This window comes from Thalassophryne amazonica, chromosome 18, assembly GCF_902500255.1.
Source record: "Thalassophryne amazonica chromosome 18, fThaAma1.1, whole genome shotgun sequence".
Classification (NCBI taxonomy): domain Eukaryota; kingdom Metazoa; phylum Chordata; class Actinopteri; order Batrachoidiformes; family Batrachoididae; genus Thalassophryne; species Thalassophryne amazonica.
This window is the reverse complement of record NC_047120.1, coordinates 28,157,193-28,425,762: the sequence shown is the minus strand read 5'-3', so window position 1 is coordinate 28,425,762 and position 268,570 is coordinate 28,157,193. Positions and strand designations below refer to the sequence as shown.

Sequence of the window (268,570 nt, the reverse complement as noted above, 5' to 3'; positions counted from 1 at the left end):
GATATGCTCCTCGCTGACAGAAGAGAAAGTGAGCGCCACATAGCCAGTACTGTAGGCATTTGCCAGGAGAGAGTTCATTCGGTTCTGAGGGAAGAACTTGGAATGACAAAACTCACGGTCGATCACAAATGCACAAGGTTCCAGATGTCTAGGGAGAGTCTTCAGTTTTTTGAGGCAAATCCAGATAACTTCATGCAATGCTTCATGGCCATGGACGAGACCTGGGTGTATCACTTTGAACTGGAGCCCAAACAACAGTTGAAGCAATGGAATCACAGAAGAAAGCAAAAGCTGCCTCTTCTGCTGGAACGGTCATGGCCTGTGTCTTCTGGGATGCTGAGGGCATCATAGTGGTGGACTATCTCCAGAAGGGACAGACAATCTATGGGAACTGCTTCCCTTTTGTGACAACTGCAAGAGAAAATAAAGTAGAAGTGGCATGTAATGTTCCATTGAGGTGTTGTTTTACCAGGACAATGCTCCGGTCGACACATTGGTCATTGCAATGGCTGCCATGCATGATGAATGTGGCTTCAAACATGTTCCGCTCCCACTTTAAGGCACTGCAGCGACACTGGAAAAAAAATCTGTGGATTTACGTGGGAATTATGATGAAAAATAAAATTACATTTAGCCAGTTATGGTTTGTTGTTGGTCAGACTCAAAACCTTTCAATCACCCCTCGTGTGTCTGTGTACCAAGTTTGGTGGACATCAGAGTTAAAATCTATATTTTCACCGTTCACCACAATGGGCTTTGACAGACAGACAGACAGACAAACAACACTCTGATTTTACTATGCCTCAAGACTTTGGATCTTGACAGCAACACTAACCTCATTTGGCCAAAATCTGTATACAGTTCCTTACAAATTAAAATGCCCCTCTTCTTCATGGCCCACATGCTTTGACTTTTGTTCATTTTTTTCTTTTTTTTTGGTTGATTTTGATAATGTCCCATTTACTGCCTTTACTTGGCCGGCCTGAAACCAGCCAGAGTTGTCAAACCTCAAATTTAAATCAAATTTCAAAATTTATCAATTTATGTAGCGCCAATTCATGGCAGGGTCACCTCAAGGTGCTTCACACAATACAACTTAAAAAAGCAAAACAAAATTAATTAAAAGATAAAAAAAAAAAAACACAGTAAAATAATAAAAACATAAATAAGTAAAAAGAATAAACGAAGACAAGCAATAACATAAAACACTAAGGATAAAACAGGGAAAGAAAGATGTGTCTTCAATTTAGATTTAAATTTAGATTTAAACCTCCATTTATTTCCTCAAACTGGAAGATACAGCCATACATTCTGTCCACCAGGGGGCGGGAAAGGCTCAAGAATCTACAAATACATATTTTAAGGGGAGTATTAACTGAAGTAGTACAACAATAGAAGAAAAGCCTGAAAACGAAATGAGAAGAAATAAATCAACATTGTGTCACATTTTGTCCGGCCGCCTTCTTCTCATCATCGGATCGAGAATAACTAACCCAAATACCCCTGGAAAATATGTCATCCTAATGAAGTAGAAATCTGCACATCACACAGATTTACTAAACAACATTCAAAGATTCTTTTTGTTGCTGTTTTTCAAAGGGAGCACATCTGTTTGGTAGTAAAAATGTAGAAATACAAGGATGTCTTCGTTTTGATTGCAAAGCATGAAATAAAGGCAATCTGACAGAGGCGGACAAAAAAAGAAAAGAAAAAGAAAAAAAAGTGCAAATTATGAGCATATTTAGTTTTGCTGAAGAGGTTCCATTTCAGTGAGCGCCTGCAAGCAGCCTCAGTTTCTTTGGAATTCAAAGCAACTATTGAAGCTTCTTTTCATCCCAGGCTCTGCTAAATCAAAATCGAGTGTTTTATTCAGGCTTTAACTTTCAAGGAGCAGAAATTAAATATAGCACAACGCTAAAATACCCTCGGCTGTATGAGCATTGTGTTCTTTATAATTTACAGTTGTTTAATTATTAAGATCCTATTGTCTTACATACAATTTGTACATGTTCAAATCAAATCATCATTTGTTCATGTTGTGCAAATCAAGGAATATCTGTAGGTCACCCTCTGTGCATTTGCAGTTATTAATGAGACTAAGTTAACTCCACAGGAAGTTAGCTTTGAGCTAGCAAAAGTTAGCATGCAAGCTAATGTTCGTAAATGTCTTGTAAATGACTCCAGAGGTGTTATCAGGTTACAAATACAGCATTTTCACTTTTAGAAGTGTTTATTTCAAGCTACATTTTACATAATATACCAGAAACAAAGCTGTTAGCAAGTAGCTACATGAGAAAGTAACGTCATCATGCTAACCTCAACAAAATGTCTTGTAAATAAGTTCAGAGGTGTTATTAGGTTCCAAAAATAGTGTTTTTAGTTGTAGATGTGTTTATTTCTCACTAGCTTTTACATAATATATGAAAAACGTATATAAGGACACAAAACAAAGTGGTTTTGAAGAGACCAGCGACTGATGTTACGGTGCAGCTCTACTCTGATTGGCTGTCACCCACGTCACTCAAACACAAAATGGCTCAGATTGAAACAGAATGTGACATTTTAACCTCTTAAAATACATCAAGGTTAGCCATTTTTTAACTTGTCCAAGGTCTGTGTCCCAAGAATGTTCCCTGGGAATTTCAAGACTCTGGCAGCAACAGGACTGGACTTATGCTGAACACAGACAGGTGGACAGACAGGTGGACAGACGGATGGACGAAAAGTCTTCGCAATACCCATTGGCCATATTTGATGGCCTTAGATAAAAATGACATGAAATGAAAACAGTCCATGTTAAAGTCTTGTATAAATAAAATAATTATTAAACAGGTAATATTGTGCAAAATCTGATTTTATTCACTTTTAGATTTTTGCTTCAAAGTTCCACAATTGACTCTACTCTCTTGTTGTAAACATGATTAGGTCTCACAAAACTCAGTTTAAACATCTGTGACACATGTTACAAAAGTATTCCACATCTGCAAAATGCTTCTTTTTACATCAGATTATTAAAAGAGCCCCCCCCCCCCAAAAAAAAAAAAAAAAAAAAAATCAATGGTCCAGGAATACCAGTCTCTTCCAAAATCAGAAAAAAAATACAGATATGCAAAGTGAAACTTGCTATAAAACCCACCAGTTTGTTTTAACTGAATTCCTGTGAATATCTTAAACTTTACAGACATTATTAAATCATAAGTCACACGTCTTGTGGTTGTATGACCTTTGACCTCAGGTGACTTCAACACATTTCCAATGGGTATTTTGGGGAACTGGTTAAAGATGCACCTATGATTGGTGTTAAATTCTAATATGAAGTCACCCGTCACCCTTGGTGACATGAGCTTTGACCCTTGCTGACACTGAAAGGTCATAGTCAAGGTCAGAACTGAGCCATTATGGATGATCAGGGTGGAAGGGTTGTGTGTTAGTCAAGGATAAAGTGGTTCACTTTTGGACTGAACTGATCAAACGTGGAGGATGTTCATGCAAAACCACATTCATAGTTTGTGGCAGAGGGGGTGGGTGGTGTGGCGGGGAGGTTAGAATGCCAGGGTGGCTTTTGACGAATCAGAGCCTTGACACTTCACTGCGGACATTGTCAGTGTCCAGTCCAGGTAGGAGTCCTGAGTCTCAGCCAAGAAGCTGCTCAGGATGACTGTAGTGTCTCTTCATCTGACACAGTCTTAGAATATTCTTACAAGGCAGTAAAGGTCACACAAGCCAGCAGAGTCTGGCAACATTTTCAAAGCGTTTTAGTAAAGCTCTCAGTCTAAAACATTAGGACAGGAAGACACAAACATTCTGTCTATGTTCAGCCAGCAAAAAACAAAAGAAGACAGAAACTGTATTCAGTGCTGATCGTGAACTACAAGGCCGGCTGTTCGTCATTATTTACAGCACAAAGGAGCTTACGCTTACATCAGCAACCTTTCTTGCAAATACATAAATGAATTCCACTGAAACGAGGAAGACAGGGAGGCTGTTTGGTCACCGATGACCAATTTCGGTATTTTTATTTTTTGTCTCCCAGTGGCTTTGATGCTATTTTGTGGTAAAACAGTTCCCCCGAGCAGCACTTAAACTACATGAATCATTCTCTCAAAATGTTGATTTACAGACAGGTTTGTCTGCGTGGTTTGAATTATACGGGTTACTGGGTGGGTCTGACTGTTGTGAAAGTGTAGTGACACGGACCCACAACAGGGGGCGCAAAGGAACGGTCAATAGATGAGCCAAAAAGTAACAATTTAATGTTGTGAAGGTGCACAACGAATATACAAACAATCTCAGTATCTGATAACAGTCAATCCACAAAGGTGACGTGTGGGCAGGCTCGAGGATAGAAGACGTCTGTCCTGAGAAGAGCCGGAACCACACGATTTCCGCCGCCACCGAACCTGGTGAATACTGGAGCCGCCAAGTCCCGAATTCCCAGGTGATCACCGTCCCCGACTGTCGGATCTGGTACTGCTGGCGAAGAACAAAGACAGTCAAGTGTGGGTGTGTGTACACGCCGTAACAACAACGGTGGGAATGCCACCTCCACCTCCGCAAATATGAACACAGTCTTTTACAGAACCTGAACAGTCACTTGTCTCACTGATCGTGAAGGGTGCGATCCGTCACCCTGCCGTTACCGACCAGCTCAGCTTCCTGCTGACACAAACGACTGAAACCTCCTGTACAAAGATCAGAAACACACAGTGCAGTATGGCACAGATTAAGGCTGAGAATGTTACCTCCATAGAAGTACGATATTTCGGCGATGAGGTGGAGATGACGTCTGGGTTTTATGGAGTGAGATGATGAATAATGAGTGACAGCTGTCAGGAATTAATGAGTGACAGCTGTCACTCCCGGCTGTGTCTGTGGCGGCAGCGCCCTCTCGTGCCTGAAGCCCGCACTTCAGGCAGGGCGCCCTCTGGTGGTGGGCCAGCAGTACCTCCTCTTCTGGCGGCCCACACAACAGGACCCCCCCCCTCAACGGGCGCCTCCTGGCGCCCGACCAGGCTTATCGGGGTGTCGACGGTAGAAATCGGCCAGGAGAGACGGATCCAGGATGAAGCTCCTCTTCACCCAGGAGCGTTCTTCGGGTCCATACCCCTCCCAGTCCACCAGATATTGGAACCCCCGGCCCATTCGACGGACGTCCAGGAGCCGGCGCACTGTCCAAGCCGGCTCCCCGTCAATGATCTGGGCAGGAGGCGGCGCCCGACCGGGAGCACAGAGGGGTGAGGTGTGGTGAGGCTTGATCCTGGACACATGAAAGACTGGGTGGATCCGCAGTGAAGCTGGGAGTTGGAGCTTCACTGCGGCAGGACTGAGGATTTTGAGGATTCTGTAAGGTCCGATATACCTGTCCTTGAGTTTCGGGGAGTCCACCTGGAGGGGGATGTCCTTCGTGGACAGCCACACCTCCTGCCCGGGCTGGTAAGCAGGGGCCGGGGATCGCCGGCGGTCCGCATGGGTCTTCGCCCTCATCCGGGCCTTCAACAAGGCAGAACGGGCGGAGCGCCACACCCGACGGCACTTCCGCAGGTGGGCCTGGACCGAGGGCACACCGACCTCTCCCTCCACCACGGGAAACAATGGGGGCTGATACCCCAAACACACCTCAAACGGGGAGAGGCTGGTGGCAGAGGACACCTGGCTGTTATGCGCATACTCGATCCAGGCCAGATGTTCACTCCAGGCCGTCGGGTGTGCGGACGTTACACAGCGCAGGGCTTGCTCCAATTCCTGATTGGCCCGTTCTGCCTGTCCATTGGTCTGCGGGTGATACCCGGACGAGAGGCTCACAGTGGCCCCCAGTTCCCGGCAGAAGCTCCTCCAGACGTGTGAGGAGAACTGGGGACCACGATCAGAGATGATATCGGTAGGTATCCCATGCAGACGGACGACGTGGTGGACCAGGAGGTCTGCTGTCTCCTGGGCTGTTGGGAGCTTCGGGAGGGCCACGAAGTGGGCCGCCTTGGAGAATCGGTCCACTATCGTGAAGATGGTGGTGTTGCCCTGGGACGGTGGGAGGCCCGTGACGAAATCCAGGCCGATATGGGACCAGGGGTGATGAGGCACAGGAAGTGGCTGGAGAAGCCCTTGGGACCTCTTGTGGTCTGCCTTGTCCCTGGCACAGGTGGTGCAGGCCTGGATGTACTCCCGGACGTCGGCCTCCATAGACGCCCACCAGAAGCGCTGCCGGACAACTGCCACGGTCCTTCGCACCCCTGGATGACAGGAGAGCTTGGAACCGTGACAGAAGTCCAAGACTGCAGCTCTGGCCTCTGGTGGGACGTATAGACGATTCTTCGGACCAGTTCCGGGGTCCGGGCTCCGTGTCAGGGCCTCCCGGATGGTCTTCTCCACGTCCCAGGTGAGGGTGGCCACGATAGTGGACTCCGGAATGATGGGCTCCGGTGGATCCGACAGCACCGTTTTGACTTCGTCTTCGTGTACCCGGGACAAGGCATCCGATCTCTGGTTCTTGGTCCTGGGGCGATAGGTGATCCAGAAGTCAAAATGTCCGAAGAACAGTGACCAGCGGGCTTGCCTGGGGTTCAGCCACTTGATATACTCCAGGTTCCGATGGTCAGTGAAAACCGTGAACGGCACAGACGCTCCCTCCAACAGGTGTCTCCACTCCTCAAGAGCCTCTTTCACCGCAAGGAGTTCTCGATTGCCGACGTCATAGTTCCGTTCAGCCGGGGTCAACCTGCGAGAAAAGTAGGCACACGGGTGAAGAACCTTATCGGTCTCTCCGCTCTGGGATAGCACGGCTCCTATCCCTGAGTCAGAGGTGTCCACTTCAACCACGAACTGGCGGCTAGGGTCGGGCTGCACCAAAACTGGCGCAGTAGAGAACCGTCGTTTCAACTCCTTGAACGCGGCTTCGCACCGATCCGACCAGATGAAGGGGACTTTTGGAGAGGTCAGGGCTGTCAGGGGGCTAACTACCTGACTGTAGCCCTTAATGAACCTCCTATAGAAATTAGCGAAGCCGAGGAACTGTTGCAGCTTCCTACGGCTTGTTGGTTGGGGCCAATCTCTCACCGCCGCAACCTTGGCCGGATCAGGGGCTACGGAGTTAGAGGAGATGATAAACCCCAGGAAGGACAAAGACGTGCGGTGAAACTCGCACTTCTCGCCCTTCACAAACAGTCGGTTCTCTAACAACCGCTGCAGGACCTGACGTACATGCTGGACATGGGCCTCAGGATCCGGAGAAAAGATGAGAATATCGTCCAGATATACGAAGACGAATCGGTGCAGGAAGTCCCGCAAGACGTCGTTAACCAAGGCTTGGAACGTCGCGGGGGCGTTGGTGAGGCCGAATGGCATGACCAGGTACTCAAAGTGACCTAACGGGGTGTTAAATGCCGTCTTCCATTCGTCTCCCTTCCGGATCCGAACCAGGTGATACGCATTTCTAAGATCCAGCTTAGTAAAGATTTTGGCTCCATGCAGGGGGGTGAACATGGAATCTAACAATGGCAACGGGTATCGGTTGCGAACCGTAATCAAATTCAGCCCCCTGTAATCAATGCATGGACGGAGTCCGCCATCTTTCTTGCCCACAAAAAAGAAACCTGCACCCATCGGGGAGGTGGAGTTCCGGATCAGCCCGGCAGCTAATGAGTCCCGGATGTAGGTCTCCATTGATTCGCGCTCAGGTCGTGAGATGTTGTACAGCCTGCTGGACGGGAACTCAACGCCTGGAATCAAATCGATGGCACAATCGTACGGACGGTGCGGGGGAAGGGTGAGTGCCAGATTCTTGCTGAAGACGTCAGCAAGATCGTGGTACTCAACCGGCACTGCCGTCAGATTGGGAGGGGCTTTGACCTCCTCCTTAGCATGCAAACCGGGAGGAACCGAGGATCCTAAACACACCCGATGGCAGGTTTCGCTCCACTGAACGAGATCGATAAGCCCATCTAAATCCTGCGGTTCTTCCTTAGCTACCAGATGCTCCTTCAGGACCGACGACAGGCCGTTTATGAAGGCGGCGCGGAGCGCAACGTTATTCCAGCCGGACCTCGCAGCCGCGATGCGGAAGTCGACTGCATATTCGGCTGCGCACCGGCGCCCCTGTCGCATTGACAGCAGCATTGTTGAAGCGGTCTCTCCTCTGTTAGGGTGATCAAACACTGTTCTGAACTCCCCCACAAACCCAGTGTATGCTGATAACAACCGTGAGTTCTGTTCCCAGACCGCCGTAGCCCAGGCGCGTGCCTTACCCCGAAGCAAATTAATAACATAAGCCACCTTGCTGGCGTCAGACGCGTACATCACGGGTCGTTGTGCAGAGACGAGCGAACACTGCATCAGAAAGTCCGCGCACGTCTCCACACAACCCCCGTACGGCTCAGGGGGACTTATGTATGCTTCAGGGGATGGTGGGGGGGTTTGTTGAACGACCAGTGGAATGTTAATACCCGGCACCGGGTCAGCAGGAGGAGGAGCCGCAGCAGCGCTCTGATCGCGCGCTTCCACCTGTGCGGTGAGAGCCTCCATCCTGCGATTAAGGATGACGTTTTGCTCAGACATCAATTCCAGCCGAGCGGTAAAGGCGGTGAGGATTTGCTGCAACTCACCGAGCACGCTTCCTGCAGACGCCTGTGCACCCTGCTCTTCCATTGGCTGTCCAACAGATGGGTGACGCCCCTCGGGATCCATGACGCTGGCCGAGATATCCTGTTGTGAAAGTGTAGTGACACGGACCCACAACAGGGGTCGCAAAGGAACGGTCAATAGATGAGCCAAAAAGTAACAATTTAATGTTGTGAAGGTGCACAACGAATATACAAACAATCTCAGTATCTGATAACAGTCAATCCACAAAGGTGACGTGTGGGCAGGCTCGAGGATAGAAGACGTCTGTCCTGAGAAGAGCCGGAACCACACGATTTCCGCCGCCACCAAACCTGGTGAATACTGGAGCCGCCAAGTCCCGAATTCCCAGGTGATCGCCGTCCCCGACTGTCGGATCTGGTACTGCTGGCGAAGAACAAAGACAGTCAAGTGTGGGTGTGTGTACACCCCGTAACAACAATGGTGGGAATGCCACCTCCACCTCCGCAAATATGAACACAGTCTTTTACAGAACCTGAACAGTCACTTGTCTCACTGATCGTGAAGGGTGCGATCCGTCACCCTGCCGTTACCGACCAGCTCAGCTTCCTGCTGACACAAACGACTGAAACCTCCTATACAAAGATCAGAAACACACAGTGCAGTATGGCACAGATTAAGGCTGAGAATGTTACCTCCATAGAAGTACGATATCTCGGCGATGAGGTGGAGATGTCGTCTGGGTTTTATGGAGTGAGATGATGAAGGAATTAATGAGTGACAGCTGTCACTCCCGGCTGTGTCCGTGGCGGCAGCGCCCTCTCGTGCCTGAAGCCCCCACTTCAGGCAGGGCGCCCTCTGGTGGTGGGCCAGCAGTACCTCCTCTTCTGGCGGCCCACACAACACTGACCCCCTCATCAAGACTTGGAAAAGGAGGAGTTTCAAAACATTTCTACATTCTTCTCACCTATAATTATAAATAATATAATATATTTCCTATATTTTTGCCTGAAAGAATGTTGTAATTGTTGAGCTTTGCAGCTTCACCAGCGGTGAACTCGAGAAAAAGAAACTTAACGGAGGCAGTCATCCTTTTTAGCCCTTTTGGTGTATTTTATTTCTAATATAACTGGAACGGCGGGATGAACTCTGAACTCATAAAAAACAAACAACCAAACAAACAAAAAAACTGGTGAGGAGGCGAAGCAAAAACCCCGGCTTACAAAACCTGCGGCACCCAGTGGCAGAAACAAAAAAGTGCACCTCAGCAAACCCCCTTTTGAAAAACAAAACATAATAACTGCAAACCTTTTCAGTTTTGACTTTGTGGCAGGTTTGGTCATAACGTCTGCGACCATCTCTTCAGTAGTGCAATATACCAGAGTCACTTTCCCATCGTTTTCAATGCACCTTATAAAATGATATTTAATGTCCACATGTTTGCATTTCTGCCTGCTTACAGGGTTTCTGGCAAGGGCAATCGTCCCCTGGTTGTCCTCATACACTATTGTTCGTGTGTATTTGTAGTCATCAATGCTTTCCAGTAACTGCTCTAGGTAGATGCACTCCTGCATTGTAGATGCTAGATGTACTCTGTACTCTGCTTCACAGGTTGAGAGCGCGACTGTAGGTTGTTTCTTAGTTTTCCATGAAACTAAAGAACTATTCTTACTAGGCTTAGGCTTAGGGCCCTGTCCCACTGGCGTTTAGGAGGATTTCCGTATGGATTGCACACAAAATTGGTCCATATTCGCCAAACATCCGCAATATCCGTGTAACATGCCTGTATGAGTCGGCCGTCATCCGAACACATCCGTGATCATCCACAGAGACACGCATGACCGCAGCCAGGATTTCTGAGCTGTTCAAAAATCTGGATGCGGATATAGTGCCGGTCCAGTTGTGTAGATCCACAAAGACGTAATAGATGCTGCAATCTTTTGCAGTCTTTCAGACTTTTCAGATTCAATCTTTTGGACTTTTATTTAACACCAACAAAAGGAAGAGTTGCTGTAAACTCACAATGACGTACTGTGTTAGATAGTCATGCAAAACCCTGTTCCAATTTCACCCTGACTGTTTTAGGCCGAACAAAGATTTCTCCAGCTTACACACCAGGCCTTCCCCTTCTTCGTAACCTTCTGGTTGATCTGTGTAGATCTCATAGTCGATGGGAGCATGTAAATAAGCTGTTTTAACATCCATGTTGGTGGATCAACAGGTTCTCCTGTGCTGCTTTTTGTAACAATACTCTTATGCTTGTCAAATTAGCTGTTGGGGAGAAAGTTTCACCATAATCAATCCCCATCTTTTGGCTGTAACCCTTTACGACAAACCTTGCTTTGCACTTCTCTTTGCCCTCAATGTCACTCTTAATAGAATAAACCCATTTCGTCCATTGCTTTAGCCCATTGTTTTGAGTTGGCTGACTCCATAGCTTCCTCAAACGTATGTGGAATGTTGCACATGGCTCTGTAACAGTAATCAATGGTAAAATGTACCCCATCACTATCACCATCATCAGTTACAAAATACCTTAAATAACTCGGTTGTCTTCTCTCTCTTCTAGGGTACCTCTCACCTGTAGATTAATTTCTTGTCTCGCTCGACCTTTGGTCATACTCATCTGATGTACCATCTTGTGCACTTTTGTTTCTCATACTCGGCTCTTGAGACTTCAGTGTTCTCGCAGACTTCCTGTGTAACTCTATCAGTGGTAGGATGTCTCACTCTGAGTTCATCATCTCTTTCTGTCTCGACTGTCTGTTTTTCCACATTTTCTTTGTTCACAAGTTTCACAAGTCTGTGTTTTTGAACCTTTTCAGAGTCAGGATGATAAATCAAATAAGCAGGAGCTCTTGTCGTAACCAACGAAAAATCCATGATCACATCTGGAATCGAGCTTTCCCTGGTTCTGTTTGTATGTGTAACATACAGATCCAAATGTCTGCATTTTGGATAAGTTTGGCTTTTTATCTGTCAGCATCTGGTAAGGGGTCTTCCCTGTTCGCTTATTAAACCATCTGTTGCGTACTATGGCTGCCGTTTGAATAGCATAGTTCCAAAGGTACTTGGGTAGCTGGCTTTCAATTAGCATACATCTGTCCATTTCAAAAAGAGTACGCCAGCCCCTCTCAGCGGTACCATTTTGGTGAGGTGAATATGGGGCTGTCGTCTCATGCTTGATACCATTTTTCCTTAACAGTGTCTGGAAGTCCTTGCACATGAACTCTGTACCATTGTCAGACCTGATGCATTTTACCTTTCCATAAAGTGCAGTATCTGCTAAAAACTTTTCGGTTGCCTGTACCGTATCACTCTTTGTCTTAAGAAAGTATACAAACACTGCATTTGAATAGTCATCAGTGAATGACTGCACGTATTTGTATCCATCAATAGATTCATTTGGTACTGGACCTGCTAAGTCTGTGTGTATCATCTGTAATGGGGCCTCTGCTCTTGTGTCAGGGTCTCTACTTCTGGTTTGTACAAACTTTCCCTGAATACATATCTCACACTCTTGATCAGGCTTAATAGCCTTCCCCTTAATCTGCATACCATCATAGTTGCAGTGGCCTAGTATTTCATGCCACATCTGTATGTCATGACAAGTATTACACTTATCACTATCCTCAGATTCAGTGTGCAACTAATACAATTTTCCATACACATGAACTTGGTACCATCTTTATGCATCAGTGTGTCCTGTCCTTGTTTAAATGTTACCGTTGCCCCGTGAGCAGTGGCTGACTTCACTGAAAGGATGTCTTGGGGGTAAGATGGTATAAACAGCACGTCTTTCAGCATTGCTTTGCGTTGCTGTCCTGTACTGTCCACCAGGAACACCTCTGCATTACTTTGTTTCTAATATAACTGGAATGGCGGGATGAACTCTGAACTCATTAAAAAAAAAAAAAAAACTGGTGGGTAGGCGCAGCAAAAACCCCGGCTTACAAAACTTGCGGCACCCAGTGGCAGAAACAAAAAACTGCACCTCGGCAAACAACAATACAATCACCCAGTCATCACAACTGAGTTCACAAAACCAAAAGAATGTCTCAACAGTAACAGTAATGCGATTTCAGACACCACTAAATTACCATTTTTCACTTGAGTCATTACACCAATGAAGTCGGACATCCGGGACATTGGTCATGTGACCTGCATAGCAACGCAGTCTCCATTTTTTAGAGAGTGAAAACACAGCAAACGTCTCTGTGTGTTTTGTATGCAATTTATTTAAAAAAAAAAAAAGGTCCTAAAGCAATTGACAAAATTTTTCTGCTGAGCACAAAGTAACACTGTCGCCTGATTTTAATGACTCCACTCACATTTAATGGGTTAGACGCTCTCATTCATAAAACAAACGTAGCGTAGCTCAAGGAAAAAAGGAACACGCCGGTGCAACACAGATCTTCTTCTTCTTCTTTGTCTTTCGGCTGTTCCCGTTAGGGGTCGCCACAGCAGATCAATCATTTCCATCTCACCCTGTCCTCTGCATCTTCCTCTGTCACACAAACCACCTGCATGTCCTCTCTCAGCACATCCATAAACCTCCTCTTTGGTCTCTCTCTTCTCCTCCTGCCTGGTGGCTCCATCCTCAGCATCCTTCTCCCTATATACTCTGGGTCCCTCCTCTGCACATGTCCAAACCATCTCAATTTCGCCTCTCTGACTTTGTCTCCAAACTGTCCCACCTGAGCTGTCCCTCTGATATGTTCATTCCTAATCTTGTCCATTCTTGTCACTCCCAAAGAGAATCTCAATATCTTCAGCTCTGCCTCCTGCCTTTTTGTTAGTGCCACCGTCTCTAAACCATACATCATAGCAAAACTACTGTTTTGTAAACTTCCCCTTCACTCTTGCTGATATTCTTCAATCACAAATCACTCCTGCCACCTTTCTCCACCCACTCCACTCTGCCTGCACTATCTTCTTCATCTCTTTACCACACTCTCCATTACTTTGAACAGTTGACCCCAAATATTTAAACTCATCTACTTTCACCAATTCTACTCCTTGTAACTGCACTATTCCACTGGGCTCCCTCTCATTCACACACATGTACTCAGTCTTGCTTCTACTGACTTTCATTCCCCTTCTCTCCAAAGCATATCTCCACCTCTCCAGACTAGACTCAACTTGCTCTCTACTCTCACTACAGATCACAATGTCATCTGCAAACATCATAGTCCATGGGGACTCCTGTCTGATCTCATCCGTCAACCTGTCCATCATCACTGCGAATAAGAAAGGACTCAGAGCTGATCCTTGGTGTAATCCCACCGCCACCTTGAATGAGTCTGTCATTCCGACTGCGCATCTCACCGCTGTCACAGTATTCTTGTACATGTCCTGCACTACCCTAACATACTTCTCTGCCACTCCAGACTTCCTCATACAATACAACTCTTCTCTTCACCCTCACCCTCACCCTCTTTTACCTTCAGAGGTTCTGAATTAGCTTGTGTTATCTGCAGATACATGCTACCATTAGCTAGATTTGAACTTTTGGCTTATGTTATAATGAATGTTTATGAGTTCAATGGTAATGACAGTTTTAGAGTATCCCAGAATCCTTTGCGCACTGCGGAGGGAGGCTTGATAATGGCTCAGCTTAATGCTGACTTTAACACTGAAGCATCGGTCCTGTTTTTAAGTTATAAAATACATCTATCAACTGTTTCAGAAGACCATAACATAACATAAACATAAAAAAGGTAAATATAATTCACAGACATATGCTCTTTATAGTTTTAGTGAGGAAAAATTAAGATAAAGCGAAATAAAACAAAGAACCAATGAAGCAGCAGATCGAAGATCGAAGCACTGCTTCATTGGTTCAAAGTTCAACGCAAAGCCACGCTGCAGAAACGGTTGATTATACAGGGTCTGAAATTATCATTTTCCTGACAAACACCCCCAAAACAACGGCCACTCTGAAGGGCCAATAAGGGAATCATTTCTGCAATGTTCTATTTTCTGGTTTACCGCAGTCTAGAATTAGGGGTCTCCAATTGGTTCAAAATGCTGCAACCAGACTTTTGACACGAAGCAGAAAGTTTGACCACATTACACCCATTTTGGCATCCCTTCACTGACTTCCTGTCCCTCTGAGATCAGATTTTAAGGTTCTGCTACTAACCTATAAAATTATTCATGGACTGGCACCTCCCTACCTAGCTGACCTAATTAAACCTTACGTACCGGCCCGGGCTTTACGTTCTCAGGGTGCAGGACTACTTTGTGTCCTAAGGTGAATAAGAAGTCTGCGGGTCACAGAGCTTTCTCTTATCATGCCCCTGTTTGGTGGAATGATCTCCCTGTGTCAATAAAACAGTCAAATTCTGTGGAGATTTTCAAGTCCAGACTTAAGACGCACTTATTTTCCCTTTCATATGGCTAGCATACTGGTACAGTTTTGTTTTACGCTTTTTACTCTTTTAATTCATGTTATTAGTAATTGGAGCGGGCCGCGGCCTCAACTTTACCTAAATTCTGGGTCTTTTAGTGAAGTTTAGGGCTAGCGGCCGGCGATCACCTTAGTATTTCTTCTGTTTTTCTTGTTGTTTAATGCTGGCAAATTATACAGTATTTTTTGTCTTTCTGATGCCTGATTCAGTTTTTTCTCTCTGTTTAAGGTGCAGCTCCATCCAGAGATGGGAGTTGTATTCGTGTTGGCGACCCTCCTGTCCTGTGCGCCAATAGCATTTCTTGTATATTTGTCCGTGAATTGTTCTGTGAATTGTTCTGTAATTTATGTTTGTAGCATGGCCCAAGCAGAGGGTCACCCCTTTGAGTCTGGTCTGCTTGAGGTTTCTTCCTCACAGGGAGTTTTTCCTTACCACTGTTGCTCTGGGGATTAGTAAGGTTAGACCTTACCTGTGTGAAGCGCTTTGAGGCAACTCTGTTGTGATTTGGCGCTATATAAATGAAAATAAATGAAAATAAATTAAATTAAATTAAGCAAAAAGACTACTGATGTCGATGGATTGAATCATTTCTTAAGGATACCCAAAAAGAACCGGTTCCCAACACACAACCCTAACAGCAACATGCTTTTTTTTTTTTTTTTAATAAAACTCACATTAAAGACAAACAATGATCTTAGTTAAACACCTAAATACATATTTTGGTTGAAGTCACCTCCATAACGATGCAATGTTGCAAACAAGTTGCCGCAAACGCTTGTTTACACTGAGAACAAAATGTCGGTCTCCCCAGCGAGAACGTGATTATGCGCGAGATTTGACACCATAAAGGCGTCAATGAATATTTCATGAGGTGAAAGTTGGAATGTAACATTCAATGAGCCTCACTGAATGGTAGTTCCAACTTTCACTGAATTAAATATGCGTTTCGTTGAAAGAATGGAAAAACATTCATTAATTGTTTATATAACAGCTAAAATACTTGTAGATTCTTGTCATTTGATATTTTTTGAATTTATAAACAACAGAAAAGGGACTTATATTTTGGCGTTTTTCACTGGTGCTTTGACATCAACTGTCCAACATGAACTTTAAATAGGAGTCCAAAACTGTTCTCAGTAGTCTGTGATGCTGTCCACTGACTTCATGTGCAGACTGCCATCTGCTTTCCTCACTCCAGGGTAAAATAGCATCAGAAATGAGCCCAGCTTTTCATCCTAACTTCATCCTCTTCATCCTAACAGCTTTTCATGTCTCCAGATGGTTTACAGCATGGTGAATTTGTGTTACAATTAGCACCGTCAATTAACTCCTTCAAATCGTCGTCCGCCAGCAAATCAAACTCCGCCATGTTTACCTAAATGCTGCCCCTGGTAGTGTCAGCGTGCACGGTGGTTGGGATGTGCAATAGCACATTTCATATAGCACCAAAATTGCACATTAAAAAGAACTATTGCATGGTAAATGAAACACAACGGCGAATGCTACAAATAATCCATGTGATGTGACATACAAGCCACCAACCAAATGACAAGGATCCACTAGGCTGTTATATAATAAAGTTGAACTGACTAAGTAATTGAGGTAAGCTTGTTAAAGCCAATATTTGTGTTACCTAACATTAGCCATTAATATTAAGTTCACACCTTACCTATTTGTGGGTGGCAATAGGCAGTGGTGGGCACAGTTACGCTAATCTGCTATTATGGAAGCTAATGTTTTCATTAGTGGATTAGCTTTTCAGGTAACTTTGAAAACCATCAGCGGACCAATTAGTTTCCAATAACTTTAGGTCCAATAATTTTTAGACTGCTAACATATTTTTCCGGGCATAGTGAATAAAGCTTAACAGTTAAAAGCATTTATGAAGTCTGAAATCACAGGTTTTAGTGCCTGCCTGTTACATGTTTTGTAGCAGACAGACAGCTATGAGTGGTACAGCTGTATGCTCTGCAGGCAGAGGAGAACTGACTACCAGAGAGAAACAATGCAGAAAATAATTACTCTTCACACCATATAGACTCGCTGGCATATCACCCATATCATGCACAGGCAGACAATTTTGACTTATGGTTAAAAATTTAAACAAACTAATTCCGGACAAGTTATTGAAATTAACATCACATCTGTCATTTTATAAAGTGAAAATATCAGCTATATGTTTTAGTTTTAAAGTAATGCACTAATTTTGATGGTTTTAGCATTTAGACAGACATGCTGCAGTGCGGGATCTGGGGACTGGTCAGTCAAGCAACATGAGTATGGAAAATGTCAGTTTATTAGCAGGTTAAGGTATTGGAGGGTGGTACAGCCTCTCCATATTCCTCCACTATTGTGGCCAACTGTTGCAACTTTCCAAGCAGTAAAATAACAGTTTCTGTTCCTGGTGGAATACAAAAGCAGCAGTGGAATTTTTGCTTTTAAATCCATGCAGTGATGTTGCAGTGAAAAGTCATCACGAGGTTAGTTTCTGTGTCAAGCATCAGCCCTAGGAGATAAAGGGCAAAGCATGCCCTCCTGTGGTGCATTTAATGTGGAGGTATGATTTAAATACCAAAAGGTTCCAGGAGGTGCATATAGACATCCCCAAAGAACTCAGCATAAATGTTTAAAATGGTCCTTTTTATTTTATTTTATTTTATTTTTATTTTTATTAAATAAGTCTGAGTTCTTGGGTCCTGGTTGGATGAAGGTCAGTCACAGATACTTTTGCATTCTCCAAGAACCCTTTAAGCACCGGTAGCCACTGTGAACGTCAGAGTGTTGAAGTTAGGACAATGGATGAAGGAGTTTAGCAGGACTTTCATACACAATCTGAGACATACCTTTGTTCACCTTTTCAGCAAACAAGGGTATAATGTAAAATTTCAGAAAAGAACCACATGAACACTGCAGATTAATAATAATAACAGTAGTAATAATAATAATATAATAAGTTTACTCCAGACACACCATCCATCACATGCCACACAGTATCAGTCATTAATCTTTCAAGGCAGATTTCAAGCTTTCATTCACACATGTTAATTAGTAACAGCTGTATCTCTAATCAGAAGCAGATGGTCTACAATTTAGTCATCAACCACAACCACTAGGAAACATTAAAGCCACTTAAAGATGTCCTGTTTGTTGCCCCAGTTGTTTACCTGCACCGCAGCCTCCTCCACCCCACCCCTGTTGGCCCCTGTCCAGTTCCGGTGGGTAGCCTCCAGCCCTGCCATCTTCCAACGGCAGGATTCAAGTTTGGTGTACCCCAACGCTGTCAGGAGTGGGACCTGCCCCAAATATCTATGGACTGAATGTTTAACAGTTTCTTGTCTCCTGAATCTTATTGCTAGAACTCACCTCCATGTATTAGTCCATTGGCCAAGCAGGTTTTTGGTACCACTTAAGGTGACAAAACGACAATTAGAATCCAGCCTCAGTGTACCATGACCGACACAAAAAATGTACAATAGCCATCCCGAAGTGGTAGCTGTAACCACGTAGGGGTTACACGGAGGTCAAAATTTTAAAAAACTCCAATCACATTGAATACTATACCACATTATTTATCTGATCATAATGATTCCAAAGAGGTATAGTTTGGGCTATCTATGACTGAATGTTCTGAAGTTATGGGGTAAAAACACCAAAAATGGTGGCAAAGGTCAGTGTTAGTTTGTATAGGGGTCAAAAGTTAAAGTTGCTCCAGTTTCAGTAAAAGATGATGCAAATTATTGTTTGGGTTAATAGGGTTCTAAAAAGGAATAATTTGCACCATCTGTCATGCTTGGTTATCATGTTGCAGGGTAACATGCGAGGTCTGTTAGAAAAGTATCCATCCTTTTTATTTTTTGCAAAAACCATATGGATTTGAATCACGTGTGATTGCATCAGCCAAGCTTGAACCTTCGTGCGCATGCATGAGTTTTTTCACGTCTGTCGGTTGCGTCATTCGCCTGTGAGCAGGCTTTGTGTGAGCATTGGTCCACCCCTCTCGTCATTTTTTTATTGAGAATAAATGTCTGAATGATTTGGAGCTTTGCTGCATCAATTTTTTCCAGAAACTGTGAGAGACCTCCAGGTGGACACCATTCGGAAAATTAATATGGCTTTCAGGGACGATTTTATGGGGATTACACAGATTAAGGAGTGCTCCAGCTGGTTTAAACACCACCCACAGCTGCTGAGAGCACGCCGCGCTCCGAGCACCAGTCGACAGGCTCAAACCCCGCTGAAACAACCACATAATTTCCAACGTGAAGGCTTTGTTGATCCGGGACGTCGTCTGACTTCCACAAAAAGGCAGAAGGCATGGACATCAGCACTTTTCGGCACATTCCACTGTTACAGGAGTTTTTTTTGGTCTCACAGGACAGCTTTGAGACGTCTTTCAGACGGCTTCCGGTTGCTTTTCAGTCGTGTGATTATCCGAGAAATTGAGCATGAGCTGGACATGCCCCAACATGTCCCGTGAGGCTTCATCACGGCGTTGCTTTGCGCCATGCAGCTCCACCGTGACGCATGGAACTCCGCTCCTCTTTCCATGACAAAAACTCCTGTAACAGTGGAATGTGCCGTTCATTTCCAAACTGGACACTGTCTTGATCCGGTATGTCGTCTGACTAGCACAGGAATTGCGGAAGACGTGGACATCAGCAGTTTTTTGGCACATTGAGACAGACGTGCGGAGGAGTTACGCGTGTCGTGGTGGAGCCGCATGACACAAAGCAACGCCGTGATGAAGCCTCACAGGACATGTTCTGGCATGGCCAGCTCATACTCAGTTTCTCGGATAATCACACGACTGAAAAGCCACCGACAGCCGTCTGAAAGCCATCTGAAAGCCGTCCTGTGAGACCAACACGGAGGTGGTTTTGTGCCGCGTCATGAACGGCACGGTGGCGCGTCCCTCCACTTTTCTTTCCATGAAAAAAACTCCTGTAACAGTGGAATGTGCCGAAAAAGTACTGATGTCCACGTCTTCTGCCTTTTTTATGAAAGTTAGACGATGTCCCGGATCAACAAAGCCTTCACGTTGGAAATGATCTGGTTGTTTCAGCTGGGTTTGAGCCTGTCGATTGGCGATCGGAGCGCGGCGCGCTCTCAGCAGCTGTGGGCGGTCTTTAAACCGTCTGGATCACTCCTTAATCTGTGTAATCCCCATAAAATCGTCCCTGAAAGCCATGTTAATTTTCCAAACGGTGTCCACCTGGAGGTCTCTCACAGTTTCTGGAAAAAATTTGATGCAGTAAAGCTCCAAATCGTTCAGACATTTATTCGCAATAAAATCTGATGAGAGGGGTGGACCACTGCTCACACAAAGCCTGCTCACAGGCGAATGACGCAACCGACAGGCGTGAAAAAACTCCCGCATGCGCACAAAGATTTAAGCTTGGCTGATGCAATCACACGTGATTCAAATCCATATGGTTTTTGAAAAAATAAAAAGGTCCGATACTTTTCTAACAGACCTCGTATGTCACGTCATAGACTCCAATGGACGTCGACCTTGTTTGACCCTTACTTTGGAGACCAAGCATCCAACACAGTCAAAACTATTCCATTTATTAATCCTTTTATTTCAACCAATAATTTGCATCATTTTATTTTTACTGAAATTGGAGCAACTTTAACTTTGACCCCTGTACAAGCTGAAACTGACCTGTCACCATTTTTGCTGTTTTTAACCTCGTAACTCCAGAACATTCAGGCATAGATAGTCCAAACTATACCTTTTTGGAATCCTTATGATCAGACAAATAATGTGGTAATGTTTTCAAAATGATTGGAGCATTTTGAAAGTTTGACCTCTGTGTAGCCCTTCATTGACCCCTACCTGGCTACAGCTACCACTCTGGGATGGCTATCATACATTTTTGTGTAAGCCATGGTACACTGAGGCTGGATTCTAAGTGTTGTTTCATCACCTTAAGTGGTACCAATTAGGTCAAAATTGATGACTGGCTCATGGACTATATGTTCCAAGTTTGTTGGAACCTGCAAAGAAAAATGGAAACATTCAACTTTAATCCCAGTGAGCTTGATCTTTGCTCAGTTGACCCCTTTAAGGGTAATTCTAGGGTCAACTTTCATCCACAAAATCACCCAATGGACTGGGGAAGAGTAGGGAACCAAACAGACAGATGCCCAAACTGTAGTAATATTGTTCAAGCCTTGAAGATACTGGCACAGGATGAGAAGAGATGAGATCATTTTCTGTGTGAGACTTGATCTGAGTGCAATATGTATGTGGAGACATGGACTGTGCTGTGGAGGGCAGCAAATGATGTAATTGGCTACAAACATGCCTCTTAATCACAAGACCAAATGGCTCTCAAAGAGGTCTATGGATCATTATGAGCTCATAACAGGGATATCTGAATAAGAAGACATTATTCCTGTGGGAGAATATGTATGAAAAAGAATACAGATAAAACTCATCCCTGATTTCAACAAGGAACTAATTTTCTGCATATGGCGCTGCTGGAAGTAATCATTAAATGGGGACCATTGCTCTCTTTAGGCATCAGCGATACCAACATTAGAGAACCTGCTCCGAGCTACTGCCTCCTCCTCCTCCTCCTCTGTGAATAATATAATTTGTCTGTGTCGTCTTTTGGCTCTGTGCTTTAAAGAGAAGACGTGGATGCCGGAAGCATGACCACTGAGTCCCTGAACCTGTGACACAGAGGCAACTCAGGTTCATGGGATTCACATCAGGAAGAACATTTGCTCCGGGTTCAGTCCTCCTCTGTCAGTGCGGATAAACGCTGAAGCAGGAAAACCACGTCTCTTCAGCTCCTCTTGTCCGTCCTCTTTATCCTCATTTTCCCTCTTTCATTGCTCTTCATCAAACCTCAAAAATGTCTTTAGTAATCAACCCCCTGAGTGCTGTACTTTAAAAAGTATTGCTAAAAACTACAACTGAAAACAATTAAAACTACTGTAACTTATTTTGTGAAAGCCTTGTGCCCATCTGTCCATAAGTCTGTCTGTCCGTCTGTCTGTGCTCAGCATAAGATTTGTGTCAAATTCACAGGGAACATTCTTGGGACACAGACCATGGACAAGATCAAAGATGGCTAACCTTGACCTATTTTAAGAGATTAACAGGTGACATTCTGTTTCCTAGTTTTATGCTTATGTAGCGGGATGAAAGTCCCGGGTCCCAATTGAAAAGAAGTTCCCTCTAGTTTGGCTAACGGGGGAGTTCCCCTTTGGCTGACCTGGTAGAGGAATGGTCTTTTGGTGCGAGCCGCGTGGGTTTGATCCCCCACCGTCAGCCCGGCCACGAAGGTCCTGCTGCTTCAATCTGGTGTCACGAACAGGATGTGGGTCACAGAGTATGCTAACATGCACCTGTGACTTCGGGACAAAGTCAGAAATGGTGGGGAGATGTGTAGCGGGATGAAAGTCCCGGGTCCCAATTGAAAAGATGTTCCTGCTAGCTTGGCTAATGGGGGAGTTCCCCTTTGGCTGACCTGGTAGAGGAACGGTCTTTTGGTGCGAGCCGCGTGGGTTCGATCCCCCACCGTCGTCCCGGCCACGAAAGTCCTGCTGCTTCAATCTGACGTCACGAACAGGATGTGGGTCACAGAGTATGCTAACATGCACCTGTGACTTCAGGACGAAGTCAAAAATGGTGGGGAGATGTGTAGCAGGATGAAAGTCCCGGGTCCCAATTGAAAAGACGTTCCCGCTAGCTTGGCTAACGGGGGAGTTCCCCTTTGGCTGACCTGGTAGAGGAACGGTCTTTTGGTGCGAGCTGCGTGGGTTCGATCCCCCACCATCGTCCCGGCCACGAAGGTCCTGCTGCTTCACTTATACAACCGAGGGTATTTTAGCATTGGGTTATATTTTAAAAATACACAGGTTATGTCAATCCTGCATCAGTCTTGAATCAGGTTTTTTTCTTGTTTACATTGATGATTTGGATTGGATCTCAGCTTGCAATTCCTGTTTTTGTTGATCTTGTCAAAGCCTCATTAGTAACATAATGAACACGTAATCACAAATATGGTGGTGTCTCTTCACTGCTAGCTAATTTTTCTGATTTTGCTTGACGTCCTTAAATGACTTCAGAAGTCTGATAGATTTGCTTTCCTCAAGAGCAGGATGTCTATACAAAAAAATCATGTTACTATTTCATCTAGTACCTGAGATGTAGTCATGAATGTGTTTTAGAGGATGACCTCTATGTATGATCCATTGATTGAAACTGTTGCTTTTGAGGATATCGTTATGGACAGCAGACATGCTAAAAAGCTGAAAAGCTAATCCACTAACTAAAAAGTCAGCTTTGCTAATTAGCTTTTAGCTGATTAGCTGAACTTTGCCGACCACTGAATATCTGCCCTATTTGTTGCCTGTTAACACTTTGTAAATTCTACAACCTAGTCTATGGACATGCGATTTGTGCTGTGTTCAAAACACGTAGTTTGGAAAGATCTGACATAAAAAATCCAGACTACCTCGGAGAGAAATATGGATCAACTATTTAGCCTACCACAGAAGAGCTAGGCTAACATGATATTTTGGGCAAAATTAAATAATCAAAGATGTTTTTTGCTGATGTGTGGTGCTGGAAACTTACCTAATCAAACACAGAATGTGAACATATCACATACAGCAAAGTTTTATTAAAAATTGCATAAAAGATGCATTTTCAACATTAGTAACATTGATGCCTCAGAAATAGCAAATGTAGCTGCCATGGCTGTGACGTCAACTCAGATATCTCAGGTTGCTCCACTTCCTCATGAATTTTCACGTTTACCTGAGCTGGAGGACGGAATCTCCAACATTCCAAGTGTTTTGAATGCAGCATTGGGGACACAATTGGCTTTTTAAGTTAGCTGAAAAGCTAATCCGCTAACTAAAAAGTTAGCGGATTAGCCGAACTGTGATGGCCACTGAACATCTGTCCGATTTGTTGGATAACGTTTTACAAACGCCACACACTAGTCTGTGAACATGTGATTCATGGACACAAATGGTTTTCAAAGTGAGCTGAAAAGCAAATGCACTAATTAAACAGTCAGGTTCGCTAATTAGCTGTTAGCTGATTAGCTGAACTATGCAGACCACTGAGCATCTGCCCTATTTGTTAATTTCAATTTCAGTTTATTAATTTATATAGCGCCAACTCACAACAAAGTCACCCCAAGGCGCTTCACACAATTAATAACAACACAAAGTAATTTAAAATCAAAATTAAAATCAAGAAAAGCACAATAAAAAGATAAAACACAATAGAATAAAAAGAAATTACAAAGCAAACGTAAAAACAAATTAGATTAATGATAAGACAGTCTAAAAAAGTGGATCTTCAGTCTTGATTTAAAAGTCTCCACTGTGTCAGACTGCCGAATAACAGCAGGTAGATCGTTCCAAAGAGTCGGACCACGGTAGGAGAAGGCTCTATACCCCACAGACTTCTTGTTCACCCTCGGAACACACAGAACACTTTGAAAACTCTACAACCTACTCTATGGACATGTGATTCAGGGACACATGAAGACAACATATTAATGAAGCAATTAACTACATTTGTAGAAAATTAGCTCTGGTGAGTCACTGTGATTGAGTGCACGTAGCTCCATGTTGCTGGGTGGTTACCCGTTAATCACTCCACATAAGAACAACATTTGCAACATGTGTAATTCACCAGTGCTGAGCAAGAGCTCTGATAGGCTGCCAGTTACATCTGAAGAGGCGGAGCCGCCGTCATCCTCATCACAAACACAAAAAAATTGTTTATTTCAAAAAAAAAAATTGTTATCGAAAAATAGTAGCACATTCTTTGAGATTACACTTATTCTAAGAAACACAAGTGAAGAGCCCTGAGGTCTTTTAGTGCGTCCACATTTATGAAACATTAAGATTTCAACACAAAACATCTGTTTGCGATACGCTTTGCTCTGTACTTTTATCTCTTTTGGACATATTTGTTTGAAATGATCCCTGCCAAGCCACATGATTAATAATTGCCCCTTTGGAGGTTTTATTTCCCCTTTTTCTTATTTTTTACACACGGAGCTAAGATGAGTGAATAATATGGTGGAATTGCCAAACAGTTTATTAGTTCGTTATTATATACACAAAGTTTGATGTTTTCTCCGACATCTGTTTGCTGGTTTCTTGGCATCGTTAATCATAATCTGATGAGCAGATTTCTAAAACACGTTGGTTCTAATCCAGAGTATGCATAGATAAAATGAGGCGGAAGTGAGATTTATTTATCTTTTTGAATTACAAAATGAAAACACCTGAGAGCATCTGGATGCTGTGAAACTTGGTGTAAAAGGTCGGCCCGATCATAGGATATATCTCAATAAATAGTAGACCTCCTCTGGTTAAAGGGGCACAGTTGGCTCTGTTGGACAGGAGTTGGGCTTCAAATATATAGCCTCTGCATACCAGCCTTGCCTGGGGAAGTAATCTGGGATGTACTGGTGTCCCATCCAGGGGGAGTTGAAAACTCTCAACCACTTCATGCTACATTATCCAGGTATAAGCAATGATTACAGGATGGTGGTTAAGTACGCTTGTTTCCAGAGCAGAAGGGTTCCAGTTCAAGAACACCCCTTCCCATTCTCTATATAATGTGGAGTTGTGCCAGGAAGTTGTAATTTTTTGAGATTTGGCGATCTTTGGAAATTGTCACGTTCCTTGTGTAATTTCATTAAAGTTATTTGGTAATTTGGTAAACTATATATATTTTTTAGAATACCTATGAAATGAGGAACTAAAAAAACAATGTTTTTATTTTTCGAAGGTTGTTATGGCAGCCATATTTGATTTCAAAATTGTCGACCTTCAGAAATTGTCACGTTCCTTGTGTAATTTCATTAAGGTTATTTGGTAAACTATGCATGTTTTAGAACACATATGAAATGAGGAACCAAAAAAAACAATGTTTCTATTTTGTCAAAGGTTGTTATGGCAGCCATATTTGATTTCAAAATTGGCGACCATCCAAAATTTTCATGTTCCTTGTGTAATTTCATTAAGGTTATTTGGTAAACTATGCATTTTTTAGAACGCATATGAAATGAGAAATAAAAAAACAATGTTTCCATTTTTTCAAAGGTTGTTATGGCAGCCATATTTGATTTCAAAATTGGCGACCTTCAAAATTGGCACGTTCCTTATGTAATTTCATTAAGGTTATTTGGTAAACTATGCATGTTTTAGAACACTTATGAAATGAGGAACCAAAAAAACCAATGTTTCTATTTTTTTCAAAGGTTGTTATGGCAGCCATATTTGATTTCAAAATTGGTGACCTTCAGAAATTGTCACGGTCCTTGTGTAATTTCATTAAAGTTATTTGGTAATTTGGTAAACTATACATTTTTAGAACACTTATGAAATGAGGAGTCAAAAAAAGAATGTTTCTATTTTGTCAAAGGTTGTTATGGCAGCCATATTTGATTTCAAAATTGGCGACCTTCAGAAATTGTCACGTTCCTTGTGTAATTTCATTAAGGTTATTTGGTAAGCTATGCATTTTTAGAACACATATGAAATGAGAAATTAAAAAAAACAATGTTTCCATTTTTCCAAAGGTTGTTATGGCAGCCATATTTGATTTCAAAATTGGCGACCTTCAGAAATTGTCACGTTCCTTGTGTAATTTCATTAAGGTTATTTGGTGAACTATGCATTTTTAGAACCCATATGAAATGGGGAACCAAAAAAAAAAAACAATGTTTCCATTTTTTTCTATGGCATTTTGGATTTCTAAAATAGAGACTTTGGAAATAACTAAAGCTGATGAATAGTAATAGTCTGTGCTGCCATTTTGGATTTTTATCGCACGTGGCTGACATCAATGACTCATGGCACAGGAACCTGATCCATGTGAATCCATGTCTTTTCCTTACTAATCACCGTATATATATGTTCTTTTCTGTACAAATGCTCAACATCAAATTGTCCCACACCCAAGATATTTGGGATGTAAGTTCATCAAAACAGCTCTCGTAGGAATTCAAAGGATGCCAACTTTCACCTACTTTTTAACATTTAAATCAGGCACAATTCAAATGTCAGTGAGTACCCGAATACATATCCACTCTATCAAGTACTGGTTCTTGAGGACAGCTCTTTTATTGAAAATGTTTTAAAACAGAGCATTTTGGGCCTAGAGAGCAACATTCACTCTAAATGCAAAATTTTCATTGTGGTTCCACTTTGAAATCTACATGCCCTTTTCCAGTTTTATTTCACAAAATACTTTATTGTAGTTAGAATCCAAATTCTAAGACACCCACCAGTTCAAGTCCCACTTGACATTTAACCCAACCCTCTTCCAGCTTTAGTGGTTCTGAGCCTTCTTATAAAGAACCCCCCCCCCCCCCCCCAACATCCAACTAAAAGTTATAACTATATTTTCTGTAAGTTTCTCAAAAGCCAGCCAAACACGACCCCAAGAGATTGTTATCAGTGCACATTTTCATCTTAATTGTCTGCTCTAATGATTCTTTGTGTTGTAGCTATTGGCAAGTCTCCTTATGACTGAATTTGTCAACACAAATGGTTCTTTTTGCACCCAGCTCTAGTCCTTGTGCACATGGTTCTTCAGTTTGCGTTCCGTCGTTGTTTAATGCCCCCAGGATCAACAGTCTGCATTAACTTTCACCTTAGAGTCCAAACAAGAAATTCACCATAAAGCATGCAGATGGTCTGGGCGGAACATCTTCACCAAGCAGCTAAGCCAGATGTCCTGCAACGGCCGCTATGTACTGTGATGTTGAAGCACAGCTTTCCTCTTAATTTCCTGCGCACTGCTGGATTGTTTATAACCTCTTGAAGAAATCCTTGTTTTTTTTTTTTCCCCCCCCCCCCCCCCCCAACTGCATTGATAAAACTGTCAATTTGCCAATAAGAAAGAAAGCCCCAGTTTCAGATTTATGTATGTTCACTTTTTAACAATAACTATATGCAACTTAACATGTTGTTACCAATAAATCCTCTGAGAATTATGACCAGTAATTCCCTTTTCCACAAATTTGTTTGTGTTTTTTTCAAACCATGAAATTATATAGTTTAGTTATTAATGCATTCTTACATTTAACAGATATCACTGGTGGCCAAGTGGTTAGTGCGTTTGGTTTCAGTGTGGAAGGTTCCTAGTTTAAACCCACCCGTGTCTGTTTCTCCATGAGATGTTGAGTTGCGTCAGGAAAGGCATATGGTGTAAAACACTTGCCAAATCAACATGCAGATCCATATCGGATCTGCTGTGGTGACCCAGAGAAAAACAAATAAACAAACAAACAAACAAAAAACAAGGGCACAGCCAAAGGGACTTACTTTTACCCAATGGTGGTGCGCGTACTGTACTCAAAACTTCAAATCGACTCAATGTCTGACTCGGCTAATAGTAAACAAATGGTATGCCTGTCTCCACCATCTTACCAGAGGGAAGATTAAAGGATTATTAACCGACTGCGAGGTCTGTACGGGAAAATATCAGACCGACGTGTTGTTAGTACGGACTGACACAGAGGTCTGATATCCCCGTACAGGCCGAGCAAGCAAGGTTAATAATTTGTTTATTATATGGCTATTGTGTATATAAATGCAAGCTTACAATATCGCCCTAAGCTGGCGGCTCATAGTCTGACCTGTTCGCTTCACCTCCATGAAGAACTTGCTAACAGATGGTCTGGTCGTTAGCTGGTAAGCTTTCAATCTGTGTGTTTTATCCGAAGCTGTTTAGATATTTATGGAGTACGTTCATATCTGATTTCATTTTTCTAATCGTGTTTTCAGCTTCCTGGTTTGTAATGAAAATATGCCGTCCAATTGACATGGTAACTGGGCCGGATAGGGGAAAATATTCAACCGGTAACCAGCCAATCAGTGCGCACGTAGCGTTGCAGCCATATAATAATACAAGTTATTTTATGTTGTACCTGTTTTATGTATATTGCCAGATTTTTTTCCGGTGTCGCAGGCCGAACAGTCCCCCCCTAAAAATTGGTCCGCCCTGCCTCCACTGTGCATGCATCATTTTGGAGCTCAGCAGCTTATCTGAGCCAGACTCTCTTCACCCAAAGTGATCAAAAGGATTAATGGGATTAAAACCATAGGATGACAAGGTAAAACCTCTTAAATCATTCTAAAGTCAGTTTTAAGCAGAAAGGAGGCGATAATCGGTGATGCTTTGAAATGATGGATGCGCAGTGAACGCATCAGCTAGCAGCCCGTGCAGTGTTGCCAGATGTACGATAATTATCATATTGTACGATAGTTTTGCCCTCTGTACGATGTATGATCAATAATGGGAAAAAATCCAAAATGTACGATAATTTCAGTTGGTTGCCCAAACACGCATCTCTCTCTGACACCCAAGAATCATTTCGCAGGCGTTGCACTCAGGTGGCATCAAAGACACACCACACACAGGGCTGCTGCTAGCTTTGGCCGGCCCGGAACAAAGTCATTTGAAAGCCCGCCCCCTCTCCATACAAAGTAATGAGTTCCCAATTCTCAGCCCTGCCCCTCCCTCCCTGGGCCCGAGACAACTGACCTGTAATGTAGACTGTTTTGGCTGCACATGCACACATACGTAGCTTAGTCCACCCCCGTCACCATCACTACACACAAACACACAACTTTTGAGCCTAGCAGCTAGTCTGGTAGTTAACACGTTTGTGTCCCTGCACAGAAAAAAAATCTTTCTAGTCTGGTAGTGCATTTGCTTGTGCATTTGCGTTCTTTTTGTGCCATAGTTTCCCCATTACTATAGGGATATTGTGAATTACTGTTTTAAAATGTGACATAAAATTCTTTGGAAATTAAAAACAAACAAACAAAAAAAAAACGCTAAAATAACTACGTTGTATGCGTTTTGTTTGTGTACGATAATTTCTCCCAAAATACGATAATTTTGAGGTTTTGGTATGATAGTTGCATATTTCCTATCTGGCAACACTGAGCCCATGTGGCTGGACTCAAACCAAATTGCATTCTATGTAGTGGAGTGGGTCGGTTATCTAGATGCTTCATTAATTGATTCACTACCCACTTCTCCATAACGTTAGACACTTTTGGTAGTATACTTATTGGCCGAAAATTTGTAATTTGGGTTTTACATCCTGACTTGAAAACTGGTGTTATAATGACCTCCTTCCAGGAAGACTGAACTGCTTTTTTATTGATTGATTGACCAAGAGAGTAACAGGTTGAGCCAGTGCCTCAGCATATGTTTTTAAAAAGCTGTACATGCACATCCCTGGCTTTGGAGTTTTTAAGAGCAGACAGAATTTTAGCTACCTCTGCCACCAATATATTTTGAAGCTGGAAGATGGGCTGCTCTTTATTGATTGTGTGAGATAAAACAGAGGATTGAGGAAAGAACTTTCTAATATTAGTTACAGAATCTATAAAATGATTATTAAAAGCATTAGACAAAGCCACAGGATCACTGGTCAATTTCCCGTTTATATTCATTTCAGAGGGATTTGTCTCAGAGTTAAAACCTTTACCAAGGAGTTTATTTAAAATTTGCCTTTTTTTTTTTTTTTTTACATTAACATTTCTGCAGGACATCCAACACTCCTGTGAGTAAAATTGCATCATGTTTTGAGATGTTTGACTGCACACGTGCGTGTGTGTGCGGGGGGGATCACAGTTCCATCATGATTCTCTGTCATTCAAATAAAACAAAATAAAAAAGGGCTCACTGTTATTATCCAAAAGCATCTGGCCTCTTTTGGTCACGTCCAGCTGGAAGGCGTCCCTGCCGTGGTGAAAGCGGATGTGGAATTAGAAACACAGGTGTTCAGGAAGGGAGCGTTTTCAGGGAGGAAACTGAGAGCGGCTGCGCTGAAACGAGTCGGGATCCAGGCCACCTATTTGTCAAAGTGATGTAAAGAAGCCGCCTGAGCCCAAACTGTGTGATAAGTAAAGAGCCTTTTCATCGCCTAAAGCATCTGCAAGCTCTCACAGTCCACAAATTAAATTAAATCTTCAGCGATTGTAACGTGACAAATCCGATAGATCTAAATGTCACATAATTATTGCCAAAACCCCCAAGAGGACATGAAAGCCAGAGGAAATGACGGATGTGCAAACTGTCAGTTTGGCTGAATATCTGCTTCAAGCTGATTAATGTGAATAATGCTTATTATTCAGACAAGCAGCAGTGGTCTTAATTTCCACCAGACCGAGGCTTTGGAAATGAAACAAACCGACAAACGAGCTCATTTCAAGCAACATGTAACTTCAACCACACCTGCTCCTAATTTCCACAAGTAAGTGATGATAAGATTATTCCCCGAATCAATCCCACACATGTATGTTATATGATATAAACAAATCAAACTTGTTTTCGCATTGCTCTGGTGCATCAAAGTTAATCAAATTTGAATGACTTTTTCCTCATTATATGACCTGTTAGTCTGGAGGCTCACAAGATCATCGAATGTAGTGTTTTTCATTTGTCTGTTTCTCTATTCACTCAGTGTATTTTAGAAGATCTATGTGTAGGCTTTCACCAAAAGGTAAAACATTATACTAGCACCCATATTCATGAAAATTCAATAAGGTATATCTTATATATTATATTCCAATTCTAAGGTGGAACTATGCTAGTATACTAAGGTATATCTACATATCTAAAAAGGAAGAGTAAAATAGAAGAGTAGAAAAGAGTAGAGTAGAGCCACTTAGGTGCCTGGTCTTGAGAACCAGGGATGGTAGGTTGAAAAGCTTTTTTATCCCATGGGAACTCTCCCTACCCACCCAAGTGGCTCAAGAAATAAGTATATATAATAATAAATGATAAGACATAAGAAAGATAAGACATCATATATATAACTATATTTAAATATTAAGGGTAATAAACAACTTCTACAATAAATATGGTACTATATAATATACAGGAGTATGTACTAAAACCTAAATATTAATAAAGGAGAAGCTATGGTCATGGTATTTTATTATAGAAACAGAAGCTATGATGTATCGTGTATTGTTATCTGTCTAAAGTAACTCTGCTAGCATACTATAGGAAAATAAAAAGCATAATCTATATGCTATGAAATGGAAACCTAAGAACTAAGGTACTATATGTTGATATCTTTAAAAAGAACACATAAACTGATGAATCATTAAAAATATACACCATGTAAAATAAAATTGTAAATAACGAAAATAAGCTAGTTATACTTAGAAGAGCTAAATTAGCCTTTAATAAGCCAACGGTACCTAGCAAGCTAACAAGATAAACAAAAACGGCAATTAGTGTATAAAGTATAATAGCGTAGTTAAACCTATAATAACGGTATTAACAAATACATATAAAAATAAATGTGGACAAAAGTATGAATTAATGTGGGTTATCAAACAGAAAAGAACCAATTATTTTGTAAGCTACGATAAACGGTGCTGCAGCTGACAGTGTAACTAAATAAGATTACAAGTTATTAGTTAGTTTCAGCAGCTGCTGACAACAACCCCCTGCCACCTCAACAAGAAAATGGTAACGTGTGTAGCCAATACTTACTTTCTTGACTTCAGTGAACAGAAATACTTGTTTTATAAAAAATAAAATAAAGACATCTTTCTTGACCTCATATTTCACTGTTGACAGCACTGTAAGGGTAATACTTACAATTTCTAACCAAGATTGTTTATAAATGTAACAATTTAGATTCTTTCTAAACATTTTAGTTATTGAAATTATTATTATTATTATTATTAGTAGTATTAGTAGTAGTAGTAGTAGTAGTATGAAAAAATGACTTCAAAAGTGAACCTTTAATCTCGGGTTGTTGTGGGGAGCCACGTGGATTCACCCCTGATTTGTTATTTGAGCAGAAGAATGGATAACATTTATTTATGCGGAAAACACGACCAGATTGATAGGTAAGAAAGTTTTATCAGCATTTTTTACGTCATGTCATCCTCAAAAAGAAACTTTAGTTGCATTTGAATGGGGAAAAAGTGTTAGCATTTGTATTGTGTCGCATATCAGCTGTTTGTAGTGAGGAGACACACAGTGACAGAGTTTTAAAGAAAAAAGTGTAAAAATGTGCTTGCAGCTTGCTGAAAGTTGCTGAAGTGGGCAGTAACTGCACCCGACACCAGTTTTCATGCTGTGATCGACTCACAATACAAAAATAATAGTAACGCACAGTGACTTGGAGAAGTAACTTTAATCTGATTGCTGATTTGGAAAGATTAACAGGTTGGATTACTCATTACTGAAAAAAGTGGTAACGCATTACCGGCATCACATATTTTACGCTGGATGCCTTACATTACATGGAGAAATGTGGCAGGGGTGGGGTTTGAATGAGGAACCTTCCGCACTGAAACCAAGCGCACTAACCACTTGGTGGGAGATAACTATGGGAGGTGCGAGGTGCTATGTTCTATTATGCTATGTTATTTTATATAATACACTTTGTTTGACCACTTCCTAAAACTACAACTTAAGAGCCAAAACATATCTATTGCACATGATTGTAGACAAATATATGCCTCACATATATCAAAATGTTCAGAACAATCTCGGCTGTCTGAATGTGAGACTGCTGAGATTGTTCTGAACATTTTGATTCATTCATTCTCTCTATCCGCTTACTTCATGGGAGGGTCACCGGGGCATTGCTGAAGCCTACCTCAGCAGTCTTAGGGTGAGAGACAGGGTACACCCTTGACAAGACGCCAGTCTATCACAGGGCCACTTTTAGACAGACAAACACATTCTCACTTGCATGCACACCTACAGTGAATTTAGAATCACCAGTTTGCCTAACCTGCATTTCTTTGGAAGTGGGAGGAACCCACATGAACATGGGGAGAACATACAAATTCCACACAGAAAGGACCACATGGGAAGCAACCAAGGACCATCTTGCTGTGAGAAACAGTGCCAACCACTAATCCACCTTACCACCTTGAACAGCTTGAAATGTAACATATCTGCATTATACTATAGGCAAGTACCTTAAAAGGGGATTTGCTGGATGCTTGGTAAAATGACCTGGATCCACTCGTGAGTCTGTGGACCCCTAAGGGTTAAAGATGTGTTCATGAAGAACGTGGCCCAAGAGATCATTTGTTCCATTAACAATTGAGCATTCCAATCACAGAGGCAGAGGGTGACACTTAAGATGTGGTTAGTTTTCAGTAACACAGCCGGAGAAAAACATGCTTTTGTACTTCATCAACTGGTTTATGAACTTTTTTTTTTTTTGTGGAAAAAGAAATATAGCATGACAAAACTATGTACTGTATTATACAAAATGGATTAAAAGGGGCAAAATCTGTTTTTAATCAAAATTCTACACTTACATCTGAATGCCATTTACATGCCCAAAGTACTCATCTTCTCTTGTTATAGGAAAGAAGAGTATCTATAACCTTGAATTTGCTAATGAAGTCATTTTTTTTTCCCAGAAACATGTTTAAAATGACGTCCTGATCCTGGCTGGTCTTATTTATTCATTTCGATCAGATTCAAGGTTTTGAGATATGCATATGGCAGAAAACAGAAAACATTCAGTTTTGATTAGAACATCTTTTTGTTCACCCTCCAGGATAGACGTAAGGATAATAACTTCTCCACTCAGTTTCACACATGCTTATGGTCTGTGTTGCCTTGGCTATAAGACACAATCAAACAAATACAACCACATGTTACAGAATAAATGTACAATCATGACACTGATGCTCAGCCTAGTTAAAGTACAGCACTGGACGTACTGATGATAATCAAGCCTGATCAAAACTGGATGAATGAATTCACATAGGACCATAACTACTTGAACAGTGACTTTTTTTTTTTTTTTTTGTAATTTTGCTTTTGTAGTATGATGATGCACAGCATTTAAAGCTATAGTGTGAAGGATCTAGTGCCATCTAGTGGTGACGTTAGACAATGCATTATGCCATTACCAGTCAGGATGTTGTTTCCCTTCTTGTTTTTTTCTTTTTGTTGATGGGGAGTATCCCCCCTCCTAGACACTACAGCTAATTTTAAATAATAAATAATTCTGTGTTTCAGTTCCAGGATGGAGGATACGGCATTTCATCAACTCACTGTGGTGGAGTTTTGGACTGCTGAGTTACAAGAAGTACAACTTGATGCTGACTTCAGCAGCAAAATGCTCTGCATGTGTGCTGGAACAACAATTTGTTGATAGCCATGTTTCACACAGTTTCCATGGACATGGGAGAAATATTGCTTCAATCCCTAAACATCAGCCTTTAAACTGCTTGTGTGATTAGATAGTAACCACAAATGTTAATGTTCTAATTGAATCAAATATATATATATATATATATATATATATATATATATATATATTCCATTTCAATTTAAATTTATTAATTTATATAGCGCCAACTCACGACAAAGTCGTCCCAAGGCACTTCACATAATTCACAACAACACAAATTAATCTAAAATCAAAATTAAAAGCAAGAAAAGCACAGTAAAAAGATAAAACACAGTAGAATAAAAAGAAATTACAAAGCAAACACAAACAGATTAAAAAATTAATGATAAGACAGTTTAAAAAAGTGGGTCTTCAGTCTTGATTTAAAAATCTCCACCGTGTCAGACTGCCGAATAACAGCAGGTAGATCGTTCCATGAGCCGGACCACAGTAGGAGAAGGCTCTATACCCCACAGACTTTTTGTTCATCCTCGGAACACACAGAAGCCCTGCATCCTGCGAACGCAAGGGCCTCGCAGATACTTAGGGCTTAACCAAATCCGCCAGGTAGGAAGGTGCCAGTCCATGAACAATTTTATAAACCAACAATAAAACTTTATATATATATATATATATATATATATATATATATATATATATATATATATATATATATATATATATATATATATATATATATATATTCAAATGGGTTTCCAGCACGAATGACATGTGAATGTGGAGTGCGTGTGTTGTGCCCGAATGGATGTGGCGACTGCTGTATGAGGCATTCGAGGCGGCTCTGATTTTTCACGAGTGGCAATCGAATCCTCCTTTGTGCACCATTCGGCCTCAATCGTGTTATGTGTGAAGGGGTCCATAGGTTTGACCCCAGTATCAAACAACAATTTTGTGCTTATTTTTGCTAGTTAGGTCAAAACAATAAGTCCTCTTGTCACCTAATATCACATTTGTACTCCAGTACACTATCATGCCAGGCAAGATGAAAAATTTCTAATTTAGATGATGACCATTTACACTTCAGACTCCTACGCTTATTCTCCCGCCACTCTTCCCTGCCCATTCCACCCTGCTTTACTTTGAACTGTTGACCTCACATATTTTTTACTCAACTACCTTCACTACCTCTGCTCCTTGCAACCTCACCATTCCATCACACTCTCCCTAAATCACATTTACTCCTTGCTCTGACAGACTTTTATTCCCCTTCTTTCCAGAGCATACCTCCACCTTTCATCCCAACCTGCTGTCTACTCTCACAGCATCATCCACAAACATCATAGTTCGTGGAGATGCCTGTCTAGACATACGTAGACGCCTCATAACTTGCTGCAACGCCACCATATCAGCTGGGTCTCTTCACTATAGGATCACACCAGAGTCAATCAGAGTCAGTGGAGAGTGAGCAAATTTGTAGGTATTTTGTGCTGCTTACGGTTGCAATAACTGGCCCATTGTAGAAACCAGATCGCATGGGATTACCTTTCATAAATAAGATTGAACAATAATTTTGGTTATTTTATCATTTGTAATATTATGTCATGGTGACAAACGGTACTTACGTGTAACGTTATTACAGCAGGAACTGGTGCTCTCTCTCATTAGCTGTGTTTCCATCCAATTTGTATCGCAACTAAAGTGAATTTTTGTTAATGAGGCAAAAGGAAGAGTGCATTTGTGCGTATTTCCATCCACTTGTTATGCTCTTCTGTTTCACAATTATTTGGAATTGAGTGGTGTCTGTATTTCACAACGTAAGGCTGCACCACATCGCAAAATACAACTCCAGTGGAGTTACAGAGTGCCAGCACACGCAAGAAACTGTGCAACACAGTTCTTTTTCAAGGCTTTTAGCGCTGCAGCTCGTCAAAAGCCTAACAAGGTAGTTTAAGACCCTGGAATGACGTGGAACTTTCTTTTCCCAGCCTTGAAAAAAAATGTTCATCTTTGTAACAAATATTAAAGCAAAAAATCTGCACAGCCTAAGCGCTCCCATGCAAAACAAACAAACAAACAAACAATTATTATTTTTTATTTTATTAGGGATGTCAAATAAACGTTTTTTTTTTTGGCATGGGAGCTCTTAGGCTGTGCAGGTTTTTTGTTTAATATTTATCTCACCTTGATCCAGCACGCTGTTTTACACATCTTGGATGTGTGTGTCTTTTTGATTCATCTTTGTATCAAAACCAGGTGAGCGAAGCAGAGGAAATTAAAGTGATGCCCCATGTGTGTTTGTGTGTGTAAGTGTGTGTGTGTGAGAGAGAGAAATAAATTCAAATGAAAAATCCATACTTGTTTCTTTACTAAATTATACAAATAATTTAGACGTTTATCTATATGCCATATTATATAACGGCTGAGTGGATTCTTGTGATTTGATTGGTGATTTGTATGTCACATGACATGGATTAATTCATCCCATTTGTTTTGCATTGTATTCAGAGTGCGGCTTGGTTCCATTTAGAGTGCAAATTTGGTTCCGTACGTTTGGTACCATTGAACTCTCACGTGCATGTGCACGTGCACACGTAAGCGCACATGCGCACATGTGATCACACATGCACATGTGCGCACATCCTCGTGCACGTGCGCATGTACACATACTCGCGCACACGCATGCCGTGCACATGCATGTACATGTGCGCACAAAACCAATCCACTGTGCTGCCTGGAGGTTGTTAGCAGGAAAAAAGAACAAAAGCTTGACTCATTTCTGATGTGATTTTTTTTTCGCTGCACTGAGGATGTATACAGTCTTATTTTTGTTGTTCACGCACAAGCGCCGACCAGGTTGCGTGTGTGCGTGCATGCGCGGGGGACATGACTCTCCTGAGACATAATTTGAGCTAACTGACACTACTAATTCTTGTAAGATACACACACACACAAAACAAATCCACTGTGCTCTCTGTTAGCAGGAAGAGAGAAAGAAAACCTGGACTCATTTCTGACGTGACTTTTTTTTTCACTGCACTGAGGAGGTACACAGCTGGACCAAGCCGGGTGCGTGTGCGCGCATGTGTGCACGGGACAGTGACATGATGATTTGATTGAGTTAACTGACGCTGCCACACACACACACACACACAAAATCCACTCCGCTGTAAGACGTCTGGATGCATGAAGATGCATGAAACGCTGATGTAATTTTTTTGGCTGGACTGAGGAACTACACAAAGTCATTTTTTTTAATGGAAGTCCAAAGTCAGTGTGCAGCATCACTGGACTACATGTCACAGTGGAACACCAAAATGTAAGTCCCTTTTCTATTGTTTACAAATTAATAAAATATCAAATGACAATGATCTATTTTAGCCGTTATATAAAACAAATAATGAATGTTGTTACATTCTTTCAACGGTACGAATATTTAATTCAGTGAAAGCTGGAACATACCATTCAATGAGGCGAAAATCGGGTAAAAAAATCGGGGTGTTACGGAGTATTGAAGATGGGGATACACCTTCTTCAGTACAAATAAATGCACTGGGGGCACAACAGGGACCCATCCAAGATGGCGGCCGGCTGATACGTCAGCTCCAATAGGCAGCGGCAGTCCATGAGGCGTCTACGTATATAACGTCTAAGGTCTCAACTATCAACCTGTCCGTCACTTTTGGAAACAAGAAAGGTCAAAGAGCGCATCTATGATGTAATCGCACCTCCAAATTAGTTTATCCTAATTATTTGCCCTTTTAATTTGGGGACTTACCAGATGACAGCAGTTTTTGTTTTGTTTGTTTACTGGAAGTAATGCATTCATTCATTCACTCACTGTTTTTTTTTTTTTTTGCCAAAGCCTAGCAATTAAAATGTAACACAGCAGCAGCAGTGAGGTATTTCTCACTGTCACTCTGGGCACTGACATCCTGTTAATGAGAATTCAGCCAGTAAGAGATTACGAAGAGAGGCGGAAGCCATCAGTCTTCCTCCTCTGTGTTTTTCAGTGAGAGAGACAGCTATTGTCACAACATGCCTCAGGCTGCTTCACTCCACAGCTCGATAAGCAGCTGTTTGACCCACACGCTTCACTTTTTGCCTGTCTAATACAAATATTCTGCTTATTAGAGGGCATTTACCACACTGCATGCTTTTATTATGAAACTGTGGTACATTTCAAAGTAGCTAATAAAGCAGAGTAAATATAATGAGAGGAACAGACAAGCATCACAATCCAATTTGTTACCTATAATAAATAAGATTTTGTTGAGGTATTTGTTCCATCATAAATAAATATGTGTAACACCCAACACACTTACGTATAAAATCAGATACAATGCACAATGCAAAAATAAGTCGCAGCCACTTGAGGAAAAATGCTCATCTGCTATTAAGTTCAATTCAGATCAGGGAGACAGACACCCTCTCTACTTTTAAGATTAGGCTTAAAACTTTCCTTTTTGCTAAAGCTTATAGTTAGGGCTGGATCAGGTGACCCTGAACCATCCCTTAGTTATGCTGCTATAGACTTAGACTGCTGGGGGGTTCCCATGATGCACTGAGTGTTTCTTTCTCTTTTTGCTCTGTATGCACCACTCTGCATTTAATCATTAGTGATCGATCTCTGCTCCCCTCCACAGCATGTCTTTTTCCTGGTTCTCTCCCTCAGCCCCAACCAGTCCCAGCAGAAGACTGCCCCTCCCTGAGCCTGGTTCGGCTGGAGGTTTCTTCCTGTTAAAAGGGAGTTTTTCCTTCCCACTGTAGCCAAGTGCTTGCTCACAGGGGGTCGTTTTGACCGTTGGGGTTTTACATAATTATTGTATGGCCTTGCCTTACAATATAAAGCGCCTTGGGGCAACTGTTTGTTGTGATTTGGCGCTATATAAAAAAAAATTGATTGATTGATTGATTGATTAAGTGAGGTGGGGTGTTGATAGGGTTGCTGTTTCTCAAAAAAAAAATAATAATAATAATAATAATAACATAGAAATAAATGGGAAATGTTGTAAAAGTATGGAAGAGATACTCAGAAAGTGCAACAAATCTGACAAATTAATGATTGTGGTGCAGTTTTACGATAACATATGGGTCTGTGTTGCCGCGACATTTGAGAAAATGTTTAAAAACTATTATTTTGAAATAGCTGGATCTCAAAAGAAATCTGAACAAAATTTTGTGAATTCCAATTCCTCATGGAGATCTTTTAGCTGGAAATGTCCAATAGATATTTGGTTATCCCTGTTCAGAAATTTCATACAACCCCTGGCAAAAATTATGGAATCACCGGCCTCGGAGGATGTTCATTCAGTTGTTTAATTTTGTAGAAAAAAAGCAGATCACAGACATGACACAAAACTAAAGTCATTTCAAATGGCAACTTTCTGGCTTTAAGAAACACTATAAGAAATCAAGAAAAAAGATTGTGGCAGTCAGTAACGGTTACTTTTTTAGACCAAGCAGAGGAAAAAAATATGGAATCGCTCAATTCTGAGGAAAAAATTATGGAATCACCCTGTAAATTTTCATCCTCAAAACTAACACCTGCATCAAATCAGATCTGCTCGTTGACATTGACCCTATGCCATGACATTGACCCTACGTGTCTTCTTGCAAGGAATGTTTTCGCAGTTTTTGCTCTATGGCAAGATGCATTATCATCTTGAAAAATGATTTCATCATCCCCAAACATCCTTTCAATTGTCCAAAATATCAACGTAAACTTGTGCATTTATTGATGATGTAATGACAGCCATCTCCCCAGTGTCTTTACCTGACATGCAGCCCCATATCATCAATGACTGTGGAAATTTACATGTTCTCTTCAGGCAGTCATCTTTATAAATCTCATTGGAACGGCACCAAACAAAAGTTCCAGCATCATCACCTTGCCCAATGCAGATTCGAGATTCATCACTGAATATGACTTTCATCCAGTCATCCACAGTCCACAATTGCTTTTCTTTAGCCCATTGTAACCTTGCTGGAGGATGAGTGGTCCCAAGGAAGCCAAGCATTACCACCTATTCTGGGCCTGTCCAAAAGTATATAATTGTGCAATATATTTATACAGAGCTGTGACTATGTTTGGCTCAACCATTACTTTTTAGTGGCAGGAATTATTTTATGGATTTGAGTGCGTAGCACGTGGTGTCACTCTGGATAAGTGGTTAACATGACATGTTAACATGGTTAACATGGGGTACAATTAGTTAAACCTAACACCTAACGTTAGCTTATCGAGCCTGCTGCAGCACCGTTTATCATAGCTAACAATATAGTCGGTTCTGTTCTATTTGGGAAGCTAACGTTAATACACACTTTTGTTTACATTTGTTGTTATATGTATTTGTTAATATCATTATTGCAGGGTTAAACTATGCTATTGTACTTTATACGCTAGCTACCGGCTTTGTTTAAACTTGTTGGCTAGCAAGGTACAGTTGGCTAATTAACGATAGCTCATCTAGCTATAGTTAGCTTACTTTCGTGATTTACACTTTTATTTTACATGGTGTAGATTTTTAATGGTTCTTCAGTTTATGGGTTCTAACAGATAGTATATAAGTTTGGGGTTTCCATTAGAAAGCATATAGAGTATGGAGTTTGTCTTCCTATAGTAAGCTAGCAGGGTGAACTCTAGATAGATACCCAAAACATATTACATCATAGCTTCTGTTTCTATAATAAAATAACCATACTTATAGCTTAGCCTACTAGGTATAATTTAATTTTACAACAAGTCTACAGACTAGGTAAACGTGTACTACAATCTTCTCCTGTATGAATATTTAGGTTTTAGAAGCTAACTCCTAAAATATTATGTAGTAACTATATTTCTTGTATATGCTGTTGTGTAAATATCACTTATATACACTCAACAAAATGCAACACTTTTGGTTTTGCTCCCATTTTGTATGAGATGAACTCAAAGATCTAAAACTTTTTCCACATACACAATATCACCATTTCCCTCAAATATTGTTCACAAACCAGTCTAAATCTGTGATAGTGAGCACTTCTCCTTTGCTGAGATAATCCATCCCACCTCACAGGTGTACCATATCAAGATGCTGATTAGACACCATGATTAGTGCACAGGTGTGCCTTAGACTGCCCACAATAAAAGGCCACTCTGAAAGGTGCAGTTTTGTTTTATTGGGGGGGGGGGGGGGGATACCAGTCAGTATCTGGTGTGACCACCATTTACCTCATGCAGTGCAACATATCTCCTTCGCATAGAGTTGATCAGGTTGTCAATTGTGGCCTGTGGAATGTTGGTCCACTCCTCTTCAATGGCTGTGTGAAGTTGCTGGATATTGGCAGGAACTGGTACACGCTGTCGTATACGCCGGTCCAGAACATCCCAAACATGCTCAATGGGTGACATGTCCGGTGAGTATGCCGGCCATGCAAGAACTGGGACATTTTCAGCTTCCAAGAATTGTGTACAGATCCTTGCAACATGGGGCCGTGCATTATCCTGCTGCAACATGAGGTGATGTTCTTGGATGTTGGCACAACAATGGGCCTCAGGATCTCGTCACGGTATCTCTGTGCATTCAAAATGCCATCAATAAAATGCACCTGTGTTCTTCATCCATAACAGACGCCTGCCCATACCATAACCCCACCGCCACCATAGGCCACTCGATCCACAACACTGACATCAGAAAACCGCTCACCCACACGACGCCACACACTGGCACTGTCTGCCATCTGCCCTGGACAGTGTGAACCGGGATTCATCCGTGAAGAGAACACCTCTCCAACGTGCCAAACGCCAGCGAATGTGAGCATTTGCCCACTCGAACTGGAGTCAGGTCGAGACCCCGATGAGGACGACGAGCATGCAGATGAGCTTCCCTGAGACGGTCTCTGACAGTTTGTGCAGAAATTCGTTGGTTATGCAAACCGATTGTTTCAGCAGCTGTCCGAGTGGCTGGTCTCAGACGATCTTGGAGGTGAACATGCTGGATGTGGAGGTCCTGGGCTGGTGTGGTTACACGTGGTCTGCGGTTGTGAGGCTGGTTGGATGTACTGCCAAATTCTCTGAAACGCCTTTGGAGACTGCTTATGGTAGAGAAATGAACATTCAATACACGAGCAACAGCTCTGGTTGACATTCCTGCTGTCAGCATGCCAATTGCACGCTCCCTCAAATCTTGCGACATCTGTGGCATTGTGCTGTGTGATAAAACTGCACCTTTCAGAGTGGCCTTTTATTGTGGACAGTCTAAGGCACACCTGTGCACTAATCATGGTGTCTAATCAGCATCTTGATATGGCACACCTGTGAGGTGGGATGGATTATCTCAGCAAAGGAGAAGTGCTCACTATCACAGATTTAGACTGGTTTGTGAACAATATTTGAGGGAAATGGTGATATTGTGTACGTGGAAAAGTTTTAGATCTTTGACTTCATCTCATACAAAATGGGAGCAAAACCAAAAGTGTTGCGTTTATATTTTTGTTGAGTGTACATGATGTCCATTTTCTTGAGCTGCTTAGGTTGATAGGGAGAGTTCCCATGGGATAAAAAAGCTTTTCAACCTACCATCCCTGGTTCTCAAGGCTAGGCAGCTAAGTGGCTCTATTCTACTCTTCTTCTTTTTTAGATATTTAGATATACTTTAGTATACACTAGTAGAGTTCTACCTTAGAATTGGAATGTATTATAGAAGACATAACTTACTGAATTTTCATGATGCTCTACATCCTACACCTTCCAAACAATGTATTTATTTGGAATAAATACATTAGACCTTACTTGTGTGAAGTGCATTGAGGCAACCTTGTTGTGATTTGGCACTATAACTGAAAATAAATGAAATAAATGAAAAATGAAATGTTGGCTGGAGTTACAATAAAACATGCCTTAAACTTTCTCCACAAGGCTCCAGCAATTCAAATTTGAAGATATTGGGGGAAAAAAAAAATTGAAAATTTTGATTTCCATGAAACACTGTTATTTAGTTTAAATGTTTTTTGTTTTAAATATCATCTGTTCAGTTATTGCTGTAGAGAGGTTTTTCTTTCATCACAATAGGAGCTGTCAGTGTAAGGTAATGTAAGTAGTCATTACCTCGGAGTTGGCAACAAACAAATGAACTGCTAAAGTGCAGTTTACACTTATGTGTTGTTATGTAATTACATGTGGGTTGGATCAACTCCTTTAAACATCATAATTTACACAAGATAATAGTTGTGCTGATCATGGGTTAACCCAATGGCGAAGACTTAGAACTGCTGAGTGGCATTATCACAACTGTGCACTTTCATATTCGCTTGTACTTGAGCCTTCAGTTCCAGTGGGGCTCTGCTGAAATCATGTGACCCAACTTTACTGTATTTTCTCCTTGTTCTATTATCCTAGGCTCCTCAGGTAAGAACCCTGCGATTCCATCGGAGAAGCTAATGGGTGTTATCTTGCCGAATTTGTTACAATGTGAGGTGATGTCAGAATAAAAATGATGTAGGACCTGATGGCCTGAAAGTAGAACACCCCATGTTTGTGTTCAGTTCCTGTTTTTCTTTTTATACTTACTTAAAATTTGAAAAGAGTGATCACTTTGTCATGGTTGCCATTACTGGTTAACAAGTTTGTGAAATATAGCATCGTGCAGGTTGTACCAGGAAGACTCAGGTCCTCACATTTGCTAAATAATAACATCTGCATATGTAATCGCAAGCAGCTGATTAGAATTTTGGCATCAACAGCAACCAATCAGAAATGCTATAGCCAGTTAAAGGCGGCAATCCTAACTCACCTCTCGGCTGTATGCAGACTCTGTCTGAGGCTTTGCCTCCTCCACCCCCCCGCCTCCTGGTTGGTTCATATTGCGCTTCCATGCTCTTTGGCTTCCCATTGGTCCCAGTGTGTCTCTGTCCTCACCTCTGCCTCCTCCTCCTGTCACCTTCGCTTGGTGCACCCTGGTTACCGTCCTGCGCCGCACCCTCCTCTACCCCCTTGCCACCAGTTGGTCCCTGTCTAGCACCAGAGGGTAGGCTCCACCCCTGCCTTCTTCCGACGGCAGGATTTGAGTTCAGTATACTCTGATGCCATCAGGAATGGGACCAACCAACCAAAAAATAGACTATCTCTAATCTCTAATCTCTTGAGTCTTAATGATAGAACTCTACTTTTTGTGAATTGGCAATCATACATACTGCTTATCACAAGAGAAGGCAAGGGAGCATGAATCCCTGTCACCATAAAAGCAAAAACCTAAAGGGAAACAATATTGTGACCGGTGAAGGCACAGTGTAGTCTCCAACCTCACCACTAGATGATAAAAATCTAGTCAAGAGGTGTGTTCCTTAAAGCTACACACTGTAACTTTAACGCTATAGGGCCTTTCAAATTTCACAAAACTGAGAAAATTTCATTTCTGCCACAATCCAAGCATTCTAATGTAGGTTTATTTTTGTAACATGTTGCAAAATTACAGTTCATTTAAATGAAGAGTACATGTTTATCTGGGGGGAAATTCCATGGTGAATATTGCCTTTTCCTTCACCGGCGTCACGCAGACTAACTACAGGTGGAAGCGCATGTGTGTGAGGTTTTGAGATTACCTGTGACCCATCTTACATCAACATTCATAAGATTTCTTGTAAATCACTTCCAGATTTACAAAATCTTGGTCATAGCATCTGATCCCTTAGATTTCTCCCCTCAGGGGTTGAAATTCTAAATTCTTTCCAGACAGCATGAATTTTGATTTGCAATATCATATTATGAATCCCTCATCTAAATGCTCAGGAATAAAATTATAGTGGTGCCAAAGAAAATTATTTTTATGACTTAAGTCTTAAAAAAAACTCAGTGGCACTATACCTTTAAGGGTTTTAATCACTGATTTTGATTTCTACATAATGTCTTTCTGAATTGTGGGTGCTCAGAGGTTGTTAGGGAAGGAGGATTGATCGCATCTCAGAGTCTTTTGTCGATCCTCCATCTCTAAGACGATGCTGTTGAAATGAAAAGTGGGCGAGTTGTGAGCGCTGTTGTGCTGGTCGAGCAGACCTTTGGCCTCAAGCTGTCCACCCACTCAGCAGCCTGTTCTTCTGCGATTACCCCGTAGCCTCAACTTTCCTTCAGAACCCATCTCAGGTGGAAAGAATAAATTCCACTCCACCTGCTCACACATTTTCATACGCAACACTCATCTGCATCACTTACGTGTGCAATGAACCAGAGCACTGTAATTGGCCTGCTGTCCAGGCAGGACACCGAGCTTGTTAAGAGATTATTATCTCACTCTTTGTCTGTGTTGCCTCAGGTTGGTGAAATGTCAAAATCTGCAGTTATTTCTTGTATGAATGCTCCACAGAATCCCATCTCTCCTCATGACTAAAGATTTCCAGCCCAAGGCTAGACACTTCTCTGCTTTACAGCAACTTCAAATGCTTTCTAAATGCCAACAATGACATTATGATGTAACTTTTGAATCTTCTTAAATACTGAGATAAAGTCTGTTGGGTGACAAGATATGGTTTTAATCCTCTGCGTATAAGCCAGATGTGCCGCTCAGCTCCTAGGTGTCACTGAGAGGATCGATTGATGGTGTTGATGTGATGAGCGGTGACAACCAGAGTGTAGCTTCAAAGAGGCCTGGATGCTTCGCAGAGAGCTTGTTCGAGTTCATTTTAACTGCTTGTTAAGGTAAAAATTACTGCAAAGTCCAAACAAGCCTCGGCTAAAGCATGACAGTATGCAGACAGCATGGACAGAAGCAAAAGGCAATTATCTCCAATAGCACACTTTGAGGAAATTCTTACAGCTGTGCACTCAACGTCCTTTTACTGTGCAAGCTGGAGTCAGACATAAGGGGCAGATGGCTGCAAGGCTTTGTTTAGGAATGTATATTTTGTGCCAGATTGGACTCTATGGTCTATGCTTTTTCTTTGGAGACACAAACAGCTTCAGAGCTGTGGATTGTCCCCTTAATCCTTGGGCCATCTGGAAATTTGGTACCATAGTATGTTTGTGTATGTGTGTGGGGGGATTACTACCCTAATTTTTGCATTGACTAGACAAAATAACAAAGAATTGCGGAAAGGGTTGATGAGCAAATTAAGGATTACATAGGGGTCAAATGTTAAAAATGCTCCAATCATGTTGAAATGCGTACCACATTATTTGTCTGATCATACGTATTCCACAAAGGTATAGTTTGTATTATCCACAGCTAAAGGTTTTTGAGTAATGGGATAAAAACTGCAAAAATGGTGACAAAGGGCAGTTTGGGCTTGTAAAAATTATACTTGCTCCATTGTTGGTGAAATATAACGCAAATTACTGGTTAATCTAACAGGATTTAAGCATGGTACAAATATATGTCCAAGAGGACAAACGCTCCATGATGTCACCCATAGGTTTTCTGAAGTGCAGGTTTCACGCTCAAATGGGGCAGCTAAAATGTTGCCATCCTGGCAGGGCATGACCCTGCCGAACTCCCAACCAGCTCATAAACTGGTAAAGAGTTGGGCTGTGGGAAAGATTCCCTTATGAAACAAAAATATATTGCAGTATATTAGAGAATATCATGCAATACATTTATCAATATATTTCCATATATGAGATTCTGCATTTATATTTTTGAATATATTGCAATATATGCGTAGACCATATATGTGTATATATTGGTAAATATAAAAATATATATTGCAATCAAGACCAAAGAGGCCACTATATTTTTACATGTAATAGTCTGACTTTATTTGCATCAATATACGGCAATATATATTGTGCCATATATGGTTATGTGTGTATATATGAGGTCTATTAGAAAAGAAACCGACAGTTTTATTTTTTTTTAAAAACTATATGGATTTGAATCACGTGTGATTACATCAGCCAAGCTTGAACCCTCGTGCGCATGCATGAGTTTTTTCACGCCTGTCGGTGACGTCATTCGCCTGTGAGCACGCCTTGTGGGAGGAGTGGTCCAGCCCCCTCGTCGGATTTTCATTGTCTGAGAAGTTGCTGAGAGACTGGCGCTGTGCTTGATCAAAATTTTTTCAAGAACTGTGAGGCACATCCGACTGGACACCGTTCGAGTAATTCAGCTGGTTTTCGGTGTAAATTTTAACGGCTGATGAGAGATTTTGGATTGTTTCTATCGCTGTAAAGACTTCCCACGGAGCGGGACGTTACGCAGCGCTCCGAGGCGACGTCGTCATCCTGTTTCAAGCTGAAAACCTCCAAATTTAAGCCTCTGTTGACCCAGGACGTCGTGAGAGAACAGAGAACTTTCAGAAGAGGTCGGAATCAGCAGTTTATCCGGACATTCCAGTGTTAAAGGAGATTCTTTTAATGAAAGACGTGCGGATGGATTGACGCGTCGGCTCGCAGCCGACAAGAAAAACACCTCCGTGTTGATAACCATTTGTAAAATCCAGGCGGCTTTTGGTGGCTTTCAGTTGAGTGAGTATCTGAGAAATTGTTTAACAGCAGGGCATGTTCCAACTTGTCCTTAAGGCTTCCAACGGAGGTGTTTTTCCCGTGGCGGGCGCTGCGCCGGCTGCGAGCCGACGCACCAATCCGTCCGCACGTCTTTCATTAAAAAAATCTCCTTTAACAGTGGAATGTCCGGATAAACTGCTGATTCCGACCTCTTCTGAAAGTTCTCTGTTTTCTCACGACGTCCTGGGTCAACAGAGGCTTAAATTTGGAGGTTTTCAGCTTGAAACAGGATGATGACGTCGCCTCGGAGCGCTGCGCAACGTCCCACTCCGTGGGAAGTCCTTACAGCGATAGAAACAATCCAAAATCTCTCATCAGCCGTTAAAATTTACACTGAAAACTAGCTGAATTTCTCGAATGGTGTCCAGTCGGATGTGCCTCACAGTTCTTGAAAAAATTTTGATCAAGCACAGCGCCAGTCTCTCAGCAACTTCTCAGAAAAAGGAATTCCGATGAGGGGGCCGGACCACTCCTTCCACAAGGCATGCTCACAGCCGAATGACGTCACCGACAGGCGTGAAAAAACTCTCGCATGCCCACGAGGGTTCAAGCTTGGCTGATGTAATCACATGTGATTCAAATCCATATGGTTTTTTAAAAAAATAATAAGGTCAGATACTTTTTTCACAGACCTCATATATATATAAATGCAACACTTTTGGTTTTGCTCCCATTTTGTATGAGATGAACTCAAAGATCTAAAACTTTTTCCACATACACAATATCACCATTTCCCTCAAATATTGTTCACAAACCAGTCTAATTCTGTCATAGTGAGCACTTCTCCTTTGCTGAGATAATCCATCCCACCTCACAGGTGTGCCATATCAAGATGCTGATTAGACACCATGATTAGTGCACAGGTGTGCCTTAGACTGCCCACAATAAAAGGCCACTCTGAAAGGTGCAGTTTTGTTTTATTGGGGGGGGATACCAGTCAGTATCTGGTGTGACCACCATTTGCCTCATGCAGTGCAACACATCTCCTTCGCATCATCCGTGAAGAGAACACCTCTCCAACGTGCCAAACGGCAGCGAATGTGAGCATTTGCCCACTCAAATCGGTTACGACGACCAACTGGAGTCAGGTTGAGACCCCGATGAGGACGATGAGCATGCAGATGAGCTTCCCTGAGACAGTTTCTGACAGTTTGTGCAGAAATTCTTTGGTTATGCAAACCGATTGTTCCAGCAGCTGTCCGAGCGGCTGGTCTCAGACGATCTTGGAGGTGAACATGCTGGATGTGGAGGTCCTGGGCTGGTGTGGTTACACGTGGTCTACGGTTATGAGGCTGGTTGAATGTACTGCCAAATTCTCTGAAACGCCTTTGGAGATGGCTTATGGTAGAGAAATGAACATTCAACACACGAGCAACAGCTCTGGTTGACATTCCTGCTGTCAGCATGCCAATTGCACGCTCCCTCAAATCTTGCGACATCTGTGGCATTGTGCTGTGTGATAAAACTGCACCTTTCAGAGTGGCCTTTTATTGTGGGCAGTCTAAGGCACACCTGTGCACTAATCATGGTGTCTAATCAGCATCTTGATATGGCACACCTGTGAGGTGGGATGGATTATCTCAGCAAAGGAGAAGTGCTCACTATCAGAGATTTAGACTGGTTTGTGAACAATATTTGAGAGAAATGGTGATATTGTATATGTGGAAAAAGTTTTAGATCTTTGAGTTCATCTCATACAAAATGGGAGCAAAACCAAAAGTGTTGCGTTTATATTTTTGTTGAGTATATATACTGTGACAGACTGGCGTCCTATATATATATATATATATATATATATATATATATATATATATATATATATTCATTCATTCATTCATCTTCTACCGCTTAATCCAGTTATGGGTCGCGGGGGGCTGGAGCCTATCCCAGCAGTCACAGGGCGTGAGGTGGGGTACACCCAGGACAGGACGCCAGTCTGTCACAGTATATACATATATATGCAAACTTTTTTTTTCCAAATTTTATAAAACCGTTGCTGAAAGTTTTAAGTTGCTTTAATTATAATTTTGTATACCAGTATATTGCACTGTGAAAGGTTGTTTCAGTTGAGTGTCTGAACATGTGTTAAGTTTGCAAAAATCTACCTCTACATCCTACACTTTTTTCTAAGAATCTTTATGTATTTCTGACAATTAAAAAAAGTATTGGTGCTCGCTCCGGTTGCTGGAACGAAAACGGCACGATAATACTCAGACACCAGCCTATATATATATATATATATATATATATATACGAGGGCTGTCCATAAAGTATAGGTCCTTTTTATTTTTTTCAAAAACTATATGGTTCATTCATATGTTTTTACGTCAGACATGCTTGAACCCTCGTGCGCATGCGTGAGTTTTTCCACGCCTGTCGGTGACGTCATTCGCCTGTGAGCACTCCTTGTGGGAGAAGTCGTCCAGCCCCTTGTTGGAATTCCTTTGTCTGAGAAGTTGCTGAGAGACTGGCGCTTTGTTTGATCTAAATTTTTTCTAAACCTGTGAGACACATCGAAGTGGACACGGTTCGAAAAATTAAGCTGGTTTTCGGTGAAAATTTTAACGGATTTTGAGGTGATACTGTCGCTTTAAGGACTTCCCACGGAGCGAGACGTCGTGCAGCACTCCCAGGCGCCGTCGTCAGCTTGTTTCAAGCTGAAAACCTCCACATTTCAGGCTCTATTGATCCAGGACGTCGTGAGAGAACAGAGAAGTTTCATAAGAAGTCGGTTTCAGCATTTTATCTGGATATTCCACTGTTAAAGGAGATTTTTTTAATGAAAGACATGCGGACGGGTCCGCGCTTCGTGAAGCAGCCGGTGCGGTGCGGCGCCACAGGAAAAACACCTCCGTGTTGATAACCATTTGTAAAATCCAGGTGGCTTTTGATGGCTTTCAGTGGAGTGAGTATATGAGAAATTGTTTAACAGCTGGACATGTTTCAACTTGTCCTTAAGGCTTCCAATAGAGGTGTTTTTACTGTGGCGGAGCGTCGCGGCGGCTGCGGGCCGACGCTGCAATCCGCCCGCACGTCTTTCATTAAAAAAATCTCCTTTAACAGTGGAATATCTGGATAAAATGCTGAAACCGACTTCTTCTGAAACTTCTCTGTTCTCTCACGACGTCCTGGATCAATAGAGCCTGAAATGTGGAGGTTTTCAGCTTGAAACAGGCTGACGACGGCGCCTGAGAGCGCTGCACGACGTCTCGCTCCATGGGAAGTCCTTAAAGCGACAGTATCACCTCAAAATCTCTCATCAGCCGTTAAAGTTTTCACCGAAAACCAGCTTAATTTTTCAAACCGTGTCCACTTCGATGTGTCTCACAGGTTTAGAAAAGATTTTGATCAAACAAAGCGCCAGTCTCTCAGCAACTTCTCAGACAAAGGAATTCCAACAAGAGGCTGGACGACTCCTCCCACAAGGAGTGCTCACAGGCGAATGACGTCACCGACAGGCGTGGAAAAACTCACGCATGCGCATGAGGGTTCAAGCATGTCTGACGTAAAAACATATGAATGAAATCCATATAGTTTTTGAAAAAAATAAAAAGGACCTATACTTTATGGACAGCCCTCGTATATATATATATATATATATATATATATATATTTGTTCAATTATATAAAACTGTTGCTGAAAGTTTGTTATTTTTATACCAGTATGTGTTGCACGGTGAAAGGTTGTATATATATATTGTTCAATTTCATAAAAGTGTTGCTGAACGTTTTAAGTTGCTTTAATTTAAATTTTGAATACCAGCATGTTGCACTGTGGAAGTTTGTTTCAGCTGAGTCTCTGAACATGTTCAAAGTTTGTACTGGTAAAATCTACCTCAACATCCTGAGGATTTGTGCCTCAAAAGAAAATAAAGGTGAATTTGATGGATACCCACGAGTTTGTGTTGATTATCGTATACATGTTTGTATTTATACAAGAAGTGCAGGGTGTTCTCCATATTATTTAACATATATTTAAATGTAATGTATTGTACCATATATTAAACATTATAAATGTACATATATTTCATGTGTTTCCATATAATGTTACATATATTTACAATATATTCCACCATATATTGTGTATATATATTAACAAATATTTAATGTATGTTTCCATATAATTTTCCACACATGCATAATACATTTACCATATATTGAACATATATGTGACAATATATTTTTACATAAAATAACAATACATTTGCCCATATAAATTGCAATACATGATGGCTGATATTTATAAACATAAAATTACATATATTTTGGGATATATAAACACATATATATTCATGCTAAATATATTGTAATATATGGAAAGCGGCAATCATTTGTATATTTTACAATATATTGCAATATATTTTGTGAATATATAATATGGTGTGTAATATATGTATCAACAATATATTAATCCATGTATTTACAATATATAATGTATTGGAGGTAATAATGTATTGAAATATATTTCAATATATTAAAGAAAATATATTGGTAAATATATTTTCTTTTCGTAAGGGTTGGTGTGACTTCGACGAGAATTATTAAAAACCCAGAAATTGCTTCCCATTTCACAGTTCCAAAAACAAGCAAAGCTAAGGCTAACATGCTAACTGTCGCTCGGATGTTTGATTAATGCATATTTTTCGTGGCTGGAAGGTTGGTTTTCATAAAGGTTGGTGTTAAAAATTATAACTACTGTATTGTCTCAGTATTGCACCATCAGTGGAGATAAAGTCACCAAGCTAACTGCTAATTAGTGTAAACCTGGCACTAACAAATAATATGAAAATTTTACTCAATACAAACACTGGAACACAATCTTTTTACGTGGCCTGTTTCTACAGTCAACCACACAGCAAGTCATATTATCTCTGATATTTGTAATAAAATGCTGAGACAGGATAAACATGGTCAAGTCCACAGCAGCTAGCAGCCACTGCTAGCGTGCCCTTAATAATCTCACAGGCACAGAGCTGTCACTCAAAGCTACTACACATCAATTATTCATAACTTTATGGCTCAAAATATCTTAAACTGATGACTTATGAAACAAAATTCACCCTGTACATTTGTCATGAATGGGGAAAGTAGCTATAGCTTTTTTTTGCACCAGGCTGTAAACATGTTTCTGCTGTAGAGTTGGACACTTTGAATTGAAACAAATAATGTGGTATCCTTGTCACCATGACTGGAGCATTTTTATATTTTGGTCCATGTGTAATCATTAATTGATCCCTACCTAGCTATAGAGCTCAGAGCTCTGCATGGTCAGGCTCCCCCTTATATTAGAGACTTGCTGTGTCCATACACTCCCTCTTGGAGCCTGAGGTCATTAGACCTGAACCTCCTTGTGGTCCATCGTACCCGTTACAGGACCATTTGGATTTGCTTTTTATTGCAGTGATTGTATGTGTTTTTCTGTATTTAATGTATTTTATTTTTAACTACCTTTTTTGTGCAGCGCTTTGTGGCTTCCTCTGTCTGCTTACCTACGATAGCTACTTTTCAAGCAAGGACAGCATACATTATTACGTAGGATATAGTATACTGAAAATGGACTTTAAGTGTTGTCGAGCTTCTCTGTGCCAATTACACTGCATCCAGAAAGTACTCACAGCGGTTTACTTTTTCCACATTTTGTTATGTACAGCTACTCACAACAGCCCATAATGACACCATGAAAAAGTTTTTTTTCCCAAAATTTTCAAATGTATTAAAAATTTAAAAACTAAGAAATTTCGTGTACATAAGTATTCACACCCTTTGCTCCGTACTTTGTTGATGCAACTTTGGCAGGGATTACAGCCTCAAGTCTTCTTGAATATGAGGCCATGAGCTTGGTGCACCTATCTTTGGGCAGTTTTGCCCATTCTTCTTTGCAGCACCTCTCAAATTCCTTCAGGTTGGATGGGGAACATCGGTGCACAGCCATTTTCAGATCTCTCCAGAGATGTTCAATTGAATTCAGGTCTGGGCTCTGGGTGGGCCACTCAGGGACATTCACAGAGTTGTCCTGAAGCCAGTCCTTTGATATCTTAGCTGTGTGCTTAGGATCATTGTCCTCCTGAAAGATGAAGCGTTGCCGCAGTCTGAGGTCAAGAGCACTCTGGAGCAGGTTTTCATCCAGGATGTCTCTGCACATTGCTGCATTCATCTTTTTCCTCAATCCTGACTAGTCTCCCAGTTCCTGCTGCTGAAAAACATCCCCACATCATGATGCTACCACCACCATGCTTCACTGTAGGGATGGTGCCTGGTTTCTGCTAAACGTGACGTCTAGCATTCATGTCAAGGAGTTCAGTCTCTCTCATCAGACCAGAAAATTTTGTTTCTCATGGTCTGATAGTCCTTCAGGTGCCTTTTGGGAAACACCAGGTGGGCTGCCATGTGCCTTTTACTAAGGAGTGGCTTCCGTCTGGCCACTCTATCATACAGGCCTGGTGGATTGCTGAGGTGTCCTTCTGGAAGGTTCGCTTCTCTCCACAGAGGAATGCTGGAGCTCTGACAGAGTGACCATCGAGTTATTGGTCACCTCCATGGCTAAGGCCCTTCTCTCCTGATCGCACAGTTTAGACAGGTGACCAGCTCTGGGAAGCGTCCTGGTAGACCCAAACATCTTACATTTACTGATGATGAAGGCCACTTTATTCATTGGGACCTTCAAAGCTGTAGAAATATTTCTGTAGTCTTACCCAGATTTGTGCCTCAAGACAATCCTGTCTCAGAGGTCTACAGCAATTCCTTTGACTTTATACTTGGTTTGTGCTCTAACATGCACTGTCAACATGTGGGACCTTATATGTAGACAGGTGTGTGCCTTTCCAAATCACATCCAGTGAACTGAATTTACCCCAGGTGGACTCCAATTAAGCTGTGAAAACATCTCAAGAATGATCAGTGGAAACAGGATACACCTGAGTTCAACTTTGAGCTTCAGGGCAAAGTCTGTGAATACATGTGATTTCTGAGTTTGTTTGTTTGGTTTTTCTTTAATAAATTTACAAAAATCCCCCCCAACCCCCCAAAAATAAACACATTGTCATTATGGGGTATTGTGTGTAGAAGTTTGAGAAAAAAAAAAGAATTTCATCCATTTTTTAAAAAGTGCAGTACTGTGAGTAGTTTATGCTGTAGGTCAAAATTGACTGTGGTTTCCATGGACTACCTGATCAGTCTTCCTGTCCAGAGTGGGAGGACATGGGGATTTTTAAATAATGCACTTCAAGAGACATTGTTTTAACAACTGAGTGGACTCCAAGCGAGCCCACCACTCTGTAAATACCATTTGTGAGGTTTTATAACCACTGTTTCAGAGGAAAATGCAATATATGAGTACTTCTTCAGTACCAAATAAGGTAAAGCATGATATTTTCTTACACTGCGAGCTCAGTTAAAATACACACACACACACACACACACACACACAAAAAACAGAATATCCTCCAGCAAAAATGTAGCTCCCTTATTTATTGATACAGAGACATTTTGAGCCCTACCAAGAAGTAGTCGGGTGTGGTTCTTCATCTTTCGCATTTTGAGAAAGCAACATTGGTCAACATTACACCCAGTGAGTGTAACTTGACACATTCTCGAGAGGTATGTGTTTCTCAGAATGCTAAATATGGAGAACCACACCCTATGTTTTCCAGGTTAGGCTCAAAACTTTTCAATCGTCCCTCGTGAAAACATCTTTTTTCTTTTTCTTCGGCATTATCATTGACTGTGTCTCAATTCAGGTGCCACATCCTTCTAAGGTCGCACTCAATGACGACATACGTACGTCACTGTAGCCAGAATACACTGTTGCATTTCGAAGACTCCTTGGAGAGCAGCCAACCAAGTCACAGCCTTCTTTCTCCTAAAAAAGAACGATACAACAAATGTGTCACAGCCCAAACACTTCCAAGAGCCAATGTGCCATTTTTTCCCTTCAAGACAAAATCATTTATACATTTAAAAATCAAAATTACAATTTGAACTTCATATGTACAATCAATTTCAATCAATTTTATTTATATAGCGCCAAATCACAACAAACAGTTGCCCCAAGGCACCTTATATTGTAAGGCAAGGCCATACAATAATTACGTAAAAACCCCAACAGTCAAAACGACCCCCTGTGAGCAAGCACTTGGCGACAGTGGGAAGGAAAAACTCCCTTTTAACAGGAAGAAACCTCCAGCAGAACCAGGCTCAGGGAGGGGCAGTCTTCTGCTGGGACTGGTTGGGGCTGAGGGAGAGAACCAGGAAAAAGACATGCTGTGGAGGGGAGCAGAGATCAATCACTAATGATTAAATGCAGAGTGGTGCATACAGAGCAAAAAGAGAAAGAAACACTCAGTGCATCATGGGAACCCCCCAGCAGTCTAAGTCTATAGCAGCATAACTAAGGGATGGTTCAGGGTCACCTGATCCAGCCCTAACTATAAGCTTTAGCAAAAAGGAAAGTTTTAAGCCTAATCTTAAAAGTAGAGAGGGTGTCTGTCTCCCTGATCTGAATTGGGAGCTGGTTCCACAGGAGAGGAGCCTGAAAGCTGAAGGCTCTGCCTCCCATTCTACTCTTACAAACCCTAGGAACTACAAGTAAGCCTGCAGTCTGAGAGCGAAGTGCTCTATTGGGGTGATATGGTACTATGAGGTCCCTAAGATAAGATGGGACCTGATTATTCAAAACCTTATAAGTAAGAAGAATAATTTTAAATTCTATTCTAGAATTAACAGGAAGCCAATGAAGAGAGGCCAATATGGGTGAGATATGCTCTCTCCTTCTAGTCCCCGTTAGTACTCTAGCTGCAGCATTTTGAATTAACTGAAGGATTTTCAGGGAACGTTTAGGACAACCTGATAATAATGAATTACAATAGTCCAGCCTAGAGGAAATAAATGCGTGAATTAGTTTTTCAGCATCACTCTGAGACAAGACCTTTCTAATTTTAGAGATATTGCATAAATGCAAAAAAGCAGTCATAAATAAGTAATCGTAAGTATGAGAAAGGACCACGATGAAGTACCACGGCAGCACGGTGGATTAGTGGTTAGCACTGTTGCCTCACAGCATGGTTCGATTCCCATCTGTGGCCTTTCTGTGTGGAGTTTGCATGTTCTCCTCGTGTTTGTATGGTGGGTTCCCTCCTGGTGCTCTGGTTTCATTCAAAGACATGCAGGTTAGGTGAATTGGAAAACTTTAAATTGTCCAGGTCTCCCTTGCAAAATAGGGACTTACCTGGTTAAATAAAAAAAAGTATTGAAAAATTATTTCTAAGCTACATGTCATGCCTACTATGCTAGTTTGCAGCTAAACAGGGCGTTCTGTGAAAAATATGCCAAGTGAACGTGTATGAAGGAGTCAGCTGTGGGTTTAATTTCACTTTGTGGAGTGCCAGAACTAATGCAACCGCTCAATTTAGTCTTTCCAGCAAAAAACTCTCAAACCATGCATAGTTTATCATTTTCTCAGGCAACAATTAAAATTACCTGAATATATACAGTTTTTGAAGCAAAATGGTAACTCAAAGTATGTTTTTAAGCATATTATAAATCTGATTGTTTACAATTGAGGGACTCAGCTAATGCTAATGGTCGCGTTATGTGACACCTGTTAGTATCGTACCGCATTATGTGACACATTATGAGTTATGCAATCAGTGGCGGCGCCAGGAATTTTTTGTTGGGGGGGGCTGAGGGGAGCTGGGGTAAAAGTTGGAGGGGCTCCACAAAATGTCGTCAAAATGAACAATATATAGTAAACTGCTTTATAAATACCAAAGTAGTGTTTTAGTCACCCGTGCGCCTCTAAAATGTGATATCAGTGCACACACTTTGTGATCCACAAACACAAAATTCTGATTTGTAACTTGTGTGTGAGTTTTTACAAATAAATGTTTATTTGCAAAACAGAAAATTTTGTTTGTGAAGGGTGATTCAACATTGGTGGATCACCGAACACACACATTCTTCACTTTGCTCAGTTACACAATATTGAGACATTCTCGGTGCAAAACTGCAGTTGAGATCCACAAATATGTCAGTCGCTGTTCACATTATTGTCAGAATTATTGGGGGGGCTGAGGCTCATTATTGGGCGGGCGTAAGCCCCCTAAGCCCCCCCTTGGCACCGCCACTGTATGCAATGCTGGGTGGGGTTATTTGAGAGCATGATTCTCCTTCTTCTTCTAATTCTTCTTATTATTATTGTAGTGGGATGAAGGTCGTGATTGAAAAGACGTTCCCGCTAGCTTGGCTAACAGGGGGAATTCCCCTTTGGCTGACCTGGTAGAGGAATGGTCTTTAGTGCGAGCCGTCCGGGTTCGATCCCACCGCCGTCCCAGCTACAACGGTCCTACAGACACAATCTGGTGTCACAAACAGGATGTGGGTAGTCACAGAACATGCTTAAATGCACCTGTGACTTCGGAATGAAGTCAAAAATGGGAGGGAGATATGTAGCGGGATGAAGGTCCCGGGTCGTGATTGAAAAGACGTTCCCACTAGCTTGGCTAACGGGGGAATTCCCCTTTGGCTGACCTGGTAGAGGAAGGGTCTTTAGTGCGAGCTGTCCAGGTTCGATCTCACCACCGTCCCGGCCACAAAGGTCCTATGGTCACATTATTATCAATAATAATAATAATAATAATAATATTTATGTGGCACTTTCTAGAAATCAAAATGTAATCCAATCCAATCCAATCCACTTTATTTATATAGCACATTTAACAACAAAAATGTTCCAAAGTGCTGCACATACAGTAGAATCATGATAGATAAAACCCCAATAGTCAAGAAATAAATTAAAAATAAGAAAATTAACAATAAAATAATAAATAAATAATAAAACAAATAAATACATACAGCATAAAAAAGATAAAACCAATAAAATCTACCAAAATAAAAACAAAACCAATAAAACAGAGGACCACACAACTCACGCAGTGTTAAAAACCAGAGAATAAAAGTGGGTCTTCAGACGAGACTTAAACCACTCCACTGTGGGGGCTGTTCGGACATGGAGGGGCAGAGCGTTTCAAAGTCTGGGGCCAGCCACAGAGAAAATAGAAAATACAACTAAATTTTGTGATGTCTGCTGCACTTTGTAGACAATTTACACGTTGGCTTAGTGGCTACTACTGTTGTCTCACTGCGAGAAGTTCCCAGTTTGTTTCCCACGTGATCCTTTTTGTGTGGATTTTGCATGTTCTCCTTGTATATTCGCGGGTTCCCTCCGAGTTGTTCTGATTTCCTCCCACTTCCAAAGCCATACATGGTAAGGTAAAGTGACACGTGCAAATTTAAAACCTTTGGGCAAATGTACAGGCAAAACAACAGAGAAACTGCACAACTAATAAAAAAGGACAGAGTCAGGATGGAGTCTGGTCTCCATTAGGGGGAGCTATTGTCCCCACTCCTTTGGAGTGTTGGATTGCCGTCGTCCTGGTTGTCATTTCATCAAGTTTTGGTTCCTGGACAGAGTTGCATAGCGAGGAAACATTACATTTTAAATCATGCAAGCATATCCAAATAAATGGAAAAATAAATCCATCTTATGTTATGCGAACGGTGTGAAGTTACTAGCTATGTGTGGGTGCTATGGAAACGAGGGGTCCGGATCAGAGATTGAAGGTGGTGGTTAAAAAAAGTGAGGTTAACAACATGAAATGTTTAATGTCATATTTCAGTTTTGTGGTAGGGATAAGGTGGGGCAACTGAAACTCTTGGGGATGGGTACAGATGCATCGAGCACCACCTTAGAACTGCCTTTTGTTCTGTGTGGGAATAACTTGGACTGGATTCACACTATAATAAAAAGGCTTTGAGCATTAGTCACCTGTCAGCATCTAAAGAAGACGAGCATTTACTGTCTGGCCGCTCTGCTCCTCTCTGTTGTTCTCCCTCCCTCCCTCCCTCCCTGCATTTTTCCCAGGCTGAGGCGTCCATGGACCCTCTGGCTCTGCTGCTTTCGTCAGTGACTTGGAGCGCTCTGAGAACTTTGTGAACTGTTGGAGTCGGAAGGGAGAGAAAAGGAAGCAGTAGATGGGACGCAGCCTGGCAGAAGCAGCAGGCTCCTCTGGAGACGGCATCAGAACTCTCATCTGGAAACAATCCCCCGGGTCATGATCAGGCAGCGCCTCAACCTTTTCACCTTTTTGGCTCTGCTGGAACTCCTTGTGGGACTTGCAGACCTCACTTATGGCTTTGCTGGTGAGGATGAGGATTACTACATACAGGAACTGCTGACAAGAGAACAGTACAACCAGGTCCAACAAGAAGAGAAGGTTATGGCCTCGATACCTGACAGGCATGAGCACCAGAGCCAAACCCCCACAGAGAATCTGCCAAAGGGAACGGGCAGCGGCAGACAGACGGATAAAAACGCTGATGCAAAATCAGGTAAAACTACTCAAAGATTTCAGCAGGGTAACTTAAAGGGGTCGTACTATGTGGTTTGTCAGGTATCTTAAAAAACAATATTAAGGTTTGGAGCAAAAACATACAACTCATAAACATGGAGGTGATGCATCCCAAAATCATCAGGTTTTAAAATTCTAAAAAAAAAAAAGACCTTACACACTGCAAAAACTGTCCCTCTCAAAATAAGCCAAATAATCCAAAATCTACTCAGAAAATCTGCCAATGGGGTAAGAAAAATGTACTTGGTTAGAATTCTCAAAACTAGCAAAAATGTCTAGGCACTGAATAATCACAATGTGCCTTAAAACTACACAAAATTCTTATTTTAAGATGAGCCTCTTATTTTAAAATAAGGAAAATTATCTTTTTCCTTTGCTTGGATGATTTGAAATCCATTGCCTTTCCTTGTTACTGGTTAAATACAGCTTGATCTTAGCTGGAAACAAACTTATTCAGAAAAAGGGAGATACATCTTCCCAAAATAAGACATTTTTTCTTATGTAAAAAATGCTTGACAAGATTATTTTCCTATTTAGACAAAAATTAAGTCAAATTTTCTTTAAACAAGTTTTTTTACTTTCTTAGATATTAGTTTTTGCAGTGCAGAACCCTGTAAGAGACATTCATGAAGTTTTATTTCCACTATTTCATAACAAAAAAGACAATATGTGAATGTTGTCAGAAAGCTACCCATCTATGGAACAAGATAAGTTCAAGCGTGTCATTTTGTGATGCTGTCACCTGAATTAAAACCCAGCAATAAATTAGAAACTGGCTAAAGTGGAACTCCCTCAGTTCTCAAAGACATCACTTCTGGAAGACCTTTAAATTTTGAAGTCCTTCACTGAAATTTCATGGGAGAGTAGCCAAGCATTTGATTGATGGGTCAATGGACTTACATACCAGCTTTTGTTTACCCATGGCAAGAGACACAGTCTGCAGTGTGTAAAATATGTGTCAATTGATGGATCCATCCATCAGAACAGCAGCTGTGTAGCGATATTTACAGAATATTGATAAAATACTAAAGAGAAACGACAATGTTTCTACTAAGTGATGTTATATAACTTCTGAGTATTGTCTTCTCACAATAGTCACGGTGACAGATGGGTAAATCATGCTAAATATAGCTATTTGGTTGTTTTTTTCAAATCAGTATTGCTATAACATAATCTCTTATAAGATTAAACAAGCTCTCCATGTCTTCTGGAGTTGGTCCCCGGACTGTGGCTGCCCACTACTGCTCCTAGTTGTTGGATTGTATCTAACTATCATTAGAATGGGTTCAATGCAGAAGACAAATTTTGTTGTATGTATGTACAATGACAATAAAGGCTCTATTCTATTCAATTTTATTTTATTGTATTCTATTCATCCACACGTACCACGCCACACATTTTAGAATGTCATGTGACTCTTTCTATACATCATGTGACCTGTAATAGTTCTAAATGTGTTTCCATTGCAGTTTTTCAAAGTATGGATTTTTCAATTCACTTGAAAACCACCTCATACAACCATAAATACTTTTTTGTGGTATTTGAGAAGTTTTTTTAAAATGCACACATTTACATTATGTACGAGGTCTGTTAGAAAAGTATCCAACCTTATTATTTTTTTCAAAAACCATATGGATTTGAATCACATGTGATTGCGTCAGCCAAGCTTGAACCCTCATGCGCATGCGTGAGTTTTTTCATGCCTGTCGGTTGCGTCATTCACCTGTGAGCAGGCTTTGAGTGAGGTGTGGTCCACCCCTCTCGTCTATTTTTTATTGCAAATAAATGTCTGAACGATTTGGAGCTTTGCTGCATCAATTTTTTTCCAGAAACTGTGAGAGACCTCCAGGTGGACACCGTTCAAAAAATTAATATGGCTTTCAGGGATGATTTTATGGGGATTAAACAGATTACGGGGTGTTACTGCCCCTTTAAGGTGGCCCACAACTGCTGAGAGCACAGCGCGCTCCCAGCGCCGATGGACAGGCTGACACCCCGCACAAACAACCAGATCATTTCCAACGTGAAAGCTTTGTTGATCCGGGACCTCGTCTGACTTTCACAAAAAGGCAGAAGGCGTGGACATCAGCACTTTTTCCGGCACATTAAGACAGACATGCGGAGGAGTTCGGCGCGTCGTGGTGCAGCCACTCGGCGCAAAGAAATGCCGTGATGAAGCCTCACAGGACATGTTGGGGCATGTCCAGCTCAAGCTCAATTTCTCAGATATTCACACGACAGAAAGATGAGACCAACACCAAGGTGGTTTGTCCCGCGTAATGAATGGCTCCATGGCGCGTCCCTCGGCTTCTTTTTCGATGAAAAAAAAAACTCCTGTAACGGTGGAATGTGCCAAAAAAAGTGCTGATGTCCACATCTTCTGCCTTTTTGTGAAAGTCAGACGAGGTCCCGGATCAACAAAGCTTTCACATTGGAAATTATCTGGTTGTTTGTGTGGGGTGTCAGCCTGTCCATCGGCGCTGGGAGCGCCGCGCTCTCAGCAGTTGTGGGCCGTCCTTAAAGCGGCAGTAACACTCCTTAATCTGTTTAATCCCCATAAAATCGTCCCTGAAAGCCATATTAATTTTCCGAACGGTGTCCACCTGGAGGTCTCTCACAGTTTCTGGAAAAAAATTGATGCAGCAAAGATCCAAATCGTTCAGATATTTATTCGCAATAAAAAATAGATGAGAGGGGTGGACCACACCTCACTCAAAGCCTGCTCACAGGCGAATGAAGCAACTGACAGGCATGAAAAAACTCACGCATGCGCATGAAGGTTCAAGCTTGTCTGACGCAATCACATGTGATTCAAATCCATATGGTTTTTGAAAAAAATAATAAGGTCGGATACTTTTCTAACAGACCTCGTATATTGTCAATTCGCTATTTAAAATTGCACAATTTGGAGGGTAATGGAAGGTGATGGTCTAGTGGTTATGCGTTGGGCTTCAGACTGTAAAATCACTAAGGGCCTTTGGGCAAGGTCCTTAATCCACTAGTTGCTCCCGGTGTGTAGTGAGCGCCTTGCATGACAGCACCCTGGCATCGGTGTGTTTGTGTGAATGGGTAAATGAGAGGCATTATTGTAAAGCGCTTTGAGCTTCTGATGCAGATGGAAAAGCACTATACAAATGCAGTCCATTTATCCCTAATAAGTTTTCTTGCTTTGTGTGTGTCAAAATCACAGACACCAGGTCATTTTGTACCAAAACGGGCAGCGACGGTGCCAGATGCCTTAAAATATTTTACAAGTTGTTTAATAATTCCATATCTTTTTTCCGTCAGAGGTTACATATTGCGTAACATCACAGTCTGTGGAGATGGGTTTTTGTGTTTCTTGAAATAAAATGCTGTTTGTTTAAATATTTTAGTATATGTTGAAATGAAAAATGTCAATACTGAAAGCCAACTAATTTTTCAGGAATTCTGAAAGGTTTTCAGTCAGTTGGTGCAAAGTAAATGACACCTTCATCCTATATTCAAAAGCAACAAGCCTTCACTTTTGGGTATGTCATTTAGGTGGAAATTGCACAAAACCACACATCAGTCATGAAGGATTAAAGCAAAAGTAGGTTAACACTTTTACCTGTTGTTGTAAAGTTGTTCATAATATTGCAGTTGCTTGAATTTAATAATTACTGGAGGGATCGTTTCATACAATTCCACATTATTATTATTAGTCTCAGTTCCTGTTGTATTTTCTTTACAAGTTAGTAAAATGTATTAATTGATTGTTGTGTTGTTGTTGTTTTTTTCTTTCTTTTGAAGAATAAAACTGACCCTTTTGGGATTGTTGTAACAAAATAGAAACACTCCAATCGCTTATATCTTACTTTGTTAACTGACGTTTCAGCCCATAGCCTTTATCAACAAGATCATCAAGACTATTCAGACATTAGAGTGTGCAGCTCCCATTTTTAATTTTTAAGTTTATTTTCCTTTTAAGTTGGGTTTGTTGTACCAAACATGGTTACTTACTTGTTTCTTCTTGGAAGACTGGCAACAGTGGTTGCTGACTTATTTTGCAGCAATGACTTATTTGGCCCTTTTCATTCCTGCAGACTGTGTGGGCGTGTCACACAGAACACACACTGACTCTTTGGGTGTGTCGCAGAGCCAACATGGGCTTCTGCGACATACGTCACAGAAGTCTACACTGAGCCATTTACATGCTGAACTGAACTTTTAGCTACATGCACATAGAATTGTGGAACTTTGAGGATAATGAACGTCAAATCCAACCTGTATGAGACTGAAAAGAATCAACAAAAACCACTGCTGTGCAATAGAACACCTTTCTAGAAAGTAATATATTTCTTGTTATTATCATTCCATGATGAACCACCAAATATTTTTACCCGAGGCCATCAAATATGGCTATTGGGTAATGCAAAAACCTTGCGTACATATACGCCCATCCGACTATGTGTAAAAGCAAAACTGTGTTTTGTTTGTGTAGCGTGGTTAGCAAAGGAACAGTATGCATCATGGGGTCCCAGAGGAGATCAGAAGTTATCAAATAGACCAAAGCTATGAGACATACTGCCCAACATATGTAAAACGTAGCGCGAAATAAACACTTCTAAAACTGAAAACGCTGTTTTTGTAATTTGATAACACCTCTAGAGTGATTTAAATGACATTTTGAGGACATCAGTGTGCACGCTAGCATCTGCTAATGCAAAGCTAACTTCCACGCTTGTCAAAACCTAATAAATGTAAATATTGGTTATGATTGATTGATTGATATAACATTATTGAACATGTACAAATTGTATGTAAGACAACAGGATTTTAATATTTAATGTAAATAACAATAAATGCGTGTACAAATTGTATGTAAGACAATAGGATTTTAATGATTGATGTAAATAACAATAAATGCGTGTATATATATATGCGTGTGTGTGTGTGTGTGTGTGTGTGTGTGTGTGTGTGTGTGTGTGTGTGTGTGTGTGTGTGTGTGTGTGTGTGTGTGTGTGTGTAGAAATTATAAAGTAGACAATGCTCATTTCTGACAGCAGTTAATCGGCATAGCTGAGATAAAGCCAGAGCTGTTTAAAAACATTAAACCTATCCAAACGATATATTCATGACTTCAGAGATCGTGTGATTTTTCATTTGAACTCGTTAAGACAGTGTTTCATCAACTGGATACTGATAATTATAGGAAGAAGACCCCCCCCCCCCCCCCACCCAAAAAAAAGAAAAGTGAATCAGGCAAGATAAAACCGTACTGTTACCAGTCATTGACATTTCCCTTGTTGCTGCAACCATGCTGTCTAATAAGACTTAAAAGGTTTTGCTTGCACTATGAACACATTCTGAAAACACTGACTCAAGGTTTCACATGGTTCTAATGCAGCAACGTGTCTCAACCTGTTCGGGATAAATTGCCTCCTACTTTAGTTTGAATCTACTTACTGCCCAAAACCTATATTATATGGTCAGCCAGTAATGTTGCCACAGTTTCCCTGTGCTGGTAACAGTTCGGTGAGAGAGCAAGCGCAAGACTGAGTTGACAATAACTCAAAAACAATAAATACTATCATCTTGTAACTCACCATTATCAAAAATTAACAACAGCCGGTGTCAAAACTAAAAAATTGTCTCCTAAAACCTGGATATAGTGTGTCAACCACGCGGCTACAACAAGCTAACAAGCTAGCATCCACAGGGAGAAACATAATACCAACACATGGGCCAATGCAAGGTGAAATAGACAACAGAATGGTAACGTAAAAGTGAAATAAAATCAATAGATAGAATGTCTGACTGGGGATGATGTAAAAAAAAAAATTGTTGGAACTGCAAATTAGTGATGGCTAACTCAGAAAGGTACTCTGATGTGTTGCAAAACAGGTTTTGCAGTATCCTGGAGTACATATCAAAAGGAGGACATCAGAAGCTGTACTAAATGAGCACTCGATACATAATCAAATTATTCAAAACAAATGCTTTGAAAAATTCCAGTTGATTTGCTCCTTCTTGTTTTGAAACACATTACACGTGAATGAACTGGCATCACATTGATTTTGAATTTCATATTTAAAGGCTACCGTCTGTTCATGTAGTAGCACATACGGTGCTTGTTTGAGCTATGTACAATTTATTATCATCCGTCAGTTCATGCACACGATAAATCAGAAAAGGACATTTTGACTGAAATTTGTGAAGTGATAATCTTTTAAGTCTGGAACACGTAATTCAGTTTTGTAGCACATCCAGTTCTGATTCCAAAATGTTTACAACATTTTTTCCCCATTATGTGGTATCACAATGTTCTCTACATACATTATTGTATGGTGTCACAAAGACCCATGTAGACATATTTAACACCTCTGATTCTTTTTCTCATGTTTATGTTTTGGGAGGGTCACCTGTGGTTAGAACATGTTTGGGATCCTCTGTTTTAAGGCCGCTTTAAAATCTACTTTCTAATCAATAAATATGACAATTCTCAATGATTGGAAAGCTTTGAAATTCAAATTTGGTGTCACTCATGGTTATGTTTTCAGAATGAAACATAAAACTGATGCAGAAAATTTAGAAACTGGAATAACTTGAATAATCCAACTTGCATTGCAAGCAGATCAGGGCCGGATTTTATTTATCACCAGCTCACAAGCTGCTTTTACCCCAAAAAATGGTTTATTACCAGAGCCATCGGGTATCGCAAAGGTTTTGCCTCTGTGCATCCGTCCATCTGTCTGTCCGTTTGTCTTTGCTCAGCATAAGTCCAGTCCTATTACTGCCAGGGTCTTCAAATTCACAGGGAACATTCTTGGGACACAGACCTCAGACAAGTTCAAAGATGGCTAACCTTGACCTATTTTAAGTGGTCAAAAGGTCACATTCTGTTTCCTATTTTTATGGCAGAGGGTATTTTAGCATTGCATTTTGTTTTTTTACATTTTGCAGTAACCAAACCACTTTTTGACATATATTTCTGAAATGTGACCTTGATCCCAGATAAGTAGGTGTTTACACAAAATTATAGAGCACATAAAGGGCCCTATTTTGATAATCTACAGCGCATAGTCTAAAGTGCATAGAGCAAGTGTATTTGGGGCACTCCACTTGGCTATGTAGAAGATGCATAATCTAAGTGCAAGATAATTGAAAACAGGTTGCATTTATTCTCTTTATTATTCAGAAGGCAGGAATTTGATAATCTAGGCTTTATTTTTACACATTTTGAAGGTCATCTTATTACTTTTGTAAAAGACAACATAATTTTAGATTTAGAATGCAAAACCAATATAGGCTAACTTGGCTAATTATTGTAATGGCATAGGGCAAGCCAAACCTCTTGCTGTCACCACTGAACAGACAAAAATGTCATTACATTTACATACCCCAGGAGTGCCCCCTGAAGTCAGAATTCCAACTCATCAACTTGTTTGGTCCTCACATACATACTGAGATCACAATCCAAGATAGCTTCTCCGAGGATCAACAGAAACCTGTTATTATTGTTTTGCCCCCAATTAAGTAAATTGTGTACACAGTACTGTCATACTACTGGGATTTTTCTACACAAAATACCACATAATGTGCTGTTTATCAACTAGTGCTACTGTTCTAATTTGTGGTAAATGTTGAACCCAAATGCACAGACAGGAAAAACTCCAGGGATGTGTCAAACAACTGTGATTTATTGGTTGAGCCAAGTGAGAACAGGACAACAGTTTGTGAGGTCACAGGTGAACAAAAGGGTATCCAAAAAAAAACCAAAACATGGAGACAAAAGACCGATAGACAATCGGGAGAACTAACTAACAATAACCAGGGATAACTAGAAGTGTCTGGCTTACAGGAACAGCGTGGCTGGACACAAATGCAGGCTTCAGATATCAATAAAACAGGGTTTAATAACAGTTCAGGCAGGGTTTGGTACACGGGTAGGCAGGCCAAGATAAACAACAGGATCCAAAGCATTAGGAGGAGACAAAGTCAAAAAACAGGCAGGCGGTCCAAAAAACAAAAAAACAAAACAAAAACCACACAGGAAGGCAAAACAAAAGACAAAATGCTCAGAATAAAAAGTGCTCAAAAGTGTCTCAAAGCTCAAAAATCTCACAACCAGACAGGGTGGAAGGTGTGACTTAAATAGAGAGAGTGATTAGCAGGAAATGCAGGACAGGTGTGTGAGGAAAGATCAGGAAAGGGGTGTGGCAAGCAGGAGAGAGGACCAAAGGGAACCGCCCAACATCAAGCAGAAGACAGCAGACAAGAAAATTCCCTCCACCAAAACCCCAAGCAAACATAACAGTGACAGAGAATAGGCAAAAACAAAACAAATAAAACAAAAGATACTCCTCACAGACCACAGTCATGACAAGAAGAGCACAGGGAAAATCCCAGGACCACAAGAATATTCACATACGTAGCGCAGTGCTAACAATGGGAAGGGCAATGAACCGGCAAGCAAGAACTGAACAGGTGTGAGCTAAACTATCAAAAACACTAATGAAGACAGGTGTGTGCAACAAGAACCGGAACATAAAACACACGTGGAAATAAACAGAACTCAAAATGTCAAACAACTAATCCGACCATAACGGATGATAAAAAATACAAACGGACAACCAAGGGTGAATATGAAATAAATAATCACTATAACCAAAAAGAGAAATTGTACTACAAAACAACCTTAAAACCTGGAAGGTGATCGGGACACAAATGACAAACAGATCTAATACCAAGACAAAACCTTAAATAAAATAAAGCATAAACTCTTATTTCCATTGTGGTCCTTGTGAAATTATCACGTCACAAAATAGAGAGGTTTGATTGAACATGTATGAACTGTACATAAGACAATAACATCTTAATAATTATATATGTATATATACATATATATATACACTCAACAAAAATATAAACGCAACACTTTTGGTTTTGCTCCCATTTTGTATGAGATGAACTCAAAGATCTAAAACTTTTTCCACATACACAATATCACCATTTCCCTCAAATATTGTTCACAAACCAGTCTAAATCTGTGATAGTGAGCACTTCTCCTTTGCTGAGATAATCCATCCCACCTCACAGGTGTGCCATATCAAGATGCTGATTAGACACCATGATTAGTGCACAGGTGTGCCTTAGACTGTCCACAATAAAAGGCCACTCTGAAAGGTGCAGTTTTATCACACAGCACAATGCCACAGATGTCGCAAGATTTGAGGGAGCGTGCAATTGGCATGCTGACAGCAGGAATGTCAACCAGAGCTGTTGCTCGTGTATTGAATGTTCATTTCTCTACCATAAGCCATTTCCAAAGGCGTTTCAGAGAATTTGGCAGTACATCCAACCAGCCTTACAACCGCAGACCACGTGTAACCACACCAGCCCAGGACCTCCACATCCGGCATGTTCACCTCCAAGATCGTCTGAGACCAGCCACTCGGACAGCTGCTGAAAAAATCGGTTTGCATAACCAAAGAATTTCTGCACAAACTGTCATAAACCGTCTCAGGGAAGCTCATCTGCATGCTTGTCGTCCTCATCGGGGTCTCGACCTGACTCCAGTTCGTCATTGTAACCAACTTGAGTGGGCAAATGCTCACATTCGCTGGCGTTTGGCACGTTGGAGAGGTGTTCTCTTCACGGATGAATCCCGGTTCACACTGTCCAGGGCAGATGGCAGACAGCGTGTGTGGCGTCGTGTGGGTGAGCGGTTTTCTGATGTCAATGTTGTGGATCGAGTGGCCCATGGTGGCGATGGGGTTATGGTATGGGCAGGCGTCTGTTATGGACGAAGAACACAGGTGCATTTTATTGATGGCATTTTGAATGCACAGAGATACCGTGACGAGATCCTGAGGCCCATTGTTGTGCCATACATCCAAGAACATCACCTCATGTTGCAGCAGGATGATGCACGGCCCCATGTTGCAAGGATCTGTACACAATTCTTGGAAGCTGAAAATGTCCCAGTTCTTGCATGGCCGGCATACTCACCGGACATGTCACCCATTGAGCATGTTTGGGATGCTCTGGACCGGCGTATACGACAGCGTGTACCAGTTCCTGCCAATATCCAGCAACTTCACACAGCCATTGAAGAGGAGTGGACCAACATTCCACAGACCACAATTGATAACCTGATCAACTCTATGCGAAGGAGATGTGTTGCACTGCATGAGACAAATGGTGGTCACACCAGATACTGACTGGTATCCCCCCCCCAATAAAACAAAACTGCACCTTTCAGAGTGGCCTTTTATTGTGGGCAGTCTAAGGCACACCTGTGCACTAATCATGGTGTCTAATCAGCATCTTGATATGGCACACCTGTGAGGTGGGATGGATTATCTCAGCAAAGGAGAAGTGCTCACTATCACAGATTTAGACTGGTTTGTGAACAATATTTGAGGGAAATGGTGATATTGTGTATGTGGAAAAAGTTTATGTCTTTGAGTTCATCTCATACAAAATGGGAGCAAAACCAAAAGTGTTGGGGAAAGTAACTTTGGAAAGTTACTTCATTAGTTAATCTATACAGTTATATTTTACAGTTACTTCTTACATTTACTTCATTAGCAGCTGCGGACACCTTGTCGGCAGCTGCTGAATGTAATTAATAAAGTTACTCATAATCTAATTTGGTTATTTTTAAGATTTAGTACTCAGAAAAGTAACTATTAGTTACTTTGCTGATTAGTTACTTTTCTGATTGCTCAATCTTACGAGTAACCAAGTTAGATTACTCATTACCTTATTAGTTACATTACTTATTAGTTGCAAGTTTTCTGCAGATTCTAATAAAGTAATTGCATAAAGCTGCTAATGAAGTAACTGCATAAAGCACCTGTATAAAGCAACTAAAAAAGTAACTAAAAAAGTAACTTGTCAAAGTTACTTTCCACAACACTGGCAAAACCAAGTGTTGTGTTTATATTTTTGTTGAGTGTAGTTTGCACTAAGATACCAATTAAACAACTGCAAATTATCAGCAAGACAATGCTCATACAGCTGAGGGTATTTTAGCATTGTGTTATATTTATTTTTACAGGGTTGTTTTTGTGTCATGATTTTTACAGGAGTAGACCTCAGCACGTGTAGGTTTACAGGCATGTTACAAATGCTACCAGCTGATTGGAGGATGATCGGCGGTATGATTGGGTTTGTGTGTAATTCAGAGCAGCTGTCGGCAGTGACTTCATTCTGCAATAATCCTTCTTTGCATGTCCCAGCAATGGTACCTGCTCCAGGTAGAATGAGAGAAAGAGTGTGTTATAATTTAATATCTAATCATATCAATCATAGGTCATCATTTTGAGAGTGTTGATGTATTTTTAGATGATAAAGAGTAATATAGCAACCTGCGATCAGCAAAATTTCATTCAAACAAAAGGACTACTTCACATGTGACTGTGCTAAAATATAAAATAAATATTTTAAATAATAATTTAAAGAAATGTTCAATAATGTCAACATGGCTCAAAATAGGAGGTTCCCTCTTTCTTACCTGAATCCATCAGAAGGCAAAATTTCAAAGCTGAATATGCAGTGTTTTTAGGCAATTACTGATGGAAATTTTGCGGCAGGTGTACCTTGGGGGATCATTAAAAATAAATGAATGAATGAAAATGTTACTGATCTTCACTTTTGTAATAAAGTTTAAAAAATGACCACAAAATATTTGTTTTTAAAAATGTTTTTACAATTATGTGTAATTTTGAATTCATATATATATATATATATATATATATATATATATATATATATATATATATATATATATATATATATATATATATATATATATATATATATATATATATATATATATATATATATATATATATTCTCATGCATCAATCGAAATTGCAATTAAAGATTTGTTACACTCCACAGTGATGCATGTATAACACAATACAAATGTATAACTGGTGATACAACAGTGAAAGGCTGCACGATGCAGTTTCTTTAATCACAGCCACAGAAGCATATAACTGCTTCTAATTTGTCTGGGTTTCTTGGTGGCTTTCCTCACTAGCCCTCATGTGGCCCAAACATGAACCCTAAGTACCTACATCAATCAATCAATCAATCAATTTTTTTTTTATATAGCGCCAAATCACAACAAACAGTTGCCCCAAGGCGCTTTATATTGTAAGGCAAGGCCATACAATAATTATGTAAAACCCCAACGGTCAAAACGACCCCCTGTGAGCAAGCACTTGGCTACAGTGGGAAGGAAAAACTCCCTTTTAACAGGAAGAAACCTCCAGCAGAACCAGGCTCAGGGAGGGGCAGTCTTCTGCTGGGACTGGTTGGGGCTGAGGGAGAGAACCAGGAAAAAGACATGCTGTGGAGGGGAGCAGAGATCGATCACTAATGATTAAATGCAGAGTGGTGCATACAGAGCAAAAAGAGAAAGAAACAGTGCATCATGGGAACCCCCCAGCAGTCTACGTCTATAGCAGCATAACTAAGGGATGGTTCAGGGTCACCTGATCCAGCCCTAACTATAAGCTTTAGCAAAAAGGAAAGTTTTAAGCCTAATCTTAAAAGTAGAGAGGGTGTCTGTCTCCCTGATCTGAATTGGGAGCTGGTTCCACAGGAGAGGAGCCTGAAAGCTGAAGGCTCTGCCTCCCATGCTACTCTTACAAACCCTAGGAACTACAAGTAAGCCTGCAGTCTGAGAGCGAAGCGCTCTATTGGGGTGATATGGTACTACGAGGTCCCTAAGATAAGATGGGACCTGATTATTCAAAACCTTATAAGTAAGAAGAAGAATTTTAAATTCTATTCTAGAATTAACAGGAAGCCAATGAAGAGAGGCCAATATGGGTGAGATATGCTCTCTCCTTCTAGTCCCCGTCAGCACTCTAGCTGCAGCATTTTGAATTAACTGAAGGCTTTTTAGGGAACTTTTAGGACAACCTGATAATAATGAATTACAATAGTCCAGCCTAGAGGAAATAAATGCATGAATTAGTTTTTCAGCATCACTCTGAGACAAGACCTTTCTGATTTTAGAGATATTGCGTAAATGCAAAAAAGCAGTCCTACATATTTGTTTAATATGCGCTTTGAATGACATATCCTGATCAAAAATGACTCCAAGATTTCTCACAGTATTACTAGAGGTCAGGGTAATGCCATCCAGAGTAAGGATCTGGTTAGACACCATGTTTCTAAGATTTGTGGGGCCAAGAACAATAACTTCAGTTTTATCTGAGTTTAAAAGCAGGAAATTAGAGGTCATCCATGTCTTTATGTCTGTAAGACAATCCTGCAGTTTAGCTAATTGGTGTGTGCCCTCTGGCTTCATGGATAGATAAAGCTGGGTATCATCTGCGTAACAATGAAAATTTAAGCAATACCGTCTAATAATACTGCCTAAGGGAAGCATATATAAAGTGAATAAAATTGGTCCTAGCACAGAACCTTGTGGAACTCCATAATTAACTTTAGTCTGTGAAGAAGATTCCCCATTTACATGAACAAATTGTAATCTATTAGACAAATATGATTCAAGCCACCGCAGCGCAGTGCCTTTAATACCTATGGCATGCTCTAATCTCTGTAATAAAATTTTATGGTCAACAGTATCAAAAGCAGCACTGAGGTCTAACAGAACAAGCACAGAGATGAGTCCACTGTCCGAGGCCATAAGAAGATCATTTGTAACCTTCACTAATGCTGTTTCTGTACTATGATGAATTCTAAAACCTGACTGAAACTCTTCAAATAGACCATTCCTCTGCAGATGATCAGTTAGCTGTTTTACAACTACCCTTTCAAGAATTTTTGAGAGAAAAGGAAGGTTGGAGATTGGCCTATAATTAGCTAAGATAGCTGGGTCAAGTGATGGCTTTTTAAGTAATGGTTTAATTACTGCCACCTTAAAAGCCTGTGGTACATAGCCAACTAACAAAGATAGATTGATCATATTTAAGATCGAAGCATTAAATAATGGTAGGGCTTCCTTGAGCAGCCTGGTAGGAATGGGGTCTAATAAACATGTTGATGGTTTGGATGAAGTAACTAATGAAAATAACTCAGACAGAACAATCGGAGAGAAAGAGTCTAACCAAATACCGGCATCACTGAAAGCAGCCAAAGATAACGATACGTCTTTGGGATGGTTATGAGTAATTTTTTCTCTAATAGTTAAAATTTTGTTAGCAAAGAAAGTCATGAACTCATTACTAGTTAAAGATAATGGAATACTCAGCTCAATAGAGCTCTGACTCTTTGTCAGCCTGGCTACAGTGCTGAAAAGAAACCTGGGGTTGTTCTTATTTTCTTCAATTAGTGATGAGTAGAAAGATGTCCTAGCTTTACGGAGGGCTTTTTTATAGAGCAACAGACTCTTTTTCCAGGCTAAGTGAAGATCTTCTAAATTAGTGAGACGCCATTTCCTCTCCAATCAAAAGGATTATAGTACCATATTCTTTGTATTTGGGTCATTTCATGAAAAGGGGTCACCAATATGTGACATGAGGGTCAATTCTGATGATTCAGCGAACGGTCATTCACCACATTAAAATTCTGCTCATATTATTATGGGATGGTACTCGCAGGAAAACACCAGAGTGCTATTTTTGGCAGCTATATTAGGACTCGAGTGTAACTGGGATGCAAAACAAACATAAAGCAAATAATTGCTGACTGTTATTTAATTGATCAACTGAATTTGATCTCCCCATTGGTTTAAGGCTCTCAAGAGTGGTGCTTTCAAACAACACAACTGGAGTTTTATTTATTGAATAAACTAGCAGTTTAGGAAGATGGGTTTTAAACATAACAGACCGGGACACTACGGGTTACATTCAACACCACATTTTTGGCATGCTCTCTGTAGCCGTACCGAGTGATTAAGAGACTGGTCTATGGGGGGGAAATTAATTTTAGTTTGTACCCATCAAATCAGAAGTAAATTCAGATAAATAAATTTAAATTATTTTTGTTTATTTTTACCAAAATAATACTTAGGTGCTGGGGTTTGTTGTCTCCCTTTTCAGATAAAAACTCAGAAAAGATAAATTCCAAGATAATTATGTCCTTTATGTTATTGCAGTTATTTAGTCAAAATATATAGAGACAATCATTTTATATTTTTTTTTCCCTGCACATAGGGTTGTTCTGTTTTTACTAACCACTAATGTTGTCTTAGGTAATGGTGACCCTTTTCATGAAGTGACCCATTTCTTAATGATTGTTGTAAATGAAGTCCAAGACGTATTCAGTTACCTGGAAATGTTCATGTATCCATCCCCTGACTTGTCTAAAGAAAACTGGCTGGAAAAGTGATTATTCACATTTACAATTGTCCTTATATTTCGTTTGCCCAATTACTTATGGGCCCCGAAAGTAGAGACACAACAAATGTGCATAATTTGGAAATGGTGAACGTGATATTTTTATTAAGCCGACTTGAGTTAAAACTTTAGAGTTTACACTGAAAGTACCTCTTGTGTTGTTGTCCAAATGCTTATGGTCTTGGCTGTATTACTTCAGTATGATTCCTACTGCACCTCACCAAGGTCTAAATTACAGCGTTATAACTCTGCTCTCAAAATGAGTGAGAAAATTGTAATTTAACTCGTCCTTTGAAAGAGATGCAGGTAAAGATTTTCAGATGTGAGTTGAGTGATCGGCAGGGAGCCTACGTATCCTGAGCTGACACTGTGTCAAACACAACACACACTAATTAATGTCTTCAGCGTGTGGAATGTGACTCCCTTCCTCAGCCTCACCTCTTACACAGAGTATTTTTATTATCCCTGTCAACCTTTAGGGACAGCAATAAGTTTTATCACTATAGTGTAATAAATGTTCTTAAATACTGGAGTGTAAATTGAAGCACAGTGTTTGTTTTGCTACTGGGAAGGCTTACGCAACTGACTGTAAGATGCAAACGGGTTTTAAATGTTTCTGAATCCTGTGCGCAGAGATTGTCTATGGTTTGGTGGCCAGTTCTAAATTTGTCCATATGTCTAGGAGTGGATCCAATGAAAGCTTATTTTTTCTGTGAATACTTCTTTCTACAATAATTCATCAGTAAATCAATATTAAAGTTGATGAAAAAGTAAACATATTTCTGTTTTTCGTGGAAGTTAAAAGACAACTTCAATATTTTTCAAACTTTTTAAAAGTTGTAGGGTTCATCTTTTCACTCTGGACAAAAATGAATTAGTCACTCACATATTAATTTACAGTGTCAACACTGTTAGAGGCTAAACAGCTACATAATGTAATTCCATGAGCCTAGCTAAAAATACTCACATTAATCAGCTCTGAGTCTCCACTGAGTGAGTGAAAATGACATTAGATGTGTCTGGAAGCAAAATGTGAGGTAAATGTGCACATTTATCTCACTAAAGAATCTTTTTATGATGAATGAGGCGAAGATAGGCTCTGGAGAGAAGGGGAATGAAAGACAAGAGGAGTAAGACTGATTATGTGTGTGAATGAGAGAGAGAGAGAGAGAGAGAGAGAGAGAGAGAGAGAGAGAGAGAGAGAGAGAGAGAGAGAGAGAGAGAGAGCAAGGTGGAACTGTGCACAAGGAGTAAAGGTGGTGAAGGTAGATGAGTTTAAATACTTAGGGTCAAATCTCCAAAGTAATGAAGAGTGTGGTAGAGAGGTGAAGAAGAGCATGCAGGCAGGGTGGCGTGGGTGGAACAAGGTGGCAGGAGGAATTTGTAATAGAAGCATATCCGAAAGAGTGAAAGTGAAAGTTTACAAGACTGCAGTGAAACCAGCTATGTTGTATGGCTTAGAGATGGTGGCACTAAGAAAACCACAGGAGGCAGAGCTAAAGATGTTGTGATTTTTTGTTCGAAGTAACAAGAAAAGACAGGATTAGGAATGAACATATCAGGGGGACTACACAGGTAAGACAGTTTGGAGAGAAAGTCAGAGAGGCAATACTGAGATAGTCTGGACATGTTCAGAAGAGGGATCCAGGGTATATAGGGAGAAGGATGCTGATGATGGAACCACCAGGCAGGAAGAGAAGAGGAGACCAAAGAGGATGTTTTTGGTTGTGCTGAGGGAGGATATGCAGGTGGTTAGTGTGACAGAGGAAGAAGCAGAGGGACAGGGTGAGATGGATGATCTGCTGTGATGACCCCTAATAGGAGTCGCTGAAAGCAGATTATTCAGTTAGCTGCTTAACTTAGCCTCACAGCTGTCCGGTGGTGCTGTTGTCTACTGAGTCACTCCAAGCTGAATGCTGATAAATTGGTTGTTTTAAAATGAGTCTTTACATTCAATGAGGTAAATATGCATACATTTACTTCCATAGGGATCCTGTCTATGCTACCAGACACTTCAAAGGACATCATCCCTTGTTCAATGTTGAAAATAAGTGGTTTACTGACTGTTTTTAACTTGCCTGTCCCATTAAATTAGTCTATGACAGTGTTTGGGTTCTAAATCAAAGCTATGCCAATTAAATCAATTTATGTTTGTACGAACCCCAAAATCTAGTTCATCCTAAGTGAATGCGAGGCATTTCGAAGTGGTTAATATTGGCAAAAGACAAGTGCTGGGAGGGAAAAGGTTAGATTTACTGTGCTCATTAGGCATGGGCGTGTTGTAGTCTGAATTTGACATCAACCAGTCAGTGTGGCACATCCTGCAGAAATATGGTAATTTGAACATTAAGCAGATGTTGTATGAAGGAGCTGGCAGGTTAAAGTCTCTGGTTAATGTCTTGTTGAAATGATCTGGACATTTGTGTCCACACATACAGCTCTTCTGGGTAATGTCTGGACATGTTTATGTCAGGGCCTCACGGTTTATCTGGTCAGTTACAGGGTTTTTGGTTTGTTTTTATTCTTTTCTTGTGTTTGTATTATTTTTCTGTGCTTGTGGGATTTTGGTGTTAGGGTGTGTCTGTGGTTCCCTCTCTCTCTCTCTCTTTCTCTGGCCATGCCCCACTTCTGGGTCTTGCATTACACACCTGTCTGTAATCTGCTGATTGCCACCTGGGGCTTTATTAGCTCACAGGTTGTGTTGAAGGTTTGACAGTTTGTTGCGCCTTGTGCCATCATTCCAGCTCTTGTTCTTGTATTCTCCAGTTTTGCCTGCTTCTGTGTGTTCTTGACCTCATGCCCATATCTACCGAATCCGACTAGCCTGATGATCCTGGTACTTCTGCTGTGTTTACTGGGCTGCCTCTCTGTGTACCGACCTTTGCTTGCCTTCTCATTAAAGCCTGTTTGCAACCTGAGCTTGGACTTTGAGCCTTGCATTTGTCTCCAACCTCACCTGCCCATCAGAACAAACTGGCCACCGATGGAGGCAGCAGGCTCAGATCCGTTCCACCTGGCGGTACGCCACCACAGCCTGCAGCTTGCACAGAAAGAAGATACGCTTGACACGCTAATCTCCAGTTTCAACGAACTCGTCACCCGTCAAGAGACTTTTATGACTTCTATCAGCGATCAGATGAGTCAATTGATGACCAGGTTCGATTTTCCGGCTAAGTCGGACGCAGCTACCACTTTTCCGAGCATACCACCGGGGCTGTCAGCTGCCTCACCGGCTTCCACACCAGCACCAGTGATCTGCAACCAGTTATCACTCCCCAAACGCTTTTCAGGCGACTCCGGAGACATCAGACCCTTCATTACCCAGTATGAACTACACTTTGAGCTGATGGCACCCATGTTCCCATCAGATAGAACCAAGATTGCATATATCATCACTCTCCTTTCTGGTCATGTAGCAGCCTGGGCTTCAGCTGAGTGGGGTCCACAATCACCCGCCTGTGCTTCACTCCTGGCGTTCACAAAATGAGCTTTATGTGAAAGCAGAAAAGTGTGAATTTCATAAATCCACCGTGTCCTTCTTAGGCTTTGTTATTTCTAAGGGGGAAATGAAAATGGATCCTGAGAAAGTAACGGCAGTGCGGGATTGGCCCACACCTGTATCACGTAAGGAAGTCCAACGGTTTTTGGGATTTGACAACTTTTACTGAAAGTTTATCTGAAACTTCAGTACTGTGGCGGCGCCATTGCATGCGGTCACGTCATCTCTCTGGCCATTCGTTTGGACTCAGGAATGTGAGGAGGTGTTCAGAGCCTTAAAACATCGCTTTACCATGGCCCCGGTACTACTCCTTCCTGACCCAGCTCGGCAGTTCGTGGTAGAAGTTGATGCCTCCAATGTTGGGGTTGGGGCAGTTCTTTCCCAGAGAAGTCCATCTAATGGTAGGCTGCACCCATGCGCCTTCCTGTCCAAAACATTGTCTTCCGTAGAACGGAAGTACAGCATCAGCGACCGCGAACTGCTAGCGGTAAAAGTGGCCCTGGAGGAGTGGTGGCACTGGTTGGAGGGGGCACAGGTACCTTTTGTAGTCTATACTGACCATAAGCATCTGGAATATTTGCATTCAGCTAAACGCCTAAATTCCCACCAGGCTAGGTGAGCAATTTTCTTTAGTCGTTTTAACTTCTTATTGTCCTATCCCCGGGCTCAAAAAATGGTAAACCCGATGCTTTATCCCGACAGGGGGACCCAGGTGACATGCCCTCCGACAAGGTTGGATAGGATTACTTTGAAATGTAATCCAAAAGTAATCAGATTACAAGTAATCCAAATGTATGTACATACATACATGTAATCCACATGTATTCTTTCAAAGTAATCCTACCCAACCTTGCTCTCCGACCCTGGCACTATTCTGCCTGCATCCTGTTTCATGCCCGCTATTACTTGGGATATAGAGTCGAAGGTCAAATCGGCTTTGGGTAAGGAACCTGCCCCCGCCGATTGTCCGCCGGACTGTCTTTACGTTCCTAAGATGCTCAGGGGGGAGGTGATAAGATGGTGCCATGATAGCCGCCTGTTCTGCCATCCAGGAATAAAAACAAACCCATATTAGTAGTAAAACAGTGGTTCTGGTGGGTGGGTCTTTCTACGGATGTAGCGGAGTATGTTAATGCATGTCAAATCTGCGCTACACAGAAGTCATATTATCACCCACCTGCGGGCACCTTATTTCCTCTTCCGTTTCCAAAATATCCGTGGTAGCACATCACTGTAGATTTTGTTACTGGTCTTCCGTCCTCTAAGGGTAACACTGTTGTATTAACGGTAGTTGATCGCTTGTCTAAAATGGTACACTTCATTCCTCTGCCACGCCTCCCGTCAGCTAAGGAGAAGGTGGAGGTCATGCTGTCTCAGGTTTTTAAGTTACATGGGTTACCTCAGGATATTATGTCTGACCGAGGTCCACAGTTTGTGTCCCCCTTTTGGAGGTAGTTCTGCCATCTCCTCAGGGTCACGTCAAGTCTAACTTCGGGCTACCATCCACAGGCCAATGGGCAAACTGAACGGTTAAACCAGGAATTAGAAAAAGGTTTCCGTATCCTCGCTTCCCAGCATCCGGCGTTGTGGTCTTCCCAACTCCCTTGAATTGAGTTTGCTCACAATAGTTTGCCTTCGGCGTCCTCCGGCTTCTCCCCTTTTCATGTTGTGTTTGGTCACCAGCCTTCAATTTTTCCTGCAGTTGCCCACAACTCGTCTGTTCCCTCAGCTCTCAGTCTCATCATCCGTTGCCAACGAACCTGGGAAAAGGCTAGGCGCGCTCTGTTGCGTTCTTCCACAGTTTACAAGGCCACCATGGATCGGAGGCGGTCAGCCATGCCGCTGTACACCCCCAGACAAAAGGTCTGGCTGTCCACGCATCACTTGACCCTACAGGGCGCTCTTAGGAAACTGACCCCCCGGTTTGTTGGTCCTTTTCCGGTTTCCAAGGTCGTCAAGCCAGTTGCCGTTTGTCTCTGCCTTCCCCGATCCATGCGTGTCCACCCCACGTTTCATGTTAGTCAAGTTAAGCCTGTCCGGTGTAGTGCTCTGTGCCCTCCTGCCATTCCCCCGCCTCCCGCACAGTACGTGTATGGTGGTCCTGTTTTTGCTGTGCTCCGGCTCTTGGCTTCTCGCCATTGTGGGCGCGGCTTCCGGTATCTGGTTGCTTGGGAGGGTTATGGCCCCGAGAAGCGGTCGTGAGTTCCCTCCCAGTTTATTTTGGACCCTGGGCTCATCCGGAACTTTCATGCCACTCACCCTACCTCTCCTGGGCCGTCGGGGGTCGGCCGTGGTGGTGGGGTACTGTCAGGGCCTGACGGTTTATCTGGTCAGTTACGGGGGTTTTGGTTTGTTTTTATTCTCTTCTTGCTTTTGTATTATTTTTCTGTGCTTGTGGGATTTTGGTGTTAGGGTCTGTCTGTGGTTCCCTCTCTCTCTCTCTTTCTCTGGCCATGCCCCACTTCTGGGTCTTGCTTTACACACCTGTCTGTAATCTGCTGATTGCCACCTGGGCTTTATTAGCTCACAGGTTGTGTTGAAGGTTTGCCAGTTTGTTGCGCCTTGTCCCATCATTCCAGCTCTTGTTCTTGTATTCTCCAGTTTTGCCTGCTTCTGTGCGTTGTCGACCTCCTGTCCGTATCTACCGACTCTGACTAGCCTGATGGTCCTGGTACTTCTGCTGTGTTTACTGGACTGCCTCTCTGTGTACTGACCTTTGCTTGCCCTCTCATTAAAGCCTGTTTGCAACCTGAGCTTGGACTTTGAGCCTTGCATTTGTCTCCAACCTCACCTGCCCGTCAGTTTATTGCTGAACAGCATGTGTAAAATTGGCTTAAGAATTGACCTGTTACTACTCCTTTTGTTTAAATGAAAAGGAAATACTATTTGTGACGCTCCCACGCCAAGGGGAGGTGGGAGTGGGAGCAATGTAAATACGGAACACAGACTACATGGAGACAATGCTTTCATTGACTGGGAAAGTGTGTCCAAACTTTTTGACTGGTAGTGTGCATACAGTACCAATCACACCTCCATGATTTCACCTATAGGTTTTTCTGAAGTGCCGGTTTGAAACCCATATGATGTCAGCCTGACTTTGACTCAATCCCAGTTACCCCATAAATGGGTAAAGGGGGTGAAGTGTGAGCAAGACTGGCATGACATAGGTGGTACAAATGATGCCCAAACAAGTCATCTAGCTCAATTTTGCCAAGTTAGCTAAGGCTAATAAGCTAGGAAACTTGGATTTGGGTGATTAACAAATATTTTTGGCTGATTGAGTGATGGCTTTCATAGCAGGCTGCTTGGGCACCAGTATTAAAAACTGTGACGTGTAAATAGCTTCAATACCTGTGGTGCTATCACTGTAGTTAACATTACCTCAGTACTGATTCAATTTCAGTTCAATTTATTAATTTATATAGCACCATCTCACGACGGTCACCCCAAGGTGCTTCACACAACACACAATTCATAACAGCAGGAAGTAAATTAAAATCAAAAAGGGCACAATAAAAAGGTAAAACACAGTAGAATAAAAATAAATTACAAGGCAAACATAAAAACAGAATAAATTAATGATAAGACAGTCTAAAAAAGAAGGTCTTCAGTCTTGATTTAAAAGCCTCCACCGTGTCGGACTGCCTTATAACTGTAGGTAGATCATTCCAGAGAGTAGAGCCATGGTAGGAGAAGGTTCTATACCCCACAGACTTTTTATTCACCGATGGAACACACAGAAGCCCTGTGCCCTGCGAACGCAAGGGCCACTCCAGTACGCAGGGCTTGACCAAGTCCGCCAGGTAGGAAGGAGCCAGTCCATGAAGAATTTTATAGACCAGCAACAGGACTTTAAAATCCATTCTGAAACTGGAAGCCAATGAAGGGATGCCAGAATGGGTGTAATGTCGTCAAACGTTATACTTTGTGTCAAAAGTCTGGCAGCAGCATTCTGCACTAATTGAAGACCCCTAATGGTCGACTGCGGTAGACCAGAAAATATAGCACTGCAATAATCCAATCTGGAAGAGATTAATGCATGTATCCAAGTCTCAGCATCAGCCATAGACAGGACGGGACGAATCCTCACTATGTTTCACAGATGGAAGAAGGCAGTCCTCGTAATATCTCTAATGTGGAGGTCAAAGGACAATGTAGGATCAAAAAGTACCCCAAGATTCCTCACCAGCTGGTCAAACTGATGCCGATGTCTGGCTGGAACCATCATTTCACTCTTATAAGAATTTAAGAGGAGGAAGATACTACACAATGAACTTCTCACAGATATAAGGCAATCTTCTAAGGATTTTATATGGGTAAGATTACCAGCAGTTATGGGCATGTACAATTGAGTATCATCAGCATAGCAATGAAAGGCAATCCCATAATGCCGCAAAATATGCCCAGCACTATACAAAGGAGAAAAGGCAAGGGGCCTAACACAGACCCCTGATATGTCCTAATTAAATGGTAAATGGACTGCATTTATATAGCGCTTTTCCATCTGTATCAGACGCTCAAAGTGCTTTACAATAATGCCTCACATTCACCCCGATGTCAGGGTGCTGCCATACAAGGCACTCACTACACACCGGGAGCAATAGGGGATTAAAGGCCTTGCCCAAGTGCCCTTAGTGATTTTCCAGTCAGGTGGGGATTTGAACCCATGATCTTCTGGACTCAAGCCCAACACCTTAACCACTAGACCATCACCTCCCCCAATTAGTGCTGTTGTGCTAGCATACAAAAAACACAAAAATGTTACTCTCCCGTAAATACTGGTGTAGAGACTTCTTCGATGGACTTTAATAGAATTAACTGCCCACCAAGGCATATTATCTCCTATTTGTAGTAAAATGCTCAGAAAGGAGCTAGCAGCCTGTTATTGGGCCATGTGAAGGGTTGCTGTCACTCAAATTGATCGGCCTCTAATAATTTATAATATAATGCCGTAAACCAGCTTACACTGAAACTTTACATAAATATTGATCTTCTGTGCATTTATCATGATTGAGGAAATTAGCTGTAGCGACCAAAACCATTTTTGTACCAAGCTGAAAAAATGCTTCTGCTGTGAAGTTGAAACATTTCAACATGGGGATCTATGGAGATTGACTGAGTTTTGGAGTCAGCCTCAAGTGGCCATTTGAGGAACTACAGTGACTTTGTCTTATTTGAATAAGTAGGAATTCTGATTTGAAATTCCATACAATTACATAATGTTAAATAGGGGCCTTTTTTTTTGAAGAGGGGATTCTACAGTCATACACATGCATATAATTGTGGGACTTTAAAGATTCTGTCATAAAACCCACACCATGTGAAACTGAAAAATGTTGATTTAAAGCTGCAGTGTGTGGGATTTAGTGCCATCTAGAGGTGAGTTGTAGATTACACTATGCTGTCACCAGCCACAATTTGGTTTCCCTTCCTGTTTATGCTTCTATGGTGATGGAACCATGGTGATTTGGCGATGGGGCATCATGTTTCCTAGCTCTCTCCTCCATCTTCCATTTCACAAAAATGAGGATTCCCAAACTTGCTAGCTTGACCTAGCAACCATTAGACAGTGTTTGGGGGATGAATCACTGATTCATCTTCTTTTTATCTTCAGCTCATGCTCCAAAAATCACAAAAGACAGTGTAAACATGTCCCTTTTTGGGCTGCGGTATCAACACATACAGTAGTGTTCAAAATAATAGTAGTGCTATGTGACTAAAAAGATTAATCCAGGTTTTGAGTATATTTCTTATTGTTACATGGTAAACAAGGTACCAGTAGATTCAGTAGATTCTCACAAATCTAACAAGACCAAGCATTCATGATATGCACACTCTTAAGGCTATGAAATTGGGCTATTAGTAAAAAAAAAGTAGAAAAGGGGGTGTTCACAATAATAGTAGTGTGGCATTCAGTCAGTGAGTTTGTCAGTTTTGTGGAACAAACAGGTGTGAATCAGGTGTCCCCTATTTAAGGATGAAGCCAGCACCTGTTGAACATGCTTTTCTCTTTGGAAGCCTGAGGAAAATGGGACATTCAAGACATTGTTCAGAAGAACAGCGTAGTTTGTTTGAAAAGTTGATTGGAGAGGGGAAAACTTATACGCAGGTGTAAAAAATTATAGGCTGTTCATCTACAATGATCTCCAATGCTTTAAAATGGACAAAAAAAAAATGGAAGAAAACGGAAAACAACCATCAAAATGGATAGAAGAATAACCAGAATGTCAAAGGCTCACCCATTGATCAGCTCCGGGATGATCAAAGACAGTCTGGAGTTACCTGTAAGTGCTGTGACAGTTAGAAGACGCCTGTGTGAAGCTACTTTATTTGAAAGAATCCTCCGCAAAGTCTCTCTGTTAAATAAAAGACATGTGCAGAAGAGGTTACAATTAGCCAAAGAACACATCAACTGACCTAAAGAGAAATGGAGGAATATTTTGTGGACTGATGAGAGTAAAATTGTTCTTTTGGATCCAAGGGCCGAAGACAGTTTGTGAGACGACCCCCAAACTCTGAATTCAAGCCACAGTTCACAGTGAAGACAGTGATGCATGGTGGTGCAAGCATCATGATATGGGCATGTTTCTCCTACTATGGTGTTGGGCCTATATATCGCATACCAGGTATCATGGATCAGTTTGGATATGTCAAAATACTTGAAGAGGTCATGTTGCCTTATGCTGAAGAGGACATGCCCTTGAAATGGGTGTTTCAACAAGACAATGACCCCAAGCACACTAGTAAACAAGCAAAATCTTGGTTCCAAACCAACAAAATTAATGCCTCGCAGATGTGAAGAAATCATGAAAAACTGTGGTTATACAACTAAATACTAGTTTAATGATTCACAGGATTGCTAAAAAGCAGTTTGAACATAATAGTTTTGAGTTTTTAGCATCAACAGCAGATGCTACTATTATTGTGAACACCCCCTTTTCTACTTTTTTTACTAATAGCCCAATTTCATAGCCTTAAGAGTGTGCATATCATGAATGCTTGGTCTTGTTGGATTTGTGAGAATCTACTGAATCTACTGGTACCTTATTTCCCATGTAACAATAAGAAATATACTCAAAACCTGGATTAATCTTTTTAGTCACATAGCACTACTATTATTCTGAACACTACTGTAGATATGAATGCCTCATTCTAAGATCATGTTTCATTGTTGTAGATTGCTACAGATGAATGAACAGAATGCTAATGAATGCTATGCTAATAAACACCCCTAAATCCTACACAGAGTAGCTTTAATTGTTTTATTTTCCCCCAGAATATGCCCCTTTAATATTGTTTCCTTTCTTAGCAAAATCATCCAACAAAAAGGCAGAGAAGGCCAAGAAGAGCACCCTGAAAACACCAAACAGCATCTCAGAAGGAGAAGGACAATACAACTCTGTGAAAGAAGGTGAGTGAATATATATGATCAACGTTCATGGGAGCAGTTATAGCACCAGGTTGGGGGGTGGGGGGGTAGGTGAAGGTGAAGAGTTTTCAAAAGGCATATCTTTTCCTGAGAGAAAATATCTTGCAGTATAAGATGACGCTCTGAGAGGTCGGGTCAGGATGTCCTCTGTGAAGTATCGACTTGTCGACCCTGAGCCAGACCGCCTCAGTAGCTCTTCTGTCATGTTGGATAACAAATGAAGCAGGTAGTGAAAGTCTGATTCATAGCAAAGCGAACAGGATGGATGTCAAACTTTCCAGAAGTCAGATGGAGCACATGTTTTGGTCCCATTACACATATTTACACAGTCAGTGTTTTTTATTTTTTCCTGCAAAACTGGATTCAACCATCGTGGAAAGGCGGGAGTAGGTGTGGTGACCAGCTGTGAATTATGTGTTGATTTTGAAGCTATTGTACGGATTCTACTGAGACAGAAAATCTGCCATTTTTCATTTGGCGTTAGAGACCTGGAGCAGAAAGTTGGACATTCTTGCATGTTGGAAAATGGGAATTCCACACAGACGTGGCTGGCAGTCATAATAACAGTAAAAAAAAAAAGCCCAATGAAGATCTGGAATGCTCAGTCGCTCCAAATCATGTTTTCACGGGCCGCGATTCTGACTCGACGACACCAATCTGTTTTTTGTTTAAGCGTCTCCTGGTAGCCGTCTGATTTATTTGGGCCACATGAGAGCTGCAAAAATCACATGGATTCAGTTTTTTTCCCCCCACCAAGAGCTTCATTATTCAGTCTTGAATGTTGTTTTTCCTCCTAAATTTCTTTAATTATTTGCTATTGCTGGAAGTGAAGCAGAACCCCGGTGACTGCACATAAAACAATAGGGCATTCATTAAGTGGCGGATCTAAAATCAACGGGGATTTTGATTAAATGGATGTTTCTGCCGCATGTTTGTCATTCCCTTTTGAGATTACAGAAATTTGTTGAATGTCTGCACAGAGATGTTGCAGCATGAGCATGAATACAAAAAAAAAAAAAAAACACAAAAATATTGCTCCCACTAAATGCTTCTTAGATGGTCTTTAGTAGAATTAACCAGCCGAAACATGTAGTGAGCTGGTAAAAGATTTTTGAGAAAGACATTTGGGCCACAAGTGTTTAGATGTTGACAGTTTTGGGGGAGAAGGAGGTCCTTTTGCATCTGTTTAATATGGTTTAAATTAGTGGTGTGCGATACTGCAAGATTTGGTATTGATCAGATACCAAGTAAATTCAGGGCCAGTATTGCCAATACCGATACTGATACTGATATTTTTTTAATAATTTAGGTGAATGCATCATCAAATTACTAAATCTGAATGAATTTTCATGACCTTTTTTCTCCTGATTTTGCTTTCTTTCTTTTTTTTTCCTTTGGATGATTAATTAGTTTAAACCCAGCACAGAATTTGGGCAAAATTTATAAGTAAATATAAAACACAATAAAACAGTAACGAAACCATTTCCCCATATACTATCGTGTCAGTTTTTTTTTTCTTCAATAAACAGTGTACAAAATTATTGCTTAAGAACAAATTAAATCATCATCTCAACTTCAACCTCTTATCTGGGATCGGGTTGTGGGGGCAAAGGCTCTAGCGGGGGGCCCCAAACTTTTCTTACCATTTATTATGCATTTCTGACATTTATAAATGCCTTTTTTTTAACAAAATTTTGGGTTTCAGATAGGACATGTAAAGAAGCCCTGAAATGCTCACATTGCCCGCTAGATGGCGGCAAAAGCTACTCATATGTGTGGCAAGGTCTCAACTGTTTATTCATGTTAGAAGCTAACTTTTGTTGAAAATATGATGGGCTGACAGCAAAAAAAGAGCTCAGTGTTGCCTGGAAATCGGTCGCTGCTGGTTCTGGTGACTCTGATGGTGGTAATCACTGAGCAAAACAGACAAATCCTCTTGACAGGGTTTTTCTTTTTCACTCTGAGTTTCTCACATTACAACTTTGTTTTTGCACCGTACACAAGGTGCCTTGTTGCTGACAAGAGTCCACACCACAAGCACAGTTTATACTAAATTTGTCAACTGGTGCAAGAGGCCTCTTCTTCACCTCTCCTTCCCAAAACATTGGCAACTATTGATACCAGAAAGAGGGTTGACTTGCTTCACTTCCCACAGCAGCCCGACTTTATCTCATTCTTATTGGGTCAGTAGTTTGTGAGATTCACACATTATTTAGTGAGAAACTGCCCAGCATGCCTTATCTTGCAATGTTGACAAAGTAAAAATACATTTTATGGATCCACCTTGGTGTTGTGAAAGTGTAGTGACACGGACCCACAACAGGGGGCGCAAATGAACGGTCAATAGATGAGCCAAAAAGTAACAATTTAATGTTGTGAAGGTGCACAACGAATATACAGACAATCTCAGTATCTGATAACAGTCAATCCACAAAGGTGACGTGTGGGCAGGCTCGAGGATAGAAGACGTATGTCCTGAGAAGAGCCGGAACCACACGATTTCCGCCGCCACCGAACCTGGTGAATACTGGAGCCGCCAAGTCCCGAATTCCCAGGTGATCACCGTCCCCGACTGTCAGATCTGGTACTGCTGGTGAAGAGCAAAGACAGTCAAGTGTGGGTGTGTGTACACCCCGTAACAACAACGGTGGGAATGCCACCTCCACCTCTAATACACACTCGTGCAGCGTCTGTGTAACCACTTATCTGACGTAGGACGAAACAGTCGTGACCCACGCCGGTCCTCTGGTTGACAGCTGCAACACAGTAGCACTTGGAATCAATCACTATAGGCAGAGAAAGTTACCTCCATAGAAGTACGATATCTCGGCGATGAGGTGGAGATGACGTCTGGGTTTTATGGAGTGAGATGATGAAGAATGAGTGACACCTGTCAGGAAATAATGAGTGACAGCTGTCACTCCCGGCTGTGTCCGTGGCAGCAGCGCCCTCTCGTGCCTGAAGCCCGCACTTCAGGCAGGGCACCCTCTGGAGGTGGGCCAGCAGTACCTCCTCTTCTGGCGGCCCACACAACACTTGGTGTTGGATGTGCATCAAGATTTCATGGGTTTTTTTGTCCCGTGTTCCAAAGAGGTCTCCCACCCAAGCACTAACCAGTAGACAATTATTGATCAATGCAGTTGTAACAGAATCCTTAGCACTCGTGTGACTTTACCATGTTTGGCTTTATTATGATAAAATCCCTCCTCATGAAATTTGAGCAGCAAAAATAATGTGTGCAGATTTTAATATAAAATAGCAGTTTGGAAAGTATTTGATTTATGCCTATAAAAGTAGCAGGGTGCATGTTGATGGCAAAGGTCTTTATTTTTTATTTGAATGATGAGGTCAAAAGCAGCTGTTTATTTCACACAGGTGTCTTTTTTAGGTTTTGACACCAGTGACACTGCGCATCTGTTTCTAACATGGCATAATTACTAATTGTGTACTTATTAATTTGAGGAAATAAAGAACGTATGTCAATGAGATTGCATGTCATGACAGTACCAATGCTTTTTAGTGTTAGTTTTTCTGTTCTACCATTAGATACTGTGCATACACATGGTCAGAGCTGTGTGTAGGTGGAAAACACTGCCTTCTGTGTGTAAAATGAAGCATGAAGCTGGACTCTCTGGTGACTGTGGCAGAGAAGAGAACACTGGACAAACTGCTGGACATTATGGACTATGCCAGTCACTCTCTGCATACCGTCATCAGGAACCAGAGGAGCTTCTTCAGCCACATACTGCTCCTTCCAAACTGCAGGACCAACAGACTGAAAAACCCCTTTATCCCTCAGGCCATCAGACTGTACAACTCCTTACTCGGGGCAGGAGGAGTAATAGGAAGACAGAGGACAGGAAGGAGAGGGGCAGTAATAGCCAGTAAGACAGTAGCGAGCAGTACCTCTGAAATTTATATTTTTGTATTGATATTTGCAAATTGTTTTTTACTTTCACTTTTGATGCTCTGTGTGCTTCTTACCCTGTGTGCTGCTATACAGTGCTGCTAGAACCTCACTTTCCATGAGGGAGTTTCCCAAGGAATTAATAAAGTTGTATATAATCTAATCTAAAAGTCCTACCTTGTATAGTATGGAAAAATGGAAAAAATATTTTGGTCTAAATACAAGTTGATAAATGTGATACTTAGAAGAAGCATAGAAATGTTTGTATGTGTGGTTTAACCACCAATCTGTGCATACATACAGTTGATGAATGAGGTCCCGGGATCAAACCCCAGTCTACATATTGCTAGACTATTTCCAATCCACAAGCTACAGTCTGTACAAGTTCCGTAAGATTCAGTCCATAGATTTTTGAGTAATCTAACCATTGTGGAGCAGGTTGATCAATGGGACAAAGACTTGAGCTACCAATACATAGAAATAAGTTTGATTACCCTATCAGGCTGTATTTTGTCCTTTTACAAGACACTTCATCTGGATTGTCCCAGTCCACCCAGCTGTACCAGCCCTGGCTTGGGAGTAACCTGCATTGGACTGGTGTCCTGTCTAGGGGGAGTTATAGACTTTCATCCACTTCACACTACAGAATACTGGGACAGGACTTTTAGCAATGGGCCTTAGGGTCGATACCAGACTCTCTTCTTTTTCTTGAACCAATTAACCAACATGGCTAAAAATATCGCCTCCTTGATGGAGATAATAAAATTTGCCACACTTGATTCCAGCACAATGTCACATGTTTAAATAAATACAGCATCATATTTTCCATTTATCCACCATAGTTTCAGTAAAACCTTTGAAAGATCAACACATTTAAATGTCATTCAAGGCTTTATTCAAAATAACAGAATTAGTGCTCTTTAGGAGTTTTAAAGGACTGACGGCCATCCTGATTGAGATTAATACGGCTTTTCTGCACAGCTGCCTGTAGTATACGAGGTCTGTGATGAAAAACGCGGTCCTTTTTAATTTTTTCAAAAAATAAATGGATTTGATTCATATGTTTTTACGTCAGACAAGCTTGAACCCTCGTGCACCTGCGTGAGTTTTTTCACGCGTGTCGGTGACGTCATTCGCCTGTGGGCAGGCCTTGAGTAAGGAGTGCTCCACCCCGCCCATCGGAATTTCTTTGTCAGAATAGCCGCTGCGGACGCCACGTGTTGCTTTATCAAAATTTTTTCTGGACCTGTGAGGAATATCCGAGTGGACACTATTCGAGAAATTAAGCTGGTTTTCGGTGAAAATATTTAAGATTAGATTATGGGGTGTTTCTGTCGCTGTAAGGACTTCCCACGGAGCTGGACGTCGCGCAGCGCTTCCAGGCGCCGTCGTCGGCCTGTTTCGACCTGAAAACATCCTAATTTAAGGCTTAATTACCCAGGACGTCGTGAGAGAACAGAGAAGATTCAGAAGAGGCCGGCATGAGGACTTTATGCAGACAGTCCACTGTTTAAGGACATTTTTTAATGAAAGACGTGCGCGCAAATTCGCCGAGTCGTTTCCGTGACGACTCGGTGAATCTGTGTGCGCCGCGACAGGAAAAACACCTCCGTGTTGAAAACCATTTGTAAAATTCAGGCGGCTTTTGAGGGCTTTCAACAAGTGAGTAACTGAGAAATTGTTTAACAGCTTGGGCATGTTCCAACTTGCCCGTTAAGGTTTCCAACGGAGGTGTTTTTCCTGTCGCGACCCCCCGCGGTTGGGTCCAGCCCGACATGCGACTCTGCCCGCACGTTCTTTCATTACAAAATGTCCGTTAACAATGGAATTGTTGTGTGGCCGCTGAAGAGGAGGTACTGCTGGCCCACCACCACCAGAGGGCACCCTGCCTGGAGTGTGGGCTCCAGGCACCAGAGGGCGCTGCTGCCTCACAGGAGCAGTCGGGGTGACAGCTGACACTCATCACCTATGACAGCTGTCACCACTCATTGGATCAGCATCAGTATATCAGCAGGACGACATCTCCACCTCTTTGCCGAGATATCGCTCTACCAAGGAGGTAACATACTCAGCCAATTGTGTTGTTTTCTTGAACATAATACGTTGTTGCTTTTGTGCAGATAGTGAGTGGAACAGCAGGAGACTTATTGGACCTTTTTGATAAGTACACACATTCCTGCACTAACCAGTGTTTTCCTGACGAGAGGTGGAGGTGGTTTTTCCACCCTACATGTTGCTGGGTGCAGACGCACCCACATCTGACTGTTTCTGTTCCTCGCCAGCAGTACCGGATCCGACAAGCGGAGGCAGTGGCCACCTGGGAGTTCGGGACTTGGCGGCTCCAGTATTCCCGGGGTTCGGTGGCGGAGGAAATCGAGTGGTTCCGGTTCGACTTGGACAGACGTCTCCTATCTTCGAGCCTGCCCACACGACACCGTTATGATTCGACTTATTATCTGATATTGTAATTGGTTGTGTTTGTTGTGCGTGTTTCACAACAGTAAAGTGTTGTTATTTGACTTCCTCCATTGTCCGTTCATTTGCGCCCCCTGTTGTGGGTCCGTGTTCCTACACTTTCCCAACAGGAATGTCCGAATAAACTCCTCATGCCGACTTCTTCTGAAAGTTCTCTGTTCTCTGACGACTTACTGGGTCAACAGAGCCTGAAATGTGGAAGTTTTCAACTTGAAACGGCGAGACGCTGCCGCCTCGAAGCGCAGATCGCCGTCAGGCACCGTGGGCCGTCCTTAAAGCGACACTACCAGACCAAAATCTCTCATCAGCCGTTAAAATTTTTACCGAAAACCAGCTGAATTTATCGAATGGTGTCCACTCAGTTGTGCCTTACAGTTTTTGAAAAAATTTTTGATCAAACAAAGCAGCAGTCTCTGAGCCATTCCTAAACAATGAAAAAATTGACGAGAGGGTGGACGACTCCTCACTCAAAGACTGCCCACAGGCGAATGACGTAACCGACAGGCGTGAAAAAACTCTTGCATGCCCATGAGGGTTCAAGCATGTCTGATGTAATCACACGTGATTCAAATCTATATGTTTTTTGAAAAAAATAATAAGGTCGGATACTTTTATCACAGACCTCGTACACAAGGGCGGAGGCCTGCTTCATACTAACTTATTCATTTATTTTGCTTTTCATTTGTAAGTTTTCCAGGCTGAGTTTTAGCAAAGACCAAAAGTTAGGTTTGGATGCAGTTTAAAGCCTACAAGTCGTAACATTATGTGATTTTATTATAAACATATTTCAATACAGTGCCGCCAGATGTCCACAAATATATTTGTGGCACACATTAACTGTCTGAACTCTGATACCTGATGGTTTTGGTGCTTCAGTGACAACAAGGCAAGACGCCAAGTTACACAAGACTTTGTTAATCTGTCTTGTTGCCATTGTTGTATTACTGCTAAGCCAGATACCCTGATCCTCTGCAGCTCTTGTGGATGACTATACACACGGCAGTCATGATTTGGGGCTTGGAAAAGTGGTGTAGGCCCATCTTTTTCCCCTGTTTCATCGACCTTTGATCTTCTGAAAAAAAAAAAAAAAACAAACAACAACAACACAAATGTGTCAGAAAAAGGCTAGTAAACCTGGTGGATTGACACCAGTTCTGTCACAAAGAATTGTCTGTTAATTGTCAGGATCTGTGTTGATACGTGCGCTCATGTGGGTTGCGTAGACGCTCTTTCCCATGGGTTGTGGGTTTTTGTATCTATTCTGATGTTGTGTTTTGTGGTTTTTATTTAAGGCCCCACAGTGTTGTTTGGTGGAGTCTTTTCTGTGTTATCATGTTTTCCCACGGTGCGGTGAACAGGTTTCTCTCCTGGGTTTTAGTTTTGTTTTAGTGTCCTCTGCGCTCTCCTGCACTCCTTCCCACATCATTGAATTTTTATTTTGCACCTTCTCTTTTGCCCCCCACTGCAATCCTTGGTAGTTACATTTTTTTTTTTTGCAGTGGTTTTTCTGTGTTGTAGATTTCCCTGCAGCACATGGTGCATTGTACAGGTTTCTCAGTTTTGATTTTATATTGTTCTGTTCTCCGGCAATTTTTATGTTCTCCCTTCCATGTCTTTATGGCTTCTATCTCTCCATTGTGATCCCTGGTTGCCGTTTTTTTTTTTTTTTTCATGAGGTACTTGGGTGCTTCAAGTGTTGTGCTGGTGTCTTTAGTTTTTATTTTATTTTTTAGGTTCCAGCGCATTGATGTTATTCCTCACATTTCTGTCTCTTTTCTCTGATCTCTCACATCTCCTCACTAACTGTAGTTATGCATCTCTTCATGTTTCTGATCTCTTGTTATGATCTGTTGTCATAGTTCCCTTGTGTGTTCACACTTCAGCCCTCCCATGTGTCAGCATTTCCATCAAAGATGAGACGGGCATCTTTAGTCTCCTTTTCAAGTGTCCACTGCCAGATTATCATGGTTCCTTCCCACCTTTTCAGTTTTCATTCCCAGTGTCTTCTACTACTTTTTCCAGTGTATTTTTCCAGCTAGTTTATTGTCAATTTTGACTTCTTTCTTCGCTCCTGACCACTAATTCCTGCATTCTGTTTTTGTACTCTATTTACTTGGTTTGCCTCTGTGTGTCTAAACTGTGCTTGTTCTTGGAACATGCCTGTGCTTCTCCCCTTTGTAAGACTGTTATCCTGGTGGACTGACACTCTGTGTATTGACCTCTGCCTGCCTCTTTTGACCCTGTCTCCTGCCAGCTGTTACTGGACAATAAAGTGTCTGTTCTACTAACCTGCCATTGTGTCCTCTGCATTTTGGGTCCTCTGCCACACCTCTGACATTAATCAGTTTGAACAAAAACTCACGCAAACAAGGAAACTTTCTTAATATGCCTTAGATATTGCTTGGGAACATGAAATGTGCTGAGTTTGAAAATATTGCTTTTGAAACTTTTCAGCAAATGTATATGTTCATGGCCTCAACTATAGAATCTCACATGTAAACACGTTCTCGCTGGGGAGGCCGAGATTTCATTGTTAGTGTAAACAAGCGTTTGCGGGTGGTGGGGTAGACGAGCAACAAGCAACTTGTTTGTAACATTGAGTCTGGAGGTGAGTTCAACCAAAATATATATTTAGGATTTAACTAAGATAATTATAAAATCTTTAATGTGAGTTTTATTTTATTTTATTTTTTAAAAAGCATGTTGTTGTTGTTAGAGTTGCATGTCGGGAACCGGTTCTTTTCGGGTATCCTTAAGAAATGATTTGATCCATCGACATCAATAGGCTTTTTGCTTAACGATTCCCTTATCAGTCATTCAGAGTGGTTGTTGTTTTTGGGAGTGTTTGTCAGGAAAATGATCATTTCTCTACATTGATTACAGACCCTGCAGCGGGTCTGTATAATCAACCATTTCTGCAGAGCGGCTTTGCTTTGAACCTTGAACCAATGAAGCAGTGCTTCGATCTTCAATCTGCTGCTTCGTTTGTTCTTTGTTTTATTTAGCTTTATCTTAATTTTTCCCCAATAAAACCCTAAAGAGCATATGTCTGTGAGTAATATTTACCTTTTTTATATTAAACGGACCTGTTATGGTCTTCTGAAACAGTTGATAGATGTATTTTATAACTTCAAAACGGGATCTATGCTAATGCGTTAGCATGTTTATGGCATTTTCAATGTTAAAGTTAGCATTAAAGCTGAGCCATTATCAAGCCTCCCTCCCCAGTGTGCAAATGATTCTGGGATACTCTATAACCGTGAATAGGAAATATTTTTAACGGAGTCTTACATTTTTATCTTGCACTGCAATGCATCATGGGAGTTGTTGAATTGGGATCAGTCTGTCACAAAATCTTCTTGACATGACTCCTCCCAAATGGCTATATATACAAATGTGACCTTGAACTTCAAAACTACTTGGATTAGATATGCAGTTTTGAAGAGGGAGTATCTTGTTAACTTGATGCCCCCAAGGCCACAAAAAGGATACAATGATGGAGTGGAGTGTTAATCCCTCTGTGGCAAGGAAGATTGTATCTTGGTTGATTCCTCGACAGGATGGTGGAATTTTACATCCAAGGATGATCAAGGCGTCTCTTGATCATCCTTGGATGTAAAATGCGCATGCGTGAGCATGTTGCTGTATCCCAACAAACACAGATCTTTAGCCTGGTCCAATGGCAGGGAAATCTCAGATCATCTGGAAAGATTTGAAAAAACAACACCAAGCCAAAACTAAAATCATCTTCCATATATTGATAAATAATCATATTTTCTCCACTCAAATACATTTTTTGTTATGTGGGCCGCTGAAGAGGAGGTACTGCTGGCCCACCACCACCAGTCGGCGCCCTGCTTGGAGTGCGGGCTTCAAGCATGAGAGGGCGCCAGAGCTATTGGAAGTGACAGCTGTCACCTGTCAACCTCACCAGCTGTCTCTCATTAACCTCCTTACAAGAAGCGGATCACAACTCCACCTCCTCGCCGAGAAATCATCTACCACAAAGGTAATCTTCTCTGCTGTGATTATCGATTGTCTAAACTTTGTTCTGTGTGCAGCCGCATTCCTGTGGTGATCCAGAAGAGGGACCAACAGGAGCTGCACGAGAGAAACGTATCTGGAGGTGGAGGTTTTCCCTCCCAGAGACTTTGAGTGTAAAGGTTGCTGAGTGTGAGGACTCACACTCACCTCCTTCTGTATCTTCTTTGCCAGCAGTACCAGGGCCGACAACGGAGGACAGAGACCACCTGGGGATTCAGGACTTGGCGGCTCCGGTGTTCTTCAGGCCGTTGGTGGTGGAAGCGGTGTGGGCCCCGGCTCCTCGTTCATCAGAGGTCTCCTATCTTCGAGCCTGCCCACTGTCCTCTTGTATACAATTGGCACCTGTAATTTCTGTTTGTATTCCGTTGTGTACTTTCGCAACATTAAATTGTTACTCCTTTTCTTATTCATTGTCCGTTCACTTGCGCCCCCTGTTGTGGGTCCGTGTTACGACACCTTCCCAACATTTTTTTTTAGTTTGTTTAATTATTTTTTCTTTTTAAAATTTAATCAGTTTTTCTGACATTATGTCAGCACAAGCTATTTGGTGAAGACCATTTTAGAACTTTTAATTAAAAGATGAGTTCTTCTGTTGTGCTACAAAAGATGGCCACCCCACTGAGTCTGGTCTGCTGAAGGCTTCTTCCTGTTAAAGCACTGCTTTTCGTTGCCATTGTCTCAACCCTACTCTTTAAGGATCATGCTTTGAGATGACTGCTGTTGTGGGTTTGGTACAAGTATTAACTCATACAATTTGAACAACATATGTACATTTTCAGAGAAATAATGCCAATAACAGCATCATGTCACATTCACCAGTGGTTAAGAAAGGATGACATTGATCTTTCAAAGCTTTCCAAAGATGGGAAGGGCTGCTACCAAAACTGAAAGCCTGTCACAAAAACAGGATGCAGTTTAACCCCCAGTTGATGACCTTTTGTTTTGTTAGGCAGTAGTTCAGTTAGGATCGGGGCTGTTTCTGAAACTGTTCTTTAAAAAGCCTTCTTCAAATCAGACCTTGACCTCAGAGGAAGTAGATCACTGTCAGAAAGTTAGAAATTACATATTGTTGAAGGTTTTCCTGTTTGCTTGGGCACATTACCACATTTGGAGAGGGGAAAAAATACAAGAAATTACTCATAAATAACAAACAATAAACAATTTAAGGTGAAAGTCCAAGGTTGACTATGTCTTTCCATGATAGGTTTTTAAAGCTACCCAAAGCTTTAGGTTCCCTCTTGATACATTTTATGGTTTTTAACAATCGTTGCAGAGGCGTTTTTTTTTTTTTTTGCCAAATTTGGCTTTGAATTGATTCTGCCTAAACTGAGAAAGCATGTCACATTTTATGGCTTTGTGCGTGTTAAAACATGTCAACATGGTCCAAGTCCTTACCTGCCTTCATCAGAAACCAAAATGTAAGAGAGGAACATGCAGTAGTTTTTATGGAATTATTTGCACTTGGTCAGTGCCCCTTTCTGTCACTTTTTGAAGGGTTAGGGAGCCACATGTTTTATATATATATATTATTATCATTATTATTATTATTATTATTATTATTAACAGTCGCACAATTTCTCTCTGGTTATGGTTATGGTTATAGTTATGGGGTGTTGTGGGCTCTTTTTTTTTTTTTATAAATTTGCAAAAATTCCTGTTTGGAATAAGGCTGTATTTTAACAAAATTTGGAAAATGTGAAACACTATGAATACTTTCCGGATGCACTGTAAATAAATAAAATTAACAAATTAAAATGAACAGTAGTTTACATTCGGCATAGTTTGTTCACAGTATAGAAAGTATTAAATCAATCCAAATATTAAGAACTAAGAATTCACATGCATCTCCATCTCCTCTAGATGATGCTTGCTGTCTTCACACAATGTGTCAAATTTTTTTCTTTTTTTTTTCTTTTTTCGATTAGTGTATTAGTTCGAACAGGAACAAACACACATTGTTTTAGAATTCACAAATATTTTTGTTGGTTAAATTTTATTTTCAAAATGCCATGTGACTTAAATTTTGTGGAAATTTATTGGGCTGCTAGTGATTAGCTGATAGTTGATTAGCTGAACTGTGTGCAGCCCTGAGAATGTGGGATTACAGGAAGGAAAATATAAGGAGGAAAAGGTTGATGAAAAACAATTGGGGTATCCATGGAGATGAAGGAAATTAACCGGAGTACAAGGAGATGTGGCATAAGGTGAAGAGAGAAGTGGTGCAGGAAAAGACGTGGTGAGCTGCAAATGACTTTTGGCAATAAGGAAGGAAAAATGGGGCTTGTTCTAATGCCAAAGAGAGGGATTGAGCTAGAAAAGACGTGCATGCTCGAATGATAAAGAAAGGAGATGAAAATGTCCTGTAGAGTGTGTTGAGAAGGTAGAGAGAGTATTTTGAGGAGCTGATGAATGAAGAAAATAAATGAGAGAGAGAGAGAGAGAGAGAATAACTGATGATTTTTTTAAACCAGATTGTTTAGTAAAAACCTGGAAAATGAGCGGAGTGGGGAGTGGAGAAGGAGTATTGTGATACTCATTTTTCAAAATAAGTGTAAGCTATAGTAACTGCAGACATGTAAAGTTATCAGCCACAAGATGGTGTTATGGAAAAAATTAGTGGGACCTCAGCTTAGAGGTTTGTTGAAGAAATGTGAGCAGTGTTATGTTTTCATGGTGAGGCTGAGCACAACAGATGGAATCTTTGCTCTGAAATTGCTAATGGAGACCAAAACGAGCTGTATTGTGAGTTTATGGATTTAGCAAAAGCTTTTTATTGGGTGTGGAGAGAGGAGTTGTGGCATTGTGTGAGGAAGTCAGCCGTGGCAGAGAAGGAAATGATAGTGGTACACTGAAAAAGAGAATGTTTGAACCAACTTAAAAAAGTGTTACAATTTATAAAAAAAAACCCTGAATGAATTAAGTTGTTTGAACTTAAGTTTGTAAGTTACAGTTGATTTAACATTCAAACTTAAGTTCAAACAATTTAATTCATTCAGGTTTTTACAAATTGTAACACTTTTTTAAGTTGGTTCAAACATTCTCTTTTTTCAGTGTACAGGATATGTATAATGAAAGATTCACAGCAGTGAATGCAGCAGGAATGACATCCAGTTTCAAAGTGGTGGTGCAATTTCATCAAGGATCAGCTGAGCCCTTTCCTGTTTACAGTAGTGATGGATACTGTAACAGACAAGATCAGATAGGCATTTCTATAGACGATGATCTTTGCAAGTGACACTGTGGTCTGCATTGGCAGTAGGGAACAGGCTGAGGTGAGCTTGAAGAGGTGGAGGTAGGCACTGGAAAGAAGGGGAATGAAAGTCTAACTTGGCCAATACAAGTGTAGCAGTTGCATCTGCTACTCATTCAATCCATTCACTGCAAAAACTGATATCTTTGAAAGTAAAAAAAGATTTGTTTAAAGAAAGTTTGACTTAATTTTTGTCTAAATAGAAAAATAATCTTAAGCTTTTTTTTTAACATAAGAAAAATGTCTTATTTTGGGAAAATGTATCTCACTTTTTCTTAGTACGTGTTTCAGCTAATGTCCTGCTGTATTTAACCAGTAACAAGGAAAGGCAATGGATTTCAAATCATCCAAGCAAAGTAACAAGATTGTTTTCCTTATTTTAAGACAAAGGCTCATCTTAGTAAAATAGGAATTCTGTCTAGTTTCAAGGCACATTTTGATTATTCAGTACCTAGACATTTTGCTAGTTTTGAGAATTCTAACCAAGTAAATTTTTCTTACCCCATTGGCTTTTTTTTTTTTTTTTTTTTGTCTTATGATACAAGACAATTTGGCTAGATTTCAGATTATATGGCTTATTTTGAGACGGACAGTTTTTGCAGTGTTATTCCAAAAATGTTTCCTCTTGTATGCCTGAAACATTGATGACTGCAGTCAGTCTGTATCAAATTTGGTTGTTTTCACATTAAACACAATAAATTAATTAAATCTAGAACTACTTAGCATGTGGGGCTTTGAGCAATGAACTGACCAGGATCTTTTTTTTTTTTTTTTGGTGCATATGAGACAAATCTGAGTATTTTCCTATTGGAAAAAAAAATCAATGGAACCACAAAGGTTTTATACTGATTATTATTATTATTGTTGTTGTTGTTTTCCTCTCTCACTCAAAAACACTGAGATTCAAGTCACTTCAACTGACAATGTGAACGAGGAACATACCGCGTGTACAGTTTTTAAAAAATGTATGCTGCAAAACAACTGAAAAATGTTGATTTTTTTTTTTTTTTTTTTTTTTTTTTGTAGACTGGATCTTGTGAGCCAAACTAAATTTCTTTGCCTTCCTTGTATCTGTTAGAGTGCTGAACGTTCATTTATGAAGACAGATCTGGCTGCAGGACAACAACACGTGCAGCGTATGCTGCGTGTATAAACAGATCAATCAGAAAACCTCACACTGCTTCTCCATCGCTGTGGTCTGTCCAAGTCTGCAGATGTCTCAGTCTTACCTACAGAGTTGCTGGCAGGCAGAGTTTTAAGATTTGGACCTCGCCGTGATGGTCACTGATGTGTTTAAAGATGAGCCAGACTCACACAAAGAGCTCTTTTTAGTGTCTGCAGTCATTTAGACACAAGCATTTGGGGAGGAAAAAAGCAAACTCTGCAGCAGTAAATGAAAACATTCTTAAGTGATGTGCAGCCCACAGTCTTTTCAAAATAAAAGCAGAAATCCTCACCTACTATTGTTACACCATAGTAGGTGAAAGAAACTTCTAAAACACACATATGGTGAGAGAGGAGGAAGAAGTGTCTGCTTTGGCTACGTTCATACAGAATCCTTTCTGAAGGGTTGTGTGGGGTTGTGCCCATGTTATTTGAGTTCAAGAACATAAGCGGTGGTAGACAATGAGAAAAAAATGCTTTATTGCTTTGATTTAGTCAGTTCCGTGCAGAAAAATTTGTACTTGTCTTCACCACCTCCTCTACTTACCTCTTTTTCAGTTAAATTCATACAAAATTCTTTTACCATGACCATGCTATTTGTAGTAGTAGTAGTAGTAGTAGTAGTAGTAGTAGTAATAATAATAATAATAATAATAATAATAATAACTAGAAGCACTCGGAGAGCGAAAACCTCTGCTAAGGCCATAGGGTCACTGACGTTACATGGAATACCCTTTGGCAAAGAGACTTATTCCATGTCGTTTCATGCATCTACCGTTATGTTTCAGATTCAGTGGTTAACCTTCTGGGGTCCGAGGGCATTTTTTTTGGACAGTCCACTCGCCCGGCATAAATGTTTTATTATTGCTGTTAACAGCTCTCCCTGCATCCCACAATCAAGTTTTATGTCTTTTTTTTTTCAGGACAACCTGTACTTTCAAAATATATATGCTATAGTTGTGTTTTATAAGTGTAATAAAGGTTTACCATCAGAAATAAGAAAGGAACAAGTAAAGCGGAAATCATTTTCCACACACTTTGATTCAAAACACACAGCAAACTATAATAAACTAGTAACACATCACTCCTAAAAACAATCTTTGGTGTGTTATGTGAGGTGAATCTGCCCTACGATTGGATTTTGGAAAACCATGTGACGGTGAACCAATTCCGATTGGACACTCACATTGCTCACGTCATCACACAGCTTCTATGAGGAGTACAAAGATGGTGGACAGTGGCTCGAAAGTCCGCGGAGTTAACTTTTCAGAAAAAAGTAAGTTTCTATCTCATTTTATTAAAAAAATTATTTATACTTTAGTAAAGCTTGGTCTCAGCCATCGTATACGATGGCGTCGGCCCCAGAGGGTTAAACCCTTAGATCTTCAGCAAATGTATTTCTAAAGAGAAACTTCATGAACTACACTTTTTTTTTTTATTTTGTAATAGCAAGTTTATTCAATGAGTAGAAACAAATGCTAAATTATTGTTGTGTTGTAACTTAATTTTTGTTCAGCCTTTGTGACCCGTCTTCATGAAGTTAGATGCAAAAAATGTTGAAATTGGCGCTATCCTGCAATGATAAAGAATCCTTAAAAAAAATTAGTGGATCTGGATCGTGTTCCTGATCGTTACCAAAATTTTATGACTTCTAAGTTAGGCCAAAATACACCCCTGGTAAAAATTTCATTGAAATCTGTTGAGGATTTTTTGAGTAATCCTGCTAACCAACCAACCAACCAAGAAACGGACGTGGCTGAAAACATAACCTCTTTGGCGGAGGTAATAATAATAATATAAATAATTATAATAATAATAATAAACGTGTACAGCACCCATAAGAAGTATGTATTCCTATAGAAAAGTGGAAGCTTTGTTTATGGCCTTTGTTGAAGGTGGCGCATGAGAACGTTCTGCCATGTGTTAATAAACCAAGAAGCGTCTGTGTGTGTGTGTGTGTGTGTGTGTGTGTGTGTGTGTGTGTGTGTGTGTGTGTGTGTGTGTGTGTGTGTGTGTGTGTGTGTGTGTGTGTGTGTGTGTGTGTGTGTGTGTGTGCGTGTGTGTGTGTGTGTGTGTGTGTGTATGTGTGTATGTATGTGTGTATGTGTGTCTGTCTGTCTGTCTGTCTGTGGCTCGCATATCTTTCAGACTATTTGTCTGTTATTTATTTCTTTAATTAATTTCTTCCATCTCAACCTGTGAATGCCTTAGAGATAGGCATCTGTTTAAGGCAGAGAGTGGCTCATCTTTGTTGACGATCTTTGTTGAAGCTGGCATGTGAGAACGTTTTGCCATGTGCCAATAATGATGATGACATTAATCCCCAAAATTTTCATAATAAGTGATGCATATCATTGTGCCACACGCAAGCCATATCCAAAAGCTGTGGCCGATCTGACAAACAATCCAAGAGATACGCAAGTCAAATCCAAACACACAGACGCATCTTGCTTTATAGACAGATGTATTTATATGACATTTTTAAGTAAAACATTTAAAGTGCTCTACATTAGTGGTTCCTGACCTTTTGTGTTTGGAGACCTCCCTATATTGGCAAAAAATTTAATTCAACAAATATATAACTTTTTCCTTTTGGTTCATTCAAAGCAAAATAGTGGTCTTTTTATTTGCTATTGATTAATCAGGAAGCAAGTTATTATGACTTCATGCTCTACAAAAGAAGTGCAGTTGTTCTTAGACCTGGGTATACAAGGTAGGCCTGTAACCTAATATACAGGACAAAAGACAGTGTTGGATCTAAAATCAAACCAAGATTTGTAGTCTTTTACGTTGATTAATCACTTCTAATTGATGATCTCAGTGATGTGAGCTTTTCCTCATCTCTTTGGTAAGCTTTAAGCTCCAGACATAATAAAAACGTGGTCAGACTCATTTCAAACAAATATTAACATGCATCATTACACAACGGCAAGATGTTTCACCAAGTGACAGCAACAGCTGACAAAATGAACATCTGTTCCTTTGTGCTGCTACCAGAGATATTTGTAATTTTGCTTTGACATTGCAATGCATACTTTTTAATATAATTATGTAAAGAAACATGTATTTCACTTTATTTATTTTTGATGTAAAACAAATAAAAAAAAAATGAAAATCTAAGGGGCAAATAATTTTCTAACTCTAATGTCGAGAATCAGTCAAAGAAAATGCACTTTTTACCTCCGCCAAGGAGGTTTTGTTTTCAGTCGCTTCCGTTTGTTTGTTGGTTGGTTGGTTGGTTTGTTAGCAGGATTACTCAAAAAATCCTCAACGGATTTCAATGAAATTTTTACCAGGGGTGTATCTTGGCCTAACTTAGAAGTCATTAAATTTTTGTAATGATCCGGAACACGATCCGGATCCAGTAATTTGTTTTTAAGGATTCTTTATCATTGCAGGATAGGGCCAATTTCAACATTTTTGCATCTAACGTCATGAAGAGGGTCACAAAGGCTGAACAAAAATTAAGTTACGACACAACAATAATTTACCATTTGTTTCTCCTCATTGAATAAACTTGTTATGAGAAAATAAAAAAAACTTGTGTAGTTCATGCAGTTTCTCTTTATAAATACATTTGCTGAAGATCTAAGGATTTAACCCTGTGGGGCCGACGCCGTCGTATTGGACAGCTGAGACCAAACTTTACTAAATTATAAATAACTTTTTAATGATATGAGATAGAAACTTATTTTTTGTTTTTTGCTGAAAAGTTAACTCCATGGACTTTCGAGCCACCATCCACCATCTCTGTACTCCTCATAGAAGCTGTGTGATGACATGAGCAATGTGAGTGCCAATCGGAATTGGTTCACCATCACATGGTTTTCCAAAATCCAATCGTAGGGCAGATTCACCTCACGTGACACACCAAAGATTGCTTTTAGGAGTGATGTGCTACTAGTTGGCCCGTTTGAATAGCCCCCTGGCTGCTCCAATGCGCCCTGCGCCATTACGCACAGCAAACATGGAAGTGAGCAGACGGACAACCTCTCATACAATCTCACATGCTCAAACAATGTGTGAGTATCAGGACTGCTCGACTAGTTTTCCTGTGAATGTTACTGGATAAGCCTGTGGCAAGCTCTCTCACTCCGGCGTAGAGCACTGTTTACCATATCAATGGAGCTGTTTACCATCTCAATTGCTTTGAGATGAAGACAAACAAAATGCATAGACCATTTTGTATATATTGTTCAAAATGTGCATTTGGGTTTATTGTTTGAACCTTTTTGTTCTACAGTCTTTCACACAAGAGCCCAAATTACCTTTATAAAGTGTCAAAACAGTTGTTTATTATAGTTTGCTGTGCGTTTTGAATAAATGTGTGTGGAAAATTATTTACCGCTTTACTTTTTCCTTTCTTATTTCTGATTGTAATCCTTTATTACACTTATAAAACACCACTACAGCATATATATTTTGAAAGTACAGGTTATCCTGAAAAAAGAGACCTAAATCTTGATTGTGGGATGCAGGGAGAGCTGTTAACAGCAATAATAAAACATTTATGCCGGGCGAGTGAACTGCCCAAAAAAATGCCCTCAGACCCCAGAGGTTTAACCACTGAATCTAAAACATGATGGTAGAGGCGTGAAACGATGTGGAATAAATCTCTTTGCCAAAGGGTATTCCATGTGACGTCAGTGACCCTATGGCCTTGGCGGAGGTTTGCGCTCTCCGAGTGCTTCTAGTTATTTTCTAAAACTGAATCCTGTACAAACATTCACAGAACAGATGCGAATTAAATCTTGATCAACACAACAAAATTGCAAAATGATAAAAATGTTCAAACACTGAAACACCTTTTTTTTGATAAGATAATTATACTCACAACACAAACAAACAAGAATCTGGAGGGACTATGAGGTACAGATGAACTCACAGAGTTTTAGCACGTGATGGAAAATAATACTAGTTTGACATCCTCAAGGGGAAATTTTTGGAGATATTTGTGTTTATTTGATCATGTATCACATGATATTGACTTTAACTTTGTTGTTTTATATATATATATATATAGATCTATCTATCTATCTATCTATCTATCTATCTATCTATCTATCTATCTATCTATATATATATATATATATATATATATATATATATATATATATATATATATATATATATATATATATATATATATATATATATATATATATATATATATATGGAGAGGTACAATTTTGTAATTTGTGACCTTGATCACAGATGTCTACTTTTGTTTGTTTGTAATTAAAGATTTAAATTTGAGGAAACAGGGGAAATTGCAACTGTGACAACATTGGCATCTTTCCAACACTTTAATCATGTATCAGGCTGCTGTCAGATGGCTGTGATAGCTCACACGTCAAAATCAAACAAAAATAAATAAATAAATAAGGAAGCAGTTATTAATCAGCTGTGCAACTTGACACATAAAAAAAATCACAACAAAACCTCTGACACGTGTTTACATTCGGCCCTGATTCGGTTCGTGTCGACTACAGCGAGTTTGCTTTATGAAGCTTGTTGTTCGAGATCCGTTACAATCACTGACCACAGCCTTGTTTCCTTACACATTTGCGCTGAGTGTACAAAATGTAAATTGTTCATATGTGCAGCCTCATTGGATTAAATGAACATCACAGACGTTTTTTTTTTCTTCTTCTCTTCACCCAGAATGCCCTCCTATGGGACTGGAAACACTGAAGATTGATGATTTCCAGCTCCACGCGTCCACAATAAAGCGCTACGGCCTGGGCGCGCACAGAGGTCGTCTCAACATTCAGGTGAGGCAGGAATGCAAAGTGTTGGCGTGGCTCGGGGAAGCTTACCGAGACGGGGAATAGTCGCGGCACACATTCTACCCTGGCTGATCTCACCTTCCACTGGCAGTGATCACACTGTGGGATGAAGTCACATTTTCCACAAACTGGCAACACAAAATAAATCAGATTGGGCGATGGTATCTTCTGAGCCGGGGATCGTGTTACGCTCATTTAAGCTCCACGGGACAATGTCAGATGTGATCGCTGGCTTTTTCCCATTAAATGTGGACGATATGATCATTTTTTTTGTTCAGCTTTACAGTTTACTTCCACGCGCCAAAGCCAACTCAGAGAAAGTGATGCTTTTGCCATCAAACCAGGCACACGTCCCCAAACCTAATAAAAAGATTTGGCAACTGGGAGAAGAGGAATTTCCTGTTAGTGCGAGAGTTTCACTCAGCGTTACAGTCTGCAACTTTGCAAGGTCGACTTCTTGGAAATCCGACTGCAAACTTAATGAAATGCAGTCGAAAAGGCAAGATATTGTTTTGCATGAAACAAAAGAAAAACACAAGGCTTTTATTATTTAGTGTGGGTGCACGGCTGCGTTTGGGAGTGCACGTCTGTTCTGCAGTTATCTTTACATCAAGAGTATCAGGGGTATTGAACTCCCAAATCTGGATGCTGTTTACATCAGCTGCCTTCAGAGGAAGGACTCGTAAAATGAGCAAGGACCCGATTCATCCGGGTGACAGCCTGTTTGTCTATTTACCTTTAGGGAAAAGGGACAAAGAGGCTAAAGAACAGTGTCTTTTTCATAGCTGGATCCTCCATTGCTCCCCACGATTACCCCCACCAACACACAAACACCCCAGATACTGTGTATCCACCACTGGCTACATTTTGTTTCCTGTTTTCTCATTTGTTTTTGTTACATACTTGCTTTTCAACACCTTTTGCTGCTTTAAATTACCTTGTTTCACCTGGGTAGAAGGCCATGTGGGTCAAAAATAAATTTTAGTATTACGTCAAAGAACATCACACACTCTAAAAAATGACCCGCTGTCTCAACGAGAAAAATTGATGTAACAATTTGCATAGATTTTTTTTAAGTTATTTCAACTTAACTAAAGTTATTTTAACCTAACTAGAGATGTTGTGTGGCATTAACCCAGTTGAAAGTTGAAATAAATGCGTTGGAATAACTTTAAAAAATCTATGCAAATTGTTACATCAATTTTGAATGAATGAATGAATGAATAAATTAATTTATTTATTTATTTATCCAGCACACAAGTCAACAATAAAAAAAGAACAACTTAACAGCGTACCCGTGCAGCTGAAAGGGTGTAAGGAGAAGCAAAACCTATAAATACCCACCCATTATACTATAAACAATAAGGGCCCCTTCACACATAGCACGAATAGGTACACATCACGGCGAAACAGCCTGAATGAGCGAACCCTGAAAGCATTTAACCGACGTCGGTAGGGACACACGGTCGGGCAGGCGTGAATGATCCCGCTGACATGACCTTACAACTGTCCACCGTGACGCGTGTGTGTGTGCCTGCTGTCCTCACATGGAAATACATAAGACGTATATGCGATGGACTGCGCACCTCGACAGGCTGTGCCAGGTGAAACGGACCGTCAGATCATGTGTACACTCAGCTGGGGATATGAATGTCACGTCATTCAGATCAGATCGGTGGACAGTTGTAAGGTCATGTCCTTCAAAACACGGTACGTGTTCTCCAGCTGTGACATCCAGGTCCAGAGATTTCAACAGTGGCTGTTCATGGCCACCCCCACCTGTTCAGCCCACAGAATAAAGTGTCACTCTCTGTTTCTGTGTTATGTGATTATGATTTTTTTTAGTTATTTGTTATGCAATTGTGTATGTAGATGTTGTAGTAATTATTTATATACCTATCCTGGTTGTAGTCTCTGTGTTTAATGTAACACATCATGTGTACTGAGCAGTCATTTTCACCTGTCAGTGTGTGGCTGGTGACGATCAGCTGAGTGGCGCCTCACTGTGCTGTGTGCGCTCAGACATGGCTGGCCAGTCCCCATGTGATCATGTCTGTACATACATATCAGCATTTCATGAAAGTGTGCTCCCCCCACATGCCACATGTGTTGCGGGTGGAGCCGACACTCTGGCAAGCCACATGTGTGTTGCTTGGCAACGCCACACTCGTGGGGCACTTAGATAACTTTCAAGGCCAGCTCAAAAGCAGTCGCCTGCTCTCTATTTTCGTGTTGGCTGTGCGAATGGCTCCACAATTCCTAAGTGCTCTGTGGGTGGTATCGGATGATACTGTAATGTACATCGCATGCCGAAAAATGCAGAGAATTGCTGAGTGAGACGTTTATGTGAGCTATATGTTTTTTTGTTCCATAATATTAATGATAATAATACTTTCATTAATGTAAGTGTACTGGCCAGTAGAACGCCACACAAACACAGCTGTAAATGCTCATGCAACATTAAAATGGTTGTAAAACACAATTACACATACTTTAAATCATGTTTTTCTTAAAATAGTTTTTGAGGTCCTGCGACTTATACTCTGGTGCGACTTATATACCCCTAAAAACCCACACAGAAGTAGAATAGTTTTCATATTGATTATCATTAACATTGAAATTCATCACAGATTTCAGTTACTTGTGAGATATTTATAAGGGTGATTCTTTAACTACGGGCACTATTGGCTGTTATGTGGGCCGCTGAAGAGGAGGTACTGCTGGCCCACCACCACCAGAGGGCGCCCTGCTTGGAGTGCGGGCTCCAAACACGAGAGGGCGCCAGACCCAGAAGAAGTGACAGCTGTCACTCATCGCACCAGCTGTCACTCATCTACACCACTATATAAGCCGGACTGCAACTCCACCTCCCCGCCGAGAAATCGACTACCGAAGAGGTAATTTCTCTGCTGACTCAAACCGTTGAGTGATAACCTGAACTTCTTTTGCAGCCGTTATCCTGTGGTGTTCGTCATTATCTGTGGGATTGGCGTTTGGTGTGACAGCGACGGCTTCGCCTCACACCCCATACCAGATAAGTGGATTAAACAGGAGCTGCATGAGTGTGTGATTGGAGGTGGAGGTGCTCCCTCCTAACTGTGTGCAGACTGTGGATTACTGAGTGTGCGGACTCACACTCATTCATCTTGTCTTTGCTTTCTGCCAGCAGTACCAGGGTCAACAGCCGAAGACGGAGGCCACCTGGGGACTTGGGACTTGGCAGCTCCGGTGTTCTTCAGACCGTTGGTGGTGGAAGCCGTGTGGGACGCGGCTTCTCTCTCGTCAGGGGTCTTCTATCTTCGAGCCTGCCCACATGTCACCTGGTGTTAATTGACTTTGCAAATTTTGTGTATTTAGTTGTGTGTTATCACAACATTAAATTGTTACTTTTTGGCTTATTCATTGTCCGTTCATTTGTGCCCCCTGTTGTGGGTCCGTGCTACGACACCTTCCCAACAGGATTTCTCGGCCATTCGTCATGGATTCCGAGGGGCGTCAACCCGAGCTTGAACGGCCAATGGAAGAGCCAGGAGCGCAGGCGTCAGCGGGAGGTGTGTTGAGTGAGCTGCAGCAGATCTTAACCGCCTTCACGGCTCGGCTAGATTTAGTGACCGAGCAGAATGTTCTCCTTAACCGGAGGGTGGAGGCTCTCACCGCCAGGGTGGAAGCGCGCGATCAGGGCGCTGCTGCAGCCACTCCTCTTGCTGGTCCTGGGCCCGTAACAGACGTTCCACTGGTCGTTCAATGACCCCCCCCCACCGTCCCCTGAAGCATACATAAGCCCTCCGGAACCGTACGGGGGCTGTGTTGAGACGTGCGCAGACTTCCTCATGCAGTGTTCGCTCGTCTTTTCACAGCGTCCTGTCATGTACGAGTCAGACGCCAGCCGGGTGGCTTATGTTATTAATCTGCTTCGAGGAGAGGCACACGCCTGGGCTACGGCGCTTTGGGAGCAGAATTCATGGCTCCTAACGTCTTATGCTGGGTTTATACGGGAGTTCAAACAAGTGTTTGACCATCCCAACAGAGGCGAGACCGCTTCGAGCGTGCTGCTGTCAATGAGACAGGGGCGCCGCAGCGCAGCCGAGTACGCAGTCGACGTCCGCATCGCGGCAGCGAGGTCCGGCTGGAATAATGTTGCGCTCCGCGCCGCCTTTGTAAATAGACTGTCTCTGGTCCTGAAGGAGCACCTTCTGGCTAAGGAGGAACCGCGGGATTTTGACGGGCTTGTCGATTTAGTTATACGCTTAGACAACCATTTAAATGAGCATCATCGGGAGCAGGCCGGGGGGCGTGACCGGGCACGAGCCGTCCCTCCCCCTTCCGGTTCCGAAAAGGTGACGTCGAACCCACGCTTCACTGCCAGAGAGCTCCGTGTGGCTACAGCTCCCCCTGCTGAGGAGGCTATGGACACGAGCAGGGCCAAAGTAAAAACAAACGTCAGACAAAGGAGGCTGGCCCACGGGGAGTGTTTTGTCTGCGGCTCTTGTGAGCATATGCAGAAGGACTGCCCCAAAACAGTCAAACTACAACGCCCGTCCTTAGAAACTGGGCTAAGGGTGGGCCATAACACGCACGCAGGGAAATCCCGCAAATCTGCACGAATCCCAGTGACGATCCTTTGTGGGGATCTAACCCTTCACGCCCCAGCACTGGTAGACACGGGTCAGAAGGGAATCTGCTGGATAGCAGATGGGCAAAGGAGGTAGGGCTCCCCCTGGTGGCTCTGCCGGCACCATTGCAGGTGCGAGCACTAGATGGCACCCTGCTTCCATTAATCACACATCAGACACCCTGCTTCCATTAATCACACATCAGACACAGCCAGTGACCTTGGTTGTGTCTGAAAATCACAGGGAGGAGATAGTGTTCCATGTAACACCTTCTACCTCTCGAGTGATTTTGGGATTTCCATGGATGGTGAAGCACAATCCCCGGATAGATTGGCCGTCCGGGGTTGTGACGCAGTGGAGCGAAACCTGCCACCGGGAGTGTTTAGGATCCTCGGTTCCTCCCGGCACGACGGCTAATGAGGAGGTCAAAGTCCCCCCCAATCTATCGGCGCTGCCAAAGGAGTACCATGATCTTGCTGACGTCTTCAGCAAAGATCTGGCGCTCACTCTTCCCCCGCACCGACCGTACGATTGTGCCATCGATTTGGTCCCGGGCGCTGAGTACCCGTCCAGTAGGTTGTACAACCTCTCACGTCCGGAACGCGAATCAATGGAGACCTACATCCGGGACTCTTTAGCTGCCGGGCTGATCCGGAACTCCACCTCCCCGATGGGTGCTGGTTTCTTTTTTGTGGGCAAAAAGGACGGCGGGCTCCGTCCATGCATTGATTACAGAGGGCTGAACGAGATCACGGTTCGCAACCGATACCCGTTACCTCTGTTGGATTCAGTGTTCACGCCCCTGCATGGAGCCCAAATTTTCACAAAATTGGATCTTAGAAACGCGTACCACCTGGTTCGGATCCGGAAGGGAGACGAATGGAAGACGGCATTTAACACCCCGTTAGGTCACTTTGAGTACCTGGTCATGCCGTTCGGCCTCACTAATGCCCCCGCAACGTTCCAAGCTTTGGTAAATGACGTCTTGCGGGACTTCCTGCATTGGTTTGTCTTCGTATATCTGGACGATATACTCATCTTTTCCCCGGACCCTGAGACCCATGTCCAGCATGTACGTCAGGTCCTACAGCGGTTGTTGGAGAACCGGCTGTTTGTGAAGGGCGAGAAGTGCGAGTTCCACTGCACTTCTTTGTCCTTCTTGGGGTTCATCATCTCCTCCCACTCCGTCGCCCCTGATCCGGCCAAGGTTGCGGCGGTGAGAGATTGGCCCCAACCAACAAGCCGCAGGAGACTGCAGCAGTTCCTCGGCTTTGCAAATTTCTACAGGAGGTTCATTAAAGGCTACAGTCAGGTAGTTAGCCCCCTGACTGCCCTGACCTCCACCAAGGTCCCCTTCACCTGGTCGGATCGGTTCGTCATTATCTGTGGGATTGGCGTTTGGTGTGACAGCGACGGCTTCGCCTTACACCCCAAACCAGATAAGTGGACTAAACAGGAGCTGCACGAGTGTGTGATTGGAGGTGGAGGTGCTCCCTCCTAACTGTGTGCAGACTGTGGATTACTGAGTGTGCGGACTCACACTCATTCATCTTGTCTTTGCTTTCTGCCAGCAGTACCAGGGTCGACAGCCGAAGACGGAGGCCACCTGGGGAGTCGGGACTTGGCGGCTCCGGTGTTCTTCAGACCGTTGGTGGTGGAAGCCGTGTGGGACGTGGCTTCTCTCTCGTCGGGGGTCTTCTATCTTCGAGCCTGCCCACACGTCACCTGGTGTTAATTGACTTTGCAAATTTTGTGTATTTAGTTGTGTGTTATCACAACATTAAATTGTTACTTTTTGGCTTATTCATTGTCCGTTCATTTGCGCCCCCTGTTGTGGGTCCGTGCTACGACACCTTCCCAACATTGGCCTTGTAAATGTAATTTCCACCACACCATTGCCTTACAATATAAAGCGCCTTGGGGCAACTGTTTGTTGTGATTTGGCACTATATACATGTGCTCTGATGTCACTGTTTATCTCCATAGAAACTACCCAAACAATCTTTCATACAAACTGTTTAAAGGGACATTACAGTGTTGTGGTGGAAATTACGGCAATAGTGTGGGACAACTACATTTTGTTTAAAAAATCACAACAGTTGTATGACACTGAATACCCCAATTATGTTTTGATTATTTTACTGATATTTTATTCAGAGATATTTTAAAACATTAGAAAAAATGTTTCTTTACCATTCATTTTTATCATTGAAGATCAAAAGTCTGGGTGTGGGACACGCACAAAACGGCAATATTTGCATATAATGATGCTGAAAAAAGGTGAAAAAGCCATCATAGACTCCTAGAACAAATTTCTTAACACACTTTCATTGTAAAGATAACTATAAAAGTGTGAAATTTCCCCTTTTTTCTGTTTTTCATACAATATGATCAAAGGACATAATAAGTGCCGTAGTCTTATCACCCATAAGTTGTCATAATGTTTTATGCTTTTATGATGCATTAAATGTAGGCAGGGACAGTGGCCAAATGGTTAGTGTGCAGAAGGCTCCCAGTATTGCTGACCAAATGGCTCCCCCTAAAAATTGGTCCGCCTTTACTGCGCATACGTCATTTCTGAGCGTGAGTACCGATTCACCAATTATTGCCTCGTTTCTGCTTAAAACTGATTTTAAAATGATTTAAGAGGTTTTACTTTGTCATCTGATGGTTGTTAATCACATTATTCCCTGTGATCACTTTGGGTGTAGAGAGTCAGACTCAGAGAGTCAGTTTCAGATGTGCTGGTGTCACTCTCTGATCACTCCCCCATCTTTTATTTTGAAATAATGCTGAATTTATGTGGAAATGATTGTTGTACAAAAGATTCAGATATCTGTCGCTGAGATAGATGATGACTGGAGTGCAGTTTTAAGCAGAAACAAGGCGATAATCGGGGAATTGCTTCTGACACTCCGAAATGACGCATGCACAGTGAAGGCAGGGTGGTCCAAATTTTAGAGGGGACCGTTCAGTCGGCGACACCGGTTCAAACCCCAATCCTGTCATATAATGTGGAGTTGCATCAGGAAAGGACAGCCAGCATAAAACTTGTGCCAAATCAACATGCAGCTCCACCTTGGATCTGCTGTGGAAGCTCTGAGTGGAAAAAACAAGGGAGCAGTTGAAGGGTCTTGCTTTTACTATGATGCATTAAATGTGCCTAAAATATCTGAACAGTACTGTCAGCCCAGTCTCACGTTTTTGTTTTGTTTGTTTTTTTCGTGCTCCTGTGACGAAATGAGTCAAATGTTCGTGACGGGGTATTTTTGTAACTCACTATTACTAACCCTACTCCTACCCCCGACCCTAACCTTAACCATAACCTAATCTTACTCTTTCCCCCCACTGTAACCATAGCCACCACCCCCCCCCACCCGACTTCAGTTTTAATTTCGTGCAGCCATCATGGAATGAATTAGAATGAATTTGTGCTGCTGTGTGTGTGTGTGTGTGTGTGTGTGTGTGTGTGTGTGTGTGTGTGTGTGTGTGTGTGTGTGTGTGTGTGTGTGTGTGTGTGTGTGTGTGTGTGTGTGTGTGTGTGTGTGTGTTTCGTGTGTCTGTGTGTGTGTATATTAGGCATGTAAGTGACTCTCGTCACTGAGAATGATTCAATACGCACCTCGAAGACGCTGGCTCACAGATCTGGCAACTTGTTTCCGACGGATTGTTTGTTGCTGTGACGCTATTCTAAACTTCACACGGTTGTATGCGTTTCTTTTATTTCTGCTTAGCACTCTTCTGGTTATTAATTGTATCTACTCTGAACGTTATTTAACTATAGTCCTGTTGTAATTCGCTAGCAGTTAGCATTCGCTAGTGTTTAGCTTTCGCTAAACACTTTAGCTTTTACTATTCCTACATTTCTAATACTTCTGCTGCTCTTTCAGTGTAACTGTTGTGAACTTTAATTCATTTATTTGTATCTGTGTGAGCCTTAGGAGTGGTTAGCTTATCCATTATTGGTTAGCTTGAGCATGCTTGGCTATACTCTTGAATTTCCTAGTGCGCAAAGTACACTACTTTACCTACTTCACATCATCCATAAATCCTATGTAATGTTGGAAGATAGGGTGGCTCTCTTAGAGAGCCGTGTCCGTAAGTTAGAGCAGCTTCTTAGCGCAGTGGAGTTAGATGTTATGGGCACTCCAGATGAGGTTAATGTTGGGCCGGCTAGTGAGCCCATTAGCATCAGCCTAGAAATGCCGGCTGTGGAGGATGGTTTTCGGACTGTGCTGAGGTGGAGAAGAAGCCCTGTAGGGCTTGGTGCCCGGTTGTGGCACCCCCATCACACTCGCCATTGCGAACTGTGAATCGGTTCTCCCCCTTGGATGTACCTGATGTGAATTCTCCGAGCCCACAAGTGACTTCCACTCCTGTCTCCAGGCCGAAACACCGGACTTTAGTGATAGGGGATTCTATCACCCGCAAAGTCAGGTTACAGACGCCGGCTGATGTTAAATGTATTCCTGGGGCCAGAGCTTCCGACATTGCATCCCATCTTAGGGTGCTGACGCTGCAGAAGGGAAGACAGACGAAGGAACATGACATGAGATATAGTCACATAGTTATTCGCGTCGGCACCAATGATATCAGGATGAAGCACTCAGAGGTCACAAAAATGGACATAGAGAGGACTTGTGACCTTGCCAGAAAGATGTGTCGGTATCGATTAATAGTCTCTGGTCCCCTCCCCTCCCGGGGTACTGATGAGGCGTTTAGCAGGCTGACATCATTAAATAGGTGGCTGGCACAGTTTTGGCAACAGCAAGGCTTTAGCTTTATTGATAACTGGCCTTCGTTCTGGGGCCGCCGTGGCCTGCTGATGCCGGACGGCCTCCACCCTACTGGGGAAGGCGCCGCCATCTTGTCTGCAAACATAGATGGAGCTCTACAGGGAGGGTAACATTAGGAATCTACAGCAGGCCACAGAGCAGGTGATTAGAGACCCTGCAAGGCTTATGACAAATGTGGATGTGGAATCCATTATCTTAGCGGGAAAATTAGTGCAGAAAATCCACTATGGAGATAGTGCAGTTTATCTGCCAGGGAGGGAAATTCAACAAGTTGAGACTGTGGCCTGATCCTGTAGACGTGTCCATTAAAATCATAGAAGGATATGCTTTGTAAACTTAATACCCATTACTATATTGGATCATGTTGAAATTGAGGATGGCTCAGTGGTTGTTCCACTAATAGCAAAGATGTGTCTGCTACCTACAACGCACGTGGAATGTCTCAAACCTAAACCTACTTCTAGGCATCTTATATATGCTACTCTGGAACCACCCCTAAACCCAAACAGTTCAACTGTCAACTCCACTGAGGTCCTTAGACTGGGTCTCATTAACATAAAATCACTGTCCTCAAAATCATTGTTGATTAGTGATTTAATTATTGATCATCACTTAGATATGATTGGGTTATGTGAAACCTGGCTTAAACCTACAGCTGTCCTCCCATTAAATGAAGCCTGCCCACCAGCATATACATTTAGTCACGTCCCTCGTGATGCGAAGTAAGGCGGGGGTGTTGCTCTTATTTATAAATCTCGGTTTAGCTTATTAGCTTTTGGGGGTCACAGATATAACTCATTTGAGCATCTGATTCTCCACTCTGCTCAGGATATTACGCATTGCCAAGGTCAGAAGAATAAAAATCAGCCGTATTACTTTGTCACTGTACATAGGCCTCCTGGCCCATATTCTGAATTCTTAGATGAATTTGGTGCGTTCATCTCTAACTTGTCAACTAGTGCAGATAACATTCTGATCATTGGTGACTTTAACGTTCATATAAATAAGCCTTCTGATCCCCTCTGCAAATCATTTATGGAAATTGTGGATGCATTAGGATTTCGGCAATGCATTCGGGATTCGACGCACATTAGTGGAAATACCCTGGATCTGGTTCTCGCATGTGGTATTGCTGTCACGAATATTGACATCATGCCTCTTACATCAGTGGTCTCTGATCACTCACTTATTAAGTTTACAGTTTCACTGCCATGTTTAGTGAAAGAACAACCTCATTTATCACTGTAGTGATGCATCAACTCCTCAACTAAGACTGAACTAGAAGCTAGACTGCCTGATGTCTTAACCTCACTTTTGACAAATACCCAGTCAGTAGGCAGACTTGTCGATAGTTTAAACTCAGTGCTCAAAACTGACACTTTCACCTGTGTTGAAACCGCATCCCCCCAAACCGCGTTCCTCCAAATCGCAGTCACCTTTGTTCAATGATTACCTGCGTGACCTCAAACATAAAGCAAGAGGTCTAGAACGTAAATGGCGTCGTTCAAAATTAGAAGTATTCCACCTTGCGTGGCGTTATGCTATCTTAGACTATAAGCATGCATTATTGGCTACAAAGCGGACCTATTACTCTGATTTGATCAACAAAAACAAGCATAACTCAAAGTTCTTGTTCGACACGGTTTCAGCACTTATTCATGGACAACCACCTGTAGCTCGCTCTCCTTTTACAGCACAAGATTTCCTAGATTACTTTGAGAATAAAATAGATGACATTAGGTTGAACATATCCCAGCATGCCTTAACCCAGCCACTACACCCTGCTATTGAGGTGGGCGCCACTACTATCTATTACCTAGATTTACAGAATTTGAGAGTATCTCTCTAGACATGCTGACGAAACTCGTAACGTCAACAAAAAGCACAACCTGTTTATTTGATCCTATACCAACAAAACTGTTTAAGGACCTGTGGCCCACTCTTGGGCCGACTGTGCTGGAAATTATTAATCTTTCTTTAACTTCTGGATCTGTTCCTAAACGTTTCAAATCTGCAGTGATTAAACCATTACTTAAGAAACCTAATCTTGACCCTAGTGTATTGAAAAACTATCGGTCGATATCAAATCTACCATTTTGCTCTAAAATTCTGGAAAAAGTGGTGTCACGGCAGCTTGTAGACTATCTTACTGAGAATAATCTCTTTGACCCACAGCAGTCTGCTTTTATAAAATATCATTCCACTGAGACGGCTCTCACTAAAGTGGTGAATGATCTTCTGCTTACAGTGGACTCGGACACCACTACGGTTCTGCTGCTGTTAGATCTCAGTGCTGCATTTGATACAGTGGATCATCATATTCTACTTGATAGGCTGGAGAATCATTTTGGGATTACTGGGAGTGCCCTTGCATGGCTGACGTAATACTTGACCAGTCGTTCTCACTGTGTTTTGTACAGTAACACTACCTCAAACCTTAGTGACATGAAATTTGGGGTTCCACAGGGGTCTGTCTTAGGCCCCCTGCTTTAGTCCCTTTATATAGCACCCCTTGGGCACATATTGCTGCGTTTTGGGATTACCTTTCACTGCTATGCATATGATACTCAGTTATATATGCCGATGACTGCTGGTAATCTCGTTCACATAAAATCCTTAGAAGATTGCCTTGCAGCAGTGAGAAGTTGGATGTCTAGAAACTTCCTACTTTTAAACTCTGAAAAGACTGAAATGATAGTTCTTGGTCCAGTGAGACATCGGCATCAATTTGACCAGTTAACGCTAGGCTTGTGTGTCATACATCACACTGAAGTGAGGAACCTTGGGGTAATTTTTGATCCTTCGTTGTCCTTTGGCCTCCATATTAGAAATATTACTAGGACTGCTTTCTTCCACCTGCGAAATATAGCGAAGATTTGTCCCATCATGTCTATGGCTGATGCTGAGACCCTGATCCATGCGTTCATCTCTTCCAGATTAGACTACTGCAATGTTCTATTTTCTGGTTTACCGCAGTCTGGCATTAGGGCTCTCCAATTGGTTCAAAATGCTGCAGCCAGACTTTTGACACGAAGCAGAAAGTTCAACCACATTCCACCCATTTTGGCGTCTCTTCACTGGCTTCCTGTCCCAGTGAGATCAGATTTTAAGGTTCTGCTACTAGCCTATAAATTTATTCATGGACTAGCACCACCCTACCTAGCTGACCTAATTAAACCTTACGTACCGGCCCGGGCTTTACGTTCTCAGGGTGCAGGACTACTGTGTGTCCCTAGGGTGAATAAGAAGTCTGCAGGTCACAGAGCTTTCTCTTATCATGCCCCTGTTCTGTGGAATGGTCTCCCTGCGTCAATAAAACAGTCAGATTCTATTTAGACTTTCAAGTCCAGACTTAAGATGCACTTATTTCCCTTTCATATGGCTAGCATACTGGTACAGTTTTGTTTTACGCTTTTTACTCTTTTAATTCATGTTATTAGTAATTGGAGCGGGCCGCGGCCTCAACTTCACCTAAATTCTGGGTCTTTTAGTGAAGCTTAGGGCTAGCGGCTGGCGATCACCTTAGTATTTCTTCTGTTTTCTTGTTGATTAATGCTGGCAAATTATACAGTATTTTTTTTTCTTTCTGTTGCCTGATTCTGTTTTTTCTCTGTGTAAAGTGCAGCTCCATCCAGAGATGGTAGTTGTGTTTGTGTTGGTGACCCTCCTGTCCTGTGCACCAACAGCAATTCTTGTATATTCATCCGTGAATTGTTCTGTGAATTATTTCTTGTTTGTGGCATGGCCCAAGCAGAGGGTCACCACTTTGAGTCTGGTCTACTTGAGGTTTCTTCCTCAGAGGGAGTTTTTCCTTACCACTGTTGCTCTGGGGGTTGGTAAGGTTAGACCTTACCTGTGTGAAGCGCTTTGAGGCAACTCTGTTGTGATTTGGCGCTATATAAAGGAAAATAAATTAAATTGAATTGAAATCGATACACTACCAGCGATACGATACATATTGTGATACATGATGATACTGATGATACGATGCGATATGATTCACCCCTGTTCCCAATTCAATGTGATTTAATATGTATTTGATGGCAATTCAATGATTCAATTCCTCACAATGCAGTATGATGCGATTTGGTGCGATACAATTAGGTATGGGTATTGATAAGATTTTATCGATATCAGTGCCATTATTGATTCTGCTTATTGATTCTTTATCGATTCCCCTATCAATACCTCTTGTGAATTTTCTGTGTACTAAAAGTAAGCTTTACAGGTTTTCTATGTCAACAACAACATTAAGTCTTAAAGTAAATAAATATGAAATTTGTCACTGGATCCTTTATCTCTGGACAGAAATAAAAATCAATAGAATCCGTGCATGGTCACTGGATCCTTGATGTACATGATGGATCCTTGATCTCTGGACATAAATAGAAATAAACAAAATCTGTACTTTTTGGAAAAAGCATTTCCTTTCAGATATTGACAGAAATGTACTACACAGACTCTGAGCTGAGCTCAGCTGGCTGTGCTGCACATCAGGATGTAATTCATAAAAAATGAAGGACGTCTCATTTTATGGAAAAAAGAAATACCCCGGGTTGGGTCGGTTGTAGTGTATTGTTTGTATTATAACATTTGGAAAGAGGTGTGTCATTTGATTTAAAATGGTCATTCACTCTGAAGTTATTAATTCCAATCGAAATCTACACAGCTTTTTGGAGCTGTGCACTTAGTCCCACAAAACAGAGGATATTATTATTAGTATTATTATTTCCTTTACCTGATGCAAAAACTTCAGTTTATGCACCAGCTGGTGCTCACGCCAGAGGACTTGCTGCTTCTGAAAACCAGTGAAGCAGAGAACCAGTGAACAGCGGGTTGAAGCACTGCTTTGTTGCTTCAAGCTTCAAACAGACGACTCGGCGAATCTGTGTGCGCCGCGACAGGAAAAACACCTCCGTGTTGAAAACCATTTGTAAAATTCAGGCGGCTTTTGATGGCTTTCAACAAGTGAGTAACTGAGAAATTGTTTAACAGCTTGGGCATGTTCCAACTTGCCCGTTAAGGTTTCCAACGGACTTTTCTAATAGACCTCATATATATATATATATATATACACGAGACGAGGTCTATTAGAAAAGTATCCGACCTTATTATTTTTTCAAAAATCATATGGATTTGAATCACGTGTGATTGCGTCAGACAAGCTTAAACCCTCGTGCGCATGCGTTAGTTTTTCCACGCCTGTCGGTTGCATCATTCGCCTTGTGAGCAGGCTTTGAGTGAGGAGTGGTCCAGCCCCCTCGTCGGATTTTCATTGCCAGGAAATGGCGGAATGATTTGGGCTTTTTTTCCATCAGAATTTTTTCAGAAACCGTTAGAGACTGGCAGCTGGAAACCATTAGAAAAATTTATCTGGCTTTCGGTGAAAATGTTACGGGCTTGGTAGAGAATAAGGAGTGTTACTGTTGCTTTAAGGATGGCCCCCAGCGGCTGTGGGGCGCGCCGCGCTCCGAAGCCACCATCGACAGGCTGAACGACCATTTCATTTCTAAACGGATGGCTGTCTGGATCCGTGACCATCGTGTGCCATTTCTCTGGTTATCACAAGAGCTGGACATCAACCATTTTCCAGCAGATTTCACTTTTAACAAGAGATTTTGTCATGGAAAGCTGAGCAGAGGCTTCGCGCGTCACGATGGATTCGCTACTGGAGCGAGACAAAACCACCTCCGTTTTGATCTCAGGACGGCTTTGAGATGGCGTTCAGACAGCTGTCAAGCATGGCTGGGCCCCCCATCACTCAGTAGCCAGCTGCCAGATGCGGTTTTTGATACGGGCAAACCGGGCAGCTGCCTGGGGCGGCATTTTTTCATGACACATGGGGGCGGTGCAAGCACTTAAAAAAAAAAATCTGCACTGTAAAGTGGTTTTCTATTATGTGTCATATCACTGTGTGTCATTGTCAAATTTGCACCCCTCCCCCCCCCCCGCAGAGCTTAGAAAGTGCACAGATCAGTGAGTAGTGGAAAAGGAAGGGGCGCGGGGGGGGGGGGGGTCCCTTATACAGACAGTAGCGACATGACGACAGTAGCGACATGATGAGCTGGAAGAAAATGGTCATGTGACTCGTGCTGCATTCTTGGGGCCAAATTCGCATTTGCTGTTAAGCTATCTGTGTGTATATCGAGTTTATTTATTTATTCATTCACTGAAAATGCCAGCTTGTTGGGCATTTGGATGCACAAGTACACATACCAAGGGGTTCAAGATGTACAGATTCTCAACAGACAAAAAATTAGGGAAAATAAAGTCAGCTATGTGGGATGGAAGCCGACTTCATAATTGTCACGTAAGTGTGTGTTCGTGTGCTTGTTTGTTGTTGGGTGTGTGTGATTGTACCTGTACATGGATCTGTTGCTCGCTGTGGTTAACTGATAAAAAAAAAATGTTGAAAAGGTTCATTTACTGTGTGCATCAACCAAGAGCCCGCGTGTGTGTGTGTGTGTGTGTGTGTGTGTGTGTGTGTGTGTGTGTGTGTGTGTGTGTGTGTGTGTGTGTGTGTGTGTGTGTGTATTTATTACCATGACAATCCATCCAAAACACGTATCCCATTCGTTGCAAACCAGAAAGCTAAAAACACAATGAGAAAAAGAACCAAGTTGGACATAAACGTACTCCATAAATATCTAAACAGCATCAGAAAAAACACACTGATTGAAAGCTTACCAGCTAACAACCGGACCATCTGTTAGCAGGTTCTTCATGGATGTGAAGCGAACAGGTCTGGCTACAAGCTGTCAGCAGCTTTCATATTTGGGCGATAATATAAATTTATTTATGTATATATAAAATAGCCATATAAAATATGAATTATTAACCTTGCTTGCTCGGTCTGTACAAAAGACACAGAGGTCTGATGTTGTCCTGTACAGACCTCGTACTCTGTTAATAATCCTTTATTATTATTGCTACTATCATGGATAATTACATGTATTCACAATCATCAGTCTTCTCACTTCTTATTTGCTGCTGTTTTTTTTTTTTAAATAAACCGACATCCCTTTATAAGCAATCTGATATTGGAGCTTCGACTCATAGATCAGCTGCTCGGGTGTCTGTGTCATGAATGCAGGCCGAAATTAGTTAATTGGTAACTCATACGTTTATTAGCCATCTTGCTTTGATCAGTGGCGGCGCCAAGGGGGAGCTTGGGGGAACTCAAGCCCACCCAATAATGAGCCAAGCCACCGAAAGTCGTTTGAATCTTCCGAATGGTTTGCACCTGGTTAAAGCCCAGTTTCTGGCAAAATTTGATGCAGTCGCGCTGTTCCAGTCGTTCCGCCATTTCCTTGCAAAGAAAAAAACGATGAGAGACTACACCCATCCGCACACAAAGGCTGCTTACAAGCAAATGACGCAGTCGACAGGTATGAAAAAATTCACGCATGCACGCAAAGGTTCAAGGTTGGCTCATGCAAGCACACAATTCAAATCCATCAGGTTTTTGAAAAAATAAAAAGGTCAGATACTTTTATAACAGACCTCGTACAAATCAGTGGATATTTGTAAATCACCCTCTGTGCATTTGCAAGTATTAATGAGACAAATTTAACTCCATACTCCAAAAATTTAGGTTTCCTAAATATTTATTACAGCCACTCTTAAAATTTCACTTATCTTTATTTATACCTATGTGCAAGTTTACTGAACTTGCAATCATTCTAAGTGATGTGTGTGTGTGTGCATTGGTACCACATTTTAGAGGAGCACGGGTGACTAAATATACCTTGGTATTTATAAAGCAATTTACTATATATTGTTCATTTCGACATTTTGTGGAGCCCCTCCAACTTTTACCCCAGCCCCCCCTCAGCTCCCCCAACAAAAATTTCCTGGCGCCGCCATTGGCTTTGATGCTTGTTAAACCTGCCTCAATATATTGTTTTTATTGAAAATACATATTTTTTTTCCCATCTGAATGATGTGTCAATGACCTCAGCATGTACTCATCAACCTGTCTTAAAGTCTGCTCCAGAAGACAAACTGTGCTTTGCTTGAGGGCACTATGGCCAACACAAAACTTGTGAAAAATCTCCTGTTTTTGTTGTTGTTGTTGTTGTTTTCCTTTATCACGTCAATTTAGAACTCATGAAGACTAACAATGAACAGTTTTCCTTGTTTTACTATTTCACTCTATCTCGCAACAGTTTTTTATTGAAAATACATATCTTTTTTTACCATCCGAATGGAGTCTGTTGTGAAAGTGTAGGAACACGGACCCACAACAGGGGGGCGCAAATGAACGGACAATGGAGAAGGTAAATAACAAGGTTTTACTGTTGTGAAACGTGCACAACCAATACAACAATTGACAATTTGGGGTTAAGCCGAATTCCACTGGTGTCGTGTGGGCAGGCTCGAAGGTAGGAGACGTCCGTCCAAGTCGAACCAGAACCATCCAGATTTCCTCTGCCACCGAACCCTGGAAGTACTGGAACCGCCAAGTCCCGAATTCCCAGGTGGCCACTGCCTCCGCTCGTCGGATCCGGTACTGCTGGCAAGAGAACAAAACACACAGGTGTGGATGCGGCTGCACCCAGTAACACAGAGAGGGGAGAAGCCGTCTCCACCTCACGTCACAATACTGCAGGAAGGTGAGTACTTATCTGAAGCAACGGCTTTGAGTAGACAGCTGTCCTGCAATGCTCAATAAGAAAGGCAATAATACAGCAGAGAATCGTTACCTCTATCTTAAGGCGATATCTCGGCACTGAGGTGGAGACGCCGTCCTGGTGATATACCTCCGTGCTGAGTGGAGTCAGCTGTGTCCAGTAATGGGTGACAGCTGTCACCCTGGCTGCTCTCGTAAGGCGGCAGCGCCCTCTGGTGCCTGGAGCCCGCACTCCAGGCAGGGCGCCCTCTGGTGGTGGTGGGCCAGCAGTACCTCCTCTTCAGCGGCCCACACAACAGGACCCCCCCCTCAACGGGCGCCTCCTGGCGCACGACCGGGCTTGTCCGGATGGCGACGGTAGAAGTCGGCCAGGAGGGCCGGGTCCAGGATGAAGCCCTTCTTCACCCAGGAGCGTTCTTCGGGGCCGTACCCCTCCCAGTCCACCAGGTACTGAAAACCCCGGCCCATTCGACGGACTTCGAGGAGCCGGCGCACGGTCCAAGCCGGTTCCCCGTCGATGATCCGGGCAGGAGGTGGTGCCGGACCCGGGGTGCAGAGGGGTGAGGTGTGATGGGGTTTTATCCGGGAGACATGAAACACTGGATGAATCCGCAGCGAGGCCGGAAGCCGGAGCCTCACTGCGGCGGGATTGATGACTTTGAGAATTTTGAAGGGACCGATGTATCGTTCTTGGAGTTTCGGGGAGTCCACTTGAAGGGGAATGTCCTTGGTGGACAACCACACGTCCTGCCCAGGACGATACTTGGGGGCCGGGGCCCGCCACCGGTCTGCATGTTTCTTCGCCCTCGTCCGGGCCTTCAATAAAGCAGAGCGGGCGGCACGCCACACCCGACGGCACTTCCGTAGGTGGGCCTGGACCGAGGGCACACCGACCTCTCCCTCAACCACCGGAAACAAGGGGGGCTGATACCCCAAGCACACCTCAAACAGGGAGAGGCCGGTGGCTGATGACACTTGACTGTTGTGGGCGTACTCGATCCAGGCCAGGTGGGTACTCCAGGCCGTCGGGTGCGTGGCTGTCACACAGCGTAGTGTCTGCTCCAGTTCTTGGTTGGCCCGCTCTGCTTGCCCGTTGGTCTGGGGGTGATACCCGGACGAGAGGCTGACCGTGGCCCCCAGTTCCCGGCAGAAGCTCCTCCAAACGTGTGAGGTAAACTGGGGACCGCGATCGGAGACGATGTCTGATGGTATCCCATGCAGACGGACGACGTGGTGGACCAGGAGGTCCGCTGTCTCCTGGGCCGTTGGTAGCTTCGGGAGGGTTACGAAGTGGGCCGCCTTGGAGAAACGGTCCACTATCGTGAAGACGACGGTGTTTCCCTGGGACGGCGGGAGACCCGTGACAAAGTCCAGGCCGATGTGGGACCAGGGGCGATGAGGCACGGGCAGCGGCTGTAGCAGCCCTGAGGTCTTTCGGTGGTCGGCCTTGCCCCTGGCGCAGGTGGTACAGGCCTGGACGTAGTCCTGGACGTCGGCCTCCAGGGACGCCCACCAGAAGCGCTGCCGGACGACTGCCACGGTCCTTTGCACCCCAGGGTGACAGGAGAGCTTAGACCCGTGACAGAAGTCCAGCACTGCCGCTCTGGCTTCCGGTGGGACGTAGAGTCTGTTCTTTGGTCCGATGCCGGGGTCCGGGTCACGGGTCAGGGCCTCCCGGACGGTCTTCTCCACGTCCCAGGTGAGGGCGGCCACGATAGCGGACTCCGGGATGATGGGATCCGGGGGATCCGACGGTTCCGTTTTGACTTCGTCTTCGTGTACCCGGGACAATGCATCCGATCTTTGATTCTTGGTCCCGGGATGGTAGGTAATCCGGAAGTCAAAACGGCCAAAGAACAGTGACCAGCGGGCTTGCCTGGGGTTCAGTTGCTTGGCAGTCCTGATGTACTCCAGGTTCCGATGGTCAGTGAAAACCGTGAACGGCACGGCTGTTCGTTCCAACAGATGTCTCCACTCTTCGAGGGCCTCTTTCACTGCAAGGAGTTCTCGATTGCCGACGTCATAGTTCCGTTCGGCCGGGGTCAACCTGCGGGAAAAATAGGCACACGGGTGAAGGACCTTATCGGTCTTCCCGCTCTGGGAGAGCACCGCTCCTATCCCTGAGTCTGAGGCGTCCACTTCAACCACTAACTGGCGGCTAGGGTCGGGCTGCACCAGAACTGGTGCAGACGAGAAGCGCCGTTTCAACTCCTTGAACGCGGCTTCGCACCGATCCGACCAGGTGAAGGGGACTTTTGGTGAGGTCAGGGCTGTCAGGGGGCTAACAACCTGACTGTAGCCCTTAATAAACCTCCTGTAAAAATTAGCAAAGCCGAGGAACTGTTGCAGCTTCCTACGGCTTGTGGGTTGGGGCCAATCTCTCACCGCCGCAACCTTGGCCGGATCAGGGGCGACGGAGTTAGAGGAGATGATGAACCCCAAGAAGGACAAAGAGGTGCGGTGGAACTCACACTTCTCGCCCTTCACAAACAGACGGTTCTCCAACAACCGCTGTAGGACCTGACGGACATGCTGGACATGAGACTCAGGATCCGGGGAAAAGATGAGTATATCGTCTAGGTACACGAAGACGAACCGGTGCAGGAAGTCCCGCAAGACATCGTTTACCAACGCTTGGAAAGTCGCGGGAGCATTAGTGAGACCGAACGGCATGACCAGGTACTCAAAATGACCTAACGGGGTGTTAAATGCCGTCTTCCATTCGTCTCCCTTCCGGATCCGAACCAAATGATACGCATTCCTAAGATCAAGCTTGGTGAAGATTCTGGCTCCATGCAAGGGGGTGAACACAGAATCCAACAAGGGCAACGGGTATCGGTTGCGAACCGTGATTTCGTTCAACCCCCTGTAATCAATGCATGGACGAAGCCCGCCATCTTTTTTACCCACAAAAAAGAAACCAGCACCCATCGGGGAGGTGGAATTTCGGATCAACCCGGCAGCTAATGAGTCCCGGATGTAGGTCTCCATCGATTCGCGTTCCGGCCGTGAGAGGTTGTACAGTCTACTGGACGGGAAACTCACTGCCTGGAACCAAATCAATGGCACAATCATACGGGCGGTGGGGAGGAAGCGTGAGAGCCAGATCCTTGCTGAACACGTCTGCAAGGTCATGGTACTCCGCCGGCACCGCCTTCAGATTGGGCGGGACTCGGACCTCCTCCTTAGCGTGGGAGCCGGGAGGAACCGAGGAACCTAGACACTCCTGATGGCAGGTCTCGCTCCACTGCACCACTACCCCGGACGGCCAATCGATCCGGGGATTGTGCTTTAGCATCCAGGGAAAACCCAAAACCCAAAGAACTCGATCACCTCCCGGTGGTTACCTGACACCACCAGAGTTACTGGTGGTGTCTTATGCGTGATCGGTGGGAGTAGGGAGCCATCTAGTGCCCGAACCTGTACAGGCGAGATAAGAGCCACCAGAGGGAGCCCTATCTCCCTGGCCCATCTACTGTCTAGCAGATTCCCCTCAGAGCCCGTGTCCACCAGTGCTGGGGCCTTCAGGGTTGAATCCTCATACAGGATCATGACTGGGAGTCGTGTGGCAATGTGGGTGTGTCCCACGTGAATGTTTCGGCCCACCCCTGGCCCAGTCTCTAGGGGCGGGCGTTGGAGTTTAACCGCTCGGGGCAGTCGCTTGCAAGATGCTCACTCGAGCCACAAACAAAACAAGCTCCGTAGGCCCGCCTCCTTTGTGCTCCAGGTGCCCTAAATGTTGCCCTGCTCGTGTCCATAGCTTCGTCAGCAGGGGGAGCCGTAGGCGCACGGAGCGCAGGAACAGAGGAGCGTGGGGAGGGCGGAGCCTGGGCGGAACCGGAAGGGAGAGGGACGACGCGTGCCTGGCCACGCCCTTCGCCTCGTTCCCGACGGCGTTCTTCTAGCCGGTTGTCGAGTCGTATGACTAGATCGATGAGCCCATCTAAGTTCCGCGGTTCGTCCTTCGCCACCAGGTGCTCTTTCAGGACCAGTGACAGTCCGTTTACAAAGGCGGCGCGGAGGGCAGTGCTATTCCAGCCGGATCTCGCCGCCGCGATGCGGAAGGCGACTGCATAGGTAGCTGCGCTCCGACGCCCCTGTCTCATTGACAGTAGCACGGTTGAAGCGGTCTCTCCTCTATTGGGGTGATCGAACACCGTTCTGAGCTCCCGCACAAACCCATCGTATGTATGAAGGAGCTGTGAGTTCTGCTCCCAGAGCGCTGTAGCCCAAGCGCGTGCCTCCCCACGAAGCAGGTTTATTACATAAGCTACTTTGCTAGCGTCAGTCGCGTACATCACGGGACGCTGTGCGAAGACGAGCGAACACTGCATCAAAAAATCCGCGCATTTCTCCACACAGCCTCCGTATGGTTCTGGAGGGCTTATGTATGCTTCTGGGGACGGAGGGAGGGGCCGTTGAACGACCAGTGGAACGTCACTATCACGCGCAGGATCCACGGGAGGGAGAGCCGCAGCGGCGCCCGGAGGGCGCGCTTCCACTTGTGCGGCGAGAGCCTCCACCCTGCCGTTTAGGAGAACATTCTGCTCGGTCATTAAATCCATCCGAGTGGTGAAAGCGGTGAGGATCCGCTGCAACTCACCGATTACCCCTCCCGAAGACGCCGACGCGCCCTGTTCTTCCATTGGCCGTTCAACAGCCGGTTGACGCCCCTCGGGATCCATGACGCTGGCCGAGATATCCTGTTGTGAAAGTGTATGAACACGGACCCACAACAGGGGGGCGCAAATGAACGGACAATGGAGAAGGTAAATAACAAGGTTTTACTGTTGTGAAACGTGCACAACCAATACAACAATTGACAATTTGGGGTTAAGCCGAATTCCACTGGTGTCGTGTGGGCAGGCTCGAAGGTAGGAGACGTCCGTCCAAGTCGAACCAGAACCATCCAGATTTCCTCTGCCACCGAACCCTGGAAGTACTGGAACCGCCAAGTCCCGAATTCCCAGGTGGCCACTGCCTCCGCTCGTCGGATCCGGTACTGCTGGCAAGAGAACAAAACACACAGGTGTGGATGCGGCTGCACCCAGTAACACAGAGAGGGGAGAAGCCGTCTCCACCTCACGTCACAATACTGCAGGAAGGTGAGTACTTATCTGAAGCAACGGCTTTGAGTAGACAGCTGTCCTGCAATGCTCAATAAGAAAGGCAATAATACAGCAGAGAATCGTTACCTCTATCTTAAGGCGATATCTCGGCACTGAGGTGGAGACGCCGTCCTGGTGATATACCTCCGTGCTGAGTGGAGTCAGCTGTGTCCAGTAATGGGTGACAGCTGTCACCCTGGCTGCTCTCGTAAGGCGGCAGCGCCCTCTGGTGCCTGGAGCCCGCACTCCAGGCAGGGCGCCCTCTGGTGGTGGTGGGCCAGCAGTACCTCCTCTTCAGCGGCCCACACAACAGGAGTCAGATTGTATATATTTGCCACTTTTATGTATATACTGTGTATTTATTTGTGTGTATGTATTTCACCTCATTAAATGGTACATTCCATCTTTCACTAAATGAAATATTCTTTCCATTGAAAGAATGAAAATTGTACCAAAATCACAATTAAAAAAAAATGCTGAAAAGAACTATTGCACATTAAATAAAACACAATGGCAAATGCTATGAAAAATCCATGTCACATGACATACCACCCACCAATCAAATGACAAGGATCCACTCAGCCATTATATAATCTTTCATATTTTTGTGTATTAATAACCCTTTACACAGGCGAGTGTCACTTGTTATTCAATATTGAACTTAATTTGTAATTTTTCCTAAATCACGATTGTGTGCCTGAGAGCACTTTGCCATTGTAGTTATAAATAAAAAAGGTCTCATGTTTTGTATCAGGAGAAACACAGAACAAAGCAGATGCTTGCTGCTGAATCAGGCCACAGGCCAGTCGGCTTGGTTTAATTCCACTTTTGTTGCTGCTGCAATGGAATTTTTTTTTTTTTTCCCGAAGCATCCTCATGGGTGAGTTGGATTTTTGTGGTGGAGGGAGGCTGCATTTTAGTGCAGAATATTTAAATTACTTTTATTTGATGCAATGGGTTTCATGTCATATTGCTCTCATCAGAAAACCAATAATTTAACACAATGATTTAATTAAGATCAACCTCCAGCCCCTTGAGCTGATCAGTAATTGGATGAACTAAATATAATGGTTAAGCCACCTTGACACACAAACTTGATCCCCGCACTGGCACACAATTCGTCATGCCAATGAGTAAACTTGTCGTAAAGTGTGCATAAACTGTACGAGGCCCAGTGACATGCAGTGTTTGAGAATAGGTTGCGCAATAACTAGTTCACACAAGTGGCATGGAATTAATGCCTACCAGAAATTTGGATCATTTCAAAATTTTCTTTGTGCACTGGCACGCAGCTGTGCACCGTTACACACAGTTTATGCACAGTGTATGCACAGTGTATGCACAGTTTACAGCGACTTTACTCATTGGCACACAAAATTGCCTGCCAGTGCCGGGATCAAATTCATGCAAGTGTCAAGGTGGCTTCATTTTGAATGCAAATAGTCAATTTCATGGGCAGTTTTATTTTTAGTCAGACAAGTCAGGGGATGGATACATGACCATTTCCGAGTCAGTCAATATATGTTGGACTTTATTTATAATTCTCACTAAGAAATAGAAAGAGTAATGATACTACTGCATAGGGAATCTGTAGTTCTCAAACACTGAGTGTCCGTGCATGAAGGAGGCTAGTGAGGGAAGCTGTGACTTTATTTATTTATTAATTACTCACTCACTCACTCATCTTCAACTGCTTAGCCCAATTAAGGGTCACGGGGGGACTGGAGCCTATCCCAGCAGTCATAGAGCACGAAACGGGGTACACCTTGGACAGGACGCCAGTCAGTGTTTCTGTTTGTTTTTTGTGAAATTACATTTGGAAATTTTCAGTTCTGTCTTCACTGACAAACTAATGAAGACAAATGTTAGAAACTACATTTATATAAAAGCACAAAAGTACAAAAAGCACAAAAGTATTAGATAAGTGTTTAATTTGTTCTTTCTTCAGAGGAATTTGGGCAAATACTTCCTTAAAAAAGTGATACTGTGATACCTTGATAAAATAAATAATGAATAACATAATGCAGATTCACACAGAAGTGGTGACCAAGTGGTTAGTGTGCTTGACTTCAGTGTGGGAGGTTGCTGGTTCAAACCCCACCCCTGCCACATTTCTCCATGTAATGTGGAGTTGTATCAGGAAGGGCATCCGGTGTAAAACTTGTGCCAATTTGAAAAGCAGGTCCACGTTCGATCTGCTGTGGTGACAAGGGAACAGCTGAAAGGTCTTACTTCACTTTTACATAAATAATGCAGACACACATAAAATTTTCAGTCTTAGTCTATACATACATTCACAAATGTTTTTCATGGATACAAATGCAGTATATATTTTGACCATCCATCCATTTTCTATACCCGCTTACCCACTGAGTTGGGGTACACCCTGGACAGGACACCAGCAGGGTCACATATAGACAAACAAACACATTCACACCGGGACACACACCTACAGACAATTTAACGTTTCCAGTCCACCTAACCTGCATGTCTTTGGATGTGGGAGGAATCCGGAACACCTGGAGGGAACCCATGCAAACACAGGGAGGACATGTTAAATATCTACACAAAAAGGACCAGGTGATGTTTTTACCACTTTTACTGAATATGTCACAGTTTTAAATGCCCAGTTAAATCTACACATTTATTTAATCTTATTTTAGTGTGCCATGAGCTTACACTTCCATACTTCTCTTCTAACATTCACACAATCATACACCCAGATTTTCTGTTGTGCATATGGCCTTGATTTTTTTTTTTTTTTTTTTTTAAACATGTACATCTGATGTCCATGTTGGCTTCTGGCTGCAGGCTGGTATTTATGAAGATGACCTCTATGATGGGGCCTGGTGTGCCGGGAGAGATGACCCACTGCAGTGGTTCGAGGTGGATGCCAGGAGGTTAACCAAGTTCACAGGGGTCATCACACAAGGCAGAAGTTCTCTTTGGTCGTAAGTACAATCCATCCAGAAATACATATTTTAAACTGCAGTAACTGTGATTTTTCTTCTCTATGCAAATGTGAACAGACAGCTGAAGACATTCAATATCCACAAGTATTGTAATTTCTGTACAGAGCTAAGACAGAAACCTTTCTGCAGTGAAAGTGGCATTCATTAAGGATATGTTCTGGCTCTGATACTGTTCATTGCTTGCATGGACTGAGTGTTTGGGTGGGGTTGTGGAAACCAGTGGCTTTGGTGTCTTTGTTGGCAAGGAAAGGTTTACTGATGTTGACTTCATGGATGATGCTGTGATCTTTGTGTCATCGGTGGATTGCAACACTTGAGAAACTGAGTGAGGAATTGGAGTGTCTGGGTTGTGATTGTCCAAGATCAAGAATAAGATCCAGGCTTTCAATGACTTCCTGGACTAAAGTGTATGTGACAAAGGCGTTGAACTTGGAGAAACCATGCATTCTCACTCCCAACTCATCACATGGGAAGCACAGTGATTTAGTGGGTCCTGAAATGGAATAGTGCTGCCACATCTGGGCTGGGGAAGCTAAGAGGACACTATAGAGTGCAAAATTGATTAAGAAACTTTGTTGGAGATGACTTGTTTTCCACACTTAAAACCTCTGTACCTCAGAGGGGATGTTGTAAGTTTGTCTTTGCTTTATCACTATTTTCCTGGCAAGTGCTCTGATGAACTTCGGGCACTTGTACTATCTCTTCATCCATTTACAGCTAGGACTAGATTTGCCATCTCCGTGGAGGCAATCCATCCTTACTACACTCCGTATTCTGAACTCCAGACGGATGTTTCGCGCTCACAGTTTCTTTCCTCAAACACCCTCTTTATGGGTACATGGGTACACTGTTAAGTTGTTCTTTTTGAGTTTTTGTTATTGTTCGTCTGTGTGTCGAATAAATAAAATTCATTCATTAATTCATTCATGGAACAAATGACCAAAGGACTGCTCCCCTGTTCTCTACAACCTTGGTGTTTTCAAGTCTAATGTCAATAAACATCTTTCCTTGATATAAAATCTGTCCAGTTGTGCTCTCTGTCACAACTGATGCACATTTCATAATCACAGTCTACATCAGGGGTGGCCAAGTTCAGTCCTCGAGAGCCACATTCCTGATACTCTTAGTTGTCACCCTGCTCCAACACACCTGAATCCAATGAAAGACTCATTAGCAGACTTTTAATGAGCCTTTCACTAAGAGTATCAGGAATGTGGCTCTTGAGGACTGAACTTGGCCACCCCTGGACTACATCATTAGCGTCTTCATCATGTTGTCACTGCCTTCTCAGGATCACCATTATTGTCATTATCAGAACTTACAGCCACATCAGTCATGTGTTTTGTAACGCATAACCTTGCCTTGAGCAGCTCGTAGTCTTGTTCAGTGGCAAACTACTAGTTTAAAAAAATTGTTGTCTCACAGCAAGAAGGTCCTGGGATCACTTCCCCATTGGTCCTTTCACTGTTGTGTTTGCATGTTCTTCCCATGTTAACATGAGTTGCCTTCATGTGCGCTGGCTTCCTCTCACTTCCAAAGACGTGGGTGAGGTGAATTGGTGACTCTAAGCTGACTGAAGGGTAGACCTGTTCAAAATGTCAAATGTTACAAAATCTTTTGGGCCACATGTTGTTGTTCTTGTTCCACTAATAAAATAAAAGATCTGTTACAAATTTTATTGTAATTGGACATTGTTTTAGGGGTCCCCCTCAAAGCAACAATTTTCCCCAACAAGTAATGTAGTATTCCAGTAATTCCAGGAATGTTCTCCTCTGGGTGACCAATCAACCACCACTTTTTGTGATTTGAATCCATCACACGTACATGTAAAAGAAAAATAAGACATCAGAGTCTTCTCCCGTTAGGGTGACGTTGCCTTGCCAGCCGAGGGAGAGGAAAATGTGTCACTCTGTCGACTTCTAAATCTTGTCTGATTGAGTTCAAATTTGGTCTGCACCTATAAAACCCCAACTGGAGCAAAAACAACATGTGGCCCAAAGTCTGTCACAACTTTTATTTTTTCACTATATAACATGAACAGCCCTAGTGAAGGTGTGAGTAAGAGTGTGAATGTGGCCCTGTGACAGACTGGCGTCCTGTCCAGGGTGTACCCTGTCTCTCACCCAATGACTGCTGAGATAGGCTCCAGCTCCCCCATAACCCTTTTCTGGAAGAAGCAGGTATAGAAAACCAATTAATGAATGAACTTGTCACATTATATATATATATACGAGGTCTGTTAGAAAAGTATCTGACTTACACAAAAATGGCCAAAAATGCGCCATGCGGCTCCACCGTGACGCGCGGAATTCCTCCGCACGTCTGTCTCAATGTGCTGAACAAGTGCAGATGTCCACGTCTTCCGCAATTCCTGTGGAAGTCAGATGACGTCCCGGATCAACACAGCGTCCAGTGTGGAAATGAACGGCACATTCCACTGTTACAGGAGTTTTTGTCATGGAAAGAGGAGCGGAGGAATTCCGCACGCCGCGGTGGAGCCACATGGCGCAAAGCAACGCAGTGATGAAGCCTCACAGGACATGTTCTGGCATGTCCAGCTCATACACAATTTCTTAGATAGTCACACAAATGAAAAGCCACCGAAAGCCATCTGAAAGCCGTCCTGTGAGACCAACACGGAGGTGCTTTTGTCCCATGCCATGAGCGGTTCCGTGGCGCATCCCTCCACTTCTCTTTCCATGAAAAAAACTCCTGTAACAGTGGAATGTGCCAAAAAAGTCTTGATGTCCACGTCTTCTGCCAGTTTTGTGGAAGTCAGACGACATCCCGGATCAACAAAGCCTTCACGTTGGAAATGATCTGGTTGTTTCAGCGGGGTGTCAGCCTGTCGATCGGCGCTGTCAGCCTGTCGATCGGCGCTCGGAGTGCGCCACGCTCTCAGACGCTGTGGGCGAAGGACGCAACCGACAGGCTTGGCTGATGCAATCACACGTGATTCAAATCCACATTGTTTTTGCAAAAAATAAAAAGGTCAGATACTTTTCTAACAGACCTCGTATATATATATATAGAGAGAGAGAGAGAGAGAGAGAGAGAGAGAGAGAGAGAGAGAGAGAGAGAGAGAGAGAGAGAGAGAGATATCTGGCCTTATCTGGCCCTTGGTCCCCCAGTTTGCAGCCACTGCTTTAAACCCAAATTATTTTGATTACTTAAATAAAAACTTGCATAAGCAAACAAGCTTTTCAATCTTATCTACATGACACCAAACGTGTCTTTGTCACAAGAGTTTTCTGATCCATAAAGTGTTGGAAATGTGTTTGAACTGATTAAAGTCTCATTCTTTCATGTGTCTTCAGGTCTCAGGAGAGGAAAGATTTTTGCACACTGTAAGCTCATTCATCACACTTGGGTGACAAGAAAAAAAAAACAAAGGACAGGCAGATATGGGATTATCTTTAATAACGGTTGGGCTACATCAGTAAGTGTTTGCTGACAGCCATTTTAGCTGAGTCATGCAGCTGCATGCTGCTAACAATGCCTGGAAAGCTTGTTAAGGCAGGAATTACAGCACAATCAGGTCTCTGTGGCTTCAAAAATACAACACGGTGGTTGTCTTCTCGTCCCTCACTGATTCACCTCATCAGTCCAAATCTCACGAAAGCACAGAGTTTTTTCCTTTCCCCTTCATTTAAAAGCCATCAATACATTACTGCTGCGATACATGTGCTAATACTTAAATAGCTTTTGTTGGGAGGTTTTTACATGAAGTTGGAATCAGGTCATGTCCATATGCAAAGGGTGAACAATAAGCCAATAAGTAATAAGTGGACCATAAATAGTTCACTTACTATTTTTGCAAAAGACAGCACGGTTGTTGTTTTTTATTCCCTTGAACCACTGTGAGATGAGATTTTTTTCTATACCCTGTAGTTACTAAGTTTTAAGTGCTTTTCCTTGGTGGACGTATGCACTCTCTGAGTGCTGTAACTTATTTAATTAATGTGCTGATTCCATTGGTGTGCTTTATTATTACAATTTTTTTTAATACCCTGTATTTGACGAGTAGATGTTTTTACTTGGCGGGATCATACACTCTGTGAGTGCTGTAGTTTATTTAGAGGCTAAAACCACCAACTTGAGGCTGGCTTCAAAAGGGAGCAAGTTCTCATAGTAGCCCATGTTAAAATGTCAAACTTTAAGCCAAAATTTGTCATTTCATTTATATGTAAATTCAAATATGTAAAATGGTCATAACAGTCCCTAGTTGCACAAGCATTTCACAATTTATATTTCTATTACATACAGTATTTTATGATGGCACAATTACCAAGTGGTTAGTGCACTTTGTTTCAATGCGGAAGGTTCCCAGTTCAAACCCCACCCCTGCCACATTTCTCCATGTAATGTGGAGTTGCGTCAGGAAGGGCATACGGCATAAAACTTGTGCCAGAATCAACATGCAAGTCCACCTTAGATCTGCTGTGGCGACCCCGATTGAAAGCAAGGGACCAGCCGAAGGGACTTACTTCTACAAGTATATTGTTAATGTTTTAAAACAAAAATATCATCAAAAATTTCAAGAAGCACATAGAACCTTGATTATTAAACATACATAACAGAGCCTGTTTCATGACATTGTTCCATGCAAATGTTTAAAGATTGGCCAGCAAATGTTGCCATATCTAATTGTATCAAAAGCTTTAAAACACTGAAACATTGCTTCACATTGATTCAGTGGTTCAAAATGCTTTGGTTTCTCCGTCACTAATTTTCATGAATAAAATACATCAACAACCACTAATTATTACCACATATGCCCGGATAGACTTATAATCATGAATGCTCTGATGTTGTGTTTGAGAACCGGAATGTTAATTAACATGCAATGACTTTTAAACGCTCTCCCAAGGTGACCTGCCAACCTCCTTTCCGGGCAAGGCCCTTCAGGCAAGACAGACTGTGTTCAAGTGGCTCCCACATTGCGATCCCTAACATCGTTCATCCTTCTGTGATCTCGGGGTCATTTGACTATATATGTATATTACCCCTGTTGATCAAATCACACTAATCTAGCCCAATTTCCTGAAAATAAAAACATTTATTATATATGAAATGTATTAAATTAATTTACTGAAGCATGAATGTATTTGATAAATAAAATGTACTTTATTATGAATGCAGCCAATAAGTTTGGTTGTATGGACTGGGAAGGGAATGTAACAAAGGTGTGCTGACACTATAGTGCAACAGATGACTTGACACATCTATATTACAATAGAGTGTCCTCTGAGTGCATATGCATGTGTGAGTGTGTTCGTGCATGTGTGCATGCGTGGCTTCGATCACAGAGAAACTGGGGAGAGCTGACATTTGCTGTTTGGTATGCTTATGAATTTTTGGTAAAGGATGAAGGCTGTGAAAACAGAAAGGTGATAGGACTAATATTTTTGGAGATTAGTGATATTAGCTAACAATGGACATTGTGCTACAGTGCACCATGGGAGCTCAGGGTTTGAGAGTTTTAAATGTTCTTATTGTGGTTCATGTTAGTTTAACAGTGTTGTTAGTGTTATTGGTTTATTGTGTTTTTGTAGTTCAACTGCTTTAGTCATTTTAGTTAAGTGTCATGTTGCCGTTACCATGAGTGAGAAAGGAAGTGCGTTTGATGTCTTCTGCCACGTCTATTTGTGGGTGTGTAAAATAAAAGCACCTGCTTGTGGCAGAATGCAGAAAAGGCAGAAAGCTCTGTGTGCATGAAAAAGGCAAAAAGCACTGTGTGCACATGCATGTGTGTGTGTAACGTTGATCACAGACAAACTGGGGAGAGCTGACATTTGCCATATGGTTTGCTTATGTATTTTGGGTCAAGGATGAACGCCGCCAAAACGGAACTTTGATAGAGCTAATATTTTTGGAGAAACTGGATATTAGCTAACAACACTGAACAATTGACATTGATAATTCCATTTTGGATTCACATGTCATTCCAACAGGGGTGGTAAATCATCTATATATTAAAAGTGTGCGTGCATGATTTTATTTAGTAAATTCAATGTAAGTACATAATGTAATTGTAAATATGTTAAAAATACATGGACGACACAAGAAAGTGAAAACATTTATTTCCATTGTGGTCCATTTAAAAATCAAATGACAAAAAAATAGAAGTAATAATAATAATAATAATAATAATAGAGTGTATATGATAACATGAACCTAAACAATTAAAACAATTAAACATAAAAAATGATGTAATTAACAGTAAATAAAAGGGCTTGAGTTGTTCTAAAAACTGTTGTCTAAGGTCTAAGGTTCTAAAAACATTCTGGACTCACACGTCATTCCAACTCATGGAAACTTTGCATAATTTACCACCACTGACAAATGTGAGCTACCTATTTTATAAACACTACCCAATTTAGAGCTCGTGGATCCCCACAGGCTACACACTAGTTCATTTGATTAGTGACTAAACACCGTCAAGCTTACAACATCACTAGTCTGTGCAACGCTTTCTTCCACAACAGCTGTACTTGGTTTGTGAAAGATTTCACACATTAAATTTGAATTATTAGCAACAAAAATAGTTTGAGGTCTTTTATCATAAAGTTTTAGCAGAAAGTAGCGTCACCTCTGGTGAAAAGATGTGGAGATCTTCTCTGAGTTTGAATCATTTGTAATTAAGTCGTTTAAAAGGAATTTTGAGTACAATACAACGAGCCTGAGGAGACACGTATTTGCATTTAAGCTACTGCAGTCCTCTTTTCACTGAGAAAACCAATAACTGCTACAGTTCACATTCTCGCTACAATCTCCTTGCTCTGCCTGGCTGTGTAATACTGTTTGACAACCTTTGGCCTCTGTACTTAATTGGAACGGGTGCTGCAGTCCTCTGGAAACTGCTGCGTAGTTGGCCAACTTGGGAAGCTACTTTATCTGGCTGTGTTTGTAATTTTCCTTCAAGGCCAGCACGAGCTAAGTGTGCAGAAGACACCAGCTCAGAGGCAATTCTTCCACAATTAGCTCTGTCGGGTGTGTAGCTGTCTGTGGTGCTGGCTCAGGGCCCCCTGTCTGTTACGATGCTTTAATTAGCAGAAGTGGGAGTTCTCACCACACTGGACCGACTCATCGCTGATGTCTTCATACAGAAGCCTGGTAGACACATGTGGCACTCACTGCATGGACCCGGCTCAAGTACAGCGGGACTGAAGTTCAACAGCTGCGTCTTATTACAGAGACGTAAAAATATTGCACTATGCTGGTTTGCACAGTCAATCTCTCTCTATGGACATATCTTATATAAACAAAATATACAATGTGCACAATTCAGCCTCTACATAGCACAGAAAGGAGGAGCACAAATCTAAAACAAAAACTGTGAAAGCAGTGAAACCCTCCCAACATCTAAAGGGTTTGATTCAGCACATCATCATTAGTTTCCACTTGACATCTGACTGTTTTCGTACCAGGTTTGTCAAAACAAAACAGAGGAAAAATCTCACTTCTCTTCATGTTAATGAATTGATCACATCACTGGTGTCTTTGTTCTACTCTGTTGGTTATTGTCAGTTTTCTTCTATCTCTCCTGTGATATTTTTCTCTGATTGTTTATCTCATTTTCTGCAGAATTCTCCTCAGTGGTGTTTTTATTTTGATATGAGTGTTTCTTGTGTGTTTCCATGGGCTTTACTTCCTGTTCATGGGTGCCTGGGCTTTCGGTTCACATGGACGTTCATTTTGTCATATATTGAGTCATGCACTTTATCACTGTTCACTGCCCTTCACGCCAGTGCCAGATTGTCTAGCTTCCATAAATAGACAGGTACTGTTCTGTGTGCTGAATTCTTTAGTGACATCAGTTGCAAATAGAGACTGAACGTTTAACATCAGAACGTCAGTGTGGTTCTCTACTCTGGGGTCCCATGTTGCATTCCACCTGTTACAACCTGCTTGGTGAGGTTGAAAGATCAACCAAAAATGCTCAGACTCAAAGAGGAGTAATCTGGATTAAAGATTAGGATCAAAGATCAACAATCAGAATCAAAGGTCAGGTTCAGATATGAATAATCAGGATTACACATCAGGATGAAATATGTGGCTCAAAGGACACCAGTCAAGACCAGTCATTGGTCAGCATTAAAGATCAGCATTCAGGGTCAAGGCCATAGTCAGTTAGTTCTCAAATTCATTCACATGTTATCCCCGTGTTTCCTCCCAATTCCACAGACATGAAGTTTAGATGAACTTGAGACAATAAACTGACAGTTGGCACGAGTGGGAGTGTGAATGTGTTTTTCTGTCTACTTGTAGGCTGGCAGACTGTTCAGGGTGTATCCTGCCTATCACTCAGTGACCATGACAATTATTTGGTTTAGAAAATGAAGGAATGATTGAATTCAGGATCAAAGATCAGCAACAACTATCAGACTCTAAGATCACAATCAAAGATGAGTAGTGATTATCAAACATCAACATCAATGATCCAGGTCGAGGTTCAGGACAAAAAGCTCAATGATCAGCATTAAAAGTCAGCATTCGGGATCAAAGATCAGCAATTAAGCTCTGAGGTCAGGATCAAAGATGAGTCATCAGTGTCAAACATCAGAAAAAAAGATCCTACTTAATGTCAATCAGGACCAAATGCTCAGACATCAGCCCAAGTTCAAAGCTGCAATATCGAGCTAGAAATCAGATTGATTTAGGTTTAGATTTAGGTTTCTTTGATGACAAGGTAAAGTTTACTGATCTTTGTGGAATCACTGGATACGCTGATGGCAGCACTTTACAAACCAAGTCTAGTTTTGTGATTGTCCAGGATCAACACAGAGATCAAGGCTATTAATCATTTGTAGTGATAGCCATCCTAGGATAGTAGATACAGAATTGCCAGGTACACAGTAAAATCACCAGTGTAAAATGAACACTGACAGTGTTAAATTAGCACTACCAGTGTACATATGGTCCTACTGTGGTCAGAGTGGGACTATATGTTCACTGTCAGTGTTAATTTACACTGGTGATTTTACTGTGTAGAGGTCAATGAAGGACACAGGGGTAAAAATCTAAAAATGCTCCAGTGAATGTCTGATTTTAAAGATTCCAAAAAAGTTTGAACTATCTATGATGGAATACTGTGGAGGTATGGGGTTAAAAATAACAAAAATAGTGACAAAGGTCAATTTTAGTTTGACCTCTGTAGAAACTGAAATTGACATTTGTCACCATTTTTGCTGTTTTACCATACTCAGATTGCTATCCTATATTTTTGTGTGGACCATGGTAGATATTTTAAATGGTACTGAAAAGTTGCTGGACCCATGTACTATGGTGATGACTATATGTCTTTGGTTTTAGGTCTCTTTGAAGGATCTTTGGGTACCACTGACATATGGTACATTTATCAGGGCATGATCCAGCATGCAGGTGTATAGTTATTGAAGACCCCAACAACTGGAGAAGCCAAAGGGAGTGCCCACATTTCACCTGGCTGTGGCAGATAGTTACTTTTTAGAGGTGGAGATGGACCAGTTGTCTGTCTTGGTACTTGCCATCCAAGATTCAAAGTGGTACTGTGCTGTGACAGATTTGACAACACACAGCACCAGCGAGGTTGGGTCTACAGTCCTTTAACTAACATTCAAAGGCAACACACCCTCCTCTGGGGGTTGGCAGATGTATGTGTCATACTGTGAGAATTAAGTTGGTCTGGATGTCACCTCTGTGCTCCATTTGCATTGAATTAACCTTACAGGATGTTTCCTTTCAGTGGTCATCACCTGATTTTCTTATTATGTCCACAGGAGTGACTGGGTGACCTCCTACAAGGTCATGGTTAGCAACGACAGCCACACCTGGATCACAGTGAAGAATGGCTCCAAGGACTTGGTAAGTAATGGGCATCAAATTTAAATGAAATCTGATTCTTATACAAGCATCCTGATGCATATCCATGAAGCAGTTACCTCTTTTCACAATGTCAAGAATCTCTTTGCTTTAACCTTATTACTCTTGCTGTAAACCACCTGAACAGGGACACTTGTTTAGCTTGCCTGGATCATGATGGAAAAATGAGTTCTACTTCAAAAGTAATTACAAATGGTGATAGCGATCTGTGCTTATTCCTAAACTTAATGAGACATTAGGTGACAGTAAATAATGCTCACGCTGAGAACCTGATTGTGGGAGTTAAGTCTCTTCTCTCTCTGTTCTGTAGCTGCTCTAAGGTAACTATAACTAGAAGGGCACTCAGAGAGCAAACAGCTCTGCAAAGACACAGCAGTTTTGTATAAATTAAGTTGAGTCCAAAACCAAATTCTGATCTTACGTTCACTCGACTCAGCCTCCCCTTTCCAAAAAGGCCACAACCTCGGGACTCCCCCCGAGCTCGCAGCTGTGTGGGATACTGCTGCGGCCACCCCACACTCATATTGCCTCAATTCGGATGACGGACTGTCTTAAAGTTTAGCATACATAAACAATCAAATGTACATGTGCGGTCTGAGGTGACTGGGTGTGAAGATAATTTTGTTGCACTTGTTGTAACTTTGTTGCACTTGTAATGACAATAAAATCTATCTATCAATCAATCAATCAATTTTTTTTATATAGCGCCAAATTACAACAAACAGTTGCCCCAAGGCGCTTTATATTGTTAGGCAAGGCCATACAATAATTATGTAAAACCCCAACGGTCAAAACGACCCCCTGTGAGCAAGCACTTGGCTACAGTGGGAAGGAGAAACTCCCTTTTAACAGGAAGAAACCTCCAGCAGAACCAGGCTCAGGGAGGGGCAGTCTTCTGCTGGGACTGGTTGGGGCTGAGGGAGAGAACCAGGAAAAAGACATGCTGTGGAGGGGAGCAGAGATCGATCACTAATGATTAAATGCAGAGTGGTGCATACAGAGCAAAAAGAGAAAGAAACAGTGCATCATGGGAACCCCCCAGCAGTCTACGTCTATAGCAGCATAACTAAGGGATGGTTCAGGGTCACCTGATCCAGCCCTAACTATTAGCAAAAAGGAAAGTTTTAAGCCTAATCTTAAAAGTAGAGAGGGTGTCTGTCTCCCTGATCTGAATTGGGAGCTGGTTCCACAGGAGAGGAGCCTGAAAGCTGAAGGCTCTGCCTCCCATTCTACTCTTACAAACCCTAGGAACTACAAGTAAGCCTGCAGTCTGAGAGCGAAGCGCTCTATTGGGGTGATATGGTACTACGAGGTCCCTAAGATAAGATGGGACCTGATTATTCAAAACCTTATAAGTAAGAAGAAGAATTTTAAATTCTATTCTAGAATTAACAGGAAGCCAACGAAGAGAGGCCAATATGGGTGAGATATGCTCTCTCCTCTAGTCCCCGTCAGTACTCTAGCTGCAGCATTTTGAATTAACTGAAGGCTTTTTAGGGAACTTTTAGGACAACCTGATAATAATGAATTACAATAGTCCAGCCTAGAGGAAATAAATGCATGAATTAGTTTTTCAGCATCACTCTGAGACAAGACCTTTCTGATTTTAGAGATATTGCATAAATGCAAAAAGGCAGTCCTACATATTTGTTTAATATGCGCCTTGAATGACATATCCTGATCAAAAATGACTCCAAGATTTCTCACAGTATTACTAGAGGTCAGGGTAATGCCATCCAGAGTAAGGATCTGGTTAGACACCAGATTTGTTTCTATCTATCTATCTATCTATCTATCTATCTATCTATCTATCTATCTATCTATCTATCTATCTATCTATCTATCTATCTATCTATCTATCTATCTATCTATCTATCTATCTATCTATCTATCTATCTATCTATCTATCTATGTCCACCAATGGACCAATGTACAAATGCAGACAGTCATGGGGCCCTAAAAAGCCACCTTTGATCCTGATTGCTCACCTTTATTTCTGATTGGCAGCCTGTGATCCTGATCCTGAACATTCATCCTTTGTGCACATATTTAACCCTGTCCCTTGCCCCTGATTGCTCGCCTTTGTTATTGATTGCTGATCTGTTGTACTGATCTTTGTTCCTGATTACTCATCTTTGATTCTAATCTTTGATCCTGATCACTGAAATTACTGTTGATCCTGATTGCTGAACTTTGAGTTTGAACACAAACCTTTCAGTCTGAGTCCTGATCTTTAATTGTGATATTGCTTTCAGATAAGTGATCTTGGATCATGATCAAACTTTGTTCCTGATTGCTGACCTTTGATACTTATCACTCATCCTTCTTCCTGATCTTTGATCCTGACTGAACTTAGATTCTGATTGATGCAGTCATTAGGATCAAGGGCACAATTTAGAACTAGAAATCGGGGGGACAAAGTATGAGGCTATCAGTCTATGCAAGCGAAATTATGTTCAGTATGAGTGTTGTCATTCGCGCCACTTCGAAAATTAAATTCATGATAAGTAATTTATCCTAAACTTATGATCTGTTGTTTTTTCAAACTTATGCAAAAACAAATCTTGAGAAAAAAATACAGTATGTGATAGTTAATAATTATTAAGAGCCTTTTTCGTTCATATTTATGAATACATTTTACCACATTGCTGTTGTTTTTTAATGAAAACTCAACCTATCATTCTTTTTGAGTTCTACACATGTGGTGATACCTTATTTACACCAGGATGTTAATAAAATCAGTGTAAATCAGAATAAAGTACTTATATCCACAGTTTCAAATTGTATAAGTCAAATGGTGTCCAATTTATGGTCTTCTCAAAACATTAAAATTACTGTTCTGGATGCTCAGAATGCATCTGAGCTTATCTATTGTAGAACCCGTTGGCTTCTGGGGGCGTAAAGTGCCCCCCAGACCTCCGGCCTATGGGCTTCGGCCCTGCGGGCCTCGCACTTTTCCCCCCCAATTTCTAGTTCTATATTGCGCCCTTGAACGGAAATATTATTATGATCATTTTCTGAGCTTGATCACAGATCTCTAGTTTTAGTCATTCACATATTCTGTAGATCACTGAACATTGTCCCTTAAAAAAACAAAGAAAACAAAAACAAATGTCTGAAATGAACTGAAATGGCAGCTCAAACTGCATCCACACTATACTGACCATATGAATGTGTTTGCCTTAGTAGATCTTCAGGGGCAACAGAGAAAAGGAGATCCCTGTCAGAAACATGTTCCCTACACCTCTGGTGGCCCGGTACATTCGAGTCAACCCTCAGTCTTGGTTTAACAGCGGCAGCATCTGTATGAGAGTGGAGATCCTTGGCTGTCCTATGCCAGGTGACGGGTTTGTATAGACCTCCAAAGCAGATACATGATTTATTCACCCCAGTGAAAGGCCCAAGTTTCAAGATTTTAAGAGCAGATCATGGATAGCTCATTAAATATGAAATGCTGACTGCATGGAGGCTTGAAATGTAGCTCCATAAAGTTTCGTCCTGGTACTTTGTGGGAGATGGCAGATAAGGTGCAGTCTGCTTAGATTTATAGCCATTAGAAAGAACATCAGTGGCAAACGTCGGAGCAAAAAATGTGGCCCATATTTAAAAATGTCCCCTCCGTAGCATGAAGGGGATGAGAGTCTGCGACTCCCACCTGGATGGGATGCCATCCGTATACAGATTAAGGCTGGTTCCCAAGCTGAGTTGACTGAGACACAATAGGACAGGTAGTGTGAGTTGGATTCAAACCCAGAGCCCGGTTTCATAAAGCAGTCTAACCTTGTTTAGTCAACTAGACTCAGTCAACTAATCTTTTGACATTAGTCATTGCACAAAACGCTTAGTCAGCTAAAATTTTGCGTGAGCCAACTAAAATTTTTAGCCTGCTACAGAGGAGGCTAATCTGATTTTAGCTGACAAAATGTCAATGTCTTACCTCAAAAAAGGCAGCTATCATGTACCACATCTTGATGGAGTGGGAAGGAAGGAGAGCCTTGTGGCGAGAACAGGTGTTCCTGGATCGGAATAATCCACTGTGGAGATGTTTACGGACGGAGTAGTTCAACAGCGATACTGCTTCTGTCTGCCTCGGCCATAGTTGTAGCAGATGACCAACCTGGAAGTAAACAAAACTCTCGCGTATTGCAGATGTTTCTTGACAATGGCACTCATGAGGCCACTTATGCCCATGAAAATCATCAACTAACATTAGGCGGCTAATCTACAAGTTTAGCTGTCTATATGAAATGTTGATTACATGGCTAATGTTGGGCAACTAACCTTAGTCAATTAAGTAAGTTTAGTAGACTAAAAGATGGAATGGACGCCTGCATGGACTCTCGTCAATTGTTGTTGTGTTGTCTTCTGTATTGTAACCCTTTTTGGTAGAATGGTTTTAGCAGAGGGTCCACCTTTTGAGTCTTGTCTGCTTGAAGTTTCTTCCTCTATTTCATCAGAGGGAGTTTTTCCTTACCACTGTCACCTGTTGCTCTAGGGGTTGGTAAGGTTAGACCTTACTTGTGTGAAGCGCCTTGAGGCAGCTTTGTTGTGATTTGGTGCTATATAAAATAATTAAATTAAATTAATTAATTGAATTAAAAGATTAGACTGCTTTATGAAACCGGGCCCAGGTCTACATATTGGAAGGTCAGCTTGTTTTCCACTGAACTACCTGCTCTGCATTACTAGAAATGCAAGATAAAAAAGCTTGACAAAAGTTTACAGTTTATGACAAGAGCCACCGACCTGGATTTGATTCCTGGTCATGCTACCTGGCTGCGTTCATGAACACTTCATTTGCATTGTCCAAGTTGACCCACCTGTAAATGGGTGCTGACCTTGCCTGGGGAAGTAACCTGTAATGGACTAGTGTGACGTCCAAAGGGAGTTATATGTAGACCTTCTTGTGCTTCATACTACAATATCCAAGGATAAGCGCAGACACCAACTGGCCTATAAAATGTAATAAGATATTACATTTGACTTTGCTGTCTGAGTAATATTTGCATCAGCCAACAAGGAAAAGTGTTATGTGTCGGACGCAGCTCGGAGAACCGACCAGCGTTTGAAGGACCCAGTATGAAATAAGCAGAGCACGGTACAAAGGCTAACTGAATTTAATACATAACAGTGATACATAAAGAACAAAGTGCGGTCTGGCGTGGTGCGCTCCCAGCAGCGCTAACGGTCCGGAGCCAGAAGCTGTTCGGACCCAAGGACCCCGCCGACACCCCCCAGGTGGCCGCAACAAACCGAGTCTGTGAAAGAAGGAACCATTATGTGAGTCCACACTCTACACACAGAGAGAACACTTAAAGGTGTACAAACAGCAAACACTTCCTGGCTTGATTACTAATCAGCTTCCCAACCTGCAGGCATGGAACATCCAGTTCACAAAACTCCACTGCAGTGGAAGCCGATACATGACTAACGTACAGCTAGTATAAAAAGGTGTGAGGGACACCACATTTACTGACTGTATAAATGTTAGTCACAAAATCTAACGTACCTCAGGAAGTGTGCTGACGAGCGTGAGACCTCACCCCCTCCTCTTTCACAGACCGTGCATCAAACCTGGACGTTCTCTGCATCCACTGATGATGAGATGGCTCCCGAGACGACGATCTCACCCGTCTGGTCACAAGGTCGGGTCTCTGGCCAATACACACTGCATACTCCAGTCTTAAATGCCACCATGTTCCAATCCATATAGATGCACCTCAGCTGTGAGTCCTGACGAGCCGCAGGTGATCAGGGTGAGGTCCTGATAACCTCAGCAACACAGCCACTCAGTCCCACATGCAAGCCACCTGGAAGGAGAAACAAAGGACAGAAACAAAAAGGCAGCCAGGCCCCCCCAGCCATATAACAAAAAGGGCAGTATGTTCTCAATGTTATGTCAGTATCTCCCAATGGATGTTTCTTTCTTTGGCTTCCTCCAAGATGAATATAATTGATCTAATTTTTTCGGTGTTCCAGTTCAAATTTTGGATATCAATAACTGCATACTGTTTGATTTCCCACAGACCCTAATAACTATTACCACCGACGTAATGAAGTCATAACAACAGACGACCTGGACTTTAAACATCACAGCTATAAAGAAATGAGGCAGGTAAGATACAGTGAACACAAAACAACTGTAGAGCTCAAAAGCAACCAAAGCACCATGCGATAACCAGTGAAGTTGTAGTTTTGTGTGAACAAATCATGCATCAGCAACCATATCTGAAAAATGCATCACAAGTGTTGTTTCACTGTTTGTTCCTATAGTTTGCACAGAAGAATGCAGTTCTGTTTTTCACACTAGCAATAATGTAGGGCTTGGGCAGCACACATGTAGCGTGAGTGAGTAGCATTAAATACATTTTTGTGTTGCATGTTATTAATGTCCATACAATTCATGTTGTAAAAGAATATAATTAGAATGAATGTATAAATGTTGCAAAACATAATTGTCCTCTAACAATAATATTGAAAGATCTCTGAGGGCCCTTCCCACCCCTGCACAGTTGTACAATGGTTTATTCCAGACCCGCACGCTGCCACACACACACACACACACACATACATCCCAAACAGGATCTCACAGAAAGAGGAGGTGTTTAGTAGTGCTGAAACAACTAATCGATTTAATCGATTATTAAAATAGTTGTCAACTAATTTAGTCATCAGTTAGTTGTTAAATAACTTTGTTTTACCGCATATCGTTTCTTCCATATAAATCAACCTATCTGCGGCTTTGCTTTGAACCTTGAACCAATCGAAACAGTGATTCGCAGATCGAAAGCAGTGATTTGCAGATCGAAGCAGTGCTTCGATCTGGTGCTTTGTTGATTCAGTGTTTTATTTCGCTTAATTTTAATTTTTCCCCACTAAAACCCCAAAGAGCATATGTCTGTGAGTAATATTCACCTTTTTATGTTAATCTGACCTGTTATGGTCTTCTGAAACAGTTGATAGATGTATTTTATAACTTAAAAACAGGACCGATGCTAACGCGTTAGCATGTCTATGGCGTTTTCAATTTTAAAGTTAGCATTAAGCTGTTGCAGTTGTCAGCACATTTGTTTTCTGTATAATAATTCATGGCTCAGCGTTTGTTGTCGTAAAAGAGTCAAATGTATTACAAATTGTAATATTTTATTCATTTATTTTTATTTATATATCAATAATAATAATAATAATAATAATAATAATAGAAATAACAATAATAGTAATATAATAACTAATTATGCCACAATACAGTTTTAGAGAAACAGACAAAAAGAATCTGATAAAACAAAACAGAAAAGATAAAACCAACTAACAATGAACATAAATAAATATAGAAATAACTGTTTCCTGTGAACACCTAGTGACTCTTAAACCTCCACTTCATCCCTGTTTTATTTAAGTTTAATGACAATTTGTTTCGGTCAAACCACATCTAAGCTGTGTTTTTACACAGGAAAAAAAATCAAATGCAGTAAACTGCACATTTGTGTCTTTTTCATGAAAATATCTTATTAAATATAACATATTACACTTTAGTCAGGCCTTTAAAATACTTATGTGGACTCTTGCTGTAATATGTTGTCAGTGGTTGAGATAGTTACTGTAGGCATCTAAAAATGCTCATAATCGGGTGAAACCTGATGGAAATCTCTTTGTGGTGTGTCGGTGATGTATGTATGTGCAAAATAAAACAAAACACTACTCCAGGTATGTTTTTGACGAGAATATAACATAGCTTTATTACAAGGTCAAACGTTGATGTTGCGTGATAAAGGCCTTTTAATAATAACTCAAAGATATAATGGCAAAACTCACATGTAAGTAAAAAAAAACAAAAAACGATTAATCGAAAAAACAATCAACCGATGAACTGATTGGTAAAATAATCGTTAGTTGCAGCCCTAGTGTTTAGGCTGAAATAAAATATGTCTTTCCTAAAAAAAATCAAAGTCTGGATTTCAAAAAAAGAAGAGAAAAAAGGACACGGAAAGAAAACTAAATGAGGGAAAACAGCTGCTAACCAAATTCTTTGAAAAGAGAGGTGAGCTTGAAAGCTAGCTATATTGAGTTGGGGGGTCTGGGGGACCAAGTTGCACAATTTTCTAGAAAAATGGTGCAATTTGGTGCATTCCTGTGCATTTTAACAGACAGAAATGCACCAAATTGCACCATTCCCATCTGTTAAAATGCACAGGAATGCACCAAATTGCACCATTTTCTAGAAAAATGGACCCCCCAACTCAATATTGCTCCCCCAACTTTAAAAAGGGTCTGGCTCCCAGGTGTGATATAAGGTATACATGATTTAGACCTGGTTTGACTACACATTACAAATTTGGTGTTTGCGTTAATAAAGAACATAACAGTGGGGGGGGGGGGGGGGGGGGTGCTTCAATATGGCTAGTACCTAGGGCCCAGAATTTGGTGCTACCCCCCTGCAGACGGTAAAAAACAGTAAGTGCTGTCAGCTTCTAAATTGCCACATTAAAAAGAGAGATTACAAAGTTGAACTAATTAGTTCATGATGGAGCCCAACCGGTATATCGATTGGCCAAAAATATTGGCCAATATGAGCCTTTTGCAAATATACTGGTAGTGATGTTATTTTTGCCAATATGAAAACTTTTATTTCACCAAATAAACAATGCAAATAAATAAAAATAAAACACTTTGGCTATTGGAAATAGTGTCATTACATAGTTTTTCAAGCAGAGAGCACTCTCACTGCATTGTTTACAATATTGTGAAGTATGGTTGGGACCACTATCACCCCTTGGCCACATTAGCTATGGGTAAAGCATCCAACTGCCATTCATTTTCAATCAGAGTGGGTGTTTTGCAGCAAGAAGAGACAAATGGTGACTATACTGCCAGCTAGTTGTGGCCAAAATAGACGAGAAGTCTAGTTAATGCAAACACTGAACAGTGTGAGAAGACAACTGCCAAGCCAAGTAAAGGCAGCATGATGGTTTGTTATATTTATTGTTATTTTCAATAAATTCTATGTTTAAACTGTAAAAAATCAAGCTTCAACTGTATTTCTTTGTCATAAGGGTTCGATAATCACTGCCATGGTTGATGTATATATCTGCAGATGTAATGGTGTGGTAAATTTTTTATTGCCTAATATCGGTATCGGCAGAAAATCCACATCGGTCAGGCTGTAGCTCATGGTGACCTTTCCTTAAAGCATCTTTGTTTTGCCTCTCTAATATCCCATAGTCGTGTCTGATCTGTCCCTCGTGTTAACAGCAGCAGAGTCATGGTAGGAGCATGAGTAAAAAGACTATGCCCAGTATGTGGATAAATTCAAGACAAAATATATAACAGAACAGGAAGAAAAAGCAGGAATAAAAGAAAAAATAGAATGTGTAAATGTGGCTGGTGAAAAAACCTTTCATTGTTTTGTGGTTAGTGCAGATGTCCTGATCCACTGCTTTGAAAGGTTTTGAAACCTTTGAAACACCCATGTGTCAAACATTGTTCTTGAGCTCACAAGAAAATGAAACCAGGACATCACAACATGAGGCAAACTACTCAATAAAATGGTAAAGTAAAACTGGAATGATACAGAAATTGTGGCTGGGGATGATGCCAAAACATTCTGCCATTGCTGCAAATTAGCAGTGGCTAAGATGAAACGCTGCTCTGAAAAGGTCTGAAACCTTCTTCTTGTAGTTAACTGATACACTGCAACTCACAGCAAATGCACACTGCCACCTACTGTACTGGAGTGTGCAGGCAGGCTTAGCAAAATATCTAATATACGTATATCGCGGACATGAACGAGCAAAGCTCGTCAGCATCTCACTGTGTCATTTAGGTCCTTCAGATTTCTTTTTGAGTAAATACTTCAGGGGAGCATTAGCATGGCGAAAACCTCTCAGCTTCTGAGGGGCTCCGCCCCCCCCCCAAAACCCCCTCTTTTTAAGCATTTTCCTTATTTTGCCTTTCATCTTCTGGAGGGGCTCTGCATTATTTGCGTGATCATAAAGAGTCCAAAAAAATATAGTTTGGACAATTTGTGATTGAATGTTATGGAGTTATGAGGTAAAAGCAGCAACAATGGTGACAAAGGTCAGTTTCATGTTGTACAGGGGTCAAAAGTTAAAGTTGCTCCATTAATTTTGCTTCAGCTGTATTTGTGCTGAATTTGATGCTTGTATCACCATTTGAAGGGTTGTTTCAGTTATCTGCTGCACTAATAAGCCAACAGAGCATGAACCAGCTGCTGTCCATTAACTTAAACGTGTATATAAGGCAACCCGAATTAAAGGAGAAATGCTGCTTTTAACAACCTGGACTTCATTTCTGGCATAAAATACAGTCGTTTACTCACCAATATAAGTTTGGTATGATTAGAAGTCCATAGTTCAAACGACGTCTTCAGTTCAAATCTGAAGCAAACATTCTTCTTCTTCTACTAAAGTGGATTAGAACTTTTTGTGGTACACACCACTAATTACTGGACAAGAGGAACCTAGCAGTCAATGTGACTCACTAATCTGAAAATGCAGGTCTTTCAACCTGATCTGCGGTGCTGTGACATGTCAATCATCTGTGTCCAATCAGATTTCATGGGAGTCCAGTGAAACCCCGGCCTCCGCTCTAGCTCCACCGATGCCAGGAAGTGTTCAACATTTGACATTTGCTGTTTCACTGTGATTGAAAATTTGGCACTTCCTGTTTGATGGTGAGCTTGCCACTGAGCTCCTGCGAGATTCCATGGGATCTCATCTGTCAATCCAGGAAGTGTTTGACATTTGAACATTTCCTGTTTTACTGTGGATTTGAAATTTGGCACTTCCTGTTTAGGACGCCCTGTACCATGAGCGAGCTTTGCACCGCTGCGCAATGCTTTGCTCATATAATAATAATAATAATAATAATAATAATAATAATAATAATAATAATAATAATAATAATAATAATGAGAATAAATTCTTTCAATTGAGTCTGAGCCTTTAAGAAAGATAAAGATAAAGGCAGTGGGTGTCTTCTTCTGCAGGCCTCCTGTCCTGGACTCCCAAAATTTCCTGAATATTCATATTGTTAATTGTGTTTGTAGCATGGCCCAAGCAGAGGGTCACCCCTTTGAGTCTGGTCTGCTTGAGGTGTCTTCCTCAAATCACCTGAGGGAGTTTTTCCTTACCACTGTCACCTGTGTGCTTGCTCTAGGGGTTGGTAACGTTAGACCTTACTTGTGTGAAGCATCTTGAGGCAACTTTGTTGTGATATTGAAATTCATAAATGGTGCCACAATATTATGCTTTTGTTTTTCGAAGGCATCTTCTATTCTTGCTTTGTTTCTTTCTTTGAAACATCATTAGTGCTTTGAACATTGTTTCGGAGTCTGCATGAAAAGGAACACATCGAATGCTGTGCTGGCACCTGAACACTGGAACCTCCTGGACAGTTCAGGAAGGTACTCGTACATCCATATCAAATTATGAATTTTAAATTAAAAGACTATACCGTCAGTATTATAAGCATTGTCAACTGGAAGCTTTTCTCTGTCAAATGATGGACCACAAATGTTCCAAACTGCTTTTGTAACCTACATAGACTCTATTTATTCTTTATAAATCAGCAGCTTTTCTAGATGTGACAACAAGCAACAGTGCTTTAGGTTTATTAAATGGACTTTTTGCTTTTCTAGCATTGCAGCTGATGTGTGTCACGCAGGTTGCCCAGACTCAATAGGCTTTTACCACAAAAGGAAGGACTATTTTTAACCCTCAACACCTCAGGTGGATTCACCCTTGACATTTCTTTTCTCTGAGTCGGCACCTGCTTTGCTATATCTCCAGTGTCCATGGCAGTTTAAATAGTATGGTGCCAGAATCGTGCAGTGGTAATAGCCCGCTGTGGTTACTCAAAGAGAGTCGATGCACATAAGGAGTTTGAAAACATGTCTGTGTGTCTCAGAGAACTTTTCTTTCTTTTCAGTGGATTCTGGTCTGACATATTCTTGGCAATACCGATATTGCAAGAGTACAGAAAGGTGACAAATCAGGTTAAATAAAAACCCCTAAGATTCCCTAGAAGCTTCTTTGAATCTTATAATGTATTTTACAGGGTTCTGGGCATAGGATGCCCAACGATAAGGTGGCCTGTTTATAAGCCAACTCCTCTTTTTTCAAGACATAGTTTAAAAAACTTTCTGTGCATGCCCACTAAACATTAGATGTCTTATGGATGTTCTATGGACCCTACAAACGCAATATAGCCATGATCTGCATGTCAGTAAGATGTCTAATGTTTAGTGGGTGCTTACTGTACATGCAGGACTTAGTATGTCTTCCAAAAACTCCTTCAAGATTCCGTTGAATGGTTGAGGAAAACAACTATGGAGAGTTTAAAAAACATAACTGAGTGTCAGTTCGTATGGACATATGCCCATGTCAACTGCACCAGATCTTTATTCTCTTCGTGTGGGTGATGAGCCCGCAGGGAGATGATACTATATTGGTTCTACAGGCTGGGCCTGACCAAGCCCCATGACTATACACCCAGTTACCAGACACGCTGCCTTTCACTTTCCTACAAGGAGCTAATGCTCCAGATGACAGCTTCCAGGATCTCTGAAGCCCACAAACCCCTCCACCATGTCAGGTGGTGGTTTAGAGATGGGATTATATGTCCCTGCCTTGGGAGCAAATAGGAAGATTTAGTGGACTTGGCTCAGGATAGGGATGAACTACTTGGTCTGCTGCCAGCACAACTGGAACCCAGATAAGCGACAGAAAATGAATGAATGAAAAAAAAACTTTAACTGTTTTGATGGAGAGAAACAGACAGAAAAATTCTTATAGAATAGGGTCATCCAATCCCAGCTATCACTGAGGATTTACACCCTAACAAGGGGTTGTGATGTAATGTGAATGACATATACGGCTGCTGTGCACTGTTATGATTATGATAGCACCCAACATAAACAGTGCTTGATGTGGTGTGATTCAGACACTCTTTTTTTATTAAGATTCTGTGAAATCTCTCCTGATGCAGATTGAGCAGCGCAAATAATCTGGGCCAATTTTTGAATTAAAATTGTGGGAGGGAAATGGCAATTGTTTTGTTCTACAATCAGTTGTCAAAAGAACTTCACTGTGATGTCAAAGAGATTCTGGGAGAAGTGTAATGATCAATAATTAAGATTTATTAAGTTATTTAAGAATGTTTTATGCTGGCTCTTGTGGTGATCTTGTTCAAGTTATGTAGCTATGTGACTGTAATGTTAAAATCAAGAGGCAACATTTGGCACCGTGTTGTTTGGCTGGTATGGGTGGATGTAAATGAAAAGGAATTTAAAGGTTATCACTGCCTCCCTGCCTCCCAGTGGTTCTATGTCAATGTAATATGTGAAAGCCTTGTCTGTGATCATAAAATGACAACACAGAGGAGTCAAAGTGTCTGGTTGTGTGACCATCCAGGAGTAAAACTCAAATCCAGACATTGGTGAAATCCTGTCCTGAAAGTGCCCAACATGTGGCAATTTTCACAATTTTCACGTTCAGTCACTTCATTTCACTGGTGACACTTACCTTACCAGTGACATTTATGTCTTTGGGGCCTCCTCACCACTGACACGCCATAGCCAAGATGTCTCGTCATCTATACAATTTATCAAAGACACACATCATCTCCGCACAAATCATATGTAGGTCACGATGTGTGCAGATGATGTGCGTTTGTGATGATGATGCCGCAGTAGCTGGTAACTCTTTCAGAGCTGTCTATGTTTCTTGGTGGCTTCCCTCACTGCTCTCTTTCTTGCATGGCCACTCGGTTTTTGAGTTTTGCCAACTCCAGACAGATTTACTATACACTCTGTATTTTTTAATGGTTGATGTAAATGAAGTCTAAGACATATTCAGTGACTTGGAAATGTTCAGGTATTCATCCCTTTTGTTGTCTTAAAAATAAATAAACAAATAATGGTTGTAAAATAATCCTTCTATTGCTTTTGTTTAGTTAATTATTGGTTGTAAAATTGGAAACACTGAATAAAAATGGTTGTAATTCTTTAGTAGTTAACATGTTTTGAATTAATATTATACAAATAATGAATGTTTTATCATTCATGCAATGAATGCCTCCTTGAATGGAACATTCCATCTTTCACCTCATCAAATATTCTTACCATTGCATGAATGAAAAAACTTTTTTAAATTCATTATCATTATTTGTTTCATATAATGCCTAACAATCTTGACAATGTAGTCTGTACCTGATGCCGTGTATTGACTTCTTTATGTACACAATGTATCAGCAAATACTGCAAATGCCTCCAGATGGCTTACGGTGTACTCAATTTGTATATTTTGTGTTACAAAAATGAGCAATGTTAATAAAACAAACCCCACCATGTTTGTTTTTAAGCTAAGCACCATCGCCGCTCATGTGAGCGCGCGGTGGCAGCGCCGCGCAATGGTACAAAACATATGGAACCAAAATTGCAGACTCAATGGAACACAATGGCAAATGGGACGAATGATCCATATCACATGACATACAAACCACCAATCAAATGACAAGGATCTATTTAGGTGTTATATAAAACCAAATGTCTCTACGATAAGGCAAATTAATAGAAATTGTTTCACTGTCCAAATACTTACAGACCCAATTGCGAATGCAACCTGGTCTCACAGTAAGTCGTGATTCAGCAACATGAACTATACTTTAATCTATTGGTTCGTGATATTGTGACGAAAAGCGCCTTATTTTGGTCACAGCAGCATGAATTCATTCTAATTAATTCTGTGATGGCTGCACGAAATTAAAAGTGAAGCGGGGAGGTCTGGGGTGGTTATGGTTAGGGTGGGGGAGAAGAGTAAGATTAGGTTATGGTTAAGGTTAGGGTCGGGGGTAGGAATAGGGTTAGGAATAGTGAGTTAAAAAAAACCCTGTCATGAAAATTTGACTCATTTTGTCACGGGAACATGAAAAAAAACAAAAACATGAGACTGGGCTGGCGAATGTTGATAAAGTAACATTCACTTTTAACATATTTCTTGTGCTTCCATTCTGGCAGTTGTAATCTCCATATATTTATCAAGGGAGCATTGTGCTTTAATAAACTGTGAGAACAGATGAAGCATTTCAACGTTGCCTTGTGCTCTTCTGTTTTATAAGCAAAAATCATCTTTGCTTTATGGTTTTCTACCTTTTAAAGGACAGGATTCAACCCAGACTTAATTAAAACCTCATCTTTCATGACTTGTTAATGACTACTGCAGGAGCAGAAAGCAAGTAAACACAGAATTGTGAAAATAACCGTTACTTTAACAGCTTTTTAACAGATGGTTTATTTTTCTGGCTACATTTTCTCACTGTCTCTACTCATATATTATAAATCTTATCAGCCATGTGTGTGAACGATGTGGAGCTTTTTGCAATGAAATTCTCATAATGCGAGAGACTTGGAGTTGAGCCACTGCTCCTTCACATGGAAAGTGTAATGGTTTTGACAGAGGACCCCAATGCAGACGTGATTTAGGATGCAGTATGAATCAGCAGGCGAACAGGCCTGGTCATGAAACAGAAAGAGGTCAGGCACACAGATGATCAGCCGAACAGTGTTTCTGAGGGAAACAGCAGAAGAACAGAAGGATTATCCAACATTCAATTCGTAGGCCACACTGAAAAAAGAGAATAGTTGAACCAACTTAAAAGAATTGTTTCAATTGGTAACATCTAAATGAATTAAGTTGTTTGAACTTATGTTTGTAAGTTAGAGTTGGTCTAACTTACTAACTTAAGTTCAAACAACTTAATTCCTTCAAATGTTACCAATTGAAACAGATTTTTAAGTTGGTTCCGCTTTCAGTGCAGTAAGCAGAGACATATGATCAGTCCAGTAAATTAAAGTCTTTTAGTGGGAGCAGCAGAGAGGCTATCCAAAAAACAGGCATTACAGCAAATTCAAGATGCCAGACAAAACCTCTGGACCTCAGTATGGCAACAAAAGGTCTGTAATGGAGAGGAAAAAACACGGAAAAATACCACTGGAAACATAACGTGAGAAACCAGGATGAACCTATACAATCTGGCAACAAGGGCATATTGTGACAGTGGTTATGAAGACGGGTATAGAAGTGCTGAGACCTGTGATCCCAGAATACTAGAAACAGGAAGTTAGGCTACACAAAGAGAACATGGAAGAAATCTCAAAATAAAAGCAACAAAGAATAATTTCCATGAAATAAAATTTGCCGCAGCAGACAGGAGAGCGCTGCAGGGGGTGATCAAAAAGCCCAGGGGATCACTGGTCGCACTCTGCCCAGCCTGGAGGACATTGCCAGCTCTCGCTAACTCAGTAGAGCTGCCAGCATCTGCAAAGATGCATCCCACCCCAGCAACCACCTGTTTGACCTACTACCCTCTGGACGACGGTATAGGTCAATCAAAACTAGGACAAACAGACTCAGGGACAGCTTTCTCCCCAGAGCAATCACTACTCTGAACAATAACAAATCACTCTAATCCGCACCTTCAAGTTTCTTGTGCAATATCTGTAAACCATGTGCAATATTCCCATGCAATACAGTTCCACAGTTGTATATAATTCTCATTTTACATTACTTAGTCCACATTTCATTTTATTTTATTTTACCTTATGTTTAAATTAGTTGTAATTATAATATAATTTACTGTTAAATTTCACTATCTTTTATTTGGCTAAAAATTACTCGCACCACGGAAAGCACCTTTTTGAATTTGCACTCAAATCTCATTGTAATGCAAATTACAATGACAGTAAAGGTGATTTTGATTCTGATTCTGATTCTGATGACCCATGACAGTACACCCTCCTTCTAGGGAATGTCAACGGATGTTCCAGCAAGGGAGGGTTGGTCATGATAGAAGTCACAATTCAACAATTTAACTAAAATAGTAAACTCAGACCAGAAGCTGATGCTGATGTCCTGGTGTCGCAGATTGAACGGTCCGCCCCTAACAATTGGTTCGCCCTGCCTCCGTGCATCATTTCAGAGCTCAGCAGCTCATCTAAGACAGTCTCTTCACCCAAAGTGATCAAATGGATTAATGGGATTGTTATCCATCAGATGATAAGGTAAAACCTCTTAAATCATTCTAAAGTCAGTTTTAAGAAGAAACAAGGCCATTTTAAGCAGAAATGAGGCGATTATCGGTGATGCTTTGAAATGACGGATGCGCAGTGAATGCATCAGCTAGCAGCCCGTGTAGCTGTGGTGCGCTGATTGCTTCCTCCGTCTTTTATGATGACCGATTTTTAGGGGGGAACGTTCAGTCTGTGACACAGGCGTGGGTGTGGGTTGGGACAAACAGCTAAAAAGGACTGGCTACAACCCACTGTATTAACTGTGGGGTGTATCCACAGGAAATGAGGCAAGGACGGTCAAAGAACTGTGGGAAGAAGGACATTGGATAATGGAAAGGGCCTCACAAAACCAGCCCGGTCTCACTTTTTTTTTCATGCTCCGTGACGAAATGAGTAAAATTTTCGTGACAGGGCTTTTCTTTAACTTGCTATTACTAACACTACTCCTACCCTCAACCCTGAATTTTACCATAACCTAATCTTACTCCTTCCCCCCACCCCAACCATAACCACCCCGACACCCCCCCGCCTCACTTTTAATTTCGTTTAGCCATCACGGAATGAATTAGAATGAATTCTTTTCCTCACAATATCACAAACCAATAGATTAATGTATATTTCGTGCTGCTGAATCATGACTTACCGTGAGACCAGGTTGCACAAAACACCACCAATCTTTTGTGCAAGACCCACTGGATTCTGCATCTACAGGAGAAAATAAACCAGATAACATAGAGAAATAATAATGATAGGTGGAGAACAATACTATAAGCAGAATACTGCAGAGGTTACATCCAAACACCAAAACTCATGACTGAAAGGAGCCAACTGAGGTGGATTAGAAATCTGGTGAGGATGCCCCCTGGTGGTCTGTCTCCGGAGGTCTTACTAGCACATCTGGGAGGAGGCCCCAGGGACTGCTGGAGATGTCACATCTCCGAGCTGGCTTGCAAACGCTTCATAATCTCCCAGGAGACTTGGTTAAGGATAGAGAAATGTGGAATGAGCTGCTTAATCTCCTGCCACGATATCCTGGATGGCGATAATTGGCTGAAAATGAAAGAATAATCAGTCAAATCGTGACCTGTCTTAATCCTCCTGCAAACTAACAGTAAGTCCCTTCGGCTTCTCCCTTGTTCTTCACTCGGAGTCGCCACAGCAAATCCAAGGTGGATTTACATGTTGAACTGGCACAAGTTTTACACCAGATGCCCTTCCTGACGCAACTCCACATTACATGGAGTATGGGGGGGCTTGAACCAGGAACCTTTCGCACTGGAAACAAACCCACTAACCGCTTGTCCACCACCCTGCCCCTCCTGCAAACTAATGTACTGTAACAATGCATATGATTGAACACATATAGTGTGTATAGTATGTCTGCTGAGCTAAACTTTGAATTATAGGGTATTACTGTTATCCATCCACACTAAACTATGTCATGAAAAGATACTTCGGCTAAATGGTTGTGGCTGAGCAGATTTCTTTAAAACACTTAACTGGATTTAGATTTCCTAAAATATGTTTAATTATGAGAAATGAAGACATCAGAGAGGTCATTTGTGCAGATAGAAAGTATACTTATCCAATTACCTGTACTTCAGTTCCACAGTACGACCCTGCAGGTTCCATTATGAAAAGTTTCTGAAGTAATTGAACTTAGCTCCTTAATGGACAAAACAGCAGCAGTTAAAAAGTCAGTTGTGCCCAAAGTATTTTATGCAGTGCCTGTGAGATCTGTTGTAGAGCAGGTAGGTCCATGGGATAAGGAGTTGGACTACCAATATGTAGACCTGCTTTAGGTTTGATTCCCAATCATGCTACTTGTCTTGGACAAGACATTTCATCTATTTTGCCCAGGTCCACCCAGCTGTAAATGAGCAACACACAGCTGAGCCTGGGGAGGTAACCTACAATGTGGACAGGTGTTCCCTCCTGGGGAAATCATAGGCGCCCGTTCACTTCATGCTATGGTATCTGGTGACGGGCACCAGCCAGATCTGTACTGTACATAGCTGACACTGTGGTCTGTTAATGTCAGATGTTTAACCTAAAATGGTGTTTAATTTCCTGACACCTGATACCTCATTATTTCCTTCCACAGCTTATGAAGGTGGTTAATGAAAAGTGCCCCAACATCACTCGGATCTATAACATAGGAAAGAGCCACAACGGTCTTAAGCTGTACGCCATAGAGATTTCCGACAATCCTGGAGAGCATGAAATTGGTGAGAAAACTGGTGGAGGATGTGACTGTCCAGTTTTATGTCCTGCAAAATAACAGCATGAACGAAATCAGTGAACTCAGATTGAATCTTTCACTGTCTTTCTTTATCTACTGCCACCTTTCTCTCCTGATATAAACCTGTCGATCAGGCGAACCGGAGTTTCGTTACACAGCGGGTTCCCATGGTAACGAGGTACTGGGACGGGAGCTGCTCCTCCTCCTCATGCAGTTCATGTGTCAGGAGTATCTTTCTGGCAACCAGCGAATATGTCACCTGGTGGAGGAGACCAGAATCCATCTACTGCCATCGGTCAACCCTGATGGGTACGAGAAAGCATTTGAAGTGGTAGGTTTGCATAAGCCAAAAAACAAACAACAAAAAAAAACAGTATATAAAAGCACATCTGATTATTATCTTGTAAGTTATTGTTACCTAGGATGCATATGGATTCCTATTTGCATTATTGCAGTTTCCCACCCTAAGAGACAGGGCCCTTAGATTGGGCTTTAAATTGTAAATGTATACCAGCAACAGTGATCTCCAGTGGACACCAGGATTATGCGATTATCATTAGCAAGACTTCACAAGCAACTTGATAGGCCTGTCTGTATTGTGAGCATAGCTGCCACCCTTCTTAGAACTCATTGACTACATGTGCAAAGGTACAGTGCATCTGGAAAGTATTCACAGCACTTCACTTTTTCCGCATTTTGTTACGTTACAGCCTTATTCCAAAATGGATGAAATTCAGTTTTTCTGCAAAATTCTACACACAGTACCCCATAATGACAATTTTTGCAGATTTGTTAAAAATAAAGAAAACTAAGAAATCACATGCACATTAGCATTCACAGCCTTTGCCATGAAGCTCAAAAGTGAAATTGAGCTCAGGTGCATCCTGTTTCCATTGATTATCCTTGAGATGTTTCCACAACTTAATTGGAGTCCACCTGGGGTAAATTCAGTTGATTAGGCATGATTTGGAAAGGCACACACGTCTACATATTAAGGTCCCGCAGTTGACAGTGCATGTCAGAGCACAAACCAAGAATGAAGTCAAAGGAATTATCTGTAGACCTCTGAGACAGGATTGTCTCAAGGCACAAATCTGGGGACGGGTACAGAAACATTTCTGCTACTTTGAAGGTTCAGATGAGCACTGTGGCCTCCATCATCCATAAATGGAAGACGTTCAGATCCACCAGGACTCTTCCGAAAGTTGGCCGCCCGTCTACACAGAGTGATCAGGGAGGTGACCAAGAACCTGATGGCCCGATCGTCAGAGCTCCAGCATTCTACTATGGAGAGAGGAGAACCTTCCAGAAGGACAACCATCTCTGCAGCAATCCACCAATCAGGCCTGTGTGGCAGAGTGGCCAGACGGAAGCCACTCCTTAGTAAAAGGCACATGGCAGCCCACCTGGTGTTTGCCATAAGGCACCTGAAGGACTCTCAGACTATGAGAAAAAAATTCTCAGATCTGATAAGACAAAGATCAAACTCTTTGGTGTGAATGCCGGGTGTCATGTTTGGAGTAAACCAGACACCATCCCTACAGTGAAGCATGGTGGTGGTAGCATCATGCTGTGGGGATGTTTTTCAGCAGCAGGAAGTCGTCAAGATTGAGGGAAAGATGAATGTAGCAATGTACAGAGATATCCTGGATGAAAACCTGCTCCAGAGCGCTCTTGACCTCAGACTGGGGTGACGGTTCATCTTTCAGCAGGACAATGACCCTAAAAACACAGCCAAGATATCAAAGGAGTGGCTTCAGGACAAAATTATGAATGTCCTTGAGTGACCCAGCCATAGCCAAGACCTGAATCTGATTAAACATCTCTGGAGAGATCTGAAAATGGCTGTGCACCAACGCTCCCCATCCAACCTGACGGAGCTTGAGAGGTGCTGCAAAGAGGAATGGGCAAAATTGCCCAAAGATAGATGCACCAAGCTTGTGGCATCATATTCAAGAAGATTTGAGACTGTAATTGGCACCAAAGGTGCATCAACAAAGTATTGAGCAAAAGGTGTGAATCCTTAGGTACATGTGATTTCTTTTTTCTTTTCTTTTTTTTTTTTTTTTTACTTTTGATAAATTTGCAAAAATTTCAAAACACTTTTTTCATGTACATTATGGGGTGTTACGAGCAGAATTTTCAAGGAATAAATGAATTTACTACATTTTGGAATAAGGCTGTAACATAACAAAATGTAGTAAAAGTGAAGTGCTGTGAATACTTTCCAGAGTCGTAAGTGCATTTGTCAAAGTTCAGTAAAGTTGTTTCTCCACCATGATGCACCTTTCTGTTGCCCAATCAAATTTGCAGTGTCATGAAGTCCTACCTTCATTTGTTAATATGCCACATTGTTTCAGTGCAACACTTTTTTTTTTTTTTTGCTAATATGACAATTACAACAGTTTCTGGACTCACTAATTTATCGGACTCTGTGGCACTGTTTAAAAATGCTGGACCGTTTAGAGCTTGAAAAGAAGCCCAGGCTAAAACAAACACAGGGCTGTAGAATCGTACACTTTATTGCTACTTTGTGAATCTTTTATTTAGGGTTCAGAGCTCATTGGCTGGTCTTTGGGGCGATGGAGTGAGGATGGAATGGACATCCACCATAACTTCCCAGATCTAAACTCCATACTTTGGGATGCTGAGGCCAAGAAGTGGATCCCTCGCAAAATGCTCAACCACCATGTGCCCATTCCAGAGTGGTACCAGACCAAGAATGCCTCAGTGAGTGTCATTTAGTCTCTGATTGTGCTGTCATGCAAGTTTACTTTTCAGGTGTCAAGCCAGTTCAAGGCCACTGGTGCCATGTGGTGTTGAGTCCTCCACACACTGCGTCCTCAATGTCACTCACCCAGGCAGGCAACTGGTCCATTCCCATTTCTCCAGTGAAGACATCTCTCTGTCCCATCCAGATTGGCTTTTTCTAGCTGCTGGGGTCTTAACACTGAGCTGCCTGTGCACTGGATCATGGCCAGAGAAACACTCCACATTGGATATAATGTTGCCGCTGAGGTTCCTTTATGATGCAAGTGATAACCCTCCCCTGAATCTCCCTAAGTAACCATTCAACATCATCCTGTGGAACCTAGTACCAAAAACATCCAGTCACTGCATTAAATCAGTGGTTAGCAAAGAGGAAATTAATTTAATTAATTGATTTTGTTTATATAGCACCAAATCACAACAAAGCTGCATTTCTCCAACACGTTTATCCATCACTTTGGAGAGAAGAAACAGCTGAGAAAGTGACTTTAATTACAGAGAACATGAGGTTCCATGTTCTTCTTTTGATCAAGGACTGCCATGTGGGTGCATGAAGCATCCCCCTGGATAGGCTGGTACCCATTCCACTGTTGGATGTATTGGGACACTGCAGATTAATTACCTTTTCCAAGGACACAGACAGGTAGCGACAGGTAGTAATCAAACCAAGGTCAACATATTAGTAGACCAATACAGATCCCACTGAATTTGTTGCTACACTGTAAACCCAACAAGTTATCAGAACTCAAAAATACTGAGGCAATCAATTGCCACAAAATTTTTGATTTCATAAATTTAACTAAATTGTTCCCAGAACTTAAAGTTTAGATTATAGGTATGCTACTTGTACCTCATGATTACAATTACGTAAATTAAAGTGTTTATTAAGTAAAAGTAAGTCCTTCGGCTGCTCCTTTGTTTTTCACTCAGGGTCGCCAGCAGATCCAAGGTGGATCTTGCATGCTGAATTGGCACAAGTTTTACACCAGATGCCCTTCCTGATGCAACTCCAAATTACATGGAGAAATGCGGCAGTGGTGGGGTTTGAACTGGGAACTTTCTGCACCAAAACCAAGCCCACTAAACCACTTGTCCACCAGCCCTGCTAAAGTGTTCATTAAGTCAACTCAAATATTTTCATATACAAATACTTAATTCTTTTAAGTTTTGCTTAAGTTTGCTTTGAAGTTTTGCTTACTTAATATACAATTAGTTCAAGTCAATCAAAAATTCTGAGTTTAATTTATTTAAAAAGCAAGACCATGTTACACAAACTTGAAATATTTAACTACGTTGAACGTTTTCTTAAAACTTTGAGTTTACACTACTTAATATTTTTAATTTATTTGAACATTTAATTTAATTAAATTTTATTAAATCAAGAAAACATCTTCCAACAGTATTAAAATGTCTCTGAGTAGACGAGAAGAAATGTTATCTAACCGGGCTGTTCCACATGGCGCCATTCTACTATGACCATCCATGATCCAAACAATTGAATATATGGGATGAAATGGCTTAAGCTTAACCACCCCCCACCCCAATACTAGCAGCTGCAGGCTTGCCTCCTCTACCCTTGCGTCCTTTGCCAGATATGATTGAGCTGTTCAACTTTGAACCAAACCGGCAACAAATGTTCATCAGGGCTACTTGGGCATCACATTTTTACCCCGATGGAACACGATCAAACAAGTTTCAATCAGTAGTCACTAAGAATACCGCATTTAAAGAAATATGAACATGGTTGAAGCACTTAACACTACAAATACCCAGAAGTTACCGCATACTATCAATAATTTCAAAAATCAGGGTCAAATGTCTGAACATTTCAAACATTTAACCTGATTTTAAATCTGGTGCCGATGATGGGCGTAAAGGCACATTGACACTTGTACAATTTTGACCCCTGCACAGCCGCACAATTCATCATGCCAATGCGTCCCACTTGTCCCGCTTGATGCCACGCTATATAAAATAATTATTTCGTAGCCAATGACGCATTTGCTCTCAGAACTTGGCTGATGAACCCATTTTCTCATTGCTCTCAGAATCACAGAGAAATTATCGACAGCTGCAGGTTGTCTTGTGCACGTTGTGTGGTGGAGAACGCATTTGGAATCTTGTCTCAAAGGTAATTATTTATAATATATTCATTGTAATGGATTAGTAAAACAGTTGCATTTTCATTCCTTCTCATGAGTTTAGATAATGTATCTGTAAAGTTATGTTTATTATAGCTGTAACATCTCGTCATAATTATTCAGATGCCCTGCACACAGTGACACACTGTGTTTTCGAATGGGTTTACACAAGTGGCACGAAATTAATGTGTGCTAGAAATTTTGAACATTTCAAAATTTTCTTTGCGCGCTGGCACGCGGCCATGCACAGTTTACAACATTTTACAACATGTTTACTCATTGGCATGCTAGATTGCACAGATCAAAATTGTCAAAGTGTCAAAGTGCCTCAACTACTATGTACGAGGGCTGTCCGTAAAGTATAGGTCCTTTTTATTTTTTTCAAAAACTATATGGATTTCATTCATATGTTTTTACGTCAGACATGCTTGAACCCTCGTGCGCATGCGTGAGTTTTTCCACGCCTGTCGGTGACGTCATTCGCCTGTGAGCACTCCTTGTGGGAGGAGTCGTCCAGCCCCTCGTCGGAATTCCTTTGTCTGAGAAGTTGCTGAGAGACTGGCGCTTTGTTTGATCAAAATTTTTTCTAAACCTGTGAGACACATCGAAGTGGACATGGTTCGAAAAATTAAGCTGGTCTTCAGTGAAAATTTTAACAGCTGATGAGAGATTTTGAGGTGATTCTGTCACTTTAAGGACTTTTCACGGTGCGAGACGTCGCGCTCTCAGGCGGCGTCATCAGCCTGTTTCAAGCTTAAAACCTCCACATTTCAGGCTTTATTGATCCAGGACGTCGTGAGAGAACAGAGAAGTTTCAGAAGAACTCAGTTTCAGCATTTTATCCGGATATTCCACTGTTAAAGGAGATTTTTTTTAATGAAAGACGTGCGGGCGGATTGCAGCGTCGGCTCGCAGCCGCCGCGACGCTCCACCACAGGAAAAACACCTCTGTTGGAAGCCTTGAGGACAAGTTGGAACATCTCCAGCTGATAAACAATTTCTCATATACTCACTCCACTGAAAGCCATCAAAAGCCGCCTGGATTTTACAAATGGTTATCAACACGGAGGTGTTTTTCCTGTGCCGCCGTGCCGCGTCGGCTGCGTCCCGACGCGCGGAGCCGTCCGCACGTCTTTCATTAAAAAAAATCTCCTTTAACAGTGGAATATCCGGATAAAATGCTGAAACCGACTTCTTCTGAAACTTCTGTTCTCTCACGACGTCCTGGATCAATAGAGCCTGAAATGTGGAGGTTTTAAGCTTGAAACAGGCTGATGACGCTGCCTGAGAGTGCTGCGCGACGTCTCGCACCGTGAAAGTCCTTAAAGCGACAGAATCACCTCAAAATCTCTCATCAGCTGTTAAAATTTTCACTGAAAACCAGCTTAATTTTTCGAACCATGTCCACTTCGATGTGTCTCACAGGTTTAGAAAAAATTTTGATCAAACAAAGCGCCAGTCTCTCAGCAACTTCTCAGACAAAGGAATTCCGACGAGGGGCTGGACGACTCCTCCCACAAGGAGTGCTCACAGGCGAATGACGTCACCGACAGGCATGGAAAAACTCACGCATGCGCACGAGGGTGCAAGCATGTCTGACGTAAAAACATATGAATGAAATCCATATAGTTTTTGAAAAAAATAAAAAGGACCTATACTTTACGGACAGCCCTCGTATACCAATTTTGTTCAAGATTGACAAAGATGGATCAAGAAGTTAATATGATTCTTCAAACATGCCGTGCTATTCGGGATTACACAGGAAAGAACGATGCCCTGTGGAATATCACAAAGATTCATACTAGAATTTAAAACATTAAAAAAACCTGAGGCTTGTGACTCTTGCTGGAAAACAGGTTGATAATAAAATCTGCTTTTACAGCTTTCTGAAATTTTGATTGACAGCCCCGTAAAATTCCTAAGGAAACTTGGAGCTTATCCTTCTTCCACGTTCACTTGGTTCATCATCAACATTCACATCTGAGACATTCAGCCACGGCTGCAATAGTAATTTAGTGTGTTTAATCCTAAATGGAACAACAGTGCCCAGGATATTCGTGTGAGTGGAGCCAAAAACAGTGAAAAGCTCCTGAGCACTTAAATAAGAGCTGTCAGGAAAGATATAAATTATAGAGTTTTTAAAAGGAATAGAAAACAGTTTGAGCATAGTATGTTCCCCTTCCTGTGTTGGGACAATACTGGCTGAATAACACTGAAGTGAACACTGAACAAGTCATGCCAAAAATATATTAGTGCAGTATGGAATTTCTTATGTACAATCAAATTTGCCAAAAGTCATTCATTGGCAAAGTCATATCTGTCTGTTGGCCTTGGCCGATTTCTATCAGATGTGGTAATTACAAGAAGTGCAATGCCACAATTGTCCTTAAGGGCCCGGTCCCACTGGGGAGAGGATTAATTGCACATGAATTGAGTATACAGATGTCGGGCCTTCGTTGTTGTCCGCCACAAAATTGGCCAGAAATGACAAATTACTCAGTATGACTTATGGATATATTAATAGAGAATATATGACGAACAATCACGGCTGTGTCACGCATGTATTGAGGAAATGGATCGGACATATTGCGATTATCACGGACATATTACAGATTTAAGATTTGAGAATGCATCGCACATGTGTTGCGGCAACAGCGGTTGTATTGCACATGCATGGCATCTGCATTGTGGTCATAAAAGAAGCGCACTCTGGCCTTTCGGCATCATTATTCACACCAACACCACAGCCTCTGGAGCAATTGCTGGACTTGGACAAGTTGATTGGTATGTTGTTGGATGGCAGCAACTATCACACTATGTCGTTTGGGATCCATAACTACATCTGTACGTCTCCAGAGCTAGACTGGCAGTGACTGGCAGGTATGTCGATTTCTGCCGCATATAGTGCTTTGGGTTTACGTGAAGTGTTTGTTATGCATTTGCAAACTGTCGGCAAATCAGATGCAGAGCAGACTTAATACAAATGCTTTATTCATGGCCAATCTGTATGCATTCACTACATTTTCATTTAGTCTGTGATGTGGACGTGATAGGCATGCTATATATCCATTTTACACACTGTCCCAGTCCGCTGCCAAGCCATAATTCCCAGTCAGTTGCGGATATCAGCGGATAACGGTAGATATACAGAGCATAGATTGTGTCTGTATTGAGTATGTATTGCATATGTAAGGCGGATGTCATCCGCAACCAAAATTTTGTGCAGCTCAAAAATCCTGGCAACGGAAAAACGTGCCTCTGCTTGCAGACGTGTACAGATGTCGGCCGACTCATATAAGCATGTTTCACGGATGTGTAGCGAATATAAACCAATTGTGTGCGCAATTCATGTGGAAATCTTCCTAAAAACCAGAGATCTCAAACTGATTCCTTAAAATGCCAAGAGGGTGCAGGTTTCTTTGCAACCACTCACTCCACCAGGTGATTTCACTGATTAACATTATTTTGAGCAGATGCAATCCGTTAATCAATCAAAACGAGAAATCATCGAATATTTGTCATTTACACAAGTTTTTACAGGGATGGCAGCCATCTTGGATCTTGTTTTGCATGCACTTTGCATCATTTAAACCTATTCTGTTGCATTTCCTGGCCCCAAAAACCTATCATTTGCCACCAAGATCATGTTTCCATGTAAAATATAATCAAAGTTATAACCAGAAATCAAAATTTATAATGATGGCAACATATCGGATTTCTCCATTTTGAGTAGGACCCCTTGGTTTGCCGATGTGGATCCTATTAAGGGCCCCTTCACACATAACATGAATGAGGCAGAATGGCACACAAAGGAGGATTCGAATGGCAGTTGTGGAAAATCGGAGACTCATTCAAATGCCTCATACAGCAGTCGCCACATCCATTCAGGCACAGCACTTGCACTCTACAGTCATGTGCTGCTCGTGCCAGAAACCCATTCGAACGGCGGGCAAGATGAGGTCGTACTGCCATCTGATCATGCTTGCAACATTCACATGGCATGTCGTATGCAGGTCGGACGTATCGTGCCACAGCCGAGGAGCTGCACAAAATCATCGGTCATGTTGAACCCTGGCCGAATGGCGCAATTGAGGCAGCCTTCACACCAGAGTGAACGAATGGCCATTTGACCCACTCTCAGCCAGAGTCGGTCAGAATTCAGGTGCCACCCACGAACATCCAACACCACTAGCGGGGCACTTTGAAAAGGTGGGGCCATTCACGCTGCCATAAAGAGCAGATGACCACTTTCGAGCTGGCTGTGTGAATGCCCCCACATTTTCTAAGTGCCCCACGAGTGTGTTACCAAGCAACACAAATGGCGTGTGAGTGTGCCATTCTTCCCCCACAACACAAATGGCATGCGAGTGTGCATATGCCCCCCGCCCCACTACAAATGGCATGTGAGTGTGCAGTGTATATCCCCCAACACAAATGGCATGCAAGTGTGCGGTGTGGTGGCACACCTCCCCCACACCCCACATGACCAAACATTGTCAGGTGCAGCTGAGGTGGCCGGAGTGTGATCGCTGTCCAGCGTGGTGCGCATCTGGATGGCTGCCATGTCCATGCTGAACAGCTGACCACTGTGTACTCGCATCTCACAGCTGGAGAACACATATCTTGTTGTTGTCCAATCGGCTGCTCCCGCATTGTTCAGGGTCGCCACAGCGGATACAGCCAGATCCGCATTGATATTTGGCACAAGTTTTACGCTGGATGCCCTTCCTGATGCAACTCCACTTTTACCTAACATACACAGTCGCTGGTGTTCTGAAGAGATCTCCCATCCAAGTACTAACCAGGTCCTGCACTGCTTAGCTTCTGAAACCTGACGAGATCAGGCTGACACAGAGCAGACCAGCTGCAGCTGGAGAATGCATACCGTGCCATGAAAAACATCAGCTGTCCACACTCCACGCAATGCACATGTGGGCAGGCTCTCATGTTCTCATGACATGCTAATAATTACGTACAGACAAGATCATACGAGGTCTGGCTAGCCACGTCTCAGTGTGCACGGCACAGTGTGAACTTTGTTATCAGCTAGCCAACCAGGCTAATGTCACTTCCACCACGTAAATTGTAGTCCACATGACAGCCAGAAAGAGTGGAAAATAAATAAAAACATATATATGATAAGGGGAAAGGCGTGAACTCATTCATGTGTGATCGCTTTGCTCATAGCGCTGTGGACACAGTGGGTGTGTCATCTGAAACTGGATACTAGTTTATGTAGGGTAGACAAAAGGAACAAACAGATGGATACAGATAGAAAAGTGAACAGTGGATTTATGCAGGAATTTCTCAATCTTGGTGTGTACCATAAGGATGTTTTAATTCCAAAAATATGCATGTTGGACAAGTAAACATGCGATGGACAACATATTGTGTTATTTGATAAAGATCAACATTGATTGTTGGTCCACAGCATTGGACACACTACAATAAAAACTATGGGCATTTCATTTTTTTAAATCAAATTTTTACATATTGTTGTAGTGTACATTTATTGTTGGTGTTAGTTTTTTGTTATTGGAGTTCATTTTCTTTACTTGACTGATTTATGGGAAAGCCCTATGTAAATACTAACTATTTTTATTATTATCAAACATATGATTTTTCAGTATATAAGCTGCACCAAACTAGTAAAAATAAAAAAGAACCTGTGATTTACACTCCAAAAAAATACAGTACTTACAACATAGTTAATACAGTGTCACTTTGATTATGTGAGTCCCTCTTGGTATTCTGATTTGACAAACAAAAATGCCAAAATTACAGATCATTGCGCTTCATGTTTCCTTCACATTGTTCAACCACTGACCTGGAAGGATTATATAACGTTAGTCAGATAAAAATGTTACCAAACTTAGAGTCCAACAAATCAAACTCAGCAATGTCTGTAATAATGTTCAACGCATTGTACTGACAGATTTATTTACCTGGATGAGGTATTAATATTGCGTTGGTCTAACATGAGTCTCAAAGAAGATGAGTGATGATTCAGTGCTGTACGGGTCAGATCAGGTCTGGGTGCAAGCATGCGCTGGTGTCGTGCATCCACACTGAGCTCGGCCATATATTGGACAGAGGAGCCATGTAGGTGTATCAGCACATTCTACTTTGGGAGAAGCTGGTGTATTTGCCATTTCTGACGAAGAGGCTGTGAGCTAAAATATAACATGCGGTCTATTTAAAGCTCAGCGTCGTGAGTGTTTTGACGTGAGAGCCACGAGTGTGAGTCACACACAGCCTCCGGAATAACTGCTGTAGCTGCAGAGCAGGAATCCCCATCTGGAAGCTCCTAAACCTGCTCGTGTTTGCCTCCCCAAACAGCAGTTGGTGATATAAACCAGGAGTAATTAACTGTATTGCCTAATTAGATACAATGAATAGTTGCTAAATTGAATAATAAGGTAGCATGAGTGTTTTAAAGTCCCTCTCCCCCTCTTGCATTTAAGAGAAGATAAATTAGCAATCACCATCACAAATTCTACCATGAAATTCTCCCTCATGTTCCCCCATATTAGGTTGCAGTGGAGACGCGGGCACTTATAGCATGGATGGAGAAGATGCCCTTTGTGTTAGGGGGTAACCTCCAGGGAGGCGAGCTGGTGGTGACCTTCCCGTACGATAAAACCCGCTCCCTCGGGGTTGCCAGGGAGCAGACTCCTACCCCCGATGACCACGTGTTTCGCTGGCTGGCCTTCTCCTACGCATCCACCCACCGCCTAATGACTGACGCCAACCGACGGGTTTGCCACATGGAAGACTTCGCCAAGGAGGACGGCACCATCAATGGGGCGTCGTGGCACACGGCGGCTGGCAGTTAGTGTCCGTGATCCTAATGCTGTGTTATGCAAGATTTCTGAGCCTTTGAGCTGTATATTTGTCTCCCAGCCTGTTGCAATGCTTCTCGGCTTCAGCTGGCAGCAACGTGTAAGATGCACAAATAAGATAAACCAAAACCCGAATATGACAGAGAGTTTTGAAATCCGTGTTAGTCACCACAAAGACAGAAGCACATTTGGCCGTAATGACACCCTAAGCTGAAGCTGTCCCATCGATATTTTTGTCTTTGTTGGCAGGTATGAATGATTTCAGCTATTTGCACACCAACTGCTTTGAGTTGTCAATGTACGTGGGTTGTGACAAATTCCCTCATGAGAGCGAGCTGCCTGAAGAGTGGGAGAACAATCGTGAGTCTCTTCTCGTCTTCATGGAGCAGGTACAGAAGCAAAGCCTCCCCCGCATGTCACACATACACTGAAGAAAACCAACGCGCACACACACAGACACACACACACACACATGCTTTTCTTTTCTTTTTTGGGGTAGTGCCATTTCATAAGTTATTGTTAGGGACATGATAATGACTTTGAAATGGTTCCTGCATTATTCTTCATTAGTAAAGTGCTTATTAAATGTGTAGACTCGACACCCAAGACTTAATGAGAAAAAAATCTGGCAAAATATTTTAGTATCTGAGTGGGAACTTTATAGCTGTTTTAACATATTTGTCACGAGGCAAGGAAAGAGACAGAATGTGCCTTAAGATTATATAAAGGGACGGCACAGTGGAATAGTGGTTAGCACTGTTGATGCACAGCAACACGGCTGTAGGATCGCTTCCCCCCGGTCCTTTCTGTGTGGAATTTGCATGTTCTCCCCGTGTTCACGTGGGTTCCCTCCAGGTGTTCGGGCTTCCTTCCACTTCCAAAGAAGAGCGTGACTGAGTTTGTCTGACAGTATGTGGCCTTGCAATACACAGCAAATTATTTATTTAAAATGCAAACACTGCTTTCGTGAGCAGATGCTAATAAGCCAATTAATGTTATTGTATGAGGGACAAAGTACTGAAAAGTTACTAAATTACTAAATCCAAAAAACTCACTAAACTAACTTTTTAATTGATTACACATATTTAAAATCTTTTAGTTCAGCTTACCTTAGCCTAACCATTCTCCTGACTGTCCCACAAAGTGCAAACAAGTGGAGTTCCAGGTTCCATGAAGGTTGTACCCTCTCTTTATTCAAGACCATGTGAAGGTTGTTTCGTCTTTAATCAAGAGTGTTTTTTTTCAGTTTGAGAGCATGATTCATTAATTTCACTTGTTCTCAAAGACCCCAAAATTCCTCCTCATTCAGATCTTCTTCATCTTTTTCTTGTTTGACTGTGGTTGGTGTGCAGTTTATTCATGTATTAATACCACTTTCTCCTAGGGAGTATCAATCAATCAATCAATTTTTTTATATAGCGCCAAATCACAACAAACAGTTGCCCAGTATGGATCAGACAGTACCTCATTCTGATTAGTATACACTAACAGCTTGTCACATGATGGTGACATATGTTAAAGTGGAAATGTTAATCATCTTATATGATAATGCTGTATTTTTTTGCATAAGTTCCTTTGAAATATAAGTTGCAGGGACAGCTGATATAAGGCATACCTGAATATTGTGCCATAAGAATAACAGAAAACTCTGGTCCTGACTTTAGACCAGGTTTATAGTGGCTTATAGTGCATTTGCATTCTGCTACACAATAAAATCACCAGTGTAAAACTAACACTGACAGTGTTAAATTGACACTGCCAGTGTACATATGGTCCTACTCCTTCTCAGAGTGGGACCATATGTACACTGGCAGGGTTAATATAACACTGGTGATTTTACTGTGTATGTCACCCTGCCTGACCTAACCAGACCTCATTTTAAGAGCAATTCATGAGCTCACAGTTGATGAAGTGCACTTTCTATATAAAGAATAATAATGGGAGTGAAAATGACATTTGCGCTGTTCTGTGAGTTGCTCTGCTCAGAGTGGTAGATGGGCCCACATGTTTTTCTGTATTCACAAAACTCTTTTGTCAATCGTCTGTCTCATTAATACAAAACAATAGCCGCATCTGAGCCTGAGTGTGTTCCATCCAGGACCCAAAGCAGTCCCACAGTGTGGTGAATGCAGCAAAGTGTTACGCCAGTGCATGACCTGACCTGACCTGACCTCACATCTTCATCTACCATTTGGCATTGCAAATGACTAATTCTGCTATAACTACCATTATGATGGTTTTTACACCATCAGCATGTGAATGCAGCATCAAAAATGCCATCATGATCTCAGTTCACATCAGGCCTTCATGGGAACTTCAGTCCAGGATGAACGTATTACTGGATTGAAACCATCTGGCTTTACAAAAGTCGATGCTGTTAAAAGTCAGCTTGTGATCCAAGTGTAAGGCCTTTAGAACAAAACATCTGATTTTAGTGGCTGATATTAATCAACCAATTCTCACAAAAAAATTGGAGTGCGTACAAAAATTTGCCAAAGTATAGCAGAAAATATAGAATACATATATACTCAACAAAAATATAAACGCAACACTTTTGGTTTTGCTCCCATTTTGTATGAGATGAACTCAAAGATCTAAAACGTTTTCCACATACACAATATCACCATTTCCCTCAAATATTGTTCACAAACCAGTCTAAATCTGTGATAGTGAGCACTTCTCCTTTGCTGAGATAATCCATCTCACCTCATAGGTGTGCCATATCAAGATGCTGATTAGACACCATGATTAGTGCACAGGTGTGCCTTAGACTGCCCACAACAAAAGGCCACTCTGAAAGGTGCAGTTTTGTTTTATTGGGGGGGGGATACCAGTCAGTATCTGGTGTGACCACCATTTGCCTCATGCAGTGCAACACATCTCCTTCGCATCATCCGTGAAGAGAACACCTCTCCAACGTGCCAAACGGCAGCGAATGTGAGCATTTGCCCACTCAAGTCGGTTACGACGAAGAACTGGAGTCAGGTCGAGACCCCGATGAGGACGACGAGCATGCAGATGAGCTTCCCTGAGACGGTTTCTGACAATTTGTGCAGAAATTCTTTGGTTATGCAAACCGATTGTTCCAGCAGCTGTCCGAGTGGCTGGTCTCAGACGATCTTGGAGGTGAACATGCTGGATGTGGAGGTCCTGGGCTGGTGTGGTTACACGTGGTCTGCGGTTGTGAGGCTGGTTGGATGTACTGACAAATTCTCTGAAACACCTTTGGAGATGGCTTATGGTAGAGAAATGAACATTCAATACACGAGCAACAGCTCTGGTTGACATTCCTGCTGTCAGCATGCCAATTGCACGCTCCATCAAATCTTGCAACATCTGTGGCATTGTGCTGTGTGATAAAACTGCACCTTTCAGAGTGGCCTTTTATTGTGGGCAGTCTAAGGCACACCTGTGCACTAATCATGGTGTCTAATCAGCATCTTGATATGGCACACCTGTGAGGTGGGATGGATTATCTCAGCATAGGAGAAGTGCTCACTATCACAGATTTCGACTGGTTTGTGAACAATATTTGAGGGAAATGGTGATATTGTGTATGTGGAAAACGTTTTAGATCTTTGAGTTCATCTCATACAAAATGGGAGCAAAACCAAAAGTGTTGCGTTTATATTTTTGTTGAGTGTATATATGAAACTTTTCACATCATATCATATGAAACAAGTCATGAGAATAAGTATTTTTAATGACTTCATGCAATAATGCAGCTGTTAACAATATAACACAGAATGAAGAAAAGCTGGACAGAATGATCTTGAGTAGAGAAAAGGCCTCAAAAAACCAAAACAATCAACAATCATAAACTCGTAACATGAGAGTCCTAAAACAACAATCGCAATATAGAACGAGTCCAAAGAAGGAACAATACACAGAGAGCTGCAAGACACTCTCAAAAACAAAGTCAAGATCTAGAAATAACGAAGTACACAGACTCCACTGCCGATTACAGGAATAAGTGGAGATGGAGTAAACTGACCTTCCACTGAGTCCAGGAAGAAGCAAACATCCATCCATCCATCCATCCATCCATTTTCTTCCGCTTTATCCGGAGTCGGGTCGCAGGGGCAGCAGCTCAAGCAAAGCCGCCCAGACCTCCCGATCCACACACACCTCCTCCAGCTCCTCCGGGGGAACCCCAAGGCGTTCCCAAGCCATCTGAGAGATGTAGTCCCTCCAGCGTGTCCTGGGTCTTCCCCGGGGCCTCCTCCCAGTGGGACGTGCCCAGAACACCTCTCCAGCGAGGCGTCCAGGGGGCATTCGGAAAAGATGCCCGAGCCACCTCAACTGACTCCTTTCGACGTGGAGGAGCAGCGGCTCGACTCCGAGCTCCTCCCGAGTGACCGAGCTCCTCACCCTATCTCTAAGGCAGCGCCCAGCCACCCTGCGGAGGAAACTCATCTCGGCCGCTTGTACTCACGATCTCGTTCTTTCAGTCATGAGTCAAATCTCATGACCATAGGTGAGGATCGGAACGTAGATCGATCGGTAAAAGAGAGCTTTGCCCCCCTACTCAGCTAGACAAAATCAAAGCAAATGTGAGGAGTCCAAAATATCTGATATGGAACATGTGTGGATCATAATTACTGATGGATGATGAAGATTAAGTGTGATAGGACAGAAATATGAGGTTTAAAATACCAGAGAAAAACTTCAACAAGTTCCTTTGTGTGTAGCTTTATGGTGCAACCCCAGGAAAACTCTGAACATAAAGGACTGTAGGTGGTCCTCCAGTTTGGAAATACTGTAATTCCTCTGTGGGAGGTTGGTGGTGGTCCAGCCTCGCAAAGCTGGATATCGGAAATGCAGATCTTTTGTTTACGCACTCTGTGGGAGAAACACTGGAGGATGGCACGTGTTAGAAAGGTGATGGAGAGAAGCCATTTGGATCTTTTGAAAAGAAGAAACCACCAGAGTGCTGCTGAGGGAGCTTAGAAGGTGTTGCACTGACAGCATTTTGAAGTGGCCAGGTCTAGTTGGGCAGATCTTAACTCTGGTCTGGTTTCTGCAGAGGTTGGCATACCAAGGGGTGGCAGTTGCTATGGCAGTCTGTCTTCTGCCAACAGTGTCAGATGGAGTTAGATCCATAACCATCACCATCGCTACTGACGATGTCAGAAGAGAATTTAGCTGGACCTGTGTCCAGGAAAGGCTGCGGGTCCTGATGGCCTCAGCCCCAGAGTACTGAAGGGATGTGCTATCCAGCTGTGTGGGATTTTCCAGCACATCTTCAATGTAAGCCTGAGCCAGATGGTTATTCCTGAGTGGTGGAAAACCTCCTGTCTGGTCCCTGTGCCCAAGAAGAACCCCAACACACAAAATGACCTGTGGCCATAACATCACATGTTATGAAGTCACTTGAGAGGCTCATCCTGAGGCACCTCCGCACTGGACCCCCTGCAGTTTGCATACCAGGCCAACAGGGGAGTGGAGGATGCCAACATCTTCATGCTGCACACAGCTTATTCTCACCTGGAGAAGGCAGGCAGCACCGTGAGAGTCATGTTCGTTGACTTCTCCAGTGTGTTCACTTGTGTATAAGAAAGGTCAGAGCTAACTATACTTCCGCAGGAGGCACAGATCTTTCGATGTCTGCAGAAATACGTTGCAGATGCTTTAGCACTCAGTGATCTCCAGTGTCATCTTCTATTGTGTGCTGGGGCAGCAGGATGAAGGCAGCTGGCACAAACAGATTCAACAAGCTCATCAGGAGAGCTGGCTCTGTCCTCAGGGTTGAGTTGGAGTCTTTGTTGGCACTGTCAGAGAGGAGGATGCTGAGGAAACTGCTCGGCATCATGAGGGACAACACCTCCCACCCTCTGCATGCCACACTGCTATCCCATCAGAGCACCTTCAGCCATAGACCAAGACCACCGAGGTGCACCACAGAATACATAATGAACAGAGTTATTCAGTTACTCAGACTTATGTGCAATATTATCAAACATCTTGTATAAATGTCTTCCAGTCATTTCATATAAATTTGTTGTACGAGTAGTTATTGGAAAAACAAAACATTGTTCACTGTTTCGGTACTCTGGCAAAATTATTTCCTTCGGGATAAATAAAGTTGATCTTATCTTATATTGTTATAAGTATTTGGACAGTGGTGCAACTTTTTTTTGTAATTTTGGTTATATGCACCACCACAGTAAAGTTGAAACTAAACAATCAAAATGTGCTTGTTGTGCAGATTTTCGATTTTAATTCAAACCCTTCACAGGATCGGATCCAGCTTCTAGTGACGGTGGCAGGCGGGGGAGAAGGTGTTGGGACTTGGTTGGGTGTGCTAAATGCATGCTAAAAGAGTTCAGCAGTACTGCTGGGAAAAACATTCAAAAAATCTATACCCTTTTTTCCTGCATTCTAAGACAAAATGGGAAGCTAAATATTGACTCTCTTGTCATTGTGTTAAATTCACAATTGTCATTTTAAATACTGGAAATCTTCTAATTCTGCATGTAGGTGTGTCCACCAATTAGTCTTTGTTTATGCAAGACCTTTCCCATATTTTATCACACATTTGGTCAGAGTCTGGGTGGGGGATTGGATGGAACCCCTGCAACTCCCTTCTGCAACTGCCACTGCATTCATAACTGAAATATTGCAAAGACCTTATAGGAATTACCGTCATTCATATACATAGTGCCCCCACTTTCACAGTCCATAAGTAAATGGACAAACTCAATATATGGATCATTTTTATCTTCATTTTTATAGCCAGTTGACTGGTCATGGGATGGAACAAGTCCTTGAAGTGAATCATTAATTTATACAAACAATGTGGTATTCGCTGACACTCTCAAAAAATATTAACCTGTTCTGTTCAATTTTTTCAATTTCAATTTATTTTTATTTATATAGCGCCAAATCACAACAGAGTTGCCTCAAGGCGCTTCACACAAGTAAGGTCTAACCTTACTAACCCCCAGAGCAACAGTGGTAAGGGAAAAACTCCCTCTGAGGAAGAAACCTCAAGCAGACCAGACTCAAAGGGGTGACCCTCTGCTTGGGCCATGCTACAGACATAAACTGCAAAACAGAATTACAGAACTGTTATTTGTGTATATGTTGTGCAGTCAATGCTGATGGGGCGGGATATATTTTTTATGTGCAGGTGCATCGTGGGATCAAGGGCATAGTCAAAGACCTCCAAGGTCATGGAATAGCCAACGCCATTATCTCGGTGGAGGGAATCAACCACGACATTCGAACAGGTACAGCAGTTTACCTGATTTTAAAGTGTGTTTCACTTTATGTATGAGTCCATATTTGATGGAACAATAACCTTAGACAAAAAACATGGAACTTTTACTGTATTTCACACTTCAGTATGGACAAAATACTGCATTGATGTCCAGATTATCTCCCGCCTTTCCTCTGGTTTAATTTTTTTTTATTTTTCTGCATTGATCATTACTGAAGTTTGATGGGAGTATCCAAAAGTTTACTTTCCAGCAATTTGACCTTCTGTTGATCCTCAAGATCTTTTGATACTCACCCACAAGACTTCTTCAGTTTTAACAGGTAAGATTGTGGTGTTTTGCCCAATACATAGTCTTCAGGGGAAGAGAGAATCTATTTTTTTTTTTTTTTTTGAAAAAGCCAGATCAGCCTGTTAAAAAAATATCATTATACCAGCATCTGAAAGGTGTTAAACTCTGCTTTTCTCCAAGGGATTGTTGGGTGTACTCTCCAACAGACTGGGGATCAATGAAAGGACCAAATTATAAGCAGCAGACAGATTGTGTCTTGATATGTCCTTGGCTGAGAAAAGCTTTTTTTTTCTAATTTTCTCCAGCCATGTCCGTAAGTGTTTGGACAGTGACACAGTGAGGAGGCTGTGTCTCAGTGAACCCTCGTGCACATGCGTGAGTTTTTTCACGCGTGTCGGTGTCGTCATTCGCCTGTGGGCAGGCCTTGAGTGAGGAGTGCTCCACCCCGCCCGTCGGAATCTCTTTGTCTGAATAGCCGCTGCGGACGGCGCGCGTTGCTTTATCAACATTTTTTCTGGACCTGTGAAGGATATCCGAGTGGACACTATTTGAGAAATTTAGCTGGTTTTCGGTGAAAAGTTTAACGGCTGATGAGAGATTATGGGGTGTTTCTGTCGCTGTAAGGACTTCCCATGGAGCGGGACGTCGCGCAGCGCTTCCAGGCACCGTCGTCGGCCTGTTTCAACCTGAAAACATTCTAATTTAAGGCTTAATTCACCCAGGACGTCGTGAGAGAACAGAGAAGATTCACAACAGGCCAGCATGAGGACTTTATGCGGACATTCCACTGTTTAAGGACATTTTGTAATGAAAGACGTGCGCGCAAATTCGCTGAGTCGTTTCCGTGACGACTCAGCGAATCTGTGTGCGCCGCGACAAGAAAAACACCTCCGTGTTGAAAACCATTTGTAAAATTCAGGCGGCTTTTGATGGCTTTCAACAATTGAGTAACTGAGAAATTGTTTAACAGCTTGGGCATGTTCCAACTTGCCCGTTAAGGTTTCCAACGGAGGTGTTTTTCCTGTCGCGACAGCCCGCGGTCGGGTCCGGCCCGACATGCGACTCTGCCTGCACGTTCTTTCATTACAAAATGTCCGTTAACAATGGAATGTCCGAATAAACTCCTCATGCCGACTTCTTCTGAAAGTTCTCTGTTCTCTGACAACTTCCTGGGTCAACAGAGCCTGAAATGTGGAAGTTTTCAACTTGAAACGGCGAGACGACGCCGCCTCGAAGCGCAGATCGCCGTCAGGCGCCATGGGCCGTCCTTAAAGCGACACTACCAGACCAAAATCTCTCATCAGCCTTTAAAATTTTTACCGAAAACCAGCTGAATTTATCGAATGGTGTCCACTCAGTTGTGCCTTACAGTTTTTGAAAAAGATTTTATCAAACAAAGCAGCAGTCTCTGAGCCATTCCTAAACAATGAAAAAATGACGAGAGGGTGGGCGACTCCTCACTCAAAGACTGCCCACAGGCGAATGACGTAACCGACAGGCGTGAAAAAACTCTCACATGCCCACGAGGGTTCAAGCATGTCTGATGTAATCACACGTGATTCAAATCCATATGGTTTTTGAAAAAAATAATAAGGTCGGATACTTTTATCACAGACCTTGTATATGTAAAGTTATGTTTATTATGGATGTAACATCTCGTCATAATCATTCAGATGTGCTGTGCTGCAGCAACGAGACGCATTGACTTGCAGTGACACATAGTGTTTTCCAGTAGATTGCGCAATGTTCACGGCGACTTCACAAAAGTGATGTGTGCCAGAGATTTTGAACATTTCAAAATTTTGTTTGTGCAGTTGCATTCAGCCGCACACAGTTCACGCACAGTTTAAACAGTTTACAACGAGTTTCTCTGGCACACCAGAATGTGTACTAGTGCAGGGATCAAATTCGTTTGGTTGTAAGATCAAGTTGATGACCATGTACTGTATGATCTGACTGTGGCTGATAGAAGGAACTGGAAATGGATTTCAGTTCCATAATATGGCAGATGTTGTGATGTGTGGCACCAGAATCTGGTCTAGGGATGTCTGTCTGGGATGTCTTTGGAACATCACACCAGGCAGCTCGTTAAGAACTGTTTTTTCCAAATTCTAAACATTTCCAAATTACGCAAAATGGTGGCTTTTAATGAGCTAGAGATGACTGTGCATGCATTTGTTTCTTCACGACTTGATTATTGTAACAGTCTCTTTACATGCCTCAATAAGAAAGAGCTGGCCCGCCTGCAGGTAGTGTAAAATTCTGCTGCACGACTTCTTACCCGCGCCCACAGGAGAATGCATATTACTCCTGTCCTCAAGTCTTTACATTGGCTCCCTGTTTTTTACAGGATAAATTACAAAATCCTGCTGACTTTTAGAGCTCTACATGGGCAGGCACCGGAATACATTAAGGACCTGATCCAGCCTTATGTTTCCAGCAGGAGTTTGAGGTCTTCCAATCAAAACCTGCTGATGGTTCCCCGAACTTGTTTTAAAACTCGAGGGGACAGATCTTTTAAAGCTGTGGCACCTCGCCTCTGGAATGAGCTTCCCTGTTCTCTTCGCTCACTAGATTCTGTGGATGTTTTTAGACAGCAACTAAAGACACATTTTTTTAAACTGGCATTTTAGTGTCAATTTATTTTATTGTTCTATATTTGTATGTGTTGTTTTTATTGTCTATTTATATCGTGTGAAGCACTTTGTGACCTTGGTCTGTGAAAAGTGCTATATAAATAAAGCTTACTTACTTACTTACTTACTTACTTACTTACTTACTTACTAGGCCTGACCTGACCTGACCGTATGGAACACAATTCCTGCAGCTTAGAGGAAACTTGCATCATTTAAAAACATAGTGCATTTTGTTCAGTGGCTTGCTGAATCTAGTAAGTAAGTAACATTTTTTTATATAGCACCTTCTAAGATACAATTACAAGGTGCTTCACAGTAAAAATTTAAATAAAAGCACCGATGTTAAAACAGCAACAACACAACACTATGTGAAAGGAGTCCTGTACAAATGAGTCTTGAGCTTCTCCTTAAATGTTCCAAGTGAGTCCACGGAGTGCAGATGCAATGGCAGTGCATTCCATAGCTTGGGAGCTACCACCCCCAATGCACAGTCTTCCTTGATTCTCAACCTAGACTTCGGCCCGACCAACAAGTTCTGGTCTGAGGACCTTAGAGACCTGCTTGGAACATAAGGGTGGAGGAGTTCACTGATGTAGGGTGGTGTCTGACCCCACAGAGCTCTGAAAGTTATCAACAGTACTTTAAACTGCAGCCTAAATTGAATGCAGGAAGGACAGGATTGGTGTTACACAAGACCTCTTGGAAGACCTAGTAAGAAGCCTTGCAGCCCCATTCTGGACTGTTTGTAAGCGGTCCAGAGAGGACTTCCTGAGGAGAAAGAACAGTGAGTTACAATAGTCCAGGTGCGAGGTAAAAAAAAAGGCATTGATAAGATGCAGCTCAGCTCTGGGCACATTGCTACCAAGGCGGCAATATTCCAAAGGTGGTAGAAACAGGATTCAACAAAACGAGTAACATGAGTCCAAAGTGAGAGCATGGTCAAACGTAACACCCAAATGTCTGACTGCTGGGTGAAGAAAGGAGGACAGAGAGCCAAGATTCCTAACTAGTGAGGGAACAAACTCCTCAGGGGCAGAAACAAGGACCTCAGTTTTTCCTGTATTAAGAGACTGATAATTAGCTGCCATCCAGCCTCTTACGGCCTCAACAAAGTTCTGAAGGATGGATACCCTAGTATCATTTTGAGGAGTAAATTAAATGTACAATCTATTGCATTTTGTGTTTAAAGCTGATAACGTGTTTGTGTATTAGTGTTGTTATTTATTTTGTTAATTGCTCTAAGTAATTTCTGTTGCCAGTATAACAATCTACCAGTTTTTGCAGATGCTTATTACAAAATAGTGCTACCTTCAATTGAAAATTATGGCTGTGATCATTTTTGCATCCCATCAGATGTTTTATGCTTTATGTCAACACTTTACTTGATAACAAGGGGAATGTCTGAGACCATCACAACAGAACTTGAGTTGAAATAGCCAAAGCATAATCTCTTTGTTTAGCAAGTAGTGATAAATGAACAGGCAAGTTGACTTGCAATAGTTTGGTTTTTAATACACCCTGAAATTTGTGTGAATGAGAAGAAAAAATAACCAGTTTTTTTACTTTTAAGTTAATGATTCACAAAGAAGGGATTGAGAAAAGTGAGTTTTTTTTCCCATTTGGTACTTGGATACTTTGAAAGCACTTGCTTTGCTTTGGGTGGCCTTCCTCCTCTCAGCCATGCCTGGTATGGTGATTGCCTTTGTCCCCAGTGTTAAAGGCATTTGTCAGGTTTGTGTTCTGCCTCCCAGTCTGTTCAGTGTTTGCAGGGTCTGGGTGTTGAGCATTGTTGTGGAAACCACCGACATAGGTGCCTTTGTTGGTAAGGACAGTTTGACTGATACTGACATTATGGATGATGTTATGATCTTTGGGCATCAACTGATGCCCTGACTGCAACACTTAAGAAGCTGAGTGAGGAACAAGGTTTGTCCTGGATCATGACTCCAGGCTTTCAATGAGTTGCTGGATTCCATGATCAAAAGTGTATCTGTATATGGAAAAAGTGTCAGACCCCTGGGAAGAGCTTATTGTATTTGGTAATGCTGATATCTTTGCAGGACAATGAAGATTCACATCTTCTGGGTCCTGATGCTACCTGTCTTACCAGTGGTCTAAGGCAGATACTAGAGGCCTTTGATACTCAGGCTCTTCAGAGGATCCTTGGGTACTGCTGGAATGACTTTGAATGACACAAACCATTACTCTGGCAGACTATCATGATCATCACTTGCACTATGAGGGAACATAAACTACAACCTTTGGCCATGTGGCACATTTTTCTGGGTATGGTCCAGTACACGGGTGCCTCAGTGTTGAGAACACCAGTAACTGGAAAAGGCCAAGGAGAAGCCCACATTTCACCTGGCTGCAGCAAACAGATGGCGATACTCTAGAAGTAGAGATGTTCCTATTGTCTGCCTGGATGATTGCCATCCAGGACCCAGACCAGTTCAGGCCAGTTTTATTGTTTATGATGATAGTGATGATGACAGTTGATTCCCCAACTCCTTTTGCTATGAGGCATATCAGTTTTAGTAGCGCAAGCCTCACTGATGGAACCATGTGGAATTAATTGAGAGGTATTTATACTATTGCAATAGTATGAAAGTTTTGTAACTGCCATTTTCACACTGTAATAAAATGTAAGTACCAAAAGCAGCCAATGACTTGTTCAGTTGATGAGGCACTAGACATTTCATATGCAGACATGTTCATCACAAAAATCCATTCATTGGAAGTTTTTTCTGGATGGCATCTGTTTTGCAAATGGACAAATTTTTCCCCTCCATCTCTGGAAATGTGTTTGAGTAAACTTTAATTTTTGCAACTGAGACAGAAATACCAACTTCCCAAAGACACTGCTGTGAGCATGAATGAAAAACATAACTGAAAGAAGCCTTGTGCCACTGGAGAATTCTGCCCAAAATTTTGCTGTCGATTGTACATCTGAAAGTAAATCTCTGCTAATGTATAAAAATGCAGCTTTCAGAGTAATTTTACACTAAAATACAAGGTCAAAAAGTTCTAAAGAACATGAGTTATTATTGCTTGGAATAGAAAAACTTGCCACATCTGCTCACAAATGTCACAGTTTACTTTTTATCCCTGTCTGTGGTGGTTTTATTTTCTCGTTCCTGTTTTTTGTTTGTTCCTGTGGCTTTACTTCCTGTTTTATTTTGGCATTCCCTGTTAGTGATGGCTTTAGTAGTTTGCTTCCAGTATCTCTCCTTGGCTGTTCCTCATTGTGGTAATTAACTCTCCAGACCTCCACTGTCTCTCCAGTGCTACAACGTCTAGTTCCCATGCTTGTCTTCTTGTGGTTTTCCATGGTCTGACCTTTTCTTGTTGACCAATTGTTTCCCCTCATGTTTCCTGAGTTTCACCTGCCATTATCAGGCACTGTTACATGGTATGTTTGCTAACTGTGCTTTGAGTCTCTGCTTTATCTCTTGGATAGTTCCCACATGGACACTTTTGCTACAGGGACTGCCTTTCAATTCAGTTTATTTATATGTCACCAAATGGCAAAAAACTGCCTCAAGGCACTTCACACGGCTAAGTTCTAACCTTACCAAGCACCCCCTGTGTATCCTGACCAGTGTTGGGAATCATGCATCAAAAAAGTAACTAGTTATAGTTACAAGTTACTTCTCCCAAAAAGTAACTCAGTTAGTAACTCAGTTACCAGAGTATAAAAATAACTAGTTACCTGACAAAGTAACTATAACATTAAATTGTTGTTCTGGAACGAAAACAATAAGAGATTTTCTGCCATTATTACATGTAAATAATAGAGTGCATTCATTAATATGAAGAGAGAGACAAATAATATATGTAATGTAAACTTTATTTATCAGAATTATAACTACACTGCAACCACAAAAATAATCAAGAATACAAAATGAACTTTCTCTAAAAATAAAGGCATATGTCTCACAGACTCAACAATCAACTCAATTGACGGAAAATATATAAAAGATTGTATTCCGTGCAAAACAGTAAAACAAAATCTCAAAAGTATCAACAGTATTCATATTCATAAATTAACAAAATGTGCTTCAGCTACAATAATGAAATGGTAGCTCTCAGTGCAAAACTAAGCATATGATAAAAACAAGAACTAATAAATATTAGTGTTGCCAACTGTCTGACAGAAGGCTATTTCAAGTATTTTCAAAGTAACTAATTACAAAAAAATGTGCTTCAGAGAGCTTATAAGTATTATCCAGTGCAAAAATTTAACAATTTGAACAAAATATCAAGTATATTTAAAATAAAGGTAAAAAAAAAAAAAAAAAAAAAGTTATTGAACCCCAAGCATACTGTAAAAGTGCTTAACAACAACATCGAATTGACCCAAAAAAATAACATGGTATTTTCTTATTGCACAACATAAAGGCACACCAGTTTACAACACACTAACCCTTGAACCACTGATTGTACCTCAAGAGGAGCAGCTTTTCAAATCTTTGGTCAGAGAGCCTGTTCCTCCTGGGTGAAAATACAATCTTTCCAAGACTAAACAGTCTCTCTACAGGTGCACTTGAAGGATTCTCTTGACAAGAGGAAATCCTTGCAAAGTCTCCATTCCTTGTAATGATGAGCTGAAATAGTCAGCAACTTGATTTTCAGCAGTTGCTAAAGTGTCTTCTTCTTCTTCAAAGGAGAAGAAAGCATCTTCTTTAGCTATAGCTGATCTGTCCATCAACTGTGACGCACTGCTGGTTCCTGGTTTGCCTTCCTCCAGAACTATTTTTCTACACTCCTCTAACAGTAGTGCCTTGGCCTCATCTTTCTTTTGTTGTGACCGCAGCCAATGCAGTTTAAATTGTGGAAGAGTTATAGCAGCTATAATTGCCTGTTTACTCCCCAACACCTCCAAAAATCTTGTTCTGATTGCCTGTAATTGTAAATGAGAAATACAGAATTATTATATACCTTTATTATGTATCTATATGAACACAATAAGTATATTTTTGTAATTGTCAGTATTCTTACCATGATTATGGCACCAGGGAGGTGTCTCAGCAATTGAGTCAAGGCCTTCAGTTTTCATAATTAAGCTTTCCAATGTGGGTAGGAGCATCCCAAAGTAACAGTTGTCCTCTCCTTGAAGAATGTCAAGTGCTACTGTCAGAGGCTTCAGCACTGTGCAGTACTCCTTTATACGAGGGCTGTCCATAAAGTATAGGTCCTTTTTATTTTTTTCAAAAACTATATGGATTTCATTCATATGTTTTTACGTCAGACATGCTTGAACCCTCATGCGCATGCGTGAGTTTTTCCACGCCTGTCGGTGACGTCATTCGCCTGTGAGCACTCCTTGTGGGAGGAGTCGTCCAGCCCCTCGTCGGAATTCCTTTGTCTGAGAAGTTGCTGAGAGACTGGCGCTTTGTTTGATCAAAATTTTTTCTAAACCTTTGAGACACATGGAAGTGGACACGGTTCGAAAAATTAAGATGGTTTTCAGTGAAAATTTTAACAGCTGATGAGAGATTTTGAGGTGATTCTGTCGCTTTAAGGACTTCCCACGGAGCGAGACGTCGTGCAGCGCTCTCAGGCGCCGTCGTCAGCCTGTTAAAAGCTGAAAACCTCCACATTTTAGGCTCTATTGATCCAGGACGTCGTGAGAGAACAGAGAAGTTTCAGAAGAAGTCGGTTTCAGCATTTTATCCGGATATTCCACTGTTAAAGGAGATTTTTTTAATGAAAGACGTGCAGACGGGTCCGCGCGTCGGGACGCAGCCGACGCGCTGCGGCGGCTCAGGAAAAACACCTCTGTTGGAAGCCTTAAGGACAAGTTGGAACATGTCCAGCTGTTAAACAATTTCTCATATACTCACTCCACTGAAAGCCATCAAAAGCTGCCTGGATTTTACAAATGGTTATCAACACGGAGGTGTTTTTCCTGTGCCGCCGCACCGCGTCGGCTGCGTCCCGACGCGCGGACCCGTCCGCACGTCTTTCATTAAAAAAATCTCCTTTAACAGTGGAATATCCGGATAAAATGCTGAAACCGACTTCTTCTGAAACTTCTCTGTTCTCTCACGATGTCCTGGATCAATAGAGCCTGAAATGTGGAGGTTTTCAGCTTTTAACAGGCTGACGACGGCGCCTGAGAGCGCTGCACGACGTCTTGCTCCGTGGGAAGTCCTTAAAGCGACAGTATCACCTCAAAATCTCTCATCAGCCATTAAAATTTTCACTGAAAACCAGCTTAATTTTTCGCACCGTGTCCACTTCGATGTGTCTCACAGGTTTAGAAAAAATTTTGATCAAACAAAGCGCCAGTCTCTCAGCAACTTCTCAGACAAAGGAATTCCGACGAGGGGCTGGACGACTCCTCCCACAAGGAGTGCTCACAGGCGAATGACGTCACCGACAGGCATGGAAAAACTCACGCATGCGCACGAGGGTTCAAGCATGTCTGATGTAAAAACATATGAATGAAATCCATATAGTTTTTGAAAAAAATAAAAAGGACCTATACTTTATGGACAGACCTCGTAAATAAATGCTCTCTTTCTGTGATGGCCAACAGGGAAAACTTTGAAGAAATGCCATTCAACTCCTTAATGGGGATTTCACTTATCCGTGCCAGAGCATCGTAAATTGAATTCCACCTTGTGGAGCAGGGGACAAGGAGCTTTTTGGATATAATTTCGTCCAAGGTTTCAGCTGCTACTGTAGAACGGCTTGCTTTGTTCCACAGTGCTGTGCGATCACACTTGGCAATCAAACTTCTATAGACTCCCTTTGTTTCAGGCTTTGAAAGTAGCCACTTTTCAATATCTGTGCAAGAAATTAAATTAAGCGTATGGGATGCACACCTCTGATGAGGAGGCAAAGATAAAACTAAATCTTCCTCATCTTCAGCAGGTTCTTGTAAAATTTCATTTAAGTTGGCAAAAGTGGTCTCCTCCTCCTCTTCATCCCCAGAAGAATCACTTTCTTCCACGGGTTTATATATTTTAAATGCTTTGACAAAATTTGAGCCATTGTCTGTAACAGTCGCGGTTATTTTATGTGAAATACCATAGGAAGAGTGAATATTGTCTAGTTCTATTGCAACGGTGTGTTAAGTGTGACGTCCTTTAAATCATCTGCATGCCAGGGCAGCTTTTCTCCTCTCCATGTTAGTCAGGCTTATCCAATGGGGCGTCACACCGAGATAGCTTTTATTGTGTGCGGTCCAGATGTCTGCTGTTGTTGAGAGGTAATCCAATTGTTCAAACGTGGTTTTAAGTTCAGCATTCATTTTCGTGTATTCTTGGTCAATAAACTTGGAAAAAGTTTTACGACACGGGGGGCACACTCCTGCTCTCGCTGGGATCTTGGACACGATGGCTTTAAATGATGCGGACTCCACAGTTGATAAGGAGAGCATGTTTTCAACCACATACCGTGCAATTAGAGTATTCAGCTCAGGACGTGAGACGTTTTGCTTCCCCGTAAAATCAAGTTTGGTTTGTTTTGACAGCATCACATCCTCATCCCCGTCACCGGAGCTCACGCTGACTGCAGGGCTAACATTAGCAATCAATGTTGTTGTTGCGTGACTCGAAGAAAGATGCTTCATGAGATTAGAATTACTAGACACACTTGTGGACAGTGTCTTTGTTCCGGGACACAGGGTGCATCTAACATGGACATTTTTCCCTTTTATTTCAATGAGTGAAAAGTAATGTCGGTACTTCCAACCTGAAAAAGCAACTTTACACTTCGGCTGGTTCGACGCCATCATCGCTCTTTGTTTTGATGCACAGCTGTGTACAGTGTGGCTTTAGTGTGAGCAGAGTGCCCGCCCACTTGCCTCCTTTAGCCAGTCATCATCACGTATCGTCGCCACCACTGCTCCACACACCACAGCAGCAGCCGAGAGAAAGACGCTGCTGCTTAATGCCGATGAAACAGTTTCAAACTAACGCGCCACGTTACATTCTAAGTAACTATAACGGCGTTGTGAACACGACCTAAGTAATTAGTTAGATTACTCCGGGGGACTAACAGCGTTAAAATATAACGGCGTTAGTCCCAACACTGATCCTGACCTACCACTGAATCATCTGGATTTCTCACTTGCTGATGTCCTCAGACTCTGTGCTTTCATGGCTTTATCTTTTGCAGTTTACTTACCAACAACAGTGTTGTTCTCTGCACTGGGGTCTCCATCCATGCTATATCCATCACTAGAAGCATTGGTTTACTTATCCGTGCCTAGAAAAGGTTTGCAGCTATTTATGTTGAAAATTTGACTTTTGCAGCCATCTTGAATTTACTCTTGAACTCAGTCGATCTTTGAAAACAAGACCTCTGCGAGGTAGCTGTGATTCCACCACAATAAAAAGCAGCACAGACATCTTGGTGATGTCTGCTGATGTGACAAGGCTTTTGCACACTCTGGAACCAACGAGTCATTAGAATTTTTCAGACACTTGTTTGTAACAAAGTGGTGGGCATAGCTAACCTAAATGTTAACTTTAGTAACTGCTAATCTACTAACTGAAAATTTACCTCTGATATGGCTAAACCAGTAACCCGTTCAGACATTTAGTAGAAGCTACTCACTGATAACTGCCAACTGTTAACTTTTATTATAGAAATTTAGCTTTTGCTTGGTTTGTTGGCTGTAAACCCCTGAAAAATAGAGCTAAAAACCTGCAATTGTAATATGTTTATGCCTGACAATGGTGGTTCCAATAAAGCTTTGGCACACCAAGATCAGAAGATGATTGGGATGCGCATAAATAATTAAATTAAACACCAGTTTCTATTCGACATGCACTTTTTCCCACAGAACAGAAAGTATTTAACAAATAAGCAATATTAAGAAATAAAAAATACGCATTGGAAAATGATTTTAGTAATCTAATTCATGCATTTATTTGGATTGATGTCTGTCACAGACTTGTTGCCGTCACACAATGTCATTTCTGCTTATTGGATGAATATATATATATATATATATATATATATATATATATATATATATATATATATATATATATATATATATATATATATATATATATATATATATATATGTCAGCAGCTGTTGAGCCATAAGAAAGGATTGTTTGTGTTATATGGCTGGGGGGGCCTGGCCGCCGGTTTGTTTCTGTCTTTTGGTTTTCCTCCCAGGTGGCGTGCGTTTGGGACTGAGTGGCTGTGTTGCTGAGGCTGTCAGGACCTCACCCTGATCACCTGCGACTCGTCAGGACTCACAGCTGTGGTGCATCTGGATGGATTGGAACATGTTGGCATTTAAGACTGGAGTGCACAGTGTGTATTTGCCAGAGACTCGACCTTGTGACCAGACGGGTGAGATCGTCGTCTCGGGAGCCATCTCATCAGCAGCGGATGCTGAGAACGTCCAGGTTTGATGCACAGTCTGTGAAAGAGGAGGGGGTGAGGTTTCACGCTCGTCAGCACACTTCCTGAGACTCGGTTGTTGCGGCCACCTGGGGGGTGTCGGCGGGGTCCTTGGGTCCGAAACAGCTTCTGGCTCCGGACCGTTAGCGCTGCTGGGAGCGCACCACGCCAGGCCGCACCTTTTTGTTATTATATTATCACTGTTATGTATTAAATTCAGTTAGCCTTTGTACCGTGCTCTGCTTATTTCATACTGGGTCCTTCAAACGCTGGTCGGTTCTCCGAGCTGCGTCCGACACATAAGTTTGTTATGGAGGAATCCAACATAACAAAGCAACCCTGTGGTTTTAAAAAAAATCTGAATTATCTATTTGATAATTCTACTTTTATTCTATTTTATTCTGTTTTCGATGAAAGCTTTTGTGAACCATTCTTTTTTACTGTTAAGGCTACTTAAATTCAGTTTTGTAGGACAAAATTTGCATATTGCTGCTGCTGCACAAAGAAAGTGGACGGTTTTGTGCTTGTGTTTTAGCTGGAGTCCTTTTACAGGTGAAGTCCTTAAAGATTTAGTGCGTTTAATCTGCGAGCACTATGGGGAGTCCTCATGCTGCTATTGGATCAATTCTGTACTAACAAATTATTACTGACAACAATACAAAAATACTTACTGTTTAATTCATTATCTCTGTTATTATGCCCATGTTAGTATGTGTTTAAGGAAATTGGTGTATATTGCAATATCCATTTAGGAATTATAGCCAGTTGTATACTGTACCTAGTGCCTTCAGAATCTATAAATAATTGGACAAATTAAATGGAAAGATTATTCACGAGCAAGAACCATGTTCCCGAGGTAGGTAATTCAGATAGTTAATGTTGTTGGGTGGAATCATTGCAAGGAGTACAAGAGTAGTTTATGGTCTCCGAGCAGAAATGAGACTCAGTGTGGGGGATCCGTCTCACCGTAGGTTGCCAACACCTTCTGGAGTCCACACTATACAGTAGTGTTCAGAATAATAGTAGTGCTATGTGACTAAAAAGATTAATCCAGGTTTTGAGTATATTTCTTATTGTTACATGGGAAACAAGGTACCAGTAGATTCAGTAGATTCTCACAAATCCAACAAGACCAAGCATTCATGATATGCACACTCTTAAGGCTATGAAATTGGGCTATTAGTAAAAAAAAGTAGAAAAGGGGGTGTTCACAATAATAGTAGTGTGGCATTCAGTCAGTGAGTTTGTCAATTTTGTGGAACAAACAGGTGTGAATCAGGTGTCCCCTATTTAAGGATGAAGCCAGCACCTGTTGAACATGCTTTTCTCTTTGAAAGCCTGAGGAAAATGGGACATTCAAGACATTGTTCAGAAGAACAACGTAGTTTGATTAAAAAGTTGATTGGAGAGGGGAAAACTTATACGCAGGTGCAAAAGATTATAGGCTGTTCATCTACAATGATCTCCAATGCTTTAGAATGGACAAAAAAAAAAAAAAAAACAGAGACACGTGGAATAAAATGGAAAACACCCATCAAAATGGATAGAAGAATAACCAGAATGGCAAAGGCTCACCCATTGATCAGCTCCAGGATGATCAAAGACAGTCTGGAGTTACCTGTAAGTGCTGTGACAATTAGAAGACGCCTGTGTGAAGCTAATTTATTTGCAAGAATCCCCCGCAAAGTCCCTCTGTTAAATAAAAGACATGTGCAGAAGAGGTTACAGTTTGCCAAAGAATACATCAACTAGCCTAAAGAGAAATGGAGGAATATTTTGTGGACTGATGAGCGTAAAATTGTTCTTTTTGGGTCCAAGGGCCGCAGACAGTTTGTGAGACGACTCCCAAACTCTGAATTCAAGCCACAGTTCACAGTGAAGACAGTGAAGCATGGTGGTGCAAGCATCATGATATGGGCATGTTTCTCCTACTATGGTGTTGGGCCTATATATCGCATACCAGGTATCATGGATCAGTTTGGATATGTCAAAATACTTGAAGAGGTCATGTTGCCTTATGCTGAAGAGGACATGCCCTTGAAATGGGTGTTTCAACAAGACAATGACCCCAAGCACACTAGTAAACGGGCAAAATCTTGGTTCCAAACCAACAAAATTAATGCCTCGCAGATGTGAAGAAATCATGAAAAACTGTGGTTATACAACTAAATACTAGTTTAGTGATTCACAGGATTGCTAAAAGCAGTTTGAACATAATAGTTTTGAGTTTGTAGCGTCAACAGCAGATGCTACTATTATTGTGAACACCCCCTTTTCTACTTTTTTTTTTTTACTAATAACCCAATTTCATAGCCTTAAGAGTGTGCATATCATGAATGCTTGGTCTTGTTGGATTTGTGAGAACCTACTGAATCTACTGGTACCTTGCTTCCCATGTAACAATAAGAAATATACTCAAAACCTGGATTAATCTTTTTAGTCACATAGCACTACTATTATACTGAACACTACTGTACCTATATTGCTGGGAAACCAAAAGACAGAATCAGGAGATTTGTGATAGAGGATGAATGGAGAGGGATGGCATGATGAGAAAAGCTTCAGAAAACTGAGGTAAATACATGCATCAGCTTACATAATGAGAATCATCTGATTTGAGGTGGGTTGGTGATGTGGCCTTTGCTCCTGGACATATGTTTAATAAATTTTAAAACATTTTTTAATGAAATTCTTTACATTTACAGTTGGTTTTGTTAAAAAATACAAATCAGTGGATTAAATATAATCATATATATATATATATATATATATATATATGTATGTATGTATGTATGTCTCCCCCACATATTTTGCATCCAGCTGGTAGCATACTAACATCAAGTCCATGAGCCACCAACATAAAATACCCAGACAATAGTATAAGAAGTTCTGTTCACTGTTCTCAGTCATATGCTTGTCGCTGACATGACCTCCCTGCCCTTTGGAAATAACAGGGCTAACCCCCTGGGTTGTAATGCCAGTGAGACTTTTTAGGGTGGTGTTGTTTGTAGTGGGAAAATGGCTGTGCTCTTGTTTCCAGATTTAATGTTCTCTCAGTTTCAAAGCAGTCTACAATAATTGTATGCTGCCTTGGAGTAAGTGTTTCTTTGATCAGTGTTTGGGAGGCCTGCGGTGTCTCTGAATGCATCAGACACAGTCTTTAAATCTCTGCAGAGGAGGTGGATAATGTGCAATATTTAGGCAAAGAACACTCTACATTATCACACCCATCACAACAGCAAAACATGGAAGCTCAGTGTAATGTATGACCTCCACATCAGCATCTTTCAAGAAAATCAGAAATCTACACTTCTTCTAACAAGCAATTAATTTTGCCATTCCTGTGGCTACAACAACTGCATACCTGCTGTCCTCCGGTGTCATTTGTTACAGCATCATCCACCTATGACCTCTGTGCAGCTTCACCTGATGGTGCAGCATCTTTCACCTGTGACCTCAGTGCAGCTTCACCTGGTGGCGCAGCATCATCCACCTGTGACCTCTGTGCAGCTTCACCTGGTCATGCACCATGTTTCACCTTTGACCTCTGTGCAGCTTCACCTGGTCATGCACCATCTTTCACCTGTGACCGTGGTGCAGCATCGTACACCTGTGACCTCTGTGCAGCTTCACCTGGTGGTGCAGCATCGTCCACCTGTGACCTCTGTGCAGCTTCACCTGGTGGTGCAGCATCGTCCACCTGTGACCTCTGTGCAGATTCACCTGGTTGTGCATCATCTTTCACCTGTGACCTCTGTGCAGCTTCACCTGGTTGTTCACCATCTTTCACCTGTGACCTCTGTGCAGCTTCACCTGGTCGTGCACCATCTTTCACCTGTGACCTCTGTGCAGCTTCACCTGGTGGTGCAGCATCGTACACCTGTGACCTCTGTGCAGCTTCACCTGGGGATCCAGCATCGTCCACCTGTGACCTCTGTGCAGCTTCACCTGGTCGTGCACCATGTTTCACCTTTGACCTCTGTGCAGCTTCACCTGGTCATGCACCATCTTTCACCTGTGACCGTGGTGCAGCATCGTACACCTGTGACCTCTGTGCAGCTTCACCTGGTGGTGCAGCATCGTCCACCTGTGACCTCTGTGCAGCTTCACCTGGTGGTGCAGCATCGTCCACCTGTGACCTCTGTGCAGCTTCACCTGGTGATGCAGCATCGTCCACCTGTGACCTCTGTGCAGATTCACCTGGTTGTGCATCATCTTTCACCTGTGACCTCTGTGCAGCTTCACCTGGTTGTTCACCATCTTTCACCTGTGACCTCTGTGCAGCTTCACCTGGTCGTGCACCATCTTTCACCTGTGACCTCTGTGCAGCTTCACCTGGTCGTGCACCATCGTACACCTGTGACCTCTGTGCAGCTTCACCTGGGGATCCAGCATCGTCCACCTGTGACCTCTGTGCAGCTTCACCTGGTCGTGCACCATGTTTCACTTCTGACTTCTGTGCAGCTTCACCTGGTTGTGCAACATCGTACACCTGTGACCTCTGTGCAGCTTCACCTGGTCGTGCAGCATCTTTCACCTGTGACCTCTGTGCAGCTTCACCTGGTGGTGCAGCATCGTCCACCTGTGACCTCTGTGCAGCTTCACCTGGTGGTGCAGCATCGTCCACCTGTGACCTCTGTGCAGTTTCGCCTGGTGATGCAGCATCTTTCACCTGCGACTTCTGTGCAGCGTCATCTGGTGGTGCAGCATCTTTCACCTGTGACCTCTGTGCAGCTTCACCTGGTGATGCAGTATCTTTCACCTGTGACCTCTGTGCAGCATCATCTGGTGGTGCAGCATCGTCCACCTGTGACTTCTGTGCAGCTTCATCTGGTTGTGCACCATGTTTCACCTTTGACCTCTGTGCAGCTTCACCTGGTCGTGCACCATCTTTCACCTGTGACCTCTGTGCAGCTTCACCTGGTGATGCAGCATTGTCCACCTGTGACCTCTGTGCAGCTTCACCTGGTCGTGCAACATCTTTCACCTGTGACCTCTGTGCAGCTTCACCTGGTCGTGCACCATGTTTCACCTGTGACCTCTGTGCAGCTTCACCTGGTCGTGCAGCATCTTTCACCTGTGACCTCTGTGCAGCTTCACCTGGTCGTGCAGCATCTTTCACCTGTGACCTCTGTGCAGCATCACTCTCATTGTTATCCATGCATTTCATTTTCAAGTGTTAGTAGAAAATGTTTTTCTCTTCATATGATGCAATTATAAAAGGGCAGTAGAGCACTCAGAGGCTTGATCTGATGTGACTGCAGTTGCAAAAAGGTAACTTTGGAAACAGATATAGGAACATTTTTTTTTTTTTTTTACCATTACAAGACGGGGCTTTTACAGCATGCTGAGGATTTAGATAAACATGTTATGTGTTACTTTCTCTGACATTGTGAGGCTGCATATTGTCCCTGTGTGCGCTCTGCTAAGTAGTACAGCACTCGTTTTGAAGCTGATCCTTGAGCTGACACTGATGAATCTCAGCAGTGAACTGCAAAGCTGAGCTCACCGTGGAGAGCCTGAGAATAATTTAAGAATGTGTCACAGCTCTCACTGCGCTGAATGAAAAGGTGTAAAACTTAATTCAGAAGTGTGAGCGTCTTTGTTTGTGTTTGCAGCTGCTGACGGTGATTATTGGCGCCTGCTGAACCCCGGAGAGTACCGCGTGACCGCCAGAGCTCAGGGCTACAGCCTCACAACTAAGAAGTGTGAAGTAGGGTACGAGATGGGTGCCACCAGGTGCGACTTCACCATCAGCCGCACCAACATGTCACGCATCAAAGAAATCATGGAAAAATTCAACAAGCAGCCAATCAGGCTGCCCGTCAGGCCGCTACAAGCTCGCAGGTCCAGACAAAGACGCCTGGGAACATAATGACTCCAAAAGCAACTCCTCAGACTGAGTTGAAAACCAATCCTCATTTCGGACCATTTCCTCCACAGTGCTGTCAGTGGATGTTTTTAAAGAATTCTTTTTTTATTATTATTATTTAAACAAAACAGTTTATTTGTTTTGTGTTTTGTCCCCAGACATAAGCTCTCACTTCTTAATCCACTGTTGCTATTTCAAAGTATTTAATTTTTCAGAGGAGGTGATTACATTTATGAGCCACATTTATAATTTTATTACAAAAAAAAACAAATGCTTTAGTCACACCAGGAAAATCAGTGGTTGGAGACTGCAACGTGACTGTGTGCAATCAGCTTGCTATCACGTTGCAACTGCAAATCCCTCAAATGGGCATGTCAAAGATGGCAATCAGGTCTGCGACCATCTGCAGTCAGATGGCAATAAAATGGCCACAAGACAATCTGACGATGAGTCGCCTACTATGGGTGTGACAGTGAACGGGGCCAAGTTGGCAATTACATGCCATCAGTATGCAATAATATGGTGAATGACTGAGAAACAGGGGAATAGTGCAAATCTGTTGCCATCTACACACAACCACCATGGTTCTTGCCAGTGTAGTTGCACATAGGGGACCCCTATGCTGTGATTTGGGCCCCTATGCTGTGATTTAACCAGCACAGGGGGGCTTTTCTGTTTTTTGTTTTTTTTTCTGTCTTTTTTTTTTTTTTTTGGACATGTCGCACGTTATTTAACACCCCCCTTAGCAACACAAAATAGCCCTCAAAATGTAAGAAATAGTGTTCAAAGGGTTATAAATTTCAAAACTTTCTCGGGGGATGCCCCCAGACCCACAGCACAGCTATGTGCCGCTACATTCCTGGTTCAGCACCATGGACAGTGAGTGGCATATTTCATCCACACATCAGCCCACACAGACAGCTGCATGGATTGCCTACAGCCGCGTCACTGTCCAACGACATCTATAATCACTCTCTGAGGATGAGAATGATTGTCATGATTATTGGGTGGATGATTTAAGTGTAGTAGTGGCTTTTGATGACACTAAAGCTGCTCTGCACATTGTTCATATATGTATAGTTTGAGACAAGTTGCAGGCTGACTCCAATTGATTGCAATGTGTCTGCATTTAGAAATTAGATTGTAATTGTTTGCAAACCTCTGCAATCTGAGAGTGAGTGCACTCAGAGTCATAAGATGTTTGGGGACTGGGCGCGTCCCACCAGGTGATAGGTGCAATCACCTTGCGATTGAACATGGGCACTGGGAAGTTGAGGGTGCTGCATGACCAACCACTGTTTGACAAGTTAGTCACTGCAACTCCTTGCAATCAATCACTGGCAGGACATGATTAAGTCCAAACACTAGGCGACCTTCGTATTTTCCTCGTCACAAGGAAGTTGCCATTGTATTTTCCCTCAGGTGTGACTGGGGTATAATAGCATCCCTGGACATGAAGACACTGTAGCCATCTGACATTTAACCCTGCTGACCTTGATCTGTGGCTGGCCTTGCCAGGGCAGTTTTGGAATCCACCTAATCTACCAAAGTGTATGCCACATTTGGTACAATTCAGCTTGAAAATCTAATTCTTTAAAAGCTATTTTGCATCAACCTTGGCTGACATCGCAAGTATTGTAGAAATCAGCAGTGGTGGACACAGTTCCAATAATCCGATAACAGATAATTATCGAAGATAATGTTTTCATTACCGGATTATCTTTTTAGATAACTTTAAAAACCATTATCAGACTACTTACCTTCCAATAAATTTTTGTCCAATAACTTTTAGACCGATAACGTAGTAAACAAAGCTAAACAGTGACAAACATTTTTAATATTTAAAATCAGTTGAGTACCTACCTGTTAAAAGTTTCATAACAGATGTATAGTTCTACTCTCTACAAACAGAAGAGAGCTGCTTCTAGGAGAAACTGCTCAATCCTCTGCAGGCAAAGGAGACCTGGTCACAAAAAAAAAAAAATTCCTTTAACACCATACTGATACGCTGGCAATATCACCCAAGTCATCCAGAGGCATACATTTTTAACTTATAGTTCAAATTTTAACCAAACTAATTTTGGACAAGTAATTTAAAATTACTCTCACATCTGAAGTTTTATAAAGTGAAAATATCAGATATATGTTTTAGTTTTAAAGTAATGCGCTAATTTTTAAGGTTTTAGTGAGCACATACTGTGCCCAGCAGTGCATTATGGGTAGGATAGGGTAATCTCAGTACGTTCATGACAGGACAAATGCATTTCAGACACTCTGTTCAGGCTCCACAGACAACAGCATTAAACTCTAGCGCCTAAAACTCTCGTGAATATATTCTCTGGGTTTATAGACATTGTTATTGTATTTGCATTTGTTAAATTCCATGCATCTTAAATGTAGCAGACACGGATTATCTGGAATTTTGTTTTGGCAAGTTTTCACAGTCTCTACTGCCATCTACTGGCCAGTAGTGTTCATGGCAGTTCATGGCAGTATTCGTCCTGGAGCTGGGCAGACACTGTATGATATTTTTAATCACTGTACTCGGTTTCAGTTCAAACTGTACCACAGAACCGCACGGTGTAAAAGTTCAGAGAGCTCAGTTTATGTTCTCACACACATTGTACGTTCAAAAACCACACGTCGGACTCATGTTTCCAGAAGCAAAATGTAAACTTTTTTTTTCAAACTTAATTTACAAAAACTCTCAATGGGAGACATCAAAGTTTAAAAACAAAACACAACAACAACAAAAAACATTACAAGACAGGTCTGCGGTGATTGCACATGCACAGTGCGAGCGGGTGGATGCTTGTAGCTCTTCGGCAGCAGGATACCATTACGATGGCCAACCAGAATAATATCAAACAGGTTTGATTTTCACTCGACCATACGATCGGCGATCAGGAGGTGGTAATGAGATGTTACACGCAGCTTGTTACTCCATGTACACTACACGATGCAGGATGCGCGATTAACCTGAAACTTGGTCCAAAAACCTCTCCCACAAATGAAAAATCATCTGAAAAAGGGCCAAAAATCGCATAGTGTAAAGCCAACATTTATGTGTCAAGACAATATTGAGTGCACTTTTTACAATATAATAAAACGTGTGGACAATATAATAAAACGTGCGCACACCATCATAAAACGTGCGCACAATATAATAAAATGAGCGCACATTCTCTCCACATGCAAAAGATTTTGCGATGACACTCCGTAAAAATGCCTGTTTTTACAAATAAAAAAACTGAATATTTTACAAAAGCACATTTATCTGTAAACACCAACACATGTCACATTAACGTGTTAGTTTACATAATGAATGACTGAACCAATCAGTGTTTAGCATAGGCAGATTTTACCCAGAATCCTTTGCGATCTGTCTGTGTTTGTTACATAACCTCAGAATTAGTGCATTATTCAACATTAAAAGATATATGTTATATTTATCTTTGTACAAATGACAGAATTGACAATAATGGAGTTATTCTATCGGTATTAATGTTATTTATAAATCAAAACCATAAGTCAGCACTGCTTATTTTCCAAGACCTCTGCCTGACCGGAGCGTTGTGATTGGGTAGAGAGCTGGGCTTTGTTGCTGCTCTCAGCTTGCTTCTGTGCTGGAAGCTGTGTAGTAAACAAGAGCTTCCAGCAGGGGCAAGATGTTCAAAGACAGAAGTGTGGGCTCATGTTTTGGGGGCCTGTTGTCGCTTTTGATGCTACCAGAAGCGATCGTGGTGTTAAAACTCAAATTCAGTTTATTAGTAGTTGCAAATGTATCAGAGACAATACTGGAATTTATTGGTTATCTGTAACTTCGGATACATTTTTGGGTGGTTTATCGTTTTATCTTTATCAAAGATAACTTTTCAGTTATCTGATTATCTGTTATCAAAGTTGATTTTTTTGGTTATCTGTGCCCACCACTGGAAATCAGCAAAAGGATGTGAGAAGAGAAAGCCAACAAACAGAGAGGCAGACATGACCTCACCAACAATGATTGACTTTTGGCAAATTTGACCTCACCTGGGCAATTTCAACACAAAGCTCCATATGTCTGCCATGTCTCCTGACAGCTAGAGTGAAAAGCTATGATTCTGACCTTTAGTCTCAATGACATTGACCCCAGTGATTAACTGTTGTCAAATTTGACATTGCATGGGCAATTCCAAACCCGCCTTCATATGTGTGCCAGGTTTGGTGCAAATCTGAGTGAAGAATCAAAATTTTGACCTGGGAATGGTCTTAACATTTGTTCAGACAAAGTCTTTAAGAGAAATTCTGGGCTCAACCTTCATCCACATGCATCAGGAGGAGTAAAAGATCAAACAGACAGCAGAAAGAGAAAACATTTCTCAAATTATATACTCGTATAAAGACATTTACTGTCATTCTGTGTGGCATAATAGTACTAACGTTCATATTGAATAACAAATTACAGAAGTGAAATCTCTGTTAGGATCCAAATGTTTATCCATTGTGATGAAAGGTTACCATGATGTACACTCTCGTGTAATTTATATTTTAGCCATTAGAAAAGCTTTTTTACTCGTATGTCATTCTGTACATCAGTGCTGAAGACCAAAAGTGTCCAAACTGGACGACAGGCTGCCCCTGGAGGGGGTTTGATGGAGGAGTTTTGAGAAATGTTATATGTTGGCCTTTTTGTGCCTTATTGATTATTTTTTTAAATAAGCATCGCTTCATTGCAAATTATTCAATAAAGAGGAAATTTGCAAATATTGAATTTCTTAAATGATGGGAACACCTGGATGTTTCAATCATAATTGAGACCAGCAGGGCGGCGACACATGGAGCCCGCACACACTCCCAAACCTGATCTGATCTTTTACAATACAGTCAGTCCCAACTCATCAAATATGGACAGTTGATCCGTTTTCAACACACAGGGCATGAATTTAGCATCAATTTACAACGTCAAGCGTAGTCTGATAGACTTTCATGGAAGTTCCTCAAAGTCGCCACCATCCTCCTCATTCATAACATTATGGCCAGTGCCGGTCCTAAACAATTTGGTGCCCTGGGCAAGATTTTTAACGGTGCCCCCCCCCCCCCCCACACACACACACACATGCACACACGTACACTCAAACATATGCTCAAAGCCTCTAACAGCTATTCCCAACCCAATGAAACAATTTATTTTGGGTAGGCCAGTTTAGGCGAAACTCACCCTGAAATGTCTTAGGAAGTAGCAAACCATCGATGAAGGCACGTTAGCACTGCTAGTAAAAATAATTAAACATATTACTTTTACTGTACCTCTATCTTGGTCCCATTTCTCCTCCTCTTCTTTTCTTTTTTTCCTTCCCTGGGCACCAGACAGTTTGGGCCATTTTGACATTGTTGTTATGCCGCATTGACATAATGGCCTGGAAGGGTTCATCAGACACTTTACAGGGGGCTACAAGGAAACTTATCATCATTATTATTTAATAGGCTTTGCTATGCAGTTAAATCAATATGGGCTTATATTTATTTTAATTAAAAGATAAACAGTATTAATTAGTTTTAGTATAAGAATAATGCAAGTTGATTTTTTTTTTCTCTCTCATTTGTGGTGCCTCCTGGATGGACAGCGCCCTTAGCAATTGCCTATAGTGCTTATAGGCAGGGCCGACCCTGGTTATGGCAAAAAAAAAAAAAAAAAAAAAAAAAAAGCTTAAACTGATGAGTGCTAATCATTAATAATACCTGAAAATTGTAGCTGACAACAAGCACTTTTTTTCTATTTATACTCTATCTGTTAATAAATAAAATAACACCACATCCACTTTTTGGGACTCCTTCACTCAACGTTTTCTGCCTACAGAGTGTCATGCCTTCACCATCCTACGAAACAAACAGTGTCTACAGTGAGACTTCTGTGCCATTCAAAGCATGAAGATATGGTGTACTCAAAGGTCAGGACAAGTCTAGGAGCATGCCTTGTTGTGCACTGGCACATCCACCACACTATGGAGCCATCTTAAGCCCTAGATGGCAACCACCCAAGCAGACATGTGGTACATTCCCACCTCTCGAAAGTCACCAACTATCTGGTTAAGTGAGGTAAAATGGTGGTTTCTCTTTGGCATTCCCCAGTCAATGGGTTCTTCAAAACAGAGGCAGCTGTATGCTGGAGCATCCCCAGAGAAACGTCCCACAAGGCCAAAATGTCATAGCCATTGTTTCCTCACAATGCTGTAACTCAACTTAACTGAGTGTCTCTTAGTAACCGTTGACACCTAGTATGTGTACAATGGTACCCAAGGATCCTCAAAAAAGACCTAGTAAAGACATCCAGTCATTACCTTAGGTCACTGAGTATCATCTAAGTCTCACCATCTTACAATAAGACAGGAAGCAGCAAGCCTTGGGCTGGGAGGTATGGCCAAAAATTCATAATGCAGTATAATTTAAAGGATAGTGGGTAACAGCATATATTGCACTATATTCTTTGGAATATAAGTGACATTAAAGCCAATCTATTATATATATGCATGTCACTTTAACAACTCTGCCATGCAATAAGGGGAAAAAAACACCTTCAATCCAAACTGCGTTCTAATGATTAAATTAATGATTAATGATTTTTTGTAGGATTGTAGTAAAACAAGGAACATCATTTAGTAATAGTGACTGAATGAAGTTTTAGTTGTTAAAAATACATTCATTGTCATTCTCATTATTATTATATCATCATTCTTATTGTCATATTGGCTGTATGTAAAGAATGTCTTTAAAATATATTTACTCTAACAAGGGGGGCAGGGCCCTTTCAACTCTCTTTTCTGGCTAAACCCCTGTAAGCTGTTTGTAAACAGGACAAAAACAAGATGACGAGGAATGGGGAAAACTCGTATTTTTTGTGTGAATTGCCAGCTGACTGGCCAGAAAGAATGTATCACATCCACCATGTGAAACAATGAAATTTGTTAGCTGAGCACCATGTCTTACTGGTCCATGCTGACTCTGATCATTTATAGGCTTGTTGTGTATTTAAAGGGAAATTTTAAATTGTTTTTGAAATGCACACATGACTGTGGCTCTGTCTTGACGCAGCAGCTGCCATGACTGTTGACTCCACTCGCTCCACGAGGCACCCTTACCAAAAAATAGTACTGATAAGTATATAAAAAGTAAACTAGAAGTATACTTGAAACATACTTGCATATACTACTTTTTGGTAAGGGCAGAAACAATGGCCGGGAACTTATTTGATGACTCTGGTTTACCCTCTCATAGCGCAGCAGATAAAAGGAATCCTTCAAATGGTGATACAAGCACCAAATTTAGCAAAAATACTCCTTAAACATTACTCTTTTGAAAAAATGAACTGGCCACTTGAATTTTTAAAAGGCAGCCAAATGGGGTCAATTGAAGAAATACACAGGGGTCAAAAAAAAAAAAAAAATGCTCCAATCTTATTGAAAACTAAACCACATTATTTCTCTGAAGATAAAGATTTCAAAAAGGTATAGTTTGGGCTATCTATAACTAAATGTTATGGAGTTATGATGTAAAAACAGCAAGAATCGTGACAAAGGTCAATTTCAGTTTGTACAGGGGTCAAAAGTTAAAGTTGATTCAATTTTGATAAAAAGTGATGTAAATTATTAGTTTAGGTAATATGGTTTTAAAAAGGTATAGTTTGGACCATGTATCATGCTTAGTTATCATGTTACAGGATAACATTGTCACAGGTCATAGAATTCAAAGGGCGTCGACCTTGTTTGACCTTTACTTTGGAGACCAACCATTCAACACAATAAAAACTATTCTATTTATTAATCCGATTAGTTCAACCAGTAATTTGCACAACGTTTTACCAAAATTGGAGCAACTTTTGACCCCTGTACAAACTGGCACTAACCTTTGTCACTATTCTTGCTGTTTTTACCCCATAACTCCAGAACATTCAGTCATAGATAGACCAAACTATACCTTTTTGGAGTCTTTGTGATCAGTCAAGTAATTTGGTATAGTTTTCAATGTGATTGTAGCATTTTTAAATTTTGATTCCTGTGTACGTTGCACGCAGAAAGTATTCACAGCGCTTCTCTTTTTCCACATTTTGTTATATTACAGCCTTATTCCAAGATGGATGAAATTCATTTTCTTCCTCAACTTTCCAGACAATACCCCAAAATAACAATGTGAAAAAGGTTTGGGTTTTTGTTCTTGTTGTTGGACGTAGAGCTGCTTAAATTGGACATAGAGCTGCTTAAACTGGGCATAGAGCTGCTTAAACTGGGTGTAGAGCTGCTTAAACTGAGCATAGAGCTGCTTAAACTGGGTGTAGAGCTGCTTAAACTGGGCGTAGAGCTGCTTAAGGTGGGTGTAGAGCTGCTTAAGCTGAGCGTAGAGCTGCTTAAACTGAGCATAGAACTGCTTAAACTGAGCATAGAGCTGCTTAAACTGGGCATAGAGCTGGTTAAACTGAGCATAGAGCTGCTTAAACTGGGCGTAGAGCTGCTTAAACTGGGCAGAGAGCTGCTTAAACTGAGTGTAGAGCTGCTTAAGCTGGGGGTAGAGCTGCTTAAACTGAGCATAGAGCTGCTTAAGCTGGGTGTAGAGCTGCTTAAACTGAGCGTAAAAGCTGCTTAAACTGGGCATAGAGCTGGTTAAACTGAGCATAGCTGCTTAAACTGGGTGTAGAGCTGCTTAAACTGGGCATAGAGCTGCTTAAACTGAGCATAGAGCTGCAAAGACTCGGCTACACTACCAGGAGTTTCTTGATCTTAAAGGCCACATACAATGAATGGCTGTGTGTGGCAACTTCAAGCTTCTAAATTTACCGTGCAGTCTCGGCAGTCAGGCAGTAGATCAACAAGTGCGTGATGTCACGGCAGGGAGTGGCCTGCCTGTATTAGATGGTCTAGATGGTCAGTTCGTAAACATTTTTTCTCTGCCATTGTGCTGTTTACACAGCTTATATGGAAATAACAATTCAGACATGCAGGTGGTTGGTGTGACAGAGGAATCTACAGAGGACAAGATGGGATGGAAACGATTGATCTGCTGTGGCGACCCCTAACAGGAACACTGAAAAAAGAAGAAAAAGATATTTTGAATCACTGAGGTATGTGAAGTCTATATTAGGAGATGGTTAATCGCTGTATTGTATTTGGGTGCGGCAATGTGTTCAAAACTGGAGTTTGCCTTCGCAAATTCCCTGTGGGAAAAAGCAACAAGATGCATGGGCGCGATTTGTCAAGAGGACACGAAAGGACTGGGATGTTATCACAAAAAAACTATACCATATGTAGCTGCCATTTCACTAAGGACAGCTGCATAAACAAGTTCCTGAAGCTGAAGAAGGATTTACCCTGAAGGTACATGAACTGTCTCACTCTCTGTCTCTGTTGTGTAACAGTGATATTTACTAGGAACAGCTGTACAGCAGCAAATGGATCTATTCTGACAGATAAAAATAAGGAAATTAGTCAGTCTGGCTATCTGTCATAATGCCCCTGCATAATCAGGAAAGGGTATTTTATTTCAAGGATGGATGTGATTTACGAACGACACAGTAAAATCTTTTACATTACATTACATTACATAGTTTATTTGAATATGTGTATAGTACACAAGACTAGACAAAACAGAATCATTACTACATAAAGAAAGTACACTTTCAAAAAGGAATGGGAAGAAGTATAAAGTTATTAGTCCCATCCCTTTACTCTGAACTTACAATGCAACTATATCATCATTCGGTTCCTTGGTTACAGTGTTGGTCCCACTTCTGCAATTTATATATTTCAAAAGTTCCAAGCTACAATTTATACTCATTTATTTGTGAACATTTCTTGTGCTTTCACAGTTCCAGTCAACTTTTCTATAATTTACGCAAAGAAACTCCAACATTCATTTGCATCATTTAATAAGGCAAGTGCAACAGGGTTTCTTCTGTTGCTCAACTCTCAAAGATGTATTAGTTCTAAATTGCTTCACTGTATCGTGACAGAATCACCTCTTTAAACTTCTTTTTAAACCTTCTCATGTCTGGACACCCTCTCAGCTCTTCACTAATTGAGTTCCAGAGCTTCACACCACAGACTGAGACACAAAAACTCTTTCTGGTAGTGAGAGCTCTGGCATGTTTGAATTTTAGTGCACCTCTCAGATTGTATCCCCCTTCTCTCTCCAAAAAATGTCAGTATTTTAGATTCAAGAAACAGGTGATTTGTGTGGCTCCTGAAGCTGACATTATGCATAATCCTAATGGCTCTGTTTTGAAGACATACCAAGGGCTGTAAAGTTGTTTTATAGTTGTTCCCCCACACTTCAGCACAGTAACTTAAATAGGGTAAAACCAATGAACAATACAATAAATGTAATGATTTTTTTCAAGCACATATCTTGCTTTAGCTAACACTCCGATGCTTCTTGCGAGATTAGATTGCACATATTAGATGTATGCTTTCCAAGAAAGCCTCTCATCGACCAATACTCCTAAGAACTTTGTTTCTTTAACCCACTCTACATTGCAGCCATCTAACACAACCTTTATTTCAACACTTATCTTCTTATTACCAAATTTCATCATAGTTGTTTTGCTTAAATTTAGATATAATTTGTTCCTCTTAAACCAAGTTTGTAATTTTTTCATTTCTGATGCAACATTCTTCAATAAATTTTGTAAATTAGCATCTGATAAAAAATATAGTTGTGTCATCTGCAAACAACACTAGCTTCAATAATTTAGATACACTACACAAATCATTGATGTACAAGATGAAAAATTTTGGTCCCAATATTGACCCCTGTGGGACACCGCAGGGAATGTCCAGACATGAGGAGCAATTCTCACCCAGCTTCACAAACTGTTGCCTGTTTCTTAAATAGCTTTCAACCCACTGTGAAGCCACACCTCTAATGCCATACCTCTGCAATTTATATATTAGAATTTGATGATCAATAGTGTCAAACGCTTTTTTTAAATCGATAAATATCCCAACTGCATATTTTTTATTATCTAGAGAATTTGTTATATTCTCTATTGTGTCAAAGCAAGTAAGGTTGATCTTTTGGCTCTGAAGCCATATTGACTCTCTGAGAGTATATTAGTTTTTTTCAATGAAAGATTCCAGCCTAATGCAAAATAATTTTTCTAAAATTTTGCCAAATGGAGGCAGAATAGAAATGGGCCGATAGTTTGTGAACTTATGTTTGTTATTGCTTTAAAGAGGGATAACCTTTGCTATTTTCATTCTTGAAGGGAATATGCCAGTTTGAAATGACAGATTGTAAATATAAGTTAATGGTTTTGTGATCTCAACAATAACCTTTTCCACAATCATCATGTCTACTCCATCACAATCAGTTGACTTTTTGTTTTTACATTTACTCACAACATTAACCACTTCTGCTTCATCAACAGCCCTCAAAAATATAGACTGTAAATTAGTTTTTATAATTGGATTTTCATTATTTCCAATTTCATTTGTAAGAGGAATTTTACTGGCCAGTTCAGGTCCAGTATTAACAAAATAATTCATTGAATCCATGAGCCACAGCACCATATTATATTCCTCTTTATCATTTTCTAGAAAATAATTTGGATAATTATTTTTTTTGTCTTTTTTCCTTTTTGATAATATCATTTAATATATTCCATATTCCCTTAGTATCATTTCTGTTTTTTTTTTTTTAGCAGTTCATGATAATAATCTTTTTTGGCAGTCCTCATTATATTGGTTAATTTGTTTTTATAAGTTATATTTATTTTCTGCTTCTTCTGTTCTTTTAACCAGAAATTCTTTGTATAACTTATTCTTCTTTTTACAGGTTTTGGCTAGCCCTCTGGTTATCCATGGACAATTTTTACCTTTTTCTCTATTTATGTACATCTTCATAGGACAATTTTTATCATATGAAGACAGAAAATGCTTCAAGAATTCATTATACGCACTATCTGCATCTGATTTACAATAAACATCTTCCCAATCCTAATTTAGTAAATCATTCTTGAAGGCTAGTAAGGCTTCCTCAGATTTTGCACGACTATATGTACATATATTTACCTTTTTATCAATTTGTTTATCATTATCAACTCAATCAATCAACTTTTTTCTTGTATAGCGCCAAATCACAACAAACAGTTGCCCCAAGGCGCTCCACATTGCAAGGCAAGGCCATACAATAATTATGAAACACAGTCTACGTCTAAAGCAACATAACCAAGGGATGGTCCAGGGTCACCCGATCCAGCCCTAACTATAAGCCTTAGCGAAAAGGAAAGTTTTAAGCCTAATCTTAAAAGTAGAGAGGGTATCTGTCTCCCTGATCTGAATTGGGAGCTGGTTCCACAGGAGAGGAGCCTGAAAGCTGAAGGCTCTGCCTCCCATTCTACTCTTACAAACCCTAGGAACTACAAGTAAGCCCGCAGTCTGAGAGCGAAGCGCTCTAATGGGGTAATATGGTACTATGAGGTCCCTAAGATAAGATGGGACCTGATTATTCAAAACCTTATAAGTAAGAAGAAGAATTTTAAATTCTATTCTAGCATTAACAGGAAGCCAATGAAGGGAGGCCAACATGGGTGAGATATGCTCTCTCCTGCTAGTCCCCGTCAGTACTCTAGCTGCAGCATTCTGAACCAACTGAAGGCTTTTTAGGGAACTTTTAGGACAACCTGATAATAATGAATTACAATAGTCCAGCCTAGAGGAAACAAATGCATGAATTAGTTTTTCAGCATCACTCTGAGACAAGACCTTTCTGATTTTAGAGATATTGCGTAAATGCAAAAAGGCAGTCCTACATATTTGTTTAATATGCGCTTTGAATGACATATCCTGATCAAAAATAACTCCAAGATTTCTCACAGTATTACTAGAGATCAGGGAAATGCCATCCAGAGTAACGATCTGGTTAGACACCATGCTTCTAAGATTTGTGGGGCCAAGTACAATAACTTCAGTTTTATCTGAGTTTAAAAGCAGGAAATTAGAGGTCATCCATGTCTTTATGTCTGTAAGACAATCCTGCAGTTTAGCTAATTGGTGCGTATCCTCTGGCTTCATGGATAGATAAAGCTGGGTATCATCTGCGTAACAATGAAAATTTAAGCAATACCGTCTAATAATACTGCCTAAGGGAAGCATGTATAAAGTGAATAAAATTGGTCCTAGCACAGAACCTTGTGGAACTCCATAATTAACTTTAGTCTGTGAAGAAGATTCCCCATTTACATGAACAAACTGTGATCTATTAGACAAATATGATTCAAACCACCGCAGCGCAATGCCTTTAATACCTATGACATGCTCTAATCTCTGTAATAAAATTTTATGGTCAACAGTATCAAAAGCAGCACTGAGGTCCAACAGAACAAGCACAGAGATAAGTCCACTGTCCGAAGCCATAAGAAGATCATTTGTAACCTTCACTAATGCTGTTTCTGTACTATGATGAATTCTAAAACCTGACTGAAACTCTTCAAATAGACCATTCCTCTGCAGGTGATCAGTTAGCTGTTTTACAACTACCCTCTCAAGAATCTTTGAGAGAAAAGGAAGGTTGGAGATTGGCCTATAATTAGCTAAGATAGCTGGGTCAAGTGATGGCTTTTTAAGTAATGGTTTAATTACTGCCACCTTAAAGGCCTGTGGTACATAACCAACTAACAAAGATAGATTGATTTACTTCATTATAGTACCCTTTGGACACTGTGAATACAGGTAGATGATCTGTGATATCACATACAAGTATACCACTTACAGAAGTGTTGTCCACATCACTGCTGTAGATATTATCAATCAGGGCCGCGCTATGGGAAGTAATTCTAGTTGGTCTGGTGATTCGGGGATATAAACCCATACTGTACATAGTGTTGATGAAATCTTCAGTTGTTTTATGGTTTTCTGAATTTAATAGGTCAATATTGAAATCACCACAAATTAACATATGTTTATGACTCATCTTTCCAAATGTCTCTTCCATCCAATCTCCAAATATTTCAATATTTGATCCTGGTGTTCTGTAAATACAGCTAATTATATATTTTTGATCCTTATTACAGATTGCAATTGTTATACACTCTAATACATCATCCATGACCATTGTCATATTATCAATAATTTTATATTTAAATGATTTAGCAACAAATATTCCCACGCCTTCTCCACCTTTGTTTTGTCTGTTTACATAAATAAATTCATAGCCATCTAACTCAAAATTTTCTTTGCCATTATTCATCCAAGTTTCCGTTAATGCAATAACATCAAAAGGTTCCCTGAAATGCTGTAAATATTCCTTAATGTGATCAAAATTGGAATACAAACTTCTGCAATTAAAGTGAATGATTGAAAGTGATCCTTTAAAATTTATTTTTTGATTAAAGTCTTCATCAGAGTAATAACCACAATTATTTTTAATTGAAATAAAAAAAAATACTGTCCGGGTCTAATTCACAGTCTACATCAAAGAGATTATGCTCAGTATGTTCATAAGGTATCAATTCTTGTTGATAATGTTCGCTTATGTTCATATTTCTGTTATAGTCTCCATCTACATGTTGATATTCCACAGTCAATGACATATTGATGAACTGTCCGCAGTAGTGTAGATTTTTACCTTGTTTAACTTGTGTCTTTAGATGCCCTTAACAGTATTCCTCCAAATCCTCCATTTTCCTGATCAGTAATACTTTGGCCTCCTCAGGCATTTCTCCATTCAACTTAATGAAGATTTTACAGTTACTTGTCCAAGTACTTTGAATTTTCCTTTGCTTCCTTAAATCTCGAGCTCTTCTGGCCACATCAGCGTTCTTCTTGGTGAGATGCTCGTTCATAAACACACTGGATCCCCTCAGCTTGCGCCCTTAAGGAGCGCAGCCTTGTCTTTTCTGTTAATGAACCTGATGACGATGGCTGGGTTGTTGACCGTGTTCCTCCTGGATAGAGGGTGGCATGCCTCGATTTTACTGCAGTCCATCTCAATCCCTTTGGACTGCAGGAAGACAGCCACCTGCTGCTCCGTTGAACTGGAGATAGCATCCTGGTCCCCAGTGTCCATGTCACCGCTAACAGCATTAGCATACGACCTGAGTTGTATTTTGAGACCGGTGCCAATGACATCTGTTATCCTAGTGTGCTGTTCAATATCTTCAAGTCTATTTTCCAAGTGTGCAATTCGTTGATCCTTTTCGTTCACTAAGATTCTCAACGTTTTCACTTCCTGTAAAAGTTCGAGTATAGATTTCTGCTGGGTTCTGATCGTCGTAACTTCATCCAACAAAAAGCTGAGTAAAGATTTAATATCCTTAAGATCCATAGCTTCTTCCATGTGTGGAGCTCCTTGTGGAATACCAGAGCAAGAATTTTTCAAAGGATTGTTAATGTTTTGATTAACAGCTCCAATCAGCTGTTAGCTTCCAGCTCGCATTAGCCAGTTGGCTTGGCAGCTGGTAAACAGACTGCCAATCAGCTCCGCTAAGCAAATCCACAGCCGACCACTCCAGTTTTTACCCTCAGTGGTTTCAGCAGTACAATAACATCCACACTCCAGTAACTTTAGTGCAATCAGGACAGCAAAAGTCCATAATATTGGGAACTTTCCTCAATAGCTTTTCTGAAAGCCGGCAACACTGTCACCCGGAAGTGACCCGGAAGTGATTGCTATTGTTGCACATGTTACTGCAAAACTGTGTTACTTTCGGGCACATATTGTACATACAGCCTTTCAGAGGCTCCATTTGATCATACGGCTATTTGAACATAAAAATTCAAAAGCCAGGGGTCCAATGTGTTACCCACTGAAAACTGTGGTTAGGAAAATAACACAACTATCTAGTGACCCAGAGGCATGACTATCTAACGACGGTTGAGGACCCAGAGGCACGACTATCTAGCGATGGTTGAGGACCCAGAGGCACGACTATTTATCACCGGTTGAGGACCCAGAGGCACGACTATCTAGCGACGGTTGAGGACCCAGAGGCATGACTATCTATCGACGGTTGAGGTCCCAGAGGCATGACTATCTAGCGACGGTTGAGGACCCAGAGGCACGACTATCTAGAGACGGTTGAGGACCCAGAGGCACGACTATCTAGCGACGGTTGAGGACCCAGAGGCACGACTATCTAGCGACTGTTGAGGACCCAGAGGCAGGACTATCTAGCGACGGTTGAGGACCCAGAGGCATGACTATCTAGCGACGGTTGAGGACCCAGAGGCACGACTATCTAGTGATGGTTGTGTCTCTGGGTCCTCAGAGATGGTCAGAGATTGGATTATTTCAGCAACTTCAAGATTTTCACATACACATACATTTAGTCTATAAACTCACTGAAAGCCGGGATCTTGATCCAGCACAATCACATACCTACAGATTCTAACTTCTCACTCACCTTCTCAAGTGCTGCAATCAGGATATCCATTGATTGAGCAATGATCACAGTTACAGCAGTCAAGTCTAGAGGAGACAAAGGTGTGAACGGGTTTTTCATCATCAATGATGACGTCGTACTGTAGTGAGTGCAGTTTCAACATGCTGAAATGGTTCAGTTCTTGCTGCCCAAATATCCATGAGTGGAACCGGAAAGAAGTGAAGTCTGTATCGCCTAAAGAACTACCTGAGGAACAACAGAAAGCACGGCCAAACCAGTGACTCAGCATCACTCCTGGCAATTAATCCTCAGAGAACACGGCCAGCAACCGAATCATTGATGCTTTTGCTCTTAACCACAGCAACAGGCGAATTGTGCTGTTATGAAAACATCAATGGTAGGGGAAAGATTTTTTTCCTCTGCCTGCTGTTGGCGTTTTTCCGCTGAGGCTATAGGCCCAACCTGGTCTCACAACAAGTCGTGATTCAACAGCACGAAATATACATTAATCTATTGGTTGGTGATATTGTGACGAAAAACGCCTCATTGTCGTCACAGCAGCATGAATTCATTCTAATTCATTCCGTGATGGCTGCACGAAATTAAAAGTGAAGCGGGGGGGGGGGGGGGGTAAGAGTAAGATTAGGTTATGGTTAAGGTTAGGGTCAGGGGTAGGAGTAGGGTTAGTAATAGTGAGTTAAAAAAATACCCCCCTCCCGAAAATTTGACTAATTTTGTCACAGGAGCACGAAAAAAAATGTGAGACTGATAGGGCTGATAGGCCACATGTGTAGGTCTGTGGATATTTGTATTGAACAATAGCCTAGGTTTGTGTGTGATTTTTGGTCATTCTGTATGTCGTTAGTGACTGTCGCAGATTAGAATGTGACTATGTGTATGCATACCCATGGTAGAGGTGTAGCAGAGAGCCGTTGTGACACACAAGCCCATAGCACCCTCATAAAAATGCCAACCTCCCCAGTGGCACCTGCAGAAAAAAAAATCACTGGAGCCGCCGCTGGCTTCTGCAGTGGCTCTGCTTGAAGCTTGAAGCAATGAAGCAGTGCTCCGACCCACTGCTTCATTGGTTCTCTTCTTCGCTGTTTTTCAGAAGTGGCAAGTCCGCTTTTAACTCCTCTCAGTGTCAATTGTGAGTCACTTTTGTGCGGATTATAGTCACTAACTGGGACTCTTGTCTTGTTGCAGGCAGAAACGAGAATCATCCTCCGTTCCATCTGCACAGCTCCAAACGCTGCGCTACTCTCTGCCAAGTCAAGTTAGAGTCCAGCCGGAATTAATAACATCAAAGCGAATCACCGTTTAAATCAAATGACATCTCTTTCCAAATGTTTTTTCCTCCCAAAATGAGACGTCCTGTGTTCTTTATGAATTACATTGATGTTGACTTGCAGCTCAGCCGACTGTAAGAGCTCAGCTCAGCGGTATGGAGTGACATTTGTGCCCTTAATGCCTGAAAGGAAATGCTTTTGACAAAAACTACAGATTTTATTGATTTTTATTAATGTCCATAGATCAAGGATCCAGTGACCAATTTCATATTTTTTAACTTTAAGACTCAATAAAATGTTGACATAGAAAACCTGTAACACCTACTTTTAGTACACAGAAAATTCACAGGAGGTATTGATAAGAAATCAAATCAATAAGCTGAATCAATAATGGCATCGATATTGATAAAATCTTATCAATACCCATCCTTACACATGACAGGGAGTTGCAAGCGAAATTCTGCCTGAAAAGGGAGTAGACGGTTGCACAAGCTCACAGCCGAAATTCCATTCACTGGAATGCCCACCCTCCATATCTTTCAATAAAATGTCTATTTCATCACAAACAATTCTCAAATAACGCATCCATTTTATTGCCAGACCCGTTCTGTCTTTGGCGCAAGTCTTGTCAAACTCTCACGCTAACATCAACTACTACTAAAAAAAGAAACATTTGCATGCATGTGTAAAATAATTAATGAATTTTAAAAACTAATAAATAATTCCTTTTGCAAAACAAAGGTTACTGTGTGTCACCCAGAATATTTATGGAACTCAGGAAATGCCAGCGCACTCTGGTGATGTCATCATTGGTAAGACGTGGAATCGACAAGAAAAAAGTTGTGAAAGTTGTGAAGTTGTGTTTTTTGTTTGTTTTTTTTTTGCTTTTTACAACATGTCGGGGTCACGAAATTATCTTATTTTACGGTGGGCACTTAATTAACTTTAATCAAAAAAATTAAGTTATGGGCATTTAACCAACTTTAATTAAACAAGGGGGTGGGTGGTTGCACAAGCGGGGGGGGGGGGGGTTCCACCGCGCAGATACAGTATCTTGGTGGTGATATTGAATTTCTATAGCAAGTATTTACTCACTGGTGTTACTTGAACTGTAAACTTCAATCAAAAATGCAATACACACCTTTGTTGATAATTGTTTAATAAAGTAAAAAAAAAGCTGTGTGTTATCTGCTTTGGATAATAGTAAATATATTTCACTTTCACTTTGGCTTGCTCACCAGAGAGACTTTATTTTTTTATTTTTTTCATGTTGTACCAAATATCATTTTATGAGCTTGCTCACTGTTTCCTCGTTATATCTCCCGTCATGCTGCACTGTTGATTCTGATTCATTTCCTCTTCAAACTAATTTCCTGAATGAATGAAGCAAGCATCTAAGGTAAGTACAGCCGCTTGATTAATAGCAATGCTTCAATATGAAAACAGGTGCATATTAAAAATTAAACTTTTTTTTACTGGCTAATCACATCATTAGTAATTCTAAAACCATTTATAAATGGTTACTGGCTCTCCTCCTGACATAACGGCAAACACTTTCATCCACAGTGACTTTAAACCCCATGAGGGTTCCAGTGCCGGGAGCTTCCCTACATTGTGCTGAACTGACCGCGGGGAAAACCGTGGGACTCAGTATCTTGAACAAGTGCATGTTGACACAGCAGGTGGGGACTCGAAGCAATGACCCTTCCGTTAGGGGGCAACACACCAAACACCTGAGCCACAGTCAGCCAATTATAACTTTGGTTGCACTCAATCAAAGCATGATTTAATTAATATGCAAATTAGTCGATGGTTGTCATAGAAACCGCATCCCTGGTTTGTTTAGTGGTGAACAGCTTGTTTTAGATCAAGACGCTGTGGAGGTACTGCACTGTCAATAAACAGACTGTACATGTAGAACGCACATGGTGCTGTTGTAATATAGCGCCCCCAAAATGACATCAGTGCATGTGCAGTGAAATTCCCGTATTTTCCGGAATATAAGTTACGTTTTTTGTTTTTGTTTTTACTAGTTTTGCAGACCCTGCAACTTATACTCCAGTGCAAACTCCAATAATAAAAGAATAATTGCCAGTAATAAAAGGTACACTACAACAGTGCACAAAAATCCCAAATTAAACAAATCATAATACAGAAAAAGATGCAGCTTAAATTCCAGTACAATTTATATACCAAAAAATCTCAAATTAGTTATTAATTGTTATGGTTAGAGGTCCGGCCTGAACTGGACCATATCAGGCAATGGACTAAATGCTAGGGAACAGGACACGGGAAAGATTACAAAGGAAAAGATATTTATTTATAAGAATAAAAATAAAAATGCTGTGCTGGGGGTGCCTGCAGAATGGAGAGATGGCCATTTATTTAAGGACTTTCTCATGAATCCAAACACGAAACTAAAACGCCAACAATAAAAGAATAATCGTAAACAAGAGCAATCAGAGATTTCTGACTCAAAATAAACATCGTGACCCAGACTTTACCTGGATCCAGATTCCACAACACAATGCAGTAATTGCATTTTGATCCAGAATGGTCCCGACTGATCAGATGTTACAATCTGATATTTAACTTGAAAGCTAAAACAAAACAGTGTCTTCCAGGTCTTGGTTTACATTGTGATGTCCTGATCCAGAATCCGGATCCAGATCACTTCCAAAATTTAATGAGTCTTCCATGGCCTAATATCTACCTGTGGTGCAAATTTGGTGAGAATCTGTGAAGTAGTTTTGACGTAATCCTTAAAAGCCTACAAAGTGAAATCCTGAGCCAGAATCCGGGTCTGTTTCCAGATCACCTCCAAAACTGAATGGAGTCTTCCATTCATAATATCTTATCTGTTTGAGGTGCAAATCTCGTCAAAATCCATACAGTAGTTTTGACACAATCCTGGTGACAGACAGACCAAATAAATAAACAATTATGATTTTATTACACTGCAACAATGCACAAAAACCCCAGTTTGAACAAATCATAATACAGAAAGCTCAGTGTGACTTCTACTCTGGAAAATGCTGTACATTTAAAACAAACAACAACAAAAACCTTTAATTTGGGGTTGAAACAACAACCAGCTGTCATGGATCAATAACGCGCACTGTTGGTGCTGATTTGTCAAATTCTCTCAAATGTGCATACTTTAGACACTTTTTCTTTCTGTACCTTCGGCTGTGTTTTTCATTTTAGCCTCGTTGGACTCCTGCAGCAGTTACTGTAGCCAGAGAAAGTGGATGGTGTAAAGGCTCTAATTATTGAAGCTGTGCCGGGTTTCACAGATCACCGGCTCGCATCACAAAACAACACCAGCCTTCCTTTCCTCAAACAACACGCAATTATCAGAAGACCTCAACCTCCTCCGAAGGTTATATCCAACGGAGCCTTACACACCTGCTGTTATTTCAGATTATGGGAGAATAAAAGACACATCACAGCAGGGAGCAGCCTTTCTGAAGTTTTATTTATTTATTTATTTTTCAGCATTTGCTTATTTTAAAGGTTCTTCTCAAATTTGAGTTTAATGAAATAGTTGACGTTTCTGTGACAGTTTTGTTTTGCTAAAACTTTAAACAATCTCATTTTTAGTAACGATGTCCCCAAAGGGCTGATATGCTTCCCTGCTGGAAAAGTGTTGATTAGGGAAAGGGCGAGCGTTAACTGAGACAAAACCATTGACCAAAAACCAACTAATTGGAGCTTTTACAATCTAAAAATAGGTAAGAAAAAACCCAGCACAGAAACAGGGGCAGATCTAGCTTCATGCGGAAGAGGAAGGGAGGGGACTGACATGGGTGCATTTGCCAAACTCACGCCCCGACTATAGGAAGTCCCCCATAAGTTCCTAGAAAATAGTCTATTTCCTGCATTTTAATGTAATAGCAAGTCCCTTGGGCTGCTCTCTTTTCACTCAGGGTCGCCACAGCACATCCAGGCGGATCTGCATGTTGATTTAGCACACGTTTTACGTCAGATGCCCTTCCTGACACAACTCCACCTTTCATTGAGGCAGGGGCGCCACCAAGGATTTGAGCCCCATGAAAAGAAATCTCACTGGGCCCACCATCAAATATTTGTCAGTATTATAATTGTATTGGGGGCCCCCCTGGTCCATGTCAGTCATGGACCCCTACAATCCTTCTCCCCTTTCGGCAACCCTGCATGGAGAATGGGACAGGTAGGTTTGAAACCTTCTGCACTATGAACAAGCCACTTAACCACTGGGCCACCACCCCTGCCCAACATAGATTCTAACGTAATCTAGGAAGCCAAATACTGACTGTCTAGTCATCATTTTATTACAGTATGTTTTTTTTAATGAAATCTTCTAATTCGGCATTCAGCAAATATGACTGTCAGTCATCATTTTTATTACAGTATGTTTGTTTCAATTCCTCCTCTAGATCCGCCACTGAGAAAAGTGTTACAGACACTATGGAATCAGATTTGGACGACTTTCAGACCAGAGTCTGTTTCTGAAAGAACACAGTTTTATTGCTGTAACTGGCCTACCTCTGGTCCTTTCTGCAATTTAAAATATTGACAAAAACCTGCTTTCTTCGAAATCTACCAAGGCATTCTCACAACACCATCAGCTGTGCAGAATCTCTCACTTTGCCAAACAGGTGACCACACACAAAGCATTACAGTGCATCCAGAAAGTATTCACAGCACTTCAGTTTTTCAACAACTTATGTTACAGCCATATTCCAAAATGGAATTAATTAATTTTATTCCCTCAAAATCTGCTCACAACACCCCATAATGACAACATGAAAAAAGCTTTGTTAAAAGTTTTGGTAATTTATTAAAAACAAAAAATTAAGAAATCACATGTACAGAAGTATTCACACCCTTTTCTCAATACTTTGTTGCTGCGCCTTGTCAGCAATTACAGACTCAAGTCTTCTGAATATGATGTCACAAACTTGGTTCACCCATCTTGGGCAGTTTTGCCCATTCCACTTGGCAGCACCTCTCAAGTTCAATCAGGCTGATGGGGAGCATCGGTGCACAGCCATTTCAGATCTTTCAGAGATGTTCGATTGGATTCCAAATCATTTCAATCAACTGAATTACTACAGGTGGACTCCACTTAAGCTGTAGAATCACCTTAAGGATGATCAGTGGAAACAGGATGCACCTGAGCTTAATTTTTAAAAAATTTGCAAAAATCTAATCTGTGCAGGACATTTTTGGTCATGTAGGTTTCACAAATTGGGGGGAAATTACTGGTACCTTACAATCCATTAATCGGGACAGGGATGGGTTACTTGACTGGGAGGTCACTGAAAGAAATCAGTCTAGGTTGCTCAAGGGCAAGATAGCAGAACTAATGAGTGAGACAAACACTGCTTTTCACCAGAAATCCTAGACTCATTTCATATAAATTAAATTTTAATTTTAATATAAAATAATATTTCATAAGATCAATTTAAAAAGATTTAGAATACAGAAATTTCAGTCTTGACAGTAGCCTATAGATTCTCTACAGGGTTCAGGTTCAGGAAAAATGGCTGGACAATCAAGTAGAGTAATACTATGGTCAACAAACCACCTGCTAGTAGTTTTGGCACTGTGTGCAGGTGCCAAGTCCTGCTGGAAAACAAAATCAGCATCTCCATAAACCTTGACAGTACATGGAAGCTTCTAAAATCGCCTGGTAGATGGCTGGGTTGACTTTGGACCAACACCAGCAGATGACATGACACCCCAAAACATCCCTTTTTTTCTCTTGTCCACCTGCTTTCCCATTCTCCGGTGAGTTATTGTAAGTGTAATGACTTAAAAAAAGAAAGAAAAAAGAAATGATGTGTATTACAAATTATCCCAGAAGACTCACAATTCAGCATCACTCGCAATCAGCTAATTGACTTCAGCCACGCACAATCCTAAACACATGGCACCGTTAACAATCACTGCAAACCAATCGGATGCAGACATGTCCTTTCAAAGCTTCGATGTCTCACTAACCTCAGATTTTCCAGTTCTCTACCTGACACTCCCTCTGCCGCCCCACCACCCCACTTGGTCCTTGTCTGCCACGGGGAATGGGCTTCACCTCCTGCCTTCTCCCCTGCAGGATTCAAGATCATTTAAGCTCATCCCACCCCGTAACAGGGACTGGGGGCCAAACCAAATTTAGAACTCTGTACTCACTTATGTAATAAATCACTCATTGAGTCTTCTGTTGGAAATATTAATGATAATAACACAAAACAAACAAATGTCTAACTATTCTCACATATTATCTTGTAATCATTATAATCTATGTAATCCACCTGATAAAGAGATATAATGACAAAGCATTTTAACTTGCTTCAGCCACCTGCTGAAAAACAGAATTAGGGTGATTTACAATAGTGTGAGCTAAATCATACATTCCAGATAAATGCTGTATGTTAAATTCACCTTTACTTCTTTACGGTACCTTTGCTTGCCCTTTAAATTCTGTTTTTAGTGGGAAACATCACCTTTCTTCTTTTGGGTCTTACTGAAACAAGCCACAGATCTGCAGAAAACCCCATTTATCACTGGCAGAGCATTAAAGCACAGTGATTTTCCTAGAATAAGTCTTATGACCTTTAAAATAAACTAAAATTCAGACTGCTCCCATACGGTCTGCAGAAGAGCCCCGGGAGCTCGGTGAGGTAGAGGAGGCGTGCAGAGCGGGTGCGATGCAGATGTGTGAGAAGACACAGTCCCCAGATGACCTTGCAAGCAGTTGAAAGAATAAACTCCTCAGAAGTCAGTGCAGCCTTTGAAGTGTGAACACGGCCGCCTGGACGTTACAGTTACCACGCAGCACGGCAAACCTGTACAGAACAGGGCCTGAGTCGGTTTGATGGACATCAAAGACAATAACCATATTAAGAAGCACTGCAGGAGGTGGGGTGGAAGGAGTTAGGTGTCTGCCCCCCCGTATATATTTTTTCATGAGAAAAATTTAGCTCATAAAAACCAATTCATGTTTGTTTTGTTGGCACCATTAGGGTGATATATGTAATATATGACACTGTTATCAAAATATTTATTTTTATTAAGCATATTTATTTTAGTTTTGCTATTTATGATTACTTTTATAATTTCATCTTATTTTAATTATATCTGCTGCCCCTGAGTCTTATTTGCATTTGACATTCAATTGCTCTTATTGATATGGAATTTTGTTTTATTGTTGTGTTTTGATGTTTTATTATGAATGAATACAGCAATATTTTTAAAATATATAAAAATAGAAAGAAAGAAAGAAAAAATACAATTACGAGAAAAAATTTAAAAAAACATAAATTAATATAGCAAAGATAACAAATATTACAAACAAGAGCACTGCACTCATAGAGCACAAACCTCTGCCAACACTAGTTTCCAATTCCACAAATTTTTAAATTAGAAAAAAATTCAAGGTCAAAGTCCTGTTAGAAGTGGCTTTTCATAAGCTAAAATATAATACAAAATATAGATCAAAAGGGCTTATGTAATAAATCACTCATTGAGTCTTCTGTCAGGTGATAGTGAGTGCCAGTCTGCACCTCACTTTCAAATATGAGAGTGACTGGGGCACATTTGATTAAGATATAATGTAAAACATACATTAAATGGGGGTTTCAATGTTAAATCTAAATGTCCACAAAATCCACAATCCGGATCAGATCCAGATCAAACTTTGTCAGGTGATAGTGAGTGCCAGTCTGCACCTCACTTCAAATATGAAAGTGATTGGGGCACGTTTGATTAAGATAAAATTAAAATACATTAAACAGGGTTTTCAATGTTAAAATTAAATGGCCACAAAATCCACAATCCGGATCAGATCCAGATTAAACTATGTCAGGTGATAGTGAGTGTCAGTCTCCACCTCAGTTTCAAATATGAGAGTGATTGGGGCACGTTTGATTAAGATATAATGTAATATACATTAAATGGGGTTTTCAATGTTAAATTTAAACGGCCACAAAATCTGTAGTCCAGATCAGATCCGGATCAAATCAGTTGATAAAGGATACCATCCTACATAACACTCTCAAATATGAAAGAAATTCAATCTTTTGACAAAGTTATGAATTTTTGAAAATTTGTTCAATGTTAAAGGACAGGGATTTTTCCCACTGTACAAGATTTTTCCTGATATTGACCTTTGACCTATGACCTTGAAATTGAAACAGTTTTTCAGGATATGAATCCTCCATTAAAAAAAAAAGTCATAACAATATATGAAAAATTGTGGGTTAAAGGCTGTTCACAAACAAACAAGCAAACAAACAAACAAACAGGGGTAAAACATAACCTTCGCCAAATTTTGTTGGTGGAGGTAATTACATGGTCGAAAAGAATCAGGACGTTTTCACGTATTTGTTCCCCTTTTCCATTTAGTCATCATGTACAACCACATATCCCACTTCCTATACAACGTGAATATGCATATCTCTTTCCAAACCATATACAACACATGCAAATACCTATATTAACACGGTTGACACCCATTATCTTCCATATACATCTTTAGTAAAAAAAAAAAAAAAAGTACTTCCTGTGATCTTTTCTGTAACAGCCAAAGGCAACGGGCAAAGGACCCAAAATGTGAAGGGCATCAGTAAAATATAAGAGGTTTATTGAAGGGATACTGGGCACGAGAGGAGACGCTGGAGGTAGGGATAACAGTGGAAAATGCTGGTGTGCTGTGAGGGCTGCCAACACCAAGTAGGGCGTCAGGGAGATAACTGAGACACAAAAACAGGTCTTAAACTTGAGTTACACAATCAAGGATAGAAACTACTAAGACACAGAGATCAAGACCTGGAACAAAAAATACAAGCACAAGTGGCACTGCATGGAGATCAGAATATCTGGCAAAGCTTGGGAGGAACTCCTGGGTATAAGTGGTGGATGAGGTGCAGGTGTGACAGCTGCTACAGGTGTCCACGATCAGTAATCAGCAGGCCCACTGGTATGAACAGAGCGAGAGACAGCGAGAGAGAGAGAGAGAGAGAGAGGGAGAGAGCAAGCGCACCACAGCACAGAAGAGCACAACAGTACTTTTAAAACAGATTAATACGCTATATTATGTTGAGCACTTTGTAATTTTTTTCCACTTTTGTAAAGTGCTGTGTACATAAATTATTATCAGGTGGCATGGTGGCCAAGTGGTCAGTGCACTTGCTTCCAATACAGAAGGTTCCCAGTTCGAGACCACACACTCCCCTTCTCCATGTAATGTGGAGCTGCATAAGGTGTGAAACTTGTGTCAAATCAGTCATGTCCACAACAGATTTGCTTTGGCCACCCGAAGCAGAAAGAGCTTATACGATACACAAATAATTATACTGTTATTAAAATGTTTAATTTTAAACATTAATTTTAAAATGTAATAATTATTGCAACTGCAGGTACAAATGGACAGCCAATTCAACCACTATTGTAATAAATGTTTGTATTTATAAGACACAATCACTTTCCTAATAATTTTTATTACAGCAGGATACGGAATTGAAAATTAACTAGTTACGTCATCACTTCTTTAATAGTGACAGTTATTACAGCAGTGTCTTCAGAGTACTTCACTGTTAAAAAACGTGTTTCAACAACAAACACATATTGGACTTTGTTAGAAACGGCATGTCAAAGGGTGTATGAAGGGAAAAACCCATTTTCACTTACAGTTGTGGTTGATTTTTCTCTCAGGGGGTGTCAGTGGACTGTGGGAGTGCAGACCATGATTTCAGTGTACTGTATTATGGTCAGTGTGACCTAAGCAACAGTCCCAGGCTGCTTGAGTGTGAATCAGCGTCAAAATCTGAGTCCTTTAAACCCAAGGACGTCTCACTCAGCCACTGGTGTTGTTTCATTGCCCATTGCACTGAGGTGTGAACAGAAAATTGCTTCCATCTGGTGCCAACTGATTGCAGGTGGAAACTTTCCAGACAAAAGTGCCAGAATTATATTTTCAGTAAATCCCTGAAACAGAAGAAAATCTACAGTGAATTGCACCTCCTAGCAAATAATATAGAGATGTTCTTAAAGGACATGTTGCACCAAAATCATAACAATTTAGATTTAGGCTGTTAGTGATCATCCGATGATCCACCGGGATTACTTTGTGTACTTCCATGATCAGTTTCAAAGTATACAGCATTCGCAGCAAACAGCTACGGAGACGTCTGAAAACAAAGTACTTGTGAGTACTCGGGTGTTTCCAACAAGTGACGTTGCAACTAGAAGCGTAGCAGCGTGCACTTCAATGTGTAGCTGATAATGTTAAGAACGGAGCACAGATTAATTCCAAAGTTTACATAAGTGTGATGTCATGTTATGATGACTCCTTTTAAGTGAAAACTGCTAATTTTGATGCAGTCACGGTAAAAGCTGCAGCTCTGTGAAGGTTTCTGTGCACCTGCACAGCCTCCAGGTTCAGCTTTGTGATGATTAATCATGAGTGTTATCAATAAAATCTAAAAACATACATCTGTTGCCAGGGAAAAAACTGTCTGGGAGACATTCCTTTTCGCAGCGAGCTGAGAGGGCAGCAGCGCACACATGCCAACACACACACACACACACCAGCTCCTCAAAGCAAAAAAAAAAAATAACCCCACAAAACATAACAAAAGGGGTAAAATGCTGAACATGTCATACTCACCGTGTTATATTGTTTTCCAAATGTAAACTCCACACAAACAAAGAAGTGCCGGCTCCAGCCTCTCTCACAATCGTGGCACGGTAAATAATGTCCATTAATTCCTGGAAATAATGTAGTCTGACTTTTTCCAATGTACAAAGCCATCTCTGTGTCCAGGCAGTCTGTTAAAAACAGTGTGAGATATCCTGACCTCCATGTACACAGCTTCATTACACAGCTTCATTACACAGCTTCATTACACAGCGTGTCTCCACAGGTTCCAAAATCCGACACTTTGAAAAAGATAAGAGTTTCAGGGTGAAGCGTGTCGTCTCGTCTCTGTAAATCCGAGCCATCACTTTCGAACAGCAGCTCAGAAGCTTCATTTTCGGACAGAGCAGGTTCATTTCTCTCTGTCTGTCAGTCATTGAGAGGTTCTGTTTTGCTAATTAGGACGTCACACACTGAAAAGAATTGCCGAGTGAAACGTTTTGCGGAAATGCACCTGCTAAACTCAGTGAGAAAGAATAATACATCAGAGATCACTAATTATTAGCACATATGTGTGGAGATACTTACAATCATGAGTACTTTTTGTTGTCTTACTAAATGGGATGTTAAAAACGTGAGACATGTCCTTTAAAGAATGTTCTTGGATGAGACACAATGTCTGCCGACGATAAATAGGAACAAATACTGTCACAATATCACAGTTTTAGTAAATATTTCAAAACTGACACATAAAATCTAGTGATATACAAGGGCTGTCAATAAAGTATAGGTCCTTTTTAGTTTTTTCAAAAACTATATGGATTTCATTCATATGTTTTTATGTCAGACATGCTTGAACCCTCGTGCGCATGCGTGAGTTTTTCCACGCCTGTCGGTGACGTCATTCGCCTTTGAGCACTCCTTGTGGGAGGAGTCGTCCAGCCCCTTGTCGGAATTCCTTTGTCTGAGAAGTTGCTGAGAGACTGGCGCTTTGTTTGATCAAAATTTTTTCTAAACCTGTGAGGCACCTTGAAGTGGACACGGTTCGAAAAATTAAGCTGGTTTTCGGTGAAAATTTTAACGGCTGATGAGAGATTTTGAGGTGATACTGTCGCTTTAAAGGACTTCCCATGGAGCAAGACGTCGTGCAGCACTCAGTCGGTTTCAGCATTTTATCCAGATATTCCACTGTTAAAGGAGATTTTTTTAATGAAGACGTGCGGACGGGTCCTTTTTTTTTTCTCTCTCATTTGTGGTGCCTCCTGGATGGACAGCGCCCTTAGCAATTGCCTATAGTGCTTATAGGCAGGGCCGACCCTGGTTATGGCAAAAAAAAAAAAAAAAAAAAAAAAAGCTTAAACTGATGAGTGCTAATCATTAATAATACCTGAAAATTGTAGCTGACAACAAGCACTTTTTTCTATTTATACTCTATCTGTTAATAAATAAAATAACACCACATCCACTTTTTGGGACTCCTTCACTCAACGTTTTCTGCCTACAGAGTGTCATGCCTTCACCATCCTACGAAACAAACAGTGTCTACAGTGAGACTTCTGTGCCATTCAAAGCATGAAGATATGGTGTACTCAAAGGTCAGGACAAGTCTAGGAGCATGCCTTGTTGTGCACTGGCACATCCACCACACTATGGAGCCATCTTAAGCCCTAGATGGCAACCACCCAAGCAGACATGTGGTACATTCCCACCTCTCGAAAGTCACCAACTATCTGGTTAAGTGAGGTAAATGGTGGTTTCTCTTTGGCATTCCCCAGTCAATGGGTTCTTCAAAACAGAGGCAGCTGTATGCTGGAGCATCCCCAGAGAAACGTCCCACAAGGCCAAAATGTCATAGCCATTGTTTCCTCACAATGCTGTAACTCAACTTAACTGAGTGTCTCTTAGTAACCGTTGACACCTAGTATGTGTACAATGGTACCCAAGGATCCTCAAAAAAGACCTAGTAAAGACATCCAGTCATTACCTTAGGTCACTGAGTATCATCTAAGTCTCACCATCTTACAATAAGACAGGAAGCAGCAAGCCTTGGGCTGGGAGGTATGGCCAAAAATTCATAATGCAGTATAATTTAAAGGATAGTGGGTAACAGCATATATTGCACTATATTCTTTGGAATATAAGTGACATTAAAGCCAATCTATTATATATGCATGTCACTTTAACAACTCTGCCATGCAATAAGGGGAAAAAAACACCTTCAATCCAAACTGCGTTCTAATGATTAAATTAATGATTAATGATTTTTGTAGGATTGTATAAAACAAGGAACATCATTTAGTAATAGTGACTGAATGAAGTTTTAGTTGTTAAAAATACATTCATTGTCATTCTCATTATTATATCATCATTCTTATTGTCATATTGGCTGTATGTAAAGAATGTCTTTAAAATATATTTACTCTAACAAGGGGGGCAGGGCCCTTTCAACTCTCTTTTCTGGCTAAACCCCTGTAAGCTGTTTGTAAACAGGACAAAAACAAGATGACGAGGAATGGGGAAAACTCGTATTTTTTGTGTGAATTGCCAGCTGACTGGCCAGAAAGAATGTATCACATCCACCATGTGAAACAATGAAATTTGTTAGCTGAGCACCATGTCTTACTGGTCCATGCTGACTCTGATCATTTATAGGCTTGTTGTGTATTTAAAGGGAAATTTTAAATTGTTTTTGAAATGCACACATGACTGTGGCTCTGTCTTGACGCAGCAGCTGCCATGACTGTTGACTCCACTCGCTCCACGAGGCACCCTTACCAAAAAATAGTACTGATAAGTATATAAAAAGTAAACTAGAAGTATACTTGAAACATACTTGCATATACTACTTTTTGGTAAGGGCAGAAACAATGGCCGGGAACTTATTTGATGACTCTGGTTTACCCTCTCATAGCGCAGCAGATAAAAGGAATCCTTCAAATGGTGATACAAGCACCAAATTTAGCAAAAATACTCCTTAAACATTACTCTTTTGAAAAATGAACTGGCCACTTGAATTTTTAAAAGGCAGCCAAATGGGGTCAATTGAAGAAATACACAGGGGTCAAAAAAAAAAATGCTCCAATCTTATTGAAAACTAAACCACATTATTTCTCTGAAGATAAAGATTTCAAAAAGGTATAGTTTGGGCTATCTATAACTAAATGTTATGGAGTTATGATGTAAAAACAGCAAGAATCGTGACAAAGGTCAATTTCAGTTTGTACAGGGGTCAAAAGTTAAAGTTGATTCAATTTTGATAAAAAGTGATGTAAATTATTAGTTTAGGTAATATGGTTTTAAAAAGGTATAGTTTGGACCATGTATCATGCTTAGTTATCATGTTACAGGATAACATTGTCACAGGTCATAGAATTCAAAGGGCGTCGACCTTGTTTGACCTTTACTTTGGAGACCAACCATTCAACACATAAAAACTATTCTATTTATTAATCCGATTAGTTCAACCAGTAATTTGCACAACGTTTTACCAAAATTGGAGCAACTTTTGACCCCTGTACAAACTGGCACTAACCTTTGTCACTATTCTTGCTGTTTTTACCCCATAACTCCAGAACATTCAGTCATAGATAGACCAAACTATACCTTTTTGGAGTCTTTGTGATCAGTCAAGTAATTTGGTATAGTTTTCAATGTGATTGTAGCATTTTTAAATTTTGATTCCTGTGTACGTTGCACGCAGAAAGTATTCACAGCGCTTCTCTTTTTCCACATTTGTTATTTACAGCCTTATTCCAAGATGGATGAAATTCTTTTCTTCCTCAACTTTCCAGACAATACCCCAAAATAACAATGTGAAAAAGGTTTGGGTTTTTGTTCTTGTTGTTGGACGTAGAGCTGCTTAAATTGGACATAGAGCTGCTTAAACTGGGCATAGAGCTGCTTAAACTGGGTGTAGAGCTGCTTAAACTGAGCATAGAGCTGCTTAAACTGGGTGTAGAGCTGCTTAAACTGGGCGTAGAGCTGCTTAAGGTGGGTGTAGAGCTGCTTAAGCTGAGCGTAGAGCTGCTTAAACTGAGCATAGAACTGCTTAAACTGAGCATAGAGCTGCTTAAACTGGGCATAGAGCTGGTTAAACTGAGCATAGAGCTGCTTAAACTGGGCGTAGAGCTGCTTAAACTGGGCAGAGAGCTGCTTAAACTGAGTGTAGAGCTGCTTAAGCTGGGGTAGAGCTGCTTAAACTGAGCATAGAGCTGCTTAAGCTGGGTGTAGAGCTGCTTAAACTGAGCGTAAAAGCTGCTTAAACTGGGCATAGAGCTGGTTAAACTGAGCATAGCTGCTTAAACTGGGTGTAGAGCTGCTTAAACTGGGCATAGAGCTGCTTAAACTGAGCATAGAGCTGCAAAGACTCGGCTACACTACCAGGAGTTTCTTGATCTTAAAGGCCACATACAATGAATGGCTGTGTGTGGCAACTTCAAGCTTCTAAATTTACCGTGCAGTCTCGGCAGTCAGGCAGTAGATCAACAAGTGCGTGATGTCACGGCAGGGAGTGGCCTGCCTGTATTAGATGGTCTAGATGGTCAGTTCGTAAACATTTTTTCTCTGCCATTGTGCTGTTTACACAGCTTATATGGAAAAACAATTCAGACATGCAGGTGGTTGGTGTGACAGAGGAATCTACAGAGGACAAGATGGGATGGAAACGATTGATCTGCTGTGGCGACCCCTAACAGGAACACTGAAAAAGAAGAAAAAGATATTTTGAATCACTGAGGTATGTGAAGTCTATATTAGGAGATGGTTAATCGCTGTATTGTATTTGGGTGCGGCAATGTGTTCAAAACTGGAGTTTGCCTTCGCAAATTCCCTGTGGGAAAAAGCAACAAGATGCATGGGCGCGATTTGTCAAGAGGACACGAAAGGACTGGGATGTTATCACAAAAAAACTATACCATATGTAGCTGCCATTTCACTAAGGACAGCTGCATAAACAAGTTCCTGAAGCTGAAGAAGGATTTACCCTGAAGGTACATGAACTGTCTCACTCTCTGTCTCTGTTGTGTAACAGTGATATTTACTAGGAACAGCTGTACAGCAGCAAATGGATCTATTCTGACAGATAAAAATAAGGAAATTAGTCAGTCTGGCTATCTGTCATAATGCCCCTGCATAATCAGGAAAGGGTATTTTATTTCAAGGATGGATGTGATTTACGAACGACACAGTAAAATCTTTTACATTACATTACATTACATAGTTTATTTGAATATGTGTATAGTACACAAGACTAGACAAAACAGAATCATTACTACATAAAGAAAGTACACTTTCAAAAAGGAATGGGAAGAAGTATAAAGTTATTAGTCCCATCCCTTTACTCTGAACTTACAATGCAACTATATCATCATTCGGTTCCTTGGTTACAGTGTTGGTCCCACTTCTGCAATTATATATTTCAAAAGTTCCAAGCTACAATTTATACTCATTTATTTGTGAACATTTCTTGTGCTTTCACAGTTCCAGTCAACTTTTCTAATTTACGCAAAGAAACTCCAACATTCATTTGCATCATTTAATAAGGCAAGTGCAACAGGGTTTCTTCTGTTGCTCAACTCTCAAAGATGTATTAGTTCTAAATTGCTTCACTGTATCGTGACAGAATCACCTCTTTAAACTTCTTTTTAAACCTTCTCATGTCTGGACACCCTCTCAGCTCTTCACTAATTGAGTTCCAGAGCTTCACACCACAGACTGAGACACAAAAACTCTTTCTGGTAGTGAGAGCTCTGGCATGTTTGAATTTTAGTGCACCTCTCAGATTGTATCCCCCTTCTCTCTCCAAAAAATGTCAGTATTTTAGATTCAAGAAACAGGTGATTTGTGTGGCTCCTGAAGCTGACATTATGCATAATCCTAATGGCTCTGTTTTGAAGACATACCAAGGGCTGTAAAGTTGTTTTATAGTTGTTCCCCCACACTTCAGCACAGTAACTTAAATAGGGTAAAACCAATGAACAATACAATAAATGTAATGATTTTTTGTCAAGCACATATCTTGCTTTAGCTAACACTCCGATGCTTCTTGCGAGTTTAGATTGCACATATTGATGTGTGCTTTCCAAGAAAGCCTCTCATCGACCAATACTCCTAAGAACTTTGTTTCTTTAACCCACTCTATATTGCAGCCATCTAACACAACCTTTATTTCAACACTTATCTTCTTATTACCAAATTCATCATAGTTGTTTTGCTTAAATTTAGAGATAATTTGTTCCTCTTAAACCAAGTTTGTAATTTTTTCATTTCTGATGCAACATTCTTCAATAAATTTTGTAAATTAGCATCTGATAAAAATATGTTGTGTCATCTGCAAACAACACTAGCTTCAATAATTTAGATACACTACACACAATCATTGATGTACAAGATGAAAAATTTTGGTCCCATACTGACCCCTGTGGGACACCGCAGGGAATGTCCAGACATGAGGAGCAATTCTCACCCAGCTTCACAAACTGTTGCCTGTTTCTTAATAGCTTTCAACCCACTGTGAAGCCACACCTCTAATGCCATACCTCTGCAATTTATATATTAGAATTTGATGATCAATAGTGTCAAACGCTTTTTTTAATCGATAAATATCCCAACTGCATATTTTTATTATCTAGAGAATTTGTTATATCTCTATTGTGTCAAAGCAAGTAAGGTTGATCTTTTGGCTCTGAAGCCATATTGACTCTCTGAGAGTATATATTTTTTTTCAATGAAAGATTCCAGCCTAATGCAAATAATTTTTCTAAAATTTTGCCAAATTGAGGCAGAATAGAAATGGGCGATAGTTTGTGAACTTATGTTTGTTATTGCTTTAAAGAGGGATAACCTTTGCTATTTCATTCTTGAAGGGAATATGCCAGTTTGAAATGACAGATTGTAAATATAGTTAATGGTTTTGTGATTCAACAATAACCTTTTCACAATCATCATGTCACTCACAATCAGTTGACTTTTTTTTTTTACATTTACTCAACATTAACCACTTCTGCTTCAACAGCCCTCAAAAATATAGACTGTAAATTAGTTTTTATAATTGGATTTTCATTATTTCCATTTCATTGTAAGAGGAATTTTACTGGCCAGTTCAGGTCCAATATTAAAAAAATTCATTGAATCCATGAGCCACAGCATCCATATTATATTCCTCTTTATCATTTTCTAGAAAATAATTTGGATAATTTTTTTTTGTCTTTTTCCTTTTTGATAAATCATTTAATATATTCCATATTCCCTTAGTATCATTTCTTTTTTTTTTTTAGCAATTCATGATAAATCTTTTTTGGCAGTCCTCATTATATTGGTTAATTTGTTTTTATAAGTTTTATATTTATTTTCTGCTTCTTCTGTTCTTTTAACCAGAAATTCTTTGTTAACTTATTCTTCTTTTTACAGGCTTTGGCTAGCCCTCTGGTTATCCATGGACAATTTTACTTTTTCTCTATTTATGTACATCTTCATAGGACAATTTTTATCATATGAAGACAGAAAATGCTTCAAGAATTCATTATACGCACTATCTGCATCTGATTTACAATAAACATCTTCCCAATCCTATTTAGTAAATCATTCTTGAGGCTAGTAAGGGCTTCCTCAGATTTTGGCACGACTATATGTACATATATTTACCTTTTTTATCAATTTGTTTTATCATTATCAACTCAATCAATCAACTTTTTCTTGTATAGCGCCAAATCACAACAAACAGTTGCCCCAAGGCGCTCCACATTGCAAGGCAAGGCCATACAATAATTATGAAACACAGTCTACGTCTAAAGCAACATAACCAAGGATGGTCCAGGGTCACCCGATCCAGCCTAACTATAAGCCTTAGCGAAAAGGAAAGTTTTAAGCCTAATCTTAAAAGTAGAGAGGGTATCTGTCTCCCTGATCTGAATTGGGAGCTGGTTCCACAGGAGAGGAGCCTGAAAGCTGAAGGCTCTGCCTCCCATTCTACTCTTACAAACCCTAGGAACTACAAGTAAGCCCGCAGTCTGAGAGCGAAGCGCTCTAATGGGGTAATATGGTACTACGAGGTCCCTAAGATAAGATGGGACCTGATTATTCAAAACCTTATAAGTAAGAAGAAGAATTTTAAATTCTATTCTAGCATTAACAGGAGCCAATGAAGGGAGGCCAACATGGGTGAGATATGCTCTCTCCTGCTAGTCCCCGTCAGTACTCTAGCTGCAGCATTCTGAACCAACTGAAGGCTTTTTAGGGAACTTTTAGGACAACCTGATAATAATGAATTACAATAGTCCAGCCTAGAGGAAACAAATGCATGAATTAGTTTTTCAGCATCACTCTGAGACAAGACCTTTCTGATTTAGAGATTGCGTAAATGCAAAAAGGCAGTCCTACATATTTGTTTAATATGCGCTTTGAATGACATATCCTGATCAAAAATAACTCCAAGATTTCTCACAGTATTACTAGAGATCAGGAAATGCCATCCAGAGTACGATCTGGTTAGACACCATGCTTCTAAGATTTGGGGGGCAAGTACAATAACTCAGTTTTATCTGAGTTTAAAAGCAGGAAATTAGAGGTCATCCATGTCTTTATGTCTGTAAGACAATCCTGCAGTTTAGGCTAATTGGTGCGTATCCTCTGGCTTCATGGATAGATAAAGCTGGGTATCATCTGCGTACAATGAAAATTTAAGCAATACCGTCTAATAATACTGCCTAAGGGAAGCATGTATAAAGTGAATAAAATTGGTCCTAGCACAGAACCTTGTGGAACTCCATAATTAACTTTAGTCTGTGAAGAAGATTCCCCATTTACATGAACAAACTGTGATCTATTAGACAAATATGATTTCAAAACCACCGCAAGGCGCAATGCCTTTAATACCTATGACATGCTCTAATCTCTGTAATAAAATTTTATGGTCAACAGTATCAAAAGCAGCACTGAGGTCCAACAGAACAAGCACAGAGATAAGTCCACTGTCCGAAGCCATAAGAAGATCATTTGTAACCTTCACTAATGCTGTTTCTGTACTATGATGAATTCTAAAACCTGACTGAAACTCTTCAAATAGACCATTCCTCTGCAGGTGATCAGTTAGCTGTTTTACAACTACCCTCTCAAGAATCTTGAGAGAAAAGGAAGGTTGGAGATTGGCCTATAATTAGCTAAGATAGCTGGGTCAAGTGATGGCTTTTAAGTAATGGTTATTACTGCCACCTTAAAGGCCTGTGGTACATAACCAACTAACAAGAGAGATTGATTTACTTCATTATAGTACCCTTGGACACTGTGAATACAGGTAGATGATCTGTGATATCACATACAAGTATAACCACTTACAGAAGTGTTGTCCACATCACTGCTGTAGATATTATCAATCAGGGCCGCGCTATGGGAAGTAATTCTAGTTGGTCTGGTGATTCGGGGATATAAACCCATACTGTACATAGTGTTGATGAAATCTTCAGTTGTTTTATGGTTTTCTGAATTTAATAGGTCAATATTGAAATCACCACAAATTAACATATGTTTATGACTCATCTTCTCCAAATGTCTCTTCCATCCAATCTCCAAATATTTCAATATTTGATCCTGGTGTTCTGTAATACAGCTAATTATATATTTTGATCCTTATTACAGATTGCAATTGTTATTACACTCTAATACATCATCCATGACCATTGTCATATTATCAATAATTTTATATTTAAATGATTTAGCAACAAATATTCCCACGCCTTCTCCACCTTTGTTTTGTCTGTTTACATAAATAAATTCATAGCCATCTAACTCAAATTTTCTTTGCCATTATTCATCCAAGTTTTCCGTTAATGCAATAACATCAAAAGGTTCCCTGAAATGCTGTAATATTCCTTAATGTGATCAAAATTGGAATACAAACTTCTGCAATTAAGTGAATGATTGAAAGTGATCCTTTAAAATTTATTTTTGATTAAGAGTCTTCATCAGAGTAATAACCACAATTATTTTTAATTGAAATAAAAAAAAATACTGTCCGGGTCTAATTCACAGTCTACTATCAAAGAGATTATGCTCAGTATGTTCATAAGGTACAATTCTTGTTGATAATGTTCGCTTATGTTCAATATTTCTGTTATAGTCTCCATCTACATGTTGATATTTCCACAGTCATGACATATTGATGAACTGTCCGCAGTAGTGTAGATTTTTACCTTGTTTAACTTGTGTCTTTAGATGCCCTTACCAGTATTCCTCCAATCCTCCCATTTTTCCTGATCAGTATACTTTGGCCTCCTCATGCATTTCTCCATTCACTTAATGAAGATTTTACAGTTACTTGTCCAAGTACTTTGAATTTCCTTTGCTTCCTTAAATCTCGAGCTCTTCTCGGCCACATCAGCGTTCTTCTTGGTGAGATGCTCGTTCATAAACAACACTGGATCCCCTCAGCTTGCGCCCTTAAGGAGCGCAGCCTTGTCTTTTCTGTGTAATGAACCTGATGAAGATGGCTGGGTTGTTGACCGGTTCCTCCTGGATAGAGGGTGGCATGCCTCGATTTTACTGCAGTCCATCTCAATCCCTTTGGACTGCAGGAAGACAGCCACCTGCTGCTCCGTTGAACTGGAGATAGCATCCTGGTCCCCAGTGTCCATGTCACCGCTAACAGCATTAGCATACGACCTGAGTTGTATTTTGAGACCGGTGACAATGACATCGTTTATCCTAGTGTGCTGTTCAATATCTTCAAGTCTATTTTCCAAGTGTGCAATTCGTTGATCCTTTTCGTTCACTAAGATTCTCAACGTTTTCACTTCCTGTAAAAGTTCGAGTATAGATTTCTGCTGGGTTCTGATCGTCGTAACTTCATCCAACAAAAGCTGAGTAAAGATTTAATATCCTTAAGATCCATAGCTTCTTCCATGTGGTGAGCTCCTTGTGGAATACCAGAGCAAGATTTTTCAAAGGATTGTTAATGTTTTGATTAACAGCTCCAATCAGCTGTTAGCTTCCAGCTCGCATTAGCCAGTTGGCTTGGCAGCTGGTAAACAGACTGCCAATCAGCTCCGCTAAGCAAATCCACAGCCGACCACTCCAGTTTTTACCCTCAGTGGTTTCAGCAGTACAATAACATCCACACTCCAGTAACTTTAGTGCAATCAGGACAGCAAAAGTCCATAATATTGGGAACTTTCCTCAATAGCTTTTCTGAAAGCCGGCACACTGTCAACCCGGAAGTGACCCGGAAGTGATTGCTATTGTTGCACATGTTACTGCAAAACTGTGTTACTTTCGGGCACATATTGTACATACAGCCTTTCAGAGGCTCCATTTGATCATACGGCTATTTGAACTAAAAATTCAAAAGCCAGGGGGTCCAATGTGTTACCCACTGAAAACTGTGGGTTAGGAAAATAACACAACTATCTAGTGACCCAGAGGCATGACTATCTAACGACGGTTGAGGACCCAGAGGCACGACTATCTAGCGATGGTTGAGGACCCAGAGGCACGACTATTTATCACCGTTGAGGACCCAGAGGCACGACTATCTAGCGACGTTTGAGGACCCAGAGGCATGACTATCTTCGACGGTTGAGGTCCCAGAGGCATGACTATCTAGCGACGGTTGAGGACCCAGAGGCACGACTATCTAGAGACGGTTGAGGACCCAGAGGCCGACTATCTAGCGACGGTTGAGGACCCAGAGCACGACTATCTAGCCGACTGTTGAGGACCCAGAGGCAGGACTATCTAGCGACGGTTGAGGACCCAGAGGCATGACTATCTAGCGACGGTTGAGGACCCAGAGGCACGACTATCTAGTGATGTTGTGTCTCTGGGTCCTCAGAGATGGTCAGAGATTGGATTATTTCAGCAACTTCAAGGATTTCACATACACATACATTTAGTCTATAAACTCACTGAAAGCCGGGATCTTGATCCAGCACAATCACATACCTACAGATTCTAACTTCTCACTCACCTTCTCAAGTGCTGCAATCAGGATATCCATTGATTGAGCAATGATCACAGTTACAGCAGTCAAGTCTAGAGGAGACAAAGGTGTGAACGGGTTTTTCATCATCAATGATGACGTCGTACTGTAGTGAGTGCAGTTTCAACATGCTGAAATGGTTCAGTTCTTGCTGCCCAAATATCCATGAGTGGAACCGGAAAGAAGTGAAGTCTGTATCGCCTAAGAACTACCTGAGGAACAACAGAAAGCACGGCCAAACCAGTGACTCAGCATCACTCCTGGCAATTAATCCTCAGAGAACACGGCCAGCAACCGAATCATTGATGCTTTGCTCTTACCACAGCAACAGGCGAATTGTGCTGTTATGAAAACATCAATGGTAGGGGAAAGATTTTTTTCCTCTGCCTGCTGTTGGCGTTTTTCCGCTGAGGCTATAGGCCCAACCTGGTCTCACAACAAGTCGTGATTCAACAGCACGAAATATACATTAATCTATTGGTTGGTGATATTGTGACGAAAAACGCCTCATTGTCGTCACAGCAGCATGAATTCATTCTAATTCATTCCGTGATGGCTGCACGAAATTAAAAGTGAAGCGGGGGGGGGGGGGGGTAAGAGTAAGATTAGGTTATGGTTAAGGTTAGGGTCAGGGGTAGGAGTAGGGTTAGTAATAGTGAGTTAAAAAAATACCCCCCCTCCCGAAAATTTGACTAATTTTGTCACAGGAGCACGAAAAAAAATGTGAGACTGATAGGGCTGATAGGCCACATGTGTAGGTCTGTGGATATTTGTATTGAACAATAGCCTAGGTTTGTGTGTGATTTTTGGTCATTCTGTATGTCGTTAGTGACTGTCGCAGATTAGAATGTGACTATGTGTATGCATACCCATGGTAGAGGTGTAGCAGAGAGCCGTTGTGACACACAAGCCCATAGCACCCTCATAAATGCCAACCTCCCCAGTGGCACCTGCAGAAAAAAAAATCACTGGAGCCGCCGCTGGCTTCTGCAGTGGCTCTGCTTGAAGCTTGAAGCAATGAAGCAGTGCTCCGACCCACTGCTTCATTGGTTCTCTTCTTCGCTGTTTTTCAGAAGTGGCAAGTCCGCTTTTTAACTCCTCTCAGTGTCAATTGTGAGTCACTTTTGTGCGGATTATAGTCACTAACTGGGACTCTTGTCTTGTTGCAGGCAAGAAACGAGAATCATCCTCCGTTCCATCTGCACAGCTCCAAACGCTGCGCTACTCTCTGCCAAGTCAAGTTAGAGTCCAGCCGGAATTAATAACATCAAAGCGAATCACCGTTTTAAATCAAATGACATCTCTTTCCAAATGTTTTTTCCTCCCAAAATGAGACGTCCTGTGTTCTTTATGAATTACATTGATGTTGACTTGCAGCTCAGCCGACTGTAAGAGCTCAGCTCAGCGGTATGGAGTGACATTTGTGCCCTTAATGCCTGAAAGGAAATGCTTTTGACAAAAACTACAGATTTTATTGATTTTTATTAATGTCCATAGATCAAGGATCCAGTGACCAATTTCATATTTTTTAACTTTAAGACTCAATAAAATGTTGACATAGAAAACCTGTAACACCTACTTTTAGTACACAGAAAATTCACAGGAGGTATTGATAAGAAATCAAATCAATAAGCTGAATCAATAATGGCATCGATATTGATAAAATCTTATCAATACCCATCCTTACACATGACAGGGAGTTGCAAGCGAAATTCTGCCTGAAAAGGGAGTAGACGGTTGCACAAGCTCACAGCCGAAATTCCATTCACTGGAATGCCCACCCCTCCATATCTTTCAATAAAATGTCTAATTTCATCACAAACAATTCTCAAATAACGCATCCATTTTATTGCCAGACCCGTTCTGTCTTTGGCGCAAGTCTTGTCAAACTCTCACGCTAACATCAACTACTACTAAAAAAAGAAACATTTGCATGCATGTGTAAAATAATTAATGAATTTTAAAAACTAATAAATAATTCCTTTTGCAAAACAAAGGTTACTGTGTGTCACCCAGAATATTTATGGAACTCAGGAAATGCCAGCGCACTCTGGTGATGTCATCATTGGTAAGACGTGGAATCGACAAGAAAAAAGTTGTGAAAGTTGTGAAGTTGTGTTTTTTGTTTGTTTTTTTTTTGCTTTTTACAACATGTCGGGGTCACGAAATTATCTTATTTTACGGTGGGCACTTAATTAACTTTAATCAAAAAAATTAAGTTATGGGCATTAACCAACTTTAATTAAACAAGGGGGTGGGTGGTGCACAAGCGGGGGGGGGGGGGGTTCCACCGCGCAGATACAGTATCTTGGTGGTGATATTGAATTTCTATAGCAAGTATTTACTCACTGGTGTTACTTGAACTGTAAACTTCAATCAAAATGCAATACACACCTTTGTTGATAATTGTTTAATAAAGTAAAAAAAAGCTGTGTGTTATCTGCTTTGGATAATAGTAAATATATTTCACTTTCACTTTGGCTTGCTCACCAGAGAGACTTTATTTTTTATTTTTTTCATGTTGTACCAAATATCATTTTATGAGCTTGCTCACTGTTTCCTCGTTATATCTCCCGTCATGCTGCACTGTTGATTCTGATTCATTTCCTCTTCAAACTAATTTCCTGAATGAATGAAGCAAGCATCTAAGGTAAGTACAGCCGCTTGATTAATAGCAATGCTTCAATATGAAAAACAGGTGCATATTAAAAATTAAACTTTTTTTTACTGGCTAATCACATCATTAGTAATTCTAAAACCATTTATAAATGGTTACTGGCTCTCCTCCTGACATAACGGCAAACACTTTCATCCACAGTGACTTTAAACCCCATGAGGGTTCCAGTGCCGGGAGCTTCCTACATTGTGCTGAACTGACCGCGGGGAAAACCGTGGGACTCAGTATCTTGAACAAGTGCATGTTGACACAGCAGGTGGGGACTCGAAGCAATGACCCTTCCGTTAGGGGGCAACACACCAAACACCTGAGCCACAGTCAGCCAATTATAACTTTGGTTGCACTCAATCAAAGCATGATTTAATTAATATGCAAATTAGTCGATGGTTGTCATAGAAACCGCATCCCTGGTTTGTTTAGTGGTGAACAGCTTGTTTTAGATCAAGACGCTGTGGAGGTACTGCACTGTCAATAAACAGACTGTACATGTAGAACGCACATGGTGCTGTTGTAATATAGCGCCCCCAAAATGACATCAGTGCATGTGCAGTGAAATTCCCGTATTTTCCGGAATATAAGTTACGTTTTTGTTTTTTGTTTTTACTAGTTTTGCAGACCCTGCAACTTATACTCCAGTGCAAACTCCAATAATAAAAGAATAATTGCCAGTAATAAAAGGTACACTACAACAGTGCACAAAAATCCCAAATTAAACAAATCATAATACAGAAAAAGATGCAGCTTAAATTCCAGTACAATTTATATACCAAAAAATCTCAAATTAGTTATTAATTGTTATGGTTAGAGGTCCGGCCTGAACTGGACATATCAGGCAATGGACTAAATGCTAGGGAACAGGACACGGGAAAGATTACAAAGGAAAAAGATATTTATTTATAAGAATAAAAATAAAAATGCTGTGCTGGGGGTGCCTGCAGAATGGAGAGATGGCCATTTATTTAAGGACTTTCTCATGAATCCAAACACGAAACTAAAACGCCAACAATAAAAGAATAATCGTAAACAAGAGCAATCAGAGATTTCTGACTCAAAATAAACATCGTGACCCAGACTTTACCTGGATCCAGATTCCACAACACAATGCAGTAATTGCATTTTGATCCAGAATGGTCCGACTGATCAAGATGTTACAATCTGATATTTAACTTGAAAGCTAAAACAAAACAGTGTCTTCCAGGTCTTGGTTTTACATTGTGATGTCCTGATCCAGAATCCGGATCCAGATCACTTCCAAAATTTAATGGAGTCTTCCATGGCCTAATATCTACCTGTGGTGCAAATTTGGTGAGAATCTGTGAAGTAGTTTTGACGTAATCCTTAAAAGCCTACAAAGTGAAATCCTGAGCCAGAATCCGGGTCTGTTTCCAGATCACCTCCAAAACTGAATGGAGTCTTCCATTCAATAATATCTTATCTGTTTGAGGTGCAAATCTCGTCAAAATCCATACAGTAGTTTTGACACAATCCTGGTGACAGACAGACAAATAAATAAACAATTATGATTTTATTACACTGCAACAATGCACAAAAACCCCAGTTTGAACAAATCATAATACAGAAAGCTCAGTGTGACTTCTACTCTGGAAAATGCTGTACATTTAAAACAAACAACAACAAAAAACCTTTAATTTGGGGTTGAAACAACAACCAGCTGTCATGGATCAATAACGCGCACTGTTGGTGCTGATTTGTCAAATTCTCTCAAATGTTGCATACTTTAGACACTTTTTCTTTCTGTACCTTCGGCTGTGTTTTCATTTTAGCCTCGTTGGACTCCTGCAGCAGTTACTGTATCCAGAGAAAGTGGATGTGTAAAGGCTCTAATTATTGAAGCTGTGCCGGGGTTTCACAGATCACCGGCTCGCTCACAAAACAACACCAGCCTTCCTTTCCTCAAACAAACACGCAATTATCAGAAGACCTCAACCTCCTCCGAAGGTTATATCCAACGGAGCCTTACACACCTGCTGTTATTTCAGATTATGGGAGAATAAAAGACACATCACAGCAGGGAGCAGCCTTTCTGAAGTTTTATTTATTTATTTATTTTTCAGCATTTGCTTATTTTAAAGGTTCTTCTCAAATTTTGAGTTAATGAAATAAGTTGACGTTTCTGTGACAGTTTTGTTTTGCTAAAACTTTAAACAAGTCTAATTTTTAGTAACGATGTCCCCAAAGGGGCTGATATGCTTCCCTGCTGGAAAAGTGTTGATTAGGAAAGGCGAGCGTTAACTGAGACAAACCAATTGACCAAAAACCAACTAATTGGAGCTTTTACAATCTAAAAATAGGTAAGAAAAACCCAGCACAGAAACAGGGGCAGATCTAGCTTCAGGCGGAAGAGGAAGGGAGGGGACTGACATGGGTGCATTTGCCAAACTCACGCCCCGACTATGGAAGTCCCCCATAAGTTCCTAGAAAATAGTCTATTTCCTGCATTTTAATGTAATAGCAAGTCCCTTGGGCTGCTCTCTTTTCACTCAGGGTCGCCACAGCACATCCAAGGCGGATCTGCATGTTGATTTAGCACACGTTTTACGTCAGATGCCCTTCCTGACACAACTCCACCTTTCATTGAGGCAGGGGCGCCACCAAGGATTTTGAGCCCCATGAAAAGAAATCTCACTGGGCCACCATCAAATTATTTTGTCAGTATTATAATTGTATTGGGGGCCCCCCTGGTCCATGTCAGTCATGGACCCCTACAATCCTTCTCCCCTTTTCGGCAACCCTGCATGGAGAATGGGCACAGGTAGGGTTTGAAACCTTCTGCACTATGAACAAGCACACTTAACCACTGGGCCACCACCCCTGCCCAACATAGATTCTAACGTAATCTAGGAAGCCAAATACTGACTGTCTAGTCATCATTTTTATTACAGTATGTTTTTTTTTAATGAAATCTTCTAATTCTGCATTCAGCAAAATACTGACTGTCTAGTCATCATTTTTATTACAGTATGTTTGTTTCAATTCCTCCTCTAGATCCGCCACTGAGAAAAGTGTTACAGACACTATGGAATCAGATTTGGACGACTTCAGGACCAGAGTCTGTTTCTGAAAGAACACGAGTTTTATTGCTGTAACTGGCCTCACCTCTGGTCCTTTTCTGCAATTTAAAAATATTGACAAAAACCTGCTTTCTTCTGAAATCTACCCAAGGCATTCTCACAAACACCATCAGCTGTGCAGAATCTCTCACTTTGCCAAACGGTGACCCACACAAAGCATTACAGTGCATCCAGAAAGTATTCACAGCACTTCAGTTTTTCAACAACTTATGTTACAGCCATATTCCAAAATGGAATTAATTAATTTTATTCCCTCAAAATCTGCTCACAACACCCCATAATGACAACATGAAAAAAGCTTTGTTAAAATTTTTGGTAATTTATTAAAAACAAAAAATTAAGAAATCACATGTACAGAAGTATTCACACCCTTTTCTCAATACTTTGTTGCTGCGCCTTTGTCAGCAATTACAGACTCAAGTCTTCTTGAATATGATGTCACAAACTTGGTTCACCCATCTTTGGGCAGTTTTGCCCATTCCACTTTGCAGCACCTCTCAAGTTCAATCAGGCTGGATGGGGAGCATCGGTGCACAGCCATTTTCAGATCTTTTCAGAGATGTTCGATTGGATTCCAAATCATGTTCAATCAACTGAATTTACTACAGGTGGACTCCACTTAAGCTGTAGAATCACCTTAAGGATGATCAGTGGAAACAGGATGCACCTGAGCTTAATTTTTAAAAAATTTGCAAAAATCTAATCTGTGCAGGACATTTTTGGTCATGTAGGTTTCACAAATTGGGGGGAAATTACTGGTACCTTACAATCCATTAATCGGGACAGGGATGGGTTACTTGACTGGGAGGTCACTGAAAGAAATCAGTCTAGGTTGCTCAAGGGCAAGATAGCAGAACTAATGAGTGAGACAAACACTGCTTTTCACCAGAAATCCTAGACTCATTTCATATAAATTAAATTTTAATTTAATATAAATAATATTTCATAAGATCAATTTAAAAAGATTTAGAATACAGAAATTTCAGTCTTGACAGTAGCCTATAGATTCTCTACAGGGTTCAGGTTCAGGAAAAATGGCTGGACAATCAAGTAGAGTAATACTATGGTCAACAAACCACCTGCTAGTAGTTTTGGCACTGTGTGCAGGTGCCAAGTCCTGCTGGAAAACAAAATCAGCATCTCCATAAACCTTGACAGTACATGGAAGCTTCTAAAATCGCCTGGTAGATGGCTGGGTTGACTTTGGACCAACACCAGCAGATGACATGACACCCCAAAACATCCCTTTTTTTCTCTTGTCCACCTGCTTTCCCATTCTCCGGTGAGTTATTGTAAGTGTAATGACTTAAAAAAAGAAAGAAAAAAGAAATGATGTGTATTACAAATTATCCCAGAAGACTCACAATTCAGCATCACTCGCAATCAGCTAATTGACTTCAGCCACGCACAATCCTAAACACATGGCACCGTTAACAATCACTGCAAACCAATCGGATGCAGACATGTCCTTTCAAAGCTTCGATGTCTCACTAACCTCTCAGATTTTCCAGTTCTCTACCTGACACTCCCTCTGCCGCCCCACCACCACCACTTGGTCCTTGTCTGCCACGGGGAATGGGCTTCACCTCCTGCCTTCTCCCCTGCAGGATTCAAGATCATTTAAGCTCATCCCACCACCGTAACAGGGACTGGGGGCCAAACCAAATTTAGAACTCTGTACTCACTTATGTAATAAATCACTCATTGAGTCTTCTGTTGGAAATATTAATGATAATAACACAAAACAAACAAATGTCTAACTATTCTCACATATTATCTTGTAATCATTATAATCTATGTAATCCACCTGATAAAGAGATATAATGACAAAGCATTTTAACTTGCTTCAGCCACCTGCTGAAAAACAGAATTAGGGTGATTTACAATAGTGTGAGCTAAATCATACATTCCAGATAAATGCTGTATGTTAAATTCACCTTTACTTCTTTACGGTACCTTTGCTTGCCCTTTAAATTCTGTTTTTAGTGGGAAACATCACCTTTCTTTCTTTTGGGTCTTACTGAAACAAGCCACAGATCTGCAGAAAACCCCATTTATCACTGGCAGAGCATTAAAGCACAGTGATTTTCCTAGAATAAGTCTTATGACCTTTAAAATAAACTAAAATTCAGACTGCTCCCATACGGTCTGCAGAAGAGCCCCGGGAGCTCGGTGAGGTAGAGGAGGCGTGCAGAGCGGGTGCGATGCAGATGTGTGAGAAGACACAGTCCCCAGATGACCTTGCAAGCAGTTGAAAGAATAAACTCCTCAGAAGTCAGTGCAGCCTTTGAAGTGTGAACACGGCCGCCTGGACGTTACAGTTACCACGCAGCACGGCAAACCTGTACAGAACAGGGCCTGAGTCGGTTTGATGGACATCAAAGACAATAACCATATTAAGAAGCACTGCAGGAGGTGGGGTGGAAGGAGTTAGGTGTCTGCCCCCCCGTATATATTTTTTCATGAAGAAAAATTTAGCTCATAAAAACCAATTCATGTTTGTTTTGTTGGCACCATTAGGGTGATATATATGTAATATATGATCACTGTTATCAAAATATATTTATTTTTATTAAGCATATTTATTTTAGTTTTGCTATTTATGATTACTTTTATAATTTCATCTTATTTTAATTATATCTGCTGCCCCTGAGTCTTATTTGCATTTGACATTCAATTGCTCTTATTGATATGGAATTTTGTTTTATTGTTGTGTTTTGATGTTTTATTATGAATGAATACAGCAATATTTTTAAAATATATAAAAATAGAAAGAAAGAAAGAAAAAATACAATTACGAGAAAAAATTTAAAAAAACATAAATTAATATAGCAAAGATAACAAATATTACAAACAAGAGCACTGCACTCATAGAGCACAAACCTCTGCCAACACTAGTTTCCAATTCCACAAATTTTTAAATTAGAAAAAAATTCAAGGTCAAAGTCCTGTTAGAAGTGGCTTTTCATAAGCTAAAATATAATACAAAATATAGATCAAAAGGGCTTATGTAATAAATCACTCATTGAGTCTTCTGTCAGGTGATAGTGAGTGCCAGTCTGCACCTCACTTTCAAATATGAGAGTGACTGGGGCACATTTGATTAAGATATAATGTAAAACATACATTAAATGGGGGTTTCAATGTTAAATCTAAATGTCCACAAAATCCACAATCCGGATCAGATCCAGATCAAACTTTGTCAGGTGATAGTGAGTGCCAGTCTGCACCTCACTTCAAATATGAAAGTGATTGGGGCACGTTTGATTAAGATAAAATTAAAATATACATTAAACAGGGTTTTCAATGTTAAAATTAAATGGCCACAAAATCCACAATCCGGATCAGATCCAGATTAAACTATGTCAGGTGATAGTGAGTGTCAGTCTCCACCTCAGTTTCAAATATGAGAGTGATTGGGGCACGTTTGATTAAGATATAATGTAATATATACATTAAATGGGGTTTTCAATGTTAAATTTAAACGGCCACAAAATCTGTAGTCCAGATCAGATCCGGATCAAATCAGTTGATAAAGGATACCATCCTACATAACACTCTCAAATATGAAAGAAATTCAATCTTTTTGACAAAGTTATGAATTTTTGAAAATTTGTTCAATGTTAAAGGACAGGGATTTTTCCCACTGTACAAGATTTTTCCTGATATTGACCTTTGACCTATGACCTTGAAAATTGAAACAGTTTTTCAGGATATGAATCCTCCATTAAAAAAAAAAAGTCATAACAATATATGAAAAATTGTGGGTTAAAGGCTGTTCACAAACAAACAAGCAAACAAACAAACAAACAGGGGTAAAAACATAACCTTCGCCAAATTTTGTTGGTGGAGGTAATTACATGGTCGAAAAGAATCAGGACGTTTTCACGTATTTGTTCCCCTTTTCCATTTAGTCATCATGTACAACCACATATCCCACTTCCTATACAACGTGAATATGCATATCTCTTTCCAAACCATATACAACACATGCAAATACCTATATTAACACGGTTGACACCCATTATCTTCCATATACATCTTTAGTAAAAAAAAAAAAAAAAGTACTTCCTGTGATCTTTTCTGTAACAGCCAAAGGCAACGGGCAAAGGACCCAAAATGTGAAGGGCATCAGTAAAATATAAGAGGTTTATTGAAGGGATACTGGCACGAGAGGAGACGCTGGAGGTAGGGATAACAGTGGAAAATGCTGGTGTGCTGTGAGGGCTGCCAACACCAAGTAGGGCGTCAGGGAGATAACTGAGACACAAAAACAGGTCTTAAACTTGAGTTACACAATCAAGGATAGAAACTACTAAGACACAGAGATCAAGACCTGGAACAAAAAATACAAGCACAAGTGGCACTGCATGGAGATCAGAATAATCTGGCAAAGCTTGGGAGGAACTCCTGGGTATAAGTGGTGGATGAGGTGCAGGTGTGACAGCTGCTACAGGTGTCCACGATCAGTAATCAGCAGGCCCACTGGTATGAACAGAGCGAGAGACAGCGAGACAGAGAGAGAGAGAGAGAGGGAGAGAGCAAGCGCACCACAGCACAGAAGAGCACAACAGTACTTTTAAAACAGATTAATACGCTATATTATGTTGAGCACTTTGTAATTTTTTTCCACTTTTGTAAAGTGCTGTGTACATAAATTATTATCAGGTGGCATGGTGGCCAAGTGGTCAGTGCACTTGCTTCCAATACAGAAGGTTCCCAGTTCGAGACCACACACTCCCCTTCTCCATGTAATGTGGAGCTGCATAAGGTGTGAAACTTGTGTCAAATCAGTCATGTCCACAACAGATTTGCTTTGGCCACCCGAAGCAGAAAGAGCTTATACGATACACAAATAATTATACTGTTATTAAAATGTTTAATTTTAAACATTAATTTTAAAATGTAATAATTATTGCAACTGCAGGTACAAATGGACAGCCAATTCAACCACTATTGTAATAAATGTTTGTATTTATAAGACACAATCACTTTCCTAATAATTTTTATTACAGCAGGTGATACGGAATTGAAAATTAACTAGTTACGTCATCACTTCTTTAATAGTGACAGTTATTACAGCAGTGTCTTCAGAGTACTTCACTGTTAAAAAACGTGTTTCAACAACAAACACATATTGGACTTTGTTAGAAACGGCATGTCAAAGGGTGTATGAAGGGAAAAACCCATTTTCACTTACAGTTGTGGTTGATTTTTCTCTCAGGGGGTGTCAGTGGACTGTGGGAGTGCAGACCATGATTTCAGTGTACTGTATTATGGTCAGTGTGACCTAAGCAACAGTCCCAGGCTGCTTGAGTGTGAATCAGCGTCAAAATCTGAGTCCTTTAAACCCAAGGACGTCTCACTCAGCCACTGGTGTTGTTTCATTGCCCATTGCACTGAGGTGTGAACAGAAAAATTGCTTCCATCTGGTGCCAACTGATTGCAGGTGGAAACTTTCCAGACAAAAGTGCCAGAATTATATTTTCAGTAAATCCCTGAAACAGAAGAAAATCTACAGTGAATTGCACCTCCTAGCAAATAATATAAGAGATGTTCTTAAAGGACATGTTGCACCAAAATCATAACAATTTAGATTTAGGCTGTTAGTGATCATCCGATGATCCACCGGGATTACTTTGTGTACTTCCATGATCAGTTTCAAAGTATACAGCATTCGCAGCAAACAGCTACGGAGACGTCTGAAAACAAAGTACTTGTGAGTACTCGGGTGTTTCCAACAAGTGACGTTGCAACTAGAAGCGTAGCAGCGTGCACTTCAATGTGTAGCTGATAATGTTAAGAACGGATGCACAGATTAATTCCAAAGTTTACATAAGTGTGATGTCATGTTATGATGACTCCTTTTAAGTGAAAACTGCTAATTTTGATGCAGTCACGGTAAAAGCTGCAGCTCTGTGAAGGTTTCTGTGCACCTGCACAGCCTCCAGGTTCAGCTTTGTGATGATTAATCATGAGTGTTATCAATAAAATCTAAAAACATACATCTGTTGCCAGGGAAAAAACTGTCTGGGAGACATTCCTTTTCGCAGCGAACTGAGAGGGGCAACAAGCGGCAGCAGCGCACACATGCCAACACACACACACACACACCAGCTCCTCAAAGCAAAAAAAAAAAAATAACCCCACAAAACATAACAAAAGGGGTAAAATGCTGAACATGTCATACTCACCGTGTTATATTGTTTTCCAAATGTAAACTCCACACAAACAAAGAAGTGCCGGCTCCAGCCTCTCTCACAATCGTGGCACGGTAAATAATGTCCATTAATTCCTGGAAATAATGTAGTCTGACTTTTTCCAATGTACAAAGCCATCTCTGTGTCCAGGCAGTCTGTTAAAAACAGTGTGAGATATCCTGACCTCCATGTACACAGCTTCATTACACAGCTTCATTACACAGCTTCATTACACAGCGTGTCTCCACAGGTTCCAAAATCCGACACTTTGAAAAAGATAAGAGTTTCAGGGTGAAGCGTGTCGTCTCGTCTCTGTAAATCCGAGCCATCACTTTCGAACAGCAGCTCAGAAGCTTCATTTTCGGACAGAGCAGGTTCATTTCTCTCTGTCTGTCAGTCATTGAGAGGTTCTGTTTTGCTAATTAGGACGTCACACACTGAAAAGAATTGCCGAGTGAAACGTTTTGCGGAAATGCACCTGCTAAACTCAGTGAGAAAGTAATAATACATCAGAGATCACTAATTATTAGCACATATGTGTGGAGATACTTACAATCATGAGTACTTTTTGTTGTCTTACTAAATGGGATGTTAAAAACGTGAGACATGTCCTTTAAAGAATGTTCTTGGATGAGACACAATGTCTGCCGACGATAAATAGGAACAAATACTGTCACAATATCACAGTTTTAGTAAATATTTCAAAACTGACACATAAAATCTAGTGATATACAAGGGCTGTCAATAAAGTATAGGTCCTTTTTAGTTTTTTCAAAAACTATATGGATTTCATTCATATGTTTTTATGTCAGACATGCTTGAACCCTCGTGCGCATGCGTGAGTTTTTCCACGCCTGTCGGTGACGTCATTCGCCTTTGAGCACTCCTTGTGGGAGGAGTCGTCCAGCCCCTTGTCGGAATTCCTTTGTCTGAGAAGTTGCTGAGAGACTGGCGCTTTGTTTGATCAAAATTTTTTCTAAACCTGTGAGGCACCTTGAAGTGGACACGGTTCGAAAAATTAAGCTGGTTTTCGGTGAAAATTTTAACGGCTGATGAGAGATTTTGAGGTGATACTGTCGCTTTAAGGACTTCCCATGGAGCAAGACGTCGTGCAGCACTCAGTCGGTTTCAGCATTTTATCCAGATATTCCACTGTTAAAGGAGATTTTTTTAATGAAAGACGTGCGGACGGGTCCGCGCGTCGGGACGCAGCCGGCGCGGTGCGGCGGCACAGGAAAAACACCTCCGTGTTGATAACCATTTGTAAAATCCAGGTGGCTTTTGATGGCTTTCAGTGGAGTGAGTATATGAGAAATTGTTTAACAGCTGGACATGTTCCAACTTGTCCTTAAGGCTTCCAACAGAGGTGTTTTTCCTGTGGCGGAGCGTCGCAGCGGCTGCGAGCCGACGCTGCAATCCGTCCGCACGTCTTTCATTAAAAAAATCTCCTTTAACAGAGGAATATCCGGATAAAATGCTCACGCATGCGCACCAGGGTTCAAGCATGTCTGACGTAAAAACATATGAATGAAATCCATATAGTTTTTGAAAAAAATAAAAAGGACCTATACTTTATTGACAGACCTCGTAAGTTAAATCTTTTTAAACTAATGGCAATATTTTATAATTTACAGTAAAATAAAATCTCTTTACAACTTTTTTTCAAACTGGCCAAAACCACTGTTGGACAAATTTAGCTCAGACTCAAACAATTCCCATGCTCGAATCCAACAAAAACTTTCCACAGTCCAACCAAATCCCTGTTCCCATTGAGACCAAGATATCAAACTCACGCCTGAGACCCCAGACAGACTCAGCCAAGTCAAAGACCCAAGAGACAGTTGATTCTGCAGCTATTTACTACATGAATAATAAACTCCCCAAAGCCCCTGTGACTGGCCTGGTCTATTTCAGTTCACAATGTGGACATGGCTGAAAGAGTTCACTATGCACTGGCAACAGGGTGGATTAAGGTCAACCCCATACTTATTCTGGGTGCTATTTTCCATCCAGCACAAACAGCCGAATGCAAGTGGCATTGTTCATTTCCACCCTACACAGTTATTTTTACCAATTGCACCAACCTCTACACAGTAAATTTTGCTGAATAAACATTTGATCTCGTTCTAAATAGAGTAAAAAACACTCTATTGTAGAGTGAAATCAGCTCTACTGGTGTCGCCGACCAAACAGTCCCCCCACCCTGCCCTGCCTCCACTGCACATGCGTCATTTCGGAGCACAGCCGCTTTGTGGATGGACTCTCTTTACCCAAAGAGATCAAATGGATGAATGGGGTTATTAACCATCAGATGACAAGGTAAAACCTCTTAAATCATTCTAAAGTCAGTTTTAAGCAGAAATGAGGCGTTAATCCGTGATGCTTTGAAATGACAGACGGTCAGTGAACGCAACAGCCAGCAGCTTGTGTAGCTGTGGCGCTGTGATCGCTTCCTCCACCTTTTCTGATGAAATAAAGCAGTGTATATTTTGCCGGATACGGCAAACACACACCTAGCGATATCTGACCGGATCCCCTCGCTGATTGGCTAGTTCAAATGACGTCATTGTAGAGTTTATTTCAACACGCTGGCGCCCTCGGCAAAGTTGAACTAGACGATATTTCACGGGCACCATCAAAATGTCGGGTTGCGCTGTTTTGCCGGCCGTCTACGTTTATTCACAACAGAACAGAACGGCCGCGGTCGGGCGGGAACTTAAAGGCGATCGGAGTTTAAGATCTCCTTATTTCACATTCATGATAGTAACTCGATATTGGTGATTTTCATGATTGAAAATTGGCATATTTTACCATTCACTATTTTCAGAAATGATATCTAAGAGATTATTTCTGTTTACCATGGCATTTTGAATGTTTTATCATGTTACTATACAAAATGAGGCAAAATATACACTACCATGAAATAATGCTGAATTTATGCGGAAATGATTGTTGTGCAAATGCTTCAGATGTCTGTTGCTGAAACAGGTGATTCTGTTTGTCTTGACAACAGGTGAGAGATTTTGTTTGTCTTCACAAGTTTTGTTTGTCGTCACATTCTGAGTTCTCGCGGTGTATCTGTACCTTGTTGTACACTTTATCTGTGATAGTACTTGTCTTGACGAATAACTTTGATGAGTCCATGGCATCAGCCATGGGGAACTGTCCGTGTCAGACGAAGGCTACTCCCGAAGACACGCACACGCATACACACACAGGACAACCACGAATGGTTGAAACATGCATAAATAGTATAATTGATAAAACATTCTTAACGCTATTCTTAACGCTATTGTTTCTATATGAAAATGTTGCCTTTTACATCCCAAAAATGAATGATTCATTAGCGATACAAGGATGTTTCGTTCAGCTCGTCGAAGCTTTAGTTATTGATTCATTCGGATATCGTTTTGTTGGTCAACCTTCAATACGTCAATATGTTAAACTTGGGAGTTTAATCAAAGTTGGACAAAACTCAAACAAAACGTTAACGTTATGAAAACTAAGCAAACAATAAGGAACCATCAAGAACAAAAGCAAAACAAAATACAGACAAATTGAGGCTGTCGCCGGTATTTATATAACATTTTTCAACAGTTTAAAAATTCTGACGAAGCGCCAGATACAGGAACAAAGCTGAACGAAGATTAAATGATCCCTCCGAAAGTCAACAAAAGTCCAGATTTCTTGTTTTGTTTGGGCTTCGTTGGCCTTCGTTAGTGCCGTGTGACCGGGGCTTTACATAAGGATTCACAAAACATGTACGTACAAATTGCACACAGTGACACACAACAGTGCATAGGTGCATGAAAGTGAGTTGAACATAAAAATTGACAGCAAAACGAGTGCAAGTACAGTTAAAGGTCAGACCAAAGAATTGTTCCACTTACCTTAAAAAAGCAGTGCATGTGACGGGTTGAGGAATTTGCATGTGAGGTCCATTTCCAAAGCTGAGGCAGCAGCACCTCGGTCAGTCAACAAATTCTTCACACATAGCAGTAGTTGCTACTGGTGCTCATCCCATCCATTGCTATAACGTCTAACCTTACAGCTGCTAATTCTACATTGTGCACGCAATTCCGTTTCCTTAGCAATAAACCACTTAATCCTGTGTTTCTTCTCTGAATAGCAATAGCCCAGATTCAAGTACATCTCAGCCATTAAAGTGGAAGACAGATGACAATGTGATTGGTTGATTTCAGGATATGCCTACGAAACACCCCTGAATAATGTGGAGCATTAAACCAGCCAGTTGGGTCCTCCTTTGCACTCTTTTCCACCCACTGTGTCATTCAGCACGATACACTCCAAAAATGTCTCACTGGATGAACTCAATTCAATCATGTCCAGGATTTCCATCTAATAAATATATGTAGCCCCAACTCAAATAGAGCACATTAATGCAAGACAATGTAATTTAATTTACATGAGATGAGATTCATTGTCATTGTCATTACACGAGTGCAACAACGAAATTACGTTTACACTCAAATTACCTCAGACAAGATGCAGCAATTAATCCACAATTATTACTTGTTTACCATAATAATGGCACACATCAGAATTAAAGACAACACATAGGTATTAAAGGCACTGCGCTGCGGTGGTTTGAATCATATTTATCTAATAGATTACAATTTGTTCATGTAAATGGGGAATCTTCTTCACAGACTAAGGTTAATTATGGAGTTCCACAAGGTTCTGTGCTAGGACCAATTTTATTCACTTTATACATGCTTCCCTTAGGCAGTATTATTAGACAGCATTGCTTAAATTTTCATTGTTACGCAGATGATACCCAGCTTTATCTATCCATGAAGACAGAGGACACACACCAATTAGCTAAACTGCAGGATTGTCTTACAGACATAAAGACATGGATGACCTCTAATTTCCTGCTTTTAAACTCAGATAAAACTAAAGTTATTGTACTTGGCCCCACAAATCTTAAAACATGGTGTATAACCAGATCCTTACTCTGGATGGCATTACCCTGACCTCCAAGAAATCTTGGAGTCATTTTTGATCAGGATATGTCATTCAATGCGCATATTAAACAAATATGTAGGACTGCTTTTTTGCATTTGCGCAATATCTCTAAAATCAGAAAGGTCTTGTCTCAGAGTGATGCTGAAAAACTAATTCATGCATTTATTTCCTCTAGGCTGGACTATTGTAATTCATTATTATCAGGTTGTCCTAAAGGTTCCCTGAAAAGCCTTCAGTTAATTCAAAATGCTGCAGCTAGAGTACTGACAGGGACTAGAAGGAGAGAGCATATCTCACCCATATTGGCCTCTCTTCATTGGCTTCCTGTTAATTCTAGAATAGAATTTAAAATTCTTCTTCTTACTTATAAGGTTTTGAATAATCAGGTCCCATCTTATCTTAGGGACCTCATAGTACCATATCACCCCAATAGAGCGCTTTGCTCTCAGACTGCAGGCTTACTTGTAGATCCTAGGGTTTGTAAGAGTAGAATGGGAGGCAGAGCCTTCAGCTTTCAGGCTCCTCTCCTCTGGAACCAGCTCCCAATCCGGATCAGGGAGACAGACACCCTCTCTACTTTTAAGATTAGGCTTAAAACTTTCCTTTTTGCCAAAGCTTATAGTTAGGGCTGGATCAGGTGACCCTGAACCATCCCTTAGTTATGCTGCTATAGACTTAGACTGCTGGGGGGTTCCCATGATGCACTGAGTGTTTCTTTCTCTTTTTGCTCTGTATGCACCACTCTGCATTTAATCATTAGTGATTGATCTCTGCTCCCCTCCACAGCATGTCTTTTTCCTGGTTCTCTCCCTCAGCCCCAACCAGTCCCAGCAGAAGACTGCCCCTCCCTGAGCCTGGTTCTGCTGGAGGTTTCTTCCTGTTAAAAGGAAGTTTTTCCTTCCCACTGTCGCCAAGTGCTTGCTCACAGGGGGTCATTTTGACCGTTGAGGTTTTTCCGTAATTATTGTAAGGCTTTGCCTTGCAATATAAAGCGCCTTGGGGCAACTGTTTGTTGTGATTTGGCACTATATAAATAAAATTGATTTGATTTGATTTGACATATACATTTGACATTGTTTATGTGCACTAAACTTGAAGCAGTCCATCATCCGAATTGAGGTAAAGTGGGTGAAGGCCGCAGCAGGCGGGGCCGCATTGCCCAGCTTGGGGGATTGAAGGCTGCAGCAGTAAAAACAGCGCTGCCTTCGAGGTGGCAGGGAGGAAGCCACGGTGAGGGGAGTGGAGAGACACGGGGGGGGGGGGGGTAATAGGGATGGGAAGAATGTGACCATCCTTGCCGGAGTCCCAAGCTTTGAGTGTAGTTAGGACTACACTCAAAAAATGGCTCTTTGGATGAACTCAATTCAATTATGTGCAGGATTTCCATCTACTAAATAGTTGGGACTACATATATTTATTAGATGGAATCCAAACGAGTGAGTCAGTTTTGAGGGTATCACACAAACAAATGACTCATTGGATGAACTCAATTTAATTATTTACAGGATTTCCATCTAATAATATATGTAGCCCCAACTCAAATAAAGCACATCCATACAAGATAATTTAATTTAATTTAGTTCATTGAGTTCATCCAATGCATCAGTTTTTTGAGTGTAGGTTGATGGAAGAGTTGATCAGTAGCAGCCTAGAGCAGGGGTGGGCAAGTTTGTGCCATAAAGGGCCAAGACACTGCAGGTTTTCCTTGCAACCAATCACCTTAGCAGGTGATTTCATTCATGATCAGGTGTTTATGTTCAGGGGAGAAGCTCATCAGCAACCCACCTGCTGAGGTGATTGGTTGCAAGGAAAACACGCAGTGTCTCAACACTCGTTGCCCACCCCTGGTCTAGAGAGTGACTAGATATATCCCGTTTGTATTCGTGTGGTGGTTTGCCTGAATCTTGGAAGCCTTATAAAATCAGAGTACTTCTGTTTCACACTTGTGCATAAAATTAATGCATTCCAGTTCTTTCAACTTTCTTCATGGTTTTTGCATCATGCACACTCTCCATGTAACAAATTCGATGATAAAATAAATCTTCACTTTGATAACAGACTTTTCTGGAGACGACTGCACAGGTAAATTCTACAGTTTAATCATCACGATCACATCTGAAATACATCCCCCTTTAATCTCCATCAAAACATTCATCATGTTCCATTTTATTCGATATTTAGCACTCATCATCCCCATCGTGCCCATCATTAGCAGCAGCAACAAGCTTTTTAATAAATAAGGAGGTCCATATTAAATAGAATGAACAAAACACTTCAGGTTATGGAGTCAATCACCATAATAAAATGAGGTATATTACACTTAAATTTGTTACCATAGTAAAAGGAGGTATATTACACCTACTACATTATTGGCCATCAAAAACATATAAATCCTATATGTATTTGAAGCAGCACGTTCTGTAGCACTCAAGCAAATATAATGTCGTTATAAATTACACAATGTACATATACATATATATAAAAAGACAGAAAAATACCTTTCACATTTTCAGTTACGACACATGTTTTATGTTTACCTCAACTATTTCAATGTACAAATAACACAACCATCATAAAAATAAAATTTAAAAAATCAGTGCTAATAGGCAGGACATAAACATTAAAACTGTGTATGTTGTGGCTGGGGGTGCCTGGCTGCCTTTGTTTCTGTCATCTGTGCTGTCTTTTGTTTTTCCTTCCAGGTGGTACGCGTTTAGGACTGAGTGGCTGTGTGGCTGAGTTTTCAGGACCTCACCCTGATCACCTGAGGCTGATCAAGTGCGGCTCGTCAGGACTCACAGCTGTGGTGCATCTACACGGATTGGAGCATGGTGGCATTTAAGTCTGGAGTACACAGTGTGTATTTGCCAGAGACTCGACCTTGTGACCAGACGGGTGAGATCGTCGTCTCGAGAGCCATCTCATCATCAGTGGATGCAGAGAACGTCCAGGTTTGATGCATGGTCTGTGAAAGAGGAGGGGGGTGAGGTCTCACGCTCGTCAGCACACTTCCTGAGGTACGTTAGGTTTTTGTGACTAACATTAGTACAGTCAGTAAATGTGGTGTCCCTCACACCTTATTATATTGAGCTGTTATGTTAGTCGTTTAATCAGCTTCCACTGCAGTTAAGTTTGTGAACAGGGTGTTCCATGCCTGCAGGGTGGGAAGCTGATTAGTAATTAAGCCAGGAAGTGTTTGCTGTTTATGTACACCTTTGAGTGGTCTCTTTGTGTGTGGAGTGTGGACTCACATGATGGTTTCTTCTTTCACAGACTCGGTTTGTCGCGGCCACCTGGGGGGTGTCGGCGGGGTCCTTGGGTCCGAACAGTTTCTGGCTCCGGACCGTTAGTGCTGCTGGGAGCACACCGCAATTCCACCTCGCAGACCGCGCACTTATTTGTTCGTATTTTCCACCTCACTGTTATGTAATTAAATTTTGTTATCCTTTGTACCGTGCTCTGCTTATTTCATACTGGGTCCTTCAAATGCTGGTCGGTTCTCCGGGCTGCGTCCGACACATAACAGTGTACAGCTACAGCATTACAAAAACAGATTCTAGAATATACAATACTAATGAGGTGAAATTATAATAAGGCAATGATCGATTCCACCACTGTACTGAACGCAAATACGAGGTCTATTAGATAATAAACCGACCCTTTTATTTTTTTTTAACTATATGGATTTGAATGACGTGCGATTACACCAATCATGCTTGAACCCTCGTTCGCATGCGTGAGTTTTTTCACGCGTGTCGGTGACGTCATTTCCCTGTGGGCAGGCCTTGAGTGAGATGTGGTCCCGCCCTCTTGGCTGTATTCCTTTGTTTCACACGCTGCTCGAGACGGCGGGCGTTGCTTTATCAAAATTTTTTCTGGACCTGTGAGGAATATCCGAGTGGACACTATTCGAGAAATTAAGCTGGTTTTCGGTGAAAAGTTTAACGGCTGATGAGAGATTATGGGGTGTTTCTGTCACTGTAAGGACTTCCCACGGGGCGGGACGTCGTGCAGCACTTCCAGGCGCCGTCGTCGGCCTGTTTTGACCTGAAAACATCCTAATTTAAGGCTTAATTCACCCAGGACGTCGTGAGAGAACAGAGAAGATTCAGAAGAGGCCGGCATGAGGACTTTATGCGGACAGTCCACTGTTTAAGGACATTTTTTAATGAAAGACGTGCGCACAAATTCGCCGAGTCGTTTCCATGACGACTCGGCAAATCTGTGTGCGCCGCGACAGGAAAAACACCTCCGTGTTGAAAACCATTTGTAAAATTCAGGTGGCTTTTGATGGCTTTCAACAAGTGAGTAACTGAGAAATTGTTTAACAGCTTGGGCATGTTCCAACTTGTCCGTTAAGGTTTCCAACGGAGGTGTTTTTCCTGTCGCGACCCCCCGCGGTCGGGTCCGGCCCGACATGCGACTCTGCCCACACGTTCTTTCATTACAAAATGTCCGTTAACAATGGAATGTCCGAATAAACTCCTCATGCCAACTTCTTCTGAAAGTTCTCTGTTCTCTGATGACTTCCTGGGTCAACAGAGCCTGAAATGTGGAAGTTTTCAACTTGAAACGGTGAGACGCTGCCGCCTCGAAGCACAGATCACCGTCAGGCGCCATGGGCCGTCCTTACGGCGACACTACCAGACCATAATCTCTCATCAGCCGTTAAAATTTTTACCGAAAACCAGCTGAATTTATCGAATAGTGTCCACTCAGTTGTGCCTTACAGTTTTGAAAGAATTTTGATCAAACAAAGCAGCAGTCTCTGAGCCATTCCTAAACAATGAAAAAATTGACGAGAGGGTGGGCGACTCCTCACTCAAAGACTGCCCACAGGCAAATGACATAACCGACAGGCGTGAAAAAACTCTCGCATGCTCACGAGGGTTCAAGCATGTCTGATGTAATCACACGTGATTCAAATCCATATGGTTTTTGAAAAAAATAATAAGGTCGGATACTTTTCTAATAGACCTCATACTCTATATTGTTATATTACATAATTTAAGGCATCACATGTCTTGGAGTGTCATACAGTGTATCATATTTATAATTATACAGTATATTTACTAAATTTAATTTACCTCAGAAGATGATTAAAGCTATTCTCCTATATACAAGGCAGCCATATAGTCAGTCTTCATAATCACCAATCTGAAGACTCATGGACACAAAAATTAAACTGTTGTATGAGATAAAACAATGGTGTACTTCATCTTATGTTTCAAGCCAGGTAAAAAAAAATCATCAGGAAGTTTAAATCCCTCAACCACCCTCACAGAAATTCTGATATTACAGGCAGATACCGAGTTTGGCACTTTTTCTCTTCATTATGATCCATATGTCATTGTTGTTCTCTCACACGTTCTTGGGAACAAAAATAATCACACAACCTTCTGGAGCTACCGCACACATTGTCAATCAATATACAACATCGGTGTTACTGTCTAAGTGTTACCGAATAGGAATATTTGCTGGATGCACGCCCCATTTTTGGGTGTAAATAGGTGACTTACAATTCAAATAACACTATGTAACAAATTTTTATTTTGGTTTTGTTCCTGGGTACACAGTGTGTTTTCCTAACCTGTTATGCCTTAAATCAATAGAAAATAGCCATTATTCCACAGAAACTTTGCTTCTGTGATCAGGACAATGATATTTTGAAATTTGTCTGTTTTCAAGAATATTCTCGATTCGCCTTCACTACTACTGAGTAGACTTCTAGAATATTCTTTAACTGCTAGAACTGTCCAGAATTTTCTATAAGTTTCCAGAATTATCTAGAAATTTCAAGTAAGCTTTAGAACTTTCTAGAACATTAAAAAAATAAAGTCTAAGTTTATGCTGAATGTAGTCATTTTTCCATAGACTTTAGACATAAGCAGTTGAAATATATAACACTTAGAAGCCAGGAACAAAAACTGTGTTACATAGTGTAATCTGAACAGTGTGTATGGGAAAATATGTTGCAGCCTTTCATCGATAATTGCATGAAATCAGTATTAAAAATGAAAAGCAACTTATTTGTGGTTTTGGTAGTTTTACTAATTAGTTTGAATGTTTTCAAGGGGGTGGACCACAAAATTAAATTTCGCTGTAATTTCGACATGGATATGAACACTTTCATTTTAACTCTGACAGTCTTCACTTTTGAGTTTACATCCATTTTAGCTTCATGTTTTTGCTTTTAAAATCCAAATTACAAAAAAAAAAAAAAATTATATGTGTCTTGGCTGTGAAGTACTGCTACAATCACTGGCCACTTTATTAGTTTCACCTTGCTCATACCAAGTTGGACCCCCTTTTGCCTTCAGAACTGCCTTAATTCTTTGTGGCATAGATTCAGCAATGTGTTGGAAATATTCCTCAGAAATGTCGGTCCATATTGACACGATGACAACGTCCACACAACTCCCACTCACTGGATATCTTGTATTTTTTCAGACCATTCTCTGTAAACCCTAGAGATGGTTGTGTGTGAAAATCCCATTAGATCAGCAGTTTCTGAAATACTCAGAACAGCCCATCTGGCACCAACAACCGTGCCACATTCTAAGTCACGTAAATCCCCTTACTTCTCCATTGTGATGCTCAGTTTGAACTTCAACAAGTCATCTTCACCACATCTAGATGGATAAATGCATTGATTTGCTGACATATCATTGGCTGATTAACTGAACAGGTGTACCCAATAAAGTGGCCAGCGACTGTATGTCAGGGCATTGAACCAGTTCAAGGAATGAAAATTAAAAACCAGAAACAATTGATCTATCAATAGGAACAAAGATGAAAACAAAAACTTTGTATTTTTTAAAGCTCCAGAACAGAAACTTTTCTTTTAATGAATGCTAACCATTTCATTTTTTTTTTCATTCTTTTATTAAAAATTGAAATATTTTCTGGTTGGAATAACTTTGTGCCTGAACGCGTGCGTCAATGAATGCCAGCAAGAAATTTACCAGCAGCAGGTGATTAAAGTAAAACGTGGCGTGGTCGCTGCTTTTCCAACCAGAGGAGGTAAATATTGTGCTATGTTACTAAGAAATGTTGATTTAAGAGATCAACTACATGTTTAATTGACAAGCTAACATGTAAAGAAAAATCAGATTGAAAATATTTAGCTAGGTCCAGGTAGATTAAACAGTGTGCGTAGCATAGCCTAGCATAGCCTAGCGTATTAACTGTGGCATTAGTCACAGAGTAAAATGAAGCCTATAGACATTTTATAACATCTTATATACAATGCTGTTAACTGTTATTTCATTTGGTTCTAATTGCTTTGGGAAAGATCATTTTCAGGTAGAACTTGAAACCAACAATGTTAAATTGCTGCGTCTGCTCAGAATGAATCAGCTGAAAAATAATTTTGGTTTGAAGCGCTGCTCTCTGTAAGGTGTGTAAACTCAAATCAAAAGCCCTCTGATACAGAGTTCTTTATAGAGTTCTGATACAGAAAAACCATGGAAACAGTAGAAGTCAAATTACATTTCATCAGCCAACAATGATCTGTCTTCAAGTACCTCAAAACTAATGTCCTGCAAACATGTAAGAGGACTAATACACAGTTATGTCTATTTAATGGTACAGCTATCCATCCACACCAAGCCTTCATTAAAAGATACTTCAGTTGAGTGCTTGTGGCCAACGCAGTTCCTTTCAAACACTTTTTAACAGCTTTTTGATTTCCTTGGATACGAAGGATCAAGGAAGTTATTTGTGTACATTGGAAGTTTAGTTATACAACTACCCGTATGTTTTGCAGATGAAGATGTTCTGCCAAAGTCAACCTCATCATGTCTGTTCCACACTACAGCCCTGTAGGTTCCACTGAGATGTTTTTGGAAGTAATTGAACATAAAGTACTTATTTTAGAACACTTGAGTGTGTATTTACACATCGCTCAGCTCATCACCTACAAATGTAAATGTACATGAGTAGAAATGGTATGAAAAGTGTTCGAAAACTATTTTAAGCAATCAGTAAGGGATGCTAAATGTCAGAGTATTCATAAAAACAGCAGGAGGCAGTGAATGCCCACATGGAAATGTAAACCAGGTAGTAGAAATATGTAGATTTGGGTTTGATTCCTGGTTGCGGTACCTGCCGGTATCTCTGGACAAGACACTTCATCTACATTGTCTTAGTCCACCCAGCTGAAAATGGATACTGGCTGTGACTGGGGAAGTGACTTGTGTTGAATTGGTGTCCCACCCTGGGGAACTCACAGAATCTCATTTACTATGCTACAGAATCCAGAGATAGGCACCAGTAACAATGGGCTTATACAGGACTTACATTTTCTTCTACAAATGGAGATATATAACCTTTACCTTACGGCTTGACTGCTTCACCTCAGGGAGCTTTGGTGGTTGTGTTACAGATCTATTAACTCAACAGAAAACCTCTCAGTTGAATCTGCTGTTGAAATGGAAGTGTGCCAGGTTCCAGTGCATCGCAACTCTTAAAGGGGATGACAGATAACAATCTAATTACCTTTTTTACATTATGCCCAAAACACACCCATGAGTAATTAAGTGATAAAATACAATGGCATTTGCACCCTGTGTCCTTATGTATTCAGATTATTTTTTTTACATCGAGCTGTAGATCATCAAGATAGGTCCTGAAATTTAAAGGTTTTATGATTGTTGTGTGGGCCGCCAGAAGAGGAGGTACTGCTGGCCCACCACCAGAGGGCGCCCTGCCTGAAGTGCGGGCTTCAGGCACGAGAGGGCGCTGCCGCCACGGACACAGCCGGGGGTGACAGCTGTCACTCATTCATGCTTCATCATCTCACTCCATAAAACCCGGACGTCATCTCCAACTCATCGCCGAGATATCGTCAAACCGTTCAGGTAGTATTCTCAGCCTTAAAAGTGAACTGTGTATCAGTCTGAACTCTTTTTTGCAGCCGTTTTCCTGTGGTGTTCCGTGTCTGTGATACCGGCATACGGTGTGACCAGCAACGGCTCCGCTGCACACCTCTACCAGATAAGTGGGTAGACAGGAGCTGCACGAGTGTATGTTAGAGGTGGAGGTGGCATTCCCACCGTTGTTGCTACTGGGTGTGCACACACCCATATCTTATTGTCTCTGCTCCCTGCCAGCAGTACCAGATCCGACCTCCGAGGGCGGTGGTCACCTGGGGACTCGGGACTTGGCGGCTCCAGTATTCTCCGGGTTCGGTGGCGGAGGAAATCGTGTGGTTCCGGTTCATCTCAGGACAGACGTCTTCTATCCTCGAGCCTGCCCACACGTCACCCTTGTGATTGACTGTGCAAAATTTCACATTCCTCTGTGTTGTGCTCATTCACAACAGTAAAGTGTTTATATTCGACTACTTCTCATTGTACGTTCATTTACGCCCCCTGTTGTGGGTCCGTGTCACTACACTTTCACAACAATGATCATAATTGGGACTGTAACCAACTGGACACACATCACAGCAGGGATATGTGCTAACATCATGAAAAAAATGTTTTTCAGAGTTGGCCAAAGAGAGGTGGCATCTGTTACCATCATTCATTGAGGTCACGCTCCAGACAGACAAACAGACAGTGTCTTAAAAATACCCTATATGGGCCTCTCATCAAATGAAGGCTAGTAAAAACTGATTCAAAAAGCACTGATGAACAAATACTATATGACAGGTATGGGTCAGGTCTGGGCGCATGTGCTGATGCTGCCTGTCGCCATGTCTGCCACCTGAGGTGCTTCATGGAAACCACACAGGCATCCAATTGGTCCATCCCCACCTCCCCAAAGTAGCCATCTATTTCATGCAGTCAGGTGAAACACGGGCATTTTCCAGTTGCTTTGGTCTTAAACACTGCGACACCTGTGTGCTGGATAATGCCTAGAGGTGTACACTACATTGCCAAAATGTCCCTCACATTGTAGTCACAACTGAGTCTTCATAAATGTCCGTTTGAGTCAAAGTCTTTCCAGTGGTATCCAAAGATTCTCCCTTTAGCGTCCAAGTCTGATCCAAATATACAACATAACTATACTCAGTACATAATGCAAGGATGTGGAGGGGTCTTGTCAGTGGATGCAGGAAGTGGTGTGCATGGGGGTTTACTGGAAACCTGGGGCATGACTCTGGGCGTCTCTGGCCATGGGATTCAGGTGTCCCCTGGTCCAACTTCCTGGGTAGTGATTGGCAGTGTGGGCATGGTATATTGACAGTGTGCCAGTTGATGTTGCCTTGCGTTGTTGTAGGGGGCAGTGGTGGCTGCCTGGGATTGGTTGGGAGTGTTGCTGGGGGTGAGGTGCCATGGAGGCTGTTAATGACCCCTTCTAGACGGGAGGAGTCACATCCCCTGTCGCTAGAGTTAGTGTATGTACAGCACCGTGGCTGGAGAGGCCCACCCATTGGCTCCTGTGAGGGCATGTTGACACTAGGGGCCAGTGCAGTAATTAGAAGCGATGCAGGCCCATGGCTTGGTGGGCCATTCCAGATGGCCCACCATCTGGAATGGCCCACCAAGCCACACATGCCATATAGGACACTAACCCACAGCCCCAACATGAAACAGAACCAGAGAACCCACGAGGACAGCGGGTTCTCTGTCACTGCCTTCGTCACTGACTGGTGGCATGGACTATTGATTCTATCCCTGTGCATGTCTCCACCCACTAGGGTGGGGGCATTTGTGCTGTGGTAAGGTGTGGCTCTGGGTCCCCCTACACATCTGTGAGGCCGTGGCTGTAGTTTTGGGGCTACATGGCATGGAAACAGCTCCTCACAATCATTCATGATTCACGATAACGCACACCTCATTATACCTACTGTACTGTGCATATAGATTCTTACCTTTTCCACAATATATGCACATTCATATAACTCACATTTACATAATATACTCCATAACTCATGTAGAATTCTGCACTTCACTATTTTTGCTGTTTGAAAAGAGCAAGGTATTGGTCATAGGAAATACAACAGAACTCCAAAAGCCGGTAGCAACAGCAGGGGGACATTTGGAAGAAGTTAAAGTCTTCTACTATCTTGGGTGCACGGTTAGTGAGAATAGGAAATCTACAAGAAGAGATGAAGATCAGAGATGGA

At 41.4% G+C, this 268,570-nt stretch overlaps 1 protein-coding gene and 1 long non-coding RNA gene across 3 annotated transcripts; one reads left to right on the top strand and one right to left on the bottom strand.

Moving 5' to 3' along the window:
- The first annotated feature begins 60,435 nt into the window (after window positions 1-60,435).
- cpxm2 (carboxypeptidase X (M14 family), member 2) lies at window positions 60,436-200,885 on the top strand. 2 transcript variants are annotated; one of them, XM_034194301.1, is made up of 14 exons: window positions 60,437-60,986; window positions 87,102-87,203; window positions 107,726-107,835; window positions 133,811-133,950; window positions 143,733-143,817; window positions 147,025-147,175; window positions 149,862-149,950; window positions 163,026-163,149; window positions 163,298-163,494; window positions 165,714-165,893; window positions 174,607-174,904; window positions 175,165-175,304; window positions 182,048-182,147; window positions 200,056-200,885. In XM_034194301.1, exons 1-14 carry the CDS (start codon window positions 60,710-60,712, stop codon window positions 200,310-200,312), a joined length of 2,250 nt encoding a protein of 749 aa, XP_034050192.1. In that variant the 5' UTR covers window positions 60,437-60,709; the 3' UTR covers window positions 200,313-200,885. The 2 variants fall into 2 exon arrangements, with proteins under 2 accessions (XP_034050193.1, XP_034050192.1); XM_034194302.1 differs by lacking the exon at window positions 87,102-87,203 and having other exon boundaries at window positions 60,436-60,986.
- Window positions 200,886-254,830: 53,945 nt separating this feature from the next.
- Window positions 254,831-260,124, bottom strand: LOC117531184. Its single transcript, XR_004566547.1, has 4 exons — window positions 260,016-260,124; window positions 259,554-259,557; window positions 257,238-257,240; window positions 254,831-254,843 (listed from the first exon to the last, which is right to left on the bottom strand). It is a non-coding gene; the product is annotated as an uncharacterized LOC117531184 (long non-coding RNA).
- Window positions 260,125-268,570: the final 8,446 nt, after the last annotated feature.

Bases quoted from the DNA above. Each gene is read 5' to 3' on its own strand.
- cpxm2 (XM_034194301.1), top strand. From the start codon at position 60,710: ATGATCAGGCAGCGCCTCAACCTTTTCACCTTTTTGGCTCTGCTGGAA. The intron at 147,176-149,861 runs GTGACGGGTTTG...GATTTCCCACAG, and splicing joins CCTTGGCTGTCCTATGCCAG to ACCCTAATAACTATTACCAC. The intron at 165,894-174,606 runs GTGAGTGTCATT...CCCCCATATTAG, and splicing joins ACCAGACCAAGAATGCCTCA to GTTGCAGTGGAGACGCGGGC.